General features: G+C 48.5%; 1 protein-coding gene across 1 annotated transcript; it reads right to left on the reverse strand.

Moving 5' to 3' along the window:
• Positions 1-2,155: 2,155 nt before the first annotated feature.
• lin9 (lin-9 DREAM MuvB core complex component) lies at positions 2,156-121,495 on the reverse strand. The gene is made up of 13 exons (XM_072500221.1): positions 121,453-121,495; positions 98,274-98,381; positions 92,915-93,048; positions 92,687-92,812; positions 88,638-88,795; positions 87,734-87,867; positions 80,833-80,952; positions 61,082-61,183; positions 55,111-55,191; positions 46,283-46,408; positions 19,242-19,424; positions 9,775-9,872; positions 2,156-4,365 (listed from the first exon to the last, which is right to left on the reverse strand). The coding sequence occupies exons 2-13, from the start codon at positions 98,283-98,285 to the stop codon at positions 4,260-4,262; spliced, it is 1,380 nt and encodes a 459-aa protein (XP_072356322.1). The 5' UTR covers positions 98,286-98,381; positions 121,453-121,495; the 3' UTR covers positions 2,156-4,259.
• Positions 121,496-288,358: the final 166,863 nt, after the last annotated feature.

Consider the following 288,358-nt stretch of genomic DNA (forward strand, 5'->3'; position numbering starts at 1 on the left):
TGCAGACTGGCTAACTGACCTTTCGGAATTTCTCCACCTGGAGAAGATTAAGTACGCCAACCGAGGGTTGGAGGAATGCTTCCTGGACACTTGGGGGAAGTTTGTCGGCCTGTTCCAAAATCTGTTCGAGGCCAGCAACGAGGAGTAAGCTAATAAGAATTAAAAAAACAAAACACCAAGGTAGATGAGGAACCAAAAAACTGCGCAACCCGGAGGGATGGGTGGGAGGAAGGGAGTCGGGAGGGGGGGGGGGGGGGGGGGGGGGTGCGGGGTGCGGGGGAGGAGAGAACAACGGGGAAGGGGGAGGAACCATAGGCCGGTCCAGAGGGCAACAAAATGCACATAGGGTCAGTTAAACGAAGGACAAAATAAACTTCTCTGTATAATAAAGGAAATTAGCTCGGGCAAGAAGAATGTGATTGTATATATACAACTGTGAGAAATGGCAATAAAAAGATTTTTTAAAAAGAACTGTCCTCAACGACATTGCGGAGGACGGTTTGAAATTTTAGTTCATCCTTTTAAGACCACATTTAGCAAAGATTTTCTGAAATACTTCCTTGAAGTAAAATTGTGCTTGTTATTTTCTTGATCATTATTTTTGTTGCCGCGTTTTTAGAATAACGTGATCCAACTTAGAGAAGTTTGGGGGCTGCAAATGGAATGAAAGGGTGGCATTGGAGTCTGAGGCTGCGGGTTACTGACCCTTGACCGAGAGTAATACTACTACCTCACACAGAGGGAGCTGTGATATTGTTGGAGGCGCTGTCTTTTGGGAGAATTGTTGAATAGATGGGTGGGTGGTGAGCCCTGTTCAGGCGGACATTTAAGGCATTATTCAAAGAGGGGTAGCGGACTCTGTGCTGGGACTACATCCTTTGCAGTTTAAAAAAAATAATTATTAATTTTTTCCAATTAAGGGTAATTTAGCGTGGCCAGTCCACCTACCCTGCACATCTTTGGGTTGTGGGGGTGAGACACACGCAGACACGGGGAGAACGTGCAAACTCCACACAGACAGTGACCCGGGGCCAGGTTCGAACCCGGGTCCTTGGCGCTGTGAAAAAGGTTAGGTGGGGTTACTGGATTACGGGTATAGGGTGGAAGCGTGGTCATAAGTATGGTGCTCTTTCCAAGGGCCAGTCAGACTCGATGGGTCAAATGGCTCCTTCTGCATTGGAAGTTCTACGAATATATGATTAGACTTTTAATGCCAGATTTTTTTTATTGAATTCAAATTTCACCATCTGCATCTGGCGGGATTTGAACCTGAGTCCCTAGAGCATTACTCTAGGTCTCCGGTTTACTTACATCCTTCGCAGTTATTGTGAAAAACAAAACTATTAGATCAAGTTTGTCTCATTACGGGTTCTCACTCTGCACAAAATAGCTATTGTGTTTCCCTATGTACCAATGCTCCCTCCAAATGCCACACATCTTAAACGGGGCGTTTCTTGTTTGTCCCGTGTGTACCAAGATCTGGACGTCTGCACCACCCTGTAGCTTAGGAGGAGTATGGCCAGCAACTGCAGGACAAACAGTAATTAATTTACAACAATGCTTCTTAGATCTTTAACAAAGTGACTCTGAAGAACACTGGATCACTTCTCCAGCATAAAGTGGACAAGCAGTTTTGTGCATGCATTGGCATCCTTTGCATTGGCAACCTGGAAACTCCATCCGGGCACCGTGGCAGTGCCCATGCCAGCCTGGCAGAACGACCCAGACACGCTGGCACTGCTAAGGTGCCAGGTTGGAAGCACTAAGGTGCCAGGCAGAGTGCCAGGGTACCACCCTGCCTAGAGCCCGGCCACCTGGGGCCCCCAATACCTTGGGAGACCTCCTCCTACCCTGAGGTGCCATTACGCCTGGTCCACGTTTGTGTGGAGCAGTGCTGAATGTCGCCAGCCATTGTTCCCGGGTCTCGGGAGAATCTGACGGCGACATATTTGAATGACTCTTTCAATATGTTCATCTGGATCTCACCCAGCGAGAAAGAGATCCAGCTCGAGGTGTCAGGAAATCTCACGAGGCACTCAGAGCATCACGAATCTCGTTAAGCTGCCTTGTCATGTCAACAAGTTGGGCGCGTCAAGGCCATTAATTCGAGCCCATTGGTGCAATTACCAATGAGATGGATAAGAAAAAGAGGCTATTTTAATTATATATTATCTTTATTTATAAATATTTAAAGCTGCTTTCAATTTTATACACCATACAAAAGGTAACGTATCTGAAAAGGCAGTACTACATACACTAATTCTGATTTAATTACAACGGTATATAGAACTATCTGCTTGAAATTCCGAGAAATTTTGAAAGAGTGCAAGGGGAAGAAGATCCTATTTACATGAGAACTAGAAAAGGAGAAAGAAAAAACAGAGGTACTAATGCTAACAAAAAATACAGACTTAAAAAAAAAACCTTTTCAACCATAACCAAGTACAAAACCTGTTAAAGTTTGAAAATAATAGTTCTGTGAACATTTTTTTGCTTTTTTCTAAAACATTTAAAAAGTCACCTCAGTTTCTCCATCCCCAGGTTTGTTTAATGATCAAAAAGGATTGTTTGTAATGATTTCCCCGAAAGTTACTCTTCAAATTGGAAATGTATTAAAGATTCAAAACTTTACAATAATCTACATTAAACTGGAAACATTTATTTACCCACTCATTACAATATAAACATTTAAACACACTTAAAAAAAAAAAACGACCAACTTTCACATGACAAGCTTTCTCCTCTGCATTGAATGTATGAACAATCCTGTGACCCGAGGGTGGCATGTGGCGCAGTGGTTAGCACTGGGACTGCGGCACTGAGGACCTGGGTTCGAATCCCGGCCCTGGGTCACTGTCCGTGTGGAGTTTGCACATTCTCCCCATGTCTGCATGGGCTTCACCCCCACAACCCAAAGATGTGCAGGATAGGTGGATTGGCCACGCTAAATTGCCTCTTCATTGGAAAAAAATAATAATTGGGTACTCTAAATTTATAAAATAAAAAAAAAACAATCCTGTGACTCTGGGAAAGAGGGGGTGGGAGGACAAGGAGTGGGCAGTGTGGAAGGCAGTGGAGGACAATATAACTTGAGGACAGTCCCAACTATCACAATAAACTACTTGTTCACATGGTAGGGAAGAGAGTTTCTCAGGCATGGGAAGTCAAACATTTTTCAATATCTCCTGACAGTAGCAACTCTTCCTCCCTCAGACATTAACTCCTCGCTACACATCCATAGGCGACACTATTTCCTGAATACAGGTGTCAAGGTTGGAAGTGGCATTTCACAGCCAATTGGACTCAGCTGGGCACATCATCCCCCCTCATGCACACATGTGCACACAAACATTGCTTTGCGAGATAGTGGGGAGATTGAGAGTCCCAGACAGTACACACACCCTCCCCCTCAGGTTATTGGTTTAGTACAGACCAGAGAACAGAGTTTGGGATTTTGCTGGTCTATTGTGAGCACAGCAGAAGTCACAAACCTGAGCTCTGAGGCCAAAGGGGGGGGGAACCAAAGCACCTTATTACACCCTCTCTCTCCCCTCTGTTCAGCCACTTGCCTCCGAGCGGCACCCAATTGAAAAGCTGCTGCATCCTTTCACAGAGTGGCAGGCATTTTCTTGCACAACACAGGTTAATTAGCTCTCACTTTACTTCTCAAAACCAGAGGTAGAATGCAACCTGGGCTGGTGCTAAAATGACTAAAGCTTTTGACCGGAGGTGTATTCAGTCACTCGTGCCTGTTCTAAAGGTTGGGGAGGTGGGGGGAGGAAGAGAATCACAACAGAAATAGAGACAGAAAGGAACTATTTGAGCACCGTAGAACCCCAGGACTGGCAGATGCAAGCAGTGCATCAGGAGATCGCTGTCACGACATACCTTTTTTTTTTGGTGTTTTTAAAAATAAAAACTATTTACATTTTTACATTATTCAGCTCGACATCCCACAGGTGAGTCGATAGCTACCTCAGTTTACAATTAATATTTACAGTTAGAGAAAGCACGAGTAATAAACCTTTAAATGACAAAACATACAAAAATAAATCAGATTCCTGAAAAGCTCAGGGTGCTGCGCTACATATTTAATGAAAAAAGTACAGAGAAAGAGCACAGAAATTGCTCTCCCGCTCGTTTGTATGTGTTTTAATTAGTTTTCTTTAAAAAAAACCCTCTTCTTTCCTTCTGCCATTCATGGGGCAAGCTCACTATTGACCCATGTGACTTCTTGGAGAGGGGTTGACAAGTTTCCTTCAATCCCGGTTTGTGTTGTTGGCAGTGAAGGCATGGAGGTTTCCCATCTGGCTGAGGCCACTCTGGATGTGGGCGACGTGGATTTCTACGTTGTTTTGGAAGCAGCTACAGAAACAATAACTCGCAGTTAGATCGCCTCTTTAACACTGTCAAACATCACGAGGCCTCTTAGCCCAAAAGGTTGAGGAAAATTTCAAAGGAAGAGAAAGGTAAAGAGGCAGAGGTGTTAAGGGTGCGTATTCCACAGCTTAGCGTCTCGGCAGCTGAAGGAACCGAGAAACATACAAAATAGGAGCAGGGGGAGGCATTTGGCCCTTCGAGCCTGCTCCGCCATTCATTCTGATCATAGCTGATCATCCAAGTCAGTAACCTGGTCTTGTTTTCACCCCATATACTTCAATGTCTTTAGGCCCCAAGAGCTATATCTAACTGCTTCTTGAAAACATGCAATGTTTTGCCCTCAACTACTTCCAGTGGTAACAAATTCCACAGGCTCATCACTCTCTGGGTAAAGAAATTTCTCACCTCTGTCCTAAATGATTTACCGCGTATCCTCAGACTATGGTTCTGGACACACCCACCATCAGGAACATGCTTCCTGCATCTACTCTGGCAAGTCCTGTTAGAATTTTGTAGCTTTCTAGGAGACTCCGAACTCCAGCGAATATAATACTAACCGATTCAAACTTTTCTCATATCCTATTTCTGCCGTCCCAGAATCAGTCTCGTAAACCCTTGCTGCACTCCCTCTAGAGCAAGAACATCCTTCCTCAGATAAGGAGACCAAACAAACAAAGAACAAACAAAGAAATGTACAGCACAGGAACAGGCCCTTCGGCCCTCCAAGCCCGTGCCGACCATACTGCCCGACTAAACTACAATCTTCTACACTTCCTGGGTCCGTATCCTTCTATTCCCATCCTATTCATATATTTGTCAAGATGCCCCTCAAATGTCCCTATCGTCCCTGCTTCCACTACCTCCTCCGGTAGCGAGTTCCAGGTACCCACTACCCTCTGCGTAAAAAACTTGCCTCGTACATCTACTCTAAACCTTGCCCCTCTCACCTTAAACCTATGCCCCCTAGTAATTGACCCCTCTACCCTGGGGAAAAGCCTCTGACTATCCACTCTGTCTATGCCCCTCATAATTTTGTATACCTCTATCAGGTCGCCCCTCAACCTCCTTCGTTCCAGTGAGAACAAACCGAGTTTATTCAACCGCTCCTCATAGCTTATGCCCTCCATACCAGGCAACATTCTGGTAAATCTCTTCTGCACCCTCTCTAAAGCCTCCACATCCTTCTGGTAGTGTGGCGACCAGAATTGAACACTATACTCCAAGTGTGGCCTAACTAAGGTTCTATACAGCTGCAACATGACTTGCCAATTTTATACTCAGTTGGCAAACCTGCACACAATATTGCAAGTGTCAGGATCAAAAACAGCTTCTTCCCCATTGTTACCCTCTTAAGGACTGAAATGATCTCTTCACACATCTACAACGATCTGTCTGGACTGTACACAGAACAATACTTTTCGCTGTACTTTGATACACATGACAATAAATCAAATCCAAATCACCAAGGTCCTGTATAATTGCAGCAAGACATCACTGTTCCTATACTCAAATCCGCTCACTATAAAGGCCAAGATACCATTTGCCTTCTTTACTGCCTACTGTGCCTACATGCTTACTTTCAGCGACTGATATGCAGGGACACCCAGATCTCGTTGCACATTCCCCTCTATCAATCTATAGCCACTCAGATAATAATCTGCCTTCCTGTTTTTGCTACCAAAGTGGATAACCTCACATTTATCCACATTATACTGCATCTGTCGTACATTTTCTCACTCGCTCAATTTATCCAAATCACACTGAAGCATTTCTGCATCCTCCTCACAGCTCACCTTCCTACCCAGCTTTGGATCTGCAAATTTGGAGATAATATATTTAGTTCCCTTGTCTAAATCATTAATTTTTTTTTAACATTTAGAGTACCCAATTCATTTTTCCAATTATGGGGCAATTTAGCGTGACCAATCCACCTAGCTTGCACATTTTTGGGTTGTGGTGGCGAAACCCATGCAAACACGGGGAGAATGTGCAAACTCCACACGGACAGTGAACCAGAGCCGGGATCGAACCTGGGACGTCAGCGCCGTGAGGCCGCAGTGCTGGCCCACTGCACCACCGCGCTGCCCCTAAATCATTAATATACATTATGAATAGTTGGGGTCCTGGCACTGAACCCTTACATTACCCCACTAGTCACTGCCTGCCATTTGGAAAATGACCCATTTATTTCCTGTCTGTCAACCAGTTTTCTATCCATCTCAACACACTACCTCCAATCACATGCACATTAATTTTATACGCTAATCTCTTATGTGGGACTTTGTCTAAAGCCTTCTGAAAGTCCAAATAAATCACATCCACTGATCCCCCTCGTCAACTCCACAAGTTACATCCTCGAAGAATTCTAGTAGATTTGTCAAGCATGATTTCCCTTTTGTAAATCCATGCTGGCTCTGTACAATTCTGTCACTGTTTTCCAAGTGCTCTGCAATTTTATCTTTTATAATGCGCTCCAGCATTTCCCCCACTAATGACATCAGGCTGGCTGGTCTGTAATTCTGTTTTTTCTCTCCCTCTATTTTTAAATAATGGGGTTACATTAGCTACACCCCAATCCATAGGAACTTTCCAAAGTCTATAGAATCTTGGAAGCTGACCACCAATGTATTCACTATTTCATGGGCCACATCCTTAAGTACTTTGGGATGTAGATTATCAAGCCCTGTAGGTTATGTAGATTTATTGGCCTTCAATCCCATCAATTTTCCCAATGCCATTTCTCTACTAATACTTATTTCCTTCAGTTATTCACTCTCTCTGTGTTCCTCAAAATTTCTGGTACGTTATTTTTGTCCTCCTTTGTGAAGACAGAACCAAAGTATGTATTTAGTCCATCAACCATTTCTTTGCTTCCATTATAAATTATGTTTCTGACTGTGAGGGACCTCCACTGATCTTTTTATCTTCACATATCTATAGAAGCTTTAACAGTCAGTTTCTATATGTGCAGGGTATGGGGATTGGCCACGCTAAATTGCCCCTTAATTGAAAAACAAACGGAATTGGGTGCTCTAAATTATTTTTTAAAAAGTCAGTTTTTATGTCCCCCGCAAGCTTACTCTCGTACTCTACTTTCCCCTTCTTAATCCCTTTGTCGTCCTTTGCGGAATTCTAAACTGTTCCCACTTCTCCGGTCAGCAGTTTTTCTGACTAATTTGTATACAGTTTCCTTGGATGTAACACTATCTCTAATCCCTTGTAAACCATGGAATGGCCACCTTTCCAGTTTTATTTTTGCGCCAGACAGGAAGGAACAATTGTTGCAGTTCACCCATGCGCTCTTTGAATGTTTGCCATTGCCTATCCACCATCATCCCTAAAGTAACCTTCCCCAATCCATCATAGACAACTCACACCTAATACCATCGTTATTTTCTTCATTTAGATCCAGGACTCAGACTATATCATTCGCCACCTTGATGAAGAATTCTATCATATCATGGTCGCTCATCCCCGAAGGGCTTCGCACAACTAGATTGCCAATTACACAATTTCTCATTTCACAATACTCAGTGTAGGATGGCATGACCTCTAGTTCGTTCCTCAACGTATTGATCCGGAAACGCATCCTGTATACACCCCAGGAATTCCTCCTCTACGGTATTGTTACAATTTGATTTAATCTATATGCAGATTAAAGTCACATAATTACAGATGTTCCTTTTTCGCATGCATCACTAATTTCCTGTTTAATGCCATTCCCAACATCACCTACAGTTTGGGGGTCTATAGGGTAATGATAGTGGGGGATTTTAACTTCCCTAATATTAACTGGGGTAGTCTAGTGTAAAAGGTTTAGAGGGAGCGGAATTCTTAAAATGCATCCAGGGGAACTTTTTAAGTCAGTATGTAGAAGGTCCTACAAGAGAGGTCCTGGATTTAATTTTAGGTAACGAAGTCGGGTAAGTGAAGATAGGAGCAGGAGGAGGTCTTTTGGCCCTTCGAGCCTGCTCCGCCATTTCCAACTCAATAGCCTAATCCTGCTTTCTCCCCATAGCCTTTGATCCCATTCTCCCCACAACCTTTGATCCCATTCTCCCCAAGTGCTATATCTAGCCGCCTCTTGAATATATTCAATGTTTCAGCATCAACTACTTCCTGTGGTGATGAATTCCACAGGCTCACCTGTTTGTGTAAAGAAATGTCTCCTTATCTCTGTCTGAAATGGTTTACCCTGAATCCTCAAACTGTGACCCCTGGTTCTGGACACACCCATCATTGGTAACATTATGGACAAGAGAGGGCATGAGGGGAGATGGGACTGAAACCGGAGAAAAATTTGAGTACAGTGTTAGGGTAGTGAGGAGCTTTAGAGGAAGTTTGGTCCAGTGGAAGGGAGGGAATTAGCAGAGACAGCTAAACAGACTTTTGATTATTTGAAAGAAACAGAAACTCATTACACTTGTTGGAGGTGAGTTGCGGTGAAGAAGAGGTTTACGGAGAGGGTTGGTAGTGGAGAAGAGATTAAGGGGGGTGGGGGGCACACAGAGGTTGTTATTGCTTTCCAGGATTGGGCCATGTTTATGAAGAGTAAAAATAGAATTTATTTAAGTTACATGTTAACTTGCATACATGCAAGTGGCCTTTTCCTTACTCACAGGGAGGGAGACATTGCAATTCTCCACAGATCAGAAATACCAACTATTTTGGAGCTTCTCCTAAGACCATTTCAAACTGCACTCTATCCAAATGCAATCCATAATGTGTTCTACACCCACCCCAGCCCATTTCTACACTGCTGAGCTGATTGGGACACTCTCCCGCACTCTCTCTCTGATCCTTGCTTTTTCTTGTCAAATGATTGACCCATGTTTTTTTTTGTTGAAAATATTTTATTGAGGCATTTATAATTTTAACAATTTTAAACATCAAATTTCAATAAGAACAAAACCACAATAATATACCCAACAAACCCCAACCCGGGCACAAACCTCAGCCCACATGGCTTACAAAAACAATGCCACCTTCCCCAACCACCTCCCATGCCTCCCCTTTCATGACTGACCCATGTTGTGCTACAGTTTAAGTATGAGGGTTTTCCTGCAGTGGCTTGGCTGACTGATCCTTGCTTCCACACCAGCCCAGTTAGTGCATGCCTACAGCCTGATGAACTGTAGGCAGCATAACAGGCAAATCCTTGCCTAAAGCCCATACTTTTCTGTTGGTTTATTTAACAGGCATTGGATGTGGGAAATGTGGTCGACATTTCCTAATCCTAATCCAGGGACACGGAGATCCCCCATGATGTGCCCAGGTTTTGCTATCATCCAACTTAGTGCAGTCCAGGGATGGGACCCAAACATCTTACTGGTCTGTAGCCCTCAGCAACCATACTGGCTGAAACAGTTTGAGAGGAAACCACATTCCACCTACCTTATATTAGAAGCATCTATAGAACTCTTAATGTCATTCAAAGAGTCTGTCAATGACTTGAATTCAAAAGAGTTTAAGTCCCCTCCTTCTGCCAGACACTGCAGGGAGAAAAGATCAACAAGCTTAGCTTAATTAAAACAAAGTGTTCAAAATTTGAGATCTAAAATAAAAACTGTGCGCCAAATCAAGAGGAGGTTGTGAGGGAGGAAGTGGGGTGAGGAAATGCAAGAAGAGACTACAAGGGGAGGGATGCAAAAGAAGTCCCTCTCTTGCAAACGTAGAGTTAGCACTGCTGCCCCAGCGCCAGGGACCCAGGTGGATTGGCTGTGCTAAATTGCCCAAGGGGCCAAAGATTGGGTGGGGTTATGGGGCTAAGGCATGGGCCTGGGTAGGGTGCTCTTTCAGAGGGTCAGTGCAGGCTCAATGGGCCAAAGGGCCTTCTTCTGCACTGTAAGGATTCTAGACACTATGAAACAATTTCCAGATTTCTAAACATGATAAATTAACGTTTATTCAGAGTCTCTCTATAGTATTCTACTCATCTATCAGATCACAATGATCATAGAATCCCTACAGTGCAGTGGGCCATTTAGCCCACTGAGTCGCATTGACCCTCCGAAAGAGCACTCTACCTAGGCCAATGCCCCCACCTCATCCCCACCTAACCGCTTGGACACTAAGGGGACAATTTAGCATGGCCAATCCACCTAACTTGCACATCTTTGGATTGTGGGAGGAAACCGAAGCACTCGGAGGAAACCACGCAGACATGGGGAGAACGTGCAAACTCCACACAGTCACCCGAGGTAACGGTGCTAATCACTATGCCACCCCGTGATGTGTTAGCTGAGGTGTCCAAGGTATGGGCTGCCTGGGTGTTGTAGCAATGTTATGTCACAAAGGCTGGTTGGTATATATAGATCATAGAATTTACAGTGCAGAAGGAGGCCATTCGGCTCATCGTGTCTGCACCGGCCCCTACAAAGAGCAACCCATTCAAGCCCACGTATCTACCCTATCCCCGCAACCCCCAGTTACAGCCCATAACAGCCTCCCCGAACAGGTGCCGGAATGTGGCGACTAGGGGCTTTTCACAGTAACTTAATTGAAGCCTACTTGTGACAATAAGCAATTTTCATTTTCATTTCATTTCAGTTAACCTCTTTGGACACTAAGGGCAATTTATCATGGCCAATCCACCTAACCTGCACATCTTTGGACTGTGGGAGGAAACTGGAGCACCCGGAGGAACTGGAGCACCCGCACACACGGGGAGAACGTGCTGACTCCGCACAGACAGTGACCCGGTCGGGAATCGAACCTGGGACCCTGGAGCTGTGAAGCAATTGCGCTAACCACTATGCTACCGTGCTGCCCAAATATACATCAGGCACGTGGTGCCCTGGATACAAGAAACAGTTCATTCAAGTGTTGTCTGTGAGCAAAGAGGCAAGAAAATGACCAATGACATTTACAACTGAAATATTTGAAATATTATGTCTTTGGGTCACTGATGCTGCTTGGTGTAAGAATTGGTGATATTCACCTTATCTGCTCAACCAATATATTTTTTCCCTCCAATTTAATGGGCAATTTAGCGTGACCAATCCACCTACCCTGCACGTCTTTGTGTTGTGGGGGTGAGACCCACGCAGACACTGGGAGAGTGTGCAATCTCCGCAGACAGTGATCCGGGTTGGGATTGAATCCGGGTTCTCGGTGCCGCGAAGCAGCAGTGCTAACCACTGCGCCGCCCCTCAAAACCAATATTAAGGCATGAACTATTTTAGCAGCCTTATGCATTTTAGAGAAGTTACAATGTGTACACTGTTGCTCTTTTTAACCTTAGTCTATTTGCTCTGTTTACGTCACCTTTGCTCATGAGTCGCCAGGTATCTTTATGATACCGCCACGTGGTTCAAGTTCAGGTTATGATTAATAATACAGCACACCGCTTAGTAAGGATTAAAACAACGGTCATTTATTATATACAACAAGCAATATTAATACACTAATACTACTATCTATACAATAAACCTATCACTACTGGCCAATACTTAACTTAGGAAGAGCCCACCAGGTCAGGGAAACGAATGGCTTGTCCAATCAGATCTGGCCCGCGGGATTCAAAAGGCTGCTACAGGTCGGTGGCTAGGTGTCTCTACCGGATAGCGATCGCTGGATTCAAACTTACTGTTGCCGGTTGCTGTTCTTGCGAAGGTCTCGAGCAGGCGAAGAGGAGAGAGAGAGAGAGATCTGAACTTGGACCCTCACTTTTATAGGACCCAGGGGCTTCCCGCCTCCCGGGGCGGCTCGAGTCCCAATTGATTGGATCTGTCCCCAATCTCCGGGGTCGATGTGTCCAATGGTGAGGCGATTCCTCGATCGGGGGGTGGTCGCTCACCTGTCTTTGTTTCGGCCACTGCAGGCGCTGACAGGTCTGGCCTGGTATTCAATTGCTAATATGTTGCAATTGTTCCCGGGGATAGCCGATTTAACTATGGATGTCTGAATAGATGGGCTGCAAACAGTCCTGAATGCAACTGCAAATACCTGGGTTGATGGGCTGTTGATAGCCCTGAGTATCGATCTGGGCTAACTTCCCAGAGCCGAATATGCAATACTGTCTGCAGCTGCCTGCTTGTGTCTTCTTAGCTGCTTTTCCCAGCAGTCTTTCGGGTTAGCCATTTTACGTGGCTACATTCCCGCCTTGTGATCCTAACGCAAAGCGTGAAGGATCACATAAATTTTGTCCTCTTCGTTCCCTGACCGGGTGGGGGGGGGGGCACCTCCTACATGGCCACTACTCTTACCCTAGCTATGCACAAAAATTTACCTAAACAATTCTTGAGGGCGCTATGTCAGGCAGGGGCATGAATCTATAAAAAAAATAAACTGGGAACCTCTAATTTTACCTAAACAATTTTTCAAGCATTATACAATCTTATCTCTCTAAACATACAATAACAATCACAACATTTAATATACTCTTTCCTGGCTTGGCAGTCAAGCTCAGGATCATACATTTTCTTTTTATTTACAGGAGAAAAACCGCCAGTGCATGTTTTATTATTCATATGTCGCGGGGGTCTGGGGTCTGGTCATAGCCGAATATCGGGGATCGGATCCGATAGACCGGGGTTCGAGCGCGGTACGCTCTCCTTTTCCATTTGCGGAGGCGCATGGTCTGTACTGCACAACTGAGTATAGCCAATGCCAACAGTGCCTCAATGATGTACGATAGGGAGTACCAAGTTATGAACTTGGCACACCAGGATAATGCAGCGTGGTTGGTGACTGGGCCCTCGGTACTACTGGGCCGTGAAGTGTTAACAGTAAAGGGGTTTGGAGTGATGGGGTCCGCGTTCCCGTGCAACCAAAAGTTCATCAAAAGAGTGTTGAGCACGAAGAAAGGAGTCCTCATGGCTGTCTTCTTTCCTTCCTTTTCCTGTGTTCGCTGGTTTTCTCCGGACTTGGAGCTTCTGGAGTTCTGTAAGACAAGCGTAGTGTGTGTAAATACTTTGGTTTAATATCTGGTGTGTTAGTGTGTCTGTCCTTCTTGGGGCCAATTAAACCCTTATAATTGGTCACAGTATGTGACTCTCCCCCCATTTTTTTTTTTCCCAAAACAAAAGTTTGGACACGGCACACTTCCCAATGGTGGACCAGTGCTAGGTTTATCATCCAAATGTTCCAGGATGTAAATAGCATGTGGCAGCAACCCAAAGGTTGCCTAAATAAAATAAAACTGTTTTTGAAAGAAAAGTTCGAATGAGGTACGTGTGGTCCGCGACGGGTAAGACTTGGCTGGAGTCCCCGGGTAGGACGGCTACCAATACCGTATCTTTCCTACCCGAGCGTTTCTGGCCAACGGGGGGGGGGGTCCCCAGGCAGGGCGGGTCTCACGCCGTTTCTCCACTGCCTGAGCGACCAAAGAACGGACAAAAATGTAGTCATCATGGTGGGGTTACTGTTCTGATTCTACCATCAAATTAGAAGAGTAGCTACGATCGGGCGTCTGGTCTGGTGACCACGTATCAGCTGAAAAGCTAGTTCCTCTGAATGGGCGTCTGGTCTCGGTGGGCCTCTGAGGCAAGTCCTCAGAGGTTTCAGCAGAATGGGCGTGTGGCCACGGTGGGTGTCAGTGGGAAAAGTTAAAAAGTTCAGGTGAATGGGTGTGGGGCGGTGAGAAAATTCTCCTGTAGGACGAACAACATTTAACAAACAGACAGACAACATAAAACATTCTGCAGGTTCCATTAGGAAGGACAACACTTTTCACCAAGTGTCTCCTTTAAATCATCATGTGGACACCTCAGTTCTCGGTCGCTATGGGCTCTGCCTTTTTCTTATTGAGAGTGCCTGTCGGTTGGGCACTCTGTGGTTTTTTAGGGCCATTGCATTCTCTAGCAAAATGTCCCAACTGTCCGCAATTGTAGCACTCTTGCGGTTTGGCTGGGGGGCTGTTCTTTCCCTCGTTTACCCAGGCGGGGTTGTGGAGAGTGGTTCTTACTGCCTGCACGTCTGCGGCGGCTTGGTTTTCCTCGGGGGTTCTAGTGGCTGATTTGCCGTGAGCCGCTTGTTCCCAAACGCTGGACAATCTTTTGACCACCCACTTCTCATTATGAGCCTCCTCCGAGGGGTCATAATTGCTACAGGCATTCTGTCCTGCTTCCGTGGCATGGGAGATAAGGGTGCGGGTCCACTTGGCCATATTGTCTGGGGACAAATGGGCACGATCTACGTTGCCGAAAACGGCTTCAAGATGAATCCACAAGCGTCCTGCGAACGCTGTGGGGTGTTCAGACTTTTTCTGTCTGCATTTATTCAGACCGTCTACGGGGTCGCCCCGGTTGTACCCGATCGCATCCAGGATCGCGGTATGCATTTCTGCAAGGGTACCTCCTCCTACATTCTGTGGGTCGGGAAGGGCTGCTGCGACCGATGGGTCTAAGCTGAGGACCATGAGCTTTACCTGCTCTTTCTCATCCAGGCCGTACATGGTCGCCTGGTGTTTGACGGTGGCAAAGAAATGGTGTGGGTCTGAAGCGGGGAGGAACGGTGTGATTTTGGCACACGGGGCCCGTAATTGGGTCACTGTGAGGGGGGCGGAATATAAGACCTCCGCCTCGTCTGCTGTGGCGGTGCGGTGGGTTGTTGCAGGGTTCATGGGAGCCTGTATTATCTGTTGTGTGGGGGGTGGGGGTGCTTTCCTCCTTTGGGGTTTTCCCTGCGCACATGCTCCCTGAACATATCTCTGCACTGTCTCTTGCAATTCTTCCCAATCAGGGCCGTCTTCCTGGTCTAAACTTTCCCCAAAGGTTTCTTGAAATCCCTTTTGGACAGAAAGCAGTGCTTTCAAGTCTGCAATCTGCTTTCGGCACAATCTGCTTTCGGCATGGTCCAAAGTACTCTGCCTTTGTTCCGTGGTTGTGGCGTGGAGCGCTCTCAAGGCTGCCTTGAGGTCACTGCATTGTTTCTGGAGCGTCTCTAACTGGTTTTCTGTTTCTTTCTTTACCAGGACTGCACGTTGCAGGTCCTGATAAGCCTTTTCATATTGTGACTGGAAACTACTCAAGCCAGACAAGATTGGTGACCCCGTTTGGAGTCAGCCACCTCTTCGTCCTTTGCTGCTAATTTCCCTTTTAACTCCAGGTTCTCTTTCTCAACTTCGGATACATCGGTTTTACTCGTCCGATGTATGCCTTCTATTTCCTTGCGGAGCGTCCTGACGACCTCCTCTGTGCCTCGCAATTGTGCCAGACAGGAGACAATTGCCATCGGCTTGCGCGCTTTTGCTAAACTCTTTTTGTTGATCTCACTCAGGTTCTCCCACCAAGTATGCCCTATACTTCCAGGACCTGAGTCGTCGTTATTGCAGAAATCCTTCCACATGGGCCATCCTTTGCCCTGCAAATATTTGCGGATTTCAACTTCCCAAACGGGACACTGTCCTGCTCCTATGCTGCTGACTGGTGCCACAGCAAAATCTTCGGGGTTCATGAGGTGTTGCATCGCTTGCATTGCCTGCATGGCTCTCTCTTATATGCTCGTTATGTTCGAATTTGGAACAGGGGGCTAAGGTGGTGTGGTAGATGCGGGTACGACTTGCGCTAATTTCCGAAATACCAACTGCCGATAGTTTTGACGCAATAAAAAATCTATCAGTTTTGCCTTATAACCCTGTTAGTTACGCATGCATATACACACTTCCGAATTGTGAATTATTAACCAGAACCACTTGAACACTTGTGGTTTTTAAAAAAAAATTTGTTTCCGATTGGATTCGAATTCAAAATGTTGGGGTTCTCCCGGAGTGGTTTTCCACTTCTAAGTTGGGTCCCATCAGGATTTCGCCAATTATGTTGCTCTTTTTGACCTTAGTCTATTTGCTCTGTTTACGTCACCTTTGCTCATGAGTCGCCAGGTATCTTTATGATACCGCCACGTGGTTCAAGTTCAGGTTATGATTAATAATACAGCACACCGCTTAGTAAGGATTAAAACAACGGTCATTTATTATATACAACAAGCAATATTAATACCCTAATACTACTTTCTATATAATAAACCTATCACTACTGGCCAATACTTAACTTAGGAAGAGTCCACCAGGTCAGGGAACCGAATGGCTTGTCCAATCAGATCTGGCCCGCGGGATTCAAAAGGCTGCTACAGGTCGGTGGCTAGGTGTCTCTACCGGATAGCGATCGCTGGATTCAAACTTACTGTTGCCGGTTGCTGTTCTTGCGAAGGTCTCGAGCAGGCAAAGAGGAGAGAGAGAGAGATCTGAACTTGGACCCTCACTTTTATAGGGCCCAGGGGCTTCCCGCCTTCCGGGGCGGCCCTTGACCCTGAGTCCCAAGTGATTGGGTCTGTCCCCAATCTCTGGGGTCGATGTGTCCAAGGGTGAGGCGATTCCTCGATCGGGGGGTGGTCGCTCACCTGTCTTTGTTTCGGCCACTGCAGGCGCCGACAGGTCTGGCCCGGCATTCAATTGCTAATATGTTGCAATTGTTCCCGGGGATAGCCGATTTAACTGTCTGTGGATGTCTGAATAGATGGGCTGCAAACAGTCCTGAATGCAACTAACTGCAAATACCTGGGTTGATGGGCTGTTGATAGTCCTGAGTATCAATCTGGGCTAACTTCCCAGAGCCGAATATGCAGCTGTTTGCAGCTGCCTGCTTGTGTCTTCTTAGCTGCTTTTCCCAGCAGTCTTTCGGGTTAGCCATTTTAAACTGGGTTTTGGCCAGATTAATCGGAACGCAGCCATTTTACGTGGCTACAACACATACACGTCATGTGTGGCATTGTTTATAGTGATCTGGAAGGTGCATTGATTTTGTGACTTGTAGAGTGGAGCAGAAACATTGGCACACAATGTTTCTGTAGGGTAGAAAAATAATCGGTTCGTAATGACATAGCTACACAATCCTATTCACTCACCTCCTCTTCATGAAAATTAATTAGCTGCACTCAATCTGTCGATGTAAAACCTACATTCTAATCATTACCGTTTAGAAATTTATTTGGCCAATAAATAACTCATGCTTATATCAGTTTCTAGCTATTAGATTGACTTGTTGCTCATGAGTAACTAACTGATTTCTTTCAAAAGGCTGTGAACCAATGCTGGTAAAGGTGGAGGGTCAGACAGGTTTCACTTTGTGTAGTAACAGCAGTTAGCTCCCTTCACTGGCTGCTCTGTAGATTCCCGCTCCATATAAAACAAACACTGTTTCCGATCCAAGCCTGTTCAATTAGCTCAAGTGACAGTGTGGACTCAGATCATTCCATTCAATCAGGAGTCCCTCTTTAGTTCACCTTTGTCTGTTCCCCTGCTCCTCTGGCACATGTTCCTCCTTTGAGCATCTCACATTAACATTACACAGTGAGGGACACCTTCAGTGGCAAACCGACAAACTGTTTCATGCCTGTAGAGTTTGACCATCAACATCAGGAAGAGAAAAGCCCTGGTGCCGGACGTTGCCGGCTAACCACCCTTCCTTCTGTCCCTTTTAAATTCTTTCTTGGGATGTGGGTGTCGCTGGCTAGGCCAGCATTTATTGCCCATCCCTTGGGAAGGTGGTGGTGAGTTGCCATCTTGAGCCGCTGCAGTCCATGTGGTGTAAGTCCACCCACAGTGCTGATAGGGAGGACGTTCACGAATTTTGACTCAGTGACAGTGGAGGAACGGCAATACATTTCTAAGTCAGGATGGTGAGTGACTTGGAGAGGAACTTCCAGTTTGTGGTGTTCTCTGCCACAATACTGACCAGTCCCATTAAACATCACAAGTGACATTGCCCTCACCCTGGTCCTCAAATTTCTCAACATGGCTTTAGCCTTCAACACGGTTGACCACATCCTCCTCCTCCAATGTCCCTCCTCTGTGATCCAGCTGGATGGGACTACACTTGCACAGTTCCTTTCCTTTTGATCCAGTTGCATTCGTCCAACGAATTACCCACAATGGCTTATCTTTCCACCCATACTCCGTTATCTCAGGTTCCCCAAAGATCGATTCCATGCTTCTCCTATTCCACATTTACTCACTGCCCTTTGGTGACTTTATCGGAAACACAAGAGGTTCTACATATACAATGATGATAACAGATTCCACCTCACCAGCCACTACCTTTTGACCCTTGCACTGTCAGCTGACATCCTCTCTCAGATGAACTGAAACTTACTCCAATTAAACATTGGAAAGATTGAGGCCATTTTATAGAGCCAGTCATAACAATTCACAAGTAGGCATGAGTGGAATTGTGCCACTTCCCAACCAGTCCTCTGCTACAATGAAGGGATTCCACAGGATGGCTCGGTAGGTTGGCAGGGCTGCGGTTATATATCCAATTCCCTTTCCAAAGTTGCTAAAGGCTGAAAGGAGATATTTTGCAGGGTTTATAGGGAAGGAGCCGGGAGAGTGGGACTATGGGGCCGCTCTTTCAAACAGCCAACGCAGACACGATGGGCCGAATGGCTTCTTGTACTGTAGCATTCAATGTGTGAGAAAAGTGCACACTAGCAATATTCATATCAAGCTACTAATCAGGTTTCTTTCTCCCTCCTACTAACACGGAGCAAATTAGATAGGAGCAGATGACACAAACTTCAGATCTGTTGCTTTTCGGATTCCTAGGACGTGAGCTACACTGGAAAGACCCATTTTCAGTTACATTGATGGTGGAACTAGATGATTTGCTCGGCTACAGAGGATATCATAGTGTCTGAGAGACACTGGAGTTACCTTTAAGCCATTCCAGGTTCATTCTGACATTACTGAGCCAGTTGAGCTTTTTTTTGACAATCTGTAAGTTTCCGATGTAATTTCTAATCTAGTGGTGAACCAGATTGTTAAGTTAGGTTTCACAATCTTTCTGGAGAGGTTATGAGATCACAACGTTTGGGTTGCCCAACAATACGCAGCACAGCAGCGTGGATTTGAACTCTGCACGTACCTTTATCTGTAGCAGTACAGCGGTCAGCCTGGCTATTAGATCAGTGAGGTTTTCATTCCTAACACTGGTCTGTCCAGTTTGCGAAGTGTTTGCCTCTCTTACTAGCTCATGAGCCTCCTCCTCACATCTCCTGCGCATGTCTGTGGGCTGGTCCATGGGCTGCAAGCCCTGGTCAGGAGCAAGCTGTCATTTTCAAGACAACATAAAAGACAAGGTTAACGACCACCACACATCAATATCATCTGAATTTTTAAATTTAAAAAAAAATGTTTATTAAAAGATTTTTAACAAAATTTTCAACCATACAAACAAACCCCCCTCCCAATAACAACAAAGAAAGAAAGCTCGCATAGCCAGACATGAACATGGCAAATCAATATGATACAGAACTTTGTACATTGGATTCCTCCCGTACGTGTCAGTTTTCCGGATCGTTCATGTGTTTTCTTGCTCAAATGCCCCCAGAAACCCCCCCACCCCACCCCCGGGGGTTGCTGTTGATGCTGTCCGACCTTCATCTAACGCTCCGCGAGATAGTCTAGGAACGGTTGCCACCACCTGTAGAACCCCTGCGCAGACCCTCTCAAGGCAAACTTTATCCTCGCCAACTTGATAAACCCTGCCATATCATTTATCCAGGCTTCCACGCTGGGGGGCTTCACCCCTTTCCACATAAACAAGATCCTTCGCCGCGCTACTAGGGACGCAAAGGCCAGAATGCCGGCCTCTTTCGCCTCCTGCACTCCCGGCTCGTCTGCTACTCCAAATAGTGCTAGCCCCCAGCTTGGCTTGACCCGGACTTTCAGCACCTTAGATACTGTTCTCGCAACTCCCCTCCAGAACCCATCCAGTGCCGGGCATGACCAAAACATATGGACATGGTTCGCCGGGCTTCCTGAGCACCTTCCACATCTGTCCTCCACCCCAAAGAACCTACTCAGCCTCGCCCCCGTCATGTGCGCTCTGTGAACTACCTTAAACTGTATCAGGCAGAGCCTGGCACACGAGGAAGAGGAATTAACCCTACTTAGGGCATCAGCCCACAGCCCCTCCTCAATCTCCTCCCCCAGCTCCTCTTCCCATTTACCCTTCAGCTCCTCTACCAAATCCTCCCCCTCTTCTTTCATCTCCTGGTATATCACCGACAACTTGCCCTCTCCGACCCATACGCCCGAAATCACCATGTCTTGAATCCCCTGTGCCGGGAGCAGCGGGAATTCCCTCACCTGCCGCCTCACAAACGCCCTCACTTGCATGTTCCTGAAGGCATTTCCCGGGGGTAGACCAAATTTCTCCTCCAGCGCTCCTAAGCTCGCAAACGTCCCATTGATGAACAGGTCCCCCATTCTTCTAATCCCTGCCCGATGCCAGCTCTGGAACCCCCCATCCATCCTTTCTGGGACAAACTGATGGTTATCTCTAATCGGGGACCACACCGAGGCTCCCAGTGCTCCCCTGTGTCGTCTCCACTGCCCCCAGATCTTTAGCGTTGCCGCCACCACCGGGCTCGTGGTGTACCTTGTCGGCGAGAGCAGCAGCGGTGCCGTCACCAGCGCCCCCAGGCTCGTTCCTCTGCAGGACGCCATCTCCAACCTCTTCCACACCGCCCCCTCTCCCTCCATCACCCACTTACGGATCATCGCCACATTGGCTGCCCAGTGGTAGCCACCCAAATTCGACAACGCCAACCCTCCTCTATCCCTGCTATGCTCCAGGAACCCGCTCCTTACCCTCGGGGTCGTGCTCGCCCACACAAAACTCATAATGCTCCTGTCTACCCTCTTAAAAAAGGCCTTGGTGATCACGATTGGAAGGCACTGGAACACAAAAAGAAACCTTGGGAGGACCACCATTTTAATTGACTGTACCCTGCCCGCCAGAGAGAGTGGCAACATGTCCCACCTTTTGAAATCTTCCTCCATCTGTTCCACCAGCCGCGTCAAATTAACTTTGTGCAGTGCCCCCCAGCTCCTAGCTACCTGAATCCCCAAGTATTGAAAGCTCCTTTCCGCCCTCCTCAATGGTAGATCATCTGTCCCTCTTCCCTGATCCCCCGGATGCACCACAAAGAGCTCACTCTTTCCCACGTTGAGCTTATAGCTCGAAAAATCTCCAAACTCCCTTAAGATCTGCATGACCTCAACCATCCCCTCCACTGGGTCCCCCACATACAGCAACAGGTCGTCTGCGTACAGCGACACTCGATGTTCCTCTCCCCCTCGGACCACCCCCTTCCATTTCCCCGACTCCCTTAACGCCATGGCCAAAGGTTCAATTGCCAATGCAAACAGCAGAGGGGACAGGGGGCACCCCTGCCTCGTCCCTCGATGCAGCCGGAAATACTCCGACCTCCGCCGGTTCGTGACCACACTCGCCACCGGGGCTCTATACAGGAGCGTGACCCAACTAATAAACCCTCCCCCGAACCCAAACCTCCTCAACACTTCCCAGAGGTACTCCCACTCTACTCGGTCAAAGGCCTTCTCCGCGTCCATGGCTGCCACTATCTCCGCCTCTCCCTCCACCGATGGCATCATTAACACATTTAGGAGCCTTCGCACATTGGTGTTTAGTTGCCTACCCTTTACGAATCCCGTCTGGTCTGTAGCCATGTAAAATGGCTGACTCCCGATTAGAATGGCCAAACCCCGATTTAAAATGGCGAACGGAAGAGGCTGATGGGAAAATCAGCCAACAGGACTCAAACAGACAGCTACAGGTAAAACAGTGTATTCGCCTCTGGGGAAGCCAGACTGAATCGATACCTGCAGCCATCAACATCACAACACCCCAGCCATCTGCATATTAATCAGCAATCCCCGGGAACAACTGATACAAAATAGACACACAAAGCTGACCCAGACTTTTCGGCGCCAGCAGGAGCTGACACAAAGAGAGGTAAACGACCACCTCTCGATCAAGGAATCGCACCAGCATTGGAGAATATCGAACCAAGTGATTGGGACCAAGTCCAATCACTTGGAACCAGGTACAAGGTCCGCCCAAGAGGCGGGAAGCCCCTGGGGACTATAAGAATAGGGGCCAAGTTCAAATCGGCCCTTTTTCTCCTCTCCGCACCCTTCGAGACCCTTCTGCAAGAGAACGTAAGTTTTACTCCAACGAACGCTACCAGATAGACACTCCTGACTATCGACCTGTACCAGCTTTTGAATCCCGCAGGCTCAGAACCCATTCGAAAGGCCATTCGTTTCCCTGACCTGGTGGGCCATTTCCAAAGTTAAGTATTGGCCTGTTAGTTGTAGGAAGTAGCTTAGGGGTAGAATTAATGTATAAGTATTGATTGCTGTATATAATAAATGAGCGTTGATTTAACTCTTACAAAACGGTGTGTTGGATTATTGATCATTACTCGGACTTGAACCACGTGGCGGTATCAGAAAGATACCTGGCGACTCAAGAGCAAAGGTGACAGAATTAGAGCAATTAAACTAAGGCTAAAACGAGCAACAGGTCCTCGTGAATCACCCCAGGGACACAGTCCTCAATCCTCATAGCCAACATTTTTGCCAGCAACTTAGCATCTACGTTAAGGAGCGAGATCGGTCTATATGACCCACATTGCAATGGGTCCTTATCCCGCTTCAAGATCAAAGAGATCGTCGCCTCCGACAGTGTCGGGGGCAGGGTCCCCCCCTCCCTTGCTTAATTGAAGGTCCTTGCCAGCAACGGGGCTAACAGGTCTACAAACTTTCTATAAAACTCCACCGGGAACCCATCCGGCCCTGGGGCCTTCCCTGCCTGCATGCTCCCCAGTCGTTTAAACAGCTCCTCCACCCCAATTGGCACCCCCAAACCAGCCACCTCCTGCTCCTCCACCCTCGGGAACCTCAGTTGGTCCAAGAATCGTCACATCCCCTCTTTTCCCCCTGGGGGCTGGGACCTATACAGCTCCTCGTAAAAGGCCTTGAATGCCTCATTCACTTTCACTGCACTCCGCACCGTAGTTCCCTGCCATTCTTGATTCCACCTATTTCCCTCGCTGCCATCCTCTTACGGAGCTGATGTGCCAGCATCCGGCTCGCCTTCTCCCCATACTCATACATCGCCCCTGTGCCTTCCTCCACTGTGCGTCTGCCTTCCCTGTGGTCAACAGGTCGAACTCCATCTGGAGACTTCGTCTCTCCCCGAGTAGTCCCTTATCAGGGTCTCTGCATATCTCCTGTCCACCCTTAAAATCTCCCCCCTAACCTCTCCCTTTCCCTGCCCTCTCTCTTCTCCCTATGAGTCCTGATGGAGATTAACTCTCCCCTGACCACCGCCTTCAGCGCCTCCCATACTACTCCCACCTGCACCTCTCCGTTGTCGTTGGCCTCCAGATACCTTTCGATGCACCCCCGCACCCTTCCTCGTCTGCCAGCAGTCCCACATCCAACCGCCACAACGGGCGTTGGTCCCTCTCCTCCTCCAGCTCTAGCTCCACCCAATGCGGGGCATGGTCTGAAATGGCTATGGCCGAATACTCCGTTCCTATATCATCTGAATTTAGATAGCTGCCAGAGAAAGCAACACAAAGCATGAAGACAACGGAGTCAACAACTTGCATCTATGAAGCGCCTTTGATGTAGTACAACATCCCAAGGCTCTTCACAGTCTAATCAAATTGAATTTGATACAGGGGCAGCATGGTGGCACAGTGGTTAGCACTGCTGCCTCACGGCATCGAGGACCCAGGTTTGGTCCCAGCCCCGGGTCACTTTCCATGTGGATTTTGTACATTTTCCTCGGGTCTGCGTTGATCTGACCCCCACAACATAAAGATTCATAGAATTTACAGTGCAGAAGGAGGCCATTCGGCCCATCAAGTCTGTACCAACTCTTGGAAAGAGCACCCTACCCAACTGCACACCTCCACCCTATCCCCATATCCCAGCAACCCCACCCAACACTAAGGGCAATTTTGGACACGAAGGGCAATTTAGCATGGCCAATCCACCTAACCTGCACATCTTTGGACTGTGGGAGGAAACCGGAGCACCCGGAGGAAACCCACGCAGACATGGGGAGAACGTGCAGACTCCGCACAGACAGTGACCCAAGCCGGGAATCGAACCTGGGACCCTGGAGCTGTGAAGCAATTGTGCTAATCACTATGCTACCATGCTGCCCACAAATGTGCAGGGTAGGTGGATTGGCCATGCTAAATTGCCCCTTAATTGGAAAATAAAAATGTAAATAATTTGACACTGAGCCACCAATATTCTGCTGTAACTTGGACCGAGTGGCAATTGAGTCAGATTGAGTCTTGGGGGTGTGCGAGGGAAGGTATCTACCGTGACAGAGGTAGTGGTCCCCATCTCTTGAATCAATAGCCATTGAAGAGTGGGCATCCACCAGCATCAAAAACATCTTGCCCATAAACTGGCCTGCATAATCAATGTGGACCAAGGTCCACGGGCGGCCTGGCTATTCCCAAGGGTAAATGTAGCAAAGATTGCTGTATGTGGCAAGGGTGACGCTGTTGTACTAGTTCTTCAACGGCTTTATCCATGCCTGGCTACCAGACATAACTCTGCACCAACATAAGTCATCTTTGTCTGCCCTGGGTGGATGCAATGTAACACTTGAGGAGGAGGGGGTTACCTGGCCCGAGGTGGGATGATCACCCTCGATTCCACAGAATCACGCCATATTCCCTTGTCCCGACGAGTGAAATAGGGCCTCAGCTGCTCAGACTTCTCGTAACACCAGCCAAACTGCATCATTTGCTTAAACTTTGAAAGAATAGGGTCTCTTTGGATCCAATTGCGGGTATGCCCCGTGGGCACTGGAAGTTCGTCTACGTAGTTTAAAGCTGGAATGATCTCCTGGGGTACAGGTGGTGGCGGAATGCTCTTATATTGCATCTGCCATGCATGTGCCCACTCACTCAGTCTGCCCAAATCCTGCTGAAGCATCTCTGCATCCTCCTCACAGTTTACCCTCCGTATCATCTGCAAAGGTTGGGGCATCTGCATTAGCAATTTGCTTGCCAGGCCAGTAAAGGCTTGTGATCAGTCACTATGTTGAACTGCTGACCGCATACATTTGGTTGAATTTCTTCACACTGAATATGACTGCCAAATTCTTTATCAATCTGGGCATAGTTTCGGTCTGCTTCAGAAAGGACCCTTGAGGCAAATGCAATCGGACGTTCCAAACGATCTCCCACTTTGTGGGAGGAGGCCACAGCTGGAATATTGTGTACAGTTTTGGTCTCCTTATCTGAGGAAGGGTGTTCTTGCTCGAGAGGGAATGCAGCAAAAGTTTACCAGTCTGATTCCTGGGATGGCAGGACGACTGTATGAGGAGAGATTGAGTCGGTTACGATTGTATTCGCTGGGTTCGAAGGAATGACGGGTGCCTAGAACCACGGTTCACAGCCTGAGGATACGGGGTAGACCATTTAAGACAGAGATGAGGAGAAATTTCATTCACCTAGGGAGTGGTGAGCCTGTGGAATTTGTTACCATAGGAAGAAGTCGTTCATGTTTACGTTGCATGTTTACGTTGCATGACATCGCACTTGCGAGGGTGGCACGCTGGCTCAGTGCTTAGCACTGCTGCCTCACAGCTCCAGGGACCTGGGTGACTGTCTGTGTGGAGTTTGCACACTCTCCCCATGTCTGCGTGGGATTCACCCCCACATCCCAAAGATGTGTAGGTTAATTGGATTGGCCATGTTAAATTGCCCCTTAATGGGAAAAAAATTGGATACTCTAAAATAAAATAAAAAGACATTGCACTTGGGGGTGAAGGGGTTCAAAGGAAATAGGGGGGGGGCGCTAGGGAAAGGTCGGATCAGGCTTGTCTGTTGGATGATCAACTCTCTCAATTTGCACCTATTCAAACAAAAATCTGTCTTCCTATTTTTGCCACCAAAGCGGATAACCTCACATTTATATTGCATCTGCCATGCATCTGCCCACTCACTCAGCCTGTCCAAATCCCGCTGAAGCACCTCTGCATCCTCCTCACAGCTCACCCTCCCACCCAACTTTGTATCATCTCCAAATTTGGTGATAAGAAGACCATTAGACATAGGAGCGGAAGTAAGGCCATTTGGCCCATCGAGTCCACTCCACCATTCAATCATGGCTGATTTCAACTCCATATACCCACTCTCTCTCCATAGCCCTTAATTCCTCGAGAAAACAAGAATTTATCAACTTCTGTCTTAAAGGCACTCAATGTCCCGGCCTCCACCGCCCTCTGTGGCAATGAATTCCACAGACCCACCACTCTCTGGCTGAAGGAATTTCTCCTCATCTCTGTTCTAAAGTGACTCCCTTTTATTCTAAGGCTGTGCCCCCGGGTCCTAGTCTCCCCTGCTAATGGAAACAACTTCCCTACGTCCACCCTATCTAAGCCATTCATTATCTTGTTAAGTTTCTATTAGATCTCCCCTCAACCTCCTAAACTCCAATGAATATAATCCCAGGATCCTCAGGCGTTCATCGTATGTTAGGCCTACCATTCCTGGGATCAGCCGTGTGAATCTCCGCTGGACCCGCTCCAGTGCCAGTATGTCCTTCCTGAGGTGTGGGGCCCAAAATTGCTCACAGTATTCTAAATGGGGCCTAACTAATGCTTTATAAAGCTTCAGAAGTACATCCCTGCTTTTATATTCCAAGCCTCTTGAGATAAATGACAACATTGCATTTGCTTTCTTAATTACGGACTCAACCTGCAAGTTTACCTTTAGAGAATCCTGGACTAGGACTCCCAAGTCCCTTTGCACTTCAGCATTATGAATTTTGTCACCGTTTAGAAAATAGTCCATGCCTCTATTCTTTTTTCCAAAGTGCAAGACCTCGTACTTGCCCATGTTGAATTTCATCAGCCATTTCTTGGACCACTCTCCTAAACTGTCTAAATCTTTCTGCAGCCTTGCCACCTCCTCAATACAACCTTCCCCTCCACCTATCTTTGTATCATCGGCAAACTTAGCCAAAATGCCCCCAGTCCCGTCATCTAGATCGTTAATATATAAATAGAACAGCTGTGGCCCCAACACTGAACCCTGCGGGACACCGCTCGTTACCGGTTGCCATTCCGAAAAAGAACCTTTCATCCCAACTCTGCCTGACAGCCAATCGTCAATCCATGTTAGTACCTTGCCTCGAATACCATGGGCCCTTATTTTACTCAGCAGTCTCCCGTGAGGCACCTTATCAAAGGCCTTTTGGAAGTCAAGATAGATAACATCCATTGGCACTCCTTGGTCTAACCTATTTGTTATCTCTTCAAAGACCTCTAATAGGTTTGTCAGGCATGACCTCCCCTTACTAAATCCATGCTGACTTGTCCTAATCCGACCCTGCACTTCCAAGAATTTAGAAATCTCATCCTTAACAATGGATTCTAGAATCTTGCCAACAACCGAGGTTAGGCTAATTGGCCTATAATTTTCCATCTTTTTCCTTGTTCCCTTCTTGAACAGGGGGGGGTTACAACAACGATTTTCCAATCCTCTGGGACTTTCCCTGACTCCAGTGACTTTTGAAAGATCATAACTAACGCCTCCACTATTTCTTTAGCTATCTCCTTTAGAACTCTAGGATATAGCATTTAGTTCCCTTGTCCAAATCATTAATATATAATGTGAACAGTTGGGGTCCTAGCACAGATCCCTGCTGTAACCAACTAGTCACTGCCTGTCAATCAGAAAAATACCCACTTATTCCAACTTTTTGCTTCCTGTCTGCTTCTCAACACACTACCCGTAATCTCATGCGCTTTAACTTTACATAGTAATCTACTATGTGAGACTTTTGTCAAAAGCCATCCACCAGTGCTCCCTGGTCAACTCTAGTAGTTACATCTTCAAAGAATTCTAGTAGATTTGTCAAACATGATTTCCCTTTTATAAATCCACACTGACTTTGTCTGATTACACCACTGCTTTCCAAATGCTGTGCTATAAAATCCTTGATAATGGACTCCAGTGAGGGGAGGGTCTCGGAAATATATAAGGAATTGATAGAGTGGTAAGGGGTCCCAATCGGGGAGGTGAAGAGGAAGTGAGGGGGTTGTGGGGGATTGGAAGTCGGATTATGGGAGAAGGCCCTGAAAAGAGTCAATGCATCCTCGTTGTGTGCCAGGCTCAGCCTGATCTAGTGCAAAGTGGTCCACAGGGCTCATACGACTGTGGCCTGGATGAGTAGGTTTTTTGAGGAGGTGGAGGACAGGTGCTCCAAACTCAGGGGTGTGGGTCAGTGACATAGCAGGGTTTCTCAGGCTAGAGAATTCAAGTTCGCCTTAAGGGGTTCATTACAGGGGTTCGCTCGGAGGTGGCAGCCGTTCATCGACTTCGATAAGGGAAACTGACACATCAGCAGAAGGGGTGGGTAGAGAGAAAGGGGAGGCATGGAAGTGGAGAATAAGGGCATGGAATCTAATATATGGGTAGTTAAGAGTTAGGGCGGGGGAAGTTAGGTGTGTTACTGTGAGGTTTTTGCGCGTGTCGGAATGCTCTGCTATTTAGAATATTGATATGTTAAAATTATAAATGCCGACCTCCGGGTGCGGCTATGCAGAGCTAGGTCGCATATTCGGTAGCTCCCGCTTGGAATTGACTTTTGGGCTCTTTTACAGGGCCCCCACGGCATTTGTTTTGATATTTCCCAGTGTGGCAGGAAGACTGCAACATTCCCCTGACAGTGTCCCCCAGGAATGTTATGTCTTTTGGCTACCAGACCTGGCAGAAACAGTAAAAGATTTGGCTTGAGCTGCAGGATAAACAGGGCCTCTTCCAGCATGCAGGCGGGGGAAGGGCAAGCTTAAAGCTGCAAACTGACCTGAGGGCCTTTATCAAAGTTGAATTCTAACAGCAGAGGGAACAACTGTGAAATGATCTCACCAAGGCCACTTAAGAAGCGGGGACGAGGCTTCCGGTGGCAGCCATGGAGGAGTAGGTCGCGCACTCGGCAGCTCCCGCCTGGAACGGACAATTAGACCTTTTTCAGGAGTTTCCACAGACATTTTGGGGCAGATTGGTGAAGCGAACACTGCCAAAAGGATTCCCTCTCGAGACTTCCGGTTGCGGCTATGCGGAGCTAAGTCGCAGATTCGGCGGCTCCCGCAAAAACGGACTTTTGGGCTCTTTTCTGGCCCCCAAGGGCACTTTTTCGACGTTTCCCGGTGTGGGAAGGAGTTAATAATAGCTCCCCGTCAGTATATGGCTTTAACTAGGAGCAGGGCGACAAAAAAGGTGGTGGTGGACAAGAAGAAGGGAGGGAAGAAGGACAAAATGGCGGCGGGCGGAGACCAGGCAGCGTGGAGGCAGTGGGCGGAGGAGTAACAGGAGGGTATCCAGCGCTGCCTCAGAGAGATTAAAACGGACCTGCTAGAGCCGATGAAGGCTTCTATTGATAAGCTGCTGGAGACACAGACGGCCCAGGGGGTGGCGATCCGAGAGGCACAACAAAAGATCTCTGACAATGAGGACGAGATCTTAGGCCTGGCGGTAAAGGTGGAGGCGCACGAGGTGCTCCACAAGAAATGGCAGGAGCGGTTCGAGGAGATGGAGAATCGGTCGAGGCGGACAAATCTGCGGATTCTGGGCCTCCCGGAGGGGCTGGAGGGGCCGGACGTGGGGGCCTATGTGGTCACCATGTTAAACTCGCTGATGGGAGCTGGGTCCTTCCAGGGGCCCCTGGATCTGGAAGGGGCCCATAGAGTGTTGGCGAGGAGGCCCAAGGCTAACGAGTCTCCGCGGGCGGTGCTGGTGCAGTTCCATTGGTTCGTCGATCGGGAGTGTGTGCTCAGGTGGGCCAAGAAGGAGAGGAGCAGCAGGTGGGAGAACGCGGAGGTTCGGATATATCAGGACTGGAGTGCGGAGGTGGCGAAGAGGAGGGCCGGGTACAATCGAGCGAAGGCGGTGCTGCACAGGAAGGGGGTGAAGTTTGGCATGTTGCAGCCGTTGCGACTGTGGGTTACCTACAAGGACCGGCACCATTATTTTGAGTCTCCGGAGGAGGCGTGGGCCTTTGTTCAGGCCGAGAAGCTGGACACAGACTGAGGGTCGGGATGGGCGATTGGGGACTGTGGTGGATATGTAATGCCTATTGTTGGTTCGGGGGGGGGGGGGGGGGGGCTCTGCATTGTTTTGGGTTTCTTTTTCTCTGTGTTTTTCTCTTTCGGGTTGGGGAGGGTGGATGGGGCGGGTTGGGCACTGTTTTGGTTGGTGGCGGGGCCTGGTAGGTGGAGAGCGCGGGATTATTTCCCCACGCCGAAGACTGGGGGGGTGGGGGTAGGTACATAATGGTAAGTGGTAAGTTGCAGGGAGAGAGGGTGGTACTGGTCAATGTGTATGCTCCGAACTGGGACGATGCGGGTTTTATGCGGCGTATGTTGGGTCGGATCCCAGACTTGGAAGTGGGGGGCCTGATAATGGGGGGAGACTTTAACACGGTGTTGGATCCTGCACTGGATCGCTCCAGGTCTAGGACGGGTAGGAAGCCGGCGGCAGCGAGAGTGTTGAGGGGATTCATGGACCAAATGGGAGGGGTGGACCCTTGGAGATTTGCAAGGCCGGGGGTTAGGGAATTTTCATTCTTCTCACATGTCCATAAGGCTTATTCGCGAATCGACTTTTTCATTTTGAGTAGGGCGCTGATAGCGAGAGTAGAGGATACTGAGTATTCGGCAATAGCCATTTTGGACCACGCCCCGCATTGGGTGGACTTGGAGATGGGGGAGGGGAGGGACCAGCGCCCGCTGTGGCGCTTGGAGGTGGGGCTGTTGGCGGGCGAGGAGGTGAGCGAGCGGGTCCGAGGAAGTATAGAGAGGTACTTGGAGGCCAACGACAACGGGGAGGTCCGAGTGGGGATGGTATGGGAGGCACTGAAGGCGGTGGTGAGGGGAGAGCTGATCTCCATCAGGGCCCTCAAGGAGCGGAGGGAGCGGGGGTAGAGGGAGAGGCTTGTGGGGGAGATGGTGAGGGTCGACAGGAGGTATGCGGAAGAACCTGAGGAAGGATTGTTGAGGAAGAGGCGCGGCCTCCAGGCCGAATTCGACCTGGTGACCACCAGGAAGGTGGAGGTGCAGTGGAGGAAGGCCCAGGGGGCGGTCTACGAGTATGGGGAAAAGGCAAGCCGGATGCTGGCGCATCAGCTTCGGAAGCGGGACGCAGCTAGGGAGATCGGGGGAGTTAAGGACAGGGGAGGGAGCGTGGTGCGAAGTGGGGTTGGCATCAATGGGGTCTTCAGGGACTTCTGCGAGGAATTGTACCGATCCGAGCTCCCACGGGAGGAGGGAGAGATGGACCGTTTCCTGGACCAATTGAGGTTTCCAAAGGTGGAAGAGGGACTGGTGGCGGGACTGGGGGCCCCGATTGGGCTGGAGGAACTGATCAAAGGGCTAGGAAGCATGGAGGCGGGGAAGGCACCGGGGCCAGACGGTTTCCCAGTCGAGTTCTATAAAAAATATATGGACCTGTTGGGCCCGCTGTTAGTTAGGACCTTCAATGAGGCAAGGGACGGGGGGCTTTACCCCCGACGATGTCCCGGGCACTGATCTCCTTGATCCTGAAGCGGGACAAGGATCCCCTGCAATGTGGGTCCTACAGACCGATTTCCTTGCTAAATGTAGATGCCAAGGTGCTGGCGAAGGTCTTAACCACGAGGATTGAGGATTGTGTGCCGCAGATCATCCATGAAGACCAGACGGGGTTTGTGAAGGGGAGACAGTTGAAGGCGAATGTGCGGAGGCTTTTGAACGTTATCATGATGCCGGCGAGGGAGGGGGAGGCGGAGATAGTGGTGGCGATGGACGCTGAGAAAGCCTTCGATAGGGTAGAGTGGGGGTACCTGTGGGAGGTGCTGAAGAGGTTCAGGTTTGGGGAGGGGTTTGTCAGGTGGGTTAGGCTGTTGTATGAGGTCCCGATGGCGAGTGTGGCCACAAATAGGAGGAGGTCCGAGTACTTTCAGTTGCACCGAGGGACGAGACAGGGGTGTCCCCTGTCTCCCCTGCTCTTTGCCCTGGCGATTGAACCCCTGGCTATGGCACTGAGAGAGTCGAGGAACTGGAGGGGGTTGGTGCGGGGTGGGGAGGAGCATAGGGTGTCGCTTTATGCGGACGACCTGCTGCTGTATGTGGCGGACCCGGTGGGAGGAATGCCAGAGGTAATGAGGATCCTTAGGGAATTCGGGGACTTTTCGGGGTACAAGCTCAATATGGGGACGAGCGAGCTGTTCGTAGTTCAGCTAGGGGACCAGGAGAGGGGGATTGGCGAGCTCCCACTAAAAAGGGCGGAGAGAAGCTTCAGATATTTGGGGGTCCCGGTGGCCAGGAGCTGGGGGGCCCTGCATAGGCTTAACTTTACAAGGCTGGTGGAGCAAATGGAGGAGGAGTTCAAGAGGTGGGACGTGTTGCCACTGTCCCTGGCGAGTAGGGTGCAGTCAATCAAAATGACGGTGCTCCCAAGGCTTTTGTTCCTGTTCCAGTGCCTCCCCGTGTTTATGAATTTGGTGCTTTTTGCGTGCTATAGTAAGAGTTTGGTGACCGAGGGAGTTAGGTGAGGAGGGAGTAAGGTGCTCCTTTCATTTTGTTTCCGACATTTCTGCAAAGAGTGCGAAGAGAGCCAGGAGTTTACAGAAAGTGTAGCTGACTGGGAGCAGAGTCGGAGGGCGGAGATCTAGTTAGTCCACACGGCAGCTATATTCTGTAAGGTAAGAGGGGATAGAGGCTAGGCCAGTTGCATGCTCCTCCTGTAGGATGTGGGTGGTGAGGGATACCACTGGTGTCCCCGCTGACTATACCTGTGGGAAGTGCACCCAACTTCAGCTCCTCAAAGACCGTGTTAGGGAACTGGAGCTGAAGCTGGATGAACTTTGGATCATCCGGGAGGCAGAGGGAGTGATTGAGAAGAGTTACAGGGAGGTAAGCACACCCAAGGTACAGGACAAGAATAGCTGGGTTACAGTCAGGGGGAAAAAAACAAACAGGCAGACAGTGCAGGGATCCCTCGTGGCCGTTCCCCTTCAAAACAAGTATACCGTTTTGGATGCTGTTGGGGGGGATGACCTACCGGGGGAAGGCCCTAGCGGCCAGGTCTCTGGCACTGAGTCTGGCTCTGGGGCTCAGAAGGGAAGGGGGGTGAATAGAAAAACAATAGTTGTAGGAGATTCAATGGTTAGGGGAATAGATAGGAGATTCTGTGGTCGCGAGCGAGACTCCCGGAAGGTATGTTGCCTCCCGGGTGCCAGGGCCAGGGATGTCTCGGATCGTGTCTTCAGGATCCTTAAGGGGTAGGGTGAGCAGCCAGAAGTCATGGTGCACATTGGTACCAACGACATAGGTAGGAAAAGGGGTGTGGAGGTAATAAACAAGTTTAGGGAGTTAGGCTGGAAGTTAAAAGCCAGGACAGACAGAGTTGTCATCTCTGGTTTGTTGCCGGTGCCACGTGATAGCGAGGCTAGGAATAGGGAGAGAGTGCAGTTGAACACGTGGCTGCAGGAATGGTGTAGGAGGGAGGGCTTCAGGTATTTGGATAATTGGAGCGCATTCTGGGGAAGGTGGGACCTGTACAAGCAGGATGGGTTGCATCTGAACCAGAGGGGCACCAATATCCTGGGAGGGAGGTTTTCTAGCACTCTTCGGGAGGGTTTAAACTAATTTGGCAGGGGAATGGGAACCGGATTTGTAGTCCAGCAACTAAGGTAGCCGATATTCAGGACGCCAAAGCGTGTAATGAGGCAGTGGGGAAGGGAACACTGACAAAGGAGACTACTTGCAGGCACGGAGATGGGTTGAAGCGTGTATACTTCAACGCAAGAAGCATCAGGAATAAGGTGGGTGAACTTAAGGCATGGATCGGTACTTGGGACTACGATGTGGTGGCCATCACGGAAACTTGGATAGAAGAGGGGCAAAAATGGTTGTTGGAGGTCCCTGGTTATAGATGTTTCAATAAGATTAGGGAGGGTGGTAAAAGAGGTGGGGGGGTGGCATTATTAATTAGAGATAGTATAACAGCTGCAGAAAGGCAGTTCGAGGAGTATCACCCTATTGAGGTAGTATGGGTTGAAGTCCGAAATAGGAAAGGAGCAGTCACCTTGTTAGGAGTTTTCTATAGGCCCCCCAATAGTAGCAGAGATGTGGAGGAACAGATTGGGAAACAGATTTTAGAAAGGTGCAGAAGTCATAGGGTAGTAGTCATGGGCGACTTTAACTTCCCAAATATTGAGTGGAAACTCTTTAGATCAAATAGTTTGGATGGGGTGGTGTTTGTGCAGTGTGTCCAGGAAGCTTTTCTAACACAGTATGTAGATTGTCCGACCAGAGGAGGGGCAATATTGGATTTAGTACTTGGTAATGAACCAGGGCAAGTGATAGATTTGTTAGTGGGGGAGCATTTTGGAGATAGTGACCACAATTCTGTGACTTTCACTTTAGTAATGGAGAGGGATAGGTACGTGCAACAGGGCAAGGTTTACAATTGGGGGAAGGGTAAATACGATGTTGTCAGACAAGAATTGAAGTGCATAAGTTGGGAACATAGGCTGGCAGGGAAGGACACAAGTGAAATGTGGAACTTGTTCAAGGAACAGGTGCTACGTGTCCTTGATATGTATGTCCCTGTCAGGCAGGGAAGAGATGGTCGAGTGAGGGAACCATGGTTGACAAGAGAGGTTGAATGTCTTGTTAAGAGGAAAAAGAAGACTTGTGTAAGGCTGAGGAAACAAGGTTCAGACAGGGCGCTGGAGGGATACAAGATAGCCAGGAGGGAACTGAAGAAAGGGATTAGGAGAGCTAAGAGAGGGCATGAACAATCTTTGGCGGGTAGGATCAAGGAAAACCCCAAGGCCTTTTACACATATGTGAGAAATATGAGAATGACTAGAGCGAGGGTAGGTCCGATCAAGGACAGTAGCGGGAAATTGTGTATTGAGTCTGAAGAGATAGGAGAGGTCTTGAACGAGTACTTTTCTTCTGTATTTACAAATGAGAGGGGCGATATTGTTGGAGAGGACAGTGTGAAACAGGTTGGTAAGCTCGAGGAAATACTTGTTAGGAAGGAAGATGTGTTGGGCATTTTGAAAAACTTGAGGATGGAAAAGTCCCCCGGGCCTGACGGGATATATCCAAGGATTCTATGGGAAGCAAGAGATGAAATTGCAGAGCTGTTGGCAATGATCTTTTCGTCCTCACTGTCAAATGGGGTGATACCAGGGGATTGGAGAGTGGCGAATGTCGTGCCCCTGTTCAAAAAAGGGACTAGGGATAACCCTGGGAATTACAGGCCAGTTAGTCTTACTTCGGTGGTAGGCAAAGTAATGGAAAGGGTACTGAAGGATAGGATTTCTGAGCATCTGGAAAGACACTGCTTGATTAGGGATAGTCAGCACGGATTTGTGAGGGGTATGTCTTGCCTTACAAGTCTTATTGAATTCTTTGAGGAGGTGACCAAGCATGTGGATGAAGGTAAAGCAGTGGATGTAGTGTACATGGATTTTAGTAAGGCATTTGATAAGGTTCCCCATGGTAGGCTTATGTAGAAAGTAAGGAGGCATGGGATAGTGGGAAATTTGGCCAGTTGGATAACAAACTGGCTAACCGATAGAAGTCAGAGAGTGGTGGTGGATGGCAAATATTCAGCCTGGATCCCAGTTACCAGTGGCGTACCGCAGGGATCAGTTCTGGGTCCTCTACTGTTTGTGATTTTCATTAATGACTTGGATGAGGGAGTTGAAGGGTGGGTCAGTAAATTTGCAGACGATACGAAGATTGGTGGAGTTGTGGATAGTAAGGAGGGCTGTTGTTGGCTGCAAAGGGACATAGATAGGATGCAGAGCTGGGCTGAGATGTGGCAGATGGAGTTTAACCCTGAAAAGTGTGAGGTTGTCCATTTTGGAAGGACAAATATGAATGCGGAATACAGGGTTAACGGTAGAGTTCTTGGCAATGTGGAGGAGCAGAGAGATCTTGGGGTCTATGTTCATACATTTTTGAAAGTTGCCACTCAAGTGGATAGAGCTGTGAAGAAGGCCTATGGTGTGCGCGCGTTCATTAACAGAGGGATTGAATTTAAGAGCCATGAGGTGATGATGCAGCTGTACAAAACTTTGGTAAGGCCACATTTGGAGTACTGTGTAGTTCTGGTCGCCTCATTTTAGGAAGGATGTGGAAGCTTTGGAAAAGGTGCAAAGAAGATTTACCAGGATGTTACCTGGAATGGAGAGTAGGTCTTACGAGGAAAGGTTAAGCTAGGCCTTTTCTTATTAGAACGGAGAAGGATGAGGGGCGACTTGATAGAGGTTTATAAGATGATCAGGGGAATAGATAGACAGTCAGAGACTTTTTCCCCGGGTGGAACAAACCATTACAAGGGGACATAAATTTAAGGTGAAAGGTGGAAGATATAGGAGCGATATCAGAGGTAGGTTCTTTACCCAGAGAGTAGTGGGGGCATGGAATGCACTGCCTGTGGAAGTAGTTGAGTCGGAAACATTAGGGACCTTCAAGCAGCTATTGGATAGATACATGGATTAAGGTAAAATGATATAGTGTAGATTTATTTGTTCTTAAGGGCAGCACGGTAGCATTGTGGATAGCACAATTGCTTCACAGCTCCAGGGTCCCAGGTTCGATTCCGGCTTGGGTCACTGTCTGTGCGGAGTCTGCACGTCCTCCCCGTGTCTGCGTGGGTTTCCTCCGGGTGCTCCGGTTTCCTCCCACAGTCCAAAGATGTGCAGGTTAGGTGAATTGGCCAATGATAAATTGCCCTTAATGTCCAAATTGCCCTGGGTGTTGGGTGGAGGTGTTGAGTTTGGGTAGGGTGCTCTTTCCAAGAGCCGGTGCAGACTCAAAGGGCCGAATGGCCTCCTTCTGCACTGTAAATTCAATGATAATCTATGATTAATCTAGGACAAAGGTTCGGCACAACATCGTGGGCCGAAGGGCCTGTTCTGTGCTGTATTTTCTATGTTCTATCCCAAAGGCTTTTTTCAGGCGGGTTAACAGGAGTATAATGGGGTTTGTGTGGGCGCGAGGGACTCCAAGGGTGAGAAGGGTGTTCCTGGAGCGGAGTAGAGATAGGGGGGGGCTGGCACTGCCCAACCTCTGTGGGTACTACTGGGCCACCAATACGACAATGGTGCGCAAGTGGGTGATGGAGGGGGCTGCATGGAAGAGGCTGGATACGGCGTCCCGTGTGGGTACGAGTCTGGGGGCGCTGGCAACGGCGCCGCTGCCGCTCCCTCCAAGGAGGTATACCACGAGCCCGGTGGTGGTGGCGGCCCTCAAAATTTGGGGGCAGTGGAGGCAGCATAGGGGGGAAGTTAGGGCCTCGGCGTGGACCCCATTACGGGGAAACCACCGGTTCGCCCCAGGAAGAACAGGTGGAGGGTTTTCGGGGTGGCACAGGGCAGGAATACGAAGGTTGGGGGACCTGTTTGTGGACGGGAAGTTCGCGAGCTTGGGTGAGCTGGAGGAGAAGTATGGGCTCCCCCCGGGGAACACCTTCAGGTACTTACAGGTAAGGGCGTTTGCCAGACGGCAGGTGGTGGAATTCCCACGGCTACTGCCACACACAGTACAGGACAGGGTGCTCTCGGGGGGGGGGGGGGGGGGAAGTGGGGAAGATCTCGGAAACTTACCAGGTGATGCAGGAGGAGGAGGAGGCCTCGGTGGTGGAGTTGAAAGGTAAGTGGGAGAGGAGATCGAAGAGGGGATGTGGGCAGATGCCCTAGGGAGGGTGGTAGGATCCAGGGTCAAACCGGGCTGGGGGCTCGCAATATTTGGGGTGGCAGAGGAGCCGGGAGTGCAGTAGGCGAAAGAGGCTGGAATTCTGGCCTTTGCGTCCCTGGTAGCCCGGCGAAGGACACTCCTTCAGTGGAAAGATACGAGGCCCCCAAGCGTGGAATCCTGGATCAGCGATATGGCAGGGTTCATTACATTGGAGAGGGTGAAATTCGCCTTGAGGGGGTCGGTACAAGGGTTCTTTAGGCGGTGGCAACCGTTCTTAGACTTCCTGGCAGAACGATAGACATTGGTCATTGGCAGCAGCAGTTCGGGGGGTGGGGAGGTTTACTTTATTTTTGTTTATGTTATTTACGCTGGAAGGGTCTGAGGGGGCGTTGTCTTAAGTCAGGGTGTTAATGTTAATTTATTATTTAGGCACGGGGGGAGGGGTTTGGGGGGTTGCTTTTTTAGATTGTGTTTTGTACTTAACCCTGTTGGGTTCTTTTTTCTTTCTCATTTTGTTATTGATATTTTATGAAAACCTTCAATAAAAATTATTAAAAATAAATAAATTATAAATGCCTCAATAAAATGTTTTCTGAAAAAAAAGATAATGGACTCCAGTAACGTTCCTACTATCGACATTAGGCTCACTGGTCTGTAGTTCCCTGTTTTCTCTCGCCCTCCCTTTTTGAATAGGGTTACATTCGCTACCCTCCAATCTATAGGAACCATTCCAGAGTCCAAAGAATTTTGGAACATGACCACCAATGGATCTATTATTTCTAGGGCCACTTCCTCAAGTACTCTGGGCTGAAGATTGTCAGGCCCTGGAGATTTGTCCGCCTTCAATCCCATTCATTTCCCACAAAACATTTCTTCACTAATACTAATTTCTTTCAGCTCCTCACTAAAACTAGTGTTTCTCACAACTTCCGGTACATTATTCATGTCTTCCTTTGTGAAGACAGAAGCAAAGAACAAATTTAGTTCCTCTGCCATTTCTTTATTCCCTGATATGACTTCCCATTTCTGACTGTAAGGGGTTTACATTACTTTTAATCAATCTTTTTTTCTTTACATACCTATAGAAACTTTTATAGTCCGTTTTTATGTTCCCTGCTAGGTTACTTTCAAATTGTATTTTCACCTTCTTAATCAATCCCTTGGTCTGCCTTTGCTGAATTTTTCTTTTAATAAAACATTTTGAGGTATTTCTTTGGCATTGTAACAGCAACAAAATCAACAATGTACATAACAAGGAAAATATTAACATAGTGCAAATACAGCCTCCCACTCCCACAGGTCCTACCATTGTTTACCCCGCTAATCTATGCGAACCTACCTCCCCGCTGACGATGAATTCTCTGCGACCAAGTCGACGAATGGTTGCCACCTCCGGGCGAACCCTAACAGGGACCCTCTCATGGCGAATTTAATTTTCTCCAGGCAGAGGAAGCCAGCCATGTCCGAAAGCCAGGTCTCTGATTTCGCGGACTTTGAGTCCCTCCATGCTAGTAATATGCGCATCAGGGCTACCAGGGAAGCAAAGGCCAGAACATCTGCCTCTTTCTCCTCCTGGATTCCCGGATCCTGCAACACCCCAAAAATCGCCACCTGTGAACTCCTTCCCACCCTCATATTTAACACCGTGGACATGGCGTCTGCAAACCCCTGCCAAAATGCCCATAGTTTTGGACATGCCCAGAACATATGGACATGGTTCGCTGGCCCCAACCCGCACACTTCACACTGTCATGTGAGCCAGGTGAATGACCACTGGGCTAAATCACTGGCTTTTAAAGCAGACAAGGCAGGCCAGCAGCACGGTTCAATTCCCGTACCAGCCTCCCCGAACAGGCGCCGGAATGTGGCGACTAGGGGCTTTTCACAGTAACTTCATTTGAAGCCTACTTGTGACAATAAGCGATTTTCATTTCATTAAACTGGATCAGGCTGAGCCTGGCACATGTTGCTGTCGCGTTGACCCTCCCCAACGCGTCCGCCCAGAGGCCCTTCTCTATCTTTCCCCCCAGCTCCTCCTCCCATTTTTGCTTCAGCTCCTCGGTCTGAGTCTCCTCCGAACCTATAAGCTCTTTATATATGTCCGAGATGCTCTCCTCTCCCTTCCATCCTCTAGAAACCACCCTATCCTGAATCCCCCTTAGCGGCAGGAGTGGGAAAGTTGGCACCTGCCTCCGCAGAAAGTCCCACACCTGTAAATATCATTTCCCCCACCAATGCAAAGTTCTCCTCCAGCGCCCTCATACTCGGAAAGCTTCCTTCTATAAACAGGTCCTCTCAATCCCTGCCAAGTTCGGACCCCCCCATCCACCCTTCCCGGGGCAAACGGGTGATTATCGCAGATTGGGGACCATACCGATGCCCCCTCTGCTCCCACACCTTCGCTGAATTTTAAACTACTAAACCGCAGGTCTATTGCGCTTTCTTGCTAGTTTGTATGCCTCTTCTTTGAATCTAATACTATCTCTAATTTCCCTTGTAAGCCATGCTTTGGCCACAATTCCCTTTCTACTCTTACGCCAAATAGGAATAAATAACTTTTGGAATTCACCTAATCGTTGCTCGAATGCCTGTCCGCTGTCCTTCCGTTCAGTAATGTTTTCCAGTCCGTTATTGCCAGCTCATGCCTCATACCATCATAGTTGCCTTTATTGAGGTTCAGGACTCTGGTCTCAGAATCAATTACCTCGCATTCACCTTGATAAAGAATTCTATCATATTCTGGTCACTCACCCACAAAGGTGCAAAATTTCCTGTGTATTAGACTTTGCAGAAACCCAGACAGCACTGAACCATCTGCATATTAATGAGCGATCCCCAGGAACAATTGGAAACATTTAGTAAAACGAGGTCAAGCCAGACTCCTCGGCACCAGCAGGAACCAAGACAAAGGAAGGCCAACGGACACCTAGGGACCGCCAAGCGATCAGGGAACAGCTCCAGTATTGGAGAAATCGATCCAAGTGATCGGAACGTAGTCCAATCACTTGGAACCAGGTACGGGGTCCGCCCAAAGGGGAGGGAAGCCCCTGGGGACTATAAAATAGAGTCCCCAAGTTCAATTCGTCCTTCTTGGCAGGGTCACTCAGCAGCTCGAACCAACCCTTGACAGTGAACTGTCTAAGCTGCCGCATCAACCAAGTAAGTCTCCAGCCAACGCACGCTACGAGATAGGCGCTCCTAGCTACTAGTCCGTACCACCTTTGAAGCCTGCAGAGTCAGAACCCGAACAAAAGGCCATTTGTTCCCCTGACCTGGTGGGCCAGTCCAAAGCTAAGTATAGGCCTATAGTGTTAGAGATAGTCTAGTAAGTAGAGTTTTATGCATGAGTAGTGATTGACTGTGTATAATAAATGTGTTTTGATTTGAAACTTACTAACTGGTGTATTGAGTTATTGATCAGTACTTGAACTTGGACCTCGTGGCGGTATCATAAAGATACCTGGCGACTCAAGAGCAAAGGTTATAGAAACAGAGCAAATTAAGTAAAGATACAACGGGCAACATTTAAGAGCCAACCAAAAGTTAGCAACAATGGGCATGGGGTGGAGGCGTGGGCTTGAGTGGGGTGCTCTTTCCAGGGCCGGTGTGGACTCGATGGGCCGAATGGCCTCCTTCTGCATTGTAAATTCTATGCATCTCTGATTTCTTGTCTAATGTTATTCCCAACATTACCACTACAGTTTGATGGTCTGTATACCACCCCTACAAATGTTTTATGTCCCTTGGTGTTTCTTAACTTGAGCCATACAGATGCCACATCATCTGTACGAATATCTTTCCTCAATATTGATCTGTACAAATATCTTTCCTCAATATTCGATCAATATCGTTTTAATCAAAAATGCAACTCCGCCACCTTTTCCTTTCTGTCTGTCCTTCCTAAAAACTACATAGCCCCATGTTTAGTTCCCATCCTTGGTCACCTTGGTGCCATGTCTCCATAATACAACTATATCATATCCTTTTACATCTATCTGCGCAACTATTTCATCCATTTTATTTTGAGTGCTCCGCGCGTTCAGGTACAAAACGTTAAGGCTAGTCCTTTTAAAGTTCTTTGTCCCTTCCCTACTATTTTTTGTGTTATTATCTGATGCAGGCCTTTGATTTATTTGCCTATCACTTTTCTTATTCTCCTTTCTGTCTTTTTCTCTTGCTCCTAATTTCCCCTGCTCTGAATCCTTACATAGCAAGGGTCCCAGCAACGATCCCTGTGGCACACCACTGATCCCAGGCTTCCAATCACAAAAGCAACCATCCAACATTATCCTTTGCTTCCTATTAACACCCAATTTTGGATTAAATTTGCTAACTTGTCTTGGATCCCATGGGCTCTAATCTTTTGGAACAGCCTTCCATGTAGGACCTTGTCAAAGGCCTGTCTGAAATCCAGGTAAACCACATCGACAGCGTTACCCTCATCAATATATTTAGTTAAAAATTTTTTTTTTTTTTTTTTTAAGAGTACTCAATTCATTTTTTCCAATTAAGGAGCAATTTAGCGTGACCAATCCACCTACCCTCCACATCTTTGGGTTGTGGGGGTGAAACCCAAGTAAACACGGGGAGAATGTGCAAACTCCACACGGACAGTGACCCAGAGCCGGGATCCAACCTGGGGCCTCGGCGCCGTGAGGCAGCAGTGCTAACCATCAATATATTTAATTACCTTTTCAAAAAATTCAATTAAATTATTTAGATAGGATCTCCCACCAACACATCCGTGCTGACTATCCCTGATCAATCCTTGCCTTTCCAAGTGTTGATTAATTCTGTCCCTTAATTTCCCTACCACTGACGTTAGACTAACTGGACTGTAATTACCTAGCTTATCCCTGCTGCTCTTCTTTAGCTATCCTCCAGTCATCCGGCGCTTCACCGGTGGCCAGCAAAGATTTAAATATCTCCATCAGGAACCTCCTCTCTTACCTTCCATAGCAGCCTGGAATACATATCATCAGGCCCTGGGGGATTTATGCATCTTTATGCCCTCCAAACATCTAACACCTCATCCTTATTTGAGAAATGTTGAGTTGCCAGTCCTACCCTTCCTTCAACCATGTGTCATATAGCCGCGTGCTGATGAACACTCCCTCCCTTACCAGACAGGCTCCTTGCATTAAAATAGATGCAATTTAACCTTCCAATCCTCCCATGCCCATGTCTTCTCTGCCTGCTGGATTGATCGAGTTTTCCTTCTATATTTGATTGCATCTCACATCTATTCTGTGTCGCATCCCTCTGCCAAATTAGTTTAAAACCTCCCCAACAGCATGAGAAAATCTCCCAACAAGGCTATTGGACCCATTCCGGTTCAGGTCCAACCTGTCCAACTTCTACAGGTCCCACCTACCCCAGAAACTGTCTCAATTACCAAAAATCTGAGGCTCTCCCTCTAGCCTTTAGCCACACATTCATCTTACCTATCTTTCTATTCCTATATTCAGTGGTGCGTGGCACTGGAAGTAATCTGGAGATTACAACTTTAGAAGAAGTCCTGCTCTTTAATCTACTACCCAACTCTCTTGATTCCTGTTGCAGGACCTTGTCCCTTTTTCTACCCATGCCCTTGGTACTGACGTGTACCACAACCACTGGCTGCTCACTCTCCCCCTTCAGACTGCCCTGCAGCCGCTCGGACACATTCCTGGCCCTGGTATCAGGCAGGCAACATACCATTCGGGAGTCTCGTTCGCGGCCACAGAAATGCCTGTCAGCTCCCTTTATAATCGAGTCCTCGATCACTAAAGCTCTCCTAGTCTTTTTCCTCCCCTGCTGTGCAGCAGAGCCAACTGTGGTGTCACAAACATTGCTGCTTTTCTGAGAGGCCAACCCCCAACAGTATTCAACATGGTTTAGCTGTTTGAGAGGGGGTGACCACAGGGGCTCCTGCACTACTTGCCTACACCTACTACTCTTCCTAGTAGTCACCCAACACTTTTCTGCCTGTGCAGCTACTGCTTGTGGTGTGACCAGTTCGCTAAATGTGCTATTCACCATGTCCTCAGCTTCACGGATGCTCCATAGTGAGTCTATCCGCAGCCCCAGTCACGCAATGTGGTCATTCAGGAGCTGGAGCTACTTCCTGCACACATGGTCAGAGACTCTGGAAGTTTCCCTGATATCCCACATATTGGAGGAGGAGCATTTGAAACAGTTACATCCTCCTGCTGCACCCTTAAACTGAGCTCTTAGTTTCTCCATTTTTGAATTTTTGAATCCATTATCAAGGACTTTTAGAAAGAGGAACATTTAGAAAGCAGTGGTAGGATCAGTCAGAGTCAGCATGGATTTATGAAGGTGAAATCACGCTTGACAAATTTGTCGGAATTCTTTGAAGATGCAACCAGTACAGTTGACAAGGGGGAGCCAGTCGATGTGGTATATTTGGACTTTCAGAAGGCGTTTGACAAAGTCACGCATAAGAGATTATTGTGCAAAATTAAAGCACATGCGATTGGGGAAAGTGTATTGAGGTGTATTGAGGTGAATAGAAAACTAGTTGGCAGAGAGGAAACAAAGAGCAGGAATTAATGGGTTCTTTTCAAATTGGCAGGCAGTAACTAGTGGGGTACCACAGTGATCGATGCTGGGACCCCAGATATTCACAATATATATTAATGATTTGGATGAGGGAATAAAATGTAACATCTCAAAGTTTGCAAATGATACTAAGTTGGGTGGGAGGGTGAACTGTGACGAGGATGCAGGGATCCTACAGCATGATTTGGACAGGTTGGGCAAGTGGGCACATCAATGGCAGATTCAGTATAACTTGGATAAGTGTGAGGTTCTTCACCTTGGAAGCAAAAACAGGAAGGCAGATTACTACCTGAACTGTTGTAAATTGGGAGAGGGGAGTGTGCAGCAGGACCTGGGTGTCCTTGTGCACCAGTTGCTGTAGGTAAGCATGCAGGTGCAGCAGGCGGTAAAGAAGGCTAATGGTATGTTGGCCTTCATTGTGAGAGGTTGAGTATAGAAACAGAGATGTGTTGCTGTAATTATACAGAGCCTTGGTGAGACCACACCTGGAGTAGTGTGTGCAGTTTTGGTCTCCTTCTCTGAGGAAGGATGTTCTTGCTCTCGAGGGAGTGCAGCGAAGGTTTACCAGACTGATTCCTGGGATGGCGGGACTGCCATACGAGGAGGGAATGACTAGGTTGGGATTGTTCTCGCTGGAGTTCAGAAGAATGAGGGTGGATCGCATAGAGACTTATAAAATTCTAACAGGACTAGACAGGGTAGATGCTACCAATGATGGGTGTGTCCAGAACATGGGTCACAGTCTGAGGATTCAGGGTAAACCATTTCGGAAAGAGATGGGGAGACATTTCTTCACACAAAGAATGGTGAGCCTGTGGAATTCATTACCACAGGAAATAGTTGATGCTAAAACATTGAACATATTCAAGAGGCGGCTAGATATAGCACTTGGGGAGAATGGGATCAAAGGGAGAAAGCAGGATTACGCTATTGAGTTGGATGATCAGCCATGATCGTGATGAATGGTGGAGCAGGGTCGAAGGGCCAAAAGGCCTCCTCCTGCTCCTATCGTCTTGTGTCTAGGTATGTATCTATAACATTGGAAGATAATCAAGGGCCTTGGGTTGTTCTTGAAACAATTTCACGATCTGGTGAAAGGTCTTCCGAGTCGGGTGCCTCCAGGGACGCAAGGTTCCGAATCAAATTATAAGTTCGGGGCCCACAACCTGTCAGAAATCTCACCCTCTGCTTGTCTTCGCCTGTGACCTTGTTCGCGGTTCGATATACTGATTCTAATCCTCAACCTCTTGGTCAAATGGGTCTAGTTTCCCCAATGATAGGCATTTCCACTCACTGTTTAAATAATTCAGACTCTTGCTGGAGCTTCCCTACTTTCTCACCTATTCCTCCTTTCCTCCCTCGACTCATGAGGACCGTCGGCTGTGATCGAAAATGTTTACCTCATCGCCAATATAGTGGCTCGGGGCATACACTGGAGGCTTCCAGTAGTTAAGTAACAGGCACATAACACTATACAACAGGTCTTAACACTTGGCTCCCTGGTTCACACTGCCCAGGGTCCTGCTTCCAGGACTCCATGAAAACTCCCGACTGGCCGGGGTTAGTGCGCTCCCGTGCGATTGGCCCCCAGCCTGTCACACGGCCTGCAGAGCCCGTCCCCTTAAAGGGGCCGCCCGTGGAAACATTTAAAAAAATGTGGCTTCCTTCAGGCTCGGAAGATGCAAGAAGCCAGTGTCTGTCCCAAGTTCAGGGTCGGGGGAAGAGGAGGAACCCAGGACAGATTACAAAGTTAAGAGAGCCTGGCAAACAATGTGAAGAACACTCACCTCATAACAATACTGTTGGACTTTATTCAGGACCTTGTTCAGATCTTTGTTCAGCTGCTCCAATTCTAAAACAATCGTCGCATATCGCTTTTGAAAGTCTATGCCAATGGGAGCCGAATATGATTTCTGAGGGAGTGAGAAAGTAGTCAGTCATTTCCTACCTTAATAGGTCCGATATTGTCCTTAAGGTCAACTCCTGAAAGGTGGGTCTGGGTGGGTGAGAGAGGGAATGGGAGAGAAAAGAAAAACCCACATTTGCAGGAATAAAGACTAAACATTCCTCCCTCAAGTACGACTCACAAAAGGTAAAAGACTAGCTTGTAACACAACCATTTATAGGTTCATATTGAAGAATAGCCCACCATGCTGGTCTAGATGAACTTGGGAGATCTTGCATTTCATACAATCTTACAAAACACAAGGCCATTTGGTCAAGCATTCCCATTCTGCTCTTTGATCCCATTCATCTCCCAGCTCGGAAAACCTTTCCTTTCAAGTATTTATCCAATACCCATTAAAGTTATTGAATCTGCTTCCACTGCCAATTGTCTTAAAACTGGTTGTCGGCACCGTCAGTGGAAACAATTTCTCCCCATCAAAAGCTCTCAGAATTTTGAATATCTGAACTATTATATTGTTCCTCATTAGATCACACACGTTAAAAAATGCTGCACATGGGGGGAGATGGTGTTGTCATCGTACAAGTAATCAAGGGACCCAGGCTAATATTCTGGGGGCATGAGATCAAATCCCACAATGCCAGGAATTTGAATTCAATTACTAAAATCTGGAGTATAAAGTTAACCTCAGTAATGGTGACATTGAAATTATCACCAATTGTCGTAAAGACCCATCTGGTTCACTAATGCCCTTTAGGGAAGGAAATCTGCCATCCTTACCTGGTCTGGCCTACATGTGACTCCAGAGCCACAGCAATGTGGTTGACTTTTAACTATCCTGGCCTAGAAATGGCAATTGGGGACGGGTAATAAATGCTGGCCTTGCCTGCGATGCCCACATCCCAAGTAACCGAATGCAGCATTCCCTTAAACAGCAATGATATGAATCACCTGCTAATCTATCATTTCTTTTGGAAAGAAGGTTATTTTGGAGAATGGGAGAACTTCCTGGTCAAAGGATGCTGGGGCGGCATGGTGGCACTGCTGCCTCACAGTGCCAGTTCAATTCCGGGCTTGCTTGTGTGGAGTCTGCACATCTCCCCATATCTGTCTGGGTTTCCTCAGAGTGCTCTGGTTTCCTCTCACAGTCCAAAGATGTGCAGGTGAGGTGGGGTTATGAGGATAGGGCAGAGGAGTAGGCCTCAGTAGGATGCTCTTTCAGAGGTTTGGTGCAGACTCGATGGGCCAAATGGTCTCCTTCTGCACTGTAGGGTTTGATGGATTAGGGTACCTGTAAACTAGCAAACAGGTAGAGAAGACCGCAGATTACTGTTCCCATCAGAAAGAATTATCTCTGACAGTGTAGCTCTCTCTCTGCACCGTTAGTTTAGATTATTCACTCGGTGCGGTTCGATCATTTGACTCATGAAAGACTGCTATCCGCTTTGCCTTTAACTTGATGCATCTTTTAAAAAAAATTATCTTTATTGTCACAAGTAGGCTTACATTAACATTGCAATGAAGTTACTGTGAAAATCCCCTAGTCGCCACATTCCGGTGCCTGTTCGGATACACGGAGGGAGAATTCAGAATGTCCAAATTCACCTAACAAGCACATCTTTCGGGACATGTGGGAGGAAACCGGAGCAGCCGGAGGAAACCCACGCAGACACGGGGAGAACGTGCAGACTCTGCACAGACAGTGACCCAAGCCGGGATTCGAAACTGCGTCCCTGGAGCTGTGAAGCAACAGTGCTAACCACTGTGCTACTGTGCCAGCTCCTTAACACCCCATAGATATTGTCACCTCAGCAACCGACAAAGCCTGCTTCCACCTGGTTCAGCTTCTCTGCAGCCCGGCAACATCTCCATTGCTTTTCTAACATCTCGGATGAGTCCTGATTTCTTTCAACTCGACATAGGAAAAACCCAAACAAATTGCCTTTTATCCCTGCAACAACCTTCCCTCCCTGGCCAGACTGCCAGTGTCCTCCCCAGGCACTCGGTCAGCATGAATCAGGTAGTACTCAAATGCTCCATTCTGTTAAATCGGAGGTAGTTTCAGGCCTTGGTCCTTCCATTCACTTCCTCATCAAAAATAATAATAATCTTTATTATTGTTACAAGTAGGCTTACATTAACATTGTAATGAAGTTACTGTGAGAATCCCCCAGTCGCCACATTCTGGCGCCTGTTCGGGTCAGAGGGAGAATTCAGAATGTCCAAATTACCTAACAGCACGTCTTTCGGGACTTGTGGAAGGAAATCTCTTCACAAACTCACATTAATGTTTCCCTCCAGACCTACACCACTCAAATCAGATTTCAGACCTTCCGTCATCGAGAAACTCGAACTGGTGACTGCAGGAAACCACTCCAAATTACCATCACTCACCGGCCCAATCCTCACTGACTGGCCCAATCCTCACTGACCGGCCCTATCACCGACCCCACCCTCACTGACCGGCTCAATCTTCACTGACCGGCTCAATCACCGGCCCCATCCTCACTGACCGACTCAATACTCACTGACCGGCCCAATCCTCACTGACTGGCTCAATCACCGACCCCACCCTCACTGACCGGCTCAATCTTCACTGACCGGCTCAATCACCGGCCCAATCCTCACTGACTGGCCCAATCCTCACTGACCGGCCCTATCACCGACCCCACCCTCACTGACCGGCTCAATCTTCACTGACCGGCTCAATCACCGGCCCCATCATCACTGACCGACTCAATACTCACTGACCGGCCCAATCCTCACTGACCGGCTCAATCACCGACCCCATCCTCACTGACCGGCCCAATCTTCACTGACCGGCTCAATCACCGGCCCCACACTCACTGATCGGCCCAATCCTCACTGATCGGCTCAATCTTCACCGACCGGCCCAAACCTCACTGACCGGCCCAATCCTCACTGACCGGCCCAATCCTCACTGACCGGCCCAATCCTCACTGACCGGCCCAATCCTCACTGATCGGCCCAATCCTCACTGACCGGCCCAATCCTCACTGACCGGCCCAATCCTCACTGACCGGCCCAATCCTCACTGACCGGCCCAATCCTCACTGACTGGCCCCACCCTCACTGCCTGGCTCAATCACTGGCCCAACCCTCACTGATCGGCCCAATCCTCACTGACCGACTCAAACCTCACTGATCGGCTCAATCCTCACTGACCAGCCCAATCACTGGCCCCATCCTCACTGACCGGCCCCACCCTCACTGACCGGCCCAATCCTCACTGACCAGCTCAATCCTCACTAACTGGCTCAATCCTCACTGATCGGCTCAATCACCGGCCCCACCCTCACTGACCGGCCCAAACCTCACTGACCGGCCCAATCCTCACTGACCGGCCCAAACCTCACTGACCGGCCCAATCCTCACTGACCGGCTCAATCACTGGCCCCACCTTCACTGACCGGCCCAATCCTCACTGACCGGCCCTATCACCGACCCCACCCTCACTGACCGGCTCAATCTTCACTGACCGGCTCAATCACCGGCCCCATCATCACTGACCGACTCAATACTCACTGACCGGCCCAATCCTCACTGACCGACTCAATCACCGACCCCATCCTCACTGACCGGCCCAATCTTCACTGACCGGCTCAATCACCGGCCCCACACTCACTGATCGGCCCAATCCTCACTGATCGGCTCAATCTTCACCGACCGGCCCAAACCTCACTGACCGGCCCAATCCTCACTGACCGGCCCAATCCTCACTGACCGGCCCAATCCTCACTGATCGGCCCAATCCTCACTGACCGGCCCAATCCTCACTGACCGGCCCAATCCTCACTGACCGGCCCAATCCTCACTGACCGGCCCAATCCTCACTGACTGGCCCCACCCTCACTGCCTGGCTCAATCACTGGCCCAACCCTCACTGATCGGCCCAATCCTCACTGACCGACTCAAACCTCACTGATCGGCTCAATCCTCACTGACCAGCCCAATCACTGGCCCCATCCTCACTGACCGGCCCCACCCTCACTGACCAGCCCAATCCTCACTGACCAGCTCAATCCTCACTAACTGGCTCAATCCTCACTGACCGGCTCAATCACCGGCCCCACCCTCACTGACCGGCCCAAACCTCACTGACCGGCCCAATCCTCACTGACCGGCCCAAACCTCACTGACCGGCCCAATCCTCACTGACCGGCTCAATCACTGGCCCCACCTTCACTGACCGGCCCAATCCTCACTGACCTGCTCAACCACCGGCCCCACCCTCACTGACCGGCCCAAACCTCACTGACCGGCTCAATCTCCGGCACCACCCTCACTGACTGGCCAAATCATCACTGACCGGCCCAATCCTCACTGACCTGCCCAATCACCAGCCCCACTCCTCACTGACCGGCCCACTCCTCACTGACCAGCCCAATCCTCACAGATCGGCCCAATCCTCAGTGACCGGCTCAATCCTCACTGACCGGCCCAATCCTCACAGATCGGCCCATTCCTCACTGACCGGCCCAATCCTCACTGACCGGCCCAAACACCAGCCCCACCCTCGCTGACCGGCCAAATCCTCACTGACCGGCCCAATCCTCACAGATCGGCCCAATCCTCACTGACCGGCCCTTTCCTCACTGACCGGCCCAAACACCAGCCCCACCCTCACTGACCGGCCAAATCCTCACTGACCGGCCCAAACACCAGCTCCACCCTCACTGAGCAGCCCCACCCTCACTGACCGGCTCAATCACCGGCCCCACCCTCACTGATCGGCCCAATCCTCACTGACCGGCCTAGTCCTCACTGACCGGCCCAATCACCGGCCCCACCCTCACTGACCGGCCCAATCCTCACTGACCGGCCCAATCCTCACTGACCGGCCCAGTCCTCACTGACCGGCCCAGCCTTCACTGACTGGCCCAGCCTTCACTGACCGGCCCAGCCTTCACTGACCGGCCCAATCCTCACTGACCGGCCCAGCCTTCACTGACCGGCCCAATCACCGGCCCCACCCTCACTGACCGGCCCCACCCTCACTGACCAGTCCAATCCTCACTGACCGGCTCAATCACCGGCCCCAGCCTCACTGACCGGCCAATCACTGGCCCCACCCTCACTGACCGACTCAATACTCACTGACCGGCCCAATCCTCACTGACCGGCTCAATCACCGGCCCAATCCTCACTGACCGGCCCAATCCTCACTGACTGGCCCAATCCTCACTGACTGGCCCAATCCTCACTGACCGGCCCTATCACCGACCCCACCCTCACTGACCGGCTCAATCTTCACTGACCGGCCCAATCCTCACTGACCGGCCCAATCCTCACTGACTGGCCCAATCCTCACTGACCGGCCCAATCCTCACTGACCGGCCCAATCCTCACTGACCGGCCCAATCATCACTCATCGGCTCAATCACCGGCCCCACCCTCACTGACCAGCCGCATCCTCACTGACCGGCTCAATCCTCACTGACCGGCTCAATCCTCACTGACCGGCTCAATCACCGACCCCACCCTCACTGATCAGCCCAATTCTCACTCACCGGCTCAATCCTCACTGACCGGCTCAATCACCGGCCCCACACTCACTGACCGGCCCCACCCTCACTGACCAGCCGCATCCTCACTGACCGGCTGAATCCTCACTGACCGGCTGAATCCTCACTGACCGGCTCAATCACCGGCCCCACACTCAATGACCGACTCAATCCTCACTGACCGGCTCAATCACCGGCCCCATCCTCACTGACCAGCCGCATCCTCACTGACCGGCTCAATCACCGACCCCACCCTCACTGACCGGCTCAATCTTCACTGACCGGCTCAATCACCGGCCCCATCCTCACTGACTGGCCCAATCCTCACTGACCGGCTCAATCACCGACCCCACCCTCACTGACCGGCCTAATTCTCACTGACCGGCTCAATCCTCACTGACCGGCTCAATCACCGACCCCACCCTCACTGACCTGCCCAATTCTCACTGACCGGCTCAATCCTCACTGACCGGCTCAATCACTGGCCCCACCCTCACTGAACAGCGCAATTCTCACTGACCGGCTCAATCCTCACTGACCGGCTCAATCCTCACTGACCGGCTCAATCCTCACTGACCGGCTCAATCCTCACTGACCGGCTCAATCACCGGCCCCACCCTCACTGACCGGCCCAATCCTCACTGACCGGCCCAATCCTCACTGACCGGCTCAATCACCGGCCCAATCCTCACTGACCGGCCCAATCCTCACTGACCTGCTCAACCACCGGCCCCACCCTCACTGATCAGCCCAATTCTCACTGACCGGCTCAATCCTCACTGACCGGTTCTATCCTTACTGACCGACTCAAGCACCGGCCCCACCTTCACTGACTAGCCCAATCCTCACTGACCGGCTCAATCACCGGCCCCACCCTCACTGACCAGCCGCATCCTCACTGACGGGCTCAATCCTCACTGACCGGCTCAATCACCGACCCCACCCTCACTGATCAGCCCAATTCTCACTGACCAGCTCAATCTTCAATGACCGGCTCAATCACCGGCCCCACCCTCACTGACCGACTCAATTCTCACTGACTGGCCCAATCCTCACTGACCGGTTCTATCCTTACTGACCGACTCAAGCACCGGCCCCACCTTCACTGACTAGCCCAATCCTCACTGACCGGCTCAGACACTGGCCCCACCCTCACTAACCTGCATTAGTTTACATCTTTGAAGGTCTCAAATGGAAAATCCATGACCTTGTATTCAAATCCCTTAGTTGTTTCACTTCCCTTTCATGCAAACTCTTCCAGTACATATTACCACCCACTCCACTCCCAATGCTAGAACCCTGGCCGGGAATCTCTGAGACAATATTCTCCCGCCACAGGTGAATTGGAACTGATTTGCGCTCCCAAATTCAGCATCCCTTGCCATGCCAACTTATGCATGAGGAGGAATACAAGGGATTCCTAAGGGAATTCTGCTATGTCCCAAAAACGAGGTCCCGCGCTGGCCCTTACCAACCCCTCCCCCCCAACCCAATGCAAAGAAGCACCCACCCTCCCTGCATTGTGGATCAGCCCCCATCCTCCCACCACAGCATGATTCAGCCCCCAGATTTTCTGGGCCCCCAAGTACAGGGTGACTTGTCCTGCCTGCCCCAGTCTTCCGAATGGCATCCTTCTGCACTGTAAATTCTATGAACGAAGCAAGGCTAACAGCTGTGTTTGTGAAGTTGTCAATCACAGCCCACTAAGAGAAATGAATGAATGGCTTGTAGCTAAAGGATGGGAGAGGTTTAAACACAGGGCACTGCTCTTCTCTTTCCAGGAATGGACATGCGGTGCTTCCCATGTCTGAGCCATCAGGTGTATGCCCAGGTGAGCGGGGTGTAGTGGGAGGTCTGGTACGGGAGGGGTGCGCAGGTCATGCATAGTCTGGTCGGTTGGGACAGCTTGGTGGATTTTGCGGGCAAGTCCCTTGAGGCGTTACCCCCTTGGCCCATGGCAAGGCCCACCATGTCAGGGCCACGCTGGTAAATACCAGTAGTGATTCCTGCCCACATGTTTGCCAGCCCAGAGAACCGGAGAATCACGAGGGCCCGGAGACTCTGGTGCAGGGACCCACAAGTGGGTGCAACTGGGTCATTGGGACCCATTTGTATCCATTAGCAACCTCCCACTGTAGTGCCTTAGGATCCTTCTTATTATGTTAGAGGTGACAGATAATTTTCAGAAAATATTTTGGGTTACAGTATAGGAGTAATTTAGACATGTATGGTAAGTGCAACATCCTTGGGATGAACAAAAAATTTTGGGCCTTGGGTTCCATTCCAACAGGTGGTTGTCTTTGTCTCGTTTCCGGGTCTGTTGTTGACCAATTGTACAGATTTGTTGTTACGACTAGTCAACAACTTCATTACTATTCTATCTAGTGACTGCTGGGAATGGTGGAAAGTGAACTAGGTGAAGCCTGGCCTAATATCATCTTGACATTTCTGTTACCCGAATACTTTTATTATATAAACCTGCCTTGGAGCAGTAATATTGGTGGGCGGATACCCAGAGCAGCCACAGTATAAAGTTTGCCTGGTTCTTTGAGTCACCGTGAGTGGTCACTGTGCCTTCTCCAATATCCAGGCAATCAGAGTTGTTGGCCTGTGGCTAGGGAACATAGTCTATCAAATTTGTATTAGTACAGTCAGGGACACCAGTGCCTCGGGCATTGTTAAGACTATAATACTGGCAATTTAATACTGGCAATGGAAGAGGAAATGGTTAGGTGATCTGCTTCAGGCAAACCATGGTTCAGCAGAGGCAGCATGCTGGCCATTGTCGGCTCTCTGAAAGAGATACTTGCTTAGTTCTGTTTTCCTGTCCGATCCTCGCACAATTTATTTCCCCCCCCCAAATTTTTTCCTGCTTGCAAGCTATTGTGAACTCTTTTTCCCATGTCTGTGTCCACCCAAGATTAGGTTCTAGCAACTCAGGCTCTCTAGGATTCAGCAAGTGGGGCAGGTTCCTATAGGAGAGAAAGAACCCATACTCTACATTAGGCACACAGAACCTTGCAGCTAAGGGAGGACCTCTAGGGAAACTACTTTAGTGATGGGTTTCCATGTGTATCAAACAGACAGTTCTGGCACCCTGACTATCATCATTCCCTCACCAATGTCTGGACAACAATTGGAGAAAACACAACCAGAAGAAATAAAATTGGTGAGATCTTTTTACCAGTTTCTCTGCTTCCGTGTTCATTTCTTTTAACTGTTTGATGTGTTCTTTCTTGATCATTAGAATTTTTGATAATCTTGTCTAAAAGGTAAGACAAAGGGTAACAGGACTCAGACAACGATGAAGAAACTCGCAGCAGCTTCATATGGCATTGGAATTGTTTTCCTCTCTGCACAATGAGGGTAAGTAACTGCTCAACAATGACAGCAGACTATGCTGTGTACAACAAATGTAGACATTCAGAGTATGTTGCACTGTGATAAAAAATCACAGTAGCACTTGGACGACGATTTCCGGTGTGGGAAGGCAGCAGTGAGGTTCCCCCAGCACTGTATGGAGTGGACCAGGAGCGGAGCGGTCAAAAAAGTGGCATGAGAGAAGAGAGGAGAACGGGTGCGAAAAAGCAAGATGGCGGTGGGTGGAGACCAGGCAGCGTGGGCTCAGTGGTTGCGGGAGCAGCAGGAGTTTTTGAGAAGCTGCTTTGTGGAATTGAAGGCGGAGATGTTGGCCCCTATGAAGGCGTCGATTGAAAGGCTGGTGGAGACCCAGAAGATGCAGGGGACAGCGATTAAGGAGGTGCAGCAGAAGACCTCTGACAACGAGGATGAGATCCTGGGCCTGGCGGTGAAAGTGGAGGTGCACGAGGCGCTGCATAACAAATGGCAGGAGAAATTCGAGGATCTGGAGAACAGGTCGAGGAGGAAGAATCTGCAGATTCTGGGTCTCCCTGAAGGTGTGGAGGGGTCGGATGCTGGGGTGTATATGGCTACGATGGTGGGTACGCTGATGGGCGTGGGAGCCTTCCCGAGGCCCCTGGAGCTGGATGAGGTGCACAGAGTCCTGGCGAGGGGGCCAAGGGCGAATGAGCCGCCGAGGGCTGTGGTGGTGCGGTTTCACCGACAGGGAGTGTGTCTTGAAATGGGCGAAGAAGGAGCGGAGCAGCAGGTGGGAGAATACTGAAATCCGCATTTACCAGGACTGGAGTGCAGAGCTGGCCAAGAAGAGGGCAGGATTCAACCGGGCCAAGGCGGTTCTCCACGGAAAGGGGGTGAAGTTCGGGCTGTTGCAGCCAGCGCGGCTGTGGGTCACATATCAGGACCGACATCACACTTTGATACGCCGGACAAGGCGTGGACCTTTTATCAAAAATGAGAAGCTGGACTCAAATTAGTGGTTTGTAGCATGCTATGGGGGATGTTGGGGAGTGGGAGGGGGCAATATTTGTGTTTTCTCTGTATGTGTGCTGGTTTGGGAGGAGTTGTTCCCCACGTTCGATGGGGGGAGTGTGGGCCGGAGGCCCTGGGCCTTTGGGGAATGGGGCGAGGTTGCAGGAGAAAGGAGCTGCGCCATCGGGGGCGGGGTCAGCCCAGGCAGGGAGCCCGGGCTTTTTCCCGCGGAAAGAGGGGGCGGGGCCGGACTCGGGGGGCAGTATTGGATTGGAGTACACATTGGTGTGTAGGGGGAATGGAGGGGGGTGGGGGGACTTGGGCCACCCCACTATGGTGGGAGGAGGGTGGGGGACTTTGAGGGGGAATCCAACAGGAGGATCGGTGGCAGAGGCGGGAGCGGCCGGGTTCAGCAGGAGTCAGCTGACTTATGGGAGTGCAATGGGGGGAGCAGGGGGTTAAGCAATTGCTTGGCTGGGGGAGGGGGGTTTGGGGGGGGGGAACTGTGTTGTTGCTGTGCTGACTGAGGGGGAGCTGGAGGTAAGAGGGAGAGTCGGGGCGGGGAGTCTCCGCCTGGGGGGCTGGAGAGTGCGGGAGGCGTGGGCACGTGGCTGGCCTAAAAGAGGAGATGGCTAGTTGGCAAAGGCGGGGGTGGGGGGGGGGGGGGGTGCGGGAAGTCCCCCGATCTGGCTGATCATGTGGAACGTGAGAGGCATGAATGGGCCGGTCAAGAAGGCCCGGGTGTTTGCGCACTTAAAGGAACTAAAGGCAGACGTAGCCATGAAGGTTGCGGATCAGACCAGGCTGAGGAAGGGATGGGTGGGGCAGGTCTTTGATTCTGGGCTGGACGCGAAGAACAGAGGGGTCGCAATCTTGGTGAGCAAACGGGTGACTTTTGAGGCGGCGGGTATTGTGACGGATCAAGGGGGGCCGATATGTGATGGTGAGTGGTAGGCTGCAGGGGGTCCGGGTGGTGTTGGTGAATGTATATGCCCCGAATTGAGACGATACAGGGTTCATGAAGCGGATGTTAAGCCAGATCCCGGACTTGGAGGCAGGGAGTCTGATAATGGGGGGGGGGGGGGGGGGGGGGGGGGGAGACGGGGGAGGGGACGACTTTAACACGGTACTGGACCCGGCACTGGGTCGGTCTAAGTCGAGGTCGGGTAAGAAGCCGGCTGCGGCCAAGGTCCTGAGGGGGCTTATGGATCAGATGGGAGGAGTGGATCCGTGGAGATTTGCTAGGCCAAGGGTGAGGGAGTTCTCCTTCTTCTCCCATGTGCACAAGGCCTACACCACGGACTTTTTCGTGGTGAGCAGGGCGCTGATCCAGAGAGTGGAGGGGACGGAGTATTCGCCCATTGCGATTTCGGATCACGCCCCGCACTGGGTGGAGCTGGAGTTGGGGGAAGAGAGGGCCAGCGCCCGCTGTGGCGCATGGACGCGGGATTGTTGGCGGATGAGGTCTGTGGGCGGGTCTGGAGGTGCATGCAAAGGTACATGGAGGTCAATGACAATGGGGAGGTGCCGGTGAGTGTGGTCTGGGAAGCGCTGAAGGCGGTGGTCAGAGAGGAGCTAATTTCAATCAGGGCTCACAGAGAAAGAGGGAGAGGACGGAGAGGGAGAGATTGGTGGGGAAGATACTGAGGGTGGATAGGAGATACGCGGAATCCCCCGAGGAGGGGCTGCTGATGGAGCGCCGGAGCCTCCAAACGGAGTTTGACTTGCTAACCACGGGCAAAGCCGAGGCCCAATGGAGGAAGGTACAGGGTGCAGCCTATGAGTATGGAGAGAAGGCGAGTCGGATGCTGGCGCATCAGTGTGTGAAGGAAGGCGGCGGCTCGGGAAATTGGGGGAATCAGGGACAGGGGGAAGGGGGGGAACACGGTGCGGAGTCCAGCCAAAATAAATGAGGTCTTTAGGACTTCTATGGGAACTCGTACAAGTCAGAACCCCGGGGGGGGGGGGGGGGGGGGGGGGGGGGGGGGGAGAGAGAGAGGAGGAGAGGAGAGAGGGATGCGGCAGTTCCTGGACCAATTGAGGTTTCCTAGGGTGGACGAGGGGCAGGTAGAAAGTTTGGTGGCCCCGGTCGGGATGGAGGAGCTGGTTAAGGGGTTGGTGAGCATGCAGGCGGGCAAGGCCCCGGGACCGGATGGGTTCCTGGTTGGGTTCTACAGGAAGTTCTCGGAACTGTTGGGCCCGTTGCTGTTGTGAACCTTTAACGAGGCGAAAGAGAAAGGAATTCTCCCCCCGACAATGTTGCAGGCTCTGATCTCGCTTATCCTCAAGCGGGACAAGGACCAGCTGCAGAGTGGCTCGTATAGGCCGATTTCACTCCTCAATGTGGATGCCAAGTTGTTGGCGAAGGTCCTGGCCACTAGGATTGTGTCCCGGGAGTGATACATGAGGATCAGATGGGGTTTGTGAAGAGCAAGCAGCTGAATGCAAATGTGCGGAGGCTCCTGAATGTGATTATGATGCCCACGGAGGGGGAGGCAGAAGTGGTGGCGGCAATGGACGGGGAGAAGGCCTTTGACCGGGTGGAGTGGGAGTACCTGTGGGAGGTGCTGGGCAGGTTTGGGTTCGGGGAGAGGTTCATAGGGTGGGTTAAATTGTTGTACCAGGCTCCGGTGGCGAGTGTATCGGCGAACCGGCTGAGGTCAGGTACTTTAGACTGTACCGTGAAACGAGGCAGGGGTGCCCCCTGTCCCCCCCTGCTGTTTGCCCTGGCAATTGAGCCACTGGCCATGGCGTTGAGGGAGTCCAGAAACTGGAGGGGTTTGGTCCGGGGAGGGGAGGAGCACCGGGGTCTCACTATACGTGGATGACCTGCTTCTGTACATCGCGGATCCGGTGGAGGGGATGGGGTAGGTCATGCAGCACCTTAGGGAGTTTGGAGACTTCTCGGGATACAAGCTCAACGTTGGGAAGAGCGAGCTCTTTGTGGTGCATGCGAGAGGCCAGGAAAAGAGGTTGGAGGAGCTGCCGCTTAGGATGGTGGAGAGGGGTTTTCAATATTTGGGTATCCAAGTGGCCAAGAGTTGGTGGGTCCTGCATAAGTTCAATCTGGCACGGTTGGTGGACCAGATGGAGGAGGGGGGGGGGGGGCCTGCCGAACCTGTGCAGCTACCACTGGGCAACAAACGTGTCGGTGATTCGGAAATGGATAATGGAGGGAGAGGGGGCGGCGTGGAAAAGACTAGAGGCAGCGTCCTGTGTAGGTACCAGCCTGGGGGCACTGGTGACGGCACCGTTGCCGCTTCCTCCGACGCGGTATATCACGAGCCCGGTGGTGGCGGCGACACTGAGGATTTGGGGGCAGTGGAGACAGCACAGGGGGGAGGTGGGGGCCTCAGTCTGGTCCCCAATACGGAACAACTATAGGTTTGCTCCGGGCAGGATAGATGGTGGGTTCCTAAGCTGTCACCGGGCGGGAATTAGAAGGATGGGGGATTTATTCATCGACGGGACTTTTGCCAGTCTGAGGGCGCTGGACGGGAAATTTGGGTTACCTCTGGGAAATGCTTTTAGGTGTATGCAGGTTCGGGCGTTCGTGAGGAGGCAGGTAGGGGAATTCCCGCTGCTACCTGCCCGGAGGGTACAGGACAGGGTGATTTCGGACGTGTGGGTCGGAGAGGGTAAGGTCTCGGAGATATACCAGGAGCTGCAGGAGGCGGAGGCCTCGGTGGAGGAGCTGAAGGGCAAGTGGGAGGAGGAGCTGGATGAGGCCTGTGGGCTGACGCCCTAGGCAGGGCCAATTCCTCTGCATCTTGCGCCAGGCTCAGCGTGATCCAGTGGAAAGTGGTACACAGGGTGCATATGACAGGGGCGAGGATGAGTAAGTTTTTTGGGGTGGAGGACAGGTGTGTGAGGTGTTCGGGGAGCCCAGCAAACCACGCCCATATGTTCTGGGCGTGCCCGGCACTTGCGGAGTTCTGGAAGGGCTTCACAAAGGCTATGTCCAAAGTCTTGGATACTCGGGTAAAACCGAGCTGGGGGATAGCGATATTTGGGGTATCGGATGATCTTGAACAATGAATCCCAAGTCCCTTTGTGCTTATGATTTCCTAAGCATTTCCCCATTTAGAAAATAGTCAATGCCTCCAATCTTCCTACCAAAGTGCATAACCTCACACTTTTTCACGTTGTATTCCATCTGCCACTTCTTTGCCCACTCTCCTAGCCTGTCCATGTCCTTCTGCAGCTCCACTGCTTCCTCAATATTACCTGTTCCTCTGCAGATCTTTGTATCATCTGCAAACTTAGCAACAGTGCCTTCACTTCCTTCTTCCAGATCATTAAAATCTGAAGAGTATGATCAGGCTGCAGTTGGTATACAGGGAAACCCCATTGTAGAAATATAGAGAAACTAAAGACACCACACATGCAGGATGTGACAGGTATCCTCACACTTCCTTGCAATATTTTTCTGCAGGCAGCTGATCAGATCTTTCAGAATTTAGGGTTGCAGAATGTGTCAATATTTGCAGAGGATTCCACAACACTGAAACCTGTGAAACCAACTGCTTGTACATATTGAGAGTCAGCTATTAAACCACAAGTTGTGCAGTGACATGCATAATATCGTCAATGGTATTCAGACTCTGCAATGGAGGATTTAATCAAAACTTTCAACGGAAGCCTGTTTCTGGCTAGATTGGTTTGCGCCTGGTTGTTAGACCCATTTTATCAAGCTGGATGGTGCTTGTTTTTCAGTCTCATATCTCTTGCACGAATTTCCTCCATTCAATATAATTTATGAATTTCCTTTGTTAAGACTGAAGTATTTAAACACATATACTTACCACCTGGATAAGGAATTCAATAGGAAATCCCCCAAGTGTGTCTCCCTCAGTGCCCGACAGTTTGCTTTTCCAAGGCGATTGACCCAAAAGTGGATCGTTGTCCTGTCAAGTGCCAAAGGGGAAATAAAATGAGGCCCCGTTAACACGGTGACAGTACATCCGATATTTCTTCATGCCAAAGAGTAGAGCTTTAGCTCAATGGTAGCACTCTCCCTTCTAAATTATTCCAGGGCAGTGTGTGTATAATGCGATGACATTTGCCAAACATTCTGGATGGTCTAGGAGTCTCCCGTGAACCACTGCTTGAAGAATGGGACAATCTTTGCCCTTTAAATCCTTCACTGTAGCAGCACAGCACACCTGTGTGTCATCACCAGTCGTGCAGAAGCTTCTAGATTGGTGATATCACTCAAAATATAAGAAATAAGAGTAGACCTTTTGGTCCATTGAGCCTGCACCATGATTCAATAAAACATGGCTGATCTGATTGCTCCTTAGCTTCACTTTCCTGCCCGTCTCCCATAACCCTCGACTCCTTGGTAGGGATATGACCCAGTTCACTGGGGAGACACTCTGAAAAGAAATTCCTCCTCATCTCCATCATTCTGAAACTGTGCTCACTAGTTCCAAATTCCTACACGAGGGAAAACATTTTAGTCTCCTCGGTTTCAAGCCCCTCAGAATCTTAGATCTACCAATAAGATCACCTCCGATTCTTTTAAACTAGAGTGTAGGCCCATCCTTCATGCCAAGAGTCAGCTTAGTGGATCTCCTCTGAACTGATCCAATGCAGATATATCCCTTTGCCCCCAGCAAGTTTCCCATTGCCCTGTTAAGGAGTGGTCCATAAATGGGATAGGCTGGTGGAGATACAATTGGGGGCCCAACTTGGGGGAAGCATGGGAGGTAGGGAGACTGAAAGGAAGAAACAAAGAGCTGGGATGGATTGGAAAATGGTGATCTGGGGATGTGGAGATGTGCCAACGCCAGTTGTTGTGATCTGGAAAGCAATGCCTTTCTCTTGACTGCGTGGGTCTCACCACCACAACCCAAATATGTACCAGGTGGGAGGCTTGGCCACGCTAAATGGCCCCTTAATTGGAATTTTATAAAAAATGAAATGCAATGCCCAAAAGATAGCAGATTTGATAATAACTTTCAAAGGGAATCGGGAAGTACTTGATGGATAAATAACTTCTGGGTTATAATAATAATCTTTATTATTGTCACAAGTAGGCTTACATTAACGCTGCAATGAAGTTACTGTGAAAATCCCCTAGTCGCCACATTCCGGCGCCTGTTCGGGTACACTGAGGGAGAATTCAGAATGTCCAATTCACCCACCAGCACGTCTTTCGGGACTTGTGGGAGGAAACCGGAGCACCCAGAAGAAACCCACGCAGACACGGGAAGAACGTGCAGACTCCGCACAGACAGTGACCCAAGCTGGGAATCGAACCTGGGACCCTGAAGCAACAATGCCAACCACTGTGCTACCGTGCTACCCTATGGCAAACACAGGACATGGGAGGACTAGGCCATTCGGGCCTTGGAGTCTGTTTCGCCATTCAATTTGATTATGGCTGATCTATTGTGGCCTCAATTCCACCTTCCTGTCGATCCCAGTAACCCTCAACTCCCTTGTCCACCAAAAATCTGTCCAGCTTGGTTTTGAATAAGTTTTCAAAAAATGAAACAGAGACCCGTTTTGGGTGCATTTAGCTGGGTTTTTCCCGGCACTTGCAGTGCCAAGAACGACCTTGTGCGAAAACCCCGCTGAGGCCACAGAGCTCATTTCCTGTGCCCCAATCTCTGAACACCCCACCCCTCCACTGTGGCCTTTGGACCCCACCCAGGCACCTGCCACCCAGGTGCTTCTGGTATTGCCAGGTGGCACTGCCAGGGTGTCCTAGTGGCATTGGGGTGTCATGGTACCAGCCTGCCCAGCGCCCGACCACTCAGGGGTCCCCGATCGCCTGGGAGACTCCCCTCTCCCCCTACCCAAGTGCCGGTACGCCTGGTCCATGTTTGTGGAAACCAATGCTAAACCACGCCCGCTCGGGAGGGTCTCAGAAGCCGGTTTTGAATGACCCAGCCTCCAGTGTTTTCAGGGAAAAGAGTTATGACATTATTATTGCCATCTTAAATGAGAGACTTTTTATTCTTAAACTGTGACCCCTTGTTATAGTCTAACCCCTCAAGGGGAAACATCTCCCTGGTGTCCACCCTGTCAAGCCCCCTTAGGATCTTGTATATTTCAATAAGATCACCTCTCATTCTTCTAAACTCCAATGGGTATAGGCCCAACCTATTTTCATAAGGTAAGCTCTTCAACCCAGGAGTAAGTTGAGTGAAACAACATAGGTCTTTCAAAGAGCTGAAACAGGCAGCTGTAAGGTTCGATGAAAGTCCACATTCTCACCACACCTGTGTGTAAATAATTTCCTCCTAAATTCTTTATTTGATCTGAGCAGTATGAGGGTGTACCGCAAGGTCAGCGGTGCCTGCTTTCAGGCGAGATAATAGAGACCTGTTTCCGCTCTCAGATCGGTGTGATTTTTAGGACCATGTTGAGTTTAGACTGCCGTTTGTCTTACTGGTAATGTAACTACACCTCTGGCTGTGAATCATAGTTCTTTTGCTAAGTGCTGTGGTGCTGCAGTCCTGCTTTATTTCCACTACGGGGAGCTCTAATGCACTGTATATTAACATTGTGCTTCCCCTAGTGTCAGGTTTTTGACACTGTACAGTGTGGTACCATATTGTTAAATCACACATATTCAGTGTATTTTCCAATAAATTAGAATACAGGTCCAGTCTAGCTTATTTCACATTTAAAAAAAAAGAAAATCAAAAGGAACATAGGAAGAGGAGGCCATTCAGCCCCTTGACACTGTTCCGCTATTCAGTTAATTCAAGGCTAATCCCTACTTGCTTCTGTAGCACGTCACACCTTTGTCTAACAAAAAATCTTGAGTTTTGACATTTACAACTGATGCTCAGCCTCAGGAGCTTTTCTGCAGGAACGAGTTCTCGACTTCCATTACCCTTCGAATGAAGTAGTTCTTCTTAACAGGGACCATAAGACACAGGAGCAGAATTAGGCCACTTGGCCCATCGAGTTTGCTCCGCCATTCAATCATGGCTGATATGTTTCTCATCCCCATTCCCCTGCCTTCTCCCCATAACCCCTGATCCCCTTATTAATCAAGAACCTATCTTTCTCTGCCTTAAAGACACTCAGTGACTTAGCCTCCACAGCCTTCTGCGGCAAAGAGTTCCACAGATTCACCACCCTCTGGCTGAAGAAATCCCTCCTCATCTCCCTTCAGTCTGAGGCTGTGGCCTCGGGTTCTAGTTTTTCCTACGAGTGGAAACATCCTCTCAGCGTCCACTCTTTTCCAATTAAGGAGTAATTTAGCGAGTTCAATCCACCTAACCTGCACATCTTTGGATTTGTGGCGATGAGACCCATACAGAAACGGGGAGAATGTGCAAACTCCATGCGGACTTGGGGCCGGGATCTTTGGCGCTGTGAGGCAGCAGTGATGACCACTGCGCCATCGTGCCATCCCCTCTATCTAGGCCGATCAGTATCCTGTAAGTTTCAATAAGTTCCCCCCTCATCCTCCTCAACCGCTCATCGTAGGAGAAGCTCTTCATTCCAGGGATCATTCGTGTGAACCTCCTCTGGCCTTTCCAAGGCCAGCACATCCTTCCTTAGATAAGGGGCCCAAAACTGCTCACAATACTCCAAATGGGGTCTGATCAGAGGCTCATACACCCCTGAACGGTCTAGCTCTCAGTTTAAGCTTGATCGCCCCTCGTTCCGAGCTCTGCTACCAGTTAAAATGATTTCTATTGTTATGGCCGAGGAGTTTTCAGAACCCCCAAAAGTATCATGGAGTTCAACCAATCTCCCCCTTTAATGTATTTGTTGCTTTTCCTAGCACACGGCTTGTTCCCTAGGTGTGGGAATACAATCATGGACACGTGGGTTTTAAACACAAAACAATGTTTATTCCATGAACTCAACTTAACATCTTAAATAAACATTGGATCCTTAACACCCCTTACTTCAAAGATAACTCCGAAAATATTACAACAGTAAATAATTCCTCAAAATGTTCCTTCAAACTTCCAAGAGACTTAACACCTTTAAACAGAATCACATCCGGTTAAAGGCTTTACTATTGAGTTTAAATCATCCAAATGATCCAGAGATAGTCTTTCATGGCAGAGATCACAGCAAATCCAGCTCACTGCAAAACACAGACATTCCCCAAGCCCTTTTCCTCCAAACTTAGCTTTCTTCTTTCAAGCAGCACACAGCCACTCCCAGCTTTCTCCTCAAACTGGCTTTTTCCTTTCAAGCAGCACACAGCAAACCAGCCAGGCACCTTTTAGCTGCTCTCTCCCAAAACCAAAACTGAAAAACTAAACTGTAAAATGGCTGATCTAAAGCCCAGCTCCACCCACACTCTGACATCACTGCATTTCTCAAAGGCACATTGCTTAAAGGCACTCTCACATGACACCCCTCCCCCCAAGAAAAAAAAATAAACCATCAACTTCAAGATGGTTTCATTTTTCACTTTTGCACCATCCACTAAGAAATGTACACAATAAATACACCTTTTCATTTAAAAAAAACAACACATGCAAACAGGTATAATATAGTCCATTTCTCTTTGTTCTTCTTCCTCCGTAATCCTTCTCGTTTGACAGTCTCTTTGAACAAAATCTCGGCACGATCCATCCATTCCTCTACTCCTCGGCATTTCTCTTCAGAATCAGATACTTTAGTTCAATCTGACCACAGAGTCCCTTGCAATTCTCCAATACAGGAACATTGGTTACCACAGCTTTCAGGGAGTCAAATGCCTGTTGAAAGTCCGCTGTCCATTGAAATTTTTTACGTTTCTTCAGCAATTCCATCAGTGGAGTAATCACACCACAAAACTTTTGCACAACTGTTCGATCAAATTAATTCATGCTGGGAGATCGCATTATTTCCCTTCGTCTTGAGGGTATAGGAAACTCCGCAAGGAAAGTGATTCAGTTTCTCCAAATTCACTTTCGGCTAGGTTCATCACCAAACCCGCCGCCTGAAGTCGATCGAAGAACTCCATACGATGTTTTAAATGCTCTTTCCATGTCTGGAAGTTGAAAATAAAAGCAGATTGTCCCACTTTCTCAATGCAATCCTTCAAACGTGGGATAGGGTAAGAGTCCATTCTTGTAACTGCATTCACCTTTCTCCACACACAACTGTTGGGTACCGTCTGGTTTAGGTACCATCACTATGGGTGAGCTCCATTGGCTGTAACCCATTTCAATTATGCCATACTTCAGCATACTCTCAATCTCTCTGTTAACCTGTGCAATTTTAAAGGATTAAGTCTATACGGATGTTGTTTGATAGGAACAGCATTTCCCACCTCTACATCAGATATAGCCATTTTAGTACTTCCCAATTTATCTCTACAAACTTGCTCATGTGATATCAATAACTCTTTCAGGTCAGTTCGTTTTTCCTCTGGAAGGTAACTTAACAATTCATCCCAATTTTTAAGAACATCCTCATTTTCCAATTTAATTTGAGGTATGTCAAATTCACAGTCATCTGGATTTGGTTCGTCATTGAGTTAGAATCATTAAAACCTCCTTTTCCTCTCCTTCCCTTTCAAAGTACCTTTTAAGCATATTCACATGACACACTCGGTGAGTCTTCCTTCTATCTGGTGTTTTTACCACATAATTCACCTCACTTGAAATGAAATGAAATGAAAATCGCTTATTGTCACAAGTAGGCTTCAAATGAAGTTACTGTGAAAAGCCCCTAGTCGCCATATTCCGGCGCTTTCAATCTGATACGGTCCACAAAACGTAGCTTTTAAAGGCTCACCTACCACTGGTAACAACACTAAAATTTTGTCCCCACTGGCAAAACTACGAACTTTGGATTTCTTGTCCGCTATCCGTTTCATCACATTTTGTGCAACTTTCAAATGTTGTCTAGCTAATTCACCTGCTCGATTTAATAATTCCCTAAAATTTGACACGTAATCCAATAGTGTAATTTCTGATTTCTCACCCACCAATTTTTCCTCAATCAATTTAAGTGGTCCTCTTACCTCATGACCAAAAATTAGTTCAAAAGGGCTACATTTGGTAGATTCATTCGGTGCATCCCTAATTGCAAACAATGCGAATGGAATTCCTTTATCCCAATCCTCTGGATAATCTTGACAATACGCCCTCAACATTGTCTTTAATGTCTGATGCCACCTTTCTAACGTTCCCTGCGATTCTGGATGGTGCGCAGTTGATTTAAATTGTTTTTTTCCTAAGCTATCCATAACTTCTTTGAATAACTTTGAAGTAAAATTTGATCCTTGATCCGATTGAATTTCTGTGGGTAGTCCATATCTAGTAAAGAATTTAAGTCACTACTCCACAACCCTTTTAGGTGTAATATTACATACTGGAATGGCCTCTGGAAACCTAGTAGACACATCCATTATAGTCAAAAGATATTGATTCCCACTTTTTGATTTAGGAAGTGGTCCTACACAATCAACTATGACCCTCGTAAAAGGTTCCTCAAATGCTGGAATAGGTATTAAGGGCGCTGGTTTTATCACTGCTTGAGGTTTCCCTATCACTTGACATGTGTGACATGATTGACAAAATTTAACTACATCTTTATGTAGTCCAGGCCAATAAAAATGTTTCTGGATTTTAGCTTGAGTTTTCCTCATTCCCAAATGACCTCCCACTGGTACCTCATGTGCAACTCGCAACACCTCCTTTCTATACCCTACCGGCAATACTGCTTGATGAACTTCTGCCCACTTTTCATCCGCCTGCATATGTACAGGTCTCCATTTTCTCATCAAGACATCATTTTTACGGTAATAACACTCTGGTATACTCTCAGATTCCTCTTCCGTATATGCTTTCTGATATATTCGTTTTATTTCTACATCAACTCCGCCAATTTTCCTGAACTAAAAATATCCGCCTCATCCTCCACCTGTTCTTGTTCTTTTTCAACCATCTGATCAAAAAACTTTTCTGATAATTGCACTTCAACTTCATCTTCACTCTTTGATTTCTCCTCTTGTCTTAACCTGTGACTTTGCGACCTTGTTACTACACAATCCAGAAAAACTCCAGGATATTTGTCCTTCAACCCTTCAGTTGTCTGATTTTCCACTGGCTTATCAACCACAGTAGGCATCACTCCCACCTGCGATCCAGCTATATCATTACCCAAGATAAACTGTATTCCTGCACAAGATAGTTTCTCTATTACTCCTACTACCACTTCACCACTCTTCACTGGATTTTCCAACTTTACCTTATATCATGGAACGTTACTTCTCTCACCCTGAATTCCACATATCACCACCTTTTCTGGCAACATTCTTCCCAAACTACACAATTCCTCATCTCTTACCATTAAAGATTGACTCGCCCCTGTATCTCTTAAAATTGTGACTTCTTTACCTGCTCCTCCTGATACACGAGTAAACTTTACCCACACAAGTAAATTCTTTAAATACATCTGGCACCTTCTTAACAATTACTTATTGAACAGGCTGTACAATCGTTTGCACCGCCTTCACTTCCCTTGGGCTTTCCTTTACCACTTTAACAAACCCCACTGTCTTATCCTGTTTTACCACATCAGCCTTCTCAGTGCTTTTCTTCAACCACCAACACTGTGACTTTACATGGCCTAGTTTATTAGAGTGAAAATATCTGAAACTTTTCATTTCTTTTCCACTCTCCTGGATTTCTTTTTTAATCTGAGGTACACATTCTCTTTATTGTCTCCCATCAGATCACCTTTACCGTTACCACTTGAGTATTTCTCATGCCCCCAGTTTCTATCCCTCACCGGCTGAAACTGATGTCGGAAACTAATCTTTGACTTATGAACTAATTCATAATCATCTGCCATTTCCGCTGCTAATCTCGCAGTTTTAACCCTCTGTTCTTCCACATGAGTTCTCATTACATCAGGAATTGAATTTTTAAACTCCTCCAAAAGTATAATTTCTCGGAGAGCTTCATACGTTTGGTCTATTTTCCACCTATCAAAATTACTCTGTTTGAGCCTTTCAAACTCCATGTATGTTTGATCAAATTATTTCCTTAAATTTCTAAACCTTTGTCTGTAAGCTTCACGTACTAGCTCATATGCACTTAAGATGGATTTCTTCACCTCCACATACGTTCCAGATACCTCCTCCGGTAGTGATGCAAACACTTCACTAGCCCTACCTACCAGCTTTGTTTGAATCAGTAATACTCACATGTCCTGTGGCCTTTTCATTTGTTTAGCTACCTTCTCAAATGAAATGAAAAAGGCTTCTACCTCCTTCTCGTCAAACCTTGGCAATGCTTGGACATATTTAAATAGATCCCCACCACGTCTTCGACTATGACGCTCTGTCTCATTATCCTCATCCATCTCCTCCAACTGTACGTGTCCCTTTGCTTCTGCCAATTTTAACTGATTTCATGTTTAGGAGCCATTTTCCGAAGTTCAAACTCTCTCTCTTTTTCCCTTTCCTCTCTATCTCTTTCTTTGTTTCCTTCTTCTCTTTTGCTTTTTCCTCTCTATCTCTTTCTTTTCCGCTCTCTCTCTTTCGTATTCAAGCCGGCTTTAATTCTTTCTCATGTTCCATTTGTTTAATTTGCAACTGAAATTTTGCCATTTCCCATGAGTCAAACTCTATCTAAGGCAACTTTAAATGCTTAACCACCGCCATAATTACCTCACCTTTTCACATTTTGTCAGGTAATGTTAACTGCAATGTTTTTGCCAGACCCAAGAGTCTGCTTTTCATCTCTGTCCGTAAAGTACTGCGTGTGGCAGTCTCCACCCCCAAATACCGCTGAGCCTCTGAAAGAGCCATTGTCCACAACACACTCCCCACTTAAACCAAAATACCACACTGGAAAAGCAACACTCCTTCACTGTCTTTAAGTTCACAAAAGCCAATCCAATAGATAGACTTTTATCCCCCTCGAGCCCCCAATTGTTATGGGCAAGGCGTTTTCAGAACCCCAAAATGTATCATGGAGTTCAACCAACCTCCCCCTTTAATGTATTTGTTTATTTTCCGAGCACTCGGCTTGTTCCCTAGGTGTGGGATTACAATTATGGACAAGTGGGTTTTAAACACAAAACAATGTTTATTCCATGAACTCAACTTAACATCTTAAATAAACATTGGATCCTTAACACCCCTTACTTCAAAGATAACTCCGAAAATATTACAACAGTAAATAATTCCTCACAATGTTCCTTCAAACTTCCAAGAGACTTAACACCTTTAAACAGAATCACATCAGGTTAAAGGCTTTACTATTATGAGTTAAATCACCCAAATGTTCCAGAGATAGTCTTTCATGGCAGAGATCACAGCAAATCCAGCTCACTGCAAAACACAGACACTCCCCAAGCCCTTTTCCTCAAAACTTAGCTTTCTTCTTTCAAGCAGCACACAGCCACTCCCAGCTTTCTCTTCAAACTGGCTTTTTCCTTTCAAGCAGCACACAGCAAACCAGCCAGGCACCTTTTAGCTGCTCTCTCCCAAAACCAAAACTAAAAAACTAAACTGTAAAATGGCTGATCTAAAGCCCAGCTCCACCCACACTCTGACATCATTGCATTTCTTAAAGGTACATTGCTTAAACATACATTTCTTAAAGGCACTCTCACATGCTGACACTATCAACCTCTTTAATCTTCTTAAACAACTCTTCGATATGCAAGATTTAACCTCAGGAAAATTACTATTGGATTCCATTGTAAACGCCTGCATCGGACGTTCTCCCTCCATGTTTCAAACGGGACGAGCAAGACCTGCTTTTCCAAATTGGAAGATTTTATTCTCCACTGATGCTTTTTCAACTTCACTGTCTTTTAAGAGTCACCAAGATGGGTAGGAAGTTTGACACCACCTGGAAGTTCCCTTCCAAGTCACTCACCATCTTCACTTGAAAACATATTGCTGTTCCTTCACTGTCACTGGGTCAAAATCCTGACAGCGGACTTCCGGTTGCGGCTATGCGGAGCTAAGCCGCACGATTCGACAGCTCCCGCTACCACGGGCTTTCGGGCTCATTAGAGGAGCCCCAACGGAATTTCTTTTGACGCAACCCGTGGGGAAGGGAAGAGAGAGGTCCCCCTCCAACTTCTATGAAACGGACCAGAAGCGTAACGGCCAAAGGAGCGGCACTGGAGCAACGGGAGAAGCGAGGGAAAGAAAACAAAATGGCGGCGGCCAGGGACAAAGGGGAGCTGCAGGAGTTCATCAAGCGCTGCTTCGAGGAGCAGCGCGAGGAGATGCGCAAGGAGATGTTGGCACCTATGCTTTCGGCAACTGAAGGACTCGGGATCACCCAGAAGGCACAAGAAGTTAAGATCCAGGAGGTACAGAAAAGAGTCAGTCAGAACGAGGACGAGCTCGTGGGCCTGGCGGTGAGAGTGGAGCAGAACGAGGCGCTACACAAGAGGTGGGCGGGAAGACTCGAAGACCTGGAGAACAGGTCGAGGAGAAAGAATCTGCGAATCCTGGGTCTCCCTGAGGGAATGAAGGGGGCCGATGCCGGGGTATACGCGAGCACGATGCTCGAGGCGATGATGGGCACGAAGGCCCCTTCGAGGCCGCTGGAGTTGGACGGGGCACATCGGGTGCTGGCGAAGAAGCCCCAGGCAAATGAGCCGCCAAGGGCGATGGTGGTGAGGTTCCACCGGTTCACGGACAGAGAGTGGGTCCTGAGATGGGCCAAGAAGGAGCGGAGCAGTAAGTGGGACAATGCAGAGATCCGAATATACCCGGACTGGAGCACGGAGGTTGCAAAGCGGAGAGCGGGTTTCAACCGGGCCAAAGCGGCGTTTACCGGAAAGAAGTGAAATTCGGAATGCTGCAGCCAGCGCGACTGTGGGTCACATACAAGGACCAACACTATTACTTTGAAACGCCTGAAGAGGCGTGGACCCTTGTACAAGCCAAAACGTCGGACTCTAACTGAGGGTTTGTGAGGGTGGGGGGGGGGATTTTTGAGGTTTGATGCGTGATGGTTGTTGTATATAGGGGGTCAATCACGCGCAGGAAATGTTACATGGGCTGGGGGAGAGAGACAGGAGCTGCGCCAGAGGGGGCGGAGCGGGCTTTGGAAAGCGCGGGATTTTTTCCCGCGCACGGGAAGAAAGGCGGGAAGGGGAACGAAGGAATGCATACTGATTGAGAACTCCCACACGGGGAGGTCAATGGGACGGCGGGAGAAGCCGGGGTCAGCAGGTGTCAGCTGACTTACGGGAGTGACATGGGGGGAGCAAAAAAGCTAGACTGGGGTCTAGCGGGGGTTGCTGCTGCACTGGCCGAAAGGGAATGGGACACAGAAGAGGTGGTCGGGACGGGGATCCCCCGTCTGGGGGACTGGAGGGTGAGGGAGACGTGGACACGGGACTGGCGGGGGGGGGGGGGGGGGGGGGGGGGAGAGAGAGAGAGAGAGAGAGAGAGAGAGAGAGAGAGAGACCCTCCAATCTGGCTGATAACGTGGAATGTGAGGGGCCTGAATGGGCCGGTGAAGAGGGCTCGATTGTTCATGCACTTAAAGGGACTGAAGGCGGACGTGGTCATGCTCCAAGAGACACACCTGAAGGTGGTGGACCAGGTCAGGTTAAGAAAGGGATGGGTAGGACAGGTATTCCACTCGGGACAGGACGCGAAGAATAGAGGGGTGGCAATATTGGTGGGAAAGCGGGTGTCATCTTTTGAGCCAAGACTATTGTAACGGACAATGGAGAGCGATATGTAATGGTGAGCGGTAGGCTGCAAGGGACGTGGGTGATGTTGGTAAACGTATACGCCCCGAACTGGGATGATGCAGGATTCATGAAGCGCATGTTGGGGCGCATTCCGGACCTGGAGATAGAAGGCCTGACTTCAATACAGTGTTGGATCCAGCACTGGACCGCTCCAAATCAAGGACTGGAAAGAGGCCGGCGGCGGCCAAGGTACTTAGGGGGTTTATGGATCAGATGGGGGGAGTGGACCCATGGCGGTTTGCAAGGCCGCAGGCCAGGGAATTTTCTTTCTTCTCCCATATACACAAAGCCTACTCACGGATAGAATTCTTTGTTCTGGGTAGGGCGCTCATCCCGAGGGTAGAGGGGACGGGGTATTCGGCCATAGCCGTTTCGGACCATGCCCCGCACTGGGTGGAACTGGAGCTGGGAGAGGAGAGGGACCAACGCCCATTGTGGCGGCTGGATGTGGGACTGTTGGCGGACGAGGTGGTGTATGGGAAAGTGAGGAGGTGTATCGAAAGGTACTTGGAGGCCAACGACAACGGGGAGGTGCGGGTAGGGGTGGTATGGGAGGCGTTGAAGGCAGTGATCAGGGGAGAGCTAATCTCCATTAGGGCTCATAGGGAGAAGACAGAGGGTATGGAAAGGGAGAGGTTAGTGGAGGAGATTTTGAGAGTGGACAGGAGATACGCAGAGGCCCCGGAGGAAAGATTACTTGGGGAAAGACAACGGCTCCAGACGGAGTTTGACCTGTTGACCACAGGGAAGGCGGAGGCACAGTGGAGGAAAGCGCAGGGGGCGACCTACGAGTACAGGGAAAAGGCTAGTCGGATGCTGGCACACCAGCTCCGTAAGAGGATGGCAGCGAGGGAAATAGGGGGAGTCAAAGATGGAAGGGGAGCCACGGTTCGGAGTGCGACGAAAATAAATGAGGTATTCAAGGCCTTTTATGAAGAGCTGTACAGATCCAAGCCCCCAGCGGGAAAGAGGGTGGAGGAGCAAGAGGTGGCTGGTTTGGGGGCACCAATTGGGTTGGAGGAGCTGAGCAAGGGTTTGGGGAGCATGCTGGCGGGGAAGGCCCCGGGACCGGATGGATTCCCGGTGGAGTTCTACAGGAAGTACGTAGACCTGTTGGCCCCGCTACTGGTGAGGATCTTTAATGAGGCAAGAGAGGAGGGGACCCTGCCCCCGACAATGTCGGAAGCGACAATTTCTTTGATCCTAAAGCGGGACAAGGACCCACTGCAATGTGGATCATACAGGCCGATCTCGCTCCTCAATGTGGATGCAAAGTTGCTGGCAAAAGTGCTGGCCACGAGGATCGAGGACTGTGTCCCGGGGGTAATCCACGAGGACCAGACGGGATTTGTAAAGGGCAGGCAACTAAACACCAATGTGCGGCGGCTCTTAAATGTGATAATGATGCCATCGGAGGAGGGAGAGGCGGAGATAGTGGCAGCTATGGACGCGGAGAAGGCCTTTGACCGAGTAGAGTGGGAGTACCTCTGGGAGGTGATGCGTAGGTTTGGGTTCAGGGGAGGGTTTATCAGCTGGGTTAAGCTCCTTTACAGAGCCCCGATGGCGAGTGTAATGACGAACCGGCGGAGGTCGGAGTACTTCCGACTGTACCGAGGGACGAGGCAGGGGTGCCCCCTGTGCCCCCTGTTGTTCGCATTGGCGATCGAACCATTGGCCATGTCATTGAGGGAGTCTAATAAATGGAGGGGGGTGGTCCGAGGGGGAGAAGAGCATCGGGTGTCGCTATATGCAGATGACCTGTTGCTGTACGTGGCGGATCCAATGGAGGGGATGGTGGAGGTCATGCAGACTCTAAGGGAGTTTGGGGAGTTTTCGGGCTATAAGCTCAATGTAGGGAAGAGTGAGCTCTTTGTATTACAGGCGGGGGACCAAGAAAGAGGGATAGGGGACCTACCGCTGAGGAGGGCGGAGGGGAGCTTTCGTTATCTGGGGATCCAGATAGCCAGGAGTTGGGGGACACTACTTAAACTGAATCTGACGAGGTTGGTGGAGCAAATGGAGGAGGATTTCAAAAGATGGGACATGCTACCGCTCTCGCTGGCGGGTAGAGTGCAGTCGGTTAAATGGTGGTCCTTCCAAGGTTTCTGTTTGTGTTTCAGTGCCTTCCCATCGTGATCACGAAGGCCTTTTTTAAGAGAGTAGGCAAGAGTATTATGGGGTTTGTGTGGGCGAATAAGACCCCGAGAATAAGGAGAGGGTTCCTGGAACGCAGTAGGGACCGAGGAGGGTTGGCGCTACCAAACCTGGGGAGTTACTACTGGGCAGCAAATGTGGCGATGATCCGCAAGTGGGTTATGGAGGGTGAGGGGGCGGCATGGAAGAGGATGGAGATGGCGTCCTGTCAAGGAACGAGCCTGGGGGCGTTGGTGACGGCACCGCTGCCGCTCTCGCTGACAAAGTATACCACGAACCCGGTGGTGGCGGCAACGCTAAGGATCTGGGGCCAGTGGAGACGGCACCGGGGTGCAATGGGAGCATCGGTGTGGTCCCCGATCAGGGGTAACCACCGGTTTGTCCCGGGGAAGATGGACGGGGGGTTCCAGAGCTGGCATCGGGCGGGGATTGGAAGAATGGGTGACCTGTTCATCGATGGGACGTTTGCGAGCCTAGGGGCACTGGAGGAGAAGTTTGAGTTACCCCCGGGAAATGCCTTTAGATATATGCAGGTGAGGGCTTTTGTGAGGCGACAGGTGAGGGAATTCCCGTTTCTCCCGGCACAAGAAGTTCAAGATAGGGTGATCTCGGGTGTGTGGGTCGGGGAGGGCAAGGTGTCCGAAATACACCAGGAGTTGAAAGAAGAGGGGGAAACGCTGGTAGAAGAATTGAAGGGTAAATGGGAGGAGGAGCTGGGGAGGGAGATTGAGGAAGGTCTGTGGGCTGATGCCCTAGGTAGGGTTAATTCCTCCTCCTCGTGTGCCAGGCTCAGCCTGATACAATTTAAGGTGGTCCACAGAGCGCACTTGACAGGGGCGAGGTTGCTTAGGTTCTTTGGGGTGGAGGACAGATGTGGAAGGTGCTCAGGGAGCCCGGCGAACCATGTCCATATGTTTTAGTCATGCCCGGCACTGGAGGGGTTCTGGAGAGGAGTGGCGGGAGCAATATCTCAGGTGGTGAAAGTCCGGGTCAAGCCAAGCTGGGGGCTAGCAATATTTGGAGTAGTGGACGAACCGGGAGTGCAGGAGGCGAAAGAGGCCGGCATTCTGGCCTTTGCGTCCCTAGTAGCCCGGCGGAGGATCTTGCTAATGTGGAAGGAGGCGAAGCCCCCCAGCCTGGACGCCTGGATAAATTATATGGCTGGGTTCATAAAGTTGGAGGGGATTAAGTTCGCCTTGAGAGGGTCTGCACAGGGGTTCTACAGGTGGTGGCAACCGTTCCTAGACTGTCTCGCGGAGCGTTAGAGGAAGGTCGGTCAGCAGCAGCAGCAACCTTGGGGGGGGGGGACGGGGGGGGGGGACGTCCTGGGAGGGGGGACTGCCGGAGAGGGTGGGTGAGCAAGAGATAACATGAAGGGTTGGGGAAACTGGCACGTACGGGAGAGGGCCAGTATACAAAGCTGGGTAAATATATCATTTTGCCATGTATATATCTTGCTCGGCGTGATTTCTTGCTTTTTTTGTTACCGGGGGGGGGGGGGGGGGGGGGGGGGGGGGGGTTGTTATTGTTTGTAAGGGAGAAAAATTGTGTTAAAAAACTTGAATAAATATATTTAAAAAAAAAAAAAAAAATCCTGACAGCACTGTGGGCGTACCTACACAGACTGCAGTGGTAAAGGCGGCAGCTCACCACCACCTTCTCAAGGAAAATTCGGGATGGGCAGTAAATGCAGGCGAAGCCAATGACACCCATATCCTATCAATGAATTAAAAGACTGCTCTGATTGGTCAAGCTGACATCGTTAACCAACTTTGCCCTTTCATTTCTCAGAGGCTGAGGAGGAAAAGGGGTAAGATGCAGAAATGTTCATTAATGACAATATCAGGATTCCCAGAGAATGCACACCTGGAGCAGAAACACAGCCATATCCTCCATCAGACTGCCTGCTGTGAACTTCCTCATCAGCTGCCCAGCAAATCCCCAGCAGACACATCGCTTGTGTTTATAAAGCCTTTAACATAGTTAAACATCCCAGGGAGCTTCACAGGAGGGATACCAAATCTATTTTAACACAGAGAAAAAGCTCAGCCAAAGAAGTGAAGTCAATCTTCAAGCCCCCATATTTCACACTCCCATATTAACTTATAACAATCCATCTGAGTGGGTGAGAGTAGCCATTCAGGGCTACGTGGAGCTAAATGATACGGGTGGAGGTCATGGCCGCACGCTGTGGGAGGAGGTCAAGCTGTGGTTAGGGGGAAGTTTATTTCAATTCGCACAGGGAGAAAGCAGAGCGAGTGGAGATGGCAAGACTGATGGATGAGATTTGGAGGGTGATAGGAGATACTCGGAGGTGCCAGAGGCAGGGCTGTTGAAGGAGAGGCAGAAGCTACACTTGGAGTTTGGGCTAGTATCTACGGGGAAGGCAGTGCGGCAGTGACGGACGGCCAGATGTGCAGTATATGATCATGGGGAGAAGGATAGTAGGATGTTGACCCATCAGTTGAGGAAGTCGAGGCGGCGAGGGACATTGGCAGAGTGAAGGATGATAAGGGCAAGGTGGTGATGGAACCAGGGGGGGTGAATGTGGTGTTTGAGGCCTTTTAAAAGGAGGCTGTATGAGTCGGAGGTTTTTGGATGGCTCAGAGGAATTGGTTCAGTGACTGGGGGCCCCAAACTGGGCTGAGGGAGATGATGGATAGTATGGGGACGATGCAGGCAGGGAATGCCCCGGGGTCGGACGGGTCCCAGTTGACTTTGATAAAAAGTTTGGGGTGGACCTGGGGCCACTGCTGCTGAGGGTGTATGATGAAGCGAGGGTGAGGGGGCAACTCCCCCACCTACTTTGTCGCAGGCTTCCACTTCCCTGACATTAAAGAAGGATAAGGATCCGAAGCACTGTGGGTTGAACCGCCCGATATTACTGAACAAAGACAGAGAAGCTGTTGACGAAGGTGCTGGCCTCGCGAATCGAGGACTGCGTCCCGGGGTTAATCGGCGAAGATCAAACGGGTTTTGTGAAGGGGAAGTCATTGTTGTGAATGTGAGGAGGTTATTCAATGTAATCATTATGTCTTCGGAGGGGCAGGAGATGGAGGTAGTGGTGACGCGGAGAAGGCGTTCGATCGGGTGTAATAGTATCTGCTGGAAGCGTTGGGGCGGTTTGTATTTTGGGTCTGGTCGTTGTAGCAGGTTGTTGTTGGTGGCTTAAGTGGGTCGCTGCAGACTTGATGGGCCGAATGGCCTCCTTCTGCACTGTATGTTCTATGTTCTGAGATGCTGGTCATAAGTGTGCGAACAAACCAAGTGAGTTTGGGGTACTTCGGGCTGCATCGTGGGGCGAGCCAGAGACCCGCTCTCCTCGTTGCTCTCTGCTCTGGCGATAGCGCCGTTGGCAATGACTCAGGGCATCGAGGGACTGAGCTAGGATGGCGACGTCGAGGGTCTCATTGCATGTGGACAACCTGTTGCTGTATATTTCAGAACCGTTGGGCAGTATCAGAGGCATCATGGGGAGTTTAAAGGAATTTGGTCGGTTTACGGGATACAAGTTGAATATGGGGAAAAGCAAAGTGTTCCCAATTTAGTCTAGAGGGGAGGCATGGAGGTTAGGGGAGGCAAGGAGGTTAGGGGTGTTGTTATTTAGAGTGGCAGGGGTGAGTTTTAGATATTTGGGTATCAAGGTGATGCAGGGCTGGGCGCAGCTACACAGATTGAACCTTGCGCGGCTGGTGGAGCAGATGAAAGTCCCACCATCCCAGGAATCAGCCTGGTAAACCTTTGCTGCACTCCCTCCATAGCACGAACATCCTTCCTCAGATAAGGAAAGCAAAACTGCACACAATACTCCAGGTGTGGCTTCACCAATGCCCTGTATAATTGCAGTAAAACATCTCTATTCCTATACTCGAATCCTCTCGTTATGAAGGCCAACATACCATTTGCCTTCTTTACTGACTGCTGTACCTGCACGCTTACTTTCAGCGACTGATGCACGAGGACACCAAGATCTCACTGAGTATCCACCTCTCTCAATTTACAGCTCTTCAAATAACGGGTTCATTCGTACCACCATTGCCCTCGGCGGCTCGTTCCTCAACAGCTTCCTCATAAGCGCCCTGTGCGCCCTGTCCACCTCCAAGGACGGAACAAATGCACCTTCTCCCAGCAACTTCTCAAACATACGCGCCACATATGCACCGGCGTCCAATCCCTCGCTGCCCTCCGGCAGGCCAACGATCCTCAGATTCTGTCTACGCCATCTGTTCTCCAGATCCTCCACCGTATCTTGCAGCCTCCACCATATCTTGCAGCCTGTTCTGTTGGTCCTTCATCAGCCCAATCTCCACCGCCATCGCGTCTAGCTGATCGTCGTGCTCAGCCACCGCCTCTTCCACCTTCTGGATTGCCTGGCCCTAGTCCAGTCTTTGCTCCACACGATCAATCCCCGCCTTTATCGGATCCAGATATTCTTTCCTCTGCTGAGCAGATTTCTTATGGAGAAATGCTACTGTGCCGGCAGCGTCAGTCCCTGACCTTCCGCCATATTGCCGTGTTGCAGGCTCCAGTCCAGTCTTCGACCAACGTTCTCTTCTTTTCAGACCACTTCTGGTCCACAAATCCCAAAACTGGTGGGGAATCCTCCTGTTCTACTTCACCAGTCCCTTGTTTTGTTGATCAAATACAACGTAAATCGGGGGAAAGACTTTTCACCGAAAACCGATTTCTATTCATTAACTGGGAATGAATATTTCCTTCATAAGATCTGAATCCAGCTAGTTACTGGAGAAAAACAATGATGAATAATTTTTTTGTTTATTAACGCCCAACGGAATCAAGCTCAGTTTTATTGACCACCAGATCATTTCAGTCAGAGCTGAACCATCCATCCAAACTGGTGGTATATTGTTGGGAATTTTAAGGAATAAGCTACCTTTGAAAATTCTGAAATATCACATTAAAAATCAAAGTAAATTTCAATCATTTTTATTGTTTACAATAAATTACTTTAATTCAAAATACATTAGTGACATTTGTGGGTTAGACCCAGTTCCTGCAAAAGGACTTTAATGGAGAATGTGATGCTGTAGCTTCAGGGTCAGAAACTAGGGGACATAGATTTAGGGTAATTGTCAAAAGAACCAGGGGCAAAGCAGCACGCTGGCGCAGTGGTTAGCACTGCAGCCTCATGGCGCTCTGGTCCCAGGTTCGATCTCAGCTCTGGGTCACTGTCCGTGTGGAGTTTGCACATTCTCCCCGTGTTTGCGTGGATCTCACCCCCACAACCCAAAAATGTGCAGGGTAGGTGGATTGGCCACGCTAAATTGCCCCTTAATTGGAAAAAATGAATTGGGTACTTTAAATTTTTTTTTTTAAGAACCAGGGGCAAGAAAAGGAATTATTTTTGGACAGTGACTTACGGTGATCTAGAATGCACTGCCTGAAAGGGTAGTGGAAGCAAAGTGGCAAATGGATACATACTTGAACGGGAAAAATCTATAGGGTTATGGGAGCAGATCAACAATTGAGACAAAGGCTTTTTCAAAGGGTTAGCATATGTCTCATATCACGCTATAGCATTCTATGCTTCTCGGAGCTCCCCCCATTTCGAAACAGTGGTGTCCCTAAATCCAATGAAGACGGCCAGACAATCCTTCGGGTAGGAGTGAGGGAACAAAAGGAGGAAAAGAAAACACACAGAATGACACATCCCCAGATTCCATTCTGAACATTTCCTTTTGCTTATAGGCCAGTAACAGAACAAGTGAAAGCAACTTACTGTGATGGGAGACTGGGCGCTGGTAGTGTAAGGCAGCCGCGGTGGTGTCAGGTAATACCTGGAGGGTCGCTGCTTCTGAGCGAAGGCGGTGATGGGCATAGTTTCATGAGGCTCGTTACTCTGAGGGGGGCAGAAAAAGTACATTAAAAATTTAACCTCGAATACGGATGTGGACTTTTCTTTTTGAATAATGCAATCATAGAGCAACACGTATTTCCAGTCCCACACTATAGCTGACGCGCCAAGCTACCCAGTCGGGGAAATAATTGTTGAACATCTGGCATCATCGTTACAGAAACCAAAAGCAACAACAAGCAGGGCTGTGGAGCAAGAGTCTATGGGACTAATTGGACAGTTCTGTCAAGATCCAGCAGAGGCACGTCACCCAAATGGCCTCTTGCTGTGCTTTAAGGATTCATAAGTTCATAAGATGATATAGGAGCAGAATTAGGCCATTTGGCCCGTCGAGTCTGCTCCACCATTCTATCATGGCTGATATGTTCTTCATCTGCCACCTACAATGTTACAGACCAAGAGCTAGATTGCAAAATTAGCCAGAGCATCTCCTCCCTGGAACACATGACCTAGGAGCGGGAATAGGCAATTTAGCCTCCCGAGCCTAACACCCTCAATGTGATCATGGCTGATCCCATCCTGGCCTCAACTCCACCATCTTGCCCGTTCTCCATAACCCCTCAACACATTGCCAATTAAAAATCTATCTAACTCTTCCTTAAATTTACTCACTCTCCCTGCATCCACCGCACTCTGGGGTAGTAAATTCCACAGATTCACACCCTTTGAGAGAAGTAGTTTTTCCTCAAATCTGTTTTAAATTTGCTACCCCTTATTCAAAGATTATGACCTCTCATTTTAGAATGCCCCACAAGAGGAAGCACCAGCTCCTCGTCTACTTTATCCATACCTTTTAGCATCTTGTGTACCTCAATTAGATCTCCCCCCATTTTTCTAAACTCTATAGAGAATACACTCCTAAACTGTTTAATCTCTCATATGACAAACCCCTCATCTCTGGAATACATCCCTGAACTGTCTCCAATGCCACTACATCTTTCCTCAAATAATGGGACCAAAACTGTGCACAATATTCCAGTTGCAGTCTTACCAATGCCTTGTATTGTTGCAACAACACTTCCTTACCTTTATACTCAAGGTTATTAGTATCCGAGGTTATTAGTAGTAGCAAGGTTTATTCGTTAGTAGATAGAGGGACGGCATGGCAACTCTCACCTTGAGTGCATATCCTGAAGGTTGTGGGAACTCAACGACAATTCCCGTGTCCTGGATAACCACATGTGCAGGAAGTGCCATCAGCTTGCACACTGGGTTTTGGAGCTCATGCTGCAGCTGGCATCACTGCGGGGCATCAGTGATGTTGAGGGTTATGTGGATGGCATATTTATAGATGTGGCCACCCCGCAGTTTAAGAGTATGCAGGGACAGAGGGAATGGGTGACTGCCAGGCAGTCAAGAAGAAATAGGTAGTGCAGAAGGCCCAAGTGCATTACACTCTCCAACCAATATTCAGTTCTAAATACTGATTAAAGTGACGGTTCATCTGGGCAGTGCAGCCAGAGCCAAGTCCATGGCAGTATGGTTAGTTCAGCTGATGGGGGATCAAGGCCAAGGATATCACTGAACAGCTGCACAGCAGCCAGAGGTGGTACCACTGATATAAGTAGGAACACGGATGAGTGGTCCTACAGTTAGAATTTAGGGAATCAGGTGGGAAATTAGCAAGCAGGAGCTCAGAGGTAATAATCTCCAGATTACTCCCGATACCACACACGACCAAGTATAGAAACAGGAGGATCGAGCAGATGAACATGTGGCCGGGAAGATGGTGCAGGGGGAGAGGGCTTCAGATTCCTGGGACATTGTGATCTGTTCCGAGGGAAAAGGGATAGATCTAGGACCAATTTTCTTGCAGGGCGATTTGCCAGTGCTATTCAGGAAGGCTTAAATCAAATTGGCAGGGGTATGGGAACCAGGAGGTAATATCAGAGAGGAATACCAAGGTGCACAGAATACTGTTAGAGACAGATAGCATTAGAGTAGTAAACAGCGAGTTATTAGGTGAGTTCAGAGTCTGGAGACAAGTAATAAAGTCTGAATTAGGATTACTGTGCATGCATGTGAATGCGCAGAGTGTGACAAATAAGATTGCCACGTGGAACTGTGATGTGCTGATAACCCAGACTTGGCTCAAAGAAGGGCAGAACTGGGTATTAAATACTCCTAATGCAAGGCGTTTGGGAAATATAGGAAAAGGAGAGCGGGAGGGTTGGGATTAAGGAGAACATTGCAGTGCTGGAGAGAGAGGATTTCCTGGAGATGTCAAGGACAGAATCTATTTGGTTAGAGCTAAGCAATTACATTGCTTGGTGCCGTCACCAACTTGTGGGAAAGATTCAGAGGAACAAATTTGCAAAATTACAGAAAGGTGCCAGAATCCTAGAGTTGTTATAATGGAGGACTTTAATTAACAGACCATGGACTGAGATGGTACTGTAAAGGGGGGGGGGGGGGGGGCGTGTCAAGAATTCCTAGATTGTGTTCAGGAGAATTTTCTGCTGTAGCAGTATGTTTCCCGTTCACTGAGAAAGAAGGCATTGCTGGACCTTGTTCTTGGGAATGAGGTGGGCCAAGTCTCAATTGGGGAACATTTAGTCGACAGTGATCTTTCATAAGGTTTCGGTCGGCGATGGAAAAGGACAAGAAGCAATTCAGAGTAAGAATAATGAGTTGGGGAAATCCCCTTCCAATGGAGTAAGAATGGATCTGACCCAGGGAAATTGGATTAAAGGGTGGCAGAGAAACGGTGACTGAACAATGGGCTGCTTTTAAATAAGAGATATTTTAGGTACAGTCAAGATACATTCCACAAAAGGGAAAGGTAGGGGAAAAACAAATCCAGAGCTCCCTGGATGACAAAATGGGGATTAAGATGAAGAAAATAAAGTGTCTATTATAGATGTCAGTTGGATAATAAACTGAGAACCAGGCTGAATATCGAAGGTTCAGAGGATAAGTGAAAATACAAATAAGAGAAGCAAAGAGAGAGCATGAGAAGAAACTGGCAACGAACATAAGGGGAATCCAAAAGCTTTCCGGAGGCATCTGATAGAATCTACCTTTTTACTATATAACAAGCTTAAAGGAATAAATGACCCAAGATTTAAAATGGCTTCTTAAAATGGTTTGTTAAAAGAACCATATTTCAAGCATGACATTAAAAAAGTGCTGAATCCCATGAGAAACATCAAGATAATGAAGCCAGGCAGACCAAGGACACATTTTGCTAATTTAAAGTTTCTGGGCTATATTCCCAGAAACTGTTTTCATGACAACGGATAAGACTCATGAGAAAGACGTATTTCAATCACTCCATATTAAAATTTGATGGACAGACATCTCAATCGAATTGAATTAACTGTAATAACTTCAACCCAATCACAGCCAGAAAGGGGAAAGACATCGGTGATAGCAATAATCCTAAAAAGTACATGCTGGTTTTGAACAATTCATTCCGGAATCATTTGACTTAATTTCTGAAGCTACTTTCGCTTTGAACCGCCATTTTGTTTATTTGCAACTTTTCTGTATCGTGTTTTCAAATAGAAGAAATTATCAAGAGCTGTAATTTGTATTGAATTTAACTCGGTACTCTGTACTTTTTTGGACAAAACAAACTTTTAAAAACTCTGTATTTGCAAGAAAACTGACTTGATAATAGACATCAATAGACATTAATGTCTATTAGACAAGACTAATGTCTTGGTGCCGTCACCAACTTGTGGGAAAGATTCAGAGGAACAAATTTGCAAAATTACAGAAAGGTGCCAGAATCCTAGAGTTGTTATAATGGAGGACTTTAATTAACAGACCATGGACTGAGATAGTACTGTAAAGGGGGGGGGGGGGGGGGGGGGGCGTGTCTAATAGACATTAGTGGGCAGCACGGTAGCCTTGTGGATAGCACAATTGCTTCACAGCTCCAAGGTCCCAGGTTCGATTCCAGCTTGGGTCACTGTCTGTGCGGAGTCTGCACATCCTCCCTGTGTGTGCGTGGGTTTCCTCCGGGTGCTCCGGTTTCCTCCCACAGTCCAAAGATGTGCAGGTTAGGTGGATTGGCCACGATAAATTGCCCTTAGTGTCCAAAATTGCCCTTAGTGTTGGGTGGGGTTACTGGGTTATGGGGATAGGGTGCCGGTGTTGACCTTGGGTAGGGTGCTCTTTACAAGAGCCGGTGCAGACTCGATGGGCCGAATGGCCTCCTTCTGCACTGTATATTCTATGATCTGCAAAACTAACCGAATAAAAGACAATTTACTTCACGTATGAAGCTCAGTTCCAAGATCTGTCGAGTGATATAGGAGTGTGGTGACATACAAGATATATTAACCAGAGTACAGACCTATCAGCATCTAAATAGTAAAAGAGCGGCAAAAGGAGTGGGATCAAAAAGAGGGATTTGCACATTGAGCCTGAAGAATGAAGTGAACACTTTCCATGCGTCTTTACCAAGGAAGAAGCAGCTGGGCATGACATGATGAAGGAGGAGGTAATTCAGACAACTCAAGGGTTTAAAATTGATACGGTTGTAGTACTGGGTACAAAAACAGAAAAAGCCCCGCTAGAAATAGGTCAGGTAGCATACGTGAAACAGGGTTAATGTTTCAGGTTGATGACCTTTCACCAAAACTGAGAAAAATTAGACATATAATAGGTTTTGAGCAAAGGATGGATGGGACAAGGACAAAGCAAGGTCTGCGGCAGGAGAAATCGAATGACAGAAGAGTCTGTCTACCAGGGTCTCAGGGAATGTGATGGGGCAAGAGAGGAACAAAGAAACAAAAAAATATGCCTAGAGGCGGTGTGAGGGAAAAAAACTGAACTGAAAATGAAACAAAATGGAGGGGGCAGAGCTCATGGTTTGAAATTGTTGAACTCGGTATGAGGCCTGGCTAGGCCACCATTTATTTCATCCCTAATAGCTCTTGAGAAGCTGATGGTGAGCTGCCTTCTTGAACTGCAGTAGTCGATGTGGTGTTGGTGCACCCACATGAGGTTAAGGAATGTGATGGCTCCAGACAATACATTGGAGATTCCCAGTAACAACAGGTCTTGACTCTCCATCTCTGGGGTACACACTGCCTGGACCCCTGCTCCCAGGGCCTCGTGCTCTCTCTATTGGCCAGGGTTCACGTGCTGCTGCGCAATTGCTCCCAAGCTGATCACATAGACCGCAAATGCGCCCCCTTAAAAGGAGCCGCGTTACCACATCCCTCCATCCTGAAGTCAGTCTATCATGACCTTGTATATAGCTTTGTTGTTAAATGTAAAGAGCCATAAAGGAAAAGTGTTCATCACAGTATCAGTCTCTCCAGGGACCTTAGAGCCCCTGTAGGCGTCCCTAGTCCCCCAGCCAGCTCCACTCTCTCAGGTAGTATTGTAATCTGCAGAGGAAGATGGTTCAGGAGACGCTACCAGTTCTATAGAGCTGCTTGCCTGATCAGCTCCCCCCAGGACTGCCAACGGGCTGACTCTGAAATTCCAGGCTCTCTCCGCTCTAGAACAGCCACAGAAATGCCAGTGGCGCTAGTTGGACCTATCTGTTCTGGAATGGGGGCTACCGTATCCTGCCACCTCATGTGGTCACCATTCTTCCGCCACTGACATTTACCACATAATCTGACCGGCTAACTAGAGTGGGCCCGAGGCAAAACTTTGAACTAGAACCTCCAGGTTACCCATCTGGAATGATCTGTCACCCTTTTGTGAAGTATGTTGATTTCTTTATGATGCCTGACATGACTCACCTTCCTCGCCATATTTGGAAATATGAAATGAAATGAAAATCGCTTATTGTCACAAGTAGGCTTCAAATGAAGTTACTGTGAAAAGCCCCTAGTCTCCACATTCCGGCGCCTGTTCGGGGAGGCTGTTACGGGAATCGAACCGTGCTGCTGGCCTGCCTTGGTCTGCTTTCAAAGCCAGCGATTTAGCCCTGTGATAAACAGCCCATCAAGCCCAAATGAATTCTGAGGCGATGGCCCATATGCAATTTAGGCAGCATGGCCCACGTGGTGGCCTAGGGGTGTTGTGCTGTAGGACAATAGGAAATCGGCCCGATTGCTTCCTCACAGCAATTTTAAAAGTCTGTGTGGCCCTTTCCACCAACCCGTTGGATGCAGGGTGATATGGGGCTGTCCTGGTGTGCCAAATTTCTAAGAAGATCAGTGCCAAGATGATTTCCTGAGGCACTGGCAATGGTGGCAATTTTTTTGGCAAGGGGATTAGACCCAATGCATTCGTATTGGAGATTTCTGTGCCAGGCCTGTGTTGGAAAGTATAGTTGTAAGCACATAGCAGCAAGGCCCAACGTCGCATCCTGGCGGAGGCAATTGGTGGTTTTGGCTTGTCCTCTTTCAAAAGACCCAATAGCGGCTTACGGTCAGTTATTGTGAATTGCCGTCCGTAAACGTATTGGTGGAACTTTTTAATACCACAGATGCCGTCTAGTCCCTCTTTCCAATGTGGGCAATCTGGTGACACGTCGTATATGGCTATAATTGGCTTCCCGGGTCAAAATGAACTAAAAGCTTCAAAGATCGCACAGCTTATTTTACCAAGCAGAAAGCTTCCTCTTGCTGCTCCTTCCACTGCCAACGTTGGTGTTTCCTTAACAACTGGTGTAATGGTGCCATGGTGGTGGCCAGGTTTGGAAGGAACCTGCCATAATAGTTCACCATTCCCAGGAAAGATTTCAGCTAGTTAAAAAATACTACTTAAAAACACCTCATTGACATTTCTGCTTCTCAAATTTGGGAATTGTCACCCGAAAAACAATGAAAAAAAACCCCAATTATTTACTCACAAGGACTTCGTAATCAGGTACAGTGTGCGTTCCCAATCCCGTCCTGTCAAACGTGACTCGATACGTTGCGTTAATTGTGTCCACAGCATCGATCTGCCCCGTAAACAGGCCGTCGTGAAAACCTCGAAGTCGTGCTAAAGTGAGGTATGGTGGAGAGGAGAAACAATCACAAACTTAACCAGGGTCCAATAGGTTACTGAATGACAACACTAGCTATTTTAGTGCTGCCAATGAACCCAGCACCTTGCAATAGCCCTTTCTGCATTTGGGTTTAATAGCAGTGATTGGTATTGGTATTTACTTTGTGATCTCCTGGATTTTAAGGCCCATAGCATCATCATTGCTATGGTTCTCATTAGACACTAACGTAATTCTAAAAACTTTTACATACAAAAATAAAGCACAGAAACAGGACTTTAGTGCAACTTGACCTCATCATTGTTCATGCTCCATGTACCTCCTCCAACCTGACTTCATCTAACTCTATCTGCATTTCCTTCTATTCCTTTCTCCCTCATCCAGCTTATCCTTAAATGCGTTGATGTTCTTTGTCTCAGCTATTCTCTGTGGCAGAGTTTCATATACTAACACTCTCTGGGTAAAGACTTTCTTCTTAATTCCCTACTAGATTTGATGGCCCCGAGTTCTGGTCTCCAGACAAGAGGAAACATCCTTATGTCTATCCTATCAAATCCCTCAATAATTTCTAGGGCCCTCTAGGGTCTCGATTTAAAAAAATGGTTCCAACCTGTTCCTGGTAAGCATAATTTCTTCATTCTGGTATCATCCCTGTAAATAATTTTTGTAACTTCTCCAATGCTTCTATATCAGAACTGTGTGCATGGTACTCCAAGTGGGAGAAAGTAAGGACACGATGTACGACAGTGCTGAGGTAATGACTTACCCGTGACTTTTGTCCCTATAACTAGAGGTAATGGGATTTCATCTGGGAGATCTTTGTACTGGGACAGCTCTGTCACTTTCCTCTGTTGCAGGAGTCTGATCTTGTGTCGTTTGTGTTGCAAGGCCGACCGCTCTTCCGCAAAGAATGCTGCCGAACATCTGCGATACAGGAGATCGGGTTACAACAGTATGCCAGGTATGACATCTATGGCTGTAATTGCCACTTTAATGACTGAACTAGCATTTTCACATGGGACATAATCCTCTGTGAGATGTTGGGACCACACAATGAGTTTTGGACCCAGAGCACCGTTCCACCGATGCTGTCGGTGGGTTCATGTTAGCAATAGGATTATTGGATAGCTCTGCATTAAATCAAGTTGGATCATCTAACTCCAACCCATTAAATGTCAGATTTCTTTGTATGTATGTGTGTGCGCGTGCACGCGCGTGCACCGCACCTAGTCTTTCTCCCTTCTCAATTGCTTTTCCCTGCTTCTTTTGCTTTATTCATTCATGGGGTGGGGGGTGTCGCTGGTTGGGCCAGCATTTATTGCCCAGGACTTTAAGAGTCAACCACATTGCCATGGAGTCACATATAGACCAGACCAGATAAGGATGGCAGATTTCCTTCCACAAAGAACATTAATAAAACAGCTGGGTTTTTACGACGATCGATAATGGTTTCACGGTCATCATTAGATTTTTAATTCTAGATATTTATTCAAATTAAATTTCACCATCTGCAATGGTGGGATTCGAACCCGGGCCCCCAGAGCATTACCCTGGGTCTCTCAATTACTAGTCCAGTGCCTTTGCTTGCCCACCTGACAATACCACATTGCCCTTTTGTTTTTACTGCTATTTGCCAATGCAACTGAAGGCGAGAAAAGTTTTGCAGCATCAGGACTCAGGCATTCAACTGAGTAAAGGCGGCAGCTTTTATCCCAGAATGTCAGGAACTTGGTGAGGAAAAGCTGGCAGAGACACAGCTGGATGCCTGTAGGATGAAGGGAAGAGGAGGAATCCTCTAGCTGCTGATTAGGATTGCTGGAGTTCAGAGGAACGAGGAGGGGGGGGATTTCATAGAAACCTATAAAATTCTATCAGGACTGGACAGGGTAGATACAGGAAGGATGTTCCTGATGGTGAGTGTGTCCAGAAGCAGGGGTCACAGTCTGAGGACACGGGGTAGGCCAATTGGGACAGAGATGAGGAGAAATTTCTTCACCCAGAGAGTGGTGAACTTGCGGAATTCGTTACCACAGGAAGTAGTTGAGGCCAAACCATTGTATGTTTTCAAGAAGCAGTTAGATATAGTAAAAAGTCTTACAGCACCAGGTTAAAGTCCAACAGGTTTGCTTGGAATCATTAGCTTTCGGAGCATAGCTCCTTCATCAGGTGAGAAATCAGGATTAGGCTGCTGAGTTGGATGATCAGCCATGATCATAATGAATGGCGGAGCAGGCTCAAAGGGCCGAATGGCCTCCTCCTGCTCCATTTTCTATGTTTCTATGCTGCTCTCCCATGACGGGTGTGGATGTCTCTGAATGAACACAGGAGATCCTGAAGGGGGAAGGTGAACAGCCAGAGGTTGTAGCACACATAGGTGCTAACGACATAGGCAGGAAGAGCGACGAGGTCATGCAGAAGGAGTTCAGGGAGTTATGCAGTAAGCTAAGAAGCAGTTCCTCTAGGGTTGTAATCTCACGATTACTCCCTGTGCCACGTGCCAGCGAGGTTAGAAATAGGAGGATAGTGCAGCTAAACACGTGGCTAAACCAGTGGTGTAGGAGGGAGGGTTTCAGATTTCTGGACCATTGGGATTTCTTCCAAAGCAGGTGGGACCTGTCACAAGTAGGCTTACATTAACACTGCAATGAAGTTACTGCGAAAATCCCCTAGTCGCCATATTCCGGCGCCTGTTCGGGTCACAGAGGGAGAATTCAGAATGTCCAATTCACCTAACAGCATGTCTTTTGGGACTTGTAGCAGGAAACCCGAGCGCCCGGAGGAAACCCACAGACACAGGGAAAACATGCAGACAGTGGCCCAAGCCTGGGTCCCTGACTCTGTGAAGCAACAGTGCTAACCACTGTGCGACTATGCCATACTGTGTACCAATGTACAACATTAGCAGATCTCCAACACCACACCTGTATCCAGTGAGGATTAGATAATTACGGCCAGACCCTCTGTTATGTCCTCCCTGGTTTCTTAACAGCCTGGGGTAGGAACATTTAATCCGAAACTGCCGATTTATCCAATTTCAAGGATGCTAATTTCCTTAATACTTTCTCTCTCCCTATGTTTATCACATCCAATATTTCCATTCCTCCTCCTCAACTACAATGTCTGCATTGTCCCCTTCTTTTATGAACACAGAGAAAATCTTTTTTGGACGTTTATGGTCCTACTCTTGCTTTAGTTATCCTCCTACTCTTAATGTATCGGTACGTTAAGGAGACATTAAGGGAGGTGATGGTGTAGTGTTATTGTCACTGGTCTGTAATCCAAAGGCCCAGAGTAATCCTCTAGGACCCAAATTCAAATCCCAATGAGACAAATGGTGATAGCGGAATTCAATAAAAATCCAAAATTAAAAATCTAATGATGACAATGAAACCATTGTCGATTGCTTTAAAAAAGAAAATACCTCTGGCTGATTAACATCCTTCCTTTAGGGAAGAAAATCCTGAAATTTTCAGATGGAAATCTGCCATCCTTTAAAAAAAATAAATTTAGAGTACCCAATTATTTTTTCCAATTAAGGGACAATTCAATGTGGCAAATCCACCTACCCTGCACATCTTTGAGTTGTGGTGAAAGACTTGGGGAGAACATGCAAACTCCACACGGACAGTGACCCAGGGTCAGGATTCGAACCTGGGTCCTCAGCGCCGTGAGGCAGCAGTGCTAACCACTGTGCCACTGAACTGCCCTTGAAATCTGCCATCCTCACCTGTTCTCCAGATGCACAGAAATGGGGTTGACTCTTAACTGCCCTCCGAAATGGCCACTCGGTCCAAGGAACCATCCAATTAGGGATGGGAAATAAATATTGGCCAACTAGCAACAGCCACATCCTAGAAATGAATTTTTAAAATCTCATCGATTTGCTTGCCAATACATTTTAAAATTCAATACACTCCTGGCTGGTGTCCCACATGCTACCCTCCATAAACTTGGTCATCCAAAACTCTGCTGCAGTCGTCTTAACTCAAGTCATTTCCCCCAACACCCCTGTGCTCATGGACATACATGGACTCCCAGTCAAGAAATGTCTCAATTTTAACGTACTCATCCTTATTTTCAATTCTCTCCATGGCCCTGCTCCTCCCCATCTTGGTCATCCTCTTTAGTCTACAACTCAGTTATCCTTGTTCACCTAATTCTGGCCGGTTGAGGCATCCTTGATTTTCTATGCTCCACTATTGGTGGCCATGTCTTCAGCTGCATAGGGCCTAAGCTCTAAAATCCCTCTCTGCACCTCTGTCGCTATCTCTCCTGTTTTAAGACAGTCCCGTTTCGCAAAGTTTTATGGTCATCTGACCATATATCTCCTGAAGGATAATTTAATTTACAATATTCCTGGGACGTGCCTTGCCTCTCACGTAAACAGCGCTATACAAGTGGTTATCGTGGCTATTATTTTACAGCAAGTAAGGTCTAGACCACCTTAACTTGCAAGCAGCCACTGAATACAGAAAACCACATTCAAGACTTATTCGTCCTCTTGACACAGCCGAACGCAGTGAATGTGTGGAGAATGTAGCAGCTTGCTAGTTCTCTTCACAGACAATGCAGCAGGACTGTGGAATTGCAGTACGAGTAGACTAGTCATAGCAAGCTGCGTTCTCTGGAGGTTAATCAGTCAACCGGTTGAGTGCTTAAAAACAATCCAGCAGCTTTTGGTGTAATTTCCTTCTCCCCCTGGCACTTGCCCAATGATCAATTCACAATTCACCACAAGGTTCCAATGGAATAGACAAGGGTCCCAAGTCCTGAAGCACCGTACCTTGTGTATCTGCTCCCATCCCGGACACTCACCGCCTTGGTTTTCCCATTAGCCTCCTGATTTTGCCCCACTCGACTCTGGTCAACTTCCTGGTTTTTAGATTTGGGAAGGACTCCTTCAGGCACACACAGAAATCATTATCCCCCTCGAAAAGCGGCCTAGGAAACAGAATACATCAAATCTTACACATGTGGGGTGGGGAGGGCAAAAAACATGGAGTTTGCGGAATTAAATATCAGGAAAGTTAAATAAAAACTTACTTGTCAATATTTGAGTAAAACCACTCGTAGATGCACCACTTGTGCGCCTTGGGAAGTTTTAGCAGGTTACGCAGGCGTAAGCCGATCTTCTGGGCAGCCTTCTTGTCGGGCGTTGCCAAGGCTGCAGAAAGTTTCTGACGAGAGATTGTATTTTATTGAAATTGGAAGGAAAAGCCCACAATAATTAAAAAATATATATCATGTATCAGAAAGATGGAAGTTGAATGTTTTATGAAGTTCAAATGAACAAACAGCAAAATGTTTTAAATCTTTTTTTTTTAAAAGGAAGGGTTTCGGTTGCACTTGACCTTTCACCCATGTGACGAGAGTTCTAGATCAGCCTGGAGTAAAGGAAAGAGGCAGCAAGAGGCACATGTTACACTTTTGGAGAATCTTGGCCCCATTTCCAGTAGACAAGAGCCCAGAGGGCAAAGTACTCCTGATTGCTGACCTTGAGGCTGTGGGACGATTGCTATAAAGGAAACTACAAAACGTCACTTTTGTTGAAGGGCTGTTACCGCGGTGCTGCATCATACTCAGGCAACTTTAGCTTTTATCTGAGCCTGGCCAGGGCCAGGACCCAGTCCTAGCTTGGCCTGCTGCGGAATGGAGAAAATCAAACTCAAGGTTCCTCCCAGAAACATTTCCAGAACATGGTACTCTGAAAACAGAACAACACTCAAAATCTATTACCATCAGCCCTCTTCATGGTTTTGGTACAACACTCTTCCCCATCCATTGTACCATTTTGACAGTATTCTGTTGCTTTGTCTGGTTGTAGTTAGGCGTCTCTGGAGTGGTGTCAAGCAGATTGATGCACTGTCAATTACCACAAAGACGAGAGTAGTGGAATAATCGAGGCTTTATTGAGCAAAGATGTTGTGCCTCCTGTAGCTGGAACCAGAATGGCTGCAGCACCGGCGAACACACACATTTATACGCCGCCTACTGGGCGGAGCCAGCAGGCAGGGATTTACCCATGTACCTCTACTGTACGGGCCATACCGTAATACTACTAGTGGTGACTACCACATTCACCCCCTGTTAGAAAAAAAAAAAAAAAGAGTCCGGTGGGGGTGGTGAAAAACATTACAAGTTCAGTCTGTCGGGGGCCTTGACCCTCCTCTGCGATCGCCTCAGTACTGGTGGTGATTTGGGCGCCGACTTGGTCACCTGTGACTCAAGGAGCGTGTTGTCCTCGTCTTCGGCACCCCTGAGTGGAACCAGTGGGAGGACGGATCCTACTGGGGTGGGGGCTGCGGTGAGGTTCGCTGGAGGGAGGGTGAGTGGCGCAGGGGTGAATGAGGCAACCGGGGGGGGGGGGGGCGCGGTGTCAGGTCGGGGGTGGGGATCCAGCGGGTGCCAGGTCCCGGAGGGAGATTGTGTCCTGGTGCCCGTCGGGGTGTGCCACGTAGGCGTACAGCAGGTTCGCATGTAGGAGGTAGGCTTTTTCGACCAAGGGGTCCGACTTATGGGTCCGCACATGCTTGCGAAGGGGGACAGGTCCAGGAACTGTCAGCCATGTTGGGAGCGAGACCCCGAAGGTGGAATCCTGGGGAAGGCAAACACACGTTCGTGAGGGGTCTCGTTCGTCGTGGTGCAGAGGAGCGATCGGATGGAGTGGAGTGCGTCGGGGAGGACCTCCTGCCAGCGGGAGACCGGGAGATTTTTAGACCGCAGGGCCAGCAGGACGGCCTTCCAGACTGTCACGTTCTCCCTCTCCACCTGCCCATTTCCCCGGGGATTGTAGCTGGTGGTCCTGCTCAAGGCAATGCCCTTGCTGAGCAGGAACTGACGCAGCTCATTGCTCATAAAGGAGTATCCCCGATCGCTGTGGATGTAGCTGGGGAAACCGAACAGAGTGAAGATGCTGTGGAGGGCTTTAATTACCGTGGCAGAAGTCATATCGGGGCATGGGATGGCGAAAGGGAACCGCGAGTACTCATCAATCACGTTCAGAAAGTACGTGTTGCGGTCGGTGGAGGGGCCCTTTGAAGTCCATGCTGAGGCGCTCAAAGGGGCGGGAGGCCTTCACCAGGTGCGCTCGATCTGGCCGGTAGAAGTGCGGCTTGCACTCTGCGCAGACCTGGCAGTCTCTGGTGACGGTCCTGACCTCCTCAATGGAGGAGGGCAGGTTGCGGGCCTTGATGAAATGGAAGAACCGGGTGACCCCCGAGTGGCAGAGGTCATAGTGGAGAGCCCGGAGTCGGTCCACTTGTGCGCTGGCACATGTATCACGGGATAGGGCATCCGGGAGCGCATTGAGCTTTCCCGGGTGATACAAGATCTCAGTTATAGGTGGAGAGCTCGATCCTCCACCTCAAAATCTTGTCGCTTTTGATCTTGTCCCGCTGTGTATTATTAAACATAAAGGCAACCGACTGTTGGTCAGTGAGGAGAGTGAATCTCCTGCCGGCCAGGTAATGCCTCCAATGTCTCACAGTTTCCACAATGGCTTGGGCCTCCTTTTCGACAGAGGAGTGACGAATTTTGGAGGCATGGAGGGTGCAGGAAAAGAAGGCCACGGGCCTGCCCGCCTGGTTGAGGGTGGCGGCCAGACCTATGTCCGATGCATCGCTCTCGACCCGAAAGGAGAGTGGCCTTGGCGATGTCTGCCTTAATGCGGTTGAAGGCCTGGGGGCCTCAGTCGTCAGGGGAAAAACTGTGGACTAAATGAGTGGACGGGCCTTGTCCGCATAATTAGGGACCCACTAGGCATAGTAGGAGAAAACCCCCAGGTATCGTTTCAGGGCCTTGGGAGTTCCATGAGGGGTGCATGCGGTCGGGGTCGGGCCCTAGGACCATTTTCCACGACATAGCCAAGGATGGCTAAGTGGTTGGTGCGGAACACACATTTCTCCTTATTGTACGTGAGGCTAAGGAGTTTGGGGTCTGGAGGAATTTTTGGAGGTTTGCGTCGTGGTCCTGCTGATCGTGGCCGCAGATGGTGACGTTATCTAGGTAAGGGAAAGTGACCTGCAGTCCGTACCGGTCAACCATTCGGTCCATCTCTCGCTGGAAGACCGAGACCCCATTAGTGACGCTGAAGGGAACCCTAAGGAAGTGATAGAGGCGGTCGTCTGCTTCAAACGCAGTGTATTGGCGGTCCTCCGGCTGGATGGGGAGCTGGTGGTAGGCGGACTTCAGGTCCACTGTGGAAAAGACCCGATACTGCGCAATCTGATTGACCATGTCAGATATGCGTGGGAGGGGGTATGCGTCGAGCTGCGTGTACCGACTGATGGTCTGACTGTAGTCAATGACCATCCTGTGCTTCGCCCCAGTCTTTACTACTATCACTTGAGCTCTCCAGGGGCTGTTGCTGGCCTCAATGACCCCTTCCTGCAGAAGCCATTGGACCTCCGACCTGATGAAGGTCCTGTCCTGGGCACTGTACCGTCTGCTCCTGGTGGCGACGGGTTTGCAATCCGGGGTGAGATTCGCAAACAGGGCAGGTGGATCGACCTTAAGGGTCGTGAGGCCGCATACGGTGAGGGGGGTAGGGGTCCGCCAAATTTTAAGGTTAAGCTTTGGAGATGGCACTGGAAGTCCAGGCCGAGTAACAGGGCAGCGCAGAGGTGGGGGAGGACGTAGAGCTGGAAGTTGTTCAACCTCTACGTCTTGGACGGTGAGGGCCGCGATGCAGTACCCCTGGATTTCCATGGAATGGGATCCGGCGGCCAGGGAGATTTTCTGGGTGACGGGGTGTACCGCGAGGGAGCAGCGCCTTACCGTAGTGGGGTGGATGAAGCTCTCTGTGCTCCCGAAGTAAAAAAGGCAGGTCGTCTCGTGCCCATCGATCTTCACTGTCGTTGTTGCGGTCGCGAAGTTGCGGGGCCGGGACTGATCCCGGGTGATCGGGGCGAGCTGCGGCAGATGCTTGGAGGTCCCGAGCTGGTCAGTGGTGGTGGAGTTAGCAGCTGACGATGAACGGCCAGACGAGCAGGGGTCCTTGGGCGCCGTCCAAAATGGCGCCGAAGATGGCGGCGCCCACAGCGGGCGGCATCAAAGATGGCGGCGCCCACGTGGCTTGTGAAGAGGAAAATGGCGGCGCCCCTGGGGGTTGTAGGAACATCGGGCTTGGAAACAGCGGCAACCGACCGGGCCTGGCAAACAGAAACAAAGTGTCCCTTCTTCCCACATCCGTTGCAGGTCGCACGCCACGCCGGGCAGCGCTGCCTGGGGTGTTTGTTCTGCCTGCAAAAATAGCACTTGGGCCCCCCAGGGTTGGCTGGCTGCCATGCGGCGCAGGCTTGCGGTGAGCTGGAATCGGCAGCTGGTGGGGCCCACGAGGGTGCCGTGCGGTTGGGGGCATATGATTGGACGTTACGGGTGGCCACTTCTAACGAGTTAGAAGCTGCCTAATTCCCGCAAGATCAAGCATACCCCCTTCCAGTAGCCGCTGGCGGACATACGCAGACTTCATGCCCGTTACGTAAGCGTCTCATTAAACGTTTGGTGTGCTGGACTGCCGAAACTGCCTGGCAGTCACAGTTCCTACCCAGGTTGTTCAGGGCACGCCAGAAATCGTCCAGATACTCCCTGGGGAGTTGCTGTCTCGTGGACAGGAGGTGCCTGGCGTATACTTGATTGACTGGTCGAATGTAATGTCCCTTCAGGAGCTCCATCGCTTCGGAATAAGTGGGCGCATCCCGGATGAGAGGAAAAATGTCAGGGCTCACTCGTGAATATAGGACTTGGAGCTTCTGCGAGTCCGAGGGTTCCGCAGTGGATGTTCGGAGGTAGCTTTCGAAGCAGGCTAGCCAGTGGTCAAAGGCGGACGTGGCGTTGGCTGCTTGAGGGCTCAGCTGCAGACGATCAGGCTTGATGTGGAGATCCATAGTTTTTAAAACTCTTTGCTCAATAAATTGATGCACCGTCAATTACCACAAAGATGAGAGTAGTGGAATAATCGAGGCTTTATTGAGCAAAGATGCCTTCTGTAGCTGGAACCAGAATGGCTGCAGCACCACATTATTACACTGCCTACTGGGCGGAGCCAGCAGGCAGGGATTTACCCATGTAGCTCTACTATACGGGCCATACCGTAATACATATAATACTGCTAGTGGTGACTATCACATTGATGAGATACACTTCCCATACAATGAGGTGGGGGTTGATGCAGGATTAACAAGGCACTTCAGTCTGCTCCGACTTACCTCTTAGCTGCTGACACGAGAAGCACTGGCAAAGGCCTGAATGAAAGCCAGCCACCCTATCCTCTCAGCCAGGGATGGTGCAAGCAGTAGAGAAACTCTTACGCTGTGAACTTTTATTTGTCACTTTTATTTAAAAATCCTCATGCCAGGTAGTCAGTCACAAAATGTGGTTTTCTTCAAAGTAAGGGAGATCGTACCTGAGGTTGCATGGCAACTCTCTGGTTCCTTTTCGGAGACTTGGTATTCTGCAGCTGCCTCTCCTCCTCTTCACTCAAGAATCGACTCCTTTTCGTGCTTCTTGTTGGCTGAATGAATTGAACATTTTACAAAAATGTCAGATCCCAAACACCTTGCAACACAGAGACAAGAACAGATTTCTATCAATTGCTGGAATTGCCCTTTATTGATAGAGTGCAATATACAGAATCTCAACAATTTCTCTCTCATAGCCCACTGAATCACAGTGCCAACAACCTTGTTGGGGATATGGTTCCTATGGCTTCCAGGAACATGGTAATTTTTCAATGGATGAGCCAAGAGAAAAAGTGAGGACCTGCTTTCAACTGTACAGGGCCTCACAGGCAGACCTGATCCGGTTCCCTGACCTGGTGTTTATACATGCAAACTCTTCTGGATAGTGACGTGTGTCAAGAAACTGAGCCAATTTTCAAATAGAGAGTTCTCAAAGCCATTTTGGATTAGACCGAGGATTGGACCTGGAGCTGCCTGGTTCTCACTGGGTAATGTACTCTGCTGAGATTTTACATCAGGTCATCATTCAACTCATATTCATTACAGCAGCTAGAGAGAGATTTTACTCAATCCGCCTGGAATATAAGGACAGAGGAATCAAGCAGGCCTCATTCTGGTGGTGGAAGGAGGCGAGAGTTAATGGGGTGGCAGTATGCGCACATACAATGGAAGAAATCTAGGAGTGGAGTGAATGCAGGATACCCAAAGTTTCAGAGGGGTCTGGGAGGAGCTGGAGGAGGTACAAGAAATTAACTGCCCTCACTTTGGCTTGCACTGTTTTACTTTGCAAATCCATATCAATAGAGCATCCTTGAGCACTTTTAACCATTTCCCAGCCAGCAACTACTAAAATTGGGTTGGCTGCCCACAGTTCCCCCCCCCCCCTTATTCTTTCAAGGGAAGTGGGTGCCGCTGGCAAGGCCAGCATTTGCTGTCCATCCCCAATTGCCCTGGAACTGAGTGGCATTTTAAGAGTGAACCACATTGCTGTGGGTCTGGAGTCACATGTAGGCCAGACCGGGTAAGGAAAGCAGATTTCCTTCCCCAAGGACATTAGTGAACCAGATGGATTTTTAAAAAATGTTTAATTTTTTTTTTTTTTTACGGCAATCGACAATGGTTTCATGATCATTAGACTTTTAATTCCATATTTTTATTGAATTCAAATTTCACTATCTGCTGTGCTGGGATTCAATCCCGGTTACCAGAGCATTACCCCGAGTGTCTGGATTTGGATTTATCATGTGTACCGAGGTACAGTGAAAAGTATTATTCTGCATACCGTCCAGACAGATCATTCCATACATAAAAACAGGACATACGATAGATACACAATGTAAACACATAAACACAGGCATCGGTTGAAGCATACAGGAGTGTAGGGCAGCACGGTAGCACAGTGATTAGCACTGCAGCTTCAAAGCTCCAGGTTCGCAGGTTCGATTCCTGGCTGTGTCACTGTCTGTGTGGCGTCTGCACGTTCTCCCCGTGTCAGCGTGGGTTTCCTCCGGGTGCTCCAGTTTCCTCCCACAAGTCCCGAAAGACGTGCTGTTAGGTAATTTGCCTTGTATGCCTTGGCATCGCAAGTGTACATCTAAATATTTCTGAAATGTAGGGTTTCTGCCTCCATCAGCCTCAGGCAATGAGTTCCCAACACCCTCTGGGTGAAAAAGCTTTTCCTCACATCCCCTCTAAACCTCCTGCCCCTTACCTTAAATCTCTGCCCCATGGTCATTGATCCCTCCACCAAGGGGAAAGGTTTCTTCCTGTCTACTCTATCTATGCCCTCATAATTTTATATATCTCAATCATGTCCCCCCTCAGTCTCCTCTGCTCCCTGTCTATCCAATCTCTTTTCATACCTAACTCTCCAGCCCAGGCCACACCCTGGTAAACCTCCTCTGCACCCATCCCAGTGCTATCACATCCCTCCTATAATGTGGATTCCAGAACTATACACAATACTCTAGCTGTGGCCTAACCAACGTTTTATACAGTTCCAGCATTAAGACCTGCTAGCTTAAAGGATTGGTGTACATGTATACCAAGGTCCCTCTGATCTCGGTGCTTCTCAGGATCCTTGATTTGATTGATTTATTGTCACATATACCGAAGTTCAATGAAAGGTATTTTTCTGCGGCCAAGGAGACGTACACAGTAGACAAAAAAGAAAATAGTAGATAGTTACAGTGAATGCAAAAAAGTATACATTACATCTACAAATAAGTAATTATTTATAGTATGGAACAAGGGCAAAATAACAAAGCAATTACAACATAAGCAAGAGCAGGAGAGGGTGTCGTGAATAGTGTTCTTACAGGGAACAGATCAGTCCGAGGGGCAGTCGTTGAGGAGTCTTGTAGCTGAGGGGAAGAAGCTGTTCCTATGTCTGGATGTGCGAGTCTTCAGACTTCTGTACCTTCTGCCTGATGGGAGGGTCTGGAAGAGGGCAATGCCTGGGAGTGAGGGGTCTCTGATAATGCTGTCTGCCTTCCTGAGGCAGCGGGAGGTGCAGACAGATCAATGTGAGGGTGGCAAGCTTGTGTGATGCGTAGGGCTGAGTTCACCACACTGCAGTTTCTTGCGGTCTTGGGCCGAGCAGTTGCCATACCAGGCTGTGATGCAGCCGGATAGGATGCTCTCTATGGTTTGAGAGAGTCGATGCTGGCATGCCAAATTTCTTTTTTTTTTATAAATGTTTTATTGAAAATTTTTTCCCAAACAACAATTTTTCCCCTCTTACAAAGCAAACGCAACAATAACAATACAGAAATTTTAAACAATACACAAGTAACAAAACCCCTTTATCTTTGACCTAAACTAAACCCCCCCCCCCTCCCCCCCCCCCCCCCCTCCCCCTGGGTTGCTGCTGCTGGTCATCTGTCTTCCCTCTAACGTTCCCCTAGGTAGTCGAGAAATGGCTGCCACCGCCTGGTGAACCCTTGAGCCGATCCCCTCAGGGCAAACTTTATCTGCTCCAGTTTAATGAACCCCGCCATATCATTTACCCAGGCCTCCAGTCCGGGGGGTTTCGCCTCCTTCCACATGAGTAGGATCCTGCGCCGGGCTACTAGGGACGCAAAGGCCACAACGTCGGCCTCTTTCGCCTCCTGCACTCCCGGCTCTTCCGCAACTCCAAATAGAGCTAACCCCCAGCCTGGTTTGACCCGGGCCTTCACCACCCGCGAAATCACTCCCGTCACTCCCTTCCAATACCCTTCCAGTGCCGGGCACGCCCAAAACATATGTGCGTGGTTTGCCGGGCTCCCGCCACACCTCCCACATTTGTCCTCCACTCCAAAGAACCTGCTCAATCTTGCTCCCGTTATGTGTGCTCTATGTAGCACCTTAAATTGAATCAGGCTAAGCCTGGCGCATGAGGAAGAGGAATTTACCCTGCTTAGGGCATCAGCCCACATACCCTCCTCTATCTCCTCCCCTAGTTCTTCTTCCCACTTTCCTTTTAGTTCGCCCACCGACTCCTCCCCCTCTTCCCTCATCTCTCGGTAAATCTCTGACACCTTGCCCTCTCCGACCCACACCCCTGAAAGCACCCTGTCCTGTATCCCCTGTGTCGGGAGCAATGGAAATTCCCTCACCTGTTGTCTAGTAAATGCCCTCACCTGCATATATCTCAAGAAATTTCCCCGGGGCAACTTATACTTTTCCTCCAATGCTCCCAAGCTCGCAAAAGTCCCATCTATAAATAAATCTCCCACCCTCCTAATTCCCAGCTGGAACCAGCTCTGAAATCCTCCATCCATTCTTCCTGGGGCGAACCTATGGTTGTTCCTGATTGGGGACCCCACCAGGGCTCCCCGCACCCCTCTCTGTCGCCTCCACTGTCCCCAGATATTCAATGTTGCCGCCACCACCGGGTTCGTGGTAAACTTTTTAGGTGAGATCGGTAGCGGCGCCGTCACCAGCGCCTCTAAACTCGTCCCTTTACAGGACTTTCTCTCCAGTCTTTCCCACGCCGCTCCCTCACCCTCCATCATCCATTTACGTATCATTGCCACATTGGCGGCCCAATAGTAATCGCCCAAGTTCGGTAGTGCCAATCCTCCTCTGTCCCTACTACGCTGAAGGAACCCCCTCCTTACTCTCGGAACTTTCCCTGCCCACACGAAGCTCGTGATGCTCCTGTCTATTTTATTAAAAAAGGTCTTAGTGATTAGTATAGGGAGACATTGAAATACAAATAAGAACCTCGGGAGGACCATCATCTTAATTGCTTGCACCCTGCCCGCCAGCGACAGAGGCTGCATGTCCCACCTCTTGAAGTCCTCCTCCATTTGTTCTACCAACCGTGTCAGATTAAGTCTGTGCAAGGTTCCCCAGCTCCTAGCGATCTGAATCCCCAGGTATCGGAAGTTTCTTTCCACTTTCCTTAGAGGCAAGCCTTCTATCTCTCTACTCTGGTCCCCTGGATGTATCACAAATAATTCACTCTTCCCCATGTTTAGCCTATACCCCGAGAAATCCCCGAACCCCCTCAAAATTCGCATAACCTCTATCATTCCCCCCGCTGGGTCCGACACGTATAACAATAGGTCATCCGCATATAACGAGACTCGGTGTTCTTCTCCCCCTCTAATCACCCCTCTCCATTTCCTGGAGTCTCTCAACGCCATGGCCAGAGGTTCAATTGCCAACGCGAACAACAATGGAGACAGCGGGCATCCCTGTCTTGTTCCCCTATATAGTCGGAAATACTCCGATCTATGTCGACCTGTAACTACGCTTGCCGTTGGAGCCCCATAAAGAAGTCTAACCCAGCTAATAAACCCGTTCCCAAACCCAAACCTCCTTAACACTTCCCATAAATACTCCCACTCCACCCTATCAAATGCCTTCTCTGCGTCCATTGCCGCCACTATCTCTGCCTCCCCCTCCACTGGGGGCATCATTATCACCCCTAATAGTCGTCGCACGTTAACATTCAGTTGTCTCCCTTTTACGAACCCTGTCTGGTCTTCGTGCACCACCCCCGGGACACAGTCCTCTATCCTCGATGCCAGTACCTTTGCCAACAATTTGGCGTCCACGTTCAACAATGAAATGGGTCTATAGGACCCGCACTGCAACGGATCTTTATCCCTCTTCAAAATTAACGATATCGTCGCCTCCGACATCGTCGGGGGTAGAGTACCCCCTTTCCTGGCCTCATTGAACGTCCTCACCATCAACGGGGCCAACAAGTCCACATATTTTCTGTAATACTCCACCGGGAACCCGTCTGGTCCTGGGGCCTTCCCTGCTTGCATGCTTCCCAGTCCCTTAATAACCTCGTCCACCCCAATCGGTGCCCCCAGGCCTACCACCCCCCGCTCCTCCACTTTCGGGAACCTCAATTGGTCCAGGAACTGCCGCATCCCCTCCCCTCCCTCTGGGGGTTGAGACCTATACAGTTCCTCATAGAAGGTCTTGAACACCTCATTTATCTTTCCTGCCCTTCGCACCGTGTCTCCCCTTTCGTCTCTAATTCCTCCTATTTCCCTCGCTGCTGCCCTCTTTCGCAATTGATGAGCCAACAGGCGACTCGCCTTTTCCCCATATTCATACCTCCTCCCCTGTGCCTTCCTCCACAGTACCTCCGCCTTTCTGGTGGTCAGAAGGTCAAATTCCGTCTGGAGTCGTCTCCTCTCCCTGTACAATTCCTCCTCCGGGGTCTCTGCAAATTCCCTATCCACGCTTAAAATCTCCCCCAGTAATCTTTCCCTTTCCTTGGCCTCTGTTTTCCTTTTGTGGGCCCCAATGGAGATCAGCTCTCCTCTGACCACCGCTTTTAGTGCTTCCCATACCACTCCCACAGGGACCTCGCCGTCGTCATTGACCTCCAGGTATCTCTCAATACACCCCCGCACTCTTGCACACACTCCCTCATCCGCCATCAGTCCCACATCTAATCGCCAGAGTGTTCTCTGCTCCCTTTCCTCTCCTAATTCCAGGTCCACCCAATGTGGGGCATGATCCGAAACCGCTATGGCTGAGTACTCAGCTTCTTCCACCCTAGAGATCAACGACCTTCCCAAAACAAAAAAATCTATCCGGGAGTACACTTTATGGACATGGGAGAAGAAGGAATACTCCCTAGCCCTAGGTCTAAGAAATCGCCATGGATCCACTCCCCCCATTTGGTCCATAAACCCCTTAAGTACCTTGGCCGCTGCCGGCCTTCTTCCGGTCCTTGAGCTGGATCTATCTAGCCCCGGGTCCAGCACCGTATTAAAGTCCCCTCCTAAAATCAAGTTTCCTACCTCCAGGTCCGGTATACGCCCCAGCATCCGTCTCATAAATCCCGCATCGTCCCAGTTTGGGGCATACACGTTAACCAACACGACCTCCATTCCCTCCAGCCTGCCACTCACCATTACATATCTACCTCCGCTATCTGCTACGATGTTCTTTGCTTCAAATGCGACCTGTTTCCCCACCAAAATGGCCACCCCTCTATTCTTTGCGTCCAGTCCTGAGTGGAACACCTGTCCCACCCATCCTTTCCTTAGCCTAACTTGGTCCGCCACCTTTAGGTGCGTCTCTTGGAGCATAACCACGTCTGCCCTTAGTCCTTTCAAATGCGCGAGCACTCGGGCCCTTTTTATCGGTCCGTTCAGGCCTCTCACGTTCCACGTGATCAGCCTCACTAGGGGGCTACCTGCCCCCCTCCCGTGTCGACTAGCCATTACCTTCTCTAGGCCAGTCCCATATCCCGCCTCCGCGCTCCCGCTCGCTCCTCCAGCGTCGCACACCATCCCCGCCCACCCACTCTTTAGCCATTTCCTTTTGGATTTCCGCAGCAGCAACCCAGTTGTCCCCCCCCCCCTTCTCCCTCCCTCCTCCCCTCCCCGCTAGATCTCTTTCTAGCTTGATTGCTCCCCCCATATTACTTCCGTAAGTCAGCTGACTTCAACTGACCCCGGCTACTCCTGCTCACTCCTCGACCCCCCCCATGTGGGGAACTCCCATCCGCCTTGCGCCTGTCTTCCTGCCTTATTCTTTCTGGTGCGGGAACATCCCTTTACCTGACCCGCCTCTTATGGCGCAGCTCCCTTTCCCCTCCCCCTCCCCTTCCCCATTCTCCAACTATGTCCCGTCTTTCCCCCCTCACCGGCGCCCACATTTCCCCAATGTCTCCCCCCTTCCCTGTTTACTTCTCAATTAACTTCCACCGTAACATTAACAATAACATTTCCTGCAGCATCAGTCCCTCAGTTCCGATCCAATTTCTCTTCTTTGATGAAGGTCCATGCTTCCTCCGCTGTCTCTCCTGATACGTGACCCATAGTCTTGCCGGCTGCAGCATCCCGAACTTCACCTTCCTTTTATGCAACACCTCTTTGGCTCGGTTGAAGCTCGCCCTCCTTCTCGCCACCTCCGCACTCCAATCCTGGTATACCCGTACCACTGCATTCTCCCATCTGCTACTCCGCACCTTTTTAGCCCATCTCAGGACCTCTTCTCTATCCTTAAGGCGGTAAAATCGCACGATTATCGCCCTGGGTGGTTCTCCCGCTTTTGGTCTTCTCGCCGGAATCCGATTTGCCCACTCCACCTCCAAGGGGCCCGTAGGGGCCTCAGCACCCATCAGTGAGCTCAGCATCGTACTTGCGTACGCTCCACAGTCCACTCCTTCCACACCCTCAGGGAGACCCAGTATCCGAAGGTTCTTCCTTCGCGCTCCATTTTCTAGGGCTTCGATCCTTTCAGTACACTTTTTATGAAGTGCCTCGTGCGTCTGTGTCTTAACCGCCAGGCCCAGGATCTCGTCCTCAATATCTGTCACCTTCTGCTCCACCACACGGAGCTCTGTCTCCTGGGTCTTTAATGTCTCCTTGAGCCCCTCAATTGCCTGTAGCAACGGGGTCAGCACCTCCCTCTTCAGCAGCTCCACGCACCGTCTCACAATTTCATGCTCAGGCCCCCATGTCGCCTGCGCTTTCTCCGCCGCCATCTTGTACTTCTCTCTTTCTGACCCTTTGGTCGACGATTCCTCGCGCTGCAGCCGCCGCCGCCGGTTTTTTCCTCCTTCGTTTGGGGGGGACTCCCTTCTCACACGCCCCACACCGGGTTGCGTCGTCGAAAAATTCCCCGTTGGGGCTCTTAAAAGAGCCCGAAGGTCCGTCGGAGCTGGAGCCGCCGAAGCGTGCGGCTAGCTAGGCATCACCGCAACCGGAAGTCCCTTCAGTGGTCTTGATGAGGTCTTTTCACAGTTGTTCCCTCTGCTGCTAGAATTCACCTTTGATACAGGCCCTCAGGTCAGCTTGCAGCTTTAAGCTTGCCCTTCCCCCGCCTGCATGCTGGAAGAGGCCCTGTTTATCCTGTAGTTGCAGCCAAATCTTTCACTGTTTCTGCGTGTGTCTGGCAACCAAGAGACATACCCTTCCTGGGGGACACTGTCGGGGGAATATTGCCGCCTTCTTCCCACACCGGGAAATGTCAAACAAATGCCGTGGGGGCCCTGTAAAAGAGCCCAAAAGTCCGTTCCAAGCAGGAGCTGCCGAATATGCGACCTAGCTATGCATAGCCGCACCCGGAAGTCGCATGCCAAATTTCTTTAGCTTCTGTAGGAAGTAGAGACGTTTTTGGGCTTTCTTGACTGTTGCACCAACGCGAGTGGACCAGGACAGACTGTTGGTGATGGTGACCCCCAGGAACTTAAAGGTATCGATCATCTCTACTTCGGAGCCATCGATGTAAACAGGGGCGCTTCCTGAAGTCGATGATCAGTTCCTTGGTTTTACTAACATTGAGAGAGAAGTTCTTTTCGGTACACTATGCAACCAAGTGATCTATCTCCCTTCTGTAGTCTGACTTGTCGTTGTTTGAGGTACGACCCACCACAGTTGTATCATCTGCAAACTTATAGATTGAATTGGAGTCAGATCTTGCCACACAGTCGTGTGTGCGTGTGAATAGGGAGTACAGTAGCGGACATCCTTGCGGGGCCCCGGTGTTGAGGACTATTGTGGAGGAGGTGTTGTTACCTATCCTGACAGATTGCAGTCTGTTGGTGAGGAAGTCAAGATCCAGCTGCACAGGGAGGGGTTAAGTCGAAGATTGCAGAGTTTAGTTATTAGTTTTGTCGGGATAATGGTGTTGAAGGCGGAGCTGTCTATGAACAGCAGTCTCACATAGCTGTCCTTGTTGTCGAGGTGTTCAAGTGTTGATTGTAGGCCCAGTGAGATAACATTTGCTGTGGACCGGTTGCGATGATAGGCGAACTGCAATGGATCGAAACCGGCTGGGAGGCTGGCATTGATCTGTCTCATGACTAGCCGCTCGAAGCATTTCATGATGACAGATGTCAGGGCCACCGGTCGGTAGTCGTTGAGGCAGGCTACCTTGTTCTTCTTTGGTACTGGTACTATGGCGCTCTTCTTGATGGAGGTGGGAACCTCGGACTGAAAAAGGGTGTTGTTGAAGATGTCTACGAATACACTCACTAGCAAGTCTGTGTAGGCTCCGTGTGCTCGCCCAGGTTCCCCATCGGGGCCTGTCGCTTTCTGCAGGTTCACTTTCAAGAAGACAGCTCGTACGTCTGAGGCTGTAATAGTGGGTATGGGTCTGTCCAGGGCTATTGGGGCGGGTGGCACTGATGTAATGGCTGACTGTTCAAAGCGGGCATAGAATTTGTTCAGTTTATCGGGGAGGGATGCTCCAGCCCCAGAGATTCCACCCGGCCTTGCTTTGTAGCCTGTGATCTCGTGCAAGCCCTACCATAGATGTTGTGGATTTGTGTCGTTGGCCTGGGACTCTAGTTTGGTCCGGTATGGTCTTTTGGCGTCCCTTTATGTAAGTCGTACTTGGATTTCTTGCATAGGAACCTGCCATTATCATGTATTCCTTTGCCTTGTTTGTCCTGCCTCAGTGCATCACCTCACACTTATCTGGATTGAATTCCATTTGCCACTGATCAGCCCATCTGATCAACCACAAACAGCAAGGGCCCCAACACTGATCCCTGCGGGACCCCACTGAACAGGACCATCACTCTCTGCTTCCTGCCACCCGACAATTTTGGGACCAATTTGCCAAATTTTCTTGGATCCCATGGGCTCTTACCTTTACTATCAGTCTCCCATTTGGGACCTTATCAAAAGCTTGAAGTCCAAGTGGACTGTGTCAAATGCATTGCCTAAACACCTGGTTACATCTTTGAAAAGTTCAATCAAGTTGCTGACTGATGTTGATTAATCCCTGCCTCCCCAAATGCATATTAATTCTATTCTTCAGAATTGTTTCCAATAGCTTTCCCACCACTGTTAGACTGACTGGCCTGTAGTTTCCTGGTTTATCCCTTCCTCCCTTCTTGAATAATGGTACATTGGCTATCCTCTACTCCTCTGGCACCTCTCCTGTGGCCAGAGGGGAATTGAAAATTGGCTATTTCCTCCCTTGCCTCACTCAACTGCCTGGGATACATTTCATCTGGCCCTGGAGATTTGTGCCAGACCACTCAGAACCTCCTATCTGCTGTGTGCTCTGTTTCACAGAGACATGGCTCACCCCCGCCTCACGGACTGTGCCATACAACCTGAAGGCCTCTCAATTCATCGTGCGGACCGCACCGCGTCATCAGGCAAAGTGAAGAGTGGAGGGGTTTGCCTCCTCATCAACTCCTCCTGATGTGGCGACCCTGGCGGCCTACTGCTCTCTGGACCTGGAATGCCTGACCGTGACGTACCACCCATACTATCTTCCACAGGCGTTCACTTCAGCCATTATCACAGCGGTCTGCATCCCACCCCAGGCAGAGGTGAAGGCGGCGCTGGACGAACTGTGCAGTTATAAACAACTACAAAACAGAACACCCAAACAAGAACAAAGAAAAGTACAGCACAGGAACAGGCCCTTCGGCCCTCCAAGCCTGCACCGACCATGCTGCCCGTCTAAACTAAAATCTTCTACACTTCCGGGGTCCATATCCCTCTATTCCCATCCTATCCATGTATTTTCAAGATGCCCCTCCTTTTTTTTTTTACAAATAATTTTTATTAAGGTTTTCATGAAATATCAATAACAAAATGAAAAAGGAACCCAACAGGGTTAAGTACAAAACACAGTCTAGAAAAGCAACCCTCCATACCCCTCTCCCCCCTGTACATAAATAACAAATTAACATTAACACCCCGACTTAACACAACCGGTATATACACCCCTTCAGACCCTCCAGTGTAAATAACGAGAACAAAAATAAAAATAAAGTAAAGTAAACCCCCCCCGAGTTGCTGCTGCCATTGACCAATGTCTACCGTTCTGCCAGGAAGTCTAAGAACAGTTGCCACCACCTAAAGAACCCTTGTACCGACCCTCTCAAGATGAATTTCACCCTCTCCAACTTAATAAACCCCGCCATATCGTTGATCCAGGATTCCACGCTTGGGGGACTCGTATCCTTCCACTGAAGAAGAATCCTTCACCGGGCTACCAGGGACGCAAAGGCCAGAATTCTGGCCTCTTTCGCCTCCTGCACTCCCGGCTCCTCTGCCACCCCAAATATTGGGAGCCCCCAGCCCGGTTTGACCCTGGGTCCTACCACCCTCGACACCGTCCTCGCTATGCCCTTCCAAAATTCCTCCAGCACTGGGCACGCCCAGAACATATGGGTGTGATTTGCTGGGCTCCCCGAGCACCTAACACACCTGTCCTCACCCCAAAAAAACCGGCTCATCCTTGTCCCGGTCATGTGTGCCCTGTGCAGCACCTTAAACTGTATGAGGCTGAGCCTCGCGCACGAAGAGGAAGAGTTCACCCTCCCCAGGGCATCTGCCCACGTCCCTTTCTCAATCTCCTCTCCCAACTCCTCCTCCCACTTGCCTTTCACCTCCACCACCGAGGCCTCCTCCTCCTCCTGCATCACCTGGTAAGTTTCCGAGATCTTCCCCACTCCAATGCCCCCCCCCCCCCCCCCCCCCCCCCCCCCGAGAGCACCCTGTCCTGCACTGTGTGTGGCAGCAGCCGCGGGAATTCCACCACCTGCCGCCTGGCAAACGCCCTTACCTGTAAGTACCTGAAGGTGTTCCCCGGGGGGAGCCCATACTTCTCCTCCAGCTCACCCAGGTTCGCGAACTTCCAGTCCACAAACAGGTCCCCCAAACTTTGTATCCCTGCCATGTGCCACCCCGAAAACCCTCCATCTGTTCTCCCTGGGACGAACCGGTGGTTCCCCCGTATTAGGGTCCACACCGAGGCCCCAGCTTCCCCCCCCCCGTGCCGCCTCCACTGCCCCCAGATTTTGAGGGCAGCCACCACCACCGGGCTCATGGTGTCAAGATGCCCCTTAAACGTGACTATCGTCCCTGCTTCCACCACCTCCTCCGGCAGCGAGTTCCAGGCACCCACTACCCTCGGTAAAAAAACTTGCCTTGGAGACCATATTCATCGTACCAGGGACTTCAACCAGGCCAACCTCACGAGTGTACTGCCAAAATTCAACCAGCACATCTCCTATCCCACCAGGGGCGACAAGAGTCTTGACCACTGCTACTCAAAAATCAAGGGCGCCTACCGTTCCATCCCCCGACCGCACTTTGGGAAATGAGACCATAAGACGGTGCTCCTTCTCCCGGCATACAAGCAGAAACTCAAGCGGGAGAATCCAGCTAAGAAGGTCGTGCAGTGCTGGTCCGAGGAAACAGAAGAGCTCCTACGTGACTGCTTGGAGACAGTGGACTGGTCCATATTTAAGAACTCAGTGACCAACTTAAATGAGTATGCCAACACAGTCACAGACTTTATCAGCAAATGTGTGGACAACTGCGTGCCAAAGAATTCAGTACGTACATTCCCCAACCGGAAACCATGGCTCAATCGCGAGATTGACTCCCTACTGAAGGACAGGTCTAGGTGTTCAAGTCAGGCGACCCTGACCGATACAAGAAATCTAGGTATGACCTCTCCAAAGCTATCCAAGATGCCGAGAGAATATCAGACAAAGCTAGAGTCAAAGACTAGCGTTACAGACTCTTGCCGGTTGTGACAAGGCCTAAACAACATAACGGGCTACAAAGCGAAGCCAAGCTGTATCTCCAGCAGCAGTGCACCCCTCCCCGATGAACTCAACGCATTGTATGCTCGGTTCGAGCAGGAAACCAACGATCCGCTGTCGAGTTCCCCAGCAGCCCCGGACACACTCATACCCACAGATTCCAAAGTCAGATCGGCTTTCCTGAAAGTGAACCCTCAGAACGGGATTCCTGGTCGTGCATTAAGAGCCTGCGCAGACCAGCTGGCAGATGAGTTCACGGACATCTTTAACCTGTTCCTACTCCGCTCTGAGGTCCCCACCTGCTTCAAGAAGACCACCATCACACCGGTGCCAAAGAAGAACGTGCCTCAATGACTACTGTCTGGTGGCCCTGACTTCAGTTGTAATGAAGTGCTTTGAGTGGTTGGTCATGATGCGCCTCACCTCCATACTCCCAGAACGCCTTGATCCACTGCAAGTTGCATACCACCGCAACCAGTCCACAGCAGACGCCATCTCCCTGGCCCTACACTCAGCCCTAGAGCATCTCGACAACAAGGACTCCTACAGCAGACTCCTATATATTGACCACAGCTCCACCTTCAACACCATAATCCCAGCCAAGCTCTCATCAAAGCTCCAAAATCAAGATTTGGCTCCTTACTCTGCAACTGGATCCTCGAATTTCTAACCCACAGACCACAATCAGTAAGAATAAACAACAACACCTCCTCCACAATAGTCCTCAATACCGGGGCCTCTCAATGCTGCGTACTTAGCCCCCTACTATACTCCTTGTACACACACGACTGCGTGGCAAAATTTGGTTCCAACTCCACCTACAAGTTTGCTGACGATACGACCATAGTAGGCCGGATCTTGAATAACGACGAGTCAGAATACAGGAGGGAGATTGAGAACCTAGCGGAGTGGTGCAGCGACCCAATCTCTCCCTCAATGCCAGCAAAACTAAAGAGCTGGTCACTGACGTCAGGAAGCCAAGTACTGTACACACCCCTGTCAGCATCAACGGGGCCGAGGTGGAGATGGTTAGCAGTTTCAAATTCCTAGGGGTACACAGCTCCAAAAATCTGTCCTGGTCCACCCACAGCGACGCTACCACCAAGAAAGCACAACAGCGCCTATACTTCCTCAGGAAACTAAGGAAATTCGGCATATCCACATTAACTCTTACCAACTTTTATAGATGCACCATAGAAAGCATCCTATCTGGCAGTATCACAGCCTGGTACGGCAACTGCTCGGCCCAAGACCACAAGAGATTTCACAGAGTCGTGAACACAGCCCAGTCCATCACACGGACCTGCCTCCCATCCACTGACTCCATCTACACCTCCTGCTGCCTGGAGAAAGCGGGCAGCATAATCAAAGACCCCTCCCACCCGGCTTACTCACTCTTCCAACTTCTTCCATCGGGCAGGAGATACAGAAGTCTGAGATCACGCACGAACAGACTCAAAACAGCTTCTTCCCCGCTGTTACCAGACTCCTAAACTACCCTCTTATGGACTGACCTGATTAACACTACACCCTGTATGCTTCATCTGATGCCGGTGTTTACGTAGTTACATTGTGTACCTTCTGTTGCCCTATTATGTATTTTCTTTTCTTTTCATGTACTTAATTTGTTGAGCAGTTCGCAGAAAAATACTTTTCACTGTACCTCGGTACACGTGACAATAAACAAAACAAAACAAAACAGATCATGGGGGTTGGGTTGGGACCGTGTCCACTGGGGACAGTCTTTGGGGTTATGGACTTTCCGGAGCTTCTTGAGGGGAAGAGATCTGACGTCCTGGCCATCGCTTCTCTTACTGCCCGGCGACACCACCTAGGGCTTCGGTATGATTGGGGACTTGGCAGAATTTCTGAGACTGGAAAAAATTAAATATGTCATTAGGGAGTCAGAGGAAGGGTTTAACTCCAGATGGAAGCCATTCATTGCTTTCTTCAAAAGATCTATTTGTGGCCATGTTTGCAATATATTTGAGTGTTATTTTATGCGTCTGTGAAATTTTGTTGCAGTGTTTTGAATAAAAATATATTTCAAAACAACATGGGTTTGTCAAGGGCAAAATTTGTGTGGCAAATTTAATTGAGATTTTTGACGAGGTGACACAGGCACACAGGCAGTAGTAGTAGTGGTGTGCATGTTGTATATTTGGACTTTCAGAAAGCATTTGACACATGGCAGGTTGGTTAGCAAGTTAGAAATGTTTGGGATTGATGGGTCCTTGGCAGCATGGATTAGACGTTGGCTGAGAGATAGGAAACAGAGGGTAGGTATAGATGGACATTTCTCAGGCAGGAGACAAGTTGAAAGTGGTGTTCCCCAAGTTTCAGTGTTGGGATCCTTGCTTTTTCTGATATATATATATATAAATCATTTTGAAGTGAGTGTTGAGGGCAAAGTCTCTAAATTTGCACATGATACTAAGCTAGGGAGAAGAGTGAATTGTGAGGATGACGCTGAGCGGCTTCAGAGGGACATTGACAAGTTGGCCAAATGGGCAGACACTTGGCAGATGAATTTCAATGCAGAGAAATGTGAGGTAATGCATTTTGGGAGAAGGAACATGGGGAGACAATATAGGCTCAATGGTACAACTTTTTCTTTTTAAATTTAGAGTACCCAATTCATTTTTCCACTTAAGGCCAATTTAGCGTGGTCAACCCTATACATAGAATTTACAGTGCAGAAGGAGGCCATTCGGCCCATCGAGTCTGCACCGGCCCTTACAAACAGCACCCTACTGAAGCCAAGGTATCTACCCTATTCCCGTAAGCCAGTAACCCCCCACTCAACATTTTGTGGACACTAAACGCAATTTAGCATGGCCAATCCACCTAACCTGCACATCTTTGGACTGTGGGAGGAAATCGAAGCACCCGGAGGAAACCCACGCAGACACGGGGAGAAGGTGAAAACTCCGCACAAACAGTGACCCTGCCGGGATCGAACCTGGGACCTCGGCACTGTGAGGCTGCAGTGCTACTCGCTGCGCCACCGTGCTGCCCTTCAATGGTACAACTTTAAGGGGAGTATAGGAGCAGAGGGACTTTGGGGTTCAAGTGCATAATTCTCTGAAGTTGGCCAAGCTTCCTTGGGTTTATAAATAGAGGCATAGAGTATAAAAGCAAGGAAATGATGCTACCTCTACAAATCATTGGTCAGACCATTTCTGGAATTGTGTTCAGTTCTGGGCACCTTTTTAAGGAAGAATATTAAAGCCCTGGATAGAGTGCAGAGGAGATTTACGCGAATGATACCAGGAATGAAGAATTTTTAAGCTTGTGATCTTTTAGAGCAGAAGATTAAGAGGTGACCCTTTTGAGGTGTTCAAAATTAAGAACAATTTTGGCAAGGTAAAGAAGGATATTATTTGGTTTCCATTAATTGGTATGTCAGGGACCAGGGGTCACAATTTCAAGATGGTCAGCAAGAGAGTGAGGAGTGAGATGAGGAGAAACATCTTTACTCAGAATTGTTGGGGTTTGGAATGTGCCGCCTGGGGGAGTGTTGATTTTGATTTGATTTATTGTCACATGTACCAAAGTACAGTGAAAAGTATTTTTCTGCGGTTGAGGGAACGTACACAGTACATATATAGTAGACAAAAAGAACAATCAACAAAGTACATTGACAAATGGTACACCGACAAACATTGGTTACAGTGTGGAACAAGGGGCCAAACAAAGCAAATACATGAGCAAGAGCAGCATAGGACGTCGTGAATAGTGTTCTTACAGGGAACAGATCAGTCCGAAGGGCAGTCATTGAGGTGGATTCCATGAGAGGTTTCAGAAGAGAGCTGGATATATATTTGAAAGTGATGAATTTAAAGGGCTACAGAGATAGGGCTGGGGAATGGAACCACCCTGATTGCTCTTTTGGGAGTTGGTGCAAACACAAGGAGCTGAATGGCCTCCTTCTGTGCTGTAAAATTCTATGATTCTACATAGATCAAAGGATATGGGGGGGGGGGGGGGGTGGGAGGCAGGTTCAGGCTATTGAGTCGGATGATCAGCCATGATCATAATGAATGGCGGAACAGACTCGAAGGGCCGAATGGCCTCCTCCTGCTTTTATGTTTCTATAACAGTTTCACACTTCATCTAACCGGCTCAAGGACTTCCGGGTGCGGCTATGCAGAGCTAGGTCGCATATTCGGCAGCTCCTGCTTGGAACGGACTTTTGGGCTCTTTTACAGGGCCCCCACGGCATTTGTTTGACATTTCCCGGTGTGGGAAGAAGGCTGCAATATTCCCCCGACAGTGTCCCCCAGGAAGGGTATGTCTCTGGGTTGCCAGACACGGCAGAAACAGTAAAACATTTGGCTGCAACTGCAGGATAAACAGGGCCTCTTCCAGCATGCAGGCGGGGGAAGGGCAAGCTTAAAGCTGCAAGCTGACCTGAGGGCCTGTATCAAAGGTGAATTCTAGCAGCAGAGGGAACAACTGTGAAAAGATCTCATCAAGGCCACTGAAGGGACTTCCGGTTGCGGTGATGCCTAGCTAGCCGCACGCTTCGGCGGCTCCAGCTCCGACGGACCTTCGGGCTCTTTTAAGAGCCCCAACGGGGAATTTTTCGACGACGCAACCCGGTGTGGGGTGTGTGAGAAGGGAGTCCCCCCCAAACGAAGGAGGAAAAAACCGGCGGCGGCGGCTGCAGCGCGAGGAATCGTCGACCAAAGGGTCAGAAAGAGAGAAGTACAAGATGGCGGCGGAGAAAGCGCAGGCGACATGGGGGCCTGAGCAGGATGAAATTGTGAGACGGTGCGTGGAGCTGCTGAAGAGGGAGGTGCTGACCCCGTTGCTACAGGCAATTGAGGGGCTCAAGGAGACATTAAAGACCCAGGACACAGAGCTCCGCGTGGTGGAGCAGAAGGTGACAGATATTGAGGACGAGATCCTGGGCCTGGCGGTTAAGACACAGACGCACGAGGCGCTTCATAAAAAGTGTACTGAAAGGATCGAAGCCCTAGAAAATGGAGCGCGAAGGAAGAACCTTCGGATACTGGGTCTCCCTGAGGGTGTGGAAGGAGTGGACTGTGGAGCGTACGCAAGTACGATGCTGAGCCCACTGATGGGTGCTGAGGCCCCTACGGGCCCCTTGGAGGTGGAGTGGGCAAATCGGATTCCGGCGAGAAGACCAAAAGCGGGAGAACCACCCAGGGCGATAATCGTGCGATTATCGGATGAGTGCCTTAAGGATGAGAAGAGGTCCTGAGATGGGCTAAAAAGGTGCGGAGTAGCAGATGGGAGAATGCAGTGGTACGGGTATACCAGGATTGGAGTGCGGAGGTGGCGAGAAGGAGGGCGAGCTTCAACCGAGCCAAAGAGGTGTTGCATAAAAGGAAGGTGAAGTTCGGGATGCTGTAGCCGGCAAGACTATGAGTCACGTATCAGGAGAGACACCATTATTTCGAGACGGCGGAGGAAGAATGGACCTTCATCAAAGAAGAGAAATTGGATCGGAACTGAGGGACTGATGCTGCAGGAAATGTTATTGTTAATGTTATGGTTGAAGTTAATTGAGAAGTAAATTGGGAAGGGGGGAGACATTGGGGAAATGTGGGCGCCGGTGAGGGGGGAAAGACGGGACATAGTTGGAGAATGGGGAAGGGGAGGGGAAAGGGAGCTGCGCCATAAGAGGCGGGTCAGGTAAAGGGATGTTCCCGCGCCAGAAAGAATAAGGCGGGAAGACAGGCGCAAGGCGGATGGGAGTTCCCCACACGGGGTGTCGAGGAGTGAGCAGGAGCAGCAGGGGTCAGTTGAAGTCAGCTGACTTACGGAAGTAATATGGGGGAGCAATCATGCTAGAAAGAGATCTAGCGGGGAGGGGGGGAGGGAGGGGGAGGGACAACTGGGTTGCTGCTGCAGAAATCCAAAAGGAAATGGCTAAAGAGTGGGTGGGCGGGGATGGTGTGCGACGCTGGGGGAGCGAGCGGGACCGCGGAGGCGGGATATGGGACTGGCCTAGAGAAGGTAATGGCTAGTCGACACGGGAGGGGGGCAGGTAGCCCCCTAGTGAGGCTGATCACGTGGAACGTGAGAGGCCTGAACGGACCGATAAAAAGGGCCCGAGTGCTCGCGCATTTGAAAGGACTAAGGGCAGACGTGGCTATGCTCCAAGAGACGCACCTAAAGGTGGCGGACCAAGTTAGGCTAAGGAAAGGATGGGTGGGACAGATGTTCCACTCAGGACTGGACGCAAAGAATAGAGGGGTGGCCATTTTGGTGGGGAAACGGGTAGCATTTGAAGCAAAGAACATCGTAGCAGATAGCGGAGGTAGATATGTAATGGTGAGTGGCAGGCTGGAGGGAATGGAGGTCGTGTTGGTTAATGTGTATGCCCCAAACTGGGACGATGCGGGATTTATGAGACGGATGCTGGGGCGTATACCGGACCTGGAGGTAGGAAACTTGATTTTAGGAGGGGACTTTAATACGGTGCTGGACCCGGGGCTAGATAGATCCAGCTCAAGGACCGGAAGAAGGCCGGCAGCGGCCAAGGTACTTAAGGGGTTTATGGACCAAATGGGGGGAGTGGATCCATGGCGATTTCTTAGACCTTCTCCCATGTCCATAAAGTGTACTCCCGGATAGATTTTTTTGTTTTGGGAAGGTCGTTGATCTCTAAGGTGGAAGAAGCTGAGTACTCAGCCATAGCGGTTTCGGATCATGCCCCACATTGGGTGGACCTGGAATTAGGAGAGGAAAGGGAGCAGAGAACACTCTGGCGATTAGATGTGGGACTGATGGCGGATGAGGGAGTGTGTGCAAGAGTGCGGGGGTGTATTGAGAGATACCTGGAGGTCAATGACGACGGCGAGGTCCCTGTGGGAGTGGTATGGGAAGCACTAAAAGCGGTGGTCAGAGGAGAGCTGATCTCCATCGGGGCCCACAAAAGGAAAACAGAGGCCAAGGAAAGGGAAAGATTACTGGGGGAGATTTTAAGGGTGGATAGGGAATTTGCAGAGACCCCGGAGGAGGAATTGTACAGGGAGAGGAGACGACTCCAGATGGAATTTGACCTTTTGACCACCAGAAAGGCGGAGGTACTGTGGAGGATGCACAGGGGAGGAGGTATGAATATGGGGAAAAGGCTAGTCGCCTGTTGGCTCATCAATTGCGAAAGAGGGCAGCAGCGAGAGAGATAGGAGGAATTAGAGACGAAAGGGGAGACACGGTGCGAAGGGCAGGAAAGATAAATGAGGTGTTCAAGACCTTCTATGAGGAACTGTATAGGTCTCAACCCCCAGAGGGAGAGGAGGGGATGCGGCAGTTCCTGGACCAATTGAGGTTCCCGAAAGTGGAGGAGCGGGGGGTGGTAGGCCTGGGGGCACCGATTGGGGTGGACGAGGTTATTAAGGGACTGGGAAGCATGCAAGCAGGGAAGGCCCCAGGACCAGACGGGTTCCCGGTGGACTTTTACAGAAAATATGTGGACAAGTTGGCCCGGTTGATGGTGAGGATGTTCAATGAGGCCAGGAAAGGGGGGACTCTACCCCCGACGATGTCGGAGGCGACGATATCGTTAATTTTGAAGAGGGATAAAGATCCGTTGCAGTGCGGGTCCTATAGACCCATTTCATTATTGAACATGGACGCCAAATTGTTGGCAAAGGTACTGGCATCGAGGATAGAGGACTGTGTCCCGGGGGTGGTGCACGAAGACCAGACAGGGTTCGTAAAAGGGAGACAACTGAATGTTAACGTGCGACGACTATTAGGGGTGATAATGATGCCCCCAGTGGAGGGGGAGGCAGAGATAGTGGCGGCAATGGATGCAGAGAAGGCATTTAATAGGGTGGAGTGGGAGTATTTATGGGAAGTGTTAAGGAGGTTTGGGTTTGGGAACGGGTTTATTAGCTGGGTTAGACTTCTTTATGGGGCTCCAACGGCAAGAGTAGTTACAGGTCGACATAGATCGGAGTATTTCCGACTATATAGGGGAACAAGACAGGGATGCTCGCTGTCTCCATTGTTGTTCACGTTGGCAATTGAACCTCTGGCCATGGCGTTGAGAGACTCCAGGAAATGGAGAGGGGTGATTAGAGGGGGAGAAGAACACCGAGTCTCGTTATACGCGGATGACCTATTGTTATACGTGTCGGACCCAGCGGGGGGGATGATAGAGGTTATGCGAATTATGAGGGGGTTCGGGGATTTCTCGGGGTATAGGCTAAACATGGGGAAGAGTGAATTATTTGTGATACATCCAGGGGACCAGAGTAGAGAGATAGAAGGCTTGCCTCGAAGGAAAGTGGAAAGAAACTTCCGATACCTGGGGATTCAGATCGCTAGGAGCTGGGGAACCTTGCACAGACTTAATCTGACACGGTTGGTAGAACAAATGGAGGAGGACTTCAAGAGGTGGGACATGCAGCCTCTATCGCTGGCGGGCAGGGTGCAAGCAATTAAGATGATGGTCCTCCCGAGGTTCTTATTTGTATTTCAATGTCTCCCTATACTAATCACCAAGACCTTTTTTAATAAAATAGACAGGAGCATCACGAGCTTCGTGTGGGCAGGGAAAGTTCCGAGAGTAAGGAGGGGGTTCCTTCAGCGTAGTAGGGACAGAGGAGGATTGGCACTACCGAACTTGGGCGATTACTATTGGGCCGCCAATGTGGCAATGATATGTAAATGGATGATGGAGGGTGAGGGAGCGGCATGGAAAAGACTGGAGAGAAAGTCCTGTAAAGGGACGGGTTTAGAGGCGCTGGTGATGGCGCCGCTACCAATCTCACCTAAAAAGTTTACCACAAACCCGGTGGTGGCGGCAACATTGAATATCTGGGGACAGTGGAGGCGACAGAGAGGGGTGCGGGGAGCCCTTGTGGGGTCCCCAATCAGGAACAACCATAGGTTCGCCCCAGGAAGAATGGATGGAGGATTTCAGAGCTGGTACCAGTTGGGAATTAGGAGGGTGGGAGATTTATTTATAGATGGGACTTTTGCGAGCTTGGGAGCATTGGAGGAAAAGTATAAGTTGCCCCGGGGGAATTTCTTGAGATATAGGGCGTTTACTAGACAACAGGTGAGGGAATTTCCGTTGCTCCCGACACAGGGGATACAGGACAGGGTGCTTTCAGGGGTGTGGGTCGGAGAGGGCAAGGTGTCAGAGATTTACCGAGAGATGAGGGAAGAGGGGGAGGAGTCGGTGGGCGAACTAAAAGGAAAGTGGGAAGAAGAACTAGGGGAGGAGATAGAGGAGAGTATGTGGGCTGATGCCCTAAGCAGGGTAAATTCCTCTTCCTCATGCGCCAGGCTTAGCCTGATTCAATTTAAGGTGCTACATAGAGCACACATAACGGGAGCAAGATTGAGCAGGTTCTTTGGCGTGGAGGACAAATGTGGGAGGTGTGGCGGGAGCCCGGCAAACCACGCACATATGTTTTGGGCGTGCCCGGCACTGGAAGGGTATTGGAAGGGAGTGATGGGAGTGATTTCGCGGGTGGTGAAGGCCCGGGTCAAACCAGGCTGGGGGTTAGCTCTATTTGGAGTTGTGGAAGAGCCGGGAGTGCAGGAGGCGAAAGAGGCCGACGTTGTGGCCTTTGCGTCCCTAGTAGCCCGGCGCAGGATCCTACTCATGTGGAAGGAGGCGAAACCCCCCGGACTGGAGGCCTGGGTAAATGATATGGCGGGGTTCATTAAACTGGAGCAGATAAAGTTTGCCCTGAGAGGATCGGCTCAAGGGTTCACCAGGCGGTGGCAGCCATTTCTCGACTACCTAGGGGAACGTTAGAGGGAAGACAGATGACCAGCAGCAGCAACCCAGGGGGAAGGGGGGGGGTTTAGTTTAGTTTAGGTCAAAGATAAAGGGGTTTTGTTACTTGTGTATTGTTAAAAATTTCTGTATTGTTATTGTTGCGTTTGCTTTGTAAGAGGGGAAAAATGGTTGTTTGGGAAAAAAATTTCAATAAAACATATTTAAAAAAAAAAATCTAACCGGCTCAAGAACGAACCTGTACAAATATTATCCACTTTTAATAGCAATGATTCGAGGCTGAGCAGCCCAGAGTTAAACCACCAGATTCATTTCACAGTAATGTCTGGCAAAGCGGAGCGTATATATCCCCATTCAATTCCAAAACAGTTAGGAAAAACAAAATAAAGTGCCTTACAGTGTCAACAATAGAGCAGGCGTTTCTCCCTTTCCATGGTGGAGTCTTGGATAATGCAATGTATTTCTCATTCCACGTGCTGGACAAGCTTCCTTCTGTTGGGAGACAAAGACACTGGACTCAAACTATCTCAGCACCCTTTCTTTTTTTTAAATATTTTCCTTTTTTTCAAATTTTAGAGTACCCAATTCATTTTTTTTCCAATTATGGGGCAATTTAGCGTGGCCAATCCACCTATCCTGCACATCTTTTGGGTTGTGGGGGCGAAACCCACGCAAACACAGGGAGAATGTGCAAACTCCACACGGACAGTGACCCAGAGCCGGAATCGAACCTGGGACCTTGGCGCTGTGAGGCCGCAGTGCTAACCCACTGTGCCACCGAGCTGCCCTCCTTCACCCTTTCTTATTGAGGCCTGGCAAATGCATATAGTTGAGATGCACAGAGAGCGAGGGGAGAGAGAGAGACACACAGAGAGCGAGGGAAGAGAGGCAGCACAGAGAGCGAGAGGAGAGAGAGACGCACAGAGAGAGAGGGGAGAGAGAGCCGCACAGAGAGCGAGGGGAGAGCCCACAGAGAGCGAGGGCAGAGAGACGCACAGAGAGCGAGGGCAGAGAGAGACGCACAGAGAGCGAGGGGAGAGCCCACAGAGAGCGAGGGGAGTGAGAGACGCACAGAGAGCGAGGGCAGACAGACGCACAGAGAGCGAGGGGAGAGAGAGAGACGCACAGAGAGCAAGGGGAGAGAGAGAGACGCACAGAGCGAGGGGAGAGAGAGACGCACAGAGAGCGAGGGGAGTGAGAGACGCACAGAGAGCGAGGGGAGAGAGAGACGCACAGAGAGCGAGGGGAGAGAGAGACGCAGAGAGAGTGAGGGGAGAGCCCACAGAGAGCGAGGGCAGACAGACGCACAGAGAGCGAGGACAGAGAGAGACGCACAGAGAGCGAGGGCAGAGAGAGACGCACAGAGAGCGAGGGGAGAGCCCACAGAGAGCGAGGGCAGACAGACGCACAGAGAGCGAGGGGAGAGAGAGTCGCACAGAGAGCGAGGGCAGAGAGACGCACAGAGAGCGAGGGGAGAGAGAGACACACAGAGAGCGAGGGGAGAGAGAGTCGCACAGAGAGCGAGGACAGAGAGAGACGCACAGAGAGCGAGGGGAGAGAGACGCACAGAGAGCGAGGGGAGAGAGAGCTGCACAGAGAGCGAGGACAGAGAGAGACGCACAGAGAGCGAGGGGAGAGAGAGACACACAGAGAGCGAGGGGAGAGAGACGCACAGAGAGCGAGGGGAGAGAGAGACACACAGAGAGCGAGGGGAGAGAGAGACGCACAGAGAGCGAGGGGAGAGAGAGACGCACAGAGAGCGAGGGGAGAGAGAGCCGCACAGAGAGCGAGGGCGGAGAGAGATGCACAGAGAGCGAGGGGAGAGAGAGACGCACAGAGAGCGAGGGGAGAGAGACGCACAGAGAGCGAGGGGGGAGAGAGACGCACAGAGAGCGAGGGGAGAGAGAGACGCACAGAGAGCGAGGGGGGAGAGAGACGCACAGAGAGCGAGGGGAGAGAGAGACGCACAGAGAGCGAGGGGAGAGAGAGAGACGCAGAGAGCGAGGAGAGAGAGACGCACAGAGAGCGAGGGCGGAGAGAGATGCACAGAGAGCGAGGGGAGAGAGAGACGCACAGAGAGCGAGGGGAGAGAGAGACGCACAGAGAGCGAGGGGAGAGAGAGACGCACAGAGAGCGAGGGGAGAGAGAGACGCACAGAGAGCGAGGGGAGAGAGAGACGCACAGAGAGCGAGGGGAGAGAGAGACGCACACAGAGAGCGAGGGGAGAGAGAGACGCACAGAGAGCGAGGGGAGAGAGAGAGACGCACAGAGAGCGAGAGGAGAGAGAGACGCACAGAGAGCGAGGGGAGAGAGAGACGCACAGAGCGAGGGGAGAGAGAGACGCACAGAGAGCGAGGGGAGAGAGAGACGCACAGAGAGCGAGGGGAGAGAGAGTCGCACAGAGAGCGAGGGGAGAGAGAGACGCACAGAGAGCGAGGGGAGAGAGAGACGCACAGAGAGCGAGGGGAGAGAGAGACGCACAGAGAGCGAGGGGAGAGAGAGACGCACAGAGAGCGAGGGGAGAGAGAGACGCACAGAGAGCGAGGGGAGAGAGAGACGCACAGAGAGCGAGGGGAGAGAGAGAGACGCAGAGAGCGAGGAGAGAGAGACGCACAGAGAGCGAGGGCGGAGAGAGATGCACAGAGAGCGAGGGGAGAGAGAGACGCACAGAGAGCGAGGGGAGAGAGAGACGCACAGAGAGCGAGGGGAGAGAGAAACGCACAGAGAGCGAGGGGAGAGAGAGACGCACAGAGAGCGAGGGGAGAGAGAGACGCACAGAGAGCGAGGGGAGAGAGAGACGCACACAGAGAGCGAGGGGAGAGAGAGACGCACAGAGAGCGAGGGGAGAGAGAGAGACGCACAGAGAGCGAGAGGAGAGAGAGACGCACAGAGAGCGAGGGGAGAGAGAGACGCACAGAGCGAGGGGAGAGAGAGACGCACAGAGAGCGAGGGGAGAGAGAGACGCACAGAGAGCGAGGGGAGAGAGAGTCGCACAGAGAGCGAGGGGAGAGAGAGACGCACAGAGAGCGAGGGGAGAGAGAGACGCACAGAGAGCGAGGGGAGAGAGAGACGCACAGAGAGCGAGGGGAGAGAGAGACGCACAGAGAGCGAGGGGAGAGAGAGACGCACAGAGAGCGAGGGGAGAGAGAGTCGCACAGAGAGCGAGGACAGAGAGAGACACACAGAGAGCGAGGGGAGAGAGAGAGACACACAGACAGCGAGGGGAGAGAGAGTCGCACAGAGAGCGAGGGGAGAGAGAGACGCACAGAGAGCGAGGGGAGAGAGAGTCGCACAGAGAGCGAGGGGAGAGAGAGTCGCACAGAGAGCGAGGGGAGAGAGACGCACAGCGAGGGGAGAGAGAGACGCACAGAGAGCGAGGGGGGAGAGAGATGCACAGAGAGCGAGGGGAGAGAGAGACGCACAGAGAGCGAGGGGAGAGAGAGACACACAGAGCGAGGGGAGAGAGAGACGCACAGAGAGCGAGGGGAGAGAGAGACGCACAGAGAGCGAGGGGAGAGAGAGACGCACAGAGAGCGAGGGGAGAGAGAGAGACACACAGACAGCGAGGGGAGAGAGAGTCGCACAGAGAGCGAGGGGAGAGAGAGTCGCACAGAGAGCGAGGGGAGAGAGAGTCGCACAGAGAGCGAGGGGAGAGAGAGAGACGCACAGAGAGCGAGGGGAGAGAGAGAGACGCACAGAGAGCGAGGGGAGAGAGAGTCGCACAGAGAGCGAGGGGGGAGAGAGACACACAGAGAGCGAGGGGAGAGAGAGACGCACAGAGAGCGAGGGGAGAGAGAGACGCACAGAGAGCGAGGGGAGAGAGAGCAGCACAGAGAGCGAGGGGAGAGAGAGACGCACAGAGAGCGAGGGGAGAGAGAGACGCACAGAGAGCGAGGGGAGAGAGAGACGCACAGAGAGCGAGGGGAGAGAGAGTCGCACAGAGAGCGAGGGGAGAGAGAGAGACGCACAGAGAGCGAGGGGAGAGAGAGTCGCACAGAGAGCGAGGGGGGAGAGAGACGAACAGAGAGCGAGGGGAGAGAGAGACGCACAGAGAGCGAGGGGAGAGAGAGACGCACAGAGCGAGGGGAGAGAGAGTCGCACAGAGAGCGAGGGGAGAGAGAGACGCACAGAGAGCGAGGGGAGAGAGAGACGCACAGAGAGCGAGGGGAGAGAGAGACGCACAGAGAGCGAGGGGAGAGAGAGACGCACAGAGAGCGAGGGGAGAGAGAGACGCACAGAGAGCGAGGGGAGAGAGAGATGCACAGAGAGCGAGGGGAAAAGAGAGACGCACAGAGAGCGAGGGGAGAGACGCACAGAGAGCGAGGGGGGAGAGAGACGCACAGAGAGCGAGGGGAGAGAGAGACGCACAGAGAGCGAGGGGAGAGAGAGACGCACAGAGAGCGAGAGGAGAGAGAGACGCACAGAGAGCGAGGGGAGAGAGAGAGACACACAGAGAGCGAGGGGAGAGAGAGAGACGCACAGAGAGCGAGGGGAGAGAGAGAGACGCACAGAGAGCGAGGGGAGAGAGAGACGCACAGAGAGCGAGGGGAGAGACGCACAGAGAGCGAGGGGAGAGAGAGACGCACAGAGAGCGAGGGGAGAGAGAGACGCACAGAGAGCGAGGGGAGAGAGAGACGCACAGAGAGCGAGGGGAGAGAGAGACGCACAGAGAGCGAGGGGAGAGAGAGTCGCACAGAGAGCGAGGGGAGAGAGAGTCGCACAGAGAGCGAGGGGAGAGAGACGCACAGAGCGAGGGGAGAGAGAGACGCACAGAGAGCGAGGGGGGAGAGAGATGCACAGAGAGCGAGGGGAGAGAGAGACGCACAGAGAGCGAGGGGAGAGAGAGACACACAGAGCGAGGGGAGAGAGAGACGCACAGAGAGCGAGGGGAGAGAGAGACGCACAGAGAGCGAGGGGAGAGAGAGACGCACAGAGAGCGAGGGGAGAGAGAGAGACACACAGACAGCGAGGGGAGAGAGAGACGCACAGAGAGCGAGGGGAGAGAGAGAGACGCACAGAGAGCGAGGGGAGAGAGAGTCGCACAGAGAGCGAGGGGGGAGAGAGACACACAGAGAGCGAGGGGAGAGAGAGACGCACAGAGAGCGAGGGGAGAGAGAGACGCACAGAGAGCGAGGGGAGAGAGAGCAGCACAGAGAGCGAGGGGAGAGAGAGACGCACAGAGAGCGAGGGGAGAGAGAGACGCACAGAGAGCGAGGGGAGAGAGAGACGCACAGAGAGCGAGGGGAGAGAGAGTCGCACAGAGAGCGAGGGGAGAGAGAGAGACGCACAGAGAGCGAGGGGAGAGAGAGTCGCACAGAGAGCGAGGGGAGAGAGAGACGAACAGAGAGCGAGGGGAGAGAGAGACGCACAGAGAGCGAGGGGAGAGAGAGACGCACAGAGCGAGGGGAGAGAGAGTCGCACAGAGAGCGAGGGGAGAGAGAGACGCACAGAGAGCGAGGGGAGAGAGAGACGCACAGAGAGCGAGGGGAGAGAGAGACGCACAGAGAGCGAGGGGAGAGAGAGACGCACAGAGAGCGAGGGGAGAGAGAGACGCACAGAGAGCGAGGGGAGAGAGAGATGCACAGAGAGCGAGGGGAAAAGAGAGACGCACAGAGAGCGAGGGGAGAGACGCACAGAGAGCGAGGGGGGAGAGAGACGCACAGAGAGCGAGGGGAGAGAGAGACGCACAGAGAGCGAGGGGAGAGAGAGACGCACAGAGAGCGAGAGGAGAGAGAGACGCACAGAGAGCGAGGGGAGAGAGAGAGACACACAGAGAGCGAGGGGAGAGAGAGACGCACAGAGAGCGAGGGGAGAGAGACGCACAGAGAGCGAGGGGAGAGAGAGACGCACAGAGAGCGAGGGGAGAGACGCACAGAGAGCGAGGGGAGAGAGAGACGCACAGAGAGCGAGGGGAGAGAGAGACGCACAGAGAGCGAGGGGAGAGAGAGACGCACAGAGAGCGAGGGGAGAGAGAGACGCACAGAGAGCGAGGGGAGAGAGAGACGCACAGAGAGCGAGGGGAGAGAGAGACACACAGAGAGCGAGGGGAGAGAGAGACGCACAGAGAGCGAGGGGAGAGAGACGCACAGAGAGCGAGGGGAGAGAGAGAGACGCACAGAGAGCGAGGGGAGAGAGAGACGCACAGAGAGCGAGAGGAGAGAGAGTCGCACAGAGAGCGAGGGGAGAGAGAGAGTCGCACAGAGAGCGAGGGGCGAGAGTGACGCACAGAGAGCGAGGGGAGAGAGACGCACAGAGAGCGAGGGGAGAGAGAGAGACGCACAGAGAGCGAGAGGAGAGAGAGTCGCACAGAGAGCGAGAGGAGTGAGAGTCGCACAGAGAGCGAGGGGAGAGAGAGTCGCACAGAGAGCGAGGGGAGAGAGAGACGCACAGAGAGCGAGGGGAGAGAGACGCACAGAGAGCGAGGGCGGAGAGAGAGACGCACAGAGCGAGGGGAGAGAGAGACGCACAGAGAGCGAGGGGAGAGAGAGACGCACAGAGAGCGAGGGGAGAGAGAGACGCACAGAGAGCGAGGGGAGAGAGAGACGCACAGAGAGCGAGGGGGGAGAGAGATGCACAGAGAGCGAGGGGAGAGAGAGACGCACAGAGAGCGAGGGGAGAGAGAGACACACAGAGCGAGGGGAGAGAGAGACGCACAGAGAGCGAGGGGAGAGAGAGACGCACAGAGAGCGAGGGGAGAGAGAGACGCACAGAGAGCGAGGGGAGAGAGAGAGACACACAGACAGCGAGGGGAGAGAGAGTCGCACAGAGAGCGAGGGGAGAGAGAGACGCACAGAGAGCGAGGGGAGAGAGAGTCGCACAGAGAGCGAGGGGAGAGAGAGAGACGCACAGAGAGCGAGGGGAGAGAGAGAGACGCACAGAGAGCGAGGGGAGAGAGAGTCGCACAGAGAGCGAGGGGGGAGAGAGACACACAGAGAGCGAGGGGAGAGAGAGACGCACAGAGAGCGAGGGGAGAGAGAGACGCACAGAGAGCGAGGGGAGAGAGAGACGCACAGAGAGCGAGGGGAGAGAGAGACGCACAGAGAGCGAGGGGAGAGAGAGACGCACAGAGAGCGAGGGGAGAGAGAGACGCACAGAGAGCGAGGGGAGAGAGAGTCGCACAGAGAGCGAGGGGAGAGAGAGAGACGCACAGAGAGCGAGGGGAGAGAGAGTCGCACAGAGAGCGAGGGGAGAGAGAGACGAACAGAGAGCGAGGGGAGAGAGAGACGCACAGAGAGCGAGGGGAGAGAGAGACGCACAGAGCGAGGGGAGAGAGAGTCGCACAGAGAGCGAGGGGAGAGAGAGACGCACAGAGAGCGAGGGGAGAGAGAGACGCACAGAGAGCGAGGGGAGAGAGAGACGCACAGAGAGCGAGGGGAGAGAGAGACGCACAGAGAGCGAGGGGAGAGAGAGACGCACAGAGAGCGAGGGGAGAGAGAGACGCACAGAGAGCGAGGGGAAAAGAGAGACGCACAGAGAGCGAGGGGAGAGACGCACAGAGAGCGAGGGGAGAGAGAGACGCACAGAGAGAGAGGGGAGAGAGAGACGCACAGAGAGCGAGAGGAGAGAGAGACGCACAGAGAGCGAGGGGAGAGAGAGAGACACACAGAGAGCGAGGGGAGAGAGAGACGCACAGAGAGCGAGGGGAGAGAGAGAGACGCACAGAGAGCGAGGGGAGAGAGAGACGCACAGAGAGCGAGGGGAGAGACGCACAGAGAGCGAGGGGAGAGAGAGACGCACAGAGAGCGAGGGGAGAGAGAGACGCACAGAGAGCGAGGGGAGAGAGAGACGCACAGAGAGCGAGGGGAGAGAGAGACACACAGAGAGCGAGGGGAGAGAGAGACGCACAGAGAGCGAGGGGAGAGAGACGCACAGAGAGCGAGGGGAGAGAGAGAGACGCACAGAGAGCGAGGGGAGAGAGAGACGCACAGAGAGCGAGAGGAGAGAGAGACGCACAGAGAGCGAGGGGAGAGAGAGACGCACAGAGAGCGAGGGGAGAGAGAGACGCACAGAGAGCGAGGGGAGAGAGAGTCGCACAGAGAGCGAGGGGCGAGAGTGACGCACAGAGAGCGAGGGGAGAGAGACGCACAGAGAGCGAGGGGAGAGAGAGAGACGCACAGAGAGCGAGAGGAGAGAGAGTCGCACAGAGAGCGAGAGGAGTGAGAGTCGCACAGAGAGCGAGGGGAGAGAGAGTCGCACAGAGAGCGAGGGGAGAGAGAGACGCACAGAGAGCGAGGGGAGAGAGACGCACAGAGAGCGAGGGCGGAGAGAGAGACGCACAGAGAGCGAGGGGAGAGAGTGACGCACAGAGAGCGAGGGGAGAGAGTGACGCACAGAGAGCGAGGGGAGAGAGAGAGTCGCACAGAGAGCGAGGGGAGAGAGTGACGCACAGAGAGCGAGGGGAGAGAGACGCACAGAGAGCGAGGGGAGAGAGAGAGACGCACAGAGAGCGAGAGGAGAGAGAGTCGCACAGAGAGCGAGAGGAGTGAGAGTCGCACAGAGAGCGAGGGGAGAGAGAGACACACAGAGAGCGAGGGGAGAGAGACGCACAGAGAGCGAGAGCAGAGAGAGTCGCACAGAGAGCGAGGGGAGAGAGAGACGCACAGAGAGCGAGGGGAGAGAGAGACGCACAGAGAGCGAGGGGAGAGAGACGCACAGAGAGCGAGGGGAGAGAGAGACACACAGAGAGCGAGGGGAGAGAGTGACGCACAGAGAGCGAGGGGAGAGAGACGCACAGAGAGCGAGGGGAGAGAGAGAGACGCACAGAGAGCGAGAGGAGAGAGAGTCGCACAGAGAGCGAGGGGAGAGAGAGACACACAGAGAGCGAGGGGAGAGAGACGCACAGAGAGCGAGGGCGGAGAGAGAGACGCACAGAGAGCGAGGGGAGAGAGTGACGCACAGAGAGCGAGGGGAGAGAGACGCACAGAGAGCGAGGGGAGAGAGAGAGACGCACAGAGAGCGAGAGGAGAGAGAGTCGCACAGAGAGCGAGAGGAGAGAGAGTCGCACAGAGAGCGAGGGGAGAGAGAGTCGCACAGAGAGCGAGGGGAGAGAGAGACGCACAGAGAGCGAGGGGAGAGAGAGAGACGCACAGAGAGCGAGGGGAGAGAGAGACACACAGAGAGCGAGGGGGGAGAGAGACACACAGAGAGCGAGGGGAGAGAGAGACGCACAGAGAGCGAGGGGAGAGAGAGACGCACAGAGAGCGAGGGGAGAGAGAGAGACACACAGAGAGCGAGGGGAGAGAGAGAGACGCACAGAGAGCGAGGGGAGAGAGAGACGCACAGAGAGCGAGGGGAGAGAGAGACGCACAGAGAGCGAGAGGAGAGAGAGTCGCACAGAGAGCGAGGGGAGAGAGAGACGCACAGAGAGCGAGGGGAGAGAGAGAGACACACAGAGAGCGAGGGGAGAGAGAGAGACACACAGAGAGCGAGGGGAGAGCCCACAGAGAGCGAGGGGAGAGAGAGACACACAGAGAGCGAGGGGAGAGAGACGCACAGAGAGCGAGGGGAGAGAGAGACGCACAGAGAGCGAGAGGAGAGAGAGTCGCACAGAGAGCGAGGGGAGAGAGACGCACAGAGAGCGAGGGGAGAGAGAGTCGCACAGAGAGCGAGAGGAGAGAGAGACGCACAGAGAGCGAGGGGAGAGAGAGACACACAGTGAGCGAGGGGAGAGAGAGACGCACAGAGAGCGAGGGGAGAGAGAGACGCACAGAGAGCGAGGGGAGAGAGAGTCGCAAAGAGAGCGAGGGGAGAGAGAGACGCACAGAGAGCGAGGGGAGAGAGACGCACAGAGCGAGGGGAGAGAGAGACGCACAGAGAGCGAGGGGTGAGAGAGACGCACAGAGAGCGAGGGGAGAGAGAGACGCACAGAGAGCGAGGGGAGAGAGAGACGCACAGAGAGCGAGGGGAGAGAGAGACACACAGAGAGCGAGGGGAGAGAGAGAGACGCACAGAGAGCGAGGGGAGAGAGAGACGCACAGAGAGCGAGGGGAGAGAGAGACGCACAGAGAGCGAGGGGAGAGAGAGACACACAGAGAGCGAGGGGAGAGAGAGACGCACAGAGAGCGAGGGGAGAGAGAGACGCACAGAGCGAGGGGAGAGAGAGACGCACAGAGAGCGAGGGGAGAGAGAGACGCACAGAGAGCGAGGGGAGAGAGAGACGCACAGAGAGCGAGGGGAGAGAGAGACGCACAGAGAGCGAGGGGAGAGAGAGACGCACAGAGCGAGGGGAGAGAGAGTCGCACAGAGAGCGAGGGGAGAGACACACAGAGAGCGAGGGGAGAGAGACACAGAGAGCGAGGGGGGAGAGAGACACACAGAGAGCGAGAGGAGAGAGAGTCGCACAGAGAGCGAGGGGAGAGAGAGACGCACAGAGAGCGAGGGGAGAGAGAGAGACACACAGAGAGCGAGGGGAGAGAGAGAGACACACAGAGAGCGAGGGGAGAGCCCACAGAGAGCGAGGGGAGAGAGAGACACACAGAGAGCGAGGGGAGAGAGACGCACAGAGAGCGAGGGGAGAGAGAGACGCACAGAGAGCGAGAGGAGAGAGAGACGCACAGAGAGCGAGAGGAGAGAGAGTCGCACAGAGAGCGAGGGGAGAGAGACGCACAGAGAGCGAGGGGAGAGAGAGTCGCACAGAGAGCGAGAGGAGAGAGAGACGCACAGAGAGCGAGGGGAGAGAGAGACGCACAGAGAGCGAGGGGAGAGAGAGACGCACAGAGAGCGAGGGGAGAGAGAGTCGCACAGAGAGCGAGGGGAGAGAGACGCACAGAGCGAGGGGAGAGAGAGACGCACAGAGAGCGAGGGGTGAGAGAGACGCACAGAGAGCGAGGGGAGAGACGCACAGAGAGCGAGGGGAGAGAGAGACGCACAGAGAGCGAGGGGAGAGAGAGACGCACAGAGAGCGAGGGGAGAGAGAGACGCACAGAGAGCGAGGGGAGAGAGAGACGCACAGAGAGCGAGGGGAGAGAGAGACGCACAGAGAGCGAGGGGAGAGAGAGACGCACAGAGCGAGGGGAGAGAGAGACGCACAGAGCGAGGGGAGAGAGAGACGCACAGAGCGAGGGGAGAGAGAGTCGCACAGAGAGCGAGGGGAGAGAGAGACACACAGAGAGCGAGGGGTGAGAGAGACACACAGAGAGCGAGGGGAGAGAGAGACGCACAGACAGCGAGGGGAGAGAGAGACGCACAGAGAGCGAGGGGAGAGAGAGACGCACACAGAGCGAGGGGAGAGAGAGACGCACAGAGAGCGAGGGCGGAGAGAGAGACGCACAGAGAGCGAGGGGAGAGAGAGACGCACAGAGAGCGAGGGGAGAGAGAGACGCACAGAGAGCGAGGGGAGAGAGAGACGCACAGAGAGCGAGGGGAGAGAGAGTCGCACAGAGAGCGAGGGGAGAGAGAGACGCACAGAGAGCGAGGGGAGAGAGAGTCGCACAGAGAGCGAGGGGAGAGAGAGACGCACAGAGAGCGAGGGGAGAGAGAGACGCACAGAGAGCGAGGGGAGAGAGAGACGCACAGAGAGCGAGGGGAGAGAGAGACGCACAGAGAGCGAGGGGAGAGAGAGACGCACAGAGAGCGAGGGGAGAGAGAGTCGCACAGAGCGAGGGGAGAGAGAGTCGCACAGAGCGAGGGGAGGGAGAGTCGCACAGAGCGAGGGGAGAGAGAGTCGCACAGAGCGAGGGGAGAGAGACGCACAGACAGCGAGGGGAGAGAGAGACGCACAGAGAGCGAGGGGAGAGAGAGACACACAGAGAGCGAGGGGAGAGAGAGACGCACAGAGCGAGGGGAGAGAGAGTCGCACAGAGCGAGGGGAGAGAGTCGCACAGAGCGAGGGGAGAGAGAGTCGCACAGAGCGAGGGGAGAGAGAGACGCACAGAGAGCGAGGGGAGAGAGAGACGCACAGAGAGCGAGGGGAGAGAGAGACGCACAGAGAGCGAGGGGAGAGAGAGACGCACAGAGAGCGAGGGGAGAGAGAGACGCACAGAGAGCGAGGGGAGAGAGAGACACACAGAGAGCGAGGGGAGAGAGAGACGCACAGAGTGAGGGGAGAGAGAGACGCACAGAGAGCGAGGGGAGAGAGAGACGCACAGAGCGAGGGGAGAGAGAGACGCACAGAGCGAGGGGAGAGAGAGACGCACAGAGCGAGGGGAGAGAGAGACGCACAGAGCGAGGGGAGAGAGAGTCGCACAGAGAGCGAGGGGAGAGAGAGACGCACAGAGCGAGGGGAGAGAGAGACGCACAGAGCGAGGGGAGAGAGACACAGGCATACCAGCACAGAGAGGTGCTGAGCCAAAACATTCTGGCAAGCCCAGCTTCAGAGACATCTGAGTGCCCTCTCATAACGACAGTAAAGGCCTCTGCCTTCCCCCAACAGCCATTACTGGCTTCAGTTTATCCCCTCCCCACCCATCGATGGCATCAGGGCTTCAATTCCTCCCCCAGGCCCTCCCTCACCATCGTCAAAATCCACTCTTCGGGCCTCCCCATTATGGAGTCGCCTAATTACCCCCTTCATTTCTCCACCCCTTTCAGGGCCTGTCCTTGGCAGTGTCCTCAGTGTCACCGACACACACAGTTCAGAAAGATCAATTTGTTCCAGGTGTGATTATAAGAAATAGGGCTGGTTATTTTATAAGCAACCTTTATTACAACAAAAGAAACACAATAATTAAATGTTTAAACTTCAACTCTTAACATTTCTTTATCTTAACACACTGGTTCCCATTAAACAGCAAACAGAACATGCAGCTCTCATGCCACTTACACAGACAGGCAAAGACAATACTTGCATTTACGAAGCAATTTAGCTTCTATTACAGACATTAGTTCAGAACCTTTTTCCAAAACCTGCCTAGGTGGAAGCCTTCTCCTCTCTTGTTCAAAACCTCTAAATTGCATCTCCAATCTAATTTCTGGACCCAATTGGGAAGTTGGCCACACGGAGAGGGGGACGGAGACGGTGAGGGGGTTTAGTTAGCGTTTTGGTGGATCATTGACAGGGAAAGCACTTTCTGTCAATACTCTGATTCTGTGAGATCCTCTTAATACCCGACCGCTCAGCACTGCCACCATCAGCAAAAGACGGCAATTCTCCACTTATCTGGAGTGTTGTGAGCCAGCCCACATTTGGAATTTCAAAACACATGTAACTATTCAGTTGGGAAGGTAATTTATGCCAGGCTATTTAACTTTGTTGAAATGCAGAAACCCCATCAAACATGGAACATTTCCCCCTACTTGTGGGGCCACCTCTCATCCAAGGCTGACATTGATGTGGAGATCCAACATCGTATCCAATCCATGAGTGCCTCCTTTGGATACCTAAGGACAATGGTCTTTGACAACCACGACATCTGTGCTGACACTAAGATCCTCATGTACAAGGCAGTCGACCTCCCAATCTATACAGCTCAGAAACTTTTTTTTTTTCTTTTAAATATATTTTATTCAAGATTTTTTGGCCAAACATAACAGTACGTAGTGTTTCTTTTAAACAACAATAAAGCAATATAAATAACAGTGGCCAGATTTAAACAAATAAATAAATAATATATGAACAGAAACAAGAACCAAACTAAATGGCAACTGCCTTGTCAAAAATAAATACTCTCCAAAGATACAATCCAACAGTCCAATATACATTACCTAAAACAAGTGCCTATACATATACAATAACATCCCTGAGAGTCCGTCCGATTCCTCCCCCCCCACCCCCCTGGGTTGCTGCTGTTGTCTTCTTCTTTTCCATTCCCTCTATCTTTCTGTGAGGTAGTCGACGAACGGTTGCCACCGCCTGGTGAACCCTTGAGCCGAACCCCTTAGTACGAACTTAATCTGTTCTAACTTTATAAACCCTGCCATGTCGTTTAACCAGGTCTCCACACCCGGGGGTTTGGCTTCCTTCCACATTAACAATATCCTGCGCCGGGCTACTAGGGACGCAAAGGCCAAAACATCAGCCTCTCTCGCCTCCTGCACTCCCGGCTCTTCTGCAACCCCAAATATAGCCAACCCCCAGCTTGGTTCGACCTGGACCCCCACCACCTTCGAAAGCACCTTTGCCACCCCCACCCAAAACCCCTGTAGTGCCGGGCATGACCAGAACATGTGGGTGTGATTCGCTGGGCTTCTCGAGCATCTCGCACACCTATCCTCTACCCCAAAAAATTTACTGAGCCGTGCTCCAGTCATATGCGCCCTGTGTAACACCTTAAATTGTATCAGGCTTAGCCTGGCACACGAGGACGATGAGTTTACCCTACGTAGGGCATCAGCCCACAGCCCCTCCTCAATCTCCTCCCTCAGCTCTTCTTCCCATTTCCCTTTCAGCTCATCTACCATGATCTCCCCCTCGTCCCTCATTTCCCTATATATGTCCGACACCTTACCATCCTCCACCCATGTCTCTGAGATCACTCTATCCTGCACCTCCTGCGTCGGGAGCTGCGGGAATTCCCTCACCTGTTGCCTCGCAAAAGTCCTCAGTTGCATATACCGAAATGCATTCCCTTGGGGCAACCCATATTTTTCCGTCAGCGCTCCCAGACTCGCAAACGTCCCATCTACGAACAGATCTCTCAATTGTGTTACCCCTGCTCTTTGCCATGCTCCAAATCCCCCATCCATTCTCCCGGAACAAACCTATGGTTATTTCTTATTGGGGACGGCACCAAGGCTCCCGTCTTTCCCCTATGCCGTCTCCACTGCCCCCAAATTTTCAATGTAGCCACCACCACCGGGCTTGTGGTGTATATCTTTGGTGAGAACGGCAACGGTGCCGTCACCATAGCTTGTAGGCTAGTCCCCTTGCAGGACGCCCTCTCCAATCTCTTCCACGCCGCTCCCTCCTCTTCTCCCATCCACTTACACACCATTGAAATATTGGCGGCCCACTTAGGCTCGGTAGTGCCAGCCCCCCCCCTGTACCTACTATGCTGCAAAAATCCCCTCCTCACTCTCGGGGTCTTCCCGGCCCACACAAAACTCATAATACTCTTCTCGATTCTTTTGAAAAAAGCCTTCGTGACCACCACCGGGAGGCACTGAAACACAAAAAGGAATCTCGGGAGGACCACCATTTTAACCGCCTGCACCCTACCTGCCAGTGACAGGGACACCATGTCCCATCTCTTAAAGTCCTCCTCCATCTGTTCCACCAACCGCGTTAAATTAAGCCTATGTAATGTACCCCAATTCTTGGCTATCTGGATCCCCAAGTACCGAAAGTCCCTTGTTACCTTCCTCAACGGTAAATCCTCTATTTCTCTGCTCTGCTCCCCTGGATGCACCACAAACAACTCACTTTTCCCCATGTTCAATTTATACCCTGAAAAATCCCCAAACTCCCCAAGTATCCGCATTATCTCTGGCATCCCCTCCGCCGGGTCCGCCACATATAGCAACAAATCATCCGCATACAGAGATACCCGGTGTTCTTCTCCTCCCCTGAGTACTCCCCTCCACTTCCTGGAACCCCTCAATGCTATGGCCAGGGGCTCAATCGCCAGTGCAAACAATAACGGGGACAGAGGACATCCCTGCCTCGTCCCTCTATGGAGCCGAAAATAATCAGACCCCCGTCCATTCGTGACCATGCTCGCCATCGGGGCCCTATACAGCAACTGTACCCATCTGATATACCCATCTCCAAAGCCAAATCTCCTCAACACCTCCCACAAATAATCCCACTCCACTCTATCAAATGCTTTCTCGGCATCCATCGCCACCACTATCTCCGCTTCCCCCTCTGGTGGGGGCATCATCATTACCCCTAGCAGCCTCCGTATATTTGTATTCAGCTGTCTCCCCTTCACAAACCCAGTTTGGTCCTCATGAACCACCCCCGGGACACAATCCTCTATCCTCGTTGCCATTACCTTGGCCAGAATCTTAGCGTCCACATTCAGGAGGGAAATAGGTCTTTGGACCCGCATTGCAGCGGGTCTTTTTCCTTCTTTAGGAGGAGCGATATCGTTGCCTCTGACATAGTCAGGGGCAGCTGCCCCCTTTCCCTTGCCTCATTAAAGGCTCTCATCAGTAGCGGGGCCAGCAAGTCCATATATTTCCTATAGAATTCAACTGGGAATCCGTCTGGTCCCGGTGCCTTCCCCGCCTGCATGCTCCCAATCCCTTTCATTACTTCCTCCGTCTCAATCTGTGCTCCCAGTCCCGCCCTCTCCTGCTCCTCCACCTTAGGAAATTCCAACTGATCCAGAAAGCACATCATTCTCTCCTTCCCATCCGGGGGCTGAGCTTCATATAATCTTTCATAAAATGCCTTGAACACTCCATTCACTCTCTCCGCTCCCCGCTCCATCTCTCCCGCCTCATCTCTCACCCCCCCATCTCCCTCGCTGCTCCCCTTTTCCTCAGTTGGTGGGCCAGCAACCTGCTCGCCTTCTCCCCATATTCGTACTGTACACCCTGTGCCTTCCTCCATTGTGCCTCTGCATTACCCGTAGTCAACAAGTCAAATTCTACATGTAGCCTTTGCCTTTCCCTGTACAGTCCCTCCTCCGGTGCCTCCGCATATTGTCTGTCCATCCTCAGAAGATCTTTCAACAACCGCTCCCTTTCCCTACCCTCCTGCTTTCCTTTATGTGCCCTAATAGATATCAGCTCCCCTCTAACCACTGCCTTCAGCGCCTCCCAGACCACTCCCACCTGAACCTCCCCATTATCATTGAGTTCCAAGTACCTTTCAATACACCCCCTCACCCTTAAACACACCCCCCCATCTGCCAATAATCCCATGTCCATTCTCCAGGGTGGACGCTGTTCTTTTTCCTCCCCTATCTCCAGGTCCACCCAATGTGGAGCGTGATCCGAAATAGCTATAGCCGTGTACTCCGTCCCCGTCACCTTCGGGATCAGTGCCCTTCCCAAAACAAAAAAGTCTATCCGTGAATAAACTTTGTGGACATAGGAGAAAAACGAAAACTCCTTACTCCTAGGTCTACTAAATCTCCAGGGGTCTACTCCTCCCATCTGCTCCATAAAGTCCTTAAGCACCCTAGCTGCAGCCGGCCTCCTTCCGGTCATGTATCTCGATCTGTCCAGCCCTGGGTCCAGCACCGTATTAAAATCTCCACCCATTACCAACTTCCCCACCTCTAGGTCCGGGATACGTCCTAACATATGCCTCAAAGTTGGCATCATCCCAGTTCGGGGCATATACGTTCACTAAGACCACCGCCTCCCCTTGCAATGTGCCACTCACCAACACGTATCTGCCCCCACTATCCGCCACTATGGTCTTTGCCTCAAACATTACCCGCTTCCCCACTAGTATAGCCACCCCCCTGTTTTTTGCGTCTAGCCCCGAATGAAACACCTGCCCCACCCATCCTTTGCGTAGTCTGACCTGGTCTATCAGTTTCAGATGCGTCTCCTGCAGCATAACCACATCTGCCTTAAGTTTCTTTAGGTGTGCGAGTACCTGTGCCCTCTTTATCGGCCCGTTCAGCCCTCTCACATTCCACGTGATCAGCCGGGTTGGGGGGCTCTTTACCCCCCCCTTGTCGACTAGCCATCTCCTTTTTCAATCCAGCTCCTCACCCGGTTCCCACGTAGCCATATCTCCCCCCAACGGCGCCCTCCCGCCCCGACCACCCCACCCCATACCAGCTCCCCCTTCTCCCCAGCAGCAGCAACCCAGTTAACCCCCCCCCCCTCCACCGCTAAATCCCTCACTAGCGTAATTGCACCCCCCATGTTGCTCCCAGAAGTCAGCAAACTCTGGCCGACCTCGGCTTCCCCCCGTGACCTCGGCTCCCACTGTGCGAGGCCCCCTCCTTCCCTGTTCCCGCCATGATTACCATAGCGCGGGAACAAAGCCCGCGCTTCCCATTTGGCCCCGCCCCCAATGGCCGGCACCCCCAGCTCCTCATCCTCCCTCCCCCCCGACATGGGGAAGAGAGAAAAGTTATAGGGTCGCAGGATTAACAACTTGGGAAATCATCTCTTCCCCCTTTTCCCCCTCTTCACCCCACATATTCGCCCCACCACTTTGTCCCAAACGTTCTTTTTCTAGCCCGCTTATTCCAGTTTCTCCTTGACAATAAATGTCCACGCCTCTTCTGCCGTTTCAAAGTAGTGGTGTTTCCCTTGATGTGTGACCCACAGTCTTGCCGGCTGCAGCATTCCAAATTTAACCTTCCTTTTGTGCACACCGCCTTGGCCCGATTAAAGCTTGCCCTCCTTTTCGCCACCTCCGCACTCCAATCTTGATATACGCGGATCACCGCGTTCTCCCACCTACTGCTCCGAGTTTTCTTTGCCCATCTGAGGACCATCTCTCTGTCCTTATATCGGAGAAATCTCACCACTATGGCTCGAGGAATTTCTCCAGCCCTCGGTCTTCGCACCATAACTCGATAGGCTCCCTCCACCTCCAACGGGCCCGTCGGGGCCTCCGATCCCATTAACGAGTGCAGCATCGTGCTCACATATGCCCCGACGTCCGCCCCTTCTGCACCCTCGGGAAGACCAAGAATCCTTAAATTCTTCCTCCTCGCATTATTCTCCAGCACCTCCAGCCTTTCCACACACCTTTTGTGTTGTGCCTCCGGCATCTCTGTCTTCACCACCATGCCCTGTATGTCGTCCTCATTCTCAGCAGCCTTTGCCTTCACGACCCGAAGCTCCTGCTCCTGGGTCTTTTGCTCCTCCTTTAGCCCTTCAATCGCCTGTAATATCGGGGCCAACAGCTCCTTCTTCACCTCCTTTTTAAGTTCTTCCACGCAACGCCGCAGGAACTCTTGTTGGTCAGGGCCCCATATTAAACTGCCTCCTTCCGACGCCATCTTGCTTTGTGCCTGCCTTCCTGGCCGCTGCTCTAGAGGATCCACCGCAATCCGGCCACTTCCCTCTCCTTTTTCCATCCGTGTCCAGGGGGGATTCCCTTCTGGTTTACCGCACAGTGTTTTCAGCCGTTAAAATTGCCGTTGGGGCTCCTATTAAGAGCCCAAACGTCCTTTCCACCGGGAGCTGCCGAAACGTGCGACTTAACTGGTCATCGCCGCACCCGGAAGTCTACAGCTCAGAAACTTGACATACAGATACCACCACAGGGCCCTGGAGAGATACCATCAACACTGTCCTGAGACAGATTTTCTGCATCAGCTGGGAGGACAGGAGTACTAACATTAGCACCCTTGGGTGTCCAAGAGCACCAACATCGAGGCCATGATCATCTGAAACTAACTCCGTTGGGCCGGCCATGTGCTTAGGATGTCAGAGAACCGACTGCCAAAGCAAATCTTCTTTGTCCAGCTCAAGGAAGGATCCCAAATAAGAGGAGCACAAAGGAAGCGCTTCAAAGACACCCTGAAGGCTTAACTCAAGAAATGCAACATAGATGTCAATTCCTGCGAGACCCTTGCTCAGAAGAGACCTACTTGGAGGAGATCTATTTGGAGGAACCTCCGGAAAAGGAGCCGTGAAAGGAATGCCAGTGATCAAGAGTCCAAGCACCAATCCCGCCTCCTGGAAACACCTACCAAGTGTGCGGTCAAAAATGCGACTCTATAATCGGACTCAACAGCCATGCAAAGACCCACAGAACCCATGACCAGTAACACAGAGTTTCTTAGGTGGACAATCATACTCGTTAGCAGGTGACCGCTGAAGAAAAGAGAACCTTAATGACAACACTGGACACTGACCCCCATAGCTCAGGTCAGGCCGTGCTGGCTTCAGCTTTGGTACTGGCGATAATCTAAGGGCTGGTTTAGCTCAGTGGGCAAGACAGCTGGCTTGTGATGCAGAACAAAGCCAGCAGCGCGGGTTCAATTCCTGTACCAGCTTACCCGAACAGGCGCCAGAATGTGGCGACTAGGGACGTTTCGCAGTAACTTCATACTTGTGACAAAAAAAGGTTATTATTATTAATCTAAAAAGGCCAGTTCTGACTGAGTGCCAATACCTAGAATAATAACTTACCATCGCAATTTTCAGCGCCAGACAGATCTGCTGTGGATTTACAACACATTGTGAATTTACTTCAGATTTGGGGTCCATCAGATTCAGGGTCCTTCAAAAGATGTTCACATTTAAACCCCGCCCGCAAGAAAAGAGCAGAAAAGCACAGGAAGATAAGAGTATCTTTGAGGCCACACTAATAATAATCATAAACTGTGGGAGCAAAGTTCAAGGAGTTTCTAGTCTGAACACTAGTGAATTAAAACTTTTGAAATTGTATGGTTATTGGTAGTATTGGGGTGTGGTAGTATTTTGGTTATTTTACTGGACTAGTAATCCAGGGGTCTGGAGTATGAGAACTCATCGATAATGGTGACCGTGAAACTATTGGATTGTCCTAAAAACCCATCTGGTTCACCAATGTTCTTTTGGGAAGGAAATCTGCCGTCTGTACCGAGTTTGGCCTGAGACTCCAGACCAACAGCAATGTGATTGACTCTTAATCGCCCTCTGAAAAGAGCTAGCAACTGATACTGTTGTGTTCAAGAAGGTGGTTCGCCTTCTCAAGGGCGATGGGCCAGATTTACCAGTGATATGCATAGAAATGTTTAAGGCGGCAGATGTAAGATTCAGTTGGAATGCATGTAGTCCAAATAAACTGTAACCATTGTATTGATTGAGGTGATGAAAGTGGGGTTAAAATAGAAAGAGGGTGGGGAAGTGTAATAAGCTCGATAATGCTGAACCTATCTAAAATCACTGGAATACTGTATCCGGTCTTCGGCACTTCACTTTGATAAGGACACCCAAGGATGGGAGACTTCAGTTAGGACAGATGGGAGAAACTAGGACCTGTTTCACAACAGCAGAGAAGGCCAAGAGATCAGACACATCACTTCAAAACAGAGGTTTGGATGAGTGAAATAATGAGAAACTATTTTCACTGGTAAGCAAATGTCGGCAACATAAGAATATGAATTTAAAATTGCCAAGAGTGATACAGGTTTAAAAATGGTCAAATGCGGAGCATTTCTCAGATGTGTAATAATGCAAATACTGTAGTGGAAACAGAATCTAGAACTACTCTTTAAAAAAAAAAGGTGAAAAGCATATAAAGAGGGAAGGTAGAAAGGGCAGGAGAATGGTACTCAGTGGAACGGCTCTGAGAGTTAGCACAGCCATGCTGGACCAATTGGCTAGAAAGCTTGCAAGGAGAGGATGATTCAGGACACAGATTTCATCAGCTTTGGCCCTGCACAAAACTTCACTTTTGAAACCAATTTTTTGCATTGTGCTGATGGATTGCTGCTTGGAAACCCTCACTCATATACTAAAAATGTGTGCATTAGCAGTATGTGGTCAGGCACCTCCAATTCATTCAATCCTTTTTTTGGTGCTACCCACAGAACGAGCCAGAGTAACTCATTTGGGGAACTATGAGTTCAGCAGTAGGACTTGCAGACCTGGAGCTCAGTAATAGATAGATTAAAGAGCTCGGACAAAGATCAAGTTATACGGAGGTGCAATGATTGCAAAGTAGGGACATAGCAATTTTGCTCTTGGTTTCTAGCTTCTCGCCCATGTCTGTGACCAGGCAGAGTCTTGCACCTCCTCTGGTTCCCAGGATAGCAGCCGGCTGAAGGGCTCAATCAATGTGTGGCCAGGTACTCCAGATCAGGAATTCAGCCATTCCTTTAGACTAAAATGGAGGGCAAACTACAGGTCTAGTTAGAAGATTAATTAGGTGGAAGACGACAGATAATGGGGATGTATCCAAATTGGCAGTCTCTCAAATTGATGTCCCACATGGATCTGAACTGGGGCCTCAATTATTTACTGTACTTATTAAGGACTTTGATAATGCAAGAGAGCCAAGTTTGTCAATGACACAAAGATTGGCAGTGTGAACAGGAGTATAAAATTACAAAAAAGATAATGATTGGTGGAGCGAGCAAAACAGTGGCAGATGGATTCAACACAAGGCAAACGTGAAAGCATCCATTGTGAAAATGTAGGTACAGTACAGGTCCAGGGATTTGGGGGATTTATGTACCTAGATCACTAAAATATAGCAGCCAGCACGGTGGTGCGGTGGTTAGCACTGCTGCCTCACGGCGGCAAGTATTCGGGTTCGGTCACTGTCCATGTGGCATTTGCACATTCTCCTCGTGACTGCGTGGGTGTCACCCCCACAACCCAAAGATGTGCAGGGTAGGTGAATTGGCCACGCTAAATTGCCCCTTAATTGGAAAAAAATTGGGTATTCTAAATTTATATTTAAAAAAAAATAAAACAATAAACACGAGGGCTGGAAAACAGAGGGAAGTTCTGCTACAGCTATACAAAACACGGTTCGACCATATCTGGAGTATGCATATAGTTCTGGAAACGCCATGTAGAAAGAATATAAGGCAAGTTCAGCAGAATGTTACTAGGGCTTCGAGTCTTAAAGGAAAAGGGGAGAATGAACTTGGTACATGTACAGGAGGTTGGAATTCCGGTGGCGGTCATGGAGTGAGTGGCTGCATACAGGGCAGCACACACACAACTGGACGAGACAAGTGAAAAATGGGAGGACGACTTAGGGTGGGGACTCTGGAGTGAAGCACTGTATCGGGTCAACTTGCGCAAGGCTAAGCCTGATGCAGCTAAAAGTGGCACACAGAGCCCACTTAACCAGGAACTGAATAAGCAGGTCCTTGCGAACCGTGCCAAGGAGGCCCGGACAACCAAGCCCACATGTTCTGGTCTTGCCCCAGACTTGTCGGGTTCCAATGGCCTTCTTTGAGGCAATGCCCAGAGTGGTGGGGATGAGGGTGGAGCCATGCCCAAGAGTGGCAGTGTTCCGGGTATCAGAACAGCCAGATCTCTTCATGGGGTGGAAGGCCGACACCCTTGCCCGCCGGAGAATTCTGCTCGTCTGGCGATCAGCAGCATCACCACCCAAAGCTGCAGACTGGCTGTCCGGAATTTCTCCAAATGGAGAAAATCAAAATTCGCCATCCGGGAGTCGGAAGAAGACTACCACAAATTGTAGGACCCATTCACTCCCAAGACCAGTCTGCAGCCAACAGCTAGTAAGCCAGAGGGAGTTGAAAGCCATGAGAGGGGCTGGGGGGGGGGCACGGCACAAGGAACCATGGAGCCCAACTAGGCTCAGCAAACAACAAAATACACGGCAACACCGCCAACCAAACAGGAAGATATAGGAGCTGAAGAGGGCGCACAGACGATTAGAAGGGGAGGGGGGGGGGTTCAAGAAGAAAGGAATGCGAGGAAGGTTGTGGAGCCGACTGGAAATAAGCACCCACTGGAGCACGCAAAACAAGAAGCCGCAACCGATGGAAATAACAAAAGACAACCGATGTGTGTGTGTGTATATATATATAATTTTAAAAAATATATACACACATATATACATACACACATACATATATACACAGACACACACACATATATATATATATATATATATATATATAACATTTTTCTTTTCTGTTGTTTTCAATGTATTTTCACGATTGCCGCTGTTTAGTACAACATAAAATGTCCTTAATAAAAATATTTATAAAAAAAGAGATTGTCCAGTATTTTGTTTTAGTTACTGTATGGACCTGCTGAGATTGTCCAGTATTTTCTGTTTTTGTTACTGTATGGACCTGCTGAGATTGTCCAGTATTTTCTGTTTTTGTTACGGTATGGACCTGCTGAGATTGTCCAGTATTTTCTGTTTTTGTTACTGTATGGACCTGCTGAGATTGTCCAGTATTTTCTGTTTTTGGAACTGTATGGACCTGCGGAGATTGTCCAGTATTTTCTGTTTTTGTTACTGTATGGACCTGCTGAGATTGTCCAGTATTTTCTGTTTTTGTTACGGTATGGACCTGCTGAGATTGTCCAGTATTTTCTGTTTTTGTTACTGTATGGACCTGCTGAGATTGTCCAGTATTTTCTGTTTTTGTTACTGTATGGACCTGCTGAGATTGTCCAGCATTTTCTGTTTTTGTTACTGTATGGACCTGCGGAGATTGTCCAGTATTTTCTCTTATTGTTACTGTATGGACTCGCTGAGATTGTCCAGTATTTTCTGTTTTTGTTACGGTATGGACCTGCGGAGACTGTCCAGTGTTTTCTGTTTTTGTTACTGTATGGACCTGCTGAGATTGTCCAGTATTTTCTGTTTTTGTTACTGTATGGACCTGCTGAGATTGTCCAGTATTTTCTGTTTTTGTTACTGTATGGACCTGCTGAGATTGTCCAGTATTTTCTGTTTTTGTTACTGTATGGACCTGCTGAGATTGTCCAGCATTTTCTGTTTTTGTTACTGTATGGACCTGCGGAGATTGTCCAGTATTTTCTCTTATTGTTACTGTATGGACTCGCTGAGATTGTCCAGTATTTTCTGTTTTTGTTACGGTATGGACCTGCGGAGACTGTCCAGTATTTTCTGTTTTTGTTACTGAATGGACCTGCTGAGATTCTCCAGTATTTTCTGTTTTTGTTACTGAATAGACCTGCTGAGATTGTCCAGTATTTTCTGTTTTTGTTACTGAATGGACATGCGGATATTGTCCAGTATTTTCTGTTTTTGTTACTGTATCGACCTGCTGAGATTGTCCAGTATTTTCTGTTTTTGTTACTGAATAGACCTGCTGAGATTGTCCAGTATTTTCTGTTTTTGTTACTGAATAGATATGCTGAGATTGTCCAATATTTTCTGTTTTTGTTAGTGAATAGACCTGCTGAGACTGTCCAGTATTTTTTGTTTTTGTTACTGTATGGACCCGCTGAGATTGTCCAGTATTTTCTGTTTTTGTTACTGTATCGACCTGCTGAGATTGTCCAGTATTTTCTGTTTTTGTTACTGTATGGACCTGCTGAGATTGTCCAGTTTTTTCTGTTTTTGTTACTGTATGGACCTGCGGAGATTGTCCAGTATTTTCTGTTTTTGTTACTGTATGGACCTGCGGATATTGTCCAGTATTTTCTGTTTTTGTTACTGAATAGATATGCTGAGATTGTCCAATATTTTCTGTTTTTGTTAGTGAATAGACCTGCTGAGATTGTCCAGTATTTTCTGTTTTTGTTACTGTATGGACCTGCTGAGATTGTCCAGTTTTTTCTGTTTTTGTTACTGTATGGACCTGCGGAGATTGTCCAGTATTTTCTGTTTTTGTTACTGTATGGACCTGCGGATATTGTCCAGTATTTTCTGTTTTTGTTACTGAATAGATATGCTGAGATTGTCCAATATTTTCTGTTTTTGTTAGTGAATAGACCTGCTGAGATTGTCCAGTATTTTCTGTTTTTGTTACTGTATGGACCTGCTGAGATTGTCCAGTATTTTCTGTTTTTGTTACGGTATGGACCTGCGGAGATTGTCCAGTATTTTCTGTTTTTGTTACTGTATGGGCCTGCTGAGATTGTCCAGTATTTTCTGTTTTTGTTACTGTATGGACCTGCTGAGATTGTCCAGTATTTTCTGTTGTTACGGTATGGACCTGCTGAGATTGTCCAGTATTTTCTGTTTTTGTTACTGAATGGACATGCGGATATTGTCCAGTATTTTCTGTTTTTGTTACTGTATCGACCTGCTGAGATTGTCCAGTATTTTCTCTTTTTGTTACGGTATGGACCTGCGGAGACTGTCCAGTATTTTCTGTTTTTGTTACTGAATGGACATGCGGATATTGTCCAGTATTTTCTGTTTTTGTTACTGTATCGACCTGCTGAGATTGTCCAGTATTTTCTGTTTTTGTTACAGAATAGACCTGCTGAGATTGTCCAGTATTTTCTGTTTTTGTTACTGAATAGATGTGCTGAGATTGTCCAATATTTTCTGTTTTTGTTACTGAATAGACCTGCTGAGATTGTCCAGTATTTTCTGTTTTTGTTACTGTATGGACCTGCTGAGATTGTCCAGTATTTTCTGTTTTTGTTACTGTATGGACCTGCTGAGATTGTCCAGTATTTTTTGTTTTTGTTACTGTATGGACCTGCTGAGTTTGTCCAGTATTTTCTGTTTTTGTTACTGAATAGATATGCTGAGATTGTCCAATATTTTCTGTTTTTGTTACTGTATGGACCTGCTGAGATTGTCCAGTATTTTCTGTTTTTGTTACGGTATGGACCTGCGGAGATTGTCCAGTATTCAATGTTTTGGTTACTGTATGGGCCTGCTGAGATTATCCAGTATTTTCTGTTTTTGGAACTGTATGGACCTGCTGAGTTTGTCCAGTATTTTCTGTTTTTGTTACTGAATGGACCTGCTGAGATTGTCCAGTATTTTCTGTTTTTGTTACTGTATGGACCTGCTGAGATTGTCCAGTATTTTCTGTTTTTGTTACTGTATGGACCTGCTGAGATTGTCCAGTATTTTCTGTTTTTGTTACTGTATGGACCTGCTGAGATTGTCCAGTATGTTCTGTTTTTGTTACTGTATGGACCTGCTGAGATTGTCCAGTATTTTCAGTTTTTGGAACTGTATGGACCTGCTGAGATTGTCCAGTTTTTTCTGTTTTTGTTACTGTATGGACCTGCGGAGATTGTCCAGTATTTTCTGTTTTTGTTACTGAATGGACCTGCTGAGATTGTCCAGTATTTTCTGTTTTTGTTACGGTATGGACCTGCGGAGATTGTCCAGTATTTTCTGTTTTTGTTACTGTATGGACCTGCTGAGATTGTCCAATATTTTCTGTTTTTGTTACTGTATGGACCTGCTGAGATTGTCCAGTATTTTCTGTTTTTGTTACGGTATGGACCTGCGGAGATTGTCCAGTATTTTCTGTTTTTGTTACTGTATGGACCTGCTGAGATTGTCCAATATTTTCTGTTTTTGTTACTGTATGGACCTGCTGAGATTGTCCAGTATTTTCTGTTTTTGTTACGGTATGGACCTGCGGAGATTGTCCAGTATTTTCTGTTTTTGTTACTGTATGGGCCTGCTGAGATTGTCCAGTATTTTCTGTTTTTGGAACTGTATGGACCTGCTGAGTTTGTCCAGTATTTTCTGTTTTTGTTACTGAATGGACCTGCTGAGATTGTCCAGTATTTTCTGTTTTTGTTACTGTATGGACCTGTTGAGATTGTCCAGTATTTTCTGTTTTTGTTACTGTATGGACCTGCTGAGATTGTCCAGTATTTTCTGTTTTTGTTACTGTATGGGCCTGCTGAGATTGTCCAGTATTTTCTGTTATTGTTACTGTATGGACCTGCTGAGATTGTCCAGTATTTTTTCACTGTATGGACCGGCTGAGATTGTCCAGTATTTCCTGTTTTTGTGAATGAATGGACCTGCTGAGATTGTCCAGTATTTTCAGTTTTTGGAACTGTATGGACCTGCTGAGATTGTCCAGTATTTTCTGTTTTTGTTCCTGTATGGGCCTGCTGAGATTGTCCAGTATTTTCTGTTTTTGTTACTGTATGGACCTGCTGAGATTGTCCAGTATTTTTTCACTGAATGGACCTGCTGAGATTGTCCAGTATTTTCTGTTTTTGGAACTGTATGGACCTGCTGAGTTTGTCCAGTATTTTCTGTTTTTGTTACTGTATGGACCTGCTGAGATTGTCCAGTATTTTCTGTTTTTGGAACTGTATGGACCTGCTGAGATTGTCCAGTGTTTTCTGTTTTTGTTACTGTATGGACCTGCTGAGATTGTCCAGAATTTTCTGTTTTTGTTACTGAATGGACCCGCTGAGATTGTCCAGTATTTTCTGTTTTTGTTACTGTATCGACCTGCTGAGATTGTCCAGTATTTTCTGTTTTTGTTACTGTATCGACCTGCTGAGATTGTCCAGTATTTTCTGTTTTTGTTACTGAATGGACCCGCTGAGATTGTCCAGTATTTTCTGTTTTTGTTACTGTATGGACCCGCTGAGATTGTCCAGTATTTTCTGTTTTTGTTACTGCATCGACCTGCTGAGATTGTCCTGTATTTTCTGTTTTTGTTACCGAATGGGCCCGCTGAGATTGTCCAGTATTTTCTGTTTTTGTTCCTGAATGGACCCGCTGAGATTGTCCAGTATTTTCTGTTTTTGTTACTGTATCGACCTGCTGAGATTGTCCAGTATTTTCTGTTTTTGTTACTGTATGGACCTGCTGAGATTGTCCAGTATCTTCTCACTGTATGGACCCGCTGATTGTCCAGTATTTTCTGTTTTTGTTACTGAATGGACCCGCTGAGATTGTCCAGTATTTTCCGTTTTTGTTACTGTATGATCCTGCTGAGATTGTCCAGTATCTTCTCACTGTATGGACCTGCTGAGATTGTCCAGTATTTTCTGTTTTTGTTACGGTATGGACCTGCGGAGATTGTCCAGTATTTAATGTTTTTGTTACTGTATGGGCCTGATGAGATTGTCCAGTATTTTCTGTTTTTGGAACTGTATGGACCTGCTGAGTTTGTCCAGTATTTTCTGTTTTTGTTACTGAATGGACCTGCTGAGATTGTCCAGTATTTTCTGTTTTTGTTACTGTATGGACCTGCTGAGATTGTCCAGTATTTTCTGTTTTTGTTACTGTATGGACCTGCTGAGATTGTCCAGTATTTTCTGTTTTTGTTACTGTATGGGCCTGCTGAGATTGTCCAGTATTTTCTGTTTTTGTTGCTGTATGGACCTGCTGAGATTGTCCAGTATTTTCAGTTTTTGGAACTGTATGGACCTGCTGAGATTGTCCAGTTTTTTCTGTTTTTGTTACTGTATGGACCTGCGGAGATTGTCCAGTATTTTCTGTTTTTGTTCCTGAATAGATATGCTGAGATTGTCCAGTATTTTCTGTTATTGTTACTGTATGGACCTGCTGAGATTGTCCAGTATTTTTTCACTGTATGGACCGGCTGAGATTGTCCAGTATTTCCTGTTTTTGTTACTGAATGGACCTGCTGAGATTGTCCAGTATTTTCAGTTTTTGGAACTGTATGGACCTGCTGAGATTGTCCAGTATTTTCTGTTTTTGTTCCTGTATGGACCTGCTGAGATTGTCCAGTATTTTTTCACTGAATGGACCTGCTGAGATTGTCCAGTATTTTCTGTTTTTGGAACTGTATGGACCTGCTGAGTTTGTCCAGTATTTTCTGTTTTTGTTACTGTATGGACCTGCTGAGATTGTCCAGTATTTTCTGTTTTTGGAACTGTATGGACCTGCTGAGATTGTCCAGTGTTTTCTGTTTTTGTTACTGTATGGACCTGCTGAGATTGTCCAGAATTTTCTGTTTTTGTTACTGAATGGACCCGCTGAGATTGTCCAGTATTTTCTGTTTTTGTTAGTGAATAGACCTGCTGAGACTGTCCAGTATTTTTTGTTTTTGTTACTGTATGGACCCGCTGAGATTGTCCAGTATTTTCTGTTTTTGTTACTGTATCGACCTGCTGAGATTGTCCAGTATTTTCTGTTTTTGTTACTGTATGGACCTGCTGAGATTGTCCAGTTTTTTCTGTTTTTGTTACTGTATGGACCTGCGGAGATTGTCCAGTATTTTCTGTTTTTGTTACTGTATGGACCTGCGGATATTGTCCAGTATTTTCTGTTTTTGTTACTGAATAGATATGCTGAGATTGTCCAATATTTTCTGTTTTTGTTAGTGAATAGACCTGCTGAGATTGTCCAGTATTTTCTGTTTTTGTTACTGTATGGACCTGCTGAGATTGTCCAGTATTTTCTGTTTTTGTTACGGTATGGACCTGCGGAGATTGTCCAGTATTTTCTGTTTTTGTTACTGTATGGGCCTGCTGAGATTGTCCAGTATTTTCTGTTTTTGTTACTGTATGGACCTGCTGAGATTGTCCAGTATTTTCTGTTGTTACGGTATGGACCTGCTGAGATTGTCCAGTATTTTCTGTTTTTGTTACTGAATAGACCTGCGGAGATTGTCCAGTATTTTCTGTTTTTGTTACTGTATCGACCTGCTGAGATTGTCCAGTATTTTCTCTTTTTGTTACGGTATGGACCTGCGGAGACTGTCCAGTATTTTCTGTTTTTGTTACTGAATGGACATGCGGATATTGTCCAGTATTTTCTGTTTTTGTTACTGTATCGACCTGCTGAGATTGTCCAGTATTTTCTGTTTTTGTTACAGAATAGACCCGCTGAGATTGTCCAGTATTTTCTGTTTTTGTTACTGTATGGACCTGCTGAGATTGTCCAGTATTTTCTGTTTTTGTTACTGTATGGACCTGCTGAGATTGTCCAGTATTTTCTGTTTTTGTTACTGTATGGACCCGCTGAGATTGTCCAGTATTTTCTGTTTTTGTTACTGTATGGACCATCTGAGATGGTCCAGTATCTTCTCACTGTATGGACCCGCTGATTGTCCAGTATTTTCTGTTTTTGTTACTGAATGGACCCGCTGAGATTGTCCAGTATTTTCCGTTTTTGTTACTGTATGATCCTGTTGAGATTGTCCAGTATCTTCTCACTGTATGGACCCGCTGATTGTCCAGTATTTTCTGTTTTTGTTACTGGATGGACCTGCTGAGATTGTCCAGTATTTTCTCACTGTATGGACCTGCTGAGATTGTCCAGTATTTTCTGTTTTTGTTACTGTATGGACCCGCTGAGATTGTCCAGTATCTTCTCACTGTATGGACCCGCTGATTGTCCAGTATTTTCTGTTTTTGTTACTGGATGAACCTGCTGAGATTGTCCAGTATTTTCTCACTGTATGGACCTGCTGAGATAGTCCAGTATTTTCTCACTGTATGGACCTGCTGAGATTGTCCAGTATTTTCTGTTTTTGTTACTGTATGGACCTGCTGAGATTGTCCAGTATTTTCTGTTTTTGTTACTGAATGGACCTGCTGAGAATGTCCAGAATTTTCTGTTTTTGTTACTGAATGGACCTGCTGAGATTGTCCAGTATTTTCTCACTGTATGGACCTGCTGAGATTGTCCAGTATTTTCTGTTTTTGTTACTGGATGGACCTGCTGAGATTGTCCAGTATTTTCTGTTTTTGGAACTGTATGGACCTGCTGAGATTGTCCAGTATTTTCTGTATTTGTTACTGTATGGACCTGCTGTGATTGTCCAGAATTTTCTGTTTTTGTTACTGTATGGGCCTGCTGAGATTGTCCAGTATTTTCTGTTTTTGGAACTGTATGGACCTGCTGAGATTGTCCAGAATTTTTTGTTTTTGTTACTGTATGGACCTGCTGAGATTGTCCAGTATTTTCTGTTTTTGTTACTGAATGGACCTGCTGAGAGTGTCCAGTGTTTTCTGTTTTTGTTACTGAATGGACCTGCTGAGATTGTCCAGTATTTTCTCTTTTTGTTACTGTATCGACCTGCTGAGATTGTCCAGTATTTTCTGTTTTTGTTACTGTATGGACCTGCTGGGATTGTCCAGTATTTTCTGTTTTTGGAACTGTATGGACCTGAGATTGTCCAGTATTTTCTGTTTTTGTTACTGTATCGACCTGCTGAGATTGTCCAGTATTTTCTGTTTTTGTTACTGTATCGACCTGCTGAGATTGTCCAGTATTTTCTGTTTTTGTTACTGTATCGACCTGCTGAGATTGTCCAGTATTTTCTGTTTTTCTGTGTGGACCTGCGGTGATTGTCCAGTATTTTCTGTTTTTGTTACGGTATGGGTCTGCTGAGATTGTCCAGTATTTTCTGTTTTTGGAACTGTATGCACCTGCTGAGATTGTCCAGTATTTTCTGTTTTTGGAACTGTATGGACCTGCTGAGAGTGTCCAGTGTTTTCTGTTTTTGTGACTGAATGGACCTGCTGAGATTGTCCAGTATTTTCTCTTTTTGTTACTGTATCGACCTGCTGAGATTGTCCAGTATTTTCTGTTTTTATTACAGAATAGACCTGCTGAGGTTGTCCAGTATTTTCTGTTTTTGTTACTGAATAGATGTGCTGAGATTGTCCAATATTTTCTGTTTTTGTTACTGAATAGACCTGCTGAGATTGTCCAGTATTTTCTGTTTTTGTGACTGTATGGACCTGCTGAGATTGTCCAGTATTTTCTGTTTTTGTTACTGTATGGACCTGCTGAGATTGTCCAGTATTTTTTGTTTTTGTTACTGTATGGACCTGCTGAGTTTGTCCAGTATTTTCTGTTTTTGTTACTGAATAGATATGCTGAGATTGTCCAATATTTTCTGTTTTTGTTACTGTATGGACCTGCTGAGATTGTCCAGTATTTTCTGTTTTTGTTACGGTATGGACCTGCGGAGATTGTCCAGTATTCAATGTTTTGGTTACTGTATGGGCCTGCTGAGATTATCCAGTATTTTCTGTTTTTGGAACTGTATGGACCTGCTGAGTTTGTCCAGTATTTTCTGTTTTTGTTACTGAATGGACCTGCTGAGATTGTCCAGTATTTTCTGTTTTTGTTACTGTATGGACCTGCTGAGATTGTCCAGTATTTTCTGTTTTTGTTACTGTATGGACCTGCTGAGATTGTCCAGTATTTTCTGTTTTTGTTACTGTATGGACCTGCTGAGATTGTCCAGTATGTTCTGTTTTTGTTACTGTATGGACCTGCTGAGATTGTCCAGTATTTTCAGTTTTTGGAACTGTATGGACCTGCTGAGATTGTCCAGTTTTTTCTGTTTTTGTTACTGTATGGACCTGCGGAGATTGTCCAGTATTTTCTGTTTTTGTTACTGAATGGACCTGCTGAGATTGTCCAGTATTTTCTGTTTTTGTTACGGTATGGACCTGCGGAGATTGTCCAGTATTTTCTGTTTTTGTTACTGTATGGACCTGCTGAGATTGTCCAATATTTTCTGTTTTTGTTACTGTATGGACCTGCTGAGATTGTCCAGTATTTTCTGTTTTTGTTACGGTATGGACCTGCGGAGATTGTCCAGTATTTTCTGTTTTTGTTACTGTATGGACCTGCTGAGATTGTCCAATATTTTCTGTTTTTGTTACTGTATGGACCTGCTGAGATTGTCCAGTATTTTCTGTTTTTGTTACGGTATGGACCTGCGGAGATTGTCCAGTATTTTCTGTTTTTGTTACTGTATGGGCCTGCTGAGATTGTCCAGTATTTTCTGTTTTTGGAACTGTATGGACCTGCTGAGTTTGTCCAGTATTTTCTGTTTTTGTTACTGAATGGACCTGCTGAGATTGTCCAGTATTTTCTGTTTTTGTTACTGTATGGACCTGTTGAGATTGTCCAGTATTTTCTGTTTTTGTTACTGTATGGACCTGCTGAGATTGTCCAGTATTTTCTGTTTTTGTTACTGTATGGGCCTGCTGAGATTGTCCAGTATTTTCTGTTATTGTTACTGTATGGACCTGCTGAGATTGTCCAGTATTTTTTCACTGTATGGACCGGCTGAGATTGTCCAGTATTTCCTGTTTTTGTGAATGAATGGACCTGCTGAGATTGTCCAGTATTTTCAGTTTTTGGAACTGTATGGACCTGCTGAGATTGTCCAGTATTTTCTGTTTTTGTTCCTGTATGGGCCTGCTGAGATTGTCCAGTATTTTCTGTTTTTGTTACTGTATGGACCTGCTGAGATTGTCCAGTATTTTTTCACTGAATGGACCTGCTGAGATTGTCCAGTATTTTCTGTTTTTGGAACTGTATGGACCTGCTGAGTTTGTCCAGTATTTTCTGTTTTTGTTACTGTATGGACCTGCTGAGATTGTCCAGTATTTTCTGTTTTTGGAACTGTATGGACCTGCTGAGATTGTCCAGTGTTTTCTGTTTTTGTTACTGTATGGACCTGCTGAGATTGTCCAGAATTTTCTGTTTTTGTTACTGAATGGACCCGCTGAGATTGTCCAGTATTTTCTGTTTTTGTTACTGTATCGACCTGCTGAGATTGTCCAGTATTTTCTGTTTTTGTTACTGTATCGACCTGCTGAGATTGTCCAGTATTTTCTGTTTTTGTTACTGAATGGACCCGCTGAGATTGTCCAGTATTTTCTGTTTTTGTTACTGTATGGACCCGCTGAGATTGTCCAGTATTTTCTGTTTTTGTTACTGCATCGACCTGCTGAGATTGTCCTGTATTTTCTGTTTTTGTTACCGAATGGGCCCGCTGAGATTGTCCAGTATTTTCTGTTTTTGTTCCTGAATGGACCCGCTGAGATTGTCCAGTATTTTCTGTTTTTGTTACTGTATCGACCTGCTGAGATTGTCCAGTATTTTCTGTTTTTGTTACTGTATGGACCTGCTGAGATTGTCCAGTATCTTCTCACTGTATGGACCCGCTGATTGTCCAGTATTTTCTGTTTTTGTTACTGAATGGACCCGCTGAGATTGTCCAGTATTTTCCGTTTTTGTTACTGTATGATCCTGCTGAGATTGTCCAGTATCTTCTCACTGTATGGACCTGCTGAGATTGTCCAGTATTTTCTGTTTTTGTTACGGTATGGACCTGCGGAGATTGTCCAGTATTTAATGTTTTTGTTACTGTATGGGCCTGATGAGATTGTCCAGTATTTTCTGTTTTTGGAACTGTATGGACCTGCTGAGTTTGTCCAGTATTTTCTGTTTTTGTTACTGAATGGACCTGCTGAGATTGTCCAGTATTTTCTGTTTTTGTTACTGTATGGACCTGCTGAGATTGTCCAGTATTTTCTGTTTTTGTTACTGTATGGACCTGCTGAGATTGTCCAGTATTTTCTGTTTTTGTTACTGTATGGGCCTGCTGAGATTGTCCAGTATTTTCTGTTTTTGTTGCTGTATGGACCTGCTGAGATTGTCCAGTATTTTCAGTTTTTGGAACTGTATGGACCTGCTGAGATTGTCCAGTTTTTTCTGTTTTTGTTACTGTATGGACCTGCGGAGATTGTCCAGTATTTTCTGTTTTTGTTCCTGAATAGATATGCTGAGATTGTCCAGTATTTTCTGTTATTGTTACTGTATGGACCTGCTGAGATTGTCCAGTATTTTTTCACTGTATGGACCGGCTGAGATTGTCCAGTATTTCCTGTTTTTGTTACTGAATGGACCTGCTGAGATTGTCCAGTATTTTCAGTTTTTGGAACTGTATGGACCTGCTGAGATTGTCCAGTATTTTCTGTTTTTGTTCCTGTATGGACCTGCTGAGATTGTCCAGTATTTTTTCACTGAATGGACCTGCTGAGATTGTCCAGTATTTTCTGTTTTTGGAACTGTATGGACCTGCTGAGTTTGTCCAGTATTTTCTGTTTTTGTTACTGTATGGACCTGCTGAGATTGTCCAGTATTTTCTGTTTTTGGAACTGTATGGACCTGCTGAGATTGTCCAGTGTTTTCTGTTTTTGTTACTGTATGGACCTGCTGAGATTGTCCAGAATTTTCTGTTTTTGTTACTGAATGGACCCGCTGAGATTGTCCAGTATTTTCTGTTTTTGTTAGTGAATAGACCTGCTGAGACTGTCCAGTATTTTTTGTTTTTGTTACTGTATGGACCCGCTGAGATTGTCCAGTATTTTCTGTTTTTGTTACTGTATGGACCTGCTGAGATTGTCCAGTATTTTCTGTTTTTGTTACTGTATGGACCTGCTGAGATTGTCCAGTTTTTTCTGTTTTTGTTACTGTATGGACCTGCGGAGATTGTCCAGTATTTTCTGTTTTTGTTACTGTATGGACCTGCGGATATTGTCCAGTATTTTCTGTTTTTGTTACTGAATAGATATGCTGAGATTGTCCAATATTTTCTGTTTTTGTTAGTGAATAGACCTGCTGAGATTGTCCAGTATTTTCTGTTTTTGTTACTGTATGGACCTGCTGAGATTGTCCAGTATTTTCTGTTTTTGTTACGGTATGGACCTGCGGAGATTGTCCAGTATTTTCTGTTTTTGTTACTGTATGGGCCTGCTGAGATTGTCCAGTATTTTCTGTTTTTGTTACTGTATGGACCTGCTGAGATTGTCCAGTATTTTCTGTTGTTACGGTATGGACCTGCTGAGATTGTCCAGTATTTTCTGTTTTTGTTACTGAATAGACCTGCGGAGATTGTCCAGTATTTTCTGTTTTTGTTACTGTATCGACCTGCTGAGATTGTCCAGTATTTTCTCTTTTTGTTACGGTATGGACCTGCGGAGACTGTCCAGTATTTTCTGTTTTTGTTACTGAATGGACATGCGGATATTGTCCAGTATTTTCTGTTTTTGTTACTGTATCGACCTGCTGAGATTGTCCAGTATTTTCTGTTTTTGTTACAGAATAGACCCGCTGAGATTGTCCAGTATTTTCTGTTTTTGTTACTGTATGGACCTGCTGAGATTGTCCAGTATTTTCTGTTTTTGTTACTGTATGGACCTGCTGAGATTGTCCAGTATTTTCTGTTTTTGTTACTGTATGGACCCGCTGAGATTGTCCAGTATTTTCTGTTTTTGTTACTGTATGGACCATCTGAGATGGTCCAGTATCTTCTCACTGTATGGACCCGCTGATTGTCCAGTATTTTCTGTTTTTGTTACTGAATGGACCCGCTGAGATTGTCCAGTATTTTCCGTTTTTGTTACTGTATGATCCTGTTGAGATTGTCCAGTATCTTCTCACTGTATGGACCCGCTGATTGTCCAGTATTTTCTGTTTTTGTTACTGGATGGACCTGCTGAGATTGTCCAGTATTTTCTCACTGTATGGACCTGCTGAGATTGTCCAGTATTTTCTGTTTTTGTTACTGTATGGACCCGCTGAGATTGTCCAGTATCTTCTCACTGTATGGACCCGCTGATTGTCCAGTATTTTCTGTTTTTGTTACTGGATGAACCTGCTGAGATTGTCCAGTATTTTCTCACTGTATGGACCTGCTGAGATAGTCCAGTATTTTCTCACTGTATGGACCTGCTGAGATTGTCCAGTATTTTCTGTTTTTGTTACTGTATGGACCTGCTGAGATTGTCCAGTATTTTCTGTTTTTGTTACTGAATGGACCTGCTGAGAATGTCCAGAATTTTCTGTTTTTGTTACTGAATGGACCTGCTGAGATTGTCCAGTATTTTCTCACTGTATGGACCTGCTGAGATTGTCCAGTATTTTCTGTTTTTGTTACTGGATGGACCTGCTGAGATTGTCCAGTATTTTCTGTTTTTGGAACTGTATGGACCTGCTGAGATTGTCCAGTATTTTCTGTATTTGTTACTGTATGGACCTGCTGTGATTGTCCAGAATTTTCTGTTTTTGTTACTGTATGGGCCTGCTGAGATTGTCCAGTATTTTCTGTTTTTGGAACTGTATGGACCTGCTGAGATTGTCCAGAATTTTTTGTTTTTGTTACTGTATGGACCTGCTGAGATTGTCCAGTATTTTCTGTTTTTGTTACTGAATGGACCTGCTGAGAGTGTCCAGTGTTTTCTGTTTTTGTTACTGAATGGACCTGCTGAGATTGTCCAGTATTTTCTCTTTTTGTTACTGTATCGACCTGCTGAGATTGTCCAGTATTTTCTGTTTTTGTTACTGTATGGACCTGCTGGGATTGTCCAGTATTTTCTGTTTTTGGAACTGTATGGATCTGAGATTGTCCAGTATTTTCTGTTTTTGTTACTGTATCGACCTGCTGAGATTGTCCAGTATTTTCTGTTTTTGTTACTGTATCGACCTGCTGAGATTGTCCAGTATTTTCTGTTTTTGTTACTGTATCGACCTGCTGAGATTGTCCAGTATTTTCTGTTTTTCTGTGTGGACCTGCGGTGATTGTCCAGTATTTTCTGTTTTTGTTACGGTATGGGTCTGCTGAGATTGTCCAGTATTTTCTGTTTTTGGAACTGTATGCACCTGCTGAGATTGTCCAGTATTTTCTGTTTTTGGAACTGTATGGACCTGCTGAGAGTGTCCAGTGTTTTCTGTTTTTGTGACTGAATGGACCTGCTGAGATTGTCCAGTATTTTCTCTTTTTGTTACTGTATCGACCTGCTGAGATTGTCCAGTATTTTCTGTTTTTGTTACTGTACGGACCTGCTGAGATTGTCCAGTATTTTCTGTTTTTGTTACTGTATGGACCTGCTGAGATTGTCCAGTATTTTCTGTTTTTGGAACTGTATGGACCTGAGATTATCCAGTATTTTCTGTTTTTGTTACTGTATCGACCTGCTGAGATTGTCCAGTATTTTCTGTTTTTGTTACTGTATCGACCTGCGGAGATTGTCCAGTATTTTCTGTTTTTGTTACTGTATGGACCTGCTGAGATTGTCCAGTATTTTCTCACTGTATGGACCTGCTGAGATTGTCCGGTATTTTCTGTTTTTGTTACTGTATCGACCTGCTGAGATTGTCCAGTATTTTCTGTTATTGTTACTGAATGGACCTGCGGAGATTGTCCAGTATTATCTGTTTTTGTTACTGTATGGACCTGCTGAGATTGTCCAGCATTTTCTGTTTTTGTTACTGTATCGACCTGCTGAGATTGTCCAGTATTTTCTGTTTTTGTTACTGAATGGACCCGCTGAGATTGTCCGGTATTTTCTGTTTTTGTTACTGTATGGACCTGCTGAGATTGTCCAGTATTTTCTGTTCTTGTTACTGAATGGACCTGCGGAGATTGTCCAGTATTTTCTGTTTTTGTTACTGTATGGACCCGCTGAGATTGTCCAGTATTTTCTGTTTTTGTTACTGTATGGACCTGCTGAGATTGTCCAGTATTTTCTGTTTTTCTCACTGTATGGACCTGCTGAGATTGTCCGGTATTTTCTGTTTCTGTTACTGAATGGACCCGCTGAAATTGTCCGGTATTTTCTGTTTTTGTTACTGTATGGACCTGCTGAGATTGTCCAGTATTTTCTGTTTTTGTTACTGTATCGACCTGCTGAGATTCTCCAGTATTTTCTGTTCTTGTTACTGAATGGACCTGCGGAGATTGTCCAGTATTTTCTGTTTTTGTTACTGTATGGACCCGCTGAGATTGTCCAGTATTTTCTGTTTTTGTTACAGTATGGACCTGCTGAGATTGTCCAGTATTTTCTCACTGTATGGACCTGCTGAGATTGTCCAGTATTTTCTGTTTTTGTTACTGTACCGACCTGCTGAGATTGTTGCAGTGTTTTCTGTTTTAGTTACTGTATGGACCTGCTGAGATTGTCCAGTATTTTCTCACTGTACGGACCTGCTGAAATTGTCCAGTATTTTCTGTTTTTGTTACTGTATGGACCTGCTGAGATTGTCCAGTATTTTCTGTTTTTGTTACTGTATCGACCTGCTGAGATTGTCGCAGTATTTTCTGTTTTAGTTACTGTATGGACCTGCTGAGATTGTCCAGTATTTTCTCACTGTACGGACCTGCTGAAATTGTCCAGTATTTTCTGTTTTTGTTACTGTATGGACCTGCTGAGAATATCCAGTATTTTCTGTTTTTGTTACTGTATCGACCTGCTGAGATTGTCGCAGTATTTTCTGTTTTAGTTACTGTATGGACCATCTGAGATTGTCTAGTATTTTCTCACTCTGCTGAGATTGTCCAGTATTTTCTGTTTTTGTTACTGTATCGACTCGCTGAGATTGTCCAGTATTTTCTGTTTTTGTTACTGTATGGACCTGCTGAGATTGTCCAGTATTTTCTGTTTTTGTTACTGTACCGACCTGCTGAGATTGTCCAGTATTTTCTCACTGTACGGACCTGCTGAAATTGTCCATTTTTTTCTGTTTTTTTGTTACTGTATCGACCTGCTGAGATTGTCGCAGTATTTTCTGTTTTAGTTACTGTATGGACCTGCTGAGATTGTCCAGTATTTTCCCACTGTATGGACCTGCGGAGATTGTCCAGTATTTTCTGTTTTTGTTACTGTATGGACCTGCTGAGATTGTCCAGTATTTTCTCACTGTATGGACCTGCTGAGATTGTCCAGTATTTTCTGTTTTTGGAACTGTATGGACCTGCTGAGATTGTCCAGTGTTTTCTGTTTTTGTTAATGTATGGACCCGCTGAGATTGTCCAGTATTTTCTGTTACTGTATCGACCTGCTGAGATTGTCCAATATTTTCTCTTTTTGTTACTGTATGGATCTGCTGAGATTGTCCAGTATTTTCTGTTTTTGTTACTGTATCGACCCGCTGAGATTGTCCAGTATTTTCTGTTTTTGTTACTGTATGGACCTGAGATTGTCTAGTATTTTCTGTTTTTGGAACTGTATGGACCTGAGATTGTCCAGTATTTTCTGTTTTTGTTACTGTATGGACCTGCTGAGATTGTCCAGTATTTTCTGTTTTTGTTACTGTATCGACCTGCTGAGATTGTCCAGTATTTTCTGTTTTTGTTAATGTATGGACCTGAGATTGTCCAGTATTTTCTCACTGTATGGACCTGCTGAGATTGTCCAGTAATTTCTGTTTTTGTTACTGTATGGACCTGCTGACATTGTGCAGTATTTTCTGTTTTTGTTACTGTATCGACCTGCTGAGATTGTCCAGTATTTTCTCTTATTGTTACTGTATGGACCTGCTGAGATTGTCCAGTATTTTCTGTTTTTGTTACTGAATGGACCCGCTGAGATTGTCCAGTATTTTCTGTTTTTGTTACTGTATGGACCTGCTGAGATTGTCCAGTATTTTCTGTTTTTGTTACTGTACCGACCTGCTGAGATTGTCCAGTATTTTCTCACTGTACGGACCTGCTGAAATTGTCCAGTATTTTCTGTTTTTTTGTTACTGTATCGACCTGCTGAGATTGTCGCAGTAAATTTTCTGTTTTAGTTACTGTATGGACCTGCTGAGATTATCCAGTATTTTCCCACTGTATGGACCTGCGGAGATTGTCCAGTATTTTCTGTTTTTGTTACTGTATGGACCTGCTGAGATTGTCCAGTATTTTCTTACTGTATGGACCTGCTGAGATTGTCCAGTATTTTCTGTTTTTGGAACTGTATGGACCTGCTGAGATTGTCCAGTGTTTTCTGTTTTTGTTAATGTATGGATCCGCTGAGATTGTCCAGTATTTTCTGTTACTGTATCGACCTGCTGAGATTGTCCAATATTTTCTCTTTTTGTTACTGTATGGATCTGCTGAGATTGTCCAGTATTTTCTGTTTTTGTTACTGTATCGACCCGCTGAGATTGTCCAGTATTTTCTGTTTTTGTTACTGTATGGACCTGAGATTGTATTGTATTTTCTGTTTTTGGAACTGTATGGACCTGAGATTGTCCAGTATTTTCTGTTTTTGTTACTGTATGGACCTGCTGAGATTGTCCAGTATTTTCTGTTTTTGTTACTGTATCGACCTGCTGAGATTGTCCAGTAATTTCTGTTTTTGTTACTGTATGGACCTGCTGACATTGTGCAGTATTTTCTGTTTTTGTTACTGTATCGACCTGCTGAGATTGTCCAGTATTTTCTCTTATTGTTACTGTATGGACCTGCTGAGATTGTCCAGTATTTTCTGTTTTTGTTACTGAATGGACCCGCTGAGATTGTCCGGTATTTTCTGTTTTTGTTACTGTATGGACCTGCTGAGATTGTCCAGTATTTTCTGTTCTTGTTACTGAATGGACCTGCGGAGATTGTCCAGTATTTTCTGTTTTTGTTACTGTATGGACCCGCTGAGATTGTCCAGTATTTTCTGTTTTTGTTACTGTATGGACCTGCTGAGATTGTCCAGTATTTTCTGTTTTTCTCACTGTATGGACCTGCTGAGATTGTCCGGTATTTTCTGTTTCTGCTACTGAATGGACCCGCTGAAATTGTCCGGTATTTTCTGTTTTTGTTACTGTATGGACCTGCTGAGATTGTCCAGTATTTTCTGTTTTTGTTACTGAATGGACCTGCGGAGATTGTCCAGTATTTTCTGTTTTTGTTACTGTATGGACCCGCTGAGATTGTCCAGTATTTTCTGTTTTTGTTACAGTATGGACCTGCTGAGATTGTCCAGTATTTTCGCACTGTATGGACCTGCTGAGATTGTCCAGTATTTTCTGTTTTTGTTACTGTATCGACCTGCTGAGATGGTCCAGTATTTTCTGTTTTAGTTACTGTATGGACCTGCTGAGATTGTCTAGTATTTTCTCACTGTATGGACCTGCTGAGATTGTCCAGTATTTCCTGTTTTTGTTACTGTATCGACCCGCTGAGATTGTCCAGTATTTTCTGCTTTTGTTACTGTATGGACCCGCTGAGATTGTCCAGTATTTTCTGTTTTTGTTACTGTACCGACCTGCTGAGATTGTTGCAGTGTTTTCTGTTTTAGTTACTGTATGGACCTGCTGAGATTGTCCAGTATTTTCTCACTGTACGGACCTGCTGAAATTGTCCAGTATTTTCTGTTTTTGTTACTGTATGGACCTGCTGAGATTGTCCAGTATTTTCTGTTTTTGTTACTGTATCGACCTGCAGAGATTGTCGCAGTATTTTCTGTTTTAGTTACTGTATGGACCTGCTGAGATTGTCCAGTATTTTCTCACTGTACGGACCTGCTGAAATTGTCCAGTATTTTCTGTTTTTGTTACTGTATGGACCTGCTGAGATTGTCCAGTATTTTCTGTTTTTGTTACTGTATCGACCTGCTGAGATTGTCGCAGTATTTTCTGTTTTAGTTACTGTATGGACCATCTGAGATTGTCTAGTATTATCTCACTGTATGGACCTGCTGAGATTGTCCAGTATTTTCTGTTTTTGTTACTGTATCGACTCGCTGAGATTGTCCAGTATTTTCTGTTTTTGTTACTGTATGGACCTGCTGAGATTGTCCAGTATTTTCTGTTTTTGTTACTGTACCGACCTGCTGAGATTGTCCAGTATTTTCTCACTGTACGGACCTGCTGAAATTGTCCAGTATTTTCTGTTTTTGTTACTGTATGGACCTGCTGAGATTGTCCAGTATTTTCTGTTTTTTTGTTACTGTATCGACCTGCTGAGATTGTCGCAGTATTTTCTGTTTTAGTTACTGTATGGACCTGCTGAGATTGTCCAGTATTTTCTCACTGTATGGACCTGCGGAGATTGTCCAGTATTTTCTGTTTTTGTTACTGTATGGACCTGCTGAGATTGTCCAGTATTTTCTCACTGTATGGACCTGCTGAGATTGTCCAGTATTTTCTGTTTTTGGAACTGTATGGACCTGCTGAGATTGTCCAGTGTTTTCTGTTTTTGTTAATGTATGGACCCGCTGAGATGGTCCAGTATTTTCTGTTACTGTATCGACCTGCTGAGATTGTCCAGTATTTTCTCTTTTTGTTACTGTATGGATCTGCTGAGATTGTCCAGTATTTTCTGTTTTTGTTACTGTATCGACCCGCTGAGATTGTCCAGTATTTTCTGTTTTTGTTACTGTATGGACCTGAGATCGTCTAGTATTTTCTGTTTTTGGAACTGTATGGACCTGAGATTGTCCAGTATTTTCTGTTTTTGTTACTGTATGGACCTGCTGAGATTGTCCAGTATTTTCTGTTTTTGTTACTGTATCGACCTGCTGAGATTGTCCAGTATTTTCTGTTTTTGTTACTGTATGGACCTGAGATTGTCCAGTGTTTTCTCACTGTATGGACCTGCTGAGATTGTCCAGTATTTTCTGTTTTTGTTACGGTATGGACCTGCTGAGATTGTCCAGTATTTTCTGTTTTTGTTACTGTATGGACCTGCTGAGATTGTCCAGAATTTTCTCTTTTTGTTACTGTATGGATCTGCTGAGATTGTCCAGTATTTTCTGTTTTTGTTACTGTATCGACCCGCTGAGATTGTCCAGTATTTTCTGTTTTTGTTACTGTATGGACCTGAGATCGTCTAGTATTTTCTGTTTTTGGAACTGTATGGACCTGAGATTGTCCAGTATTTTCTGTTTTTGTTACTGTATGGACCTGCTGAGATTGTCCAGTATTTTCTGTTTTGGTTACTGTATCGACCTGCTGAGATTGTCCAGTATTTTCTGTTTTTGTTACTGTATGGACCTGAGATTGTCCAGTATTTTCTCACTGTATGGACCTGCTGAGATTGTCCAGTATTTTCTGTTTTTGTTACGGTATGGACCTGCTGAGATTGTCCAGTATTTTCTGTTTTTGTTACTGTATGGACCTGCTGAGATTGTCCAGAATTTTCTGTTTTTGTTACTGTATGGACCTGCTGAGATTGTCCAGTATTTTCTGTTTTTGGAACTGTCTGGACCTGCTGAGATTGTCCAGTATTTTTTGTTTTTGTTACTGTATGGACCTGCTGAGAGTGTCCAGTGTTTTCTGTTTTTGTTACTGAATGGACCTGCTGAGATTGTCCAGTATTTTCTCTTTTTGTTACTGTATCGACCTGCTGAGATTGTCCAGTATTTTCTGTTTTTGTTACTGTATGGACCTGCTGAGATTGTCCAGTATTTTCTGTTTTTGGAACTGTATGGACCTGAGATTGTCCAGTGTTTTCTGTTTTTGTTACTGTATGGACCTGCTGAGAGTGTCCAGTGTTTTCTGTTTTTGTTACTGTATCGACCTGCTGAGAGTGTCCAGTATTTTTTGTTTTTGTTACTGTATCGACCTGCTGAGATGGTCCAGTATTTTCTGTTTTAGTTACTGTATGGACCTGCTGAGATTGTCTAGTATTTTCTCACTGTATGGACCTGCTGAGATTGTCCAGTATTTTCTGTTTTTGTTACTGTATGGACCCGCTGAGATTGTCCAGTATTTTCTGTTTTTGTTACAGTATGGACCTGCTGAGATTGTCCAGTATTTTCGCACTGTATGGACCTGCTGAGATTGTCCAGTATTTTCTGTTTTTGTTACTGTATCGACCTGCTGAGATGGTCCAGTATTTTCTGTTTTAGTTACTGTATGGACCTGCTGAGATTGTCCAGTATTTCCTGTTTTTGTTACTGTATCGACCCGCTGAGATTGTCCAGTATTTTCTGCTTTTGTTACTGTATGGACCCGCTGAGATTGTCCAGTATTTTCTGTTTTTGTTACTGTACCGACCTGCTGAGATTGTTGCAGTGTTTTCTGTTTTAGTTACTGTATGGACCTGCTGAGATTGTCCAGTATTTTCTCACTGTACGGACCTGCTGAAATTGTCCAGTATTTTCTGTTTTTGTTACTGTATGGACCTGCTGAGATTGTCCAGTATTTTCTGTTTTTGTTACTGTATCGACCTGCAGAGATTGTCGCAGTATTTTCTGTTTTAGTTACTGTATGGACCTGCTGAGATTGTCCAGTATTTTCTCACTGTACGGACCTGCTGAAATTGTCCAGTATTTTCTGTTTTTGTTACTGTATGGACCTGCTGAGATTGTCCAGTATTTTCTGTTTTTGTTACTGTATCGACCTGCTGAGATTGTCGCAGTATTTTCTGTTTTAGTTACTGTATGGACCATCTGAGATTGTCTAGTATTATCTCACTGTATGGACCTGCTGAGATTGTCCAGTATTTTCTGTTTTTGTTACTGTATCGACTCGCTGAGATTGTCCAGTATTTTCTGTTTTTGTTACTGTATGGACCTGCTGAGATTGTCCAGTATTTTCTGTTTTTGTTACTGTACCGACCTGCTGAGATTGTCCAGTATTTTCTCACTGTACGGACCTGCTGAAATTGTCCAGTATTTTCTGTTTTTGTTACTGTATGGACCTGCTGAGATTGTCCAGTATTTTCTGTTTTTTTGTTACTGTATCGACCTGCTGAGATTGTCGCAGTATTTTCTGTTTTAGTTACTGTATGGACCTGCTGAGATTGTCCAGTATTTTCTCACTGTATGGACCTGCGGAGATTGTCCAGTATTTTCTGTTTTTGTTACTGTATGGACCTGCTGAGATTGTCCAGTATTTTCTCACTGTATGGACCTGCTGAGATTGTCCAGTATTTTCTGTTTTTGGAACTGTATGGACCTGCTGAGATTGTCCAGTGTTTTCTGTTTTTGTTAATGTATGGACCCGCTGAGATGGTCCAGTATTTTCTGTTACTGTATCGACCTGCTGAGATTGTCCAGTATTTTCTCTTTTTGTTACTGTATGGATCTGCTGAGATTGTCCAGTATTTTCTGTTTTTGTTACTGTATCGACCCGCTGAGATTGTCCAGTATTTTCTGTTTTTGTTACTGTATGGACCTGAGATCGTCTAGTATTTTCTGTTTTTGGAACTGTATGGACCTGAGATTGTCCAGTATTTTCTGTTTTTGTTACTGTATGGACCTGCTGAGATTGTCCAGTATTTTCTGTTTTTGTTACTGTATCGACCTGCTGAGATTGTCCAGTATTTTCTGTTTTTGTTACTGTATGGACCTGAGATTGTCCAGTGTTTTCTCACTGTATGGACCTGCTGAGATTGTCCAGTATTTTCTGTTTTTGTTACGGTATGGACCTGCTGAGATTGTCCAGTATTTTCTGTTTTTGTTACTGTATGGACCTGCTGAGATTGTCCAGAATTTTCTCTTTTTGTTACTGTATGGATCTGCTGAGATTGTCCAGTATTTTCTGTTTTTGTTACTGTATCGACCCGCTGAGATTGTCCAGTATTTTCTGTTTTTGTTACTGTATGGACCTGAGATCGTCTAGTATTTTCTGTTTTTGGAACTGTATGGACCTGAGATTGTCCAGTATTTTCTGTTTTTGTTACTGTATGGACCTGCTGAGATTGTCCAGTATTTTCTGTTTTGGTTACTGTATCGACCTGCTGAGATTGTCCAGTATTTTCTGTTTTTGTTACTGTATGGACCTGAGATTGTCCAGTATTTTCTCACTGTATGGACCTGCTGAGATTGTCCAGTATTTTCTGTTTTTGTTACGGTATGGACCTGCTGAGATTGTCCAGTATTTTCTGTTTTTGTTACTGTATGGACCTGCTGAGATTGTCCAGAATTTTCTGTTTTTGTTACTGTATGGACCTGCTGAGATTGTCCAGTATTTTCTGTTTTTGGAACTGTCTGGACCTGCTGAGATTGTCCAGTATTTCTTGTTTTTGTTACTGTATGGACCTGCTGAGAGTGTCCAGTGTTTTCTGTTTTTGTTACTGAATGGACCTGCTGAGATTGTCCAGTATTTTCTCTTTTTGTTACTGTATCGACCTGCTGAGATTGTCCAGTATTTTCTGTTTTTGTTACTGTATGGACCTGCTGAGATTGTCCAGTATTTTCTGTTTTTGGAACTGTATGGACCTGAGATTGTCCAGTGTTTTCTGTTTTTGTTACTGTATGGACCTGCTGAGAGTGTCCAGTGTTTTCTGTTTTTGTTACTGTATCGACCTGCTGAGAGTGTCCAGTATTTTTTGTTTTTGTTACTGTATCGACCTGCTGAGATTGTCCAGTATTTTCTGTTTATGTTACTGTATGGACCTGCTGAGATTGTCCAGTATTTTCTGTTTTTCTGTATGGACCTGCGGAGATTGTCCAGTATTTTCTGTTTTTGTTACGGTATGGGTCTGCTGAGATTGTCCAGTATTTTCTGTTTTTGTTACTGTATGGGTCTGCTGAGATTGTCCAGTATTTTCTGTTTTTGGAACTGTATGGACCCGCTGAGATTGTCCAGTATTTTCTGTTTTTGTTACAGTATGGACCTGCTGAGATTGTCCAGTATTTTCGCACTGTATGGACCTGCTGAGATTGTCCAGTATTTTCTGTTTTTGTTACTGTATCGACCTGCTGAGATGGTCCAGTATTTTCTGTTTTAGTTACTGTATGGACCTGCTGAGATTGTCTAGTATTTTCTCACTGTATGGACCTGCTGAGATTGTCCAGTATTTCCTGTTTTTGTTACTGTATCGACCCGCTGAGATTGTCCAGTATTTTCTGTTTTTGTTACTGTATGGACCCGCTGAGATTGTCCAATATTTTCTGTTTTTGTTACTGTACCGACCTGCTGAGATTGTTGCAGTATTTTCTGTTTTAGTTACTGTATGGACCTGCTGAGATTGTCCAGTATTTTCTCACTGTATGGACCTGCTGAGATTGTCCAGTATTTTCTGTTTTTGTTACTGTATCGACCTGCTGAGATTGTCGCAGTATTTTCTGTTTTAGTTACTGTATGGACCTGCTGAGATTGTCCAGTATTTTCTCACTGTACGGACCTGCTGAAATTGTCCAGTATTTTCTGTTTTTGTTACTGTATGGACCTGCTGAGATTGTCCAGTATTTTCTGTTTTTGTTACTGTATCGACCTGCTGAGATTGTCGCAGTATTTTCTGTTTTAGTTACTGTATGGACCATCTGAGATTGTCTAGTATTTTCTCACTGTATGGACCTGCTGAGATTGTCCAGTATTTTCTGTTTTTGTTACTGTACCGACCTGCTGAGATTGTCCAGTATTTTCTCACTGTACGGACCTGCTGAAATTGTCCAGTATTTTCTGTTTTAGTTACTGTATGGACCTGCTGAGATTGTCCAGTATTTTCTCACTGTATGGACCTGCGGAGATTGTCCAGTATTTTCTGTTTTTGTTACTGTATGGACCTGCTGAGATTGTCCAGTATTTTCTCACTGTATGGACCTGCTGAGATTGTCCAGTATTTTCTGTTTTTGGAACTGTATGGACCTGCTGAGATTGTCCAGTGTTTTCTGTTTTTGTTAATGTATGGACCCGCTGAGATTGTCCAGTATTTTCTGTTACTGTATCGACCTGCTGAGATTGTCCAGTATTTTCTCTTTTTGTTACTGTATGGATCTGCTGAGATTGTCCAGTATTTTCTGTTTTTGTTACTGTATCGACCCGCTGAGATTGTCCAGTATTTTCTGTTTTTGTTACTGTATGGACCTGAGATTGTCTAGTATTTTCTGTTTTTGGAACTGTATGGACCTGAGATTGTCCAGTATTTTCTGTTTTTGTTACTGTATGGACCTGCTGAGATTGTCCAGTATTTTCTGTTTTTGTTACTGTATCGACCTGCTGAGATTGTCCAGTATTTTCTGTTTTTGTTACTGTATGGACCTGAGATTGTCCAGTATTTTCTCACTGTATGGACCTGCTGAGATTGTCCAGTATTTTCTGTTTTTGTTACTGTATCGACCTGCTGAGATTGTCCAGTATTTTCTGTTTTTGTTACTGTATGGACCTGAGATTGTCCAGTATTTTCTGTTTTTGGAACTGTCTGGACCTGCTGAGATTGTCCAGTATTTTCTGTTTTTGTTACTGAATGGACCTGCTGAGATTGTCCAATATTTTCTGTTTTTGTTACTGTATGGACCTGCTGAGATTGTCCAGTATTTTCTGTTTTTGTTACTGTATCGACCTGCTGAGATTGTCCAGTATTTTCTGTTTTTGTTACTATATGGACCTGAGATTGTCCAGTATTTTCTCACTGTATGGACCTGCTGAGATTGTCCAGTATTTTCTGTTTTTGTTACTGTATCGTCCTGCTGAGATTGTCCAGTATTTTCTGTTTTTGTTACTGTATGGACCTGAGATTGTCCAGTATTTTCTGTTTTTGGAACTGTATGGACCTGCTGAGATTGTCCAGTATTTTCTGTTTTTGTTACTGAATGGACCTGCTGAGATTGTCCAATATTTTCTGTTTTTGTTACTGTATGGACCTGCTGAGATTGTCCAGTATTTTCTGTTTTTGTTACTGTATGGACCTGCTGAGATTGTCCAGTATTTTCTGTTTTTGTTACTGAATGGACCTGCTGAGATTGTCCAGTATTTTCTGTTTTTGGAACTGGTATGGACCTGAGATTGTCCAGTGTTTTCTGTTTTTGTTACTGTATGGACCCGCTGAGAGTGTCCAGTGTTTTCTGTTTTTGTTACTGTATCGACCTGCTGAGAGTGTCCAGTATTTTTTGTTTTTGTTACTGTATCGACCTGCTGAGATTGTCCAGTATTTTCTGTTTATGTTACTGTATGGACCTGATGAGATTGTCCAGTATTTTCTGTTTTTCTGTATGGACCTGCGGAGATTGTCCAGTATTTTCTGTTTTTGTTACGGTATGGGTCTGCTGAGATTGTCCAGTATTTTCTGTTTTTGTTACTGTATGGGTCTGCTGAGATTGTCCAGTATTTTCTGTTTTTGGAACTGTATGGACCTGCTGAGATTGTCCAGTATTTTCTGTTTTTGTTACTGTATGGACCTGCTGAGATTGTCCAGTATTTTCTGTTTTTGGAACTGTATGGACCTGAGATTGTCCAGTGTTTTCTGTTTTTGTTACTGTATGGACCTGCTGAGATTGTCCAGAATTTTCTGTTACTGTATCGACCTGCTGAGATTGTCCAGTATTTTCTCTTTTTGTTACTGTATGGATCTGCTGAGATTGTCCAGTATTTTCTGTTTTTGTTACTGTATCGACCCGCTGAGATTGTCCAGTATTTTCTGTTTTTGTTACTGTATGGACCTGAGATTGTCTAGTATTTTCTGTTTTTGGAACTGTATGGACCTGAGATTGTCCAGTATTTTCTGTTTTTGTTACTGTATGGACCTGCTGAGATTGTCCAGTATTTTCTGTTTTTGTTACTGTATCGACCTGCTGAGATTGTCCAGTATTTTCTGTTTTTGGAACTGTATGGACCTGAGATTGTCCAGTGTTTTCTGTTTTTGTTACTGTATGGACCTGCTGAGATTGTCCAGAATTTTCTGTTACTGTATCGACCTGCTGAGATTGTCCAGTATTTTCTCTTTTTGTTACTGTATGGATCTGCTGAGATTGTCCAGTATTTTCTGTTTTTGTTACTGTATCGACCCGCTGAGATTGTCCAGTATTTTCTGTTTTTGTTACTGTATGGACCTGAGATTGTCTAGTATTTTCTGTTTTTGGAACTGTATGGACCTGAGATTGTCCAGTATTTTCTGTTTTTGTTACTGTATGGACCTGCTGAGATTGTCCAGTATTTTCTGTTTTTGTTACTGTATCGACCTGCTGAGATTGTCCAGTATTTTCTGTTTTTGTTACTGTATGGACCTGAGATTGTCCAGTATTTTCTCACTGTATGGACCTGCTGAGATTGTCCAGTATTTTCTGTTTTTGTTACTGTATCGACCTGCTGAGATTGTCCAGTATTTTCTGTTTTTGTTACTGTATGGACCTGAGATTGTCCAGTATTTTCTGTTTTCGGAACTGTATGGACCTGCTGAGATTGTCCAGTATTTTCTGTTTTTGTTACTGAATGGACCTGCTGAGATTGTCCAATATTTTCTGTTTTTGTTACTGTATGGACCTGCTGAGATTGTCCAGTATTTTCTGTTTTTGTTACTGAATGGACCTGCTGAGATTGTCCAGTATTTTCTCTTTTTGTTACTGTATCGACCTGCTGAGATTGTCCAGTATTTTCTGTTTTTGTTACTGTATGGACCTGCTGAGATTGTCCAGTATTTTCTGTTTTTGGAACTGTATGGACCTGAGATTGTCCAGTGTTTTCTGTTTTTGTTACTGTATGGACCTGCTGAGAGTGTCCAGTGTTTTCTGTTTTTGTTACTGTATCGACCTGCTGAGAGTGTCCAGTATTTTTTGTTTTTGTTACTGTATCGACCTGCTGAGATTGTCCAGTATTTTCTGTTTATGTTACTGTATGGACCTGCTGAGATTGTCCAGTATTTTCTGTTTTTCTGTATGGACCTGCGGAGATTGTCCAGTATTTTCTGTTTTTGTTACGGTATGGGTCTGCTGAGATTGTCCAGTATTTTCTGTTTTTGTTACTGTATGGGTCTGCTGAGATTGTCCAGTATTTTCTGTTTTTGGAACTGTATGGACCTGAGATTGTCCAGTATTTTCTGTTTTTGGAACTGTATGGACCTGCTGAGATTGTCCAGTATTTTCTGTTTTTGTTACTGTATGGACCTGCTGAGATTGTCCAGTATTTTCTGTTTTTGGAACTGTATGGACCTGAGATTGTCCAGTATTTTCTGTTTTTGTTACTGTATCGACCTGCTGAGATTGTCCAGTATTTTCTGTTTTTGTTACTGTATGGACCCGCTGAGATTGTCCAGTATTTTCTGTTTCTGTTTGGACCTGCTGAGATTGTCCAGTATTTTCTGTTTTTGTTACTGTATGGACCTGCTGAGATTGTCCAGTATTTTCTGTTTTTGTTACTGTATCGACCTGCTGAGATTGTCCAGTATTTTCTGTTTTTGTTACTGAATGGACATGCTGAGATTGTCCAGTGTGTTCTGTTTTTGTTACTGTATTGACCTGCTGAGATTGTCCAGTATTTTCTGTTTTTGGAACTGTATGGACCTGCTGAGATTGTCCAGTATTTTCTGTTTTTGTTACTGTATGGACCTGCTGAGATTGTCCAGTATTTTCTGTTTTTGTTACTGTATGGACCTGCTGAGATTGTCCAGTATTTTCTGTTTTTGGAACTGTATCGACCTGCTGAGATTGTCCAGTGTTTTCTGTTTTTGTTACTGTATGGACCCGCTGAGATTGTCCAGTATTTTCTGTTACTGTATCGACCTGCTGAGATTGTCCAGTATTTTCTGTTTGTTACTGTATGGGCCTGCTGAGATTGTGCAGTATTTTCTGTTTTTTTACTGTATGGGCCCGCTGAGATTGTCCAGTATTTTCTGTTTTTGTTACAGAATGGACCTGCTGAGATTGTCCAGTATTTTCTCTTTTTGTTACTGTATGGATCTGCTGAGATTGTCCAGTATTTTCTGTTTGTTACTGTATGGGCCTGCTGAGATTGTGCAGTATTTTCTGTTTTTGTTACTGTATGGGCCCGCTGAGATTGTCCAGTATTTTCTGTTTTTGTTACAGAATGGACCTGCTGAGATTGTCCAGTATTTTCGGTTTTTCTGTATGGACCTGCGGAGATTGTCCAGTATTTTCTGTTTTTGTTACTGTATCGACCCGCTGAGATTGTCCAGTATTTTCTGTTTTTGTTACTGTATGGACCTGAGATTGTCCAGTATTTTCTGTTTTTGGAACTGTATGGACCTGCTGAGATTGTCCAGTATTTTCTGTTTTTGGAACTGTATGGACCTGCTGAGAGTGTCCAGTGTTTTCTGTTTTTGTCACTGAATGGACCTGCTGAGATTGTCCAGTATTTTCTCTTTTTGCTACTGTATGGGTCTGCTGAGATTGTCCAGTATTTTCTGTTTTTGGAACTGTATGGACCTGCTGAGATTGTCCAGTATTTTGTTTTTGTTACTGAATGGACCTGCGGATATTGTCCAGTATTTTCTGTTTTTGTTACTGTATCGACCTGCTGAGATTGTCCAGTATTTTCTGTTTTTGTTACTGTATGGACCTGCTGAGATTGTCCAGTATTTTCTGTTTTTGTTACTGTATGGACCTGCTGAGATTGTCCAGTATTTTCTGTTTTTGGAACTGTATCGACCTGCTGAGATTGTCCAGTGTTTTCTGTTTTTGTTACTGTATGGACCCGCTGAGATTGTCCAGTATTTTCTGTTACTGTATCGACCTGCTGAGATTGTCCAGTATTTTCTCTTTTTGTTACTGTATGGATCTGCTGAGATTGTCCAGTATTTTCTGTTTGTTACTGTATGGGCCTGCTGAGATTGTGCAGTATTTTCTGTTTTTGTTACTGTATGGGCCCGCTTAGATTGTCCAGTATTTTCTGTTTTTGTTACAGAATGGACCTGCTGAGATTGTCCAGTATTTTCTCTTTTTGTTACTGTATGGATCTGCTGAGATTGTCCAGTATTTTCTGTTTGTTACTGTATGGACCTGCTGAGATTGTCCAGTATTTTCGGTTTTTCTGTATGGACCTGCGGAGATTGTCCAGTATTTTCTGTTTTTGTTACTGTATCGACCCGCTGAGATTGTCCAGTATTTTCTGTTTTTGTTACTGTATGGACCTGAGATTGTCCAGTATTTTCTGTTTTTGGAACTGTATGGACCTGCTGAGATTGTCCAGTATTTTCTGTTTTTGGAACTGTATGGACCTGCTGAGAGTGTCCAGTGTTTTCTGTTTTTGTCACTGAATGGACCTGCTGAGATTGTCCAGTATTTTCTCTTTTTGCTACTGTATGGGTCTGCTGAGATTGTCCAGTATTTTCTGTTTTTGGAACTGTATGGACCTGCTGAGATTGTCCAGTATTTTGTTTTTGTTACTGAATGGACCTGCGGATATTGTCCAGTATTTTCTGTTTTTGTTACTGTATCGACCTGCTGAGATTGTCCAGTATTTTCTGTTTTTGTTACTGTATGGACCTGCTGAGATTGTCCAGTATTTTCTGTTTTTGTTACTGTATGGACCTGCTGAGATTGTCCAGTATTTTCTGTTTTTGGAACTGTATCGACCTGCTGAGATTGTCCAGTGTTTTCTGTTTTTGTTACTGTATGGACCCGCTGAGATTGTCCAGTATTTTCTGTTACTGTATCGACCTGCTGAGATTGTCCAGTATTTTCTCTTTTTGTTACTGTATGGATCTGCTGAGATTGTCCAGTATTTTCTGTTTGTTACTGTATGGGCCTGCTGAGATTGTGCAGTATTTTCTGTTTTTGTTACTGTATGGGCCCGCTTAGATTGTCCAGTATTTTCTGTTTTTGTTACAGAATGGACCTGCTGAGATTGTCCAGTATTTTCTCTTTTTGTTACTGTATGGATCTGCTGAGATTGTCCAGTATTTTCTGTTTGTTACTGTATGGGCCTGCTGAGATGTGCAGTATTTTCTGTTTTTGTTACTGTATCGACCCGCTGAGATTGTCCAGTATTTTCTGTTTTTGTTACTGTATGGACCTGAGATTGTCCAGTATTTTCTGTTTTTGGAACTGTATGGACCTGCTGAGAGTGTCCAGTGTTTTCTGTTTTTGTCACTGAATGGACCTGCTGAGATTGTCCAGTATTTTCTCTTTTTGTTACTGTGTGGGTCTGCTGAGATTGTCCAGTATTTTCTGTTTTTGGAACTGTATGGACCTGCTGAGATTGTCCAGTATTTTGTTTTTGTTACTGAATGGACCTGCGGATATTGTCCAGTATTTTCTGTTTTTGTTACTGTATCGACCTGCTGAGATTGTCCAGTGTTTTCTGTTTTTGTTACTGTATGGACCTACTGAGATTGTCCAGTATTTTCTGTTTTTGTTACTGTATGGATCTGCTGAGATTGTCCAGTATTTTCTGTTTTTGTTACTGTATGGACCTGCGGAGATTGTCCAGTATTTTCTGTTTTTGTTACTGTATGGACCTGCTGAGATTGTCCAGTATTTTCTGTTTTTGTTACTGTATGGACCTGCGGAGATTGTCCAGTATTTTCTGTTTTTGTTACTGTATGGACCTGCTGAGATTGTCCAGTATTTTCTGTTTTTGTTACTGTATGGACCTGCTGAGATTGTCCAGTATTTTCTGTTTTTGTTACTGTATGGACCCGCTGAGATTGTCGCAGTATTTTCTGTTTTTGTTACTGAATGGACCTGCGGAGATTGTCCAGTATTTTCTGTTTTTGTTACTGTATGGACCTGCGGAGATTGTCCAGTATTTTCTGTTTTTGTTACTGTATGGGCCTGCTGAGATTGTCCAGTATTTTCTGTTTTTGTTACTGTATGGACCTGCTGAGATTGTCCAGTGTTTTCTGTTTTTGTTACTGTATCGACCTGCTGAGATTGTCCAGTATTTTCTGTTTTTGTTACTGTATCGACCTGCTGAGATTGTCCAGTATTTTCTGTTTTTGTTACTGTATGGGCCTGCTGAGATTGTCCAGTATTTTCTGTTTTTGTTACTGTATGGGCCTGAGATTGTCCTGTATTTTCTGTTTTTCTGTATGGACCTGCTGAGATTGTCCAGCAGTTTCTTTTGTTAATGATGGTTGGCTGCCTACTCGTGGCCTGGGAATGCTCAAACATTTGCAGAGACTGATGATTTACCAGGTAGCAGTGATCCCCACACACCAATATGCTCCAGAAACGTGAACAACGTCCAGCAGGCACCTCAGAGCATTGAAGAGGTAGCACCAGTTGTGCTTCACAAATTTGGGGGCAAGAAAGGTGATCCAGCAGCAGCAGCAGCAGCAGCAGCAGCAGCAGCACCCCCTCCCAAGCCAATTTGCCCAACATAAAGTCGCTAATCACTCGAAACCAGCTTCGCTGGGCAGGCTGAGGGAAGGGAGACGAAGAGCGAGAGAGAGTGCGAGAGAGAGTGCGAGAGAGAGAGAGAGAGAGAGAGAGAGAGAGAGTGAGAGAGAGAAGAATACTTCAGTGATGTCCTCAAGACACCTCTGAGTGGTCAAACATCACTACTGCCCCGTGGGAGTCCCTGCCCTGTGACTGGCCAAAATGGAGGTTTATTCTGGAAGCATCAAACACAGGGAAGACTTTGTCAGGAACACACAAAGACAAAGTAAAGAGAATGCACAAGCCTCCAAACACCCCTTCCCCACATGGAGTAGAGTCTGCAGATCTTGCATTGGACTTACCAGCCAACTCCGAACTCATCAAACCACAGAGGAAGCAAGTCAGAGTAGAAATATATTTTTAAAAAAGTTACCTTTCAAACTCACAAGAGCTTTCGCTGAAGAGCCTGTAAATTGAAAAGAGCGACAGTTAGTTCACTGGGAATGGGTTGAATTTTAAAACGACCTTGTCCGGTTACTGACAGAACTGAATTTATACACAGGATTTAAATCAGACACACACAGTAGCACCACACACTCCGGCATCATTTTAGTTTAGTAATCACCACTGATAATTTGACAGTAGACCATCTCATTTAACCAACAATTGATTAATATTTGTTTAGTTATTACAAATTTTAACTCTTGAAGCCATTTTCTTCCTAATCCATTTCATTCTCCCATGAACCGAAATAGCTATTTCCTTCGAGCCCGATTCTAGAACATTCTGACTGGTCACCAGACTCTGGCTGACCACTGCACCAACCCTCCTCCCTGTTCTACCTTCAATCACCCAGCCATCCACTGTCTTGGACCTCAGATACTGGAACAATAGACTTGCCTGAAATGAGAGAAAGAGAAAACTGCGCCCCCCCCCCATCAACTGCACAATAATTCTCTCTCAAATCAACATTGCTCACAGAAGCAGCGGTAGGAGTGGACCACATAGGCCTGCCAAGCCTGTTCCACCATTCAATGCCATCATAGCTGATCTTTGGCTTCAACTTCACTTTCTTGTCCATTTCCCAAATATCTGTCTATCCTGGTCTCAAATATATTCAACTATGGAGCATCCACAACCCTCTGGGGTGGAGAATTCTATCAATCATTCACAACCCTTTTAAACAAAGACATTTCTCCACATCTCAGTCTTAAATTATCAGCCCCTCAGTCTGGGGAAACAATCTATGTGTCTACCCCGTCAAGCTCCTCCGTAATTTTATAGGTTTCAATGAGATTGCCACTTATTCTTCTAAACTCGAGAGAATGTAAGCCCAATGCGCTCAGCCTCTCAGAGGACAGCCCCCTCATCCCAGGGACCAATCTCGTGAACATTCACTGTGCCACTGCCGCCACTATAAATAGATCCTTCCTTCAATGTGGAGACCAAAACTGCACAGTATTCCAAAGGTGTGGTCTACCCAAAACTCTGAATAAATGTAACAAGACTTCTTTATTGGTGCACACAATCTCCTTGCAAATCATCAGGTAATTGTCACTTTGCTGTTTATGGGATCTTGCTGTGTACTATTTGGCTACTGTATTACCAATATTACAACAGTGGCTGCACTTCAAAAAATACTTCAGTGCTTAAAGGGCCTGAGGATGCCTATGGTGCTATGTAAAGAAATGAAATGAAATGAATGAAATGAAAATCGCTTATTGTCACAAGTAGGCTTCAATAAAGTTACTGTGAAAAGCCCCTAGTCGCCACATTCCGGCGCCTGTTCGGGGAGGCTGGTACGGGAATTGAACCGTGCTGCTGGCCTGCCTTGGTCTGCTTTAAAAGCCAGTGATTTAGCCCAGTGAGCTAAACCAGCCCCTGGGCCAGATATTCCACCAACCATGCCAGAGAACCAGACAAGCTCCAACTGCAATATAGCTTCCAATAAAAATAAATCATTTATAAAGGGGTTTATTTCAAAGTTAAACTCTCATCATCAAAGTCAATGAGGGGTTTCAATTTTCTTAGATTTACTCTCCGATTAATATTCAGCCTCTCCTAAATACATGAAGACTCTCACTGGGATTCAGTTCCTTGGGTGACTGTCACCCACTGCTACCTCACCCATACAATGCCTGACATTATACTGTTCACACTGGTGAATCGGCAGCCAAACAGGAACCGACATTCCACCAACCGTGCCGGAGAACCAGGGCCAGACATTCCACCAACCGTGCCGGAGAACCAGGGACTGACATTCCACCAGCCGTGCCGGAGAACTAGGGACCGACATTCCACCAATCGTGCCGGAGAACCAGGGCCAGACAGTCCACTAACTGTGCCGGAGAACCAGGGACCGACATTCCACCAACTGTGCCGGAGAACTAGGGACCGACATTCCACCAACCGTGCCGGAGAACCAGGAACCGACATTCCACCAACCGTGCCGAAGAACCAGGGCCAGACATTCCACCAACCGTGCCGGAGAACCAGGGCCAGACAGTCCACCAACTGTGCCGGAGAACTAGGGACCGACATTCCACCAGCCGTGCCGGAGAACTAGGGACCGACATTCCACCAACCGTGCCGAAGAACCAGGGCCAGACATTCCACCAACCGTGCTGGAGAACCAGGGCCAGTCCACTAACCGTGCCGGAGAACCAGGGCCAGACATTCCACCAACCGTGCCGAAGAACCAGGGCCAGACAGTCCACTAACCGTGCCAGACAACCAGGACCAGAATTATACCGTCTGCACCAATGGGCCAGCAGACTGCCAGGGCCAGACATAATAATAATCACTTATTGTCACAAGTAGGCTTCAATGAAGTTATTGTGAAAAGCCCCTAGTCGCCCCATTCCAGTGCCTGTTCGGGGAGGCTGGTACGGGAATTGAACCTGCGCTGCTGACATTGTTCTACATTACAAGCCAGCTGTTTAGCCCACTGTGCTAAACCACTGTGCTGAACCAGGGCCAGACATTCCACCAGCTGTGTCAGAGAACCAGGGCCAGACATTAAACCATCTGCACCAATGAAGCAGACGACCAGGGCCAGACATTCTACCGTCTGCACCGATGAAGCAGACGACCAGGGCCAGACATTCTACCGTCTGCACAGATGAAGCAGACGACCAGGGCCAGACATTCTACCGTCTGCACCAATGAAGCAGATGACCAGGGCCAGACATTATATCGTCTGCACCAATGAAGCAGACTGCTAGGGCCAGACATTATATCGTCTGCACCAATGAAGCAGACTGCTAGGGCCAGACATTATATCGTCTGCACCAATGAAGCAGACTGCTAGGGCCAGACATTATATCGTCTGCACCAATAAAGCAGATGACCAGGGCCAGACATTCTACCGTCTGCACCGATGAAGCAGACGACCAGGGCCAGACGTTATATCGTCTGCACCAATGAAGCAGATGACCAGGGCCAGACATTATATCGTCTGCACCAATAAAGCAGATGACCAGGGCCAGACATTATATCGTCTGCACCAATGAAGCAGACGACCAGGGCCAGACATTATATCGTCTGCACCAATGAAGCAGACTGCTAGGGCCAGACATTATATCGTCTGCACCAATAAAGCAGATGACCAGGGCCAGACATTATATCGTCTGCACCAATGAAGCAGATGACCAGGGCCAGACATTATACCGTCTGCACCAATGAAGCAGACTGCTAGGGCCAGACATTATATCGTCTGCACCAATGAAGCAGATGACCAGGGCCAGACATTATATCGTCTGCACCAATGAAGCAGATGACCAGGGCCAGACATTATACCGTCTGCACCAATGAAGCAGACTGCTGGGGCCAGACATTATACCGTCTGCACCAATGAAGCAGACTGCTAGGGCCAGACATTATACCGTCTGCACCAATGAAGCAGACGACCAGGGCCAGACATTATATCGTCTGCACCAATGAAGCAGACTGCTGGGGCCAGACATTATATCGTCTGCACCAATAAAGCAGACGACCAGGGCCAGACATTATATCGTCTGCACCAATGAAGCAGACTGCTAGGGCCAGACATTATATCGTCTGCACCAATGAAGCAGACGACCAGGGCCAGACATTATATCGTCTGCACCAATGAAGCAGACGACCAGGGCCAGACATTATATCGTCTGCACCAATGAAGCAGACTGCTGGGGCCAGACATTATACTGACCATTCTGTACAGAAGAGCACAATAGCCCTGTCTCTGCACTCCAGTAGTACAATAAATGGGAACCTGACCAATACACCATCCTGGCTGCTGCAGCCAATGGTAACCGAATCGAAAGGTAGTGAGGTGGAAATCTCCAAGGAGGGAATTCCAGGGTTTAGGGTCTGGGCAGCTGAAGACATGATTGACAATGTTGGACAGACTAAAATCAGAGACTGCAACAGCAGGAATTGAGTGCTGATATCTGAGAAATCTTTAGAATCATAGAATCCCTACAGTGCAGAAGGAGGCCATTTGGCCCATCAAGTCTACACGGACCTTCTGAAATAGCGCCCCACCTAGGCCCATGCCCCCAACCTATCCTCGTAACCCAGTAACCCCACCTACCCATTTGGACTCGGGGCAATTTAGCCTGGCCAATCCACCTAACCTGCACATCTTTGGACTGTGGGAGGAAACCGGAGCAACCCCACGCAGACACGGGGAGAATGTGCAGACTCCGCACAGACAGTGACCCGAGGCCGGAATTGAACCTGGGTCCCTGGAGCTGTGATGCAGCAGTGCTAACCACTAGTGCCGTCGTAGGGCTGGAAGATGGCAGAGAGAAAGGGATAGGCCAATGCAATGCATGGGTTGAAAACAAAAAAAAAAAAAAACTTTTAGACTTTACAACCTACCAGTCAGGGAGCCAACATAGGGCAGATAATAGTGTCGAACATTGAACTGTGCGCTCAGGGACTGTGACTTTACGGTTTAGGTTTTTACACATTGACACTGTTAACATTACAACACCGCTACCAAGATGGGCTGCATTCTTCAATTTACCAGATATCTCAGACTATTTTGGATTGCCTCAGTGGGTACAAAAGAATTTGGTAGACATCTCAACTCCCAACATCTGTTCTCCTTTCAGTCAAGATATTCCTGTTCTAAACAAAATAATTTCATGGCAACCGCACCATCAACAAACAGGAGACCAAAAGAAAAACCCAACCCCAAAGTGTCCAGAGGCACAGCCATAACAATAGGTGCATGAAATTAATGGAATAATACATTAACATGAAAGTGAATTAAACATATCCTCGGGAAATGAGCTTATGGATGTAAATAGTTGGTGGGACTGAGCAGAAGAGTAATGGCTGGAAGGAGGGACAACCCAACAATATCACATGACAGCAAGAGAGAGCCAGGACCAAGAGTTTGCTCAATTAATATTTCACACCAGTGTATTAAGAAGTCTGTGATAGTGTGAAAATCTAGTTGGGATGACAAGTTACACATTTCTGACTAATTATGTTTACAGGAATCAAAGCCCATTGCAGCCATTCTATTCATATACCACTATTGAAGTGGAATTCTGCTAATCACTGTGCTTCAATAAAACACAGGCTCGGTCAACTGAAATCCAAGTCACTGGGCTGTGGAGAAATTCAGCTCATATAGAAATGCAGCATCTGCCCCAAGAAAATTCCAGCATTTAATATCCATTGCAGTCACTCACTGCAGCTGTCTGCCAGCTAGTACTAGACTGGGGGGGGGGGGGGGGGGGGGGGGGGGTGCAAACCTACACATCTCCCAGGCCTACTGACAACACAACAGGTCTAAGGCAGGATGATGCGAACGGTGTCCCCAGAATGTTCTTGACCTTCAATGACAATCTCTTTCACCCACATTAATGTTCAGCCACATACTCACCTGGCTGACGTCTAGTTTCAATATCAAAGTTCACTCTCAAGTGTCAGGGACGCGGGTCCAATTCCGCCCTTGGGTGACGGTGGAGAATTTGCACTTTCTCCCAGTGTCTGCATGGGTTTCCTCCGGGTGCTCTGGTTTACTCCCACAGTCCAAGCATATGCAGGTTAGGTTAGATTATGGGGTTACAGGGATAGGGTGCTCTTTCAGAGAGTTTGTGCAGACTTGATGGGCCGAATGGTCTCCTTTTGCGCTGTAGGAATTCTATGGGTCTAATCCAATTTCAACAGACTAAAGGTGAAGCGTTAATTGTCACTTTATTTCAACCAAAGCAGCGTGCCTGAGAAACGGCAACTCTCATTCTTCGACAAACGTTTGCAACCACAAGACATCAGTGTGTGGTTTCAGAACCAGTGGAAATGCCTTCCATCTCTGGGTAAATCGGTGACATTTACTATTTTAGAAGTGAGAAGAATTTCATAAGTATGCAGTTCAGAAGACTGGACCTTATTGGTACCAAAACAACATAGGACAACTCGCAAACTTGTGTGTGCATGCGTACATGTGGATTGTTCTCCATTTTTTGGCACTAGGGGTTTCCAAATTCCAAAAGATAGTGGAGAGCGGCAGGCGGCAGATGCAGCTGCTGCCTGTGCTGGTGGATCTGACAGAATGGATCATGTGGGGTGTCTGCAGAACAGTCAACAACAATTTAAAAAATGGCTTGCCTGCCTCCTGTGCAGCATTCATTTCTTTACACTAAATATTTCTTAAGTGTTGTTCTCTAACTCAGATCCTAAGAGCACGACTGGATTACAAGGCTCATATTTTGGCAGGAGAGAACGGCAATGGAGTTCCATTTATAATAATCTTTATTAGTGTCACAAGTAGGCTTACATTAACACTGCAAATGAAGTTACTGTGAAAATCCCCTAGCCACCAAATTCTGGCGCCTGTTCGGGTACACAGGAAGAGCATTCAGAATGTCAATTCACCTAACAGCACATCTTTCGGGAATTGTGGGAGGAAACCGGAGCAAACCCACACAGACACGGGGAGAACGTGCAGACTCCGTACAGTGACCCAAGCCAGGAATTGAACCTGGCGCGGTGAAGCAACAGTGCTAATCACTGTGCTACCGTGTTTTATTCATGGGGCTTTGCCCGAACCCCTAATAATCAACAATCGAGGAGACTTTTTTGTTTGGAGGTTGAAGGGGAGCAGTAACAGCTCAGAGCCGGCAATAGATATCCATGTGTTGTGTGTAATCCTTGTAGTTTATAAACAAGTAAAGCATCTTTAATATGATAAACAGGAGCATTATCATGTATAACCGAGTCAGTGTAATTGGGGCTGGTGACTAAAAGCGTGGTCCAAGATCTGGGGCTGGATTCTCCGTTTCCAGGACTATGTCCCCACGTCGTCGTGCAAATTATGGCCTTTCATGCCAGAAAGACTGGTGTCAAAAGGCCACATATTCACAGCCCTGTCGGGGGCTAGCAGGGACCTGTCGAGAAGCTCGCAGCTCTAGCTGCAGATACGGGCCCCCGCACTTACGGGTCAGAATTTGCGCAAGCGCAAGGCGGCGGTTTCCAGCGGCCATGGCGGACTCAGACCGCGGAGCTGGACCACGTAAATAGTGCCCCCGATCGGCCATGGGCCCAGCCCGAACCACCCACCCAAAAATACCCCGGTCCCGTATGAGGCTCCCTTGCCCTCCGATCGCCCCGCCCCCGGCAGCCGTGCCACACGAGTATCCCGAATGGCAGGACAATATTAGATCAACGCCATCGGGACTTCAGCTGGTCGGGGGTGGAGAATACCGAGGTGGGCCTCTGACAATGCCTGCAGATGGGTGATACGCGGTGTACTCCTTTTCGGGGGCCGGAGAATCGAGGAACCGGCGTGGAGAATCCATTTCCACGCATGGAATCGGGACTGGCTCCGGTCACGATTTTGGCGTTGGGGTGCGGAGAAGCGGAGGTCGCAACCTGCAGATGTGAGTCGGGACAGTCGCTGAATGGTCCGTTGCACCATTTCTGCGGTGGTCCCGATCGTGGGAGAAGCGCACAATGGCCACTACCGTCTATTAAACGGACAACGGCAGCTGCACCGACTTTTACCAAAATGTGGACGTGTGTAGTCTTCCGACTATCAGCAGCAGGTCACGCCCCCTGCACGTACACTTGACGCCAAGCACCTTGTACGTACGTGCTTTTGGTGCAAAATCAGAGGAGAGCGTCTTCCATTTTCGAGCTGCTAGCATGCAAGGCTAGAGTGTAGATGGATCATTTTGTTACAAGGAAGAGATGGCCAGAGGCACAAATGGACAATGTACCTACGGCCCAGGATCTCACATCTGAATCTGCTGGAGAGCGCTGATCAGGAGAGTCCACGGTAGGACAGAGCAGTGCTAGTGTTAGCTCTTCCTAAAAGAGTTCGAGGACAGACCTTGATTTTTTTTTCCCCCAAAGACTACAGAGAGAACTTAAATCATCAGCTGAAGTCCTTAGCAGAAATGTAACATTGGGCGTCAAAGCACAATTAGCCTCCTGCATAGAATCATATAATTTACAGTGCAGAAGGACGCCATTCGGCCCATCGAGTCTGCACCGGCTCTTGGAAAGAGCACCCTACCCAAGCCCACACCTCCACCTTATCCCCAGTAACCCCACCCGACACTAAGGGCAATTGTGGACACTAAGGGCAATTTATCATGGCCAATCCGCCTAACCTGCACGTCTTTGGACTGTGGGAGGAAACCGGAGCACCTGGGGGAAACCCACGCACACACACGGGGAAAACGTGCAGACTCTGCACAGACAGTGACCCAAGCCGGGAATCGAACCTGGGACCCTGGAGCTGTGAAGCAATTGTGCTAACCACTATGCTACCGTGCTGCTCTCCACTATGCTACTGTGCTGCCCTATAGCTTATCATGTAGCTAAAGAGAGAATGCCCCACATTATAGCAGAGAGATTAGTTCTCCCTGCAGCAAAAGACATGGCTCCTAGTCCTAAATGAGGGGTCAGCAGTAAAACTGAAATGCATCCTGTTCGAGATAACAGGTTGCCGAATTTGAGACATTGCTAAGAATTTAGAAGTCCGTCTTATTTCTCATTTAAAGTCAGCACAGGAGTTCTCAACACAACTGGATGAAAGTACAGACATCTCAGATTGGGCACACTTGCTAGTTTATGCAAGGCATGTTTGGCACAATGAATTTGTTGAGGATTTGCTGTGCTGCCCAACATTACCAATCAGCATGACCAGCGCACAAACTTTTGACGTGGATGGAAAGTGCGGGCTTGACTGGGTTCATTGCGGATGGGGCAGCCAAATAAAGACAGGGAAAAATAACGGAATTTATAATAAGGTTAAGGATGCAGCTGGTCAGGACATTGTTTGGAATCATTGCTTTATTCATCGTGAGGCAATGGCATCAAAAGGAATTCCATCCGATCTTGAAGTGGGGGTGAAAGGAATTGAGAAAGTTGCAAATTTTATTAAATGCAGCGTCGACAATACTAGACTTTGAGGATCTGTGTTGGGGGGACGGACACATTTATTGTTCCACAAAGAGGTACATTGGCTGTCAAGGGGTTGGGTGCTTGGCAGAGTTTACAATCGGAGGCAGGAAATCCATGCTTTCCTCCTTGAGAAGTTGTCGCCTCTAGCTGATTAGATTGGTGATGAAACTTGGATGCTAAACTCTGTCTTACCGTGCAGATATCTTTTCAATTCTAAACAAACTGAACATTAAATTGCACGGGAAGAATGATGATTGCTTCTGGCAAGTGAAGAAATAGATGCTTTCCAAAAGTCATCGTAAGTTTGGTAAGTGCAAGTACAAAGCCAAAATACTATTATATATTCCCCACACTGCTACGACACATCAAAGAAAACAGTGTTCAATAGACTGGCAAGCCTTATTCAGTCCCATCTGGCTGCGCTGATCAACGATTTTTCAATACTTTCCAAATAAGTTTCAGAATTTGAAAGAGGAGGTGGGTGAAAGATTCCTTTGCGTTTAAGACCCCAGCGTCAATTATTAACCAAATGGGGAGACTGAACTTCTGCGCGTCACCTGTGAGAGCACATTAAAAACATGTCACAAGCTCTCTATTGCTGTCATGTGATCTTGTTGGGTTGTCCCTCCTACCAGCTTCCAGCCATTATTCATCTGCTCTGTCCCACCAAATCATTTTCGAGAAATGAGCTTATGTAAATATGTTTAATTCTCTTTCAGGTAAATGTATAATTCTGTTAATTTCACACACCTATTGTTGTCATGGCCGTGCCTCTGGACCCAGGGTTAATTCTGGCCTTGGGTGACTGTCTGTGTGGAGTCTGCACGTTCTCCCCATGACTGCGTGGGTTTCCTCTGGATGCTCCAGTTTCCTCTCACAGTCCAAAGATGTGCAGGTTAGGTGGATTGGCAATAATAAATTGCTCAATAGTATCTAAAGATATGTAGGTTAGGTGGTGTCACGGGAATAGAGGGGAGTGGGCCAAGGTAGGTAGCTCTTTCAGAGCGGTCGGTGCAGACTCGATGGGCTGAATGGCCTCCTTCTGCACTGTAGGAATTCTATGGTTTGGTAACAATAGCCACGATGGATACACAATGGGATTTGATGATGTAGATATAGAGCAACAACTGTAATTTTACATTCAGGTGGTTAAGCCAGATAAATGTAACCGTGTGTAGTGCTGTGCTGCCTCCATTGTCTTTGTGAATCAGGGACTGAAATGTTGTGTGTTCCATGTCCTTTTCTGGGTAACCACAGTCACACTGCAGATTTATCAGTTTTCCTTTTGCAAATCAATGATCTGCAACCACAGTGGGTTTGTGCAGAGGAGGTAAGGATTGTCCCAAGAGTTTCATGGAAGATTGAAGCCAGAGATCTTCTACCTCTGGCCACGCACAAGATGTTACTGGCTTCTTGTGAGCTTGAACAGCTCTCCAAGCTGCAGCAGGGCTGAAGTTAGAAGGATCATTTAAACTGCTTAACCAGGTGGAGGAGATCCAAAATACTTGTGGAATTCCGGCTCACTAATTGTTAAGAAAATCTAACCCACTCAGAAGGACAGGCTGCCACTAAGGTGGTATGAAGTAGAGAGAGCATGCACTTTTGTGGGGGGGGGGGGGGGGTGTATAAAAAGAAACGCAGAGACAGCAAGAGAAAACAAAAAAGCAGTTTTATGTTCAGCTCCCAATTCATTAGCGGACTGTCTTTGGGACTCTTGTTGCAGATTTAATAACACCAGTTTCAGACAAACACAAAGGAAGCTCAATTCTGTGCAGCCTAAAGCAGTGTTTTACAAACTTTTTTTCCAGGGCCCCACCACCCGCCGACCTTCACGACCCACCATTTTCGCTTACCTTCATGCGACAGGTGTGCCTGCTTGGTCCTCACGATCTCATTTGCTTTGTCATTCAATGTTACATTTCTGTAAGGGTTGTTCAGAGGTTCTGGAGCTCACACCAGCACTGCTATGTCCTGCTGTAGACTCTCCTGCGAAGCTCTCTCCAGCAGATTCAGTTGCGAGATCCTGGTCTGTTTGTAACTTTGGCCCTCTCTTCCTTAGTCCAAAACGATCCATCTTCAGTTCTTAAAACAGTCCTGTTGCTTGCTGGCAGCTACAAAACGGAGGAAGCTCTCCTCAGTAATTTTGCGCCCAGAGTATGAGACATCAGTGTACCAGGCATGTGATCTCTCTGCCGCCGCTTCTGGCGGGAAAACTAATCAACTTTAAAAAAAAAAAACTGTTCCTGGAACAGCACGCTGAGGTATGGAGGCGGCGGTCTATCCCGCTGGGCTCAGGTCTGCGCACTGCCACATCCGGCGGAGGCGCACACATGCGCGGGGCAGCCATCCTTGAAAGCCGGTTGTGGCCGGCATTTTTAAAAGCTGGTCCTGGCCGTTGGGACACTACTTGCCACGATGGGGAATGCCGCGACCCTCCCGACACCTGCTTACGTCCCACCTGCAGATCGCGACCCCGAGTTTGAAAATGACCGGCCTATAGGAACAACGGTGTAGTCGGTGTCTACTGTTAACCCAAAATGGTCTGAATGTCTTTGTTCTGGTCACACGATAGATTTTTAAAAACCCACTGACAATTTCTATTTTGTTTTGTTTTTTTATAAATTTAGAGTATGCAATTCATTTTTTCCAATTAAGGGGCAATTTAGCGTGGCCAATCCACCTACCCTGCACATCTTTGGGTTGTGGGGGTGAAACCCACGCAAACACGGGGAGAATATGCATCACAGGGAGAATGTGCAAACTCTACACGGACAGTGACCCAGAGCCGGGATCAAACCTGGGACCTCGGCGCTGTGAGGCAGCAGGGCTAACCCACTGCGCCACCGTGCTGCCCAGACAATTTGTATTTTAAAACTAAAAGAATTCGATTTAGTACTCTTCCCTTTTCCGGTCCCAATGCCTAAACCAACACCGACTGGCAAATGTTTGACAACTAGTAAAATGTCCACGGTTCTTCTCAGGAGCATTAGCAACACAATTTGACACTGAGCCACAAAGCGATATAGGACAGACGAGGTGGGTTTTATACGGAGCATCTTAAAAAGAAAGGGAGGTAGAGAGGCAGAGCTTAGGGCCCAGACAGCTGAAGCTGCCACCAATGCTAATGGGATGATGCACGAAATTCAAAAAATAAAGCAGCTAGTTAAAAGTAATGGAACTGAGGGCACCACAAACATTCAAAACCTCTACCACCTACGAACAGTGGCAGCTGTGTGCACCATCTACAAGATGCACTGCCGTAACTCACCAAGGTTCCTTAGACAGCACCTTCCAAACCCACGGCCACTACCATCTAGAAGGACAAGAGCAGCAGATACCTGGGAACCCCACCACCTGGAAGTTCCCCTCCAAGTCACTCACCACCCTGAATTGGAAATATATCGCCGTTCCTTCCCTGTCACTGGGGCAACATCCTGAAACTCCCTCCCTAACAGCATAGTGGGCGTACCTACACCTGAATGACAGCAGCGGTTCAAGGCAACCTTTTGAAGGGCAACGAGGGATGGGCAATAAATGCTGGCCTAACCAGCGACGCCCACATCCCGTAATTGAATTTTAATAAAATTATAGTCACCAAGATAATTATTGATGCTAGCTAAACTCTAGTCACATGGTCCATAAGAGGGAGCTGGTCTTCTAGGATCAGAACTTGGGTACAGCGAGTGTGCATTTGCAACTGTCCTTTCATCCAAGGTTTATAAAACGTACATCTTAGGATGTTGGGAGAGAACAGGTATTTGGGGAGTGCTTGCCATATTATGGCATTATGCTGTGTCCTTATAGAAAAGTGGGGAGGAAACCAGTCTAACATATGCACATCCTCAACAAACTAGATTTCATTGATAAACACAGGAACAGCAGCAGGCCATTCAGTCAGATCATGCCTGACCTGTGACTAACTCCATATATCCACCTTTTTTGCCCCAATGTTCTTCAATTCCTTTGGTTAACATAACACACTCAATTTTAAGATTAACTATTGATCTAGCATTAGTTGTTGCTAAATATCTACCATCCTTGCCTATAGAAGTGCTTCCGAACTTCACTTATGGTTCTAATTTTCAGGTTATGCCCTCAGTCACGATCTCATAAACCAGCAGAAATAGTCTCTACTGTCTGTTTCCCCTGTCCCTGGAAACTGATATTACTGTTGACCCTCAGGGAATGCAACCTAGTTTGTATAATTTCATAACTTTATCCTCAAGTCCAGGTATAATTCTCGTAAATATGCGGCACTCCCTCCCTATCCTTCCTAAGGTGTGGTCTAACTGTATAATCGGAGGATAATTATAGATGAGGAAACCATTGGACTCATCGTGAATTAAATACATTTAGAAATATCCACGGCAGCATTTCGTGAACAGTCAGTGCTTTCAAAGCAGTACTTCCTGATATTAGGCTGCGTCAGAACATGGCAGGAGCTGCACCTCAACTCCATCCACATTGTGAAAATTTGAATTGATCCATGATCAAGTGGCTTTTACAATTCCAGTTCTATGGAATATATCCTTTCTGATTTCCTATATCCCTTTGCTTTGGAGATTCTCCCGTCAGAGGAAATTGTCTCTCTGCACCTACCCTATTAAATTATGATTACATTTTTAAAATCCTCCGCGATCAGATCATTCCTTAATCTTTATACTCAAGGGAATAAAAGCCATGTTTATACCACCTGCCCTCATAATTTACCCCCTCGCTCCAGTACAATACTGTTTTGGGGTATCTACATGGACATAATTCCAGATTGTGGTGCCCAAAGCCACAAGTGCAGTACTCCAGATGGGGTGTACTCTGTCAAGTGATTCTCTTCCAGGATGAAAGGTCCACATTTCTCTAGCCCTTCCTCACAACTCCGAGTCCTGACTCAAGTGATTAACGTGGCTTTTTCTCCGCACTGTTTCCAGAATTTGAGGAACCACCTTGTGCCGCAGTGACCAAAATGAGTCACAGGGGGTGGAATTTCCCCAAAAGTGTCAGGTAGGTTCTGACTGAACAGAGATCACCCTTTTAAAGGGTGCACCCATCAAAGTGAAGTTACAGACCACCCTCCAGTCCCACTAGAGGCCCTGCCCCTTCAGGCCACACTCCTTAGGCCATAAGACAGAGGAGCAGAATTAGGCCATTCAGCCCATCGGGTCTGTTCCGCCATTCAATCATGGCTGATATTTTTCTCATTCCTATTCTCCTGCCTTCTCCCCCTAAGCCCTGATTCCCTTATTAATCAAGAACCTATCTATCTCCGTCTTAAAGACACTCAGTGATTTGGCCTCCACAGCCTTCTGCGGCAAAGAGTTCCACAGATTCACCACCCTCTGGCTGAAGAAATTACTCCTCATCTCTGTATTAAAGGATCGGCCCTTTAGTCTGAGATGGTGTCCTCTGCTTCTAGTTTTCCCTACAAGTGGAAACATTCTCTCCACGTCCACTCTATCCAGGCCTCGCAGTATCTTGCAAGTTTCAATAAGATCCCCCCTCATCCTTCTAAACTCCCAACGAGTACAGACCCAGAGACCTCAAACATTCCTCATACAACAAGCTGTTCATTCCAGGGATGATGCTTGACTATCAGCTAAACAGCCCTTTCCCCACCATTTTCAATAATTCTGTGTGTGGCAAAGAAAATGATTTAAAAAATCTTTCTTCACTGCACCAATGATTTTTCTCCAGGCTTGCACACAGCAGCAACCTGGAGATTCATCTTCAATTCCTGGAGACTTCAGGCCCAACCTGGAGGTTTGGCCAGAATGTTGCGTAGTTTAATCTTGAACTCTTCTGATATCAGCCCAGCTACAAAAAAAAATAAACCTTCCAAACTGAAAGGGGCAGCAAAGTACAGCAGATGCTGGAAATTTATAATAAAAACAGAACCTGCTGGAAATATTCAGATTAGGCAGCATCTGTGGAAAGAAATAGCTTCAGGTCCATGATCCTTCAGTTTTCATTTACTGCACAGATGCTGCCCAGCCTGCTGGGTATTTCCAGCATTTTCTGTTATCGTTGTGGAAAGGAGTAGGGAATAGATTTCTGTGCATTAAACAGAAGGTTTTTGAATGCCGCAGAAGGCAGTATCATGCTAAGGCATTGTGAGAAAAGATCTTCGTCCTCATCGTTAACCTGTACATACAAATTAGGAGCAGGAATAAGCCACTCGGTTCCTCGAGCCTGCTCCGCCATTCATTAAGATCATGACTGATCAGATTCCAACCTCAACCCCACATTTCTGCCACCCCCTTGTTAATCAAGAATGTCTCACTCTGCCTTAAAAATATTCAAAGATTCTGATTCCACTGCCTTTGGAGGAAAAGAGTTCCAAAGGCTCACTGCCGTGAGAGAAAACAATTCTCATTTCTGTCTTGTTAAGATCCCTCAGATCATTAAGGTTCTGATCAAGTCACCTCTTACTCTAAATCCAGTGGATATAAACTGAACCTCTCCAACCTTTTCTCATTCGTCTAGCAAACCTTCTCTGAACTCATCTTTCCTTAGGTAAGGAGACCAATGCTGTACACAATTCTCCGGATGTGGTGTCACTAGTGCCCTGTACAACTGAAACATAATCTCCCTACTGGTCTTCAATTCCCTTCACAGTAAATGATAATATTCTATTTGCTTTCACGTTACTTGCTGTACCTGCATACCAGTCTTTTGTGATTCATGCACTCGCGACGTGCGGATAGTCGCAGGAGGATCGCGGAGCGAAATGCTGCAATGTTCCCGATTGCGGACGGATTTTTAAAATGTCAGCGGCGACTGACTTTTAAAATGAGAGTGGCTGTGTGTGGTCTTCTGGCATGTACACTTGACTTCAAGCGGCATGTATGTGCTGTTAAAGACCTCAAACTGAAAGTAACGTTTGAAGATGAGGACGGTGCTGGAAATATCTGCTAGAAACCAAGGCAAGAGGCCTGTGAAGATGGATCGTTTTGTTACAAGGAAGAGGCAGCCAGAGACATAAGTAGACAATGTACCTACTGGCTAGGATCGCACATCATGAATCTGCTGGAGAGAGCTGCTCAGAAGAGTCCACAATAGGACAGAGCAGCACTAGTGTTAGCTCTGTGCAGAGTTCCAGGGCTGCTAGCAAACAGGCTACAAAGAAGAATCTGGAACAAAGCAGTATAAAGGTGATTTCTTGATGCCTGGTTTTGTCAACTGTGCCAGTGCAAATCCACATGCAAAGCCCATGTGCATTATATGCAGGGAAGTACTGGCAAATGAGACGAGGTTTCAAATTTTGAAAGAGAAGTGGTCGGTGAAAGATTCCTTTGGAGATTGAGAGCTCAGAGTCAGTTATCAACTTACACTGACTCCAAATGAAAAGACTAAGCTGCTGTACCGGACCGGTGCCAGCACTTTAAAAACACACCAAAAGTCCATGAGGCTTTCAGCATTCTGGAGTAGCATCTCCCAGGAACACCCAGTGCTGAGTAAATCAAGCATTTTGTTGTTTTTGCCCTTCACGATGACCGACATGTGCGAGGTTGGATTTTCTGTTCTCACAAAGATGAAGGCGGCACAAAGGAATTGGCTGAACTCTGTACCTGATATGCGCATTGTCCTCTCCCCGTGAACCTCATTGGAGTGAGATCGTAAGGACCACATAGGCGAATGTGATGTATGTTGCGAAGATTGGCCATCATGGGTCCCGAAGACCACAAAAGTGAGTCCCAGGGAAAAAGGTTTGAAAAACATAGCATGAGGATACTTTTGTGAGGGCCACGAAGAATCCAGCACAAGTTTTAAGGATACAAAGAAATAACATTTATTTACAATAACATATATATCCACAACAGCAGCAACAACTTTCCTTGCTGCTCACTCCTCCCTGGCTGGTTCCAAACGGGCCAGCTTTATTTATGCAGGGAGTCTGCTAATGATTTCTCCGTCCCCCTCATTGGGGAAGCTCATACTCCCACAGGATTGTGGGATTGTTATTAGTCCCCAGCCAATGGTGAGCAGGCAGGTTATAACAACCCTCCCCCCCCCACAAAGTCCAAGGAATCCACCGACGACCCTGGTGAAGGAGGGCGTCGGACTCATTTTGCCGCAGGCCGGACACCATTTGAACGAGGCGCTGGATCGGGCGGCGTGTAATGAGACGGAGACCGGCGCTTCCGTGATGAACGGTGTAACGGTTGTACATCCACGGCCCATGGGCCCGAGGAGTCCCCCTCTGAGGCGTCCTGTGTCTCCATCTCGGAGTCAGAGTCTGCTGCCTCCATCATCTCGCCGTCGCTATCTCCACGCGGTTCTGTAACGACCTGCGCAGGCTTTGAGTGAGGCACCAGAGGAAGATTGTGAGGAATACTTTCCATTGTGTCTGGTCTCTGTGGCTGTAGAAATGAGCTCCGGGGGCGGGGAATCTTTGGAAGGGATAGTCTTCTGGACCGAACGTGGTCTACATGTTTGCGCTGGAGACGACCCTGGACTTGCACCTGGTATGAGATAGGGCCCGTTTGGTGAAAGATTACGCCAGGGACCCACTGAGCACCACCAGCAAAATTCCGAATGAACACTGGGTCACCGGCCGCAAACTGCCGAATCGGCCGATGCTGAGAAAAACCCTGTCCCTGCCGTTCTTGTGTGCGGCGTACTTTTGCGCCAATGTCCGGGAAAACCATGCTAAGGCAGGTGCGAAGTCTCCGGCCCATTAGGAGTTCTGCGGGAGCAACCCCAGTCACCGCATGGGGGGTGGTCCTATACGAAAACAAAAAACGAGCCAGTCTCGTGTCCACTGACCCGGAAGACTGCTTCTTTAGGCCTCGTTTGAATGTCTGCACTGCGAGCTCCGCCAACCTATTTGAAGCCGGATGGTATGGGGCAGTGCGGATATGGCGTATGCCGTTCATCTTCACGAACCTCGCAAACTCCTCACTTGTGAATGGAGTGCCGTTGTCCGTGACCAGCACCTCGGGGAGGACATGCGTACGGAAAGGCAAACGCATCTTCTCAATTGTTGCGCAGGATGTTGTGCCTACCATCTTATGCACCTCTAGCCATTTAGACTGGGCATCGATTAATAGAAGGAACATGGATCCTTGCAAAGGGCCGGCGAAATCCGCATGCAAGCGTGCCCAAGGTCGCCCTGGCCATTCCCAGTGATGTAGGGGCGCGGCCGGCAGAAGCTTCTGATGCTCCTGGCAAATGGAGCAATTTTGGGCCACCTTCTCAATGTCGGTGTCGAGGCCTGGCCACCAGACATAACTCCGGGCCACCATTTTCATTTTGGTCACACCTGGATGCCCATTGTGCAAGTCTCTTAGTATCAGCTCCTGTCCTTTTTCCGGGACAATCACACGCGTCCCTTACAAGAGGATGCCGTCTTCCACGCTGAATTCTGACAGCTTGGAGGAAAATGCCCGCAACTTGCCTGGGAGCTATCTATGCTGCCCACCATACAGGACTATGTGCTGAATCTTTGACAGGACTGGCTCCGTCTGGGTCTACTCACAGATCTGTGATGCCGTGACAGGCAAGGTGTCCATAAAATTTAGGGTTGCAAACACCTCACCGGTCATGGGAGTCAACATGGGGCCGGTCGATAAAGGCAATCGGCTCAGTGCGTCGGCATTCTGGGTTCCTGGTTTGTGCTCCAGAGAATACTCGTATGCAGCGAGCAACAAAGCCCAGCGCTGGATCCTTGCGGAAGCAATGGGCGGTATTGGCTTATCCTCTCTGAAAAGTCCCAGCAGAGGCTTATGATCAGTCACGGTGGTGAAGTGGCGGCCATACACGTACTGGTGGAAACGTTTCACCGCAAAGACCACTGCCAGGCCCTCCTTCTCAATCTGCGCGTACTTTTTTCCCGCTGCAGTCAATATGCGGGAGGCAAAAGCTATCGGCCACTCGGCCCCGTTCTCCAGCTTGTGGGACAGGACGGCCCCAGTACCATACGGGGATGCATCACATGTGACGAGCAATGGCTTTCCAGGATCATAGTGGGTTAGTAACCCAGACAACGACAATTGTTTTACCCACCGGAAAGCGGTTTCTTGTGGCTGACCCCAAACCCAGGTGTGATTCTTCATTAGCAGAAGGTGCAATGGGACGAGCGTAGTTGCCAGATTGGGGGGGGAACTTCCCATAATACTTTACGAGGTCGAGAAAAGAACGAAGGTGTGAAATGTCAGTCGGGGCGGGGGCCTGTTGAATCGTGCAACGGGGTGCAAACCTTCGCTGTCCACCCGATAACCTAGGTAGACTACTTCCTTCGCCTGAAAGACGCACTTTGTACGACGTAAACGGACTCCAGCCTCCGAAAAGCGTCTAAGGACAGCCTCCAGATTTTCCAAATGTTCCTGCTCTGACGTCCCTGTGATCAAAACGTCATCTAAAGTAGACAGTCGGGCAACACGGTGGCTTAGAGGGTTAGCCCTGCTGTCTCACGGCGCCGAGATCCCAGGTTCGATCCCGGCTCTGGGTCACTGTCCGTGTGGAGTTTGCACATTCTCCCCGTGTTTGCATGGGTTTCACCCCCACAAACCAAAGATGTGGATTGGCCATGCTAAATTGGCCCTTAATTGGAAAAAATGAGTGTGTACTCTAAATTTTTAAAAAATAAATCTAAGTAGACAGCGACATGTGGTAAACCTCTCAAAATGCCCTCCATAATGCTTTGAAAAATAGCACAGGCAGAGGATACTCCAAAGGGCAAACGTGTATATTCATACAGGCCCCGGTGTGTATTAATCGTTACATACGGCCGGGAGGCAGGGTCCAGCTCCAACTGTAGGTAGGCGTGACTCATATCTAATTTTGTGAACGAGAGTCCGCCTGCAAGCTTCGCGTAGAGATCCTCTATGCGAGGCATTGGATATCGGTCGAGTCGGGAAGCCGTATTCACTGTAAGTTTATAGTCGCCGCACAAGCGAACTGTGGCCTCTGGCTTCATTACAGGTACAATTGGTGCTGCCCAGTCAGCGAAACGGACGGGCTTGATAATACCCAAAGTCTCCAAACGAGTGAGCTCCCCTTCTACCTTCTCGAGCAAGGCGTAAGGCACCGGGCGAGTGGCGTGGCTCCTGGTTCGACTTGGATATGGGCTACGGCCCCTTTTATTTTCCCCAAACCATGCTGGAATACATCTGGGTATCGTCCTATCACCTCAATCAACCCTCCAGAAACTGTTTGGAGGATGTGCTGCCACTGCAACCGCAAATGGCACAACCAGTCCCGACCCAACTGGGCCCACGGGCCGCGCACTACGATAAGTGGGAAACGCCCCTCCTAGCATCCATAAACAACAGGGGTCATCGTAGTTCCTGCAATGTCCAATGGTTCCCCCGTGTAGGTGGCCAACCTGGCCTGTGTGTCGGTTAATGTAAGGGTCTGTATACCCTGCTTGATGTGGTCGAATGTCCTCTGGGCGACCGTTGCGCCAGTGTCCAACTCCATCTCAAGCAGATGACCATTGAATTATACGGTCACTTTTATGGGGGCCACACGAGGAGCTGCCACACAATGCAGCTGCAGGAAGTCATCCTCCATCTCCACGTCCTCGGGCGCAGTCGCCGCAGGTTCATCCAAATGGTAGGTACGGCCCCTGGGCTGGCCCCAGTTTCGGTTGGAACGACTGCGCCTCTGGTGCCCCCAGGACCGGCGTCTGCGACGGGGTCGGCGCCTACAAGTCTGACATGGACATGGCTCCTCATCCATTGGTTCTGGAAAAGGCTCCCTTCGGGGAGGAATGTCCGACGGCCACTGGCGTCGATCCGGACGTCGCCTCGCCCAAGGTACCGCAGGGGTGCGGGGGAACGTTTTCGGACGGAAGCGGTTGCGCCCCAAGGCATGCACCTCCATTCCCTATAGCTCCTGCACACCTCGTTCTGCGCTCTCTCGGGACAAGACTATTTGTATTGCCTGTTGAAAAGTCAATGTTGGCTCCGCTAACAACTTTCTCTGGGTGGCCGCATTGTTAATGCCGCAAACCAAACGGTCGCGTAACATTTCTGACAATGTCTCACCATAGTCACAGTACTCCGCAATCCTGCTTAGCCTGGATAGAAAGTCGGCAAGGGATTCTCCTGGGGTCCTCTCAGCGGTATTAAACCGGTAACGTTGGACTATCGTGGACGGGACTGGGTTAAAATGTTGCCCCACTAAGTTCATCAAACGTCCGGCGCAGTTGGGTACGTAAGTCTCCTAATCATCCAAACGTATGCGGGCTTCAGGCGGTGAGCAATATGACCACCTGGCGCTCGTTTTCGGTGATGTTGTTTGCCCGGAAATAGTAACGTATCCGTTGTGTGTACTGGTTCCAGCTTTCCAGCGCAGCATCAAAAACATCCAAACTTCCGTACAGAGGCATGGTGTAATAGAAAACAACTTCCAACCTGTATCCAACAAAAATCCAGGGAGGTGGCTTCAGCAGTGTAGACAGCTATTCACTTTAACCCTCGTTGCCAGTTTTGAGGGCCATGAAGAATCCATCACAAGTTTTAAAGATACAAAGAAATAACATTTATTTACAATAACATATATATTATATATATATACAATGGCAGCAACAACTTTCCTTGCTGCTCACTCCTCCCTGGCTGGTTCCAAACTGGCCAGCTTTATTTATGCAGGGAGTCTGCTAATGATTTCTCCGCCCCCCCCCCCTCATTGGGGCAGCTCATACTCCCACAGGATTGTGGGATTGTCATTAGTCCCCAGCCAATGGTAAGCAGGCAGGTTATAACAGACACCCAGATCCCTCTGCACCTCTGAACTCTGCAATCTCTCACCATTTAGATAATATTTTTTATTTCTTCCTGCCAAAATGGACAATTTCACATTTACCAACATTAGACTCCATTTGCCAGATTTTTGTACACTTACTTAACCTATCCATATCCCTTTTGTAGCCTTTGTCTTGTCTCTTTTCTTTAGGTGGTGATGGGTTTTCCATGTGTTTTCTGCTATTTTTAAGCTTTACACTCATATTATTAAGTCTCCGCACTCCAGACTGTATGTTATCCTCTATCTAAGCTGGGCAGCATGGTAGCACAAGTGGATAGCACTGTGGCTGCACAGCGCCAGTGTCCCAGGTTCGATTCCCCACTGGGTCACTGTCTGTGTGGCGTCTGCACAATCTCCCCGTGTCTGCGTGGGTTTCCTCCGGGTGCTCCAGTTTCCTCCCACAGTCCAAAGACATGCAGGTTAGGTGGATTGGCCATGATAAATTGCCCTCAGTGACCAAAAAAAAAGGTTTGGAGGGGTTATTGGGTTACGGGGATGGGGTGGAAGTGGGGGCTTAAGTGGGTCGGTGCAGACTCTATGGGCCGAATGGTCTCCTTCTGCACTGTATGTTCTATGTTCTAAGCAGACTGCTGGCACTTGCTCAAAAAAAAAGCCTGCATGCCCCAGCACCTCTTGGAAATCATTTGTTTCCTGTGACAGACCAACCTCTGCAACTGTACACTGGAATAGATCTTCCACAGGAATCGCATCTAACGGATACCAAACTGGACAAAGCCAATGGTTCTGATCACAGACCCTCCGTATAGTACAAGCACAGCCAACAGAAGAACTGGCAGAACTTCAGAATACATTCTAAAAGCTTATTTAAAAAAAAGAAAATCATAGAACTATGAGTAACATTCAGTCAAAACACTCTAAAGTAGGGGCCTGGATGCCAATTTCTGTGACACTGGCCAAAAATAATCTACCCAATTCTACAGACAAAATATCATAAAGAGCCAACCTGCTGTTCATTTAGTGTGTGGAGTTTTGCCATGATTATTCAGAAGAATGTGTTAACCCTGGCTACATGGCAGTATCGATTCTGTGGCATTTATTTTCCAAGAAGGACTGGGATTGATAGCAGAGAAGGAGGGGAGGTGATTGAGAGATTTGCATGTATTCACTTGGGAAAAGACAACGTAACAAATGTGTTGCAGACAGCAACTCAAAGGCAGCTTCAGGTGGTGTCTTGAACCACTTGTAACTTAAAAAACATAAATGATCAAAATGCCGAAGGAGTAGCTGGTTAGTTAAATGAGAGGGGAAAGAATATAAAGATATATTGGGAGGGAGCTCACATGCAGTGAAAATACCAGCACAGATTAGTTAGGCTGAAGGGCCAGTGTGTATTAATTCTGTGCTGTTAATTTATCAATTCCGGTTCCCTATTCTGAGGAAGCGAAAAGAAAACTGTTAGACTGAGTAGAGAAGCACCAAATAATGGGGGTGGGGATGGAGAGGGTGTAGACGATGATAGAACAGGTAGGGATGATAGATGGAATGGGCCGCAATGGCTGATTGGCCTTTCCTTACCCCAAACTTTGTTTCAGGTGGAGACATTAATATGTTAATATAATGAACCGAAGACTTGGGGTGGGTGGGGGGAGAGAGAGAGGGAACAAAACATACTTCCAGAAAGCACAAAAAACATACTTCCAGAAAGCACAACATGTAGAGAACAAACAACCATCAGGGATTCTTAAAGGCTTCAGATGGAGCCTCGTCTTTTTACTTGAGAAAACTGGTCATTCGTAAGACAACAAAATATATCTCAAAACAATTAAAATGGAATCCTGGCTTTAAGCCACCAGCTGACTTATGGGACCCAAACATGTCCTATTTCAGGCATATCAATTCAATCCATTTTACAGGAAAAAAAGATACATGCTGCTGAAGCTTTTTGTCTTGCGCTCATCAGATACATTTGCACGAATAACAAATTTCAAACGGAACAATGTATCCTGCATGGAAGGAAAGCTTCGATGCCATGTCTTTTTTTCAGCAATACCCAGTTCATTTTACTGTGAATATGATAAATCAGTACCTTAGACTTGCAAATAACCAAGGCCCCAGCATGAATCGCTGTGGTACTCCACTATAATTGGGGAGGGCACGGTGCCACAGTGGTTAGCACTGTTGCCTCACAGCGCCAGGGACCTGGGTTCAATTCCAATCTTGGGTGACTGCGAATTATCCCCGTGTCTGCGTGGGTTTTCTCCGGGTGCTCAGATTTCCTCCCGCAGTCTAGATGCGCAGGTTATGCTAAATTGCCTCTTAGAATCCCAAAGCTTTTTTAAAATATTTTTTTAATTAAAGTTTTCATAATAAATAGTAATAATCCTAACACAGCAAAATAGAGTGAACATTAACATAGTGCAAAAAGAATCCCAAAGTTAGAAGGATTCTCTTCGAGGGTCGGTGCAGACTCAATTGGTCGATGGCCGCCTTCTGCGTCGTACGGATTCTATGATTCAAGTTACAGTTTGCTAACCTGAAAATTGTCCTGTTAGTTAACCAGTCCTCTATCCACCTGGACAAATCAGACATGCTGCCTGAGATGTTACATAAAACAAATACTTGCATAAAAGGAGGGAGAACCAGGGCACAATTAAATGTCCTTGATCATTAATGCCTGTATCGATCCCTGTGCCCAAACGCATCTCAATTCATTGTAAATGCTCTGCCCAATGCTAGAGACGATCACAAAAATATCCTGCAATTAAACCAATTTTAAAAAGGTGTAAAATTATGTCTAGAATTTTAGTGCAACAGGCAATATTTGATTTGTTATAAAAAAAAGAGAGACCCGCACTGCATTTGACTCAATGGCATTACCATTGCTGAATCCCTCTATCAACATCCTGGGAGTTACCATTGACTAGAGTCTGAATTGGACCAGCCGTAAAAACTGAGGTTATAAGGGGATTCTGCAAGGAGTAACTCCCCTCCAGACTCCCTAAAGTCTGTCCATCAGCTGCAAGGTAGAAGTCAGGAGTGTGCTGGAATACTCTCCAATTTCCAAGAAGAGTGCAGCTCCAACAACACCCACGAAGATTGACACCATTCAGGATAAAGCAGTTTGCTTCATTAGCACCCCATCTACCACCTTCAACATTTACTCACTCCAATGTAACAGTGCTAGCAGTGTGTACCATCTACAAAATGTACTGCAGCAACACACCCAAGTTCCTTTCACTACACCATCCAAACGTGTGATCGCTATACCTAGAAGGTCAAGGACAGCAGAAGTATGGCATACCAGTGAGAAAAGCAAGTGTTTACCTATGTGACCAGGGGAAAACATGGGGTGTAGAAGTGGAGAGATAGGGAAATTGGCATTTGTATGTTAGAAGCCGGATCCACAGGGTGGGTAACATCAAAGGGAAATAATATGTTCATAGCACAATAACTAGAGAAAAGGACACTAGGGCAGCTATCACACCCACACTCAACTGCAGAAAACAATCTCCCATGAAAAACAAAGTTATTGAAAGAGCAGCTGGTTAAAATCAAAAACATGAACCGAGAAGATCATCCCCTCGCTGAAACTGAAGACGGTTTTCCCAAAGGTGGACAAATAACCTATGCGTCGTAACTATCTGCTGGATTTAACTCAAATTATATAATAGTTTGCATCTCAGAGTTCAGGAAACAAAAGGGAGACTTCATGTAATACTCTGTGTGTGTGTGTATAGCCATCAATGTAGTTAAAGGTATTATAGTCCTTTTGTCATAGGTTTTTCTTTTCAGTTAATGAATATTCTTTATTAAATTGACCACAAAACGACTGGACTATTCCTCCCTTGTTTGCATATCTTTTCTCAGTTACCAAATTGAAAACATACACACTAAGAACCGGTGTTCAAAGTTACCCTTGTGGTTTTGTGATGCCTTTGTATTTAACATCATCAGGGTTCTTTGATTTGATTTGTCACATGTACCGAAGTACAATGAAAAGTATTTTTCTGCGGCCGAGGGAACGTACACAGTACGTACATAGTAGACAAAAGAATAATCTACAGAGAACATTGACAAATGGTACATCGACAAACATTGGTTAAAGTGCGGAACAAGGGGACAAACAAAGCAAATACATGAGCAAGAGCAGCATAGGGCATCATGAATAGTGTACTGACAGGGAATAGATCAGTCCGAGGGGGAGTCGTTGAGGAGTCTTGTAGCTGAGGGGAAGAAGCTGTTCCTATGTCTGGATGTGCGAGTCTTCAGACTTCTCTACCTTCTGCCTGATGGAAGGATCTGGATGAAGGCAATTCTTGGGTGGGAGGGGTCTCTGATAATGCAGTCTGCCTTCCTGAGGCAGCGGGAGGTGTATACAGAATCAATGTGGGGGTGGCAAGCTTGTGTGGTGCATTGGGCTAAGTTCACCACACTCTGCAGTTTCTTGCGATCTTGGACTGAGCAGCTGCCATACCAGGCTGTGATGCAGCCGGATAGGATGCTCTCTATCGCACATCTGTAGAAGTTTGGGAGAGTCGATGCAGACATGCCAAATTTCTTTAGCTTCCCTAAGTTCCGTAACAACTATCACCTGCACTATCCCCTCCAGGTCACTCACCAGCCCGACTTGAAAATATCTCACTGTTCATTCACTGACACTGGATCAAAATACTGGAACTCCCTCCCCAACAGCACTGTGGGTGTACTACACCACATGGACTGCAGCAGTTCAAGAAAGCAGCTCACCATCACCTTCTCAGGATAATTAGGGATGGGCAATAAATGCTGGCCTAGCCAGCGATGCCCACATCCCATGAATGAAAAACACTGTTGCTTCACAGCGCTAGGGTCCCAGGTTCAATTCCCGGCTTGGGGTCACTGTCTGTGCGAAGTCTGCACGTTCTCGCCGTGTCAGCGTGGGTTTCTTCCGGATGCTCCGGTTTCCTCCCACAAGTCCTGAAAGACATGCTGTTAGGTGAATTGGGCATTCTAAATTCTCCCTCTGTGACCCGAACAGGTGCCGGAATGTGGCGACTAGGGGATTTTCACAGCAACTTCATTGCAGTATTAATGTAAGCCTACTTGTGACACTAATAAAGATTATTATTGAATTTAAAAACTGCACAAGGAAAGGATGTGTACGACCTTATAGAATGCCTTTTGGAAATTCAAATATACGACATAGATTGGTTCCTAGTTTATTCCATCCTCAAAGAACCCTAAAATTTGTTACAAAACCATGTTGATTCTACTTGATTGTATTATGATTTTTGTATTATGATTTTCTAAATATCCTATTAATACTGCATTAATAATAGACTCCAGCATTTTCCCAATGACACATGCTTGACTAGCAATTTCCTGCTTTCTGTCCCCTTCGGTTTGTGAATAGGGGTGGTTAGGACATTTGCATTTTTCCAAACCTTTCCAGAATCTAGGGAATTCCAAAAGATGACAACCAACCACTTTATCTGCAGCCATTTCTGTTAAGACCGTAGGATGTAGGTCATAAGATCCAGGCGACTTATCAACTCCACCCTCATGAGCTTTCCCAAGACTTCTTCCTCCAGCCATTTTGATTATTTTAGGTTTCTCCCTCCCTTTTGTCCCTTGCACTTTGAGAAACAAAAGTTGATTATTCAAGTCAATAACCCTTCATCAATTCTGAACCTCTCCCAAGAGAGAGCTTCTGCCTATGGAGTGTTTTCCAGCATTTGTTTTTATGTTACTATTCAATTAGATAAGTGTCCAGCGTTGCCAAAAACTGTTCTTTCTAGATTTCTAAGAGAATCGGGTTTGCAAAGACGAGAGTGGAAACAGGTCAACTGGAAACTCCTTCATCAAAGGGAACTGAAATAGCTCGAAAACCATGGCAATGCAAAATGAAGCCCGCAGGTCTCAAGTGAATTGAAAGGCACACAATGAAGCAAAGGCAAAGTGGCTAAGCGGTCACATGCAAGGACAAATCTGATCAAAACAAAAACAGTGAAAGAGTATTGTTCTTAGGAGAATAGGGGTTGGAATCAAGCTCAGCTCAAGGCAACATCGAAGAGGCCAAACTGTCAATGGGTCCCAGGGTGGAAGAGTCAATTAATAGGGGACATGGTAAGACGTCTTACAACACCAGGTTAAAGTCCAACAGGTTTGTTTCGAATCACAGCTTTCGGAGCTCCTTCCTCATGGATGAAGAGGTGGGTTCCAGAAACATTTATATAGACAAAGTCAATGATGCAAAGCGATACTTTGAATGCGAGTCTTTGCAGGTAATTAAGTCTTTACAGGTTCAGACGGAGCAACTGGAGAGAGGGATAATCACAGGTTAAAGAGGTGTGAATTGTCTCAAGCCAGGACAGTTGGTAGGATTTCGCAAGCCCAGGCCAGATGGTGGGGGGGTGAATGTAACGCAACATGAATCCAAGGACCCAGTTGAGGCCGTACTCATATGTGCGGAACTTGGTTCTAAGTTTCTGCTCAGCGAATTCTGCGTTGTCGCGCGTCCTGAAGGCCGCCTTGGAGAACGCTTACCCAAAGATCAGAGGCTGAATGCCCTTGACTGCTGAAGGGTTCCCCGACTGGAAGGGAACATTTCTGCCTGGCGATTGTCGCGCAATGTCCTTTCATCCGTTGTCGCAGCGTCTGCATGGTCTCGCCAATGTACCACGTTTCAGGACATCATTTCCTGCAGCGTACAAGGTAGACAACGTTGGCCGAGTCGCACGAGTATGTACCACATGCCTGGTGGTACCCATATCGATGATCTGGCACGTCTTGCAGAGATTGCCATGGCCAGATTGTGGGGGTGTCGTGGTTGCTGTTCTGAAGGCTGACATAGGGGACATAGTTTAAGGTGCAAGGGGCAAAGTTTAGAGGAGATGTGAGAGGGAGTTTTTTTTTTTCATTTCCACAGAGGGTAGTGGGTGCCTGGAACTCGCTGCTAGAGGAGGTGGTGGAAGCAGGGATGATAATGATGGTTAAGGGGCGCCTTAACAAATACATGAATAGAATGGGAATAGTGGAATACGGACCCCAGAAGTGTAGAAGGTTTTAGTTTGGGTGGGAAGGGAACAATAGGTGGGAGACTATCTGGCGCCAGGGATGGGGGCCACCAAGCTAGCTGGGCGGGCTAGCTTACGGAAGCATAGTGGGGTTTATTAAATGTTTGGTTTATTAAAGGGGTTGGGTTACAGAGTGTTGTTACTGGGGGTGGGGGGGGGGGGGGAAAGAGGGGGAGAAAATGTTCTGCTGACGAGGGAGGGACTTGGGCTAAGGGACAGAGAGGAGGTTGGAGCGGAGGCTGCCTGGGAGTGGGTGGAGGGGGGGTGGATCCATGGAGATTTGGGCAGCTGAGGGTGAAGGTGTTCTCCTTCTACTCCTTTATTTTGAGCAGGGCCTTAGTGGCAAGGGTGGTGGACACGGGGTACTCGGCGATCACAATCTCAGACCACGCTCCACACTGGGTTGACCTGTAGGTTAGTAAAGATAGCAACCAGTGCCCGCACTGGAGGTTAGATGTGGGACTTTTGGCTGACGAAGCGGTGCGCGAGCGGCTGAGGAAACGTATTCAGAACTACCTGCAGGTCAACGACACGGGGGAAATTTCGGCAGCCGTGGTCTGGGAAGCACTGAAATCGGTGGTCAGAGGGGTACTGATACCGATGCAGGCCCATAGGGAGAAGGTGGACAGGGCAGAGACGGTAAAGGAGATACTACAGATCGATAGGAGGTATGCAGAGACCCCAGAGGCAGGGCTTTTAAGGGAACGGCGGAGGCTACAGGCTGAGTATGGCTTGTTAACCACAGGGAGGGAGGTGGAGCAGCTGAGAAAGGCGAGGGGAGGGATCTATGAGTATGGAGAGAAGGCCAGCAGAATGCTTGCACAGCAGCTTAGAAAGAGGGAGGCAGCCAAGGAGATAGGGAAAGTAAATGGCAGAGATGGGAACCTGGTTGGAGATTCAGCAGGGGTGAATAAGGCGTTTAGGGATTTCTACAATAGGCTGTATAGGTCGGAGCCCCCTATGGGGCCGGAGGGGATGAGGCACTTCTTGGGGGGGGGGGGGCTGAATTTCCCAAAGGTGGACGGGGAGCTGGTAGAAGGGCTGGGGGCAACTGGAGAAGGCGCTAGCGGAACAGGAGGAACACCAGATGGTGGAGGAGATGGAGGTGGGGATGCTGAGGGACCGGCAAAAAAAAGGCTGCTGGAACAGGTAGAGAATCTGGAGAACAGGTCCCATAGGCAGAACCTAAGGATTGTTGGCCTCCCGGAGGGGGTGGATTCCGGGGAGTTTGTGGCGAACATGTTCCAGAAGCTGCTGGGGAGATGGGGCTTTCCCCCGACCGTTGGAGGTGGATTGGGCATACAGAGCGCTGGTGAGGAAGCCGCTGCAGGGAGACCCCCCTCGGGCGATGGTGGTCAGGTTCCACAGGTACCTGGGTAAGGAGCGCATTCTCCAGTGGACCAAGCGCACGCGGAGCTGTAAGTAGGACAACAGCATTCTGCAGGTGTTCCAAGATCTAAGCCTGGAGGTGGCCAAGAGGAGGGCAGGCTTTAATCAAGTCAAGTCGATCCTGTTCAAGAAGCAGGTTAAGTTCGGACTGGTGCCAGCTTGAGAACATTCTGCTCTAAGTTTGAGAAACTGTTTTTCCTGTTCGTTTTAAATGCTGTTTGCACTGATTTATTCGTTTGTTCGTTTTCATTCTTGGCTTTTCTCTTTGATAATTGTGTTTTGGTTAAGAAGGGGAAAGTAGTTAAAACATTATTCGATTTCGGTGGGTTTTTTGTGTTGTGAGGGGGATGGTGGTGGGGATTTTTGATTTTGTATTCTTTTGAGTAGTATTACTTTGATCTGTATTATGTTGAGAGTTTGGCTTTGTTTTTCTTTATACCGACTTTGGTTGGCATCTGTTTCTTAAAGTGGGTGGTTGTTGGGGCTGGGATGATGAGGGCTATGGTTTCAAGGGACGGGGGAGGGCAGGTAGGTAACAATAGGTGGGAGACATGCTGGTGCTGGAGCAGTGGGCCACCAGGCTAGCTGGGTGGGCTCATCTGCGGGAGCACAGTGGGGGGGGGGGGGGGTATACAATCAGATTAGGGATGGGGTCAGGTTACAGAGTGTTGTTGCAAGGGGTGTGGGGGGGGTTTGTTCGGCTGACGAGGAAGCGATTTGATTTTAGAAGCGGAGGAGTTCGGGGATGGGCGCTGCCAGGAGGCAGAGCTACAGAGGTGCGGGGCAGGAGGCAGGCCCAGGAAAGGGGATGGCTGACCGGCAAGGGGGGGGACGCGGTGCCCCCCAACTAGGCTGGTCACGTGGAACGTTAAGAGGGCTAAATGGGCCGGTGAAGAGCGCAAAAGTGTTCGCGCATCTTAGGGCTTTAAAGGCGGACATGATAATGTTGCAGGAGACGCACCTGAAGATAGCGAACCAGATTAGGTTGAGGAAGAGCTGGGTTAGTCAGGTATTCCACTCAGGGCTCGATACTAAGATCAGGGGGGGTCGCGATTCTGGTGAACAAGCGGGTGCAGTTTGAGGTGGGGAGTATTGTTTCGGATGGGGGAGGTCGCTACGTTATGGTGAGAGGAAGGTGGTCTTGGTCAACATATATGCGCCAAATTAGGATGATGCGGATTTCATAAAGAGAGCATTGTGGATAGCACAATTGCTTCACAGCTCCAGGGTCCCAGGTTCAATTCCGGCTTGGGTCACTGTCTGTGCGGAGTCTGCACATCCTCCCCGTGTGTGCGTGGGTTTCCTCCGGGTGCTCCGGTTTCCTCCCACAGTCCAAAGATGTGCAGGTTAGGTGGATTGGCCATGATATATTGCCCTTAGTGTCCAAAATTGTCCTTAGTGTTGGGTGGGGTTACTGGGTTGTGGGGATAGGGTGGAGGTGTTGACCTGGGTAGGGTGCTCTTTCCAAGAGCCGGTGCAGACTCGATGAGCTGAATGGCCTCCTTCTGCACTGTAAATTCTATGATCTATGATAATCCGGGCTCACAGGGACAAGGCGGACAGGGCAGAGACGGACCGACTGTTAGCAGAAATCCTGCAGATTGACAGGAGGTATGCGGGGACCCCGAGTGCGGAGCTCTTGAGGGAACGGAGGAGGTTGCAGGCGGATTTTGGGATGATGTCCATGGGTGAGGCAGTGGAGCAGCTGAGAAAGGCGAGGGGTGCGGTATAGGAACATGGAGAGAAATCCAGCAGGATGCTGGCTCAGCAGCTTAGAAAGAAGGAGGCGGCTAGAGCAATAGGTAAACTGGTGGATGGAGGCAGTAACTCGGTAGGGGATGCGGCGGGTGTGAATAGAGCTTTCAAGGACTTTTATAGCAAACTCTATAGCTCGGAGCCCCCTGCAGGGCCAGAGGGGATGAGACGCTTCTTGGACGGCCTGACATTCCCAAAAGTGGGCAGGGAGCTAGTAGAAGGGCTGGGCGCCCCGATCAGAGCTGAGGAGATATTAGAGGGCTTAAAGGCCATGCAGTCAGGTACAGCCCTGGGGTCGGATGGTTTTTAATGAGGCAAACGACAGAGGGGTGTTGCCCCAGACGATGTCGCAGGCTACCATCTCCTTGATTTTAAAACGGGATAAGAACCCGGAGTCGTGTGGGTCTTATAGGCCGATCTCCCTTCTTAACATGGATGCCAAACTGCTAGCAAAGCTTTTGGCCACTAGGATTGAGGATTGTGTGCCGAGTGTTATTAGGGAGGACCAAACAGGGTTCGTTAAAGGTAGGCAACTGGTGGCGAATATAAGAAGTTTGCTCAATGTGATCATGATGCCCCCAGAGGGAAAGGAGGTGGAGGTAGTGGTGGCAATGGACCCAGAGAAGGCATTTGGCCGGGTAGAGTGGGACTACTTATGGGAGGTGCTGGGACGGTTTGGATTTGGGGTGGGTTTCATCGACTGGGTCAGGCTGCTATGTCAGGCCCCGGAGGCGAGTGTGAGGACAAACAGGACGACATCCGCATATTTTAAACTGCACCGCGGGACGAGACAGGGGTGTCCTCTCTCCCCACTGCTGTTTGCGCTAGCTATACAGCCGCTGGCAATTGCTCGGAGGGCTTCAGAGGGTTGGAAGGGGCTGGTTCGGGGGAGGGTGGAGCATAGGGTTTCATTGTATGCAGATGACCTGCTGTTGTACGTTTCAGACCCGATGGCAGGGATGGACGGAATCATGGCGACCCTGGGGGAATTCGGCCGGTTTACGGGGTACAAATTGAATATGACAAAAAGTGAAATGTTTGTAGTTCAGGAGAAGGGCCAAGGGGACTGTCTGAGGGAGCTGCCGTTCCAGTTAGTTGGGAACAGTTTCAGGTACCTGGAAATACAAGTGGCACGGGATTGGGTCGACTGCACAAACTGAACCTGTCCTGGCTGGTAGATCATATGCGAGGGGAGTTTCGGAGGTGGGATGCGCTCCCGTTGTCGTTAGCTGGGAGTACAGACAGTTAAAATGACGGTCCTCCCGAGGTTCTCAGTCGTGTTCCAGTATCTCCCTATTTTCATTCCATGTTCCTTTTAAGAGGGTAAGCAAGATCATTTTGGGCTTTGTATGGGCGGGCAAGTCCCCGCGAGTGAAGAGGGTGATGCTCGAGCGGAACAGGGAGGGAAGGGGGGCTTGCACTGCTGAATTTCAGCAACTATTATTGGGCGGCTAACATAGTCATGATAAGGAAGTAGGTGGTGGGGGGGGTCGACCTGGGAGCGGGTGGAGGCAGCCTCATGCCAGGTACCAGTCTGGGAGCGTTGGTGACGGTGCCTCTGCCGTTCCCACCGGCGTGCTTCTCCACCAGTCCTGTAGTGGTGGCGGCCCTTCGGATCTGGGGACAGTAGAGGAGGCACGCGGGAGCTATGGGAGCATTGGTCTGGTCCCCGATATGTGAGAACCACCGGTTTGCCCCGGGGAGGTTGACCGGGGGGGGGGGGTTTCGGGTATGGCGGAGGGCGGGGATTGAGCGGATGGGAGATTTGTTTTTGGAAGGGAGCTTCCCTAGCTTGGGGGCACTGGAGGTCAAGTTTGGGTTGACGAGGATTCCGGTATATTCAGGTGTGGGGCTTTTTGCGCAGGCAGGTGCGGTCCAGGCAAGGAGACAGGAGAGGCGATTGGGGGAGCTGCTGTTTAGATTAGTAGGGGGAAGCTTTAGGTACCTAGGCATTCACGTGGCGCGGGAATGGGACCGGCTGCATAAAATAAATCTGGCCCGACTAGTAGACCAAACGAAGGATGATTTTCGGAGATGGGATGCGCTCCCGTTGTCATTAGCTGGGAGGGTGCTGACGGTGAAGATGACGGTCCTCCCGAGATTCCTGTTCGTGTTTCAGTGTCTCCCCATCTTTATTCCGCGGCCCTTTTTTAAAAGGGTCAACAAAGTGATCACTGGCTTCGTTTGGGTGGGCAAGACCCCACGAGTAAGGAAGGTAATGCTTGAGCAGAGTCGGGGAGAGGGCGGACTGGCGCTGCCAAATTTTAGTAACTATTACTGGGCGCGAATATATTTTTTTCATATAAATTTAGAGTATCCAATTAATTTTTTCCAATTAAGGGGCGTGTTCAATTAATAGCGTGTTCAATCCACCTACCTTGCACATCTGTGTGTTGTGGGGGCGAAACCCATGCAAACACGAGGAGAATGTGCAAACTCCACACAGACAGTGACCCAGAATTAAACCTGGGACCTCGGCGTCGTGAGGCTACAGTGCTACCACTGCGCCACCGTGCTGCCCTGGGTGTCGAATATAGCCATGATCAGGAAGTGGTGGTGGGGGAGGGTCGGTATGGGAGCGTATGGAGGCGGCTTCATACAAGGGCACCAGTCTGGGGGCGTTGGTAACTGCGCCTCTGCCGGCATGGTACTCCACGAGCCCCGTGGTGGCGGCGGCCCTGAGAGTCTGGGGGCAATGGAGGAGACATGTGGGAGTAGAGGGAGCATCAGTCTGGTCCCCAATCTGTAATAATCACCGGTTTGCTCCAGGAAGTATGGATGGGGGGTTGCGGATATGGCGGCGAGCAGGGATTGAGAGGATGGGGGATAGGTTTATAGAGGGGAGATTTCCGAGTGTGAGGGTGTTGGAGGAGAAGTTTGGGTTGGCGAGGGGAAACAGATTCAGGTATCTGCAGGTGCGGGACTTCCTACGTAAACAGGTGTCAACCTTCCCGCTCCTACCGCTAAGGGGGATTCAGGACAGGGTAGTTTCCAGAGGGTGGGTAGGAGAAGGGAGCGTCTCGGACATTTACAAGGAACTTATGGGGTCAGAGGAGACACAGACCGAGGAGCTGAAGCGCAAGTGGGAGGGAGGAGCTGGGAGGAGAGATAGAGGATGGTCTATGGGCAGACGCGTTGAGTAGAGTCAACATGTGCCAGGCTCAGCCTGATACAATTTAAGGTCGTTCACCGGGCTCACATAACAGTGGCCCGGATGAGCAGATTCTTTGGGGTGGAAGACCGGTGTGCAAAATGTGCAGGAGGACCAGCGAACCATGTCCACATGTCCTGGGCATGTCCGAAGCTTAGGGGATTCTGGCAGGGGTTTGCAGATGTCATGTCCATGGTGTTAAAAATAAGGGTGGCACTGAGTCCAGGGGTGGCGATTTTCGGGGTGTCGGAAGACCCGGGAATCCAGGAGGAGAAAGAGGCAGACGTTCTGGCCTTTGCTTCCCTGGTAGCCCGGAGACGGATACTATTAGCTTGGAGGGACTCAAAGCCCCCGAAGTCGGAAACCTGGCTATCGGACATGGCTAGCTTTCTCTGTTTGGAGAAAGTCAAGTTCACCTTGAGAGGGTCACTGTTAGGGTTCGCCCGGAGGTGGCAACCGTTCGTCGACTTCTTAGTGGAAAATTAATCGTCAGTAGAAGCGGGGGGGGGGGGGGTTAGTTTAGCTTAGAGTAGGGGGGTTAATAAAGGTGGGACCGGTAAGGGAGGGAGATGGCTTTTGCACTATGTTTATAGTTTCATGTACAATCTTTATTTTGTTGTTGTTATAACACCAAAAATACCTCAATAAATGTTCATTAAAAAAAAATATTGGCTAAGGCACCGGGGGTAACTTTGCTGCTTTTCTTTGAAATAGTGCCATGGGATCCTTTACATTCATCCAAGCAGGCAGGTGTTTAATGTCTCATCCAAAAGACAGCACCTCTGACAGTGCAGCACTCCACAAGTACTGCATTGGGAATGCCAGCCTTGATTTCTGTGCTCAAGCCCTGAAATGGGACTTGTATCCGGAATCCTGTGATTCAGAGGCAGGAATGTTACCAACTGATCTGTGGTTGATACAAACATACACTGCATCAGGTAGGTCAAGGATGACTCCCAGCATGCCAACTTTTAAATTACAACCTCACATCAGCTTTCACTCCACTAAATTACACCCAAGTTACCAATAAAGCAAGGTGTCAATGTAGATACGGGTATGTTTCTGAATAGAATCAAGAGTTGTCAAACCAGACTTAGCTGCTGGCTCTGTTGACATTCACCAAAGCTGTACTCAGCAAGATTCTTGTCCATATTAAACAACTCATTAGGATCAGGGATTGCTCCCATGGAGGAGATCGGCTTTTATGGTATCAATGTCAAGAAGAGCAACAGGACAAGACAGAGAAATTTTAGGTCGAAACCCACCACTGCAGTTAGTGGAATTTAAATTCAGTTAATAAAATCAGGAATTTAAAACTAGTCTCAGCAATGGTGACCATGAAACCATCAATTGTCATAAAAGCCCATCTGATTCGCTAATGTCCTCGAGGGAAGGAAATCGGTCATCCAGACCCAGATCCCAACTCCAGACCCACAGCAATGTGGTCGATTCTCAATTTCCCTCACTCAATTAGGGATCGGCAACAAATACAGGCCTTGCCAGGACTCCCAGATATTGGGTTAATTAGCTGCACATTCATAGATTAGATAAAATGAGTGCATGTTTCAAGATGAGTAGACGATCAGAAAAAAAAGTTACAGATGTTCCCAAGAAAACAGGTCCACATCTGGCAGATGTAATTTATTATATTGTTAAAAAAACATCGCTTTTTTAATTGTTATGGGCCAGGGTTTAGAGAACCCCAAAGTGTATCATGGAGTTCATCTGACCCACAACTTTTACTAAATTGTGGTATGGGGAGCACACGGCCCACTCTACAGGTGGGGTACAGCAGAAATGGAAAAGTATTTTTTAAAGTAAAACAATGTTTATTCTATGAACTCAAGTTAACTTTTTAAAAACAGTGAACATCTTAGCAACCATCAATTCAAATACAACCCCCAAAGAATACAACACTAAGTAATCCTTAATAACTTCCCAAACAACATCCAGAAGACAAAAGAAACCCCTTTTAACAGAAGCACATTAGGTTTACATTCACTACTGAGAACATTTATAATTCTGAATTCACCAAATGATCAAGAGATAGTCTTTTCATGGCAGAGAGATCAACAGTACACCTGCTCTGTCTGGCTTCAGCTCCAACACTGAAAACGAAACTAAAACACACCCTGCAGCAAACAGCGTAAAACAAAAGTAAAAAGCGGACAGACAGCCCAGCTCCACCCACTTTCTGACATCACTGCAGTAATATGAACAGCCAAAAATTTCTGAAAGCGACATTCTCCATGACACCTCCCCCAAAGAAAAAAAACCCATCAACTTCAAGGTGGTTTCATTTTAACCTTTTCACTATCATTTAAGAAATGCACACAGTAAATTTACTTTTTCCTTTCAAAAAACAACACACGCAAACAGGTATAATAATGCAGTCCATTTTTTTTCTTCTTCCTCCAACTGGAACTGCTTCCATTCATCACATTCGTGACAAAGCATCGGCGATCACGTGTTCTCGTCCTGCCACATGTACTATTTTAAAATGAAATGGCTATAACAATAAACTTCAGCAAAACAGCCTTGCATTGTTATTCCGGAATTGCTCCAAAAACATCAACGGATTATGATCAGTATATATAACGGTGTCAGGCGGATTGCTGGTCACATAAATGTGAAAATGTTGCAAAGATAGCACCAAACTCAAAGGTCGAATACTTTTTCTGGTGAGAATTTAATTTCTTTGAAAAATAACCAATAGGCCGCTCTAGCCCTTCGTCGCCGTCTTGTAGAAGCACCGCACCTACATCCACATCACTCGCATCAACTGCCACTTTGAATGGTTTGGTATAATTTGGGATGGCTAACACAGGAGCAGTGGTTAACACAGCCTTCAGGCCGTCAAATGCCTGTTGACACTCCGCTGTCCACTGGAATTTGTTATGCTTCTTGAGCAAGTCCGTCAGTGGAGCGACCACACTGCTAAAATACGGTACAAATTTCTGGTAAAATCCACTCATACCAAGAAATCGCATTATTTCCCGTTGTGTCGAGGGTATTGGAAACTTTTGTTTTCACATCCCGTGGGACCAATCGACCCTGTCCGATTGTATGGCCAAGGAAAGTGACTTGGGTCTTTCCAAATTCACTTTTGGCTAGGTTTATCACCAAACCCGCCTCCTGAAGTCGATCGAAGAACTCCATCAGATGTTTTTTAAATGTTCTGTCCATGTCTGGCTGAAAATGACCAGATCGTTGATGTATACCGCACAATTGGGTAATCCTGAAATGACCTTGTTAGTTAACCGTTGAAACTTTGAATTGGTATATACTATCTGGAGTCACAAAAGCTGAAATCTCCTTCGCCCTTTCGGATAAAGGTACCTGCCAGTAACCTTTAAGTAAATCCAGTTTAGAAATAAAAGCTAATTGTCCCATTTTCTCAATGCAATCCTTCAAACGTGTGATAGGATAAGTGTCCGTTCTTGTAACTGCATTAACCTTTCTAAAATCCACTCACAACTGTTGGGTACCATTTGGTTTAGGTACCATCACTATGGGTGAGCTCCATTGGCAGCAACCCACTTCAATAATACCATTTTCAAGCATACTCTCAATCTCTTTGTTAACCTGTGCCAATGTTAAAGGATTAAGTCTATATGGATGTTGTTTGATCGGAACAGCATTTCCCACATCTACATCATGTATAGCCATTTTAGTACTTCCCAAATTATCTCCACAAACCTGCCCATGTGATATTGATAACTCGTTCAGGTGAGTCCGTTTTTCCTCTGGAAGGTAACTCAACAATTTATCCCATTTTTTAAGAACATCCTCGTTTTCCAATTTAATTTGAGGTATGTCAAATTCAGTCATCTGGATTTGGTTCATCACGGAGTTAGAACCATTAAAACCTCCTCCTTTTTCTCTCCTTCCCTTTCAAAGTACCTTTTAAGCATATTCACGTGACACACTCGGTGAGTCTTCCTTCTGTCTGTTTTTATTTAAACCACATAATTCACCTCACTTAATTTCCTTTCAATCTGATAAGGTCCACAAAACCTAGCTTTAAGGCTCACCCACCATTGGTAACAACATTAAAACTTTATCTCCACTGGCAAAACTACGAACTTTGGGTTTCTTCTCCGTGACCCGTTTCATTACATTTTGTGCAATTTTCAAATGTTGTCTAGCCAATTCACCTGCTCTATTTAATAGTTTCCTAAAATTTGACACATAATCCAATAATGTAAGTTCTGATTTCTCACTCACCAATTTTTCCTTAAATCAATTTAAGTGGTCCTCTTACCTCATGACCAAAAATTAGTTAAAAAGGACTAAATTTGGGAGACTCATTAGGAGCATCCCTAATTGCAAACAATACAAATGGGATTCCTCTGGATAATCGTGACAATAAGCCCTCAACATTGTCTTTAATGTCTGATGCCACCTTTCTAACGTTCCCTGCGAGTCTGGATGGTACGCAGTTGATTTAAATGGTTTTATTCCTAAGCTATCCATAACTTCTTTGAATGACCTGGAGGTAAAATTTGATCTTTGATCAGATTGTATTTCTGTGGGTAGTCCATATCTAGCAAAGAATTTAAGTAACTCCTCCACAATCTTTTTAGTTGTAATATTATGTACTGGAATGGCCTCTGGAACCTAGTCGACACATCCATTATCGTCAAAAGATACTGATTCCCACTTTTTGTTTTAGGAAGCGGACCTAAGCAATCTCCTCCTCTAACCTAATAATAAGACCCATTGGTGTAAGGTAAGTGCCATATTATATTATTATTATATTATTAGCATTGTGCAGGTCAAGGTTCGGAGGTGGAGGAGCAGTCTCTGTCAGCGAGAGAACCTGAGAACATCTAAGACACTCAGAAGGTAAGAAGGTAAGTAAGTGATTTTTTACTTATTTTTACTTTTATACCTTTTTTCAAATTGTGTGTGTTGGGGGGAAACTGAAGTGACATCACAGAAAAGCTGTGGCCAGAGTGGCTGGTTGGGATTCTACCTTAAATTTAAAAAAAATTTGAGTATTTGGTAACTAATTAAACATAATAACTTAATTATAATTTAGAGGGATATCTAAGCCAGAGATCGGAGAGTATTATAGTTAGCTATCGCATTTCTATTAGAAATCTAGTGCTAGGAAACAGATAGTTGACAGTAACTTTGAAATTTGAAAAAAATTATTAAAAAAAGACAAATTTTAATTTTAATTAATTGACGCAATGTCAGTTAGAGGGGTGCTGTGCTCTGACTGTGAGATGTGGCAGGTCCGGGAGGCTTCCAGCGTCCCGGATGGCTTCATCTGCAGAAAGTGCACCCAACTGGAGCTCCTCACAGACCGCATGGTTCGGTTGGAGCAGCAATTGGATGCACTTAGGAGCATGCAGGTGGCGGAAAGCGTCATAGATCGCAGTTATGTAAATGTGGTCACACCCAAGGTGCAGGCAGAGAAATGGGTGACCACCAGAAAGGGCAGGCAGTCAGTGCAGGAATCCCCTGTGGCTGTCCCCCTCTCAAACAGATATACTCCTTTGGATACTGTCGGGGAGATAGCCTATCAGGGGAAAACAGCAGCAGCCAGAGCAGTGGCACCACGGCTGGCTCTGATGTTCAGAAGGGAGGGTCAAAGCGCAGAAGAGTAATAGTAATAGGGGACTCTATAGTCAGGGGGACAGATAGGCGCTTCTGTGGACGTGAAAGAGACTCCAGGATGGTATGTTGCCTCCCTGGTGCCAGGGTCCAGGATGTCTCCGAACGGGTAGAGGGAATCCTGAAGGGGGAGAGCAAACAGGCAGAGGTCGTTGTACATATTGGTACTAACGACATAGGCAGGAAGGGGCATGAGGTCCTGCAGCAGGAGTTCAGGGAGCTAGGCAGAAAGTTAAAAGACAGGACCTCGAGGGTTGTAATCTCGGGATTACTCCCTGTGCCACGTGCCAGTGAGGCTAGAAATAGGAAGATGGACCAGATAAACACGTGGCTAAACAGCTGGTGTAGGAGGGAGGGTTTCCATTATCTGGACCACTGGGAGCTCTTCCGGGGATGGTGTGACCCGTATAAGAAGGACGGGTTGCATCTAAACCGGAGAGGCATAAATATCCTGGCCGCGAGGTTTGCTAGTGTCACACGGGAGGGTTTAAACTAGTATGGCAGGGGGGTGGGCACGGGAGCAATAGGTCAGAAGGTGAGAGCATTGAGGGAGAACTAGGGAATAGGGACAGTGTGGCTCTGAGGCAGAGCAGACGGGGAGAAGTTGCTGAACACAGCGGGTCTGGTGGCCTGAAGTGCATATGTTTTAATGCAAGGAGCATTGCGGGTAAGGCAGATGAACTTAGAGCTTGGATTACTACTTGGAACTATGATGTTGTTGCCATTACAGAGACCTGGTTGAGGGAAGGGCAGGATTGGCAGCTAAACGTTCCAGGATTTAGATGTTTCAGGCGGGATAGAGGGGGATGTAAAAGGGGAGGCGGAGTTGCGCTACTTGTTCGGGAGAATATCACAGCTGTACTGCGAGAGGACACCTCAGAGGGCAGTGAGGCTATTTGGGTAGAGATCAGGAATAAGAAGGGTGCAGTCACAATGTTGGGGGTATACTACAGGCCTCCCAACAGCCAGCGGGAGATAGAGGAGCAGATAAGTAGACAGATTTTGGAAAAGAGTAAAAACAACAGGGTTGTGGTGATGGGAGACTTCAACTTCCCCAATATTGACTGGGACTCACTTAGTGCCAGGGGCTTAGACGGGGCGGAGTTTGTAAGGAGCATCCAGGAGGGCTTCTTAAAACAATATGTAGACAGTCCAACTAGGGAAGGGGCGGTACTGGACCTGGTATTGGGGAATGAGCCCGGCCAGGTGGTAGATGTTTCAGTAGGAGAGCATTTCGGTAACAGTGACCACAATTCAGTAAGTTTTAAAGTACTGGTGGACAAAGATAAGAGTGGTCCGAGGATGAATGTGCGAAATTGGGGGAAGGCTAATTATAACAATATTAGGCGGGAACTGAAGAACATAGATTGGGGGCGGATGTTTGAGGGCAAATCAACATCTGACATGTGGGAGGCTTTCTAGTGGCAGTTGAAAGGAATACAGGACCGGCATGTTCCTGTGAGGAAGAAAGATAAATACGGCAATTTTCGGGAACCTTGGATGACGAGTGATATTGTAGGCCTCGTCAAAAAGAAAAAGGAGGCATTTGTCAGGGCTAAAAGGCTGGGAACAGACGAAGCCTGTGTGGAATATAAGGAAAGTAGGAAGGAACTTAAGCAAGGAGTCAGGAGGGCTAGAAGGGGTCACGAAAAGTCATTGGCAAATAGGGTTAAGGAAAATCCCAAGGCTTTTTACACGTACATAAAAAGCAAGAGGGTAGCCAGGGAAAGGGTTGGCCCACTGAAGGATAGGCAAGGGAATCTATGTGTGGAGCCAGAGGAAATGGGCGAGGTACTAAATGAATACTTTGCATCAGTATTCATCAAAGAGAAGGAATTGGTAGATGTTGAGTCTGGAGAAGAGGGTGTAGATAGCCTGGGTCACATTGTGATCCAAAAAGACGAGGTGTTGGGGGTCTTAAAAAATATTAAGGTAGATAAGTCCCCAGGGCCTGATGGGATCTACCCCAGAATACTGAAGGAGGCTGGAGAGGAAATTGCTGAGGCCTTGACAGAAATCTTTGGATCCTCGCTGTCTTCAGGGGATGTCCCGGAGGACTGGAGAATAGCCAATGTTGTTCCTCTGTTTAAGAAGGGTAGCAAGGATAATCCCGGGAACTACAGGCCGGTGAGCCTTACTTCAGTGGTAGGGAAATTACTGGAGAGAATTCTTCGAGACAGGATCTACTCCCATTTGGAAGCAAATGGACGTATTAGTGAGAGGCAGCACGGTTTTGTGAAGGGGAGGTCGTGTCTCACTAACTTGATAGAGTTTTTCGAGGAGGTCACTAAGATGATTGATGCAGGTAGGGCAGTAGATGTTGTCTATATGGACTTCAGTAAAGCCTTTGACAAGGTCCCTCATGGTAGACTAGTACAAAAGGTGAAGTCACACGGGATCAGGGGTGAGCTGGCAAGGTGGATACAGAACTGGCTAGGCCATAGAAGGCAGAGAGTAGCAATGGAGGGATGCTTTTCTAATTGGAGGGCTGTGACCAGTGGTGTTCCACAGGGATCAGTGCTGGGACCTTTGCTCTTTGTAGTATATATAAATGATTTGGAGGAAAATGTAACTGGTCTGATTAGTAAGTTTGCAGACGACACAAAGGTTGGTGGAATTGCGGAGAGCGATGAGGACTGTCGGAGGATACAGCAGGATTTAGATTGTCTGGAGACTTGGGCGGAGAGATGGCAGATGGAGTTTAATCCGGACAAATGTGAGGTAATGCATTTTGGAAGGTCTAATGCAGGTAGGGAATATACAGTGAATGGTAGAACCCTCAAGAGTATTGAAAGTCAAAGAGATCTAGGAGTACAGGTCCACAGGTCATTGAAAGGGGCAACACAGGTGGAGAAGGTAGTCAAGAAGGCATACGGCATGTTTGCCTTCATTGGCCGGGGCATTGAGTATAAGAATTGGCAAATCATGTTGCAGCTGTATAGAACCTGAGTTAGGCCACACTTGGAGTATAGTGTTCAATTCTGGTCGCCACACTACCAGAAAGATGTGGAGGCTTTAGAGAGGGTGCAGAAGAGATTTACCAGAATGTTGCCTGGTATGGAGGGCATTAGCTATGAGGAGCGATTGAATAAACTCGGTTTGTTCTCACTGGAACAAAGGAGGTTGAGGGGCGACCTGATAGAAGTCTACAAAATTATGAGGGGCATAGACAGAGTGGATAGTCAGAGGCTTTTCCCCAGGGTAGAGGGGTCAATTACTAGGGGGCATAGGTTTAAGGTGAGAGGGGCAAGGTTTAGAGTAGATGTACGAGGCAAGTTTTTTACACAGAGGGTAGTGGGTGCCTGGAACTCGCTACCGGAGGAGGTAGTGGAAGCAGGGACGATAGGGACATTTAAGGGGCATCTTGGCAAATATATGAATAGGATGGGAATAGAAGGATACGGACCCAGGAAGTGTAGAAGATTGTAGTTTAGTCGGGCAGCATGTTCGGCACGGGCTTGGAGGGCCGAAGGGCCTGTTCCTGTGCTGTACATTTCTTTGTTCTTTGTTAATCAATTAGGACCCTTGTAAAAGGTTCCTCAAATGTTGGAATGGGTATTAAGGGCTTATCACTGCTTGAGGTTTCCCTTTCACTTGACATGTGTGACATGATCGACAAAATTTAACTATATCTTTATGTAGTCCCGGCCAATAAAAATGTTTCTGGATTTTAGCTCGAGTTTTCCTTATTCCCAAATGACCTCCCACTGGTACCTAGTGTGCAACTCGCAACACCTCCTTTCTGTACCCTACCGGCAATACTACTTGATGAACTTCTGCCCACTTTTCATCCGCCTGCATATGTAAAGGTCTCCATTTTCACATCAAGACATCACTTTTACGGTAATAACACTCTGGTATCCACTCAGGATTCCTCTTCCGTATATGCTTTCTGATACATCCGTTTTATTTCTACATCTTTCTGTTGCAACTCCGCCAATTTTCCTGAACTAAAAATATCCGCCTCATCCTCCACCTGTTCTTGTTCTTTTTCAACCATCTGATCAAAAATCGTTTCTGATAATTGCACTTCAACTTCACCTTCACTCTTTGATTTCTCCTCGTCTTAACCTGTGACTTTGCGACCTTATTACTACACAATCCTGAAAAATCCCAGGATATTTGTCTTCAGCACTTCAGTTGTCCGATTTTCCACTGGCTTATCAACCACAGTAGGCATCGCTCCCACCTGCGATCTAGCTATATTACCCAAGATAAATTGTATTTCTGGAAACAGGAAAGGAGAGGTCACCCTGTTGGGAGTTTTTTATAGGCCTCCAAATAGTTCTAGGGATGTAGAGGAAAGGATGGCGAAGATGATTCTGGATAAGAGCGAAAGTAACAGGGTAGTTATTATGGGAGACTTTAACTTTCCAAATATTGACTGAAAAAGATATAGTTCGAGTACATTAGATGGGTCGTTTTTTGTACAATGTGTGCAGGAGGGTTTCCTGACACAATATGTTGACAGGCCAACAAGAGGCGAGGCCACTTTGGATTTGGTTTTGGGTAATAAACCAGGCCAGGTGTTGGATTTGGAGATAGGAGAGCACTTTGGGGACAGTGACCACAATTCGGTGATGTTTACGTTGGTGATGGAAAGGGATAAGTATACACCGCAGGGCAAGAGTTATAGCTGGGGGAAGGGCAATTATGATGCCATTAGACATGACTTGGGGGGGATAGGTTGGAGAAGTAGGCTGTAAGTGTTGTCCACACTGGATAAGTGGAGCTTGTTCAAGGAACAGCTACTGCATGTTCTTGATAAGTACGTATCGGTCAGGCAGGGAGGAAGGCGTTGAGCGAGGGAACCGTGGTTTACCAAAGAAGTGGAATCTCTTGTTAAGAGGAAGAAGGAGGCCTATGTGAAGGTGAGGTGTGAAGTTTCAGTTGGGGCGATTGATAGTTACAAGGTAGCGAGGAAGGATCTAAAGAGAGAGCTAAGACGAGCAAGGAGGGGACATGAGAAGTATTTGGCAGGTAGGATCAAGGAAAACCCAAAAGCTTTCTATAGGTATGTCAGGAATAAAAGAATGACTAGGGTAAGAGTAGGGCCAGTCAAGGACAGGGATGGGAAGTTGTGTGTGGAGTCTGAAGAGATAGGCGAGATACTAAATGAATATTTTTCGTCAGTATTCACTCAGGAAAAAGATAATGTTGTGGAGGAGAATGCTGAGACCCAGGCTAATAGAATAGATTACAGTACGAAGTCTTACAACACCAGGTTAAAGTCCAACAGGTTTGTTTCGATGTCACTAGCTTTCGGAGCGCTGCTCCTTCCTCAGGTGAATGAAGAGGTCTGTTCCAGAAACACACACATAGACAAATTCAAAGATGCCAGACAATGCTAGGAATGCGAGCATTAGCAGGTGATTGAATCTTTACAGATCCAGAGATGGGGTAACCGCAGGTTAAAGAGGTGTGAATTGTATCAAGCCAGGACAGTTGGTAGGATTTCGCAGGCCAGATGGTGGGGGATGAATGTAATGCGACATGAATCCCAGGTCCCGGTTGAGGCCGCACTCATGTGTGCGGAACTTGGCTATAAGTTTCTGCTCGGCGATTCTGCGTTGTCGCGGGTCCTGAAGGCCGCCTTGGAGAACGCTTACCCGGAGATCAGAGGCTGAATGCCCTTGACTGCTGAAGTGTTCCCCGACTGGAAGGGAACATTCCTGCCTGGTGATTGTTGCGCGATGTCCGTTCATTCGTTGTTGCAGCGTCTGCATGGTCTCGCCAATGTACCACGCTTCGGGACATCCTTTCCTGCAGCGTATGAGGTAGACAACGTTGGCCGAGTCGCACGAGTATGTACCGCGTACCTGGTGGGTGGTGTTCTCACGTGTAATAGTGGTATCCATGTCGATGATCTGGCACGTCTTGCAGAGATTGCCATGACAGGGTTGTGTGGTGTCGTGGTCACTGTTCTGAAGACTGGGTAGTTTGCTGCAAACAATGGTTCGTTTGAGGTTGTGCGGTTGTTTGAAGGCAAGTAGTGGGGGTGTGGGGATGACCTTGGCAAGATGTTCATCGTCATCAATGACGCGTTGAAGGCTGTGAAGAAGATGACGTAGTTTCTCCGCTCTGGGGAAGTACTGGACGACGAAGGGTATTCTGTCGGTTGTGTCCCATGTTTGTCTTCTGAGGAGGTCGGTCCGGTTTTTCGCTGTGGCGCGTTGGAACTGTCGATCGATGAGTCGAGTGCCATATCCCGTTCGTACGAGGGCACCTTTCAACGTCTGTAGATGTCTGTTACGCTCCTCCTCGTCTGAGCAGATCCTGTGTATACGGAGTGCTTGTCCATAGGGGATGGCTTCTTTAATGTGTTTAGGGTGGAAGCTGGAGAAGTGGAGCATCATGAGGTTATCCGTGGGTTTGCGGTAAAGCGAAGTGCTGAGGTGACCGTCCTTGATGGAGACGAGTGTGTCCAAGAATGCAACTGATTTTGGAGAGTAGTCCATGGTGAGTCTGATGGTTGGATGGAACTTATTAATGTCATCGCGTAGTCGTTTCAGTGATTCTTCGCCGTGGATCCTAAGGAAAAAAATGTCATCGATGTATCTGGTGTATAACGTCGGTTGAAGGTCCTGTGCGGTGAGTAGGTCCTGTTCAAACTTGTGCATGAAGATGTTGGCGTATTGGGGTGCGAATTTGGTCCCCATGGCTGTTCCGTGCGTCTGGATGAAGAACTTGTTGTCGAAGGCGAAGACGTTGTGATCCAGAATGAAGCGGGTGAGTTGCAGAATTGCGTCTGGAGATTGGCAGTTGTCGGTGTTGAGTACTGAGGCTGTTGCAGCAATGCCGTCGTCATGGGGGATGCTGGTGTAGAGTGCCGAGACGTCCATTGTGACGAGGAATGTTCCTGGTTCAACTGGTCCATGGGTGCTGAGTTTCTGTAGGAAGTCCGTCGTGTCGCGACAGAAGCTGGGTGTACCTTGTACGATGGGTTTCAAGATGCCCTCGATGTAGCCAGAGAGGTTCTCACACAGGGTCCCATTGCCTGAAACGATAGGGCGGCCTGGTGTGTTGGCCTTATGTATTTTCGGGAGGCAGTAGAGATCTCCAATGCGGGGAGTACGTGGGATGAGAGCACGTAGGGTGCTCTGAAGATCTGGATCCAAGGTCTTGATCAGTCTGTTAAGTTGGCGGATGTGTTCCTTGGTCGGATCTGCGGGTAACTGTCTGTAGCGTTCTTGGTTGTTCAGTTGTCGGTATACTTCTTTGCAGTAGTCCGTTCTGTTCTGTTCTGCTCCTGTGTCCCCGGGGCCTGATGGGATTTATCCTAGGATTCTCTGGGAAGCCAGGGAAGAGATTGCTGGGCCTTTGGCTTTGATTTTTATGTCATCATTGGCTACAGGAATAGTGCCAGAGGACTGGAGGATAGCAAATGTGGTCCCTTTGTTCAAAAAGGGAAGTAGAGACAACCCTGACAACTATAGACCGGTGAGCCTCACGTCTGTAGTGGGTAAAGTCTTGGAGGGGATTATAAGAGACAAGATTTATAATCATCTAGATAGGAATAATATGATCAGGGATAGTCAGCATGGCTTTGTGAAGGGTAGGTCATGCCTCACAAACCTTATCAAGTTCTTTGAGAAGGTGACTGAACAGGTAGACGAGGGTAGAGCAGTTGATGTGGTGTATATGGATTTCAGTAAAGCGTTTGATAAGGTTCCCCACGGTAGGCTATTGCAGAAAATACGGAGGCTGGGGATTGAGGGTGATTTAGAGATGTGGATCAGAAATTGGCTAGCTGAAAGAAGACAGAGGGTGGTGGTTGATGGGAAATGTTCAGAATGGAGTTCAGTTACAAGTGGCGTACCACAAGGATCTGTTCTGGGGCCGTTGCGGTTTGTCATTTTTATCAACGACCTAGAGGAGGGTGCAGAAGGGTGGGTGAGTAAATTTGCAGACGACACTAAAGTCGGTGGTGGTGTCGACAGTGTGGAAGGATGTAGCAGGTTACAGAGGGACACAGATAAGCTGCAGAGCTGGGCTGAGAGGTGGCAAATGGAGTTTAATGTAGAGAAGTGTGAGGTGATTCACTTTGGAAGGAATAACGGGAATGCGGAATATTTGGCTAATGGTAAAGTTCTTGGAAGTGTGGATGAGCAGAGGGATCTAGGTGTCCATGTACATAGATCCCTGAAAGTTGCCACCCAGGTTGATAGGGTTGTGAAGAAGGCCTATGGAATGTTGGCCTTTATTGGTAGAGGGATTGAGTTCCGGAGTCATGAGGTCATGTTGCAGCTGTACAAAACTCTGGTACAGCCGCATTTGGAGTATTGCGTACAGTTCTGGTCACCGCATTATAGGAAGGACGTGGTAGCTTTGGAGCGGGTGCAGAGGAGATTTACCAGGATGTTGCCTGGTATGGAGGGAAAATCTTATGAGGAAAGGCTGGTGGACTTGAGGTTGTTTTCGTTAGAGAGAAGAAGGTTAAGAGGAGACTTAATAGAGGCATACAAAATGATCAGGGGGTTAGATAGGGTGGACAGTGAGAGCCTTCTCCCGCAGATGGAAATGGCTAGCACGAGGGGACACAGCTTTAAACTGAGGGGTAATAGATATAGGACAGAGGTCAGAGGTAGGTTCTTTACGCAAAGAGTGGTGAGGCCGTGGAATGCCCTACCTGCAACAGTAGTGAACTCGCCAACATTGAGGGCATTTAAAAGTTTATTGGATAAGCATATGGATGATAATGGCATAGTGTAGGTTAGATGGCTTTTGTTTCGGTGCAACATCGTGGGCCGAAGGGCCTGTACTGCGCTGTATTGTTCTATGTTATATGTTCTAAGGTAGTTTCTCTATTACTCCTATTACCACTTCACCACTCTTTACTGGACTTTCCAACCGTACTTCTATCATGGAACACTGCTCCTCTCACCCCGAATTCCACGTATTACCACCTTTTCTGGCAACATTATTCCCAAACTACACAACTCCCTCATCTCTTACCATTAAAGATTGACTAGCTCCCGTATCTCGTAAAATTGTGACTTCTTTACCTGCTCCTCCTGATACATGAGTAAACTTTACCCACACAAGTAAATTCTTTAAAGAGATCTGGCACCTTCTTATCAATCAACTCTTGATCAGGCTGTACAATCTTTTACACCTCCTTCGCTTCACTTGGGCTTTCCTTTAACCCCACTGACTTATCCTGTTTGACCACATCAGCCTTCCCAGTGCTTTTCTTCAACCACCAACACTGACTTTACATGGCCTAGTTTATTACAGTGAAAACATTTGAAAATGTTCATGTCTCTTCCACCCTCCTGGATTTCCTTTTTAGTCAAGGTACACTCTCATTATCTCCCATCAGATCACCTTTACTTTTACCACTTGAGTATTTCTGATGCCCCCAGTTTCTATCCCTCACAGGCTGAAACTGATGTCGGAAATGATGAACTAATTCATAATCATCTGCTATTTCTGCTGCTAACCTCGCAGTTTTAACCCTCTGTTCTTCCACATGAGTTCTCACTACATCAGGAATTAAATTTTTAAACTCCTCCAAAAGTATAATTTCTCTGACAGCTTCATACTTTGGTCTACTTTCAAAGTCCTTATCCTCCCATCAAAATTACTCTGTTTGATCCTTTCAAACTCCATGTATGTTTGACCAAATTCTTTCCTTAAATTTCTAAACCTTTGTCTGTAAGCTTCAGGCACTAGTTCATATGCACCCAAGATGGATTTCTTCACCTCCTCATATGTCCCAGATACCTCCTCCGGTAGTGATACAAACACTTCACTAGCCCTACCTACCAGCTTTGTTTGAATCAGTAATACCCACATGTCCTGTTGCCATATTGGTTTAGCTATCTTCTCAAATGAAATGAAAAAGGCTTCCACCTCCTTCTTGTCAAACCTTGGCAATGCTTGGACATATTTAAATAGATCCCCACCAAGCCTTCTCACTATCCTCATCACTATCATCCAACTGTACATTTCCCTTTACGTCTGCCAATTTTAATTGACTGTCATGTTTCATGGCCACTTTCTGAAGTTCGAACTCTCGGTTTTTATCTTCTTTCCAGTTCTGTATCTCCCTTTCTCTTTCTTTTTGTTCTGCTCGGGCTATTCTTTCTTTTCTCCTTTCTTCTCTCTCCTTTTCTTTTTCCTCTCTATCTCTTTCCGCTCTCTCTCTTTCTTTTTCCTCTCTTTCGTATTCAAGCTGCTTTAATTCTTTCTCATGTTCAAGTTGCTTAATCTGCAACCGGATCTTTGTCATTTCTAACGAGTCAGACTGTATCTCAAGCAACTTTAAATGCTTAGCCACCGCCTTAATTACCTCATCTTTTCTCATTTTGTCAGGTAATGTTAACTGCAATATTTCTGCCAAACGTAACAGTCTGCTTTTAGTCTCTGTCCGTTAGGTACTGCGTGTGACCATCTCCACCCCCAAAAATGCATGAGCCTCTGAAAGAGCCGTTGTCCACAACACACTTCCTACTTAAGCTAGAATACCACACCTGAAAAGCAACCACAATATGCTCACCCCTCACTGTCTTTAAGTTCACTACGCCAATCCAATAGATATACTTTTTTATCCCCCTCAAGCTCCCAATTTATTATGGGCCAGGGTTTAGAGACCCAAAGTGTATCATGAGTTCACCTGACCCACAGCTTTTAATAGATTGTGGTATGGGGAGCACACGGACCACTCGACAGGTGTGGTACAGCAGAAATGGAAAAGTATTTTTTAAAGCAATACAATGTTTATTCTATGAACTCAAGTTAACCTTTTTAAAACATAGTGAACATCAATTCAAATACAACCCCCAAAGAATACAACACTAAGTAATCCTTAATAACTTCCTAAACAACATCCAGAAGACAAAAGAAACACCTTTTAACAGAAGCACATTAGGTTTACATTCACTACTGAGAACATTTATAATTCCGAATTCGCCAAATGATCAAGAGATAGTCTTTTCATGGCAGAGAGATCAACAGGACACCTGCTGTGTCTGGCTTCAGCTCCAACACTGAAAATGAAACTAAAACTCACCCTGCAGCAAACAGCGTAAAACAAAAGTAAAAAGCTGACAGACAGCCCAGCTCCACCCACACTGACATCACTGCAGTAATATGAGCAGCCAAACATTTCTTATAGCGACATTCTCATGACATAATAATAATAATCTTTATTGTCTCAACATTAACACTGCAATAAAGTTGCTGTAAAAAGCCCCTAGTCGCCACACACCGGCGCCTGTTCGGGTACACAGAGGGAGAATTCAGAATGCCCAATTCACCTAACAGCAGGAAACCGGAGCCCCCGGAGGAAACCCATGCAGACACGAGGGGAACGTACAGACTCCGCACAGTGACCCAAGCCGGGAATCGAACCTGGGACCCTGGTGCCGTGAAGCAACAGTGCTAACCACTGTGTTACTATGCCGCCCAGATTGGTCTTCAATTTACCAGGATAGCTCAAGAAATTACCTACAGTAATGGGGTAACAATTTATCCTGGATAGGAAGAATGCGCTTCTTGGTTGGCAAACCGACTCCGATTGGTAGAGGTGTTGCCATGGAGAACACAGTAAAGTCGCCATAGTCCCAGATAACCATAGGCTGCTTTCCCCTTTTGAGGGGGGAGAGCTGACTGGTGCTTTAACACCTCAGGCGAGGGGCTAGGGAGAAGGTGGGGCCTTCATGAATAACGTCAGCAGGTATGGGAATTGAACCCATGCTTTTTGCCTTGGTCTGCAGTATGCATAGAGAACAATTCCCTGCCCAGCTTTCAAATAGGCAGGTCAACAGTGTGTGGACTTTAGGGTGCTGTCTCTCTCAGATTATCCTGGAAGGGTAAAGTGGCTCAAAAATCTAAGCAACAGGTAAAGCTAGCTGTTGTATCCTGTTATTATGCAGTAGTAACTGCTGCCGAGATTAAAAGGTGTCCTGTGTTTCATACAATGAGTAATGTGAATTGCAGCATTGGTGTGGTGCCAGGTATGTAAGCCATATGGCCCAAGACTGGCGGATCATATTGAACAGCATGTCCCTTCAGCTGTTCGCAACAGGCAAAGTACTGACCATACCCAACCAGCTTGTGCTTGCAAAACTCAAAACGGTGTCCAACAGTAGATGTGATTCCACGATTGGACAACACCAATCCTGTTGGTGCTAACAATTAAATTGGTTGTCAGTGTAAGATAGTCAGATAGCCTCGCAGCGTCTCACTTTACTCAGTTAGGGTGACAGGGTAGCACAGTGGTTAGCACTGTTGCTTCACAGCGCCAGGGACCAGGGTTTGATTCTCGGCTTGGGTCACTGTCCATGTTCTCCCGTGTCTGCGTGGGTTCCTCCGGTTTCCTCCCACAAGTCCCGAAAGACGTGCTGTTAGGTGAATTGGACATTCTGAATTCTCCTTCAATGTACCTAAACAGGCGCCGGAGGGTGGCGACTAGGGGATTTTCACAGTAACTTCATTGCAGTGTTAAATACTTGTGACACTAATCAAAATTAATGTAGAGGATGTGGGTGTCACTGGTTAGGCCAACATTTATTGCCCATCCCTAGTTGCCCTTGAGAAGATGATGGCGAGCTGCCTTCCTGAATCACTGCAATCCCGAGCGTAGGTCATGCTGTTGGGGAGACAAGTTCCTGGGTTTTGACCCAGCGACAGTGAAGGAACGGTGAAATATTTCCAAGTCAGGCTGGTGAGTGACGGAGGGGAACCTCCATCTAGAAGGACAAGGGCAACAGGTACCTGGGAGCAACACTACCTGGAAGTGGTCATGGGTTTGGAAGGTGCTGCCTAAGAAACTTTGGCGAGTTCTTGCAGTCACTGCTGCACTGTTCATTGGTGATGAGAGTGAATGTTGGTGGAAGGGGTGGCAAACAAGCGGGCTTTGTCCTGGATCGTGTCAGCGAGTTGTTGGAGCTGCACTCAAAGTGGAGAGTATTTCATTACATTCCTGACTTGTGCCTTGTAGATGGTGGACAGGCTTTGAAGAGTCGGGAAGAGAGTTACTCGCCACAAGATACCTAGTCTTTGACCTGCTCTGGTAGCCACAGCTCGTCCAGTTAAAGTTTCTGGTCAATGCTTACCCCAGGTTTTGCTACATTTGGACATGGACTGCTTATAATCCGAGTCACGAGTGGTGCTGAACATTGTGCAGTCACCAGCGAATATTCCCGATTCTGACCTGCTGATGGAAGGGAGGTCATTGATGAAGCAGCTGAAGATGGTTGGGCCGAGGATACCGCCCTGAGGAACCCTGCAGTGATGTACTGGAGCTGAAATGATTGACCTCCAATCACCGCAACCATTTTGCTTTGTGCCAGGTATGACTCCAACCAGAGGAGGGTTTTCCCCCTCCATTCTAACCCTGCATGGGACTCATCCAGCTGGGGATGAATGTTCCCGGCTGATTGGGCTGTGAGTTAACCAACACAAGTATAACAGATCAGCTGCTGTAGCAGGTGACAGGAAGGAGGAACGAGGACCTGGAGAGGTGTAAATACTGCTGTGATGCTGAATAAATGCCTTTCTTATGAACGCTTCGGACCCCTCTTTGCCGTTTACTTCACCCTCGATTCCCATTGATTCAAAGTTTTGAAGCACGGTGGCGCAGTGGTTAGTACTGCTGCCTCAATCCCTATACTAATCACCAAGACCTTTTTTAATAAAATAGACAGGAGCATCACGAGCTTCGTGTGGGCAGGGAAAGTTCCGAGAGTAAGGAGGGGGTTCCTTCAGCGTAGTAGGGACAGAGGAGGATTGGCACTACCGAACTTGGGCGATTACTATTGGGCCGCCAATGTGGCAATGATACGTAAATGGATGATGGAGGGTGAGGGAGCGGCGTGGAAAAGACTGGAGAGAAAGTCCTGTAAAGGGACGAGTTTAGAGGCGCTGGTGACGGCGCCGCTACCGATCTCATCTAAAAGGTTTACCACGAACCCGGTGGTGGCGGCAACACTGAATATCTGGGGACAGTGGAGGCGACAGAGAGGGGTGCGGGGAGCCCTGGTGGGGTCCCCAATCAGGAACAACCATAGGTTCGCCCCAGGAAGAATGGGTGGAGGATTTTAGAGCTGATACCAGTTGGGAATTAGGAGGGTGGGAAATTTATTTATAGATGGGACTTTTGCGAGCTTGGGAGCATTGGAGGAAAAGTATAAGTTGCCCCGGGGAAATTTCTTGAGATATATGCAGGTGAGGGCGTTTACTAGACAACAGGTGAGGGAATTTCCGTTGCTCCCGACACAGGGATACAGGACAGGGTGCTTTCAGGGGTGTGGGTCGGAGAGGGCAAGGTGTCAGAGATTTACCGAGAGATGAGGGAAGGGGGGAGGAGTCGGTGGGCGAACTAAAAGGAAAGTGGGAAGAAGAACTAGGGGAGGAGATAGAGGAGGGTATGTGGGCTGATGCCCTAAGCAGGGTAAATTCCTCTTCCTCATGCGCCAGGCTTAGCCTGATTCAATTTAAGGTGCTACATAGAGCACACATAACGGGAGCAAGATTGAGCAGGTTCTTTGGAGTGGAGGACAAATGTGGGAGGTGTGGCGGGAGCCCGGCAAACCACGCACATATGTTTTGGGCGTGCCCGGCACTGGAAGGGTATTGGAAGGGAGTGACGGGAGTGATTTCGCGGGTGGTGAAGGCCCGGGTCAAACCAGGCTGGGGGTTAGCTCTATTTGGAGTTGCGGAAGAGCCGGGAGTGCAGGAGGCGAAAGAGGCCGACGTTGTGGCCTTTGCGTCCCTAGTAGCCCGGCACAGGATCCTACTCATGTGGAAGGAGGCGAAACCCCCCGGACTGGAGGCCTGGGTAAAATGATATGGCGGGGTTCATTAAACTGGAGCAGATAAAGTTTGCCCTGAGAGGATCGGCTCAAGGGTTCACCAGGCGGTGGCAGCCATTTCTCGACTACCTAGGGGAACGTTAGAGGGAAGACAGATGACCAGCAGCAGCAACCCAGGGGGAGGGGGGGGTTTAGTTTAGTTTAGGTCAAAGATAAAGGGGTTTTGTTACTTGTGTATTGTTAAAAATTTCTGTATTGTTATTGTTGCGTTTGCTTTGTAAGAGGGGAAAAATTGTTGTTTGGGAAAAAAAATTCAATAAAACATATTTATAAAAAAAAAAGTACTGCTGCCTCAAGGCGCCGAGGTCCCAGGTTCGATCCCGGTTCTGGGTCACTGTCCTTGTGGAGTTTGCACATTTTCCCTGTGTTTGCGTGGGTTCGTCCCCACAACACAAAGGTGTGCAGGGTAGGTGGAGTCGCCACACTAAATTGCCCCTTAATTGGAAAAATGAATTGCGTATTCCAAATGTATTTATTTATTTATTTATTTTATAAAACGTTTTGCTCTGGCAAATGCTGTCTTGATGTCAAATGCAGTCATTCTCACCTCATCTCTGGCATTCAACACTTTTCTCCTGGTTTGAACCAAGGCTGTAATGAGGTCAGGAGCAGAATGACCCTGGCAGAACCCAAACTGAGCGGCAGTGACCAGCCTATTGCTAAGTCAAAGTTGCCATAGTCCCATATGATTATTGGCTACTTTCCCCTTTGAGGGGAAAAGCTGACTGGGTGGTGATAAACCGGAGGATCACTATACCTCAGGCAGTGCGGAATTAAACCCACGCTGTTCGCCTTGTTCTGTTTCACAAATCAGTCGTCCAGCCAACCGAGCTAAACTGGCCCCCTTAAGTGCCGTTTGAAGACCCGTTCCATCGCTTTACTGATGATCTTCTACAGATGTGCCATAGAGAGCATCCTATCCGGCTGCATTACAGTTTGGTACCGCAACTGCTCAGTCCAAGATCGCAAGAAACTGCAGAGTATGGTGAACTCAGTCTAACACATCACACAGGGGGCTGGTTTAGCAAAGGGCTAAATAGCTGGCTTTTAAAAAGCAGACCAAAGCAGGCCAGCAGCACCGATTTAATTCCCGTACCAGTCTCCCCGAACAGGTGCCGGAATGTGGCGACTAGGGGCTTTTCACAGTAACTTCATTTGAAGCCTACTTGTGACAATAAGCGATTTTCATTTCATTTTCATTCACAAGCTTGCCATCCTCCCATTGATTCTGAATACACCTTCCGCTGCCTCAGAAAGGCAGACACCATTGTCAGAGATCCCTCACACTCAGGCTTTGCCCTCTTGCAGACCCTTCCATCAGGCAGAAGATAAAAGTCTGAACACCTGCACATCCAGACATGAACAGCTTCTTCCCCACAGCTACTAGACTTCTCAACGATGCTCCCTTGGACTGATCTGTTCCCTGTCAAGAACACTAGTCATGACACCCTATGCTGCTCGTTTCGCAATGTAACCAATCACTATTCGTTGATGTACCACTGTCAAATGTATTCAGTCGATTATTCTTTTGTCTACTATGTACATAATGTGTACGTTCCCTTAGCTGCAGAAAAATACTTTACTTCGGTACATGTGACAATAAATATCAATCAATCAATCTAGACGGATAGGGCGGTAATTGACTGGGTTGGATTCGTCCTGATACAGGACGTACCTGGGAAATTTTCCGCATTGCCAGGTAAATGCCAGGGTTGGAGCTGTACTGGATCAGCTTGACTAGCGGTGCAGCAAGTTCTGGAGCACAAGTCTTCAGTACTATTGCTGGAATACTGCCAGGGCCCAGAGCCATTGCAATATTCAGTGCCTTCAGTAATTTCAACATCACATGGGAGTTAATGAAATTGGTTGAAGACTGACATCTGTAATGTTGGGGGCCTGCGGAGGATGGATCAAGGTTGTTGCGAATGCTTCAATCCCGTCTTTTGCACTGTTATGGGGGCTCCAGCATATTTCTGGAGCCTACTCTTCAATGAGTTGTTTAAGTGTCCACCACCATTCCTGGCTGGATGTGGCAGAGCTTAGATCTGATCCATTGGTTGTGAGATCGCTGAGTTCTATTGGTTGCTGCTTATGCTGGTTTGCACATGTATTCCTGTGTTCACCAGGTTGAACCTCATTTTTTTGTATGCCTGATGCTGCCCCTAGCATGCCCTCCTGCGTTCTTCACTGAACTAATGTGGCAGGGGGATGGGAATCAATGCAGGATGTCCAAGGGTAATAAAGAGGGGATAGAAACAAAAGCCAGTAAGGAGAAAAGTGGAAGGCAGAGAAACAGATTAAACTGCATTCATTTTAATGCAAGAGGTCTAACAGGCAAGGCAGATGGACTCGGGGCATGGATAGGTACATGGGACTGGGATATTATAGCTATTACTGAAACATGGCTAAAGGTGGGGCAGAATTGGCAGCTGAATGTTCCGGGTTACAGATGCTATAGGAAAGCTAGACCAGGAGTTAGAAGGGAGTTGCATTTTTGATTCGGGCAGTACAGAGAGAGGATATATCCAAGGGTTCGCCCACTGAGTCTATATGGGTAGAACTGAAAAATAAGGGTGAGATCCCTTTGATAGCACTGTACTGTCGGCTCCCGAATAGTCAGCGGGAAATCAAGACGCAAATATGTAAAGAGATTACAGATTGCCGGAAAAATAGGGTGGTAATAGTAGAGGACCTCAACTTTCCCAACATTAACTGGGACAGCCATAGCACTAGGGGTTTGGATGGAGAGAAATTTGTCCAGTGTATTCAGGAAGAATTCCTTATTCAATATGTGGATGGCCCGACTAGAGAGGGGGCAAAACTTGACCTCCTCTTGGGGAATCAGGAAGGGCAGGTGTCAGCAGTGTTAGTGAGGGATCACTTTGGGACCAGTGACCATAATTCCATTAGTTTTAAGAGAGCTATGGAGAATGATATTTCAGGTCCAAAAGTTAAAATTCTAAATTGGGGTAAGGCCAATTTCGATGGTTTTAGGTGTGAATTTTCAAAAGTTGATTGGGGGTGCCTATTTGCAGGCAAGGGGACAGCTGGTAAGTGGGAGTCTTTCAAAAGGGTGTTAACTGGGGTTCAGGATGAGCACATTCCTCTTAGAGTGAAGGGTAAAGCTGGTAGAAATGGGGAACCCTGGATGACTCGGGATATTGAGGCCATGGTCAAATGGAAGGAGGAGGCATATGACATACATAGGCAGCTGGGATCAAGTGGATCCCTTAGGAGTATAGGGCTTATCGGAGTAGAGTTAAGAGAGAAATCAGTAGGGCAAAAAGGGGACATGATACTGTCTTCGCAGATAAGGCAAAGGAAAATCCAAAAAGCTTTTACAGATACATAAAGGGCAAAAGAGCGCTGCGCTTTCAGAGGGCTGGTGCCGGGGAGCGCTGCGCTGTAAGAGGGTTGGTGCCGGGGAGAGCGCTGCGCTGTAAGAGGGCTGGTGCCGGGGAGAGCACTGCGCTTTCAGAGGGCTGGTGCCGGGGAGAGCGCTGCGCAGTAAGAGGGTTGGTGCCGGGGAGAGCACTGCGCTTTCAGAGGGCTGGTGCCGGGGAGAGCACTGCGCTGTAAGAGGACTGGTGCTGGGGAGAGCACTGCGCTTTCAGAGGGCTGGTGCCGGGGAGAGCGCTGCGCAGTAAGAGGGTTGGTGCCGGGGAGAGCACTGCGCTTTCAGAGGGCTGGTGCCGGGGAGAGCACTGCGCTGTCAGAGGGCTGGTGCCAGGGGGAGCGCTGCGCTGTAAGAGGGCTGGTGCCGGGGAGAGCGCTGCGCTGTAAGAGGGCTGGTGCCGGGGAGAGCACTGCGCTTTCAGAGGGCTGGTGCGAGGGGGAGCACTGCGCTGTAAGAGGGTTGGTGCCGGGGAGAGCGCTGCGCTGTAAGAGGGCTGGTGCCAGGGGGAGCACTGCGCTTTCAGAGGGCTGGTGCCAGGGGGAGTGCTGCGCTGTCAGAGGGCTGGTGCCGGGGAGCGCTGCGCTGTCAGAGGGCTGGTGCCGGGGAGCGCTGCGCTTTCAGAGGGCTGATGCCAGGGGGAGTGCTGCGCTGTCAGAGGGCTGGTGCCAGGGGGAGTGCTGCGCTGTCAGAGGGCTGGTGCCAGGGGGGAGTGCTGCGCTGTCAGAGGGCTGGTGCCGGGGAGCGCTGCGCTGTAAGAGGGCTGGTGCCGGGAGCGCTGCGCTTTCAGGGGGCTGGTGCCAGGGGGAGCACTGTGCTGTAAGAGGGCTGGTGCCGGGGAGCGCAGCGCTGTCAGTGGGCCGGTGCCATGGGGAGCACTGCGCTTTCAGAGGGCTGGTGCCGGGGAGCGCAGCGCTGTCAGTGGGCCGGTGCCATGGGGAGCACTGCGCTTTCAGAGGGCTGGTGCCGGGGAGCGCAGCGCTGTCAGTGGGCCGGTGCCATGGGGAGCACTGCGCTGTCAGAGGGCTGGTGCCGGGGGGAGCGCTGTGCTGTAAGAGGGCCGGTGCCGGGGGGAGCACTGCGCTGTCAGAGGGCCGGTGCCAGGGGAGAGCACTGCGCTGTCAGAGGGCTGGTGCCGGGGAGCGCTGCGCTGTCAGAGGGCTGGTGCCAGGGGGAGCGCTGCGCTGTCAGAGGGCCGGTGCCGGGGAGCGCAGCGCTGTAAGGGGGCTGGTGCCGGGGAGTGCTGTGCTGTAAGAGGGCTGGTGCCGGGGAGCGCTGCGCTGTCAGAGGGCCGGTGCCAGGGGGAGCACTGCGCTGTAAGAGGGCTGGTGCCGGGGAGCGCTGCGCTGTAAGAGGGCCGGTGCCGGGGAGCGCTGCGCTGTAAGAGGGCCGGTGCCGGGGAGTGCTGTGCTGTAAGAGGGCTGGTGCCGGGGAGCGCTGCGCTGTCAGAGGGCCGGTGCCAGGGGGAGCACTGCGCTGTAAGAGGGCTGGTGCCAGGGGAGAGCGCTGCGCTGTCAGAGGGCTGGTGCCAGGGGGAGCACTCCGCTGTAAGAGGGCTGGTGCCGAGGAGCGCTGCGCTGTAAGAGGGCTGGTGCCAGGGGGAGCACTGCGCTGTCAGAGGGCTGGTGCCAGGGGGAGCGCTGCGCTGTAAGAGGGCTGGTGCGAGGGGGAGCACTGCGCTGTAAGAGGGCTGGTGCCGGGGAGCGCTGCGCTGTAAGAGGGCCGGTGACATGGGGAGCGCTGCGCTGTAAGAGGGCTGGTGCCGGGGAGCGCTGCGCTGTAAGAGGGCCGGTGCCATGGGGAGCGCTGCGCTGTAAGAGGGCTGGTGCCGAGGAGCGCTGCGCTGTAAGAGGGCTGGTGCCAGGGGGAGCACTGCGCTGTCAGAGGGCTGGTGCCGAGGAGCGCTGCGCTGTAAGAGGGCTGGTGCCAGGGGGAGCACTGCGCTGTCAGAGGGCTGGTGCCAGGGGGAGCGCTGCGCTGTAAGAGGGCTGGTGCGAGGGGGAGCACTGCGCTGTAAGAGGGCCGGTGCCATGGGGAGCGCTGCGCTGTAAGAGGGCTGGTGCCGGGGAGCGCTGCGCTGTAAGAGGGCTGGTGCCAGGGGGAGCACTGCGCTGTAAGCCGGCTGGTGCCGGGGAGAGCACTGCGCTGTAAGAGGGTTGGTGCCGGGGAGAGCGCTGCGCTGTAAGAGGGCTGGTGCCGGGGAGAGCACTGCGCTTTCAGAGGGCTGGTGCCGGGGGGAGCACTGCGCTGTCAGAGGGCTGGTGCCGGGGGGAGCACTGCGCTTTCAGAGGGCTGGTGCCGGGGGGGAGCGCTGCGTTGTAAGAGGGCTGGTGCCGGGGAGCGCTGCGCTGTAAGAGGGCTGGTGCCGGGGGAAGCGCTGCGCTGTAAGAGGGCTGGTGCCGGGGAGAGCGCTGCGCTGTAAGAGGGCTGGTGCCGGGGAGAGCACTGCGCTTTCAGAGGGCTGGTGCAGGGGGAAGCGCTGCGCTGTAAGAGGGCTGGTGCAGGGGTGTGCGCTGCGTTGTAAGAGGGCTGGTGCAGGGGGAAGCGCTGCGCTGTAAGAGGGCTGGTGCCGGGGAGAGCACTGCACTGTAAGAGGGCTGGTGCCGGGGGGAGCGCTGCGCTGTTGGAGGGCCGGCGCCGTGGGAGTGCTGCGCTGTCGGATGGCTCGTTTCCATAGAATGTACAGTGCAGAAGGCCATTCGGCCCATGTAGTCTGCACCGGCCCTTGGAAGGAACACCCTACCCAAGTCCACACACCACCCTATCCCCGTAACCCAGTAACGCCACCCAACACTTTTTGGACACTAAGTGCAATTTATCCTGGCCAATCTATCTAACCTGCACATCTTTGGACTGTGGGAGGAAACCAGAGCACCTCTGTCCCACTTTCTCCATCTTTAGCTTTGACAAAAAGTCACCTGGGCTCGAAATGTTAGCTCTTTTATCTCCCTATTGATTCTGCCAGATCTGCTGAGATTTTCCAGCATTTTGTTTTTGGTTTCAGAATCCAGCATCCGAGTAATTTGCTTTTATACAGGAGTTGAAACGTCTTGTTGAAGTTGTACAAGACATTGGTAAGACCACACATGGAATACGGTTTTCAGTTCTGGTCACTATATTATAGGAAGGATATTGTTAAACTAGAAAGAGTGCAGAAGAGATTTACGAGGATGCTACTAGGACTTGCTGGTCTGAGTTATAAGGAGAGGCTGGGACTTTCTTTTCCCCTGGAGTGTAGGAGGCTTAGGGGTGATCTTATAGAGGTCTATAAAATAATGAGGAGCACCGATCAGCAGATAGTTGACATCTTTTCCCAAAGGTAGAGGTGTCTAGAACTAGAGGGCATAGGTTTAAGGTGAGAGGGGAGAGATACATCAGAGACCAGAGGGGAAATTTCTTCACACAGCGGGTGGTGAACATCTGGAACGAGCTGCCAGAGGCAGTGGTAGAGGCGGGTACAATTTTGTCCTTTAAAAAGCAGTTACACAGTTACGTGGGCAGGGTTGGTATAGAGGGATATGGGCCAAATGGTCCGCTCCTATGTCTTATGGTCTTATAATTAAGGGCTATGGAGAGAGAGCGGGTAAATGGAGTTGAAATCAGCCATGATTGAACGGTGGAGTGGACTCGATGGGCCGAATGGCCTTACTTCCGCTCCTATGTCTTATGGTCTAAAAAAAATGGGATTAGCTTAGCTGATAGAAACTGGGCAGCATGGACAAGCTGGGCCGAAGGGCCTGTTTCCATGCTGTAAACATTCATGACTCTCTGACTCAAGAGTTATTCTCCTGGTTTGGTAGCAATGGTAGAGTCGGGGGGGGGGGGGGGGGGGGGGGGGATGAGGGGCCATGAGGTTACAGATTGTGGAGGAGTACAATTCTCCTGCTGCTGCTGATGGCCCACCGTGCCTTATGAATGCCAAGTCTGGAGTTGCGCGATCTATTCAAAGTCTATCCCATTTAGCATGGTGGTAGTGTGACAGTACACGTGAGATTTACCCTTTCGCACACAAAACCATTAAATTAAACTCACATAAATATATTCTAATATCTAACAATACAATCATTGATCTTTTGAAACCATCTCTGCTTTCTGACACGGCCACAAATATCTTTTGCCAAATAATAATAATGTGTCACAAGTAGGCTTACATTAACACAGCAATGAAGTTACTGTGAAATCCCTTAGATCGCCACACTCCGGCACCTGTTCAGATACAGAGGGATGTCCAATTCACTTAACAGCACGTCTTGGGACGTGGGAGGAAACCGGACCACCCGGAGGAAACCCACGCAGACATGGGGAGAAAGTGCAGACCCCCACAGACAGTGACCCAAGCCGGGAATCAAACCTGGGTCCCTGGCGTTGTGAAGCAACAGTGCTAACCACTGTGCTACCGTGCCACCCATAGATAAATCATGATACTAAAGCTAATGTATCTCATTAGATGTTAAAGTAGTTGGATCGTGTTAAGGGCTGAAATTTGAAGCAAAGGGTTTGCCACGAATATACAGAGACACGGTCCTGTCCTTTGCAGATAGAAGGAACATGCCCAACACCTTGCCTGAAAGCTTCAGGGGCAGTCATTCCCTGGTTCATTCCTCAATTGGCCATGACCAGTGTCATCCTGCCTGGTTTTAATTTTTTGAAGAACGCTGGGCAGTTAACTGTTGCACATGGCGATGTTTCCACCAGAGCTCATTTGCCAACCTATCAGCACTCTCTTCTCAAGCAGTATAAATTGTTGTTTCCCTTTTCCTATTGGCAAATTCTTGCAAGCTGTCCTTACGAGTATAAGACAAAAATCTTTGATAGTATACACAAGTTTAGTGTTACATAGGTGGGTAGTGCTAATCTGAAACATGTGGATTCTATGCAGAGTTCAGCAACTTAACACTGCAGAAGGCAAACATGGGGGCTGGAATTCTCCAGCCGTTCGCTGGTGGCTGGATTCTCTAGCTTTCATTTACCGGCAAAGCATCTCTGCTCTTCACCTGCTCCAATCCATGTGGTTGTGAGTTCCACATTCGCATCAGTCTAGGTGTAGAAATTACTTAAAAGCAGCTCGAGTGATATCACCAACCTTGTGGTGAATCTACAGCAGAGATTCCCCACAGGTGGAAGTTCCTACTCTCACCTGTGCTTTCAGAAGAGTTCGGAACAGATGCCTAATTTTTATATTGAAAGGTAGAGGGAGACAGTGTTAAGAAAAAGATCAGCGAACCTCAGTGAAATAATTGAAGTCTGACACGAGTGAAGCCAAATGAGAAAATAGCTAGACACAAGGGGAAAGCCACTGCGCTAGAACAGCCCGTTACTTCACACACTGCCAGCTCACCGTGCCACTGCATCTCCTCTCAGTGGAAATGTAATAATTATCTATTAAACCTATTTACATTGTCAGGGTTCCCTTATTCCACAGCTCCTGTCTTTTGGGTAAACAGTTGCTCAGCTTTCCTTTTTCTTTCTAACTTCATTTCATCTCTTCTCCCCTGCTTATTTGAACCCTTCACCGCAATGAGCAATTAACCTGGATCAGCAATTAGTGAATTCCCTTCACAATCCGATAACTTTAAATCAGCTCCCTCCTTACCCTAATGAGTCCACAGGAGTCCAGCAGCTAAATCAGATGCTAAACCCAATTGGGTGGTTGGCAGCAGCAAAAGAACATTTCTATTCAAAAAGCAAGCTATTTTTGCGCACGAGGTGAAGGCAGCTGATGGTTAACTTCAGTGTATATTCTTGTCACCCACCTGGTGGTGGTACAGCTAGCGATGTCTTGCAGCAATATGCACGTAAGAGACAAGCTGATGTGATCTGGGGAAGACACACATTTGATACTAATTTGTGAACTTTCTAGTCTCTTCCCTTCCCCAAGTCATGATCCTATCCCTGTGTCGTGCCATAAGTGGGAGAAGGAGTAAGATACAGCTCTTCAGTTCTGTTCCAAGTAGATCACGACTGATCTGGATCTTAATCCACCGATCCATTTTGGTTCTGTAACCTTTAGAAAGCAAAGAGTGGGGATTAATGGGTGTTTCTCTGGTTGGCAATCAGTAGCTTGTGGTGTCCCTCAGGGATCAGTGTTGGGCCCACAATTGACGTAGATGATTTGGAGTCGAGGACCAAGTGCAATATGTCCAGGTTTGCAGACGACACGAAGATGAGTGGGAAAGCAAAAACTGCAGAGGATACTGGGTCTGCAGAGGGATTTGGATAGGTTAAGTGAATGGGCTAGGGTCTGGCAGATGGAATACAATGTTGACAAATGGGAGGTTATCCATTTTGGTAGGTATAACAGCAAAAGGGATTATTACTTAAATGATAAAATATTGAAACATGCTGCTGTGCAGAGGGACCTGGGTGTGCTGGTGCAGGAGTGGCAAAAAGTTGGTTTACAGGTGCAACAGGTGATTAAGAAGGCAAATAGAGTTTTGTCCTTCATTGCTAGAGGGATGGAGTTTAAGATTAGGGAGGTTATGCTGCAATTGTATAAGGTGTTAGTGAGGCCACACCTGGAGTATTGTGTTCAGTTTTGGTCTCCTTACCCAAGAAAGGACGTACTGGCACTGGAGGGTGTGCAGAGGAGATTCACTAGGTTAATCCCAGAGTTGAGGGGGTTGGATTACCAGGAGAGGTTGAGTAGTAGACTGGGACTGTACTCGTTGAAATTTAGAAGGATGCGGGGGGCATTTTATAGAAACACAAAATTATGAAGGGAATAGATAGGATAGATGCGGGCAGGTTGTTCCCACTGGCGGGTGAAAGCAGAATTTGGGGGCATAGCCTCAAAATAAGGGGAAGTAGATTTAGGACTGAGCTTAGGAGGAACTTCTTCACCAAAGGGTTGTGAATCTCTGGAATTCCTTGCCCAGTAAAGCAATTGAGGCTCCTTCATTAAATGTTTTCAAGATAAAGATAAGTAGTTTTGTGGAGAATAAAGGAATAAAGGGTTATGGTGTTCGGGCCGGAAAGTGGAGCTGAATCCACAAAAGATCAGCCATGATCCCATTGAATGGCTGAGCAGGCTCGAGGGGCCAGATGGTCTACTCGTGCTCCTAGCCCCAGCCTCAGCAGCCTTTTTCAAGAGGGGTGACTGGGTTCCACGGTCAACAAATTATGTACTTATGTTGTAAATCATTCCACTAATTCTCACTGTCGCTCGTCTTCAGAAGCAGGTTTTCCTGAGGAACTGCAAAGGCCTTGCTGAATTCAAATTACTGCTTTACCCTGATCAAACCCCTCTGTTGCAGAGTCAACTAGACCAACAGAACTTTCTTTGCAAATTCATTCACTCTAGCTTTATTTCATAGAATCTACAGTGCAGAAGAAAGCCATTGGCCCATTGTGCGCACACCGGCCCCTGGAAAGAGCACCTTACTCAAGCCCATACCTCCACTCTAACCCCGTAACCCAGCAACACTACCTAACCTTTTTGGACACTAAGAGCAATTTAGCATGGCCAATCCACCTAACCTGCACATCTTTGGACTGTGGGAGGAAACCGAAGCACCCGGAGGAAACCCAAGCAGACACGGGGAGAACGTGCAGACTCCGCACAGACAGTGACCCAAGCTGGGAATCGAATCTGGGACCTTGGGAGCTGTGAAGCAACAGTGTTAATCACTGTGCTACCGTGCCGCCCACTTTATACCCAGTGGGTCCATAATCTAGGCTTGGATTTTGCAGGGGTTTTTAAAATGGTGAACCGCCAGCATTCACCGTCATTACCCCTCTGAAACTGACAGCAGCTTCCGGATTTACCGCAGAGGGTAACAGAGTAATCCTGAAGTTGCGGTATGCCATAGGCTAGGCTGTGCTGCAAACCCTGGGACCTATCCCAGCCTTCCCCAGAGCCAGCAATCAGTGAACTCAGTTGACCACCGATATGGCCCTGAAAAAAATAATTTTACGTTCGTAGAATGTTGCTAAATGCCTCCTTTCTGATTTAATTCCTAGATTCAAATCAATTTCAGCATATTTAACTTCTACCACCCCCCCAGGTGTACGGTCCAATCTTTATAGAAAGATTTTTTTTCAAGTGAGTGGATTTTAGTTCTGGTCACTTGTTAGTTGACTGTCTGTGAGATTTCTTTCATGGGATTGGCTGCTTGGACATCTTGATGACAGCTCCACACTGAACATTACAATCCATGTCACAATGACAGCTGGTGAAACACTCACCAACATCACTAGATTCTCAGTAAGGCTTTTAGAGAGGTCATCAGTGAGTGCTCTTGTTTATCCATTAACCAGGCCATAATCCCCCCCAAAAGTTGTGACTCCACCCACATCCGGTCATCAAGTTCATTCATCTCTTGTTCCATGGGTCACTTTTGCTGCCTTTAAAAAAAAAAGCAGCAACATCTGCCTTTCGCCTGACCTCAGGCAAAACTCTAATGATTCCTGAAAGAATTGTGCCAAAATTACAGCAAATTCCTTCCTTGGTTCCTCGAGGATGCCTGGATGCTTTTTATCCAGCTGAAGAACTATTTACCCCATGTTATACAGTCACTGTGCTGACATTTGCAGATAGTTGCGCAACTTAACTCTGCAGCTTCTAGTTCCTTTTCCAGATTAAATATACCACGATACTTATTTAGCACAATTGCAGCCTGCAGTAGATCAGTTGTCACGGACTCACCCAATTGCTCCCTCAGTCCTGTACAGAAGTGCCAGCATGGATTTTCTGCTCGAGTCTCTAGAGTGGGAATTGAATACACAATCTTTTGACTCCGAGGCAAGTGGGGAACTAACTGATTTATGGCCAACACCAACTGTACCCTTACAGTAAAATTGTATTTCAACATGAATAATACTGATTTTATGGTGGGTTGGGAGGAGCAGAATTAGGCCACTTGGCCCATCGAGTCTGCTCCACCATTCAATCATGGCTGATATTTTTCTCATCCCCATAACCCTGATCCCCTTATTGATCAAAAACCTGAACCCCTTATTGATCAAAAACCTATCTTTCTCGGTCTTAGACACTCAGTGATTTGGCCTCCACAGCCTTCTGCGGCAAAGAGTTCCAGATTCACCCCGACTGTGGATGTTTATTGTCAAGTGTACCGAGGTACAGTGAAAAGTATTTTTCTGCGTACAGCTCAAACAGAACATTTAGTACATGAAAAGTAAACACATGAAAAGAAAAGAAAATACATAATAGGGCAACACAAGGTCCACAATGTAAATACATAGACATCGGCATCGGATGAAGCATACAGATGTGTAGTATTAATCAGGTCAGTCCATAAGAGGGTCGTTTAGGAGTCTGGTTACAGCGGGGAAGAAGCTGTTTTTGAGTCTGTTCGTGCGTATTCTCAGACTTCTGTATCTCCTGCCCGATGGAAGAAGTTGGATGAGTGAGTAAGCCGGGTGGGAGGGATCTTTGATTATGCTGCCCGCTTTCCCCAGGCAGCGGGAGGTGTAGATGGAGTCAATGGATGGGAGGCTGGTTTGTGTGATGGACTGGGCAGTGTTCACGACTCTCTGAAGTTTCTTACGGTCTTGGGCCGAGCAGTTGCCATACCAGAGTGTGATGCAGCCAGATAGGATGCTTTCTTTGGTGCACCTGTAAAGGTTGGTACGTCAGTGCGGACATGCCGAATTTCCTTAGTTTCCTGAGTAAGTATAGGTGCTGTTGTGCTTTCTTGGTGGAAGCGTCGATGTAGGTGGCCCTCCTCATCTCTGTTTTAAAGGATCGTCCCTGCCGTCTGAGATTGTGCCCTCTAGTTCTAGTTTTTTCTACTAGTGGAAACATTCTTCCCACGCCCACTCTATCCAGGCCTCACAATATCCTGCAAGTTTCGATAAGATCACCCCTCACCCTTCTAAACTCCAACGAGTAGACTCAAATTCCTCAACTGTTCCTCATACGACAAGCTCTTAATTCCAGGGATCATTCTTTGAACCTCCAAGCATTATAGTCTTCAGAAAGGACTACACCGAATGAGCAGACTTTATCATATGATTATGGGCTGTACCAATCACTGACCGTTCAGTGCTGAACTCTTCCCTTCTGCTCAAAACTTGATCAATTCCTACAGCAGCTAGCTAAATTTAAAAATCCTACATGCCACAGGAAATGAACCAAAGAACAAAGAAAGGTACAGCACAGGAATAGGCCCTTCAGCCCTGCACTGACCATGCAGCCCATCTAACCTAAAACCATAGCCTATTCCCATCCTATTCATGTATTTGTCAAGATGCCCCTTAAACGTCACTATTGTACCTGCTTCCACTACCTCCTCTGGCAGCGAGTTCCAGGCACCCACTACCCTCGATGTAAAAAAGTGGACAGCATAATCAACACGCTTCCCATCTGGCTTACTCACTCTTCCAACTTCTCCCATCGGACAAGAGATACAAAAGTTTGAGAACATGCACAAACAGATTCAAAAACAGCTTCTTCCCCGCTGTTACCAGATTCCCGAATGACCCTCTATGGGTTGATCTGATTAACACTACACCCTGTATGCTTCATCCGATGCCGGTGTCTATGTATTTACATTGTGTACCTTGTGTTGCCCTATTAAGTATTTTCTTTCCATGTACTAAATGATCAGTTTGAGCTGCATGCTGAAAAAAACTTTTCACTGTACCTCAGTACACGTGACAATAAACAAATCCAATCCAATCCAATCCTCAATGGTGGCACGGTAGCACAGTAGTTAGCATTGTTGCTTCACAGCGCCAGGTTCCCAGGTTCAATTCCAGGCTTGGTCACTGTCTGTGCGGATTCTGCACGTTCTCCCTGCGTCTGCGTGGGTTTCCTCCAGGTGCTCTGGTTTCCTCCCACAAGCCCCGAAATTTGGACATGTTAGGGAATTTGGACATTCTGAATTCTCCCTCAGTGTACCCGAACAGACGCTGGAGTGTGGCGACTAGGGGCTTTTCACAGTAACTTCATTGCAGTGTTTATGTAAGCCTACTTGCGACAATAAAGATTATTATGGTGGTTTCAAAGGATTACCTTGCTGCTCAAACTGCCTGTCCATCTGCTTCCCAAACATCAGGATAGTGGGGCTGCCGCAGGGAGCGAAGGGCTCGAGGCCAACCGATCTTGGTGATGTTCTCTCGGCTGGTGGAGGGGGAGGTGGGATTCGCCCCTCCGGAGTTGGATAAAGCCTATCGAACACTCCGGCAGAAGCCATGGGCGAATGAGCCACCGTGGGCGGTGATTTTCATAGTTTCCTGGAATGGGCAAAGAAGAACCACAACATTGACTGGGACGGTGTGGATCTACCAGGACATTTGGGCTGAGCTGGCAAAGCGGCATGCGGCCTTCAACAATGCGAAGGCAGTGTTCTACAGCAAAGGAATGCGATTCGGGGTGATGTAGCCAGCGAGATGGAGTCACAATGGACTCAAAAGGTCATTTCTTTGATATGCCAGAGCAGGCAGAGGTCTTCATTAGAGAGATGGGACTGGTTGGAGGAGGATTTGGTATCAGGGAGATGATTCATTGGGCCAGTTTTGGTGAGGCAGAATTGGTCTAGTTGTTTGTTTGGTGGGGTTGGGGGGAGAAGGAGAGCTGAAGGAGACCAGGGGATGTTTTCTCTCATATCCTTAGGGTGAGACTAGTGGCCACCTGAGGAGCCAGGAATTTATAAGGAGGGGTTGATTTATCGCAGTGGTAAAGGCTGACTTGAGGGTGTGAGACTCCCAAGGTTAGTCACCTGGAATGTGCGGGACATGGGGTAGGGGGTAAACAGGGCAAGAGGTTTCCCCCATTTAAAGGGATTGGGGACCAATGTGGTGTTCTTACAGGAGATTCACTTGCATGTGTGGGACCAGACCAGGCTGTGGAAGACCTGGGTGAGCCAGGGTTTTCGTTCAGGCTTTAATAGCAGGGCCCCAGGGCTGCCGATTCTAATCAACAAAAGGGTCCGTTTCCAGAAGGGGAAGGTCTTGGCTGATTTGGGGGTGGAAAGGGGAAGTCGGTACATGATGGTTGCAGGCACATTAGAGGGGCAGGCAGTGGCGTTAGTGAATGTACACACCCCAAGTTGGAATGATGTAAAGTTTATAACGTGGCTGTAGGCTACAATACCGGAATTAGATATGCACCAACTGATTTTAGTAAGGTGCTGGGGAGGTTAGGATTTCAACTGTGTGATGGACATGAAGCTAGATTGCTGTCGGCCAAAGTTGGGGATGGCGAGGGCGTTAGTAGCATTCCTGGAAGAGACAGATGGTGTGGACCCGTGGCGGTTTATGCATCTCGGGAGTAAGGAGTTCTCGTTTCTTTCCTCCTGGATTCTATGGGAAGGTCTGTCATAAGGGAATATGTGGAGTTGCGCCCTCTGTGGGAGTTGAAGGCGGTGTTCAGAGGGGAGATCATATCTTACAAGTCATAGGTGGATGGGTAGGCCAAGAAGGAGCGACAGAAGTTAGTGAAGGAGATACATAGGAGATAGGAGCAGGAGGCGGCCTTTTGGCCCTTTGAGCCTGCTCCGCCATTCATCACGATCATGGCTGATCATCCAACTCAATAGCCTAATCCTGCTTTCTCCCCATAGCCTTTGATCCCATTCCCCCCCAAGTGCTATATCTAGCAGCCTCTTGAATATATTCAATGTTTTCGCATCAACTACTTCCTGTAGTAATGAATTCCACAGGCTCACCATTCTTTGTGTGAAGAAATGTCTCCGAAATGATTTACCCGAATCGACAATGGTTTCATGCTCATCATTAGACTTTTTAATTCCCCAGGTGACCCCAGGTTCTGGACACACCCATCATTGACAACATCTTCCCTGAGTGTGCATCATGGGTATGTGAGCTATCCAATTCCAGAACCATTGGTACGCAAGAAAAAGCTGCAAATGCAATTTGACCTGCTGTCTATGGACAAGGCGGTGCGCTAGCGCAGGTGTTTGAAGTGGGTGGTCTACGAGTATGAGGAGAAGGCCAGCTGTCTCTCGGCTCACCAGCTAAGGTGACAGAAGGCTGCTAGGGAGATGATTCAGGTTAGGGATTCAGAGTGTAGGCTGGTCTCCAACCTGGACCAGGTGAATGGAGCATTTTATGAAAGGCTTTATAGGTCAGAGCCACCAGGGGACGAGTGAGGAATTAGGAGGGTCTAGAGTTTCCCCACGGTCGGGGAGGAATTATGGGAAGAGCTGGAGGCGTCGCTGGAATTGGATGGGGTTCGAACATCCTTAGGAAAGTGCAAACGGGGATGGCGCCAGGCCGGATGGGTCCTGGTAGGATGTTATAGGAAAGATGCAGATGGGGATGGCGCCGGGCGGGTCCTGGTCGGATGTTATAGGAAAGATGCAGACGGAGATGGCGTGGGGCTGGATGGAGTCCTGGTCGGATGTTATAGGAAAGATGAATATGGGGAAGGTGCCAGGCCAGATGGGTCCTGGTCGGATGTTATAGGAAAGATGCAGATGGGGAAGGTGCCGTGGCTGGATGGGTCCTGGTCGGATGATATAGGAAATATGCAGACGGAGATGGCGAGGAGCTGGATGGGGTCCTGGTCGGATGTTATAGGAAAGATGCCGATGGCGCCGGGGCTGGATGGGTCCTGGTCGGATGTTACAGGAAAGATGCAGACGGGGAGGCGCCAGGGCCGGATGGGGTCCTGGTCGGATGTTATAGGAAAGATGCAGATGGGGAAGGTGCCGTGGCTGGATGGGTCCTGGTCGGATGTTATAGGAAAGATGCAGATGGGGAAGGTGCCGTGGCTGGATGGGTCCTGGTCGGATGTTTTCGGAAAGATGCAGACGGAGATGGCGAGGGGCTGGATGGGGTCCTGGTCGGATGTTATAGGAAAGATGCCGATGGCGCCGGGGCTGGATGGGTCCTGGTCGGATGTTACAGGAAAGATGCAGACGGGGAGGCGCCGGGGCCGGATGGGGTCGTGGTAGGATCTTTGCAGGAAGTTTGCAGACCAGTTGGTCCCGTTATTGATGGGGATGTATAATGATTCCCTGGAGCAGGGTTCTCTCCCCAAGACGTTGTGGCAGGCATCCATCTCCCTTCCCCTGAAAAAGGACAAGTATCCCATAGAGTGTGGGCTATATCGCCCGATTTTACTGCTCAATGTAGATGCGAAGCTTTTGGCTAAAATCCTGGCGCTGAGTTTGGAACCCCAACTCTAGCACCAGACAGGGTTTGTGGAGGGCCGAAAGGTGTCATCCAACACAAGGAGACTGCTCAATGTTGTTCTCGCCCAAGCGGCTGGGCCGGAACCAGAGATAATAGTGTCGCTGGATGCAGAAAAAGCGTTCAACAGGGTTGAGTGACGATATCAGATCTTGGAGAGGTTTGGGCTGGGCCCAGGGTTTATGTCGTGGTGCGGCTGTTGCACAAGGCTCCTTCCACCAGTGTGCGTACCGATAGCATGAGTTTGGGATTATTTTAGCTACATAGGGGACGAGGCAGGGTGTCCGGTGTCTCCCCTCTTGTTTGCACTGGGTCTTTTCTTCAGCACCATATCGGCAATCAACTGTGTGGCAAGATTTAACTCCAATTTGATCTATAGGTTTGCAGATGATGGGGTTTGCAGGGGCAGCACGGTAGCATTGTGGATAGCACAATTGCTTCACAGCTCCAGGGTCTCAGGTTCGATTCCGGCTTGAGTCACTGTCTGTGCGGAGTCTGCACATCCTCCCCGTGTGTGCGTGGGTTTCCTCCGGGTGCTCCGGTTTCCTCCCACAGTCCAAAGATGTGCAGGTTAGGTGCATTGGCCATGATAAATTGCCCTTAGTGTCCAAAATTGCCCTTAGTGTTGGGTGGGGTTACGGGGTTATGGGGATAGGGTGGAGGTGTTGACCTTGGTTAGGGTGCTCTTTCCAAGAGCCGGTGCAGACTCGATGGGCTGAATGGACTCCTTCTGCACTGTAAATTCTATGATCTATGATACGACTGTGGTGGGTCGTGTCTCAAACAACGATGAATCAGACTACAGATAGATCACTTGGTTGCATGGTGTACTGAAAGCAACCACTCCCTAAATGTTGGAAAGACCAAGGAACTGATCATCGACTTCAGGAAGTGTAGAACACACACTCCAGTCTACATCAATGGCTCCAAAGTAGAGATGGTCAATAGCTTTAAGTTCCTGGGGGGTCACCATCACCAACAATCTGTCCTGGTCCAATCACACTGATGCAACAGTCAACAATGTCTCTACTCCTACGGAAACTAAAGAAATTTGGCATGTCTGAGTCTACACTCTCAAACTTGTACAGATGTGCCATCCTATCTGGCTGCATCACAGCCTGGTACGGCAACTGCTCGGCCCAAGATCGCAAGAAACTGCAGAGTGTGGTGAACTCAGCCCAATGCATCACACAAGCTTGCCACCCTCCCATTGATTCTGTGTACACCTCCCGCAGCCTCAGGAAGGCAGACAGCATTGTCAGAAACCCCTCGCACCCAGGCTTTGCCATCTTCCAGACCCTTCATCAGGCAGAAGATAGAAAAGTCTGAAGACCCACACATCCAAACATAGGAACAGCTTCTTCCCCAAAGCTACTAGGTCTCCCTTGGACAGATCTGTTCCCTGTAAGAACACTATTCACGACGCCCTCTGCTGCTCTTGCTCATGTATGTGCTTTGTTTGGCCCTTATTCCGCACTGTAACCAATCACTGTTTGGCAATATACTCTGTTGATTATTCTTTTTGTTTACTATGTACATACTGTGTACGTTCCCTTGGCCGCAGAAAAATACTTTTCACTGTACTTTGTTACACGTGACAATAAAATCAATCAGTCAAGCCCTGTCCTTTAGTGGCTAAACTCGGGGCCTCGGATCTGTGTGAGCAGATGTCCTGGCATCCGCCTCACTGGTTGCTCAGAGCCGAATCCTCCAGAGTTGGAGACTGGTGACGCCACCTAGTGTCTCAGCATGGCTAGGTGACTTCTGGAATTTTTGCACCTCGAGAGAGTCAAATATACCATGAGGGGGTCAACTGAAGGGTTCTACCATAGATGGCAACTGTTGGTCACTGTTAGCTGCTGGAAGGGAGGAGGAAATACTAGGTTATTGTTTTTATTATTTGGTTTACTGCTGTTTGTAATTTTTGTCAGTTTAATAAAATCTTCACGGACAGCACGGTAGTGCAGTGGTTAACACGTGCCGAGGTCCCAGGTTTGATCCCAGCCTCGGGTCACTTGTCTGTGTGGAGTTTGCAAATTCTCTGTTTGCGTGGGGTTCTACCCCAAAACCCAAAGATATGCAAGGTAGGTGGATTAGTCACGTTAAATTGCCCCTTAATTGGAAAAAACGAATTGGGTACTCTAAAATATATTTTAAAAATCTAAAATCTTTTTTTTAAAAAGTGCAAGCTCTTTAACGCAAAATCATACAAATCATAGAATGGTCACAGCACTGGAGGCCATTCGGCCCACCATGAACCTTTTCAGATAATGATCCAACTCCCTCCTGAATGCCTGCGTTGAACCTGCCTCCATCCTAGATCCTAACCGCCTCCTGGGTAAAAGATGCCTCATGCAACCATTGCTTTCTTTGACCAATTACTTTAAATCCGTGTCCTCTGATGCTCGATCCTTCCACCTCTGCGCAGGTCAAGGAGACACAGCCTGAGTGAGACACATCCAGAGTGGGAAATGGAACTTGGTAATTTGGTGCAGAGTGGGAGAAGGTGCTTTTTTCCCCTACTGTTTTGTTCCCTCTCTCTTACTTCTGGCCTGTAACTTTTAATCTGCAGGGAGAGAACCAGAGAGCATCTGAGAACCTGAGAGTGTAAGTGATTTTTATTTATTTTTATTACCGTTTCAAAATGTGTGTGGGGGGTGGAGGGGGGTAACTGAAGTGACATCACAGTAAAGCTGTGACCTGATTGGCTGGTTGGGAATCTACACTAAATTTAAAAAAATTAAGCAGTTAAACTAATTAAACATAATTACTTAATTATAATTTAGAGGGGTATTGTAGCCACCTGGGTTGGCCACTTCCTGACTTAAAATGGAGGTCCGCAAAGACGACAGGGAAATTCAGCCAACACAGGCAAAAACTAACAAGTGCAAAAATCCTGTGTATTAGAACTTGCAGAAGCCCAGACAGGACTGAAACTCACAGCCATCTGCATACTAATGAGCGATCCCCGGGAACAATTGAAACATGTACGGTGAATAAGGCCAAGCCAGACTCCTCGGCGCCAGCAGGAGCCAAGACAAAGGAAGGCCAACGGACCCTTAGGGACTGCCCAGCGATCAGGGAACGGTTCCAGTATTGGAGAAATCGGAACGTAGTGGAACCAGATACGGGGTCCGCCCCGAACGGCGGGAAGCCCCTGGGGACTATAAAGTAGAGTCCCCAAGTTCAAATTGGTCCTCTTGGCAGGGTCACTCAGCAACTCGAACCAACCCTTGACAGTGAACTGTCTAAGCTGCCGCAACAATCAAGTAAGTCTTCAGTCAACGCTCGCTACGAGATAGGCGCTCATAGCTACCAGTCCATACCAGCTTTTGAATCCTGCAGACTCAGAATTGAACGAAAGGCCATTTGTTCCCCTGACCTGGTGGGCCAGTTCCGAAGCTAAGTATAGGCCTTTTAGCGATAGAGATAGTCTAGAAAGTAGAGTTTATGCATGAGTAGTGATTTACTGTGTATAATAAATGTGTTTTGATTTGAATCTTACTAATTGGTGTGTTGAGTTATTGATCAGTACTTGAACCTGTGGCGGTATCATAAAGATACCTGGCGACTCTAGAGCAAAGGTTATAGAAACAGAGCAAATTCAGTAAAGACCCAACGTGCAACGAATTACGAGCCAACCAAAGTTAGCAACATTTACTGGCGACATCCTGAAGGGACCAGAATTAGAAGTGGCCTTCCCACTCCGGGAGAACCCAAAATTTGAGTTAGAATCCAATTTGGAACAGAAAAACCACAAGTGTTCAAGCAGTTCTGATCAATCCTCGTAATTCGGAAGTGTGTTAATGCATGCGTAACTAACAGGGCTATAAGGTAAAACTGATAGATTTTTGTTGCGAAAAACTGTCGGGAGTTTGTATTCCGGAAAATAGCGCACACCATACCCGTGTTTACAGCACCGCCTTAGTATCCCTTGTTCCAAATTTAAAAGAGCATTCAGATAGAGAAAAATGGCAATGAAGGCAATGGAACGCCTCATGAACCCTCAGGAATTCGAGGTCGCAGCGACCAGCAGCAGAGTAGGACGGTGTCCCGTTTGGGAAGAAGAGATCAGAAAATATCTCAAAGGGAAAGGAGTGAATTCTGTGACAATGAGGAAACAGGACCCGGGAGTATAGGCCATACTTGGTTGGAGAACCTGTCAGAGATCCATAAGAAAAGCTTAGGGAAAGCTCGCAAGCCGATGGCAATCGTGTCCTGTCTGGCACAATTGCGAGGCACAGAGGAGGTCGTTCGGACATAGAACATAGAAAAATACAGCACAGAACAGGCCCTTCGGCCCACAATGTTGTGCCGAACCTTTGACCTAGATTAATCATAGATTATCATAGAATTTACAGTGCAGAAGGAGGCCATTCGGCCCTTCGAGTCTGCACCGGCTCTTGGAAAGAGCACCCTAACAAAGGTCAACACCTCCACCCTATCCCCATAACCCAGTAACCCCACCCAACACTAAGGACAATTTTGGACACTAAGGGCAATTTATCATGGCCAATTCTCCTAACCTGCACATCTTTGGACTGTGGGAGGAAACCGGAGCACCCGGAGGAAACCCACGCACACACGGGGAGGATGTGCAGACTCCGCACAGACAGTGACTCATGCCGGAATCAAACCTGGGACCCTGGAGCTGTGAAGCAATTGTGCTAACCACCATGCTATCGTGCTGCCCTTAAGAACAAATTAACCTACACTATATCATTCTACCGTAATCCATGTACCTATCCAATAGCTGCTACATGTGGCGGACGCTCCGCAAAGAGATAGAAGAGAGACATCGAATGAGCAAGGTCGATGTTAGTGAGATCGAGAGAATGTAGAATTGGGAAGGAAGTTGGCAGCAAAGGACGGAGAGGTGGATGATGCCAAGTGGTCACACAAGTCTTGTCTAGCGCATCTGAACAGCTTCCAAACCCAGTACGATAAGGCCTATCAGGACACACAACGTGCAGTCCTGGTAAGAGAAGAGACAGAGAAACAGGAAGAGGCATTGCAGCGATTTAAAAAGCAGCGTTAAGAGCACTCCATGCTGCCACCACGGAGCACAGGCAAAGCTCATTAGATCACGCAAAGTGCCGGAAGCAGATTGCGGAACTACAGTCTTTGCTTTCAGTGCAAAATGGGTTTCAGAGCACCTTTGGATCCCAATTAGATGAGGAAGATGGTCCTGATTGGCAAGAATTAAACAAAACCGCGCATAGATATGTACAGGGAACATGTGCGCAAGGAAAGTCCCAAAAGAGAAAAGCACCCCAACCCCCCTCAGAGCAGATAGATCAGGCACCCATGAATCCAGTAACCACCCACCGCACAGTCACATCGGAAGGAGACACAGAATTCCTTTTCACTACCCCCTTAACCGTGACCCAATTATGGGAGGCGTGCGAAAAGATCACACCGTTCCTCCCACCTCAGACCCCCACCACGTCTTTGCTAGAGTAAAGCAGCAGGCAACCATGTACGGCCTGGATGAGAGTGAGCAAGTGAAGCTCACAGTTTTAAGCTTAGACCCTTCGGTTGTAGCAGCCCTTCCTGACCCACAGAATGTAGGAGGAGGCACACTTGAGGAGGTGCACACGGCCATCCTAGATGCGATCGGCTACAACAAGGTGACCCAGTAGAAGGCCTGAAATAAGTGCAGGCAGAAGAAAACAGAACATCCCACAGCGTTTGCTGGACGCCTGTGGATTCATTTTACAGCAGTTTTTGGAAACTTAGACCACGCCCATTTGTCCCAAGACAACATGGCCAAATGGACCTGCACCCTTATCTCTCATGCCACAGAGGCAGGACAAAATGCCTGTACCAATTATGACCCCTCAGAAGATCACACAATGAAAAATGGGTTTTAAAGAGGTTGTCCCGCACCTGGGAGCAATCTGTCCAAAACAAACCCGCAATTAGGAAACCCGAAGAACAGCAGGCAGAGGCAGATATCCAAGCAGTTAAAGCACACCAGAACCCCGCATGGGTGAACGAAGGCAGGAACAGCCCCCCCACAAAAACCACAGGAGTGTTACAAATGTGGACAATTAGGACACTTTGCACGAGAATGCAACGCCCCATGAAAGCCACAGAGAGCCCAGCAGGCAGGCACTCTGAACAGGAAAAAGCTCATACATAGTGTGAGCACCTGTTCAGACCAGACAGACCTGAACGGAACTGACTGACGGTGTTCGGGCTCCCCCAGTTGGGTCTGCGACACCCTTTGGGAGTGGGGCCCACTACAGCCACAATCACCCTCAGCGGCTTCACAGGCCACTCACAACAGGGACACATCACAGCCCCATACCCATTCAAATTGGCAATATTACCACAAAACACCCCATAGATTTGGTCGATCTGGACCACACAGCAGAACACATTTTGGGCAATGATTTTATGAACTCCCACCACCTTTCATTTGATCCAGTAAACCAATGTGTCTGGAAAATGACAAAGTCAGCAAGAGCCCCCGCAACGCTCATAGGTGAGTATGCGAATAAGATTAACGCAGTCAGCAATTTTTGGTTTGACCCAACCACGATTAGTGCAGACAAACTGGTTAGGGCAGTTCTTCAGAAAAACAGGACTGCATTTGCAAGTCATAAACATGACTGCAGCAGAATGGCTGGCTTGGTTCAAATAACAGGACCTGACCCTAGACCCCAGAAGCAATACGGATTTCCCCAAGAGGCAGAGGGAGAAATCGCAAAGGTTATGGATAGCTTATTAGAACAAGGCATACTTAGATCAGTAGCCTCTACGAATAATGCCCCGATTTGGCCAGTGAGAAAGCCCGATGGATCATGGTGACTGACCATCGATTCACCCCCGCAGCAGCCCCCATGGTAGCCACGAGTCCCAAGACCATGCTCAAACAGGGACTCAACTCACGATATTTTACGGTTTTGGACGTCAGTAATGGATTCTGGTCCATTCCATTGGCAAAGGCGTGCCAGTACAAATTTGCCTTCACTTTTAAAGGTCAGCAGGACACGTGGACATGCCTTCAACAAGGATTCCACAACTCCCCCTCCATTTTCCACCGACAGCTGGCAAATGGATTATCAACATTTTCTCGCCCCGAATGTCTGGTCCAATATGTGGACGACGTATTACTGCAGACAGGCACCAAGGCAGAGCACATAGAGCTTCTGGCCGAACTCCTACAGCAGATTGGATGTAAAGTGAACCCCAAAAAGGCCCAACGTTTGGAAGACAAAGTGGTATATTTGGGAACGATTATCACGCATGGTCAACGCGAGATCGAGCATAAAAGAATTGACTTGATTGTCAAATTGCCCCTTCCCCAGAATGTTTCAGCCCTCCGGTCTTTTTAGGACTGGTTGGCTACTGCCGAAACCATATTGACTGTTTCGCCACCAAAGCAGCACCCCTCGGACCGCCTAAAGAAAGGAGCCCCTTGGAAACAGAGCAAATTCAGTAAAGACCCAACGGGCAACGAATTACGAGCCAACCAAAGTTGGCAACAGTATCTAAGCCAGAGATCGGAGAGTACTGTATTGAGCTTTCACATTTATAGTAGAAATCTAGTGCTAGGAAACAGATAGTTAACAGTAACTATCTGAAAATTTTTTTTTAAAAATAAATTTAATTGACTAATTAATTGACACAATGTCAATTAGAGGGCGCAGTGCTCTGACTGTGAGATGTGGCAGGTCCTGGAGGCTTCCAGCATCCTGGATGGCTTCAGCTGCAGAAAGTGCACCCAACTGGAGCTCCTCACAGACCGCATGGTTCGGTTGGAGCAGCAGCTGGATGCACTTAGCAGCATGCAGATGGTGGAAAGCGTCAAAGATAGCAGTTATAAAAATGTGGTCACACCCAAGGTGCAGGCAGAGAAATGGGTGACCACCAGAAAGGGCAGGCAGTCAATGCAGGAATCCCCTGTGGTTGTCCCCCTCTCGAACAGGTATACCCCTTTGGATACTGTCGGGGGGGGAATAGCCTATCAGGGGAAAACAGCAGCAACCAGAGCAGTGGCACCACGGCTGGCTCTGATGTTCAGAAGAGAGGGTCAAAGCGCAGAAGAGCAATAGTAATAGGGGACTCTATAGTCAGGGGCACAGATAGGCGCTTCTGTGGACGTGAAAGAGACTCCAGGATGGTATGTTGCCTCCCTAGTGCCAGGGTCCAGGATGTCTCCGAACGAGTAGAGGGCATCCTGAAGGGGGAGGGCAAACAGGCAGAGGTCGTTGTACATATTGGTACTAACGACATAGGCAGGAAGGGGCAGGAGGTCCTGCAGCAGGAGTTCAGGGAGCTAGGCAGAAAGTTAAAAGACAGGACCTCTAGGGTTGCAATCACGTGATTACTCCCCGTGCCACGTGCCAGTGAGGCTAGAAATAGGAAAATAGAGCAGCTAAACATGTGGCTAAACAGCTGGTGCAGGAGGGAGGGTTTTGGTTATCTGGACCACTGGGAGCTCTTCCGAGGCAGGTGTGAACTGTATAAGGAGGACGGGTTGCATCTAAACTGGAGAGGCATAAATATCCTGGCCGCGAGGTTTGCTAGTGTCACACGGGAGGGTTTAAACTAGTATTGCAGGGGGGTGGGCACCAGAGTAATAGGTCAGAAGGTGAAAGCATTGAGGGAGAACTAGGGAATAGGGCCAGTATGGCTCTGAGAAAGAGCAGACAGGGAGATGTTGCTGAACACAGCGGGTCTGGTGACCTGAAGTGCATATGTTTTAATGGAAGTAGTTTTACAGGTAAGGCACATGAACTTAGAGCTTGGATTAGTACTTGGAACTATGATGTTGTTGCCATTACATAGACCTGGTTGAGGGAAGGACAGGATTGGCAGCTAAACGTTCCAGTATTTAGATCTTTCAGGCGGGATAGAGGGGGATGTAAAAGGGTTGGCAGAGTTGCGCTACTGATTAGGGAGACTATCACAGCTGTACTGCGGGAGGACACCTCAGAGGGCAGTGAGGCTATATAGGTAGAGATCAGGAATAAGACGGGTGAAGTCACAATGTTGGGGGTTTATTACAGGCCTCCCAACAGCCAGCGGGAGATAGAGGAGCAGATAGGTAGACAGATTTTGGAAACGAGTAAAAACAGCAGTGTTGTTGTGATGGGAGACTTCAACTTCCCCAATATTGACTGGAACTCACTCAGTGCTAGGGGCTTAGACAGGGCAGAGTTTGTAAGGAGCATCCAGGAGGGCTTCTTAAAACAATATGTAGACAGTCCAACTAGGGAACGGGCTGTACTGGACCGGATATTGGGGAATGAGCCCGGCCAGGTGGTAGAAGTTTCAGTAGGGGAGCATTTCAGGAACAGTGACCACAATTCAGTAAGTTTTGAAGTGCTGGTGGACAAGGATAAGAGTGGTCCTAGGGTGAATGTGCTAAATTGGGGGAAGGCTAATTATTACAATATTAGGCGGGAACTGAAGAACCTAGATTGGGGGCGGATGTTTGAGGGTAAATCAACATCTGACATGTGGGAGGCTTTCAAGTGGCAGTTGAAAGGAATTCAGGACCGGCGTGTTCCTGTGCGGAAGAAGGATAAATACGGCAAATTTCAGGAACCTTGGATAACAAGAGATATTGTAGGCCTTGTCAAAAAGAGAAAGGAGGCATTTGTCAGGGCTAGAAGGCTGGGAACAGACGAAGCCTGTATGGAATATAAGGAAAGTTGGAAGGAACTTAAGCAAGGAGTCAGGAGGGCTAGAAGGAGTCACGAAAAGTTATTGGCAAATAGGATTAAGGAAAATCCCAAGGCTTTTTACACGTACATAAAAAGCAAGCGGGTAGCCAGGGAAAGGGTTGGCCCACTGAAGGATAGGCAAGGGAATCTATGTGTGAAGCCAGAGGAAATGGGTGAGGTACTAAATGAATACTTTGCATCAGTATTCACCAAAGAGAAGGAATTGGTGGATGTTGAGTCTGGAGAAGGGTGTGTAGATAGCCTGGGTCACATCGAGATCCAAAAAGACGAGGTGTTGGGCGTCTTGAAAATTATTACGGTAGATATGTCCCCAGGGCCTGATGGGTTCTACCCCAGAATACTGAAGGAGGCTGGAGAGGAACTTGCTGAGGCCTTGACAGAAATCTTTGGATCCTCACTGTCTTCAGGTGATGTCCCAGAGGACTGGAGAATAGCCAATGTTGTTCCTTTGTTTAAGAAGGGTAGCAAGGTAAATCCAGGGAACTACAGGCTGGTGAGCCTTACATCAGTGGTAGGGAAATTACTGGAGAGAATTCTTCGAGACAGGATCTACTCCCATTTGGAAGCAAATGGACGTATTAGTGAGAGGCAGCATGGTTTTGTGAAGGGGAGGTCGTGTCTCACTAACTTGATAGAGTTTTTCGAAGAGGTCACAAAGATGATTGATGCAGGTAGGGCAGTGGATGTTGTCTATATGGACGTCAGTAAGGCCTTTGACAAGGTCCCTCATGGCAGACTGGTACAAAAGGTGAAGTCATATGGGATCAGGGGTGAGCTGGCACGGTGGATACAGAACTGGCTAAGTCATAGAAGGCAGAGAGTAGCAATGGAAGGGTGCTTTTCTAATTAGAGGGCTGTGACTAATGGTGTTCCGCAGGGATCAGTGCTGGGACCTTCGCTGTTCGTAGTATATATAAAATGATTTGGAGGAAAATGTAACTGGTCTGATTAGTAACTTTGCAGACGACACAAAGGTTGGTGGAATTGCGGGTAGCGATGGGGACTGTCAGAGGATACAGCAGGATTTAGATCGTTTGGAGACTTGGGCGGAGAGATGGCAGATGGAGTTTAATCCGGACAAATGTGAGGTAATGCATTTTGGAAGGTCTAATGCAGGTAGGGAATATACAATGAATGGTAGAATCCTCAAGAGTATTGAAAGTCAGAGAGATCTAGGTGTACAGGTCCACAGGTCACTGAAAGGGGCAACACAGGTGGAGAAGGTAGTCAAGAAGGCACACGGCATGCTTGCCTTCATTGGCCGGGGCATTCAGTATAAGAATTGGCAAGTCATGTTGCAGCTGTATAGAACCTTAGTTAGGCCACTGTTATAACCTGCCTACTGACGATTGGCTGGGGACTAATGACTATCCCACAATCCTATGGGAGTATGAACTTCCCCAAAGAGGGGGGGGGGCGGAGAAACTCCTACTATAAATAAGCTGGCCAGTCCAGGAACCAGGAGAAGGTAGCAAGGGAAGTTACTGCTACTGTTATGTATATATTGTTATAGTAAATAAACGTTATTATTTTGTATCCTTAAAACTCGTGCTGGATTCTTCGGGGCCCTTACAAAACTGGCGACGAAGGTAAAAGTGAATAGCTGTCTACACTGCTGAAGCCACCTCCCTGGATTTTTGTTGGATACAGGTTGGAAGTTGTTTTCTATTATACCATGCCTCTGTACGGACGTTTGGATGTTTTTGATGCTGCGCTGGAAAGCTGGAACCAGTACACACAACGGATGCGTTACTATTTCCGGGCAAACAATATCACTGAAAACGAGCGCCAGGTGGTCATATTGCTCACCGCCTGCGGCCTGCATACGTTTGGGGTGATTAGGAGCCTTACGTACCCAGCTGCGCCGGACACCAAAACGTTTGACGAACTTGTGAATACAGTGGGGCAACACTTTAACCCAACCCCGTCCACGATAGTCCAGGGTTACCGGTTTAATACCGCTGAGAGGACCCCTGGAGAATCCCTTGCCGATTTTTTATCCAGGCTACGCGGGATTGCGGAATACTGTGACTATGGTGAGACCTTGTCAGAAATGTTACGCGACCGTTTGGTTTGCGGTATTAACAATGCGGCCACCCAGAGAAAGTTGTTAGCGGAGCCAACATTGACTTTTCAACAGGCAATACAAATAGTCTTGTCCCGAGAGAGCGCAGAGCGAGGAGTACAGGAGCTACAGGGAATGGAAGTGCATGCCTTAGGGCGCAACCCTTTCCGCCCAAAAACTTCCCCCTGCACTCCTGCGGTACCTTGGGCGAGGCAACGACCAGACCGACGCCAGTGGCCATCGGACATTCCTCCCCGAAGGGAGCCTTCTCCAGAGCCAATGGATGAGGAGCCATGTCCGTGTCAGACTTGTAGGCGCCGACCCCGTCGCGGACGGCGGTCCTGGGGACGCCAGAGGCGCCGTCGTTCCGACCGAAACTGGGACCAGCCCAGGGGCCGTAACTGGGACCAGCCCAGAGGCCGTACCTTCCATGTGGATGAACCTGCGGCGACCACTCCTGAGGACGTGGAGACGGAGGACGACTGCCTGCAGCTGCATTGCGTGGCAGCTCCCCGTGTGGCCCCCATTAAGGTGACAGTATGGGTCAATGGCCACCCGCTGGAGATGGAGTTGGATACTGATGCAGCGGTCTCCGTGATCGCCCAGAGGACATTCGACCGCATCAAGCAGGGTATACAGACCCTTACATTAACTGACTCACAGGCCAGGTTGGCCACCTACACGGGGGAAACCACTGCACATTGCTGGAACTACAATGACCCCTGTTGTCTATGGACGCCAGGAGGGGCGTTTCCCACTTATCGTAGTGCGTGGCCATGGGCCCAGCCTGTTGGGTCGGGACTGGTTGCGCCATTTGCGGTTGCAATGGCAGCACGTCCTCCAAACAGTTTCTGGAGGGTTGACTGAGGTGCTAGGACGATACCCAGAGGTATTCCAGCCTGGTTTGGGGAAAATAAAAGGGGCCGTAGCCCGTATCCAAGTTGAACCAGGAGCCACGCCGCGCTATTTCCGGGCGCGCCCAGTGCCTTACGCTTTGCTCGAGAAGGTAGAAGGGGAGCTCACTCGTTTGGAGAGTTTGGGTATTATCAGGCCCGTCCGTTTTGCTGACTGGGCAGCACCAATTGTACCAGTAATGAAGCCAGATGCCACAGTTCGCTTGTGTGGCGACTATAAACTTACAGTGAATACAGTTTCCCGACTCGACCGATACCCAATGCCTCGCATAGAGGATCTCTACGCGAAACTTGCAGGCGGACTCTCATTCACAAAATTAGATATGAGTCACGCCTACCTGCAGCTGGAGCTGGACCCTGCCTCCCGACCATATGTAACAATTAACACACACCGGGGCCTGTATGAATATACACGGTTGCCCTTTGGAGTATCTTCTGCCTGCGCAATTTTTCAACATGTTATGGAGGGCATTTTGAGAGGTTTACCACGTGTGGCTGTCTACCTAGATGACGTGTTGATTACAGGGACGTCGGAGCAAGAGCATTTGGAAAATCTGGAGGCTGTCCTTAAACGCCTTTCGGAGGCTGGAGTCCGTTTACGTCACACAAAGTGCGTATTTCAGGCAAAAGAAGTAGTCTACCTAGGTTCTCGGTCTCGTAAACTATTACGGGAAGTTCCTCCCTAATCTGGCAACTACGCTGGCCCCCTTACACCTGCTGCTAAAGCAAAATCACACCTGGGTTTGGGGTCAGCCGCAAGAAACCGCTTTCCGGCGGGTAAAGCAACAATTGTCGTCGTCTGGGTTACCTAACCCACTATGATCCGGGAAAGCCTTTGCTCATCACATGTGATGCATCCCCGTATGGTATTGGGGCTGTCCTGTCCCACAAGATGGAGAACGGGGCCGAGCGACCGATAGCTTTCGCCTCCCGTACATTGACTGCAGCGGAGAAAAAGTACGCGCAGATCGAGAAGGAGGGCCTGGCAGTGGTTTTCGCGGTGAAACGCTTCCACCAGTATGTGTATGGCCACCATTTCACTATCGTGACTGATCATAAGCCCCTGCTGGGACTCTTCAGAGAGGATAAGCCAATACCGCCCATTGCTTCTGCACGGATCCAGCGCTGGGCTTTGTTGCTTGCTGCATATGAGTATTCTCTGGAGCACAAACCAGGTACGCAGATAGCAAATGCCGACGCACTGAGCCGATTGCCTTTATCAACCGGCCCCATGTCGACCCCCAGGACCGGTGAGGTGGTCGCAACCCTAAATTTTATGGACACCTTGCCTGTCACGGCATCACAGATCCGTGAGTGGACCCACACGGAGCCAGTCTTGTCAAAGGTTCGGCACATAGTCCTGTATGGTGGGCAGCATAGACAGCTCCCAGGCGAGTTGCGGGCATTTTCCTCCAAGCTGTCAGAGATCAGCGTGGAAGACGGCATCCTCTTGTGGGGGACGCGTGTGATTGTCCCGGAAAAAGGCCAGGAGCTGATATTATCAGACTTGCAGAATGGGCATCCGGGCGTGACCAAGATGAAAATGTTGGCCCGGAGTTATGTCTGGTGGCCAGGCCTCGACACCGACATTGAGAAGGTGGCCCAAAACTGCTCCATTTGCCAGGAGCATCAGAAGCTTCCGCCGGCCGCGCCCCTACATCACTGGGAATGGCCAGGGCGGCCTTGGGCACGCTTACATGCAGATTTCGCAGGCCCTTTTCAGGGATCCATGTTCCTTTTACTAATTGACGCCCAGTCCAAATGGCTGGAGGTGCATAAGATGCAGGGGACAACGTCCTGCGCAACAATTGAAAAAATGCGTTTATCATTTAGCACGCATGGCCTCCCCGAGGTGCTGGTCACGGATAATGGCACTCCATTCACGAGTGAGGAGTTTGCTAGGTTTACAAAGACGAACGGCATCCGCCATATCCGCACTGCCCCTTACCACCCGGCTTCAAATGGGTTGGCAGAGCGTGCAGTGCAAACATTCAAAAGAGGCCTAAAGAAGCAGTCTTCCGGATCAATGGACACGAGACTGGCTCGGTTTTTGTTTACGTACAGGACCACCCCCCATACAGTGACTGGGGTAGCTCCCGCAGAACTCCTAATGGGCCGGAGACTTCGCACCCGCCTTAGTATGGTCTTCCCGGACATTGGCGCAAAAGTACGCCGCACACAAGAACAGCAGGGACCGGGATTGTCTCGGCATCGTCCGATTTGGCAGTTTGCGCCCGGTGACCCAGTATTCGTGCGGAATTTTGCTGGCGGTGCCCAATGGGTTCCTGGTGTAATCTTTCGCCAAACGGGCCCTATATCATACCAAGTGCAAGCCCAGGGTCGTCTCCAGCGAAAACATGTAGACCACATCCGGTCCTGAAGATCATCCCCGCAAAAGATTCCCTGCCCCCGGAGCGCAGTTCAACAGCGGCAAAGACCAGAAACAAGGGAAGGTAGTCCTCCAAATCTTCCACTGGTGCCTCACTCGAAGCCTGCGCAGGTCGTGACGGGACCGAATGGGGATAGAGACGCTGACATGACGGAGGCAGCAGACTCTGACTCCGAGATGGAGACACAGGATGAATCAGAGGGGGAATCCTCGGGTCCACAGGCCGCGGATGTACAACCGCGCCGTTCATCACGGAAGCGCCGGTCTCCGTCTCGTTATACGCCGCCTGATCCAGCGCCGCGTGCAAACGGCGTCCGGCCTGCGGCCAAACGAGTTCGACGCCTTCCTTCGCAAGGGCCTACGGTGGATTCCTTGGGCTTTGGGGGGGGGGGGGGGGGGGGGAGGGATGAAATAACCTGCCTACTGACGATTGGCTGGGGACTAAATGACTATCCCACAATCCTATGGGAGTATGAACTTCCCCAATGAGGGGGGTGGAGAAACTCCTACTATAAATAAGCTGGCCAGTCCAGGAACCAGGAGGAAGGAGAAGGTAGCAAGGGAAGTTACTGCTACTGTTATGTATATATTGTTATAGTAAATAAACGTTATTATTTTGTATCCTTAAAACTCGTGCTGGATTCTTCGGGGCCCTTACAAAAGCCACACTTGGAGTATAGTGTTCAATTCTGGTCACCACACTACCAGAAGGATGTGGAGGCTTTAGAGGGTGCAGAAGAGATTTACCAGGATGGTGCCTGGTGTCATGCGAGAGTGCCTTTAAGAACTGGATGTTTAAGCAATGCACCTTTAAGAAAACAGTGATGTCAGAATGGGTGGAGCTCAGCTCACTTCAGCCATTTTGCAGCTTTTTAGTTTCAGTTTGAAAAGTGCCTGGCTGTTTTGCTGGAGCTGAAGGCAACCAAGCTAATATATCGCTGCCATTCTACAGAAAATATATATATATCCTTTAACCTGATGTGATACTGTTTAAAGGTGTTAAGTCTCTTGGAAGTTTGAAGGAACATTTTAAGGAATTATTTACGGTTGCAATATTTTCTGAGTTATCTTTGAAGTAAGGGGTGTTAAGAGATCCAATGTTTATTTAAGATGTTAAGTTGAGTTCATGGAATAAACAGTGTTTTGTGTTTAAAAACCCACGTATCCATAATTGTAATCCCACACCTAGGGAAAAAGCCGCGTGCTCGGAAAGGCAACAAATCCATTAAAGGGAGAGGTTGGTTTAACTCCATGATACATTTTGGGGCTTTGAAAAAGCCTCGCCCATAACACTGGTATGGAGGGCATTATCTATGAGGAGTGGTTGAATAAGTCGGTTTGTTTTCACTGGCGACCTGATAGAGGTCTACAAAATTATGAGGGGCATAGACAGAGTGGAGAGTCAGAGGCTTTTCCCCAGGGTACAGGGGTCAATTACTAAGGTGTATAGGTTTAAGGTGCGAGGGGCAAGGTTTAGAGGAGATGTATGAGGCAAGTATTTTTACACAGAGGGTAGTGGGTGCCTGGAACTCGCTGCCGGAGGAAGTGGTGGAAGCAGGGACGATAGTGACATTTAAGGGGCTTATTGACAAATACATGAATGGGCTGGGAATAGAGGGATACGGATCCAGGAAGTGTAGAAGATTTTAGTTTAGTCGGGCAGCATTGTCGGCACGGGCTTGGAGGGCCTGTTCCTGTGCTGTACTTTTCTTTGTTCTTTGAACACATTCTCCTTTCTACTCTGTCCAGACTCCTCCTGATTTTGAATCCCTCATCAAACCTCCTCTCACCTAGAGATCCAATTATAACAATATTTCTACATAACTGAAATTTCTCATCCCTGGAACCATTCTTGTGAATCTTCCCTTTCTAATGCCTTCACATCTTTCCAAAATATGGTGCCCAGAACTGAACGCAATACTCCAGCCGTGGTCAAACTAGCGTTTAACCAGGATCCTTTGCATTTATGTCCTTATTAATAAAGCCAAGGATACTGCACACTTTTAAAAATCGTGCTCTCAACCAGTCCTGCCACCTTCAAGGATTTATGCACATATACACCTGGGTCCCTCTGCTCAGGCACCAGTTTAAAATTGTACCTTTAATTTTATATTGTCTTTCTGTGACCTTTCTACTAAATCACTTCATACTTCTCTGCATTAAATTTAATCTGCCACTTTTCTGCCCAATTCACCAATCGATGTCCTTTTGAGGTTCTGCACCACCCTCGTTGTTCATAATACTTCCAAGGTTCGTATCATCTGCAAATTTTGAAACTGTGTCCTCTACTCCAAGGTCATTCATGTAGATCAGGAGGATCAGGGGACCTAACACACATCCCTGGGGAACTCCACTATAAACCTTCCTCCAGTTGGAAAAACCATTCACCAGCAGTCTTTGTACCCGGTCATGCCAACAGTTGTCTCCATGTTGTATTCCATGAGCTGTAACTGTGCTCACAAGCCTCTTGTGGGCACTTTGCCTACTGGGAGGTCATTAACACCATCAATAGCATCAACACTCTATCTGCCACCTCATTGAAAAGCTCCAGCAAGAATTCCAAGACTAATAACCCTCTGAAAAGAAATTCCTCCTCATCTCTGCCTTAAATAAGAGACGGTTTATTTTTAAAATGTGTTGTTTTGCTCCAGATTCCCCTATGGGACCTATGCTTGTGCTACTCCACAGTTCACTGGTAGGAGTCATACCTGGCACAAAGGAAGATGGCTGTGGCTGTTGCAGTTCAATCATTTCAGTCCCAGGACTTCACTGCAGGAGTTCCTCAGGGTAATATCCTCAGCCCAACCATCTTCAGCTGCTTCATCAATCACCTTCCATCTAACACAAGATCAGAAGTAGGGATGTTTGCAAATGATTGCACAACGTAATAATAATATTTATTAGTGTCACAAGTAGGCTTACATTATCACTGCAATGAAGTCACTGCGAAAATCCCCCAGTCGCCACATTCCGGGCACATTGAGGGAGAATTGAGAATGGCCAATTCACCCAACAAGTACTTATTTCGGGGGGAAAGAAGGGAGGCAAGGGATTTGGGTTTCTGAACCTGATGTATTACTACTGGGCGGCGAATGTGGAGAAGATGCGGAGTTGGGTCAGAGGGGTTGATTCCCAGTGGGTCAGAATGGAGGAGAGCTTGTGTAGAGGGTCGGGATTGAAGGCGCTAGCAATAGCGCCGCTCCCGATGGCCCCGGGGAAATACTCAGGGAGTCCGGTAATAATAGCTCCATTGAGAATTTGGAGGCAGTTTTCCTAACACTTCGGGTTGGGGGCAGGGTCAAGGGAACTGCCCATTCGGGGGAACCACAGATTTGAGCCAGGGAAGTGGGGCGGAAATTTTCGGAAATGGGAGGAGAAGGGGATTAAGACACTAAAAGATTTGTTTCTTGGGTGTCGGTTTCCAGGATTGAAGGAGCTGGGAGCGAGGTATGGGCTGGAGCAGGGGGAAATGTTTACATACATGCAGGTTTGAGATTTTGCCAGGAAAGAGATCAGTGCTTCCCGATGGAGCTGGCCTCCACATTGATGGAGGGGGTGCTGGTGACAGGGGGACTGGAGAAGGGGGTAGTGTCGGCGGTTTACGGGGCTATTTTGGAAGAGGAGAAGGCACCACTGGAAGGGATCAAAGCAAAGTGGGAGGAAGAGTTGGGAGAGTGTATGGAAGAGAGTGTAGTGATCTGTACATACATCAGCACATACACCAGGGACTACAGACAGATGTAACAGCCACAGCATCACTAGAGGGCAGCATCAGAGACAGGTACAAAGGGTCCAGCCCAAGGGAGAATCTGCCTCTTTCAGAAGCACAGGGCTAGTGAGCAGCAGCAGACAGAGACAGCTCAGCATAGGCAGTTTACCTTAGCTTCCCTGGTCATACCTCTTGACTGTATTATATCTAGTTAAGCTCTGGAAACAGAACAAACCCACTGAATCAAGTATGTGTGTTAACTGGAAGTCTACAATCTTTATTCAGACTTAGAGAATAACATATGATACCAGGAGTGATTTCAGAAAGCTAGCTAGACACCAGCAAGAGAAGAAAAACCTAAACCAGATATTCAACTGTGGAAGACTTCGCAGCAAATGGATCCTTGACGACTAACTGATTCGATGGAACTTGTTGGAACTCCATGGCGGCTGGAAACAACCGGTAATTTAAGTTATAACTGGAAAATGTTTGAACAGCTGCTCCAAATATTTATCACAGCTAATGACTTAAGCACTGCCTCTGATGCAACAAAAATAGCCCTACTACTCTCAACAGGAGGGCATTAAGCTAGAGAAATCTATAATTGTTTTAATTAGAAGGTGAGGACAACACCAAAGTAGACGTTGTACTCAAAGTTTGATGAACACTAACAGTCACGCTGGTGAGATACTGGGAAGATTGAGGGCCCATCTCTGATTTTATTACAAATCTCAAGTTAATACCACAAGGCTGTGATTATGCTGATTTTAGAGACACTGTGATAATGCATCAATTAATTTCTGGACTATCTGATAAAAATTTGAGGGAAGAACTTTCACAAAATAAGTATCTAACTCTAGAAATCGCTATACAAAAATGCCTTGCTTATGAACAAAAACAAAATCAGTACGTTGAGTCTCTACAAACAAAGAATCATCATTTAGAAAACAAAATCGGTAAAAATGGCGCGAACACTCACCACGAGGCAGGGTTGAATCGGAGGAAAATGGAGGTCCTGACCAGCAGCCATCTTGAGAAAGGAGCCGCACATGCGCAGTTGCGAAAAGAGCGCACAGTACAGGAAACTCGGAGTGCGTATGGGCAATCGAGTCCTACACATGACATCATGAGTGTCATGATGTCAGAGGACCAGGACCACGCCCACTTAAAAGGGAAATGCACGAAAATGAATAAAAATAAACTTAAAGCTGCAAAACCCAATTTTCTTGCCTCAAAGACAGAACAATGCCCGAACTTACACCAGCGGTTGAAAATAACTTTCACAACACCCTGGAATAAGCAGTTAGCACCGCCCTAGATGATGATATGGTCCTTGTAGACTACGACTCAGACGAAGATTTGATCTTGGGAGATGGCTACCCCAGTACCAAATCCGAACAGCAACTAGAGGTGTTGTACCGTGAAGACCCCGATGATGAGTTCTTCGGATTGGGGAATCTTCAGCCCAGCATACATGACATCCCGACTCGTGAATGCAGGATTATGCTGCGGCCTGACGCCAAGAAACAGAGAGTGGTCCACGCACCACGAAGGGTCCCAGCCTCCACACAAGATGATTTGTTCATTGAACATGAAGAGAACGATCACAACTCCGAAACAAAAAGGGATGATTTGTCCATCGAACAATACACAGAATACTGCTCAGACATGGCTGAGTTATTCGGAGATCCTGATCATAGCATCAGCAACACGGTTGAAAAGCTCAATACGACTCTTCTCATGGTAGATTAATCCAATACCATGGTGCCATGGCAGATCATCGATACATGGGATGACAGCAATACCCAAGACGAAGACGGCACCACAGAGCACAGATCGACTCTACAGCGAGAACACTGCACAACTCCAGAGAGAGAGCGACAAAGGACTCCAGAGAGAGAGCGACAAAGGACTCCAGAGAGAGAGCGACAAAGGACTCCAGAGAGAGAGCGACAAAGGACTCCAGAGAGAGAGCGACAAAGGACTCCAGAGAGAGAGCGACAAAGGACTCCAGAGAGAGAGCGACAAAGGACTCCAGAGAGAGAGCGACAAAGGACTCCAGAGAGAGAGCGACAAAGGACTCCAGAGAGAGAGCGACAAAGGACTCCAGAGAGAGAGCGACAAAGGACTCCAGAGAGAGAGCGACAAAGGACTCCAGAGAGAGAGCGACAAAGGACTCCAGAGAGAGAGCGACGAAGGACTCCAGAGAGAGAGCGACGAAGGACTCCAGAGAGAGAGCGACGAAGGACTCCAGAGAGAGAGCGACGAAGGACTCCAGAGAGAGAGCGACGAAGGACTCCAGAGAGAGAGCGACGAAGGACTCCAGAGAGAGAGCGACGAAGGACTCCAGAGAGAGAGCGACGAAGGACTCCAGAGAGAGAGCGACGAAGGACTCCAGAGAGAGAGCGACGAAGGACTCCAGAGAGAGAGCGACGAAGGACTCCAGAGAGAGAGCGACGAAGGACTCCAGAGAGAGAGCGACGAAGGACTCCAGAGAGAGAGCGACGAAGGACTCCAGAGAGAGAGCGACGAAGGACGCCAGAGAGAGAGCGACGAAGGACTCCAGAGAGAGAGCGACGAAGGACTCCAGAGAGAGAGCGACGAAGGACTCCAGAGAGAGAGCGACGAAGGACTCCAGAGAGAGAGCGACGAAGGACTCCAGAGAGAGAGCGACGAAGGACTCCAGAGAGAGAGCGACGAAGGACTCCAGAGAGAGAGCGACGAAGGACTCCAGAGAGAGAGCGACGAAGGACTCCAGAGAGAGAGCGACGAAGGACTCCAGAGAGAGAGCGACGAAGGACTCCAGAGAGAGAGCGACGAAGGACTCCAGAGAGAGAGCGACGAAGGACTCCAGAGAGAGAGCGACGAAGGACTCCAGAGAGAGAGCGACGAAGGACTCCAGAGAGAGAGCGACGAAGGACTCCAGAGAGAGAGCGACGAAGGACTCCAGAGAGAGAGCGACGAAGGACTCCAGAGAGAGAGCGACGAAGGACTCCAGAGAGAGAGCGACGAAGGACTCCAGAGAGAGAGCGACGAAGGACTCCAGAGAGAGAGCGACGAAGGACTCCAGAGAGAGAGCGACGAAGGACTCCAGAGAGAGAGCGACGAAGGACTCCAGAGAGAGAGCGACGAAGGACTCCAGAGAGAGAGCGACGAAGGACTCCAGAGAGAGAGCGACGAAGGACTCCAGAGAGAGAGCGACGAAGGACTCCAGAGAGAGAGCGACGAAGGACTCCAGAGAGAGAGCGACGAAGGACTCCAGAGAGAGAGCGACGAAGGACTCCAGAGAGAGAGCGACGAAGGACTCCAGAGAGAGAGCGACGAAGGACTCCAGAGAGAGAGCGACGAAGGACTCCAGAGAGAGAGCGACGAAGGACTCCACAGAGAGAGCGACGAAGGACTCCACAGAGAGAGCGACGAAGGACTCCACAGAGAGAGCGACGAAGGACTCCACAGAGAGAGCGACGAAGGACTCCACAGAGAGAGCGACGAAGGACTCCACAGAGAGAGCGACGAAGGACTCCACAGAGAGAGCGACGAAGGACTCCACAGAGAGAGCGACGCAAGCCTCCACAGAGAGAGCGACGCAAGCCTCCACAGAGAGAGCGACGCAAGCCTCCACAGAGAGAGCGACGCAAGCCTCCACAGAGAGAGCGACGCAAGCCTCCACAAAGAGAGCGACGCAAGCCTCCACAAAGAGAGCGACGCAAGCCTCCACAAAGAGAGCGACGCAAGCCTCCACAAAGAGAGCGACGCAAGCCTCCACAAAGAGAGCGACGCAAGCCTCCACAAAGAGAGCGACGCAAGCCTCCACAAAGAGAGCGACGCAAGCCTCCACAAAGAGAGCGACGCAAGCCTCCACAAAGAGAGCGACGCAAGCCTCCACAAAGAGAGCGACGCAAGCCTCCACAAAGAGAGCGACGCAAGCCTCCACAAAGAGAGCGACGCAAGCCTCCACAAAGAGAGCGACGCAAGCCTCCACAAAGAGAGCGACGCAAGCCTCCACAAAGAGAGCGACGCAAGCCTCCACAAAGAGAGCGACGCAAGCCTCCACAAAGAGAGCGACGCAAGCCTCCACAAAGAGAGCGACGCAAGCCTCCACAAAGAGAGCGACGCAAGCCTCCACAAAGAGAGCGACGCAAGCCTCCACAAAGAGAGCGACGCAAGCCTCCACAAAGAGAGCGACGCAAGCCTCCACAAAGAGAGCGACGCAAGCCTCCACAAAGAGAGCGACGCAAGCCTCCACAAAGAGAGCGACGCAAGCCTCCACAAAGAGAGCGACGCAAGCCTCCACAAAGAGAGCGACGCAAGCCTCCACAAAGAGAGCGACGCAAGCCTCCACAAAGAGAGCGACGCAAGCCTCCACAAAGAGAGCGACGCAAGCCTCCACAAAGAGAGCGACGCAAGCCTCCACAAAGAGAGCGACGCAAGCCTCCACAAAGAGAGCGACGCAAGCCTCCACAAAGAGAGCGACGCAAGCCTCCACAAAGAGAGCGACGCAAGCCTCCACAAAGAGAGCGACGCAAGCCTCCACAAAGAGAGCGACGCAAGCCTCCACAAAGAGAGCGACGCAAGCCTCCACAAAGAGAGCGACGCAAGCCTCCACAAAGAGAGCGACGCAAGCCTCCACAAAGAGAGCGACGCAAGCCTCCACAAAGAGAGCGACGCAAGCCTCCACAAAGAGAGCGACGCAAGCCTCCACAAAGAGAGCGACGCAAGCCTCCACAAAGAGAGCGACGCAAGCCTCCACAAAGAGAGCGACGCAAGCCTCCACAAAGAGAGCGACGCAAGCCTCCACAAAGAGAGCGACGCAAGCCTCCACAAAGAGAGCGACGCAAGCCTCCACAAAGAGAGCGACGCAAGCCTCCACAAAGAGAGCGACGCAAGCCTCCACAAAGAGAGCGACGCAAGCCTCCACAAAGAGAGCGACGCAAGCCTCCACAAAGAGAGCGACGCAAGCCTCCACAAAGAGAGCGACGCAAGCCTCCACAAAGAGAGCGACGCAAGCCTCCACAAAGAGAGCGACGCAAGCCTCCACAAAGAGAGCGACGCAAGCCTCCACAAAGAGAGCGACGCAAGCCTCCACAAAGAGAGCGACGCAAGCCTCCACAAAGAGAGCGACGCAAGCCTCCACAAAGAGAGCGACGCAAGCCTCCACAAAGAGAGCGACGCAAGCCTCCACAAAGAGAGCGACGCAAGCCTCCACAAAGAGAGCGACGCAAGCCTCCACAAAGAGAGCGACGCAAGCCTCCACAAAGAGAGCGACGCAAGCCTCCACAAAGAGAGCGACGCAAGCCTCCACAAAGAGAGCGACGCAAGCCTCCACAAAGAGAGCGACGCAAGCCTCCACAAAGAGAGCGACGCAAGCCTCCACAAAGAGAGCGACGCAAGCCTCCACAAAGAGAGCGACGCAAGCCTCCACAAAGAGAGCGACGCAAGCCTCCACAAAGAGAGCGACGCAAGCCTCCACAAAGAGAGCGACGCAAGCATCCACAAAGAGAGCGACGCAAGCCTCCACAAAGAGAGCGACGCAAGCCTCCACAAAGAGAGCGACGCAAGCCTCCACAAAGAGAGCGACGCAAGCCTCCACAAAGAGAGCGACGCAAGCCTCCACAAAGCGAGCGACGCAAGCCTCCACAAAGCGAGCGACGCAAGCCTCCACAAAGCGAGCGACGCAAGCCTCCACAAAGCGAGCGACGCAAGCCTCCACAAAGAGAGCGACGCAAGCCTCCACAAAGAGAGCGACGCAAGCCTCCACAAATTGAGCGACGCAAGCCTCCACAAAGAGAGCGACGCAAGCCTCCACAAAGAGAGCGACGCAAGCCTCCACAAAGAGAGCGACGCAAGCCTCCACAAAGAGAGCGACGCAAGCCTCCACAAAGAGAGCGACGCAAGCCTCCACAAAGAGAGCGACGCAAGCCTCCACAAAGAGAGCGACGCAAGCCTCCACAAAGAGAGCGACGCAAGCCTCCACAAAGAGAGCGACGCAAGCCTCCACAAAGAGAGCGACGCAAGCCTCCACAAAGAGAGCGACGCAAGCCTCCACAAAGAGAGCGACGCAAGCCTCCACAAAGAGAGCGACGCAAGCCTCCACAAAGAGAGCGACGCAAGCCTCCACAAAGAGAGCGACGCAAGCCTCCACAAAGAGAGCGACGCAAGCCTCCACAAAGAGAGCGACGCAAGCCTCCACAAAGAGAGCGACGCAAGCCTCCACAAAGAGAGCGACGCAAGCCTCCACAAAGAGAGCGACGCAAGCCTCCACAAAGAGAGCGACGCAAGCCTCCACAAAGAGAGCGACGCAAGCCTCCACAAAGAGAGCGACGCAAGCCTCCACAAAGAGAGCGACGCAAGCCTCCACAAAGAGAGCGACGCAAGCCTCCACAAAGAGAGCGACGCAAGCCTCCACAAAGAGAGCGACGCAAGCCTCCACAAAGAGAGCGACGCAAGCCTCCACAAAGAGAGCGACGCAAGCCTCCACAAAGAGAGCGACGCAAGCCTCCACAAAGAGAGCGACGCAAGCCTCCACAAAGAGAGCGACGCAAGCCTCCACAAAGAGAGCGACGCAAGCCTCCACAAAGAGAGCGACGCAAGCCTCCACAAAGAGAGCGACGCAAGCCTCCACAAAGAGAGCGACGCAAGCCTCCAAAAAGAGAGCGACGCAAGCCTCCACAAAGAGAGCGACGCAAGCCTCCACAAAGAGAGCGACGCAAGCCTCCACAAAGAGAGCGACGCAAGCCTCCACAAAGAGAGCGACGCAAGCCTCCACAAAGAGAGCGACGCAAGCCTCCACAAAGAGAGCGACGCAAGCCTCCACAAAGAGAGCGACGCAAGCCTCCACAAAGAGAGCGACGCATGCCTCCACAGAGAGAGCGACGCAAGCGTCCACAGAGAGAGCGACGCAAGCCTCCACAAAGAGAGCGACGCAAGCCTCCACAAAGAGAGCGACGCAAGCCTCCACAAAGAGAGCGACGCAAGCCTCCATCAATGATCTGGCACGTCTTGCAGAGATTGCCGGAGCGGAGAAACTACGTCATCTTCTTCACAGCCTTCAACACGTCATTGATGACGATGAACATCTTGCCAAGGTCATCCCCCACTACTTGCCTTCAAACAACCGCGCAACCTCAAACGAACCATTGTTTGCAGCAAACTACCCAGTCTTCAGAACAGTGACCATGACACCACACAACCCTGCCATGGCAAGCTCTGCAAGACGTGCCAGATCATTGACATGGATACCACTATTACACGTGAGAACACCACCCACCAGGTACGTGGTACGTACTCGTGCGACTCGGCCAACGTTGTCTACCTCATACGCTGCAGGAAAGGATGTCCCGAAGCGTGGTACATTGGCGAGACCATGCAGACGCTGCGACAACGAATGAACGGACATCGCGCAACAATCACCAGGCAGGAATGTTCCCTTCCAGTCGGCGAACACTTCAGCAGTCAAGGGCATTCAGCCTCTGATCTCCGGGTAAGCGTTCTACAAGGCTGCATTCAGGACGCGCAACAACGCAGAATCGCCAAGCAGAAACTTATAGCCAAGTTCCGCACACATGAGTGCGGCCTCAACCGGGACCTGGGATTCATGTCACGTTACATTCATCCCCCACCATCTGGCCTGCGAAATCCTACCAACTGTCCTGTCTTGATGCAATTCACACCTCTTTAACCTGGGGTTACCCCATCTCTGGATCTGTAAAGATTTAATCACCTGCTAATGCTCGCTTTCCAAGCATTGTTTGGCATCTTTGAATTTGTCTATATGTGTTTCTGGAACATACCTCTTCTTTCACCTGAGGAAGGAGCAGCGCTCCGAAAGCTAGTGACATCAAAACAAACCTGTTGGACTTTAACCTGGTGTTGTAAGACCTCGTACTGTGCTCACCCCAGTCCAACGCCTTCATCTCCACATCATGGTCCTTAGATGAGCAAAGAAAACTCGGAGCAGTAAATGGGAGAACGCGGTGATCCGCGTTTATCAAGACTGGAGTGCAGAGGTGGCGAGAAGGGGGGCGAGCTTTAATCGGGCCAAGGCGGTGCTTCATAAAAAGATGATAAAATTTGGAATGCTGCAACCGGCAAGACTGTGGGTCACATATCGAGGGAGGCACCACTACTTTGAGACGGCGGATGAAGCGTGGACTTTTATTGTGGGAGAAAAACTGGAATGAGCGGGTTATTAAAAAGAACGTTTGAACAAAGTGGTGGGGCGAATGTGGGGGGCGAAGAGGGGGGTTAAAAAGGGGGGAAAAAAAGAGGAGTTTTATGTACTAATCCTGCGATGTGGTAACTTTTCTCTCTTCCACAGGTGGTGATGGGGGGAGGAGGGGAGGTGGAGGAGATGGGGCGTTGGCCATTGGGGGCGGGGCCAAGGGAGAAGCGCGGGCTTGGTTCCTGCGCTATGATAACCATGGCGGGAATAGAGAAGCAGGAAGGAGGGGGCGTCGCACGGTGCGAGCCGAGGTCACGGGGGGAAGCCGAGGTCGGCCAGAGTTTGCTGACTTCTGGGAGCAACATGGGGGGAGTAATTATGCTAGCGGGGGATCTAGCGGGGGGGGGGGGGGGGGGGGGGGGGGGGGATTACTGGGTTGCTGCTGCTGGGGAGAGGGCGGAGCTGGTATGGGAGGGGATGGGCGGGGGGGCACCGCCTGGGGGAGATACAGCTGCGTGGGAACCGGGTGAGGAGCTGGAAAAAGGGGATGGCTAATCGACAAGGGGGTGTGTCTAAGGGTGAGGGGGTGCATTGAAAAGTACTTGGAACTCAATGATAATGGGGAGGTCCAGGTGGGAGTGGTCTGGGAGGCGCTGAAGGCGGTGGTTAGAGGGGAGCTGATATCAATAAGGGCACATAAAGGGAAGCAGGAGAGTAAGGAACGGGAGCGGTTGCTGCAAGAACTTTTGAGGGTGGACAGACACCGGAGGAGGGACTGTACAGGGAAAGGCAAAGGCTACATGTAGAATTTGACTTGCTGACTACGGGCACTGCAGAGGCACAATGGAGGAAGGCACAGGGTGTACAGTACGAATATGGGGAGAAGGCGAGCAGGTTGCTGGCACACCAACTGAGGAAAAGGGGAGCAGCGAGGGAAATAGGGGGAGTGAGGGATGAGGAAGGAGAGATGGAGCGGGGAGCGGAGAGAGTGAATGGAGTGTTCAAGACATTTTATAAAAAATTATATGAAGCTCAACCCCCGGATGGGAGGGAGAGAATGATGGGCTTCTTGGATCGGCTGCAATTTCCCAAGGTGGAAGAGCAGGAAAGGGTGGGACTGGGAGCACAGATCGAGGTAGAAGAAGTGGTGAAAGGAATTAGGAGCATGTAGGCGGGAAAGGCCCCGGGACCGGATGGATTCCCAGTCGAATTCTATAGAAAATATGTGGACTTGCTCGCCCCGGTATTGACGAGGACCTTTAATGAGGCAAAGGAAAGGGGACAACTGCCCCCGACTATGTCTGAAGCAACGATATCGCTTCTCTTAAAGAAGGAAAAGGACCCGCTACAATGCAGGTCCGATAGACCTATTTCCCTCCTAAATGTAGATGCCAAGATCCTGGCCAAGGTAATGGCAATGAGAATAGAGGAATGTGTCCCGGGGGTGGTCCACGAGGACCAAACTGGGTTTGTGAAGGGGAGACAGCTGAACACGAATATACGGAGGCTGTTAGGGGTAATGATGATGCCCCCACCAGAGGGGGAAACGGAGATAGTAGTGGCGATGGATGCCGAGAAAGCATTTGATAGAGTGGAGTGGGATTATTTGTGGGAGGTGTTGAGGAGATTTGGTTTTGGAGAGGGGTATGTTAGATGGGTGCAGGTGTTGTATAGGGCCCCGATGGCGAGCGTGGTCACGAATGGACGGGGATCTGCATATTTTCGGCTCCATAGAGGGACAAGACAGGGATGCCCTCTGTCCCCATTATTGTTTGCACTGGCGATTGAGCCCCTGGCGATAGCGTTGAGGGGTTCCAAGAAGTGGAGGGGAGTACTTAGAGGAGGAGAAGAACACCGGGTATCTTTGTATGCGGACGATTTGTTACTATACGTGGCAGACCCAGCGGAGGGGATGCCAGAAATAATGCGGATACTTGGGGAGTTTGGGGATTTTTCAGGGTATAAATTGAACATGGGGAAAAGTGAGTTGTTTGTGGTGCATCCAGGGGAGCAGAGTAGAGAAATAGAGGACCTACCGTTGAGGAAGGTAACAGGGGACTTTCGTTACCTGGGGATCCAGATAGCCAAGAATTGGGGCACATTGCATAGGTTAAATTTAACGCGGTTGGTGGAACAAATGGAGGAGGATTTCAAGAGATGGGATATGGTATCCCTGTCACTGGCAGGGAGGGTGCAGGCGGTTAAGATGGTGGTCCTCCCGAGATTCCTCTTTGTGTTTCAGTGCCTCCCGGTGGTGATCACGAAGGCTTTTTTAAAAAGGATTGAAAAGAGCATCATGGGTTTTGTGTGGGCCAGGAAGACCCCGAGAGTGAGGAAGGGATTCTTACAGCGTAGCAAGGATAGGGGGGGGCTGGCACTACCAAGCCTAAGTGAGTATTATTGGGCCGCTAAGTGGATGGGAGAGGAGGAGGGAGCGGCGTGGAAGAGATTAGAGAGGGCGTCCTGTAGGGGGACTAGCCTACAGGCTATGGTGACAGCCCCATTGCCGTTCTCACCGAGGAACTACACCACAAACCCAGTGGTGGTGGCTACACTGAAGATTTGGGGACAGTGGAGACGGCATGGGGGAAAGACTGGAGCCTTGGGGGGGTCCCCGATAAGAAACAACCATAGGTTTGCCCCGGGGGGAATGGATGGGGGATATGGAATGTGGCAAAGAGCAGGAATAACGCAACTGAAAGATCTGTTTGTGGATGGGAAGTTCGCGAGTCTGGGAGCGCTGACCGAGAAATATGGGTTGCCCCAAGGGAATGCATTCAGGTATATGCAACTGAGGGCTTTTGCGAGGCAACAGGTGAGGGAATTCCCGCAGCTCCCGACACAAGAGGTGCAGGACAGAGTGATCTCAAAGACATGGGTGGGGGATAGTAAGGTGTCAGATATATATAGGGAAATGAGGGACGAAGGGGAGACTATGGTAGATGAACTAAAAGGGAAATGGGAAGAAGAGCTGGGGGAGGAGATCGAGGAGGGGCTGTGGGCAGATGCCCGAAGCAGGGTAAACTCGTCGTCCTCGTGTGCCAGGCTAAGCCTGATTCAGTTTAAGGTATTACACAGAGCGCATATGACTGGAGCACGGCTCAGTAAATTTTTTGGGGTGGAGGATAGGTGTGCGAGGTGCTCGAGAAGCCCAGCGAATCATACCCATATGTTTTGGTCATGCCCGGCACTACAGGGGTTTTGGATGGGGGTGACAAAGGTGCTTTCAAAAGTAGTGGGGGTCCGGGTCGAACCAAGCTGGGGGTTGGCTATATTTGGGGTTGCACAAGAGCCGGGAGTGCAGGAGGCGAGAGAGGCCGATGTTTTGGCCTTTGCGTCCCTAGTAGCCCGGCGCATGATATTGTTAATGTGGAAAGAAGCCAAGCCCCCGGGGGTGGAGACCTGGATAAATGACATGGCAGGGTTTATAAAGCTAGAGCGGATTAAGTTCGTTCTAAGGGGGTTGGCTCAAGGGTTCACCAGGCGGTGGCAACCGTTCGTCGAATACCTCGCAGAAAGATAGATGGATTGGAAAAAAGGCAGCAGCAGCTCAGGATGGGGGGGGGGGGGGGGGGAACCAGAAGGACTCTCAGGGTTGTTAATATATACTGTATAATATGTATAGGTCGTTGCGACAGATAATTATATATTGGACTGTTAAATTATATTTTTGGAGAGTGCTACTTGTGATAAGGTTGCCAATTAGGGTTAGTTTTCATTTTTGTTATTTATTTATTCATTTTTTGTTTATAAAATAGGTCATTGTTATTTGTATTGTTATAATATTATGTAAAGGATGCACAATGTACTGTGTTGGTTGACCAAAAATTCTCAATAAAATATTTATTAAAAAAAAGAGAGCGACGCGAGCCTCCACAAAGAGAGCGACGCGAGCCTCCACAAAGAGAGCGACGCGAGCCTCCACAAAGAGAGCGACGCGAGCCTCCACAAAGAGAGCGACGCGAGCCTCCACAAAGAGAGCGACGCGAGCCTCCACAAAGAGAGCGACGCGAGCCTCCACAAAGAGAGCGACGCGAGCCTCCACAAAGAGAGCGACGCGAGCCTCCACAAAGAGAGCGACGCGAGCCTCCACAAAGAGAGCGACGCGAGCCTCCACAAAGAGAGCGACGCGAGCCTCCACAAAGAGAGCGACGCGAGCCTCCACAAAGAGAGCGACGCGAGCCTCCACAAAGAGAGCGACGCGAGCCTCCACAAAGAGAGCGACGCGAGCCTCCACAAAGAGAGCGACGCGAGCCTCCACAAAGAGAGCGACGCGAGCCTCCACAAAGAGAGCGACGCGAGCCTCCACAAAGAGAGCGACGCGAGCCTCCACAAAGAGAGCGACGCGAGCCTCCACAAAGAGAGCGACGCGAGCCTCCACAAAGAGAGCGACGCGAGCCTCCACAAAGAGAGCGACGCGAGCCTCCACAAAGAGAGCGACGCGAGCCTCCACAAAGAGAGCGACGCGAGCCTCCACAAAGAGAGCGACGCGAGCCTCCACAAAGAGAGCGACGCGAGCCTCCACAAAGAGAGCGACGCGAGCCTCCACAAAGAGAGCGACGCGAGCCTCCACAAAGAGAGCGACGCGAGCCTCCACAAAGAGAGCGACGCGAGCCTCCACAAAGAGAGCGACGCGAGCCTCCACAAAGAGAGCGACGCGAGCCTCCACAAAGAGAGCGACGCAAGCCTCCACAAAGAGAGCGACGCAAGCCTCCACAGACAGCTTGGTGACAGACTCAAAAATGGAAGCAAGCAAACACTCCATAGTGAACGCCATGCATGTACAAGACCATGAAGATTTATCAAGCTTATTTGAGCCACCAGAAGAAGACACTGAATGTGTACCCACTGTATGTGAGACAAGTGATGAAGAAATCACAATTCCCATACTGGATGTGCAGGATCACAGCGACACTGACATATCTCAGCTCGTCTGCACAGAAGCATTCAATAATCAGAGGACGGCCACCCATGAGTCCAGAGAGGCCACGTCAATAGAAATCCTGAACATTTTGACTCCAGAAAAGGAGCACCACGACCCACAACAAAATGAAATTGTGAAGATTGTGATTCCAGAAAAGGAGCACAAAGAGATCACAGATGATTCAAATGAACCTGAAATAACTCCAAAAGAGGAGCACCTAGAAATCAATGATGATTCAAGCGAACCAGAAATGACTCTAGAAGAGGAGTACCAAGTAAGCAAAGAGGAGGAATCGAATCCACCACAAATGACTGATGTCACCAACATCAATGCAACATCAGATCATTCTCACAATTCTCAAGAAGACATGCTCAACGTAGCAGATACAAAGGACACTGACACCAATAACTGTGACAATGACTCAAATCAGCCACATGGCACACTCATTGAGCGCAACAAGAACAAAAACCGCAAGAAGCACAGCAGAAACAAGAACAAAAACAACATGCAGCGCAACAAGATCGACAAAAGCAACAAGTAGCATCCCAGAAATGACAAGCATGACAAGAAAAAGAATAAAAGCAAAACAACGAAAACAGAATCAACAAGCGTGACAAAAAGAAGAACGACAACAAGAATGACAACGAAAACAACATAGACAGAAACAACAATGAAGCAACGACCTGTACAACATGGTACAACTCTGCACGTGAAGGACAATGCCACAGCACACTGCGAAACAATGACATGACTACAAACATGCCATGGCATGATAAAGAATCTCACAAATTCACATCTGCTCCAGAACAAACAAGCAAAACAGCTTTCACGAACGATGACATACAGAGTCAATACTACAAACACAGGAAAAAGTCAAGGTCAGACAACGGTGCGACACAGAATCGCTACCCGCAATCAAATGGAACATGGGAAAAAGGTGTCTACATCATTCAACAGCAAAGCAGCCGAGTCACGTTCCAACATCAACCTAGCTCTGTATCGTACCGAGCAACCCCATTGAGCTCAGGACTGTCGCCAGCGCAAATGCTCTTCGGCAGAGACATCCGGACAACCCTACCGGCAAAGCAATTCCGAGACCCTGGCATGCACCGGTTCTCGACGACATGCGGGCACGATGCTCCAAACAAAAACTATACTACGATCAACATGCGATCCCACTCAAGCCACTGACAATAGGTGACACCATCAGAATCAGGGACCCACAAGGCGGATGGTCTGAGTCAGCCACGGTGATCAGGCAGGAGGCACTGCGGTCCTACATTGTCAAATTGTCTGCGGGAGTACTTTTTCGCTGTAACCGCCGGGATATATTAGAGATTCAACCTACAACGCCAGTATTTCCCACACTGGACTTGACCGAGTCCATTTGTCCACAGGACGTTCCTCGCCACACAACGCCAGACAGTACTCTTGATGACATCAAACCATCAACCCTACTACCACCGTTAAGACGCACTAGCAGAAGCCGTAAGGCACCCGATCAGCTAGATTTGTAACGACACTTCAACACACGCACAAGACGAATATGGACATTTCTCACGATGGACTCACAACAGTTAATTGTTTCTGTGTTACTTTTATCATTTTCACAGTGTGCAGATTTGCATATTCTCACCACTTGTTATGTACAGTTTTCTTGAGGCCAGTCTAGTAAACATGTCCAATGTGGGGGGGGGGGGGGGGGGAATGTAGTGATCTGTACATACATCTGCACATACACCAGGGACTACAGACAGATGTAACAGCCACAGCATCACTAGAGGGCAGCATCAGAGAATGGTAAAAAGGGTTCAGCCCAAGGGAGGATCCGCCTCTTTCAGAAGCACAAGGCTAGTGAGCAGCAGCACAGAGAGAGAGCTCAGCATAGGCAGTTTACCTTAGCTTCCCTGGTCCTACTTCTTGACTGTATTATATCTAGTTCAGCTCTGGAAACAGAACAAACCCACTGAATTAAGTATGTGTGTTAACTGGAAGTCTACAATCTTTATTCTGACTTAGAGAATAACATAGAGGGGTTCTTGTGTGAGGTGCTCCGGAGAGTGAACGCCTCCACCTTGTGCGCGAGGTTGGGGCTGATACAGCTGAAGGTGGTTATAGAGCGCACCTCACAAGGGCGAGGATGAGCTGGCTCTTTGAGGGGGTAGATGATGTATGTGAATGTTGCAGTGGGGGGGGGGGGCACAAATCACGTTCATATGTTTCGGTCCTGTCAAAAGGTGGAGGAGGATTACTGGAAGGAGGTTTTTAGGGTAATCTCTAAAGTGGTGCACGTGAAACTGGACCCGGGCCCTCGGGAGGCCATATTCGGGTTGTCGGACCAGCCGGGTGTGGAAATGGGCACGGAGGCAAATGTTGTAGCCTTTGTCTCATTGATTGCCTGAAGGCGGATCCTGTTGGGATGGGGAGCAACCTCTCCACCCTGTGCCCTGGAGTGGCGGGGGGGACCTGTTGGAATTCTTGACTCTTGAGAAGATTAAGTTTGAACTGAGGGGAAGGATGGAGGGGTTCTACAATTCATGGGCGTTATTTATTATGCACTTTCAAGAATTGGATAACATTGAACATTAGTGGGGGGGGGGAGGGGGCTGTATGTGTTAATGGTGATTATGGGTGATTCACGATTCCTTTCTGTTATTTGTTTATGTTAACATGCGGGCAGTTGTTTGGGGGTTAGTGGGAGGATGGGATTGTTGTTGTTAATATGGGGATTGACATTATATTCGTTACTGATTATTGTTTATTGGTGGTGGGTGTAAATTTGGGAGAAAATGTGAAAAGGAGAATAAAAATATATTTTTTAAATTACGTCTTTCGGGACTTGTGGAAGGAAATCAGAGCACGCGGAGGAAACCCGCATAGACACTGGGAGAATGTACAGACTCCACACAGACAGTGACCCAAGCCGGGAATCGAACCTGGGACCCTGGTGCCGCCTGGTTCAGGACCATTCACAAGTCTTCAGATACTGAAGTAGTCTGTGTTCATAAGCAGCAAGACCTGGGCAATATCCAGGCTTGGGCTTATACATGGCAAGTAACATTAATTAATTGAGTACCCAATTATTTTTTTTCCCTATTAAGGGCAATTTAGCATGGCCAATCCACCTACCCTGCACATCTTTGGATTGTGGGGGTGAGACCCATGCTGACAGGAGGAGAATGTGCACACTCCATATGGATAGCGACCTGGGGCCAGGATCGAACCCATGTCCTCAGCACTGTAAGGCAGAAGTGCTAACCACTGTGCCGCCTGCCAAGTAACATTTATGTCACATAAATGCCAGGCAATGAGAGAATCCAACAATCTCCATGACAAATCAACAGCACTGAAACCGCCACCACCAACATCCTGGGGTTTCCATGGACTAGAAACTGAACTGGCCCAGCCATATAAATACTGTGGCTACAAGAGTAGGTCAGTGGTTAGGAATTCTGCAGAGAGTAACTCACCTATTTTATAAATAAGTTCAGAGTACCCAATTATTGTTCTCCAATTAAGGGGCAATTTAGCATGACCAATTCACCTACCCTGCATATCTTTGGGTTGCGGAGGTGAGACACAGGGAGAATGTACAGATTCCACACACACTGACCCCGGGCTGGGATAGAACCTGGGTCCTCGGCGCCATGAGGATGCAGCTAACCACTGCATCACCGTGCTGCCCTGTAACTCATCTCCTAGCTCCTCAAAGCTCGTCTATCATCTACAAGGTACAAGTCAGGAGTGTAATGGAATACTTTCCACTTGTCAGATCTAACAGCATGCATTTGATACCATCCATGACAAAGCAGCCTGCTTGATTGGCACCACACCTACCACCTTAAACATGCGTTTCCTCCAGCATCGATGCAGTGTGTAAGATGCAGCAACTCCCTAAACCTCTAGAGCACCGGTGACCTCGACTGCCTAGAAGGGGACAAGGGCATCAGGCGTATGGGGACACACAAAGCCACATACCATCCTGATTTAGAACTATATCCAGACCAGGAATTAAACCATCCAGTGGAGGATTAGCTTCCCAAATTTCCATCTCTCCCTTTGTCGAGTTATAATCCTACAGAAATACACTGTCCTTCAAGGCACCATTGTCTGCATGCAAAGCAAGGTGATGCAGCAGCTAACAGAAGGGGAAATCAGAGCTCTGCCAGAAGCTACGCTCATCTGACAGCTACATACATGTATTTTGCAACAGGGCTCACATACTTCATTGACTGAAGTGCTGTGACCAACATGACATAATTGAAAGTTCTTTTGGCAGATCTTTCTTGGACCACACAGACAACGACAGCAGCCTGGTTTCAACCCAGGTTAAATTTAATATATATTTTCACATCTGTACACTAAGTGAGCAAGACAGTTTGTATGTACAGTTTACATGTTCCCCTTTCATCGGCCTTTCTCCGCGCCCCCCCCCCCCCCCCCCCCCACCCCCAGGCTCCACCTTGAGCCATTCCTTCCGTTGTATATGTTTTTTTTAAAATAATTTTTATTGGGGTTTTCACAAAATATCAACAACAGAATGAAAAAGGAGCCCAATAGAATTAAATACAGAACAAAGTAAAACAACCCCAATGCTCCCCTTCCCCCTATACATAAATAATAAATTAACACCCCGAATTAACACAAAGCAAATATATACACCCCCTCAGATCCCCCAGGGTAAATAAACAAAAATAAAATAGAACCCCCCCCACCCCCCCCCCCCCAGTTGCTGCTGACCATTGTCCACCGTTCTGCCAGGAAGTCCAAGAACAGTTGCCAACGCCTAAAGAACCCTTGTACCAATCCCCTTCAGGCGAATTTCACCCTCTCCAATTTAATAAACCCCGCCATATCGTTGATCCAGGATTCCACACTTGGGGGCCTCGCATCCCTCCACTGAAGAATCCTTCGCCGGGCTACCAGGGACGCAAAGGCCAGAATTCCGGCCTCTTTTGCCTCCTGCACTCCCGGCTCCCCTGCAAGCCCAAATATTGCGAGCCCCCAGCCCGGTCTGACCCTGGATCCTACCACCCTCGACACCGTCCTCACTACGCCCTTCCAAAATTCCTCCAGCGCTGGGCATGCCCAGAACACATGGGTGTGATTTGCTGGGCTCCCTGAGCACCTAACACACCTGTCCTCACCCCCAAAGAACCTGCTCATCCTTGTCCCGGTCACGTGTGCCCTGTGCAGCACCTTAAACTGTATGAGGCTGAGCCTCGCACACGAAGAGGAAGAGTTCACCCTCCCTAGGGCATCTGCCCACGTCCCCTCTTCGATCTCCTCTCCAACTCCTCCTCCCAATTACCTTTCAACTCCACCACCGAGGCCACCTCTTCCTCCTGCATCACCTGGTAAGTATCCGAGATCTTCCCCACTCTAAACGCCCCCCCCCCCCCCGGCCCGAGAGCACCCTGTCCTGTACCGTGCGTGGCAGCAGCAGCGGGAATTCCACCACTTGCCGCCTGGCAAACGCCCTTACCTGTAAATATCTAAAGGTGTTCCCGGGGGGGGGGGGGGGGGAGGAGCCCATACTTCTCCTCCAGGCTCGCGAACATCCCGTCCACAAACAGGTCCCCCAACCTTCGTATCCCTGCCCTGTGCCACCCCGAAAACGCTCCGTCTATTCTCCCTGGGACAAACCGGTGGTTCCCCCGTATTGGGGTCCACACCAAGGCCCGAACTTCCCCCGAGCCGCCTCCACTGCCCACAGATTTTGAGGGTAGCCGCCACTACCGGGCGTGTGGTATACGTCATTGGAGGGAGCGGCAGCGGCGCTGTTGCCAGCGCCTCCAGACTCGTACCTTCACAATACACCGTCTGCAGCCTCTTCCATGCAGCCCCCTCCATCACCCACTTGCGCACCATCGTCGCATTGGCAGCCCAGTAGTACCCACAGAGGTTGGGCAGTGCCAGCTTCCCCCCCCATCCCTACTCCGCTCCAGGAACACCCTTCTCACCCTCGGAGTCCCTCGCGCCCACACAAACCCCGTTATGCTCCTGTTGACCCACCTAAAGAAGGCCTTCGGGATAAACATGGGGAGGCACTGGAACAGGAACAAAAACCTTGGGAGCACCGCCATCTTAACTGACTGCACGCTATCCCCAGGGACAGCAGCAGCACGTCCCACCTCTTGAACTCCTCCTCCATTTGCTCCACCAGCCTCGTGTAATTAAGTCTATGCAGGGCCCCCCAGCTCCTGGCCACCTGGACCCCCAAATACCTGAAGCTCCTCTCCGCACTTTTTAGTGGGAGCTCGCCAATCCTCCTCTCCTGGTCCCCTGGGTGAACCACGAACAATTCGCTCTGCCCCATGTTGAGCTTGTACCCTGAGAAATCCCTGAACTCCGAGGATCCTCATTACCTCCGGCATTCCTCCCACCGG

This window comes from Scyliorhinus torazame, chromosome 4 (assembly GCF_047496885.1).
Source record: "Scyliorhinus torazame isolate Kashiwa2021f chromosome 4, sScyTor2.1, whole genome shotgun sequence".
Taxonomy (NCBI): Eukaryota; Metazoa; Chordata; class Chondrichthyes; order Carcharhiniformes; family Scyliorhinidae; genus Scyliorhinus; species Scyliorhinus torazame.

Bases quoted from the DNA above. Each gene is read 5' to 3' on its own strand.
- lin9 (XM_072500221.1), bottom strand. The intron at 19,425-46,282 runs GTGAGTGTTCTT...TGAAAATGACAG, and splicing joins TCCAACAGTATTGTTATGAG to CTTGCTCCTGACCAGGGCTT. The intron at 9,873-19,241 runs GTACGTGCAGAG...TTCTCCCTGCAG, and splicing joins CTGTACTGCTACAGATAAAG to TGTCTGGCAGAAGGAGGGGA.